Raw genomic sequence first — 249736 nt, 5'->3', positions numbered from 1 at the left:
TGAAACAGACATAAAGAAGTAGCCAGAGCGGCTTGCCCTTCTGTTGATTTGAAAGAGTGTACTTAGCCCAGTAAGGAAAGGACCCTTTCCTAAAAGTGTGTGTCATTTCACCCAAAATGAAGACCGAGTTGTTTGCTGTTTGGCCTCGAATGCAAGCAAATACAAGGCTCCTTCTCATGAGGTCCCTCTCTTTTGGAAGACCGTTTGAGAGGTACACCCACACTTCTGAGATTGCTGTGATAATGGCTCGGGGTAGGAAGGTATTGGAGTGCAGTCAGCACAAGTCAATGTCCGCAGGAACAGAAGAACACTAAACCCAAGGACACAAATCTAACTTTAAGACTCAGCATGAAGTCCAGTACTTTGACGGCACCTCAGGGTATTATAACAACATAACCTACACTGATCCATAATCCAGACTATACAATCATTTGTACTGGTAACGCATAATCTGTACTATACTATCCATGCTGTAATCTGTACCATGATCCTTATTATAGAAAAATCCATAATCTACGCCATAACCCAAATTATAATTCAAACTGTACCATAATCTGCACCATGCTCCATTCTGAGCCATGAACATACAGTGCCAATATCCATAATATTTACCATAAACTCTTATTTCATATGTAAAATAATCTGTACTGTAATCCATATTGTAAAATGTATGTTCTGTTCCATAATCCATATTGTTCCATAATATTACAATAATTCATTTTTATTGCACAATCTGCCCTGTAGTCCATACTGTACCATAATTTATATCAATTCATACTGTCCATCACCCATGATCTGTACCATAATCCATGACTTATACCATACTACATATTATCCCATAATTTATACCATAGTCTCCGATGGTTCTGGACTATAGTACAGGATTATAGTACAATATGAATCATGGATTATGGTATAGATTAGGGAACAGTGTAGATGATTGTACTATAATCCACACTGTACCATAAATCAACAGTCTGTACCATAAACCATACTAGTCCATAATCCGTACTTTAAACCAGAATTTGTACCATAATCCATAATATATCACAATCCATTATTCATACCATAATCTGTACAATAATCCACAATGTCCATAATATATAACAGCCATACTATTCATAACCTGGGATGAAAAAGAGACAGAGACACAAGTAGACAGTTTTTTTGAAAACAGAATGTTGGAGGGAAAGTTTTCATAACACTCAGAAGGATAAGGCAGGAGAGTAGTTAGGAGTTATCTTGTTTGAGTTAAGCAAGATGACCCACTGATGTGGGGAAGTGCAGTGTGTACATTATTTTGTATTACTACACAAGCTGTACTGATCAGATTAAATGAGTCTGGTCATAACTTGTGCTCTACATGTTCATGTGCTGTGAAATAAAACAGTTTAACTCTTCATATCTGGCCTCATTTTGCCAGGTGCTAGTTCTGAATACTGGTGGGGGAGAGGGTTCCTCTGTGGAGTGCAGCCAGAGCCAAGACCAGAGCACCATGGGTGGCTCAGCTGTATGGAGGAGGGAGGAGGAGAAAGGTCAGGAGAGCAATAATGATAGGGGATTGTATAGTTAGGGGAGCAGACAGGCGTTTCTGCGGTCGCAGATGTGATTCCAAGATGGTATGTTGCCTCCCTGGTGCCAGGGTCAAAGATGTCACTGAGCGGCTGCAGAACATTCTGGAGGGGGAGGGTGAACAGCCAGAGGTCGTGGTCCATATCGGTACCAACGATATACGTAGAAAGAGGGATGAGGTCCTGCAGGAAGATTTTAAGGAGTTAGGAAAGAGATTAAGAAGCATGACCTCAAAAGGTAGTAATCTCCGGATTACTCCCGGTGCCACGCGCTAGTGAGTATAGAAATAGGAGGATAGAGCAGATGAATGTGTGGCTGGAGAGATGGTGCAGAATGCAGGGCTTTAGATTCCTGGGGTATTGGAACCAGTTCTGTGGAAGGTGGGACCTGTACAGGCCGGACGGGTTGTACCTCAACAAAGCTGGGACCAATGTCCTCGCGGGGAGGTTTGCTGGTGCTGTGGGGGGGAGGGGGGTTTAAACTAATTTGGAAGGAGGATGGGCACCAGGATGTAGCATTGGAAAGGAGAAACAAGGGACACAAAGGATTGGGAAAGAAAGATAGCACTAGAGCAAGAAATAGTACAGTTTTAGGTGGGATCAGACTAAGAGAGAGTACAAGAAAGTCTATGACTGGTTTGCAGTGCATGTGTGGTAAATAAGGTTGTTAAGCTGCAGGGACAAATAGCCACATAGGAATACAATGTTGTGGCGATAATGGAGACCTGGCTCAAAAAAGAGAAGGATTGGGTACTAAATATTCCTGGATACAAGGTGTTCAGGAAAGATAGGGAAGGAAAGAAAGGAGTGGTGGGGAGGTGGGTGACAGTATTGATTAAGGAGAATATTGCAGTACTGGAGAGAGAGAATGTCCTGGAGGGGTCAAGGACAGAATCTATTTGGTTAGAGTTAAGAAATAAAAGAGGTGCCATTACACTACTGGGTGTATTCTATAGGCCACCAATAGATATAGAGGAGCAAATTTGCAGGGAAGTTATAGAGAGGTGCAAAAGCTATAGAGTGGTGATAACTGGGAACTTCAACTATCCTAATATAGACTAGGATAACAATAATAATATAAGGGGCATAGAGGGGGAGGAATTTTTGAAATGTGTCCAGGATAACTTTCTAAACCAGTACATTTCCGGCCCAACGAGGAAGGAGGCATTGCTGGACTTGGTTCTAGGGAATGAGGCAGGCCAAATGGAGCAAGTGTCAGTGGGGGAGCATTTGGGGAGCAGGGATCATAGTATTGTAAGGTTTAGAATAGCTATGGAAAAGGACACGGACCACTCTAAAGGAAAAATACTCAATTGGGGGAGGGCCAATTTCAATGGGATGAGAACAGATCAGGCCCGGGTAAACTGGAATCAAAGATTGGCAGGCAAAACTGTAATTGAACAGTGGACGGCCTTTAAAGAGGAGATGGTTCGGGTACAGTATTGGCACATTCCCACGAGGCAGAAAGGTAGGGCAACTAAAGCCAGAGCTCCCTGGATGACAAAAGAGATAACGAGTAAGATGAAAAGGAAAAAAGGGGCGTATGACAGATGTCAGGTTGATAACACAAGTGAGAACCAGGCAGAATATAGAAAGTTCAGAGAGAAAGTGAAAAAGGAAATAAGAGGGGCAAAGAGAGAGTATGAGAATCGCCTGGCGGCCAACATAAAAGGGAATCCAAAAGTCGTCCCCAGGCATGTAAACAGTAAACGGGTGGTAAGAGGAGGGATGCGGCCAATTAGGGACTATAAAGGAGATCTACTCATGGAGGCAGAGGGGATGGCTGAGGTACTAAATGAGTGCTTTTCATCTGTCTTTACCAAGGAAGAAGATCCTGCCAGAGTCTCAGTAAAGGAAGATACTGGATGGGCTAAAAATTGATAAAGAGGTACTAGAAAGGCTAGTTGTACTTAAAGTAGATAAGTCAACCGGTCCGGATGGGATGCATCCTAGGTGGCTGAGGGAAGTAAGGGTGGAAATTGCGGAGGTACTGGCCATAATCTTCCAAATATCCATAGATACGGGGGTGGTGCCAGAGGACTGGAGAATTGTAAATGTTACACCCTTGTTCAAAAAAAGGGTGTAAGGATAAACCCAGCAACTACAGGCCAGTCAGTTTAACCTCAGTGGTGGGGAAACTTTTAGAAACAATAATCCGGAACAGAATTAACAGTCACTTGGACGAGTGTGGATTGATTAGGGAAAGCCAGCATGGATTTGTTAAAGGCAAATCGTGTTTAATTAACTTAATAGAGTTTTTTGATAAGGTAACAGAGAGGGTAGATGAGGGCAATGCATTTGAGTTGGTGTACATGAACTTTCAAAAGGTGTTTGATGAAGTGCCGCATGGTAGGCTTATCATCAAGATTGCGGCCCATGGAATAAAGGAGGCAGTAGCAACATGGATACAGAATTGGCTAAGTGACAGGAAACAGAGAGTAGTGGCGAACGATTGTTTTTCGGACTGGAGGGAGGTGTACAGTGGTGTTCCCCAGGGGTCAGTACTGGGACCACTGCTTTTCTTGATATATATTAATGACTTGGACTTGGGTGTACAGGGCACAATTTCAAAATTTGAAGATGACTCAAAACTTGAAAGGGTACTAAACAGTGAGGAGGATAGTGATAGACTTCAAGAGGATATAGACAAGCTGGTGGCATGGGTGGACATGTGGAAATTTAACACAGAAAAATGCGAAGTGATACATTTCGGTAGAAGGAAGAACGAGGAGAGGTAATATAAACTAGAGAGCACAACTCTAAAAGGGGTACAGGAACAGAGTAATCTGGAGGTATATGTGCACAAATCATTGAAGGTGGCAGGGCAGGTTGAGAAAGCGGTTAACAAAGCATACGGGATCCTGGGCTTTATAAATAGAGGCATAGAGTACAAAAGTATGGAAGTCATGATGAACCTTTATAAAATACTGGTTCGGCCACAACTGGAGTATTGTGTCCAGTTCTGGGAACTGCACTTTAGGAAAGATGTAAAGGCCTTAGAGAGGGTACAGAGGAGATTTACTAGAATGATTCCAGGGATGAGGAATTTTAGTTACGTGAGTAGACTGGAGAAGCTGGGGTTGTTCTCCTTGGAACAGAGAAGGTTGTGAGGAGATTTGACAGAGTATTCAAAATCATAAAGGGTCTAGACAGAGTAGATACAGAGAAACTTTTCCCATTGGTGGAAGGGTCAAGAACCAGAGGACATAGATTTAAAGTGATTGGCAAAAGAACCAAAGGTGATATGAGGAAAAACTTTTTTACACAGAGAGTGGTTATGATCTGGAATGCACTCCCCGAGGGGGTGGTGGAGGCAGATTCAATCATGGCCTTCAAAAGGGAACTGGGTAAGTACTTGAAATGAAAAAATTTGCAGGGCTACAGGGATAGGGCGGGGGAGTGGGACTAGCTGGATTGCTCTTGCATAGAGTCGGCGCGGACTCGATGGACTGAATGGCCTCCTTCCATGCTGTAACCTTTCTATGATTCTATGATTCTATAAAAAGATTGGAGAAACAAGTGGGCACATGCAAAAGACATGAATATCCAGTTCCATCACAAGGAGGTATCATTCTTGTACCCAGAGATACTGATATTAGTCGATATTGAGCAGCTTGAGTCTACTCTGGCACAAAAGGTGCATGGGATCCATTCCTGGGAATGACTGACAGCGAGAAGGTAGCTATAGCAGACTCGAGATTGTAACAAAGGTTATTAATTTAAACACCCATGTTTTGGGTAATTGGTAATTAACGCTTAGCAGTTCATGACTCCACTAAATTCGTTTTCAAACTATTGTTTTTGCAGATCAATTGCTCCCAATATGCTCGGTGTAAGCGAAAATGTTTCACGGCCAAAGATTTACTTTGCAGATTTGGAATTTGTTTTATGTGGTCTGCCATTGATTTATGAGTCATTTCATGTGATTTCATCATGTATCTCAAACCACAGCTTCTCATTACACCTCCATTAGTAACTATGATTTTCAAACTCAGCCTTACTGTTTGAACAGAACACACTTCTGGGATCAGTGAGTTTCAGAAAATGAATAATTTTTGTTCTGTAAACCATCAGTTCCTGTGTGTATCCCCTGTGTTATAGGCTGATGCTTCCACTATGTTACAGGTTCTTTTTAAGGTATTTCTCCCTTCTCTGCTCTTGGGCGATGATGAATCAACCCGAGTAAAAAGGATGGAAAGGTATGCAATTCCCAATGCCTCTCTAATACCACATACTAAGGAATATGTAAGAATGGCTGGACATGTGGCTCTCTGTTCAGTTTTCTCCAGTGGAGGGGAGCTGGCTGGCTTCCACACAGTGCCCTATGTCAGCCTGGCTAGAGAGGGAACTTAATGTGTGTTTGACCCCATGTTTAACCACTCTATGCTACTCTGCATTGGTTCTCCAACAATCAATGTCACTAATTTTTTTTAAATGCAGAGAAATTAGAAAATGACATTATCCAGAGGTAAGGTTCTCCGTTCATATCTATTCACCTATAACCTCAAAATCCTCACATCAGAACTTTAAGAACAGAGTTTGGAGAGAGTTGGGTTAATCTAATAAACAGAGTGACCTGGTAAACGGGATTTTGGTGAGTGGGAATTAGGTGCAGAGGGGGAAGGAGTTGCTAAGTAACTTAAACCAAGGGGCAACAGTAACAAACTAACTAACTAACTAACTAACTAAATAATCAGCATAATTAGATCTAAGGGGATAAAATTAAAATGAACTAAATAGGGGATATCAACATTAAATAAAAATCTGGTATACATAAATAATAATTTTAATATCCCTGTAACTGCTATTTAAGAAGTTAACAAACAAAAAGCAAGACTAATTAGTTATAAATTAATCTGAAATCAAGCTAAATCCATCTACTAAATATAATCTAGATCGCAAGTAATTGTATTATATCTAGAATTAAATTGCTACTAATAAATAAATACATAAATACATAAAAACTAGGAATGGCAATGCAGGCTATGTATCGGGGCTGTGATAAGTGGGAGTTTGCGGACAGTGAGACTGTCCCGGATTGCCACATCTGCAGGAAATGTCTCTGCTTTGAGACACTCCAGCTCAAAGGGGGAGTCCAAAACTAGAGGTCCTAAATATAAGATAGTCACTAATAAATCCAACAGGGAGTTCAGGAGAAACTTCTTTACCAAAGAGTGGTAAGAATGTGGAACGCGCTACCACAAGGAGTAGTTGAGGCAAATAGCATAGATACATTTAAGGGGAAGCTAGATAAGCACAGGAGGGAGAAAGGAATAGAAGGATATGCTGATAGGGTTAGATGAAGGAGGGAGGGAGGAGGCTCGTGTGGAGCATAAACGCCGGTATAGACCAGTTGGATCGAAAGGCCTGTTTCTGAGCTGTAGACCTGGTGTAACTCAATGTAACACATAAATGACAAAAGCTCATCAATCCATTCATGTTCCATCTTTACCTATTCCTGGTTGTAACTGTGCAGTTGGCAAAATTCCTTTAGTTATACAGATTCTCAGAGTGCCCGTTTATTTTGTATTCATTTCAATGGCAGGAACCTATCTGCTGGTCTTATGTGCATTATGAAGCACCCGAGTAGTGGGTGTAAGCTATAACGCCGACTATGATCCCATACTGTAATTAACATACTATTATTATACAGTGCTTGCAAAATCACAGCCCTGGTTTCTATTCAGTATATATAATGTAATTTTCTGTGTTGTTATCAGGGTGTAACGAGCAACCTGAAGTTTGTACAAATACCAGTTGATCCATTGCTTCTTCTCACCTCCTCAAAACTATTCCCAGACCTTCCACTGGCCTAGACTCAATGAAAGTTTTATATAAGAGCAGGAATAGAATTGGTTTAGGTCACCGCTAATCGGTCAAAATACTTTAGGACACTGTTTCCATGTAATATCCTGTTGGGTCAGCACACTATCTTTCAATCTTTTTTTTGCATGGATCTTAATGCTACATAACTCAGAGATTTCACTAAAATCAATCCTACTTTATGTTCCATCATCACCAAACTCTAGAAACTCTGAGGTGGTTCATCATTGGCTCTCACTTTGACTTATTCAAATAAAGCCAGCGGGCCTCAATGGGCGGATCGCGAGAGAGCTGCAGAAGCAGGAGGAAATTCAGGGGAAGCCATTTAAATGCAAAAGTCAGGCAGAAATAGCAGTAGATTGTGAATGGACAGTGCTACAAATCCATGTGCACAAACATTCTGCAAATGCTTACATTAAATGAATATTTTGTTATGTGAGCGTAGATTCAGACCGGTGTTATTGGTGAGGCACATGTTCCACTTCCCTGTTGAATGTGTCAGTTTCCTTTTATAAATGCTTTAGCTAAGTCCATACAACAGCAATGGATGGCGATCTATTTCATCAACTGGAAATTCCTAATTGTAAAGGAGTTATCCTTTAAATTATATTCAACTTTGATTAATATTTACGTCTACCCTAATGTAATACCCTACTAATATCTACCCTAGTAATCACAGCCCCAGATAATAACATCCACAATAATCACGTCCCCTAATAATCATGTCCCTTAATAATCATTTTCTTTATTAATCATGTCTCTGGAACATAAGAACATCAGAAATAGGAGCAGAAGTAGGCCATAAGGCCCCTCGAGCCTGCTCCGCCATTCAATCAGATCATCGTGGCTGATCTTCGACCCCAACTCCATTTTCCTGCCCGATCCCCATATCCCATGACTCCTTGAACAAATTAAATGATGCCCATTAGTCCCATTACATAAGAACATAAGAACATAAGAAATTGGAGCAGGAGTAGGCCAATCGGCCCCTCGAGCCTGCTCCGCCATTCAATAAGATCATGGCTGATCTGATCCCAACCACAAATCTAAAGAACACAAGAAGTCGGAGCAGGACCCGGCCACATAGCCCCTGGGCCCTCTCCGCCACCCACAGGGCATTGACCGATCCGAACTCAGCTTCATGTCCAATTTCCTGCCCGCTCCCCATAACCCCTAATTCCCTTTACTTCTAGGAAACTGTCTATTTCTGTTTTAAATTTATCTAATGATGTAGCTTCCACAGCTTCCTGGGGCAGCAAATTCCACAGACCTACCACCCTCTGAGTGAAGAAGTTTCTCCTCATCTCAGTTTTGAAAGAGCAGCCCCTTATTCTAAGATTATGCCCTCTAGTTCTAGTTTCACCCATCTTTGGGAACATCCTTACTGCATCCACCCGATCAAGACCCTTCACAATCTTATATGTTTCAATAAGATCGCCTCTCATTCTTCTGAACTCCAATGAGTAGAGTCCCAATCTACTCAACCTCTCCTCATATGTCCGCCCCCTCATCCCCGGGATTAACCGAGTGAACCTTCTTTGTACTGCCTCGAGAGCAAGTATGTCTTTTCTTAAGTATGGAGACCAAAACTGTATGCAGTATTCCAGGTGCGGTCTCACCAATACCTTATATAACTGCAGCAATACCTCCTTGTTTTTATATTCTATCCCCCTAGCAATAAAAGCCAACATTCCGTTGGCTTTCTTGATCACCTGCTGCACCTGCATACCAACTTTTTGATTTTCTTGCACTAGGACCCCCAGATCCCTTTGTACTGCAGTACTTTCCAGTCTCTCGCCATTAAGAAAATAACTTGCTCTCTGATTTTTCCTGCCAAAGTGCATAACCTCACATTTTCCAATATTATATTGCATCTGCCAAATCTCCGCCCACTCACCCAGCCTGTCTATATCCCCTTGCAGGTTTTTTATGTCCTCCTCACTCTCTACTTTCCCTCCCATCTTTGTATCATCTGCAAATTTTGATATGTTGCACTCGGTCCCCTCCTCCAAATCGTTAATATAGATTGTAAAGAGTTGGGGACCCAGCACCGACCCCTGTGGAACACCACTGGTTACTGGTTGCCAGTCCAAAAATGAACCATTTATCCCAACTCTCTGCTTCCTGTTCGATAACCAATCCTCCAGACAAATGCTCAAAAGGCAGTGGTAGGCAGTAGGGGACGAAGTCAATGCCAGGCGCATAGCACCATGAACATGGATGCAGTGCAGGAAAAAGTTCAATGCTTTGACACGAGTTGTCAAGGTGAGTGAGGTCAACTGTCAAGTGACACCTCCTAGCAACTGCACCACTAGCCGCATCCACTGCTCCATGCACTACACCCCATCACCCACATACCAACAAATTCTTTCAATCAATACTCAACTCTTCCAATCAGATGGTTCCTCTCACCCTCGCACATTACCACTGTTGCAAACCACACACCCACAACTCACAGGCCACTCTCAGCCTCCTCCCGATATCCCCACCATCACGGAAGCCAGTCTTCAGCAAATTCGATTCACCCCACATGATATCAAGAAATGGCTGAGTGCACTGGATACAGCAAAAGCTATGGGCCCCGACAACATCCCGGCTGCACTGCTGAAGACTTGTGCTCCAGAATTAGCCACGCCTCTAGCCAAACTGTTCCAGTACAGCTACAACACTGGCATCTACCCGACAATGTGGAAAATTGCCCACATATGTCCTTTCCACAAAAAGCAGGACAAATCCAATCCGGCCAATTACCGCCCCATCAGTCTACTCTCAATCATCAGCAAAATGATGGAAGGTGTCGTCGACAGTGCTATTAAGTGGCACTTACTCACCAATAACTTGCTCACCGATGCTCAGATTGGGTTCCACCAGGACCACTCGGCTCCACACCTCATTACAGCCTTGGTCCAAACATGGACAAAAGAGCTGAATTCCAGAGGTGAGGTGAGAGTGACTGCCCTTGACATCAAGGCAGCATTTGACCAAATGTGGCACCAAGGAGCCTTAGTAAAATTGAAGTCAATGGGAATCAGGGGGAAAACTCTCCAGTGGCTGGAGTCATACCTAGCACAAAGGAAGATGGTAGTGGTTGTTGGAGGCCAATCATCTCAGCCCCAGGGCATTGCTGCAGGAGTTCCTCAGGGCAGTGTCCTAGGCCCAACCATCTTCAGCTGCTTCATCAATGACCTTCCCTCCATCATAAGGTCAGAAATGGGGATGTTCGCTGATGATTGCACAGTGTTCAGTTCCATTTGCGACCCCTCAGATAATGAAGCAGGCAGCAAGACCTGGACAACATCCAAGCTTGGGCTGATAAGTGGCAAGTAACATTCGCGCCAGACAAGTGCCAGGCAATGACCATCTCCAACAAGAGAGAGTCTAAACACCTCCCCGTGACATTCAACGGCATTACCATCGCCGAATCCCCTACCATCAACATCCTGGGGGTCACCATTGACCAGAAACTTAACTGGACCAGCCACATAAATACTGTGACTACAAGAGCAGGTCAGAGGCTGGGTATTCTGCGGCGAGTGACTCACCTCCTGACTCCCCAAAGCGTTTCCACCATCTACAAGGCACAAGTCAGGAGTGTGATGGAATATTCTCCACTTGCCTGGATGAGTGCAGCTTCAACAACACTCAAGAAGCTCGACACCATCCAGGACAAAGCAGCCTGCTTGATTGGCACCCCATCCACCACCCTAAACATTCACTCCCTTCACCACCGGTGCACCGTGGCTGCAGTGTGTACCATCCACAGGGTGCACTGCAGCAACTCGCCAAGGCTTCTTCAACAGCACCTCCCAAACCCACAACCTCTACCACCCAGAAGGACAAGGGCAGCAGGCACATGGGAACAACACCACCTGCACGTTCCCCTCCAAGTCACACACCATCCCGACTTGGAATCATATCGCCGTTCCTTCATCGTCGCTGGGTCAAAATCCTGGAACTCCCTTCCTAACAGCACTGTGGGAGAACCTTCACCACACAGACTGCAGTGGTTCAAGAAGGTGGTTCATCACCACCTTCTCAAGGGCAATTAGGGATGGGCAATAAATGCTGGCCTTGCCAGCGACGCCAACATCCCATGAATGAATTTTAAAAAAACACACTGGCAGCTATTCAACCATAACGGACACATCACCCAGACACACTTCTCGCTTTCTTGTAGGAGACGGTGGCTCATAACAGGAGGCAGTAAGTGGCAGTGGCATTTAGCCCCTCAAGCCTGTTCCACCATTCAATGAGATCATGGTGGACCTGTGACCTAACTCCATATACCCGCCTTAGCCCCATATCCCTTAATACCCTTGGTTCACAGAAATCTGTCAACCTCAGATTTAAAATTCACAACTGAGCTAGCATTAACTGCCGTTTGCAGAAGAGCGTTCCAAACTTCTCCCACCGTTTGTTTGCATGTAATTTCCTAATTTCACTCCTGCACATCCTGGCTCTAAATACTAGGCTATGTCCCCTCGTCCTGTTCAAGTGTAGAAGACCTCCAAAAACAGGTACAAATGCATCACCAGCCAGGAGCAATAATCCAGCCACTAACCTGTAAGTACTGCATGGTCCTTTTAAATAGCTGGCGGCGGGCCCCCCAGGCACTGTAAGACATATTTGGATGGTCATGGTTAAGACAATCTGTTGAGTGAAGTGTTAAGTGCCAAAATGGTGCCTATCACTTTAAATCAGTGTTGTATACTGATTTAATACAAATTCTACTTACTTTACATGATGCTGGCGTTCGTTCTCTGCGTGTACACTAAACCCTTTACCAAGTTGGCATCTGGCACACGTCATGCTAGAAGCATGTGTACGCATCCAAGATTGATATTCGGGAGGCTGCGTTGTGCCAAAACAACGGGCGCTACATGGCCCAATTTAGTGCCCAAATAGTGACTTATCATCAGAACTGGAAGAAAATAAAGAAGTTAGATCTTTAACTTCTTCTAGTTCTGACGAAAGGTCATCGACCTGAAACGTTAACTCCGTTTCTTTCTCCACAGTTGCTGCCTGACCTGCTGAGTGTTTCCAGCATTTTCTGAAGAAAAGTTAACCGCATAAGATAAGATAAAAAGATAAGAAAAGAAATAGGAGCAGGAGTAGGCCACATGATCCCTCGAGCCTGCTCTGCCATTCAATCGGATCATGGCTGATCTTCGACCTCAACTCCACTTTCCTGCCTGATCCCCATATCCCTTGATGCCCCTAGAGTCCAGAAATCTGTCGATAAGAAGATAACTGTTAAATGAAAACAAAGCAAAACTTGCAAGGGCCAGTTTTCACCACCTGACATGAACTGAACCCACCTATATTTCTGGGATTAGGTCATTTGAATGGATCCGACACCTTCCCTGAGCCTCCCCCCCCCCCACGCCCCCCTTCCCGGTGCCAGCTTTGGCAGGGATCTACATCCAGAATTGGAGACAGAAAGCTAATCGAGGCTGTGGCCCTCAGAGGTCTGCAGCAGTGGTAACGGCCGCAGGCTTTGGACCTTCTGACAACTGTCATAAAAACTCCAGTCCCAAAGATCTGCTCAGATACCTGGAAAAAAAGTATTTACCATTTTCTTAGCTCTTGCTGCCTGTCCCCACTCAAATCCTCCAATGTGACTGAGCTGGGCACAGGGTCGGATACTACTTCTGCTGGGAGCCCTTCCTAATGGATACCTGCCCGACACTGAGGGAGAAAGGTGAGGGGAGTGGGGGAGGAGGGTAGTAGGGAAGGTGCCATTGTGGCACTCCTCCCTCATTGGCATGGGATTGGAATTCTTGTACTTATTCCATCTTCACTTGGGGGAAAGCCCCGGAAATTCCAGGGCAAAGAAAACGAGAAGGAAAAAGAGAGTCATGAGTCTTTCTTCCGCTTTGCCCTTAGCAGTTAAGAGTTCTCTGGGCAGGAGAAAAAAAGAAAATCAGCCCTGTAAAGTGTATCGTAGCCATAGTTAATAGCTTAAGTCTCTGACCAGTAATGTAACCATACAACAGAGAGACATTAGCTATGATAAGAAGATGACAACCAAATAAGGAAAACAACAATCATGGACAGTAACTCACCGCAGGTATTCCCAAAGGAGAAGCCAAGCATTCCAGAGGAAGTCAGGACACCCCAAAAGCCTCACTACTAAAAGGAAGAAGTTGTATGTTCTTATTTTCATATTTCAGAGAAATAGACGGAGGCTGGGAACTGGTCAGTGATAGGCTAGCTACAAACTGTAAACTTTAAGAAAAACTGCAAATGCTAAAATTCTTAAATAGAAACAAAAAATGCTAGAAATAGACAACACATCAGTCAACATCTCTAAAATTAAATGGCAGGTTATGTCAGTTCAGGTGTGTACCCTTTATCAGAACTGTGAACTTAACATTGCTAAGTCATACTGTATTCTTGAACTTTGACCATAGCTCTGTGAAACTGTTATTAAATGAAACTCAGCTAAGGCTGAGATATTGTGATATACTTAAATTGCAGTTATCCATATGATAATCTAGACTCTGTGGATTGATAACATGAGATCAGGTACTCCTTACAATTCTTGATTCTTAAACTTGTAATATTAGCTGTGTTATCACAGATGCTGTTAAATGACTCTAGTAACGAGGAGTTAATTCCACTTTGTTCAATGTTCCAGTTGTGATAGCATTGGCTTGAATAAAAAGAATATAATTTGGCTTGGATAGTTTGAGACAGGCCAAAGGCAAGCTAATTTAGGCATTTTATAAACCTTAGATGTGAATAATAGGTCCCAATCTAATTTTCATATGTGTATGTGTTAGAAAAAAAGAGGAAAAGATCTGCCCAATACATTTTGACTAATATTGATTAACAATTAGGGATTTTGGATACAATGAGGATGAAATTCAACTTCAGCAGAAGTGGATCGTATGCCCCGGTCCCCATTGTATACCCCGGCCCCCAGTGTATGCCCCACCCCACCATTGTATGCCCCGGCCCCCCAGTGTATGCCCCAGCCCTACCAGTGTATGCCCCGGCCCCCCAGTGTATGCCCCGCCCCACCAGTGTATGCCCCACCCCACCATTGTATGCCCCGGCCCCCCAGTGTATGCCCTGCCCCACCATTGTATGCCCCAGCCCTACCAGTGTATGCCCCAGCCCTACCAGTGTATGCCCCGGCCCCCCAGTGTATGCCCCGCCCCACCAGTGTATGCCCCAGCCCTACCAGTGTATGCCCCGCCCCAACATTGTATGCCCCAGCCCTACCAGTGTATGCCCCGCCCCACCATTGTATGCCCCAGCCCTACCAGTGTATGCCCCACCCCACCATTGTATGCCCCGCCCCAACATTGTATGCCCCAGCCCTACCAGTGTATGCCCCGCCCCATCATTGTATGCCCCAGCCCCCCAGTGTATGCCCCGCCCCACCATTGTATGCCCCAGCCCCCCAGTGTATGCCCCGCCCCACCATTGTATGCCCCAGCCCCCCATTATACGCACCGCCCGATTGAAATCCCATATTGCATCTCTGCCGAAGTTGAATTTCACCCCAAATATTTCTTACACATATTACAGAATTTAGCAATCATCCATCTTACAATAGGTTTGCCAAAAACATTTATAAAGATAATGATTCTCCTTTAATCACACAAATTTCTGCCCATATCTGATCATCTTGCTGCATTACGTTTGCCTGCTCTATAGATTTTGCAGTATAAGAACGGTTTTGTGGAATGTTTATTTATCAGCACACTAACATGGGTGCAGATTAAAGATAACAAAGGGTAATTTCATGAGACTTCTCTGATGGTAGCAGCTAGCATGGGTTGGAAAATCACAGTAATAGTGTTATCACCTTATCACCGACCCACATGCACATTTAGTGAGGCTTCACGCCAGCAACACAGGCTCGTAAAATTTGAATACTTTACTTTTTTATGGTTATATATCCGCAATGAGAAAAGGTCAGCAGGCCCATAATTACACATGTCCATGAACCAACCTACTCTCTCCATATGTCACCTACCCTCGCCACCCCCATGTGCCAACCTACCCTCGCCACCCCCATGTGCCAATCTAACCCCGCCATTCCCATGCGTCAAATCTTCCCTCTCCATCCCCATGTACCAACCTTCCCTCTCCATTCCCATCCACATGCGCCAACCTAGCCTCGCCATCCACATGCGCCAACCCAGCCTCTCCATCCACATGCGCCAACCCACCCTCTCCATCCACATGCGCCAACCTAGCCTCGCCATCCACATGCGCCAACCCAGCCTCTCCATCCACATGCGCCAACCCACCCTCTCCATCCCCATGTACCAACCTTCCCTCTCCATTCCCATCCACATGCGCCAACCTAGCCTCTCCATTCACATGCGCCAACCCACCCTCTCCATTCACATGCGCCAACCCACCCTCTCCATCCACATGCGCCAACCCACCCTCTCCATCCACATGCGCCAACCCACCCTCTCCATCCACATGCGCCAACCCAGCCTCTCCATCCACATGCGCCAACCCACCCTCTCCATCCCCATGTACCAACCTTCCCTCTCCATTCCCATCCACATGCGCCAACCTAGCCTCTCCATTCACATGCGCCAACCCACCCTCTCCATTCACATGCGCCAACCCACCCTCTCCATTCACATGCGCCAACCCACCCTCTCCATCCACATGCGCCAACCCACCCTCTCCATCCACATGCGCCAACCCACCCTCTCCATCCACATGCGCCAATCTAGCCTCTCCATCCACATGCGCCAATCTAGCCTCTCCATCCACATGCGCCAATCTAGCCTCTCCATCCACATGCGCCAACCTGCAGCACCAAGTAAGTTGAGATGAAAATGCAGCTCACAAATTGCAGTTTCTTCACCACAAGACTCCAGTGGAACATTTTCTAAATTATGTTAATTGCAGCAATTTTCTTTTGAGGAAATATGTCAGTAAAACATTACATTTATAAATTTGGAGAGAGTACCCCAATATGGATCTGCCAGACTGCTGGTAATCCACTTTTGGGCCAAGTCATAGATACTAATTTGGTGCAAATCTAGTAGAATTTTTTTAAAATTCTATGAAATGGAAAGTTTGAAACATGTAGATCAATGGAATACCACCTCCAGTTTCATGTTGCTCCATCCAATAACGTGCAATTGTATAGACATCGGTTTCAGACCTGGAGAGCGTAAAGTGCAGCTGACGGACCTGAGTTACACTACCAGCTGCACATCACAAACTGCTCGGAGACAATCGAGCTTCACTTACTAGCTGGATAAATTTTAATGTTAGGAGGGTGCATTCTCTCCTAAAATCAAAAACATTGAAATTCAAATTTTAAAAGTTCCCAACCCATTGAAGGGCTCGGCTGGTAGCTTTTTTAACTTGATTTTCACCTGAGCTGTAATTATACTGTGAATCCTAAGTAGTGTGAAGCCTCCAGTTCTGGGGGTGACTTCACATTTCTTGGCTGCAGCACGCTCGAAAGTCAAGTTGTCAACTTGTCTCCCAAGCTATACTGCAGATTTTACTGCCATCAATGTGCATATGAATAGCTTTGTTTCAACAGAAAAGCAGAGGTATAACAATGCCATTATTCACCATCAGAGTCTGCAGGCCAAAGGGTAGATGCGTGGATTGTGCGTAATAATAGAAATAGGGGAAAGTTGCCTTATCAAAGGTTAATTGAGTTTTCATTTTATAGTTCACTTATAAGCACCTTCCAGCAAATCGAAAACCAGGTAAGAGTTAGGAAGGGATTTCACTTTATGTTGCTATGGTTATCCTTTGTGGATATAAGGGGAGATTTTCCACTTCAGCACTCTCATGTTTAAAATTAATGGATGGAAAAATTACGGGCAGGGGGTGTGCAATTTCTCAATATGTGGAAAATTTCCTCTTAGTTACCTCAGTGAACCATTGATAATTCACAGGTCAGTGTAGCTGAGCTAATTAAACTCGCACTTTGTATATGAATCATCTGAATTTCCAAGGGACTCACAATGATATAATGTAACTTGAAGTGGGCAGGAAATGAGTCACTTTTAATTCCTACGTGAGGCAAATGTGAATAAGTTAGCTTGAGACAAAACATCAGTGTTGTGTCTATATACACTAGAAACACTGTGCAGAGAATGTTTTCGGGGATGTGAAGGTCTGTTCTGTTGTGTTTCTGCCTGGCAAACATTCGTCATGGTACGCTATTTCTCACATGATCTGGAGATTCTGCAGAGGTAACATTAGGCTCGTTTAGAGCAGGTAACCCATCTCTTCCAGGAGCCATCCTTACTTTGTCTACCCCCATGAACAACTTCATGGGACCATCATTGTGAGCACTCCTCAGAAATTAGCATTAACTTGAATGTCGAGAGGCCAGTAACCCTTTCTGTTTATAAAAGGAAAGCTACTGCCTGCAGATACATAAATAATGGCATAAGTGGTACCTTGTACCCGAGGTTGATTGGTAAAATTGGGTCTCTCCAGTTGGTGCTGCATGCTGATGAACTTGAATAATGCTGATGCATGGCAGGAGACATCAGCGATGCAACAGTGATTTGCATTCTGGCTGACCTGAATGTCTCCTATTGGTGCCTGGAATCACCCAGGGACAACTTTAGCCTGGTGATGTCTCGCTCTTCCACTGAGAGTGGCAACCAGATGCTGCTCTGTCGTTGCAGGTCTGTGGTTCCAGGAGCTGACACTGGTCTGAGACCAAGTCCTTATTGAGCAACGGTTTCCTCACACACTGGTCCTCATTGAGGTCCAAACAGCAAGCACATCAGCAGTGGTCATACTTCACTGGCCACAGTCTCCACCGCTTATAACGGGCACGTTCATACAAACGCAATTTGCCCGCTATACGCAATGGCCGGTATAACATTTAACAGACTTTATGTTGAGCGTCACCGTCACATACTGAATAGCCGTGAAATTAAAACACTGATATATTTATGACAAAGTGAGACAATGTAAAATAATATATAAAACATTTCTATAGGAGTAATTGTCTGACCAAAAGGTGAAAGCAATTAAATTAAACAAACACTTTAACTTCATTAGCTCATGCAGCCATTTGGCTATTGGTCGTAAGTCTTGTACTATATTAATTTTTGATCTCACAGAACAGTCAGAATCTTGGAGGCTCTGTGTATTTCATGAATGTTATGAAAACTCAGGTAGTTTATTTTGCCCGTCTATGCAGCCCCACCGCTTTAACACTGATTAAAGGTGTAAATAAAACAATCACTGAGCAGCCAACACTCCTGTTCTAGTTTGATCTAATGTAGTAACAGTGGCTAGTGACAGTCTAGTGGACTGATTATTGCCTGGTTGAGCGATACATAAATATCATAATTTTTTTTTAAATCCTGTTCAGGATTAAACACAACGATGCACTTAAGACACTATAACTGGCAAATTTGAAATGGACGTTAATGCAAATGGATAACGGATATCCCTTTTTGGATAATATAAGAGATTGCCCATTTTAAATGTGGATGTTTTAAGTGGTGGAGATTGTAGTTGGAAGCCTTGTAAATTCACTTCCTATAATAATGGGAAAAAATGGCTACCAATTTCCAAACAGCAATAGCAAGATCCCAGAAACAACAAATGAGATGAATAACAGGTTGATTTTGGTGGTGCTGGTTGAGAGAGAAATGTTAACCAGTCCACCAAGAGAACTTTCCACTCTTCTTCGAATAGTGCCATGGGATCATTTACATCCACCCGAACAGACAGACAGGGTCTTGTGTTAACATCTCATCTGAAAGATGGCGCCTCCAATAATGCAGCACTCCCCAGTATTGCACTGAAGAAGCCAATTAAAATAGAAGTATGAAAAATAAATTATCAACACAAAACCAACAGGGAAAATGGAGGGGCGAACCTCAGATGAATTGTGGGAAAAATGGTAAAACAGGCCAAAAAAGTGTTATGGTGGAGGTTGGGCGCAGGAAATTAATATAATGAAGGTCATTAAACACAAAAACGTAACATATTTTTCAATATAACAGTAAAAAAGTGGCTAGAGAGAAACGTCTCAGGAATTCTAATGGATAGAAATGGGGGAATAATTGAAGAAGCAGGGAGAATAGTAGAAATATTTAATGATTTGCTTCCAATATAAAGGAAAGTATTAACTTGTCATCCAATTTGTTATAGAACAATGAACATCCTAGAGGATTTTGAAATCAGTACGGTGGAGGTACTTGATCAGGGACTGAGGAATAATAAACACCCCTGGGCCAGATGGAATATATCCTCGGGAGATGAAGGGAAGAAAATATGTGGGCTACATTTTATGATTATGAAAGTATCATTAGGTAAGATTCCACTAGGGGAGGAGCAATCACATACTGTTCCTATATTTAAAAATTGGGGGACAAATTTGACCCCAGGGCAACCACAGACAGATTAGCCTTGCGTCAATAATAGGTAAAATAATACCAAGGAGTGAGTTGGAGGAGCACCTGTATGAGAACTTTTGACAAGGTCCCCAATGAATGGCTCCTATTTAAACCAATAGCCATATGAAATACAGAATGGGACATGGGATTGGTTAAGAAGTTGGTTACAAAAAAAGAGTTCTCATGAGAGATGTAATGTTGGACTGAGGGTGGGTCAGAGAAACAGGGCTACAGTACTGTAGCCCTATCTTTGTCCCAGCGTTCCTTACAAGCATGACTTCCCTGCTGGGAGTGTGAAATTTACGCTAAATAATAAATATAAGATAAATACAGAATTTAACTTCAAAGGTTTAAATAAAAGGACAGTTAGTTCTGGCAGTGACTTAGCCTGGGGGTGTGTGTGTGTGGTGGCTTTACAGTTATTATGCTTTGTTTCACGTTATATTTCCACCACTCCTGGTGGTAGTGAGAATGGTGAAGTTGGTGTCCTCATACACCATTCAAAACATGATCCGTTCATTTAAAATAATGGCTCCACAATTTTGAAAACTCACCTGAAAGGCAGCAAACAAACAATCTGAACTGGGCTTCTGTACTGTCATTCTTTGGAAATCAGAGCTAATGTGTGGTCTGCCACTGAATTCCTGTGGGTTCAGGCATTGAACTCTAATCAGAAATAAAAATACACTGTGCACAAAGCTTGTGACTAACTGTCCTGGCAGCTGGTTCACTTGATAAAAAATCGCCTACAGATACCGACGGATCAAATAGCAAGAGGGCTGCACACAGTCTTAGTGAGTGTTCAGTAGCTGTCACCGGCAGGCAGCTCAAGTGTAAATTTGATATTTTTACTGAATGACATAATTAATGCTTTTGACACAAGTAGGAAACGGGTTAATTGAAAAAACCCTTCAGTATTTTGTGAAATAAGCTTATTTAATTGATATACATATTTGCACAGTTTTTCTTTAGTTTTACATACGCATATGGGTCATAGATTCATATGTTTACTATTCATTTCAAAGAACATTCACATCTATCCAATTTCTCTGTCCCCACCCAAGTACCCAAGAGAGGACTGCTCTGGGAGAGGCAGGGGAAGGGGTCAACAGTTCAAAATGTCCCCTGGGTTAAAAATCACCTCCATCTCTATCATCTTATTATAAATTAATCACAATGCCTCAAGGACTACTGCTCTCACTCATGCTCCATGCCTTGTTTCTTCACAGCTCTTACAGTCACTGTTCTCCCCTCCTACCATGTTGGGGGGGGGGAGGTCCTATTGCACCAACATTTCTGCTGAACGATCTATATTAGAAATTTCACATCCACATGCACTTGTTGTATTGACTTTTCCCATTATAATTCCCCAAGCCCACACTTGTAAGGGAAACTGCCTATTTAAACCGATTGTAACTATACCCTCCCACCAGTGGTGGTGCTGTAGTACCTCAGTTTTGCATCTTCAGCTCCTCAGCCTGTATTGCAGAAAAACTCCTATGTTGCAAACAACTCTGTTTCCCCAATTGCCATAAGTTTTCTCAAATATATAAAAATAAGGAACAAACGTATGACTTTAAAATGAGGATTGTATTATCTCTGCATACAGTCCTGGTCCAATTATACCCCACCCTCTAATCCTCTTTTACCTGAAGACTACACTTGGTTTTCTCTTCCATGTGCAACACCACGGGAGATGGACTAGTGTTTAATAAAGTCAGTCGCACTCCGGGTTTTGTTGAGAAGAACCAGTGACTCTCCAGCACAACTTCCGTCTGATTTATTCAGATGATCTTAGATGCTTTGCTGGGGGGAGGGGGGAACAAAACAAGACTTGGGAAGAGAGGGAAAAGCAAAGAAAGAAAGAGCAAAAATCAAAAAGGAAGAAAGAAAAATCATCAGATCACAGACAAGGCCATAAAATTCCAATCCGTCCTCACCAGCCATTTGGTTCACTTCAAACACTGTGATGCTGAAACTAATCTTATTACAGTAAGAAATACTATAATGTTAAGAGCAGCCTTATCACTGTAACAGTAACCCTAATATAAACAGGCCCTAAATTTCCTCAATGCTTTTGGCATTAAAATACCACATTGCCGGTGGGTGGGGGTGGGATGGAACTTGGTGTGGGACTGGGTAACACCAGGCCTCCACCTTTTTGCCTGACTCAAAATTTCCAGCCGATTTGGGGAGCAGACACACCCACCCGTAATGGATGGGCACATGCAAATGCAGGAATCAAATCGTACAATGGAAAGCCCGCATTTGCACCCCGTGCATCCCTGATCCAGCATTGCTGAGGGCATCTGATCCATTTAAAAGTTAGAAGGGTCAGTGATTCCTGACAACAATCAATCGCAGAGCAGTTGGTACGAAAACAGGGCTATTAAAAGAACCAGCCAGCAGCTGTGTGTTTTTTAAAAAACAATCTAGGGGTACTCAACCGGATCACTTACATCGTGCCCAGGCTCTGCTGCTAATTTCCAGTGATACAGCACCTCTTGTTTTCTTTAGGTGGATGGTTAAGCCCCAGCAATAGCTGCACATCCTCGAGTGTGTGAGCAGCAAGGGAACAGTCATCATTGAAGAGAAGGTCCTGAACGATCTATTCCTGCCCTTCACCTCGATTGAAATAGCTTTTCTTCAGTGCTCATTAAATAAAGATTTCTCGGTTATGAATAACAGTGGCATCGTATGGTGTTACTGCAAAGGGCAAACTGAACAGGTTCTGGTGATAGGAACAAGGATGCATCCTCTTTGTTGAATATGGCAAAAGGGTCTGAGATGTCACCATTAACAATGATTTTCCCCATCATTTCACCATGGAATTTTGGGGGATATTTATACTTAGTAAGTACCATCCAAAGATTGCCCGTGTTGCCAAATTCAAAAGGGATCTGATGATATGCTGTTCATTGCACTTTTCTTTAATCCATTGAGCAGCAAATATCCTGTCAATGATGAAGCTGGAGCATTTTTTAGATAGGTATTAACTTGTTAATTACAACCGTGACGACACTTCAAAAGTACTTCATTGACTGTAAAGCGCTTTGGGATATCCTGAGGTCGTGAGAGGCATTATATAAATGCAAGTCTTTCTTTTTTTAAATGGGTCAATACCTACCTAAAAATAACACAGAGGAATGCAGTGCAAGTGACAATTAGAAAAATACCCCCTTATAACTCCTCCACAGCATGGCAAGGGTGAAAGACAACAAAAATGTAAAGTGAGAGAAAAACAAAGTAAGTTGTAACTATTACATAGGGTCGTTTTGCACTGCATTGCTCCCAGCGTGGAGCCTCAGAGGACAGAAGCTCGAGTCAGAGAATCGACCCAATTGTGCTGTATTATATATTTTACAGTCCTATCTCTGACCCACACTCTACCGAGGTTCCATGCCGGGACCACAGCCTTGCAATAATTAACCCAAGGTTACTTTTCCTTAACACTGTACACATTTACCCCCAATCCTTTGGTATACACAAACCTCGGATCAAAGTTTCTTTTTTTTTATTCGTTCATGGGATGTGGGCGTCACTGGCGAGGCCGGCATTTATTGCCCATCCCTAATTGCCCTTGAGAAGGTGGTGGTGAGCCGCCTTCTTGAACCGCTGCAGTCCGTGTGGTGAAGGTTCTCCCACAGTGCTGTTAGGAAGGGAGTTCCAGGATTTTGACCCAGCGATGATGAAGGAACGGCGATATATTTCCAAGTCGGGATGGTGTGTGACTTGAATGGGAACTTGCAGGTGGTGTTGTTCCCATGTGCCTGCTGCTCTTGTCCTTCTAGGTGGAAGAGGTTGTGGGTTTGGGAGGTGCTGTCGAAGAAGCCTTGGCGAGTTGCTGCAGTGCATCCTGTGGATGGTACACACTGCAGCCACTGTGCGTCGGTGGTGAAGGGAGTGAATGTTTAGGGTGGTGGATGGGGTGCCAAATAAGAAGGCTGCTTTGTGCTGGATGGTGTTGAGCTTCTTGAGTGTTGTTGGAGCTGCACTCATCCAGGCAAGTGGAGAGTATTCCATCACACTCCTGACTTGTGCCTTGTAGATGGTGGAAAGGCTTTGGGGAGTCAGGAGGGGAGTCAGGAGGTGAGTCACTCGCCACAGAATACCCAGCCTCTGACCTGCTCTTGTAGCCACAGTATTTATATGGCTGGTCCAGTTAAGTTTCTGGTCAATGGTGACCCCCAGGATGTTGATGGTGGGGGATTTGGCGATTGTAATGCCGTTGAATGTCAAGGGGAGGTGGTTAGACTCTCTCTTGTTGGAGATGGTCATTGCCTGGCACTTGTCTGGCGCGAATGTTACTTGCCACTTATCAGCCCAAGCTTGGATGTTGTCCAGGTCTTGCTGCACGCGGGCTCGGACTGCTTCATTATTTGAGGGGTTGCGAATGGAACTGAACACTGTGCAGTCATCAGCGAACATCCCCATTTCTGACCTTATGATGGAGGGAAGGTCATTGATGAAGCAGCTGAAGATGGTTGAGCCTAGAACACTGCCCTGAGGAACTCCTGCAGCAATGTCCTGGGGCTGAGATGATTGGCCTCCAACAACCACTACCATCTTCCTTTGTGCTAGGTATGACTCCAGCCACTGGAGAGTTTTCCCCCTGATTCCCATATCTGAAGAGATTGATTGCTTCCATGTTTTTCTTGATGCATTGAATCGATGTATAAAATATACGGGAAAACTACACACGGTGAGTTCCTACTTTACAGGAAAAGTTTGCTTTCATAATAAGAACAAACTCTCATTTATATAGCGCTGTTCATATCCCAAAAGGACGTCACAAAGTGCGTCACATTTGAAGAGTAGGCACTGATTTTAATTAGGTAACAATATAAATATCTCATCTTCCAAATAAGAATTCTCTATGTGGTATCATTTACTTTAACACTGTGTGCCACAAAGTGATGATCACTGGGTGCTCAGTATTTGTGGCTTTGTCAACCAATGAGAACCAGAAAAAATTCTAACACACTTTGCATATGTTCAATAAAGTTAAAGAGCATTTGCTAAAAGGTAGAGTAGTCAGGTGAGTGACAAGCCACAGCAAATTAATATTGAGATTTTCCTTCTTTCAAGGTGGTTTCTTTAAGCTGTTGCAGTTGATTAGTTTGGCATCACATTAACATCAATGGAAATTTCCTCTGATGCCTTGCTTAAGGCTCTGGGTTGATGTTGCAAAACTCATATAGGTCTATAAGCATATTTTGCCTTGGGGGAGGGGTAGATACTTTTCCTATCTACTTATTCTTAAGTATTAATTTTGCACTAGATTCTACCTGGGAGGCATTCTGTACAAAAAACTCTTTAAAGTATTAAGAGACAAAAAGTCATAAGTGGAGCGGAGCACAATATTCATACAAAAGTCATAAAAATTAGAATGTGAAAAGTGGAAAGAACATTAGGGGCAATTTTACAAATTTTCACTCCCTGTACAGAATTTCACCACCAGGTGTCCATAACACTCATGCCCAAATTCCCAATATGAAATCTTGGGGTGGTGGGGGGGGGAGGTCTGGGGAAATGAAGCTCCCTAACAGGAGCACAAGTTCATAAAGTTACTCTAGGGTTGCCAACTCTGGTTGGATGGATTCCTGGAGTTTGATCACATGACACTCAATCACACGACGCTCGACCGCTACAGTTAATAAATGTTATTGCACTTACCTCATAAAGGTTGGGTTGCCTGGAGTTGAGTGTCTTTGCTCGCAGTTCCTTTCGTCTTAAGTACTTAAGTTGGCATATCCGGCAGTGGGACAACCAGCCACGAGGAAATTCCAGCACGGAATGAATGGCTGATTGGCTGAAACCAAAGAGGGGCAACGCCTTGAGTGCCTGGGAGACAGCCGGGATGGTGCGTATGGGTGAACTGCGCGTACAAGCAACTTTTCTCCCGGGTCACCAGCAGGAGACCAACTGCTGATTGTGGGAGACTCCCGTGCAATCAGGAAGGGCTGGCAATCCTAAATTACCCCTGTAACAAATTTTAGGAAAAGAAAAAGAAGACAAGGCCCAACGAGCCTGTCTCTTTTGATAAAACACTCCTACCCACCTTCTGATCATATCACATCAGATCTGAGGAACCCTGCGTGTAACCTCTTTTGAATGATGGCTACCTTCTCTTTAAGCCAGTTTTCTATGCTGGGCCATACTTCACCTCCTTAACTAGTAATCATCAATCTGGGACCTTATTAAAAGGTTTCTGGAAAATCTGAGTAGTTAGTACTAAGTTTTACAAATCTACAGAAAATCATCGGAGGCGGTGGGGGGTGGGGGGGGATGCGGCTGGGGGTTGTAGACACAAAGGGGGAAATTCCCTCCCCTCCGATGGAACCGGACAGGGACCAGTTAAAATGAGGCAAGGGACTTATCTTATGCAACATGCACCACACTACAGTGATGTGACAGATTTTGTGTGGGATATATTGTAGGGAGCTCCCAGTCGTATCCAGCAAGGGCATGGTCTTGAATGAACAGCAGTGTTCCAACAGGCCCACCTGCTGCTCATTCTGGTTGTGAGGCTGCTGCTCCTCCTCTTCCTCCAACTGTTCCTCCATCCAAAGGAATGCAACAAAAACTGCACCCATGATGAGCTGCGAGAGCTTAAATCGGTGTGAATAAGGCAAAAAAAAAAACAGCAACAAACTCAAAATTTAATTGGAAATCCACTAAGCAAAATAGTGGCATTAACTCTGCCTCTTTAAATTGTGCTTCCTGTCATGTCAGTCAGTGCCTGAAGCCAATCCCTGGAGGTTTTACTCAATGGGTTGGCTGCTCGGTGGAGCTTCTGTCCCACCTGGTTAAAATTGCATCAGTGTCCAAATCACATCATAGGACCCCAATTCTCATGCATTCATGAGAAACCCGCCTGCTTCCGGCAGGCACCTCAGCCACCTAAATGAAATGAGCAATTAAAATAGCAGACAGCGGGAACAGGGAGGCAAGTCAATTCGATCAATTGTACCGACTCCCCTGCCCCATTCCCGCCAAGTGGATTGGGTTAGAATCGACCCCAATGACTATACTGTACATCAGCTGAGGCAGATGTTTTCGATAGTATCGCATAAGGCCTTAAACCTGGTTTGCTTTAATAAAGAACTTGACAGTTCTCCAGCTTTAGCCCTCTTAATATGGGCCAATCTTAACCTATTTATTTTCCCCTTCTTCAGCAGCCCCACCGTTTTATTTAGAGGGACTGCCTTTACCCTGACCAGTTTGATAGCCAGAAATTGTGGGCAATAACGTGAGGTAGACATGTGGGAAAATTGCCCTTGTTCCTTTTCATAAGCTGTTGGCATTCTCGATGAAAAGTAGCTTTCATTCTTGTAACTTTGAGATCAGAAACTATTTTCTGCTCTTTTATCACTGGTTTGCAGTAAGCCAGACTCAACAACAAAGGGCAAGTGGCTCGTCAGCACTTGTTGCTGGGTACAGCACAATTTCTTCTAACCTTTCACTGAATGGCTTCAGTTACTTTCAAATACCACGTAGGAATGCAGGCAATATTGTTTTTATGGCTCATTTTATGGGGAATGTCTCTCCTGTTTGTCCCTATTTATTGCCAGACACTCCCTCCTACATTTTTCCTTTCAGTTGGTAAGAGAATTAACACTTATGTTTTAAGATTAGAATGAACATTTTATGACAGACCATTAGATCTCCTAGGGCAGCGCTCAGGAGCGGTATATAATGTGGGGGCACAGGCCTGGCTGGAAATAAACCAACATGGAGAAAGCAGCCTCCCTGGACGAAAATAAACAAATAAATAAATGCGTAAGGATAGTTTAGGTTGGAAATATGGAAGAATAGAGCGAGCTGGAAATAATTATATCGATGTGGACTGGCTGGAAATCTGTCTAGTTCACCTAAAACAAAACCAGGAAATGCTTGAGACGCACAGCAGGTCAATAAGTATCTGTGGAGAGAACGGACAAGCTCAGGATTTAGGTGCGGCCCCTTGTTCAAAGCTGAAAAGTAAGAGGCGTAGGAGGCAGCTTAATACAATCAGAAAAAGGGGGAGTGGAAAAAATATATATAATAAAAACAGACAAACCCAGAGAGGAAATGATGTAACAGATCATCTCAATCAAATAATGGACTGAAGCATTAAGATGTTAAAGGGGAAAAAGGGTGTTTAAATATGCTAAGGAAGTGGGATCTAAGGAACTGGCATCTAACCGACAATGTGGAAAATTGCCCAGGTATGTCCTGTCCACAAAAAGCAGGACAAATCCAATCTGGCCAATTACCGCCCTATCAGTCTACTCTCAATCATCAGCAAAGTGATGGAAGGTGTTGTCGACCATGCTATCAAGCGGCACTTACTCACCAATAACCTGCTCACCGATGCTCAGTTTGGGTTCCGCCAGGACCACTCGGCTCCAGACCTCATTACAGCCTTGGTCCAAACATGGACAAAAGAGCTGAATTCCAGAGGTGAGGTGAGAGTGACTGCCCTTGACATCAAGGCAGCATTTGACTAGGTGTGGCACAAAGGAGCCCTAGTAAAATTGAAGTCAATGGGAATCAGGGGGAAAACTCTCCAGTGGCTGGAGTCATACCTAGCACAAAGGAAGATGGTAGTGTTTGTTGGAGGCCAATCATCTCAGCCCCAGGGCATTGCTGCAGGAGTTCCTCAGGACAGTGTCCTAGGCCCAACCATCTTCAGCTGCTTCATCAATGACCTTCCCTCCAACATAAGGTCAGAAATAGGGATGTTCGCTGATGATTGCACAGTGTTCAGTTCCATTCGCAACCCCTCAAAAAATGAAGCAGTCCGAGCCCGCATTCTTGGGCTGATAAGTGGCAAGTAACATTCGCGCCAGACAAGTGCCAGGCAATGACCATCTCCAACAAGAGAGAGTCTAACCACCTCCCCTTGACATTCAACGGCATTACCGTCGCTGAATCCCCCACCATCAATATCCTGGGGGTCACCATTGACCAGAAACTTAACTGGACCAGCCATATAAATACTGTGGCTACAAGAGCAGGTCAGAGGCTGGGTATTCTGCGGCGAGTGACTCACCTCCTGACTCCACAAAGCCTTTCCACCATCTACAAGGCACAAGTCAGGAGTGTGATGGAATACTCTCCACTTGCTTGGATGAGTGCAGCTCCAACAACACTCAAGAAGCTCGACACCATCCAGAACAAAGCAGCCCGCTTGATTGGCACCCCATCCACCACCCTAAACATTCACTCCCTTCACCACCGGCGCACTGTGGCTGCAGTGTGTACCATCCACAGGATGCACTGCAGCAACTCGCCAAGGCTTCTTCGACAGCACCTCCCAAACCCGCGATCTCTTCCATCTAGAAGGACAAGAGCAGCAGGTACATGAGAACAACACCACCTGCACATTCCCCTCCAAGTCACACACCATCCCGACTTGGAAATATATCGCCGTTCCTTTATTGTTGTTGGGTCAAAATCCTGGAACTCCCTTCCTAACAGCACTGTGGGAGAACCTTCACCACATGGACTGCAGCGGTTCAAGAAGGCGGCTCACCACCACCTTCTCAAGGGCAATTAGGGATGGGCAATAAATGCCGGCCTCGCCAGCGATGCCCACATCGCATGAACGAATAAAAAAAAAGGAAGTGGGAGGCCTGGGGAATGTGAGGAAATGGGAGCGATGGAAAACAGGTGCGGGGGGAGGGGGTCAGGTATGAAATTAAAACAGGTTAAAAAATGAGGTTATAACCAGAAGTCTGAAGTTACTGAAGTCAATGTTCAGACCAAAGGGTTGCAGTGTGCCTATGAAGAAGATGACGTATTGTTCTCGAAGCTTGTGTTTATCATCATTGGAACAGTTGTACGAGCCCAATGACAGAAGTTAGAGTGGGAATGGGAGAAGGGGTTAAAGTGGTGAACCACAGGTCACACTTGCAGACAGAACAAGGCGTTCGGCAAAATGGACACCTACTCTGTGTTTGGTTTCCCCAAGGAGACCGCATTTTGAGTAATGAATAAAGTACACTAGAGTAGAGGAAGTGCATGTGACACTAATTCTTTTACTTCAGAGAGTCCAGCTAAGAGAAACAAAGAATAATAATTAACTTATCTTTAGTATTAGTATTGCAAAGTGATTATTATTTACATAAAGTTTTAATTATGTAGCTATTCACAGTACAAACCCAAGGATCTCAATCTCCCACTCCTTACTTAGCATCTCTCTCCTACACATTGCTGCCTTTCCCTCTTGTGCATTGCTGGAAAAACACAGCATCTCCCTCTCCCAAGTGCAATAAATCCCCCAAACACTGACAGCAACCCCTCCCAATGCTGCCAAGGCCCAAGATCTTCCCTTCTCCAGCATTAGTCTGTCCTCCAACTCACCATCAGCATCGCCACAGGAAATCCACCAATACTATAGTAAAAATATATTGGAATATTGGTAGCTGCTCTTCATGTCCTCCTTATACTCAGTAGGGGTAAAGTGGAAGTGAAAAGAGCTGCAATCAAAGACAAAGGAAGCCATTCACAGGAAGTTTCAGCATTATAATGAGAATATAATGAGTCGAGTAACATTGAAAGGGCTTTGTATGCATCTTCAAACAAGTTTCTGAAAGATCTGTTACACATGTAAACTAGTGTAGGTGGCAGTGGATTTTATCCATTTTTGATCTTCACTGTCAACATAAAACAAAGTTGTTGCCTTCAAGAAACAGAACATTACAAATCTTGATTTTGCAACATGTTTAGTGAAAGTTAGCTTACATGTCCTGTGTCATATATTAGGCATCATGTTCACATCAGTAAATATTTTTCTGCTGAACGATTGCCATGCAAATTTCTTAAGAAGGAAATGGCAGGTCAAAGCAAACCAATCAAATCAGATTTTCAGTCACCATTTTACTCCTTAACCCAGTGACTACATACAGGTAAAGAAATACAATGTATAATACAACAAACATGTAAAAAGAATAACACTTCCAAAAAATATTTGAACTAACCTATAAAATTTCCTAACTCCTTTTGGAAAAGCATCTATTAAGTTTTTCTCCATGGATCAATCTGTGTCAAGGACCTTGCTCAAAGACAAATAATGATCTAAACAGTGGCCCAGCAAACCACTCAGTTGCATCAAACCACTATCAGTGGTTCAAGAAGGCGGCCCACCACCAACCTTCTCAGGGCTAACGATGGGCAATAAATGCAGGCCTTGCCAACGATGCTGACATCCCGAGAATGATTACAAACATAAAACACTGGCCTGATGAACAGGAACATGGTAGGTAGGTGCCTGACGGACAGGAATGGGCTGCAGTCAGGCTGGCAGGGGAGCAGCAACCGATGTCCAGGAACAGGCCATGGCTCCTAAACCCGCGCCGTTGTTCCCAGACCCCAGGACACCCCAATACTCTCCGAGCCCAGATGTCTCCAGTACTCCTAGATTTCAAGACCCCACCAGCATTCCCAGACCGTGGTAACCCCCCTCCCAAGTAACCCTCACAATCTTGGGATCTCAAACGGTACCAGAGCCGAAGACTCTTCACCCCCGCCCCCCAATGCTCACAGACCCAGGGACCTTGTTACAATCCTCCTAGTCTGTGGGATTAATGTTCCCAGACCCCAGGAATCCCATCCACCATGCTACCGTCCCGTGGGTCTCCTCTTTCCCAGACCTCCTAGACCTGGGATCCTCACCACTTACCCAGGACTCGTCCCACACTGCAGCTAAACAAACAAACCTTCCCCCATAATGCTGCAATCTCCAGTTACTTATCTGCAACCTTGTACATATTGTTTATTATCTTGCTGTGTATCCTTGGCTTTAAAAGGGTAAGAAATAAAATAGAGCACGTGGGTAAAGGAACAGATTATTATTCTAATAATCACGGTCGCTGATTTACAGCTTTATTGAATAATGGATAGACTCACAGAATTCAGTTCCCAAAACACAAGTGAAAATCCCAGAATGCAATAGAAACAGAGCATGGCTTATTCAGCCACCGTAAATCATTGGCCACAATAATACATTGGGTATTACATGGTACAATACCCCTACACTAGTTTACATGTGCAACAGAGCACAGAGTACAGCTGAGAGTTTGGTGAGTGTGGGAGTTCGGTGAAGTGGGGGAAGGAGGTGCTGCTTTTCCTTGCTTTTCCTAACTTTTTCCACAGAGCGGCGGCGGACCTGAGCAGCAGAAGACTGAAAGTGGGGATAAAAGGACAGTCCGAAAGCTGGAGGAGAGTCTGAGAGGTGAACGCAGGGTAAATCTAAGGCAAGTCATGGCAGCACAGCTCGCACCCGTGATATGCTCCTCCTGCACTATGTGGGAAGTCATGGACACTACCAGTGTCCCTGGCGACCATGTGTGCAGGAAGTGTGTCCAGCTGCAGCTACTGGCTAACTGTATTTCAGAGCTGGAGCTGCGGGTGGATTCACTGTGGAGCATCCGCGATGCTGAGACTATCGTGGATAGCACGTTCAGTGAGGTGGTCACACCGCAGGTAAAGATTTCGCAGGCAGAAAGGACATGGGTGACCGCCAGGCAGAGTAAAAAGACCAGGCAGGCGGAGCAGGATTCCTCTGGGGCCTTCTCCCTCTCAAACAGATATTCTGCTTTGGATACTGTTGGGGGAGATGGCTTATCAGGGGAAAGCAGCAAGAGCCAAGTTCATGGCACCACGGGTGGCTCTGATGCACAGGAGGGGAGGAAGAAGAGTGGCAGGGCTATATTGATAGGAGATTCAATTGTAAGGGGAACAGATAGACGTTTCTGCGGCCGCAAACGGGACTCCAGGATGGTATGTTGCCTCCCTGGTGGGTCAAAGATGTCACGGAGCGGCTGCAGGGCATTCTGGAGGGGGAGGGTGAACAGCCAGTAGTCGTGGTCCATATCGGTACCAACGACATAGGTTAAAAAAAGGGATGAGGTCCTGCAAGGTGAATTTAAGGAGTTAGGAGATAAATTAAAAAGCAGGACCTCAAAGGTAGTGATCTCAGGATTACTACCAGTGCCATGCGCTAGTGAGTATAGGAACAGGAGAATAGACCGGATGAATGCGTGGCTGCAGGGATGATGTAGGAGGGAGGGATTTAGATTCCTGGGACATTGGGACCAGTTCCGGGGAAGGTGGGACCTGTACAAGCGGGACGGGTTACACCCGAGCAGGACCGGGACCAATGTCCTCGCGGGGGTGTTTGCTAGTGCTGTTGGGGAAGGTTTAAACTAGAGGGGCAGGGGGATGGGAAGCTGACCGGGGAGTCAGAAGGAAGTAAAGTTGAGAGCAGCAAGAGACGGGAAGACCCAGGGGAAATTTACAATACAAATAGTACAATCAGTTGTTCAAGAACAAGTGAAAGGGAAAAGCGTGGAGCAGCAGAAAGAAAGTGTACTTTAGACACTACAGATAAAGTGAAAACTAGAAGGCATAAGGCGATTAACCCAACATCAAAGCTGAAGGTCAGGCTAGGGTGTGTGGCCCAACTAAGAGTTCTAGATACAAATGCACGGAGTATAAGGAATAAATTAAATGAACTACAGGTTCAAATTAAAATTGGAGGGTATGACATGATAGCTATTACTGAGACATGGCTGCAGGGTGGTCAGGATTGGGAACTAAATATACCAGGTTATAAGGTCTACAGGAGGGATAGGGAAAATGGAAGAGGGGGAGGAGTAGACTTAATGATTAGAGATGAAATCACTTCAATGATAAAGGAGGATATAACGAGGGGTAAGCAGCCAACAGAGACCTTATGGGTTGAATTGAGAAATAGGAAAGGATCTAAGAATATAGTGGGAGTTGGGTATAGGACCCCTGGCAGCAGCTCTGAAGTGCTAGATTGTATAAATGCAGAGATTAGACAAGCGTGTAACAAAGGCATAGTGGTCTTAATGGGGGACTTTAACCTTCACATAGATTGGGAAAAACAGAATAGCAACTGTCAGAAAGGTAGTGAATTTCTTGAGTGTGTCTGGGATAGTTTTCTACAGCAGTACGACCTAGAGGCAACAAGGGGGCAAGCCATATTAGATTTAGTAATGAGTAATGAACCAGATTTAGTTAACAGCTTGACTGTGCGTGAACATCTATCCAATTGCGATCATAACATGATCGAGTTCAAGGTAGTGTTTGAAAGGGAAAAAAGTGAATCAGCTGCTAAGATTCTAGACTTGGGTAAGGCCGACTTCAATGGGTTGAGACAGAGACTGTCCACAATGAACTGGGCAAATCTGTTAATGGGTAAAACGACTGATGATCAGTGGGAAATGTTTAAAGAAACATTTAACACGATACAGAATCGGTTTATACCCCTGAGGGGCAAGAACTGCTTGCCAAAAAAAACAGCCATGGACAACTAAAGAGGTAAGGGACAGTATAAGACATGAGGAAAGGGCATACAAAAAGGCAAAAAATGGCACAGATCCTGGCGAATGGGAAAGATACAAAGATCAACATAGGGTCACAAAACAGATAGTAAGAGCTACAAAAGAGAGTATGAAAAGAAACTTGCAAGGGATATCAAAACCAATACAAAGAACTTTTATAGTTACATTAGGAAAAAGAGGGTGGTCAGGAGCAGTGTTGGCCCCTTAAAAACTGAAAGTGGGGATATTGTCATTGACAATGGGGAAATGGCGGACATGTTGAACAGTTACTTTGCGTCAGTATTGACAGTAGAAAAAGAGGATAGCATGCCGGAAATCCCAAGAAAACTAATATTGAATCAGGGACAGGGACTCAATAAAATTAACATAAGTAATGAAGAAAATAATAGCACTAAAGAGTGACAAATCCTCAGGACCAGATGGTTTCCATCCCAGGGTTTTAAAGGAAGTAGGTGAGAACATTGCAGATGCCCTAACTATGATATTTCAAAGTTCTCTAGATTCAGGAACTGTCCCTCTAGATTGGAAAATTGTACATGTCACCCTGCTTTTCAAGAAAGGAGAGAGAGGGAAACCAGGGAATTATAGACCAGTTAGCCTAACATCTGTTGTGGGGAAAATGCTGGAGTCTATAATTAAGGATAGGGTGACTGAACACCTCGAGAATTTTCAGTTAATCAGAGACAGCCAGCATGGATTTGTGAAAGGTAGGTCATGCCTGACAAACCTGATTGAATTTTTTGAAGAGGTGACTAAAGTAGTGGACAGGGGAATGTCAGTGGATGTTATTTATATGGACTTCTGCCCCCTTGTCAATGGATATTATTTATATGGACTTCCAGAAGGCATTTGATAAAGTCCCACATAAGAGACTGTTAGCTAAGATAGAAGCCCATGGAATCGAGGGAAAAGTACGGACTTGGTTAGGAAGTTGGCTGAGCGAAAGGCGACAGAGAGTAGGGATAATGGGTAGGTACTCACATTGGCAGGATGTGACTAGTGGAGTCCCGCAGGGATCTGTCTTGGGGCCTCAATTATTCACAATATTTATTAACGACTCAGATGATAAGTATCAGCGGAATGGCATGCTTGATGGAACCATGATGTATATTCAACAGAAGTGGATTAGAAATGAAACCTTGCATAGAAAGTCTCATATCTAAGTTTGCCGATGACACAAAGATTGCTGGCATTGTAAGCAGTGTAGATGGAAACATAAAATTACAAAGGGATATTGATAGATTAGGTGAATGGGCAAAACTGAGGCAAATGGAATTCAGTGTAGGCAAATGTGAGATCATCCACTTTGGATCAAAAAAGGATAGAACAGGGTACTTTCTAAATGGTGAAAAGTTAAAAACAGTGGATGTCCAAAGGAACTTAGGGGTTCAGGTACATAGATCATTGAAGTGTCATGAACAGGTGCAGAAAATAATCAATAAGACTAATGGAATGCAGCCTTTATATCTAGAGGACTAGAGTACAAGGGGGCAGAAGTTATGCTGCAGCTATACAAAATCCTGGTTAGACCGCACCTGGAATACTGTGAGCAGTTCTGGGCACCGCACCTTCGGAAGGACATATTGGCCTCGGAGGGAGTGCAGCGTAGGTTTACTAGAATGATATTAAGGGGAACAGATAGGATGGATAGAGAGAAACTATTTCTGCTGGTTGGGGATTCTTGGAGTAGGGGGCACAGTCTAAAAATTAGAGCCAGACCTTTCAGGAGTGAGATTAGAGATTAGAGTGAGATTAGAAAACATTTCTACACACACAGGGTGATAGAAGTTTGGAACTCTCTTCTGCAAACGGCAATTGATACTAGCTCAATTGCTAAATTTAAATCTGAGATAGATAGCTTTTTGGCAACCAAAGGTATTAAGGGATATGGGCCAAAGGCGGGTATATGGAGTTCGATCACAGATCAGCCATGATCTTATCAAATGGCGGAGCAGGCACGAGGGGCTGAATGGCCTACTCCTGTTCCTATGTTCCTATGTTATGAAAATACCCTATCTGCTAATACACAAATAAATGGAGGAACAGTCCTGGCCAGAACTAAATAAAATGGAAATTAGGAGGAACAGCTGGAGCTGCAAAAAAAGAATTATAAGAGCACGAATTGCCCTGGTTGGAAATAAATAATTGAAGAGGAACGGTTTCGGGCAGGGATTAAAAAGTAAAGGAAATAGGATCTGCCCAGGGTAGAAAGAATAAAAGGAAGAAAGGTCAAATGGTGGAACTGAAGGAGGAGTAAATATGGCCACTGAAAGTAACAGAGCTATTTACAGCCTTCAGCTGTCTCTGTCCTAATCTCTCAACTCTTTCTCTAATCTCTTCCTTCCTCTTTCCCCACCTTTAAAAGTCTTCTCAAGGCTAAACTTTTTGACAATGCTTTCGATCATCTCTCTGAACCCTTCCACTAATGCTCACTGTTCGTATTCCCTTTATAGAACTTACAGCACAGAAACAGGCCATTCAGCCCAACAGGTCCATGCCGGTGTTTATGCTCCACACGAGCCTCCTCCCTCCCTACTTCATCTCATCCTATCAACATATCCTTCTATTCCTTTCTCCCTCATGTGCTTATCTAGCTTTCCCTTAAAGGCATCTACATTATTCACCTCAACTACTCCTCTTGGTAGCGAGTTCCACATTCTAACTACTCTTGGTATGAAGAACCTTGGCATGTTGTTAATATTAAGACACTATAGAAATGCAAGTTACTGTTGTTGGTGGTTTTATGGTGGTTAGTCATGGTCGTTTATAGCTTTCTCCCACCTGTTATTTTCTCAGTGGCTTTTGATTGAACACTTTGATCGATAGCAGGTTCTGATTTATTGGTTTTAGTTAGCTAGGAGATTCAAGCCAATCATGATAATTTTGCGCTACAAAATCTGAAATGATGGACTCAGTGTGACCGATGAACACTGGACATAAAACCATATGCCCATATATCATTAAATTTGCTATGGCCTGTCACATTGCATTATGTAAGCCTTTTCCTGCGATAGTAATGCTGACTTTATAGAACTTTCCAATGTCGTGAGACAGTCTGTGATGATGCGGTGCCACATTCTGAGGGGTAGAAATTGGTCCGTGATGTGCCCAATTCCCAGGCTAAAAAAATAGGGGCAAAAATGACCAAAATGGCGGCGCAACGTCCTGCGTCAGATCTGCGCTACCATTATGGGCCCCACCGTATTGGTAAAGGCGGCTTTGCAGGTGTCCCGGGCAGCCGCCTAAAACAGGCCGTAGGTCCCATCCATATGTAATGAGGGGCCCAACGCCTGTTTTAGGTCCTCTAATCGGTTGGTAGTCAGCAAGGCATTTCTGGGCTTGCTCCGCTTAGGATTCCTCAGCCAACGTAAGGCACGATCTTTTTTTAAAATCAGTCCGAATTCGTTGCTGTGGAGCCAGGAGAGGCAGGGGTGCTCTCCTGACTCCACAGCACTCACATTCACCGCCCCACCCCGTCAACCCACCCATTGCTGGGCTCCCCCTCCCGGGACTTACTTTACCGGTGAGGCAAGTGGCCTGACATTCATCTTTGTAAAAGGGGCACGCTGCCTACGGAGGTGCGACAGGCGCCAGCTGCTCACCCAAATTAAGTAAATAAGTCCCGAGGCCCATATTCGGACTGGCCTCGGGCCTGTAGGTTTTCACGCTTCCCCCTGCAACTTTAACAATTGGCACATCTAGCTCACCTTTCTTTTGATACTGCCCCATTATGGCATCACCCTGCCTCTTGAACGAAACTAGTTTTTAATTCCACTATCCAACCTGGAACATCGTTCCAATTATTACTCATGGCAAGAAGAGGTGCTCCCTCACCTTTGTGCTGAACTTATCTTTTATCAGCTAGAGGGATTTGGTTACTGAAGTTTCGAAAGAATTTTCATTAGCAGCAGAGACAATATCAGGGCTGTGAAGGCAGTTTTCCTCCGACATTTCAAAGTGGGAGTACCTCTGCCTGCAGACACGACCAAACGCGCCTCCGATTGGGTTTGGAATTCAAAGTGAGACTGGGGTTAACCCTACTTAAATGTATACTTTAAGAGGTTGGGCATGTGACGGGCACTGCTCGCCCATCTGTTTGGGGGTGTGGGGGGATGGGTGCGGGCCCAGGGCCCGGGGTCCGGGCCGTTGCAGTGCAAGGAATCCGGCTGGGTTAGTTGGCGCTTAGCAGAGGCCCGAAGATGCCGCTGGCTTTGAAGCCGCCTCGTAAGGCCAACTCCTCGGCCACGTGGAGGAAGAGCAGCCCGGGTGGGATCGTCTGCAACGACCGCACTGGGAACAGTCCCGGCTCAACCTCAAGGCCCATGCAGGTAGGATGATGCAGGGTGGGAATGGAGAGTACGGGCGACGGGAGTGCACAGACGTGAACCGCACCATTCAAAGAGCTTTTCTCTCGGGTTGCCAACACTTGGGGAATTTTTTTTAAAATTCGTTCACGGGATGTGGGCGTCGCTGGCGAGGCCGGCATTTATTGCCCATCCCTAATTGCCCTCGAGAAGGTGGTGGTGAGCCGCCTTCTTGAACCGCTGCAGTCCGTGTGGTGACGGTTCTCCCAATCAATCGTCAATTCCAGGAGACTCCTGGACAATCGGAGAACCGGCCACCCGATTGTTGCACTGACTGTTCTGCACACCCAACCTGCCTCCCCGGCCGCCTGGGACACCTGCAAAGCCGGCTTTACCAATATGGCGGTGCCCATAACACAAGCACAGATCTGGTGCACGACGTTGCAACACCTCATGGCCATGCCCGACATTTTTGGAGTATCGAACTGGTTTTCGACATCAGGGTAGAGGTGCTGATTAAGGCAGCTTCTGTCCCCAGTAACACGCTGACACATTTCAAAAAATATATGCTTACATTTCTCAAAACAGCAGAAATTCTGCACACTGATGTGTTTATGAAACGGCTGGCCAGCTCTCTTTGTTTATATAAACATCAAGATATGGGCTCCCTCTAAAAATTCAGCGGTGCACATTAAAGATTAAGAGATTCTGTTCCCTGAATAAACAGGTAATCTGTGAAACACAGAGCATTACTACATTCATAAATTGCCCTTTTTCTAAACATGATTTTTTAATATTCCGAATAGTTAATTGCTGGCAATATTATTGAACAGGGTAACCGACTGTGGAGACAGCTGTTGGGGAACCCCAAGTATTGGCATTGTAATCGTCATTCACTACATTCGTCCAAAGCACTTAAAATTCATCTAAGCACGATAAGCACATGATATACTTGAAAAAGAAAATATGCTTTTGAAAAAACAGACAAAATGGAAAAGGAGGGGGTGGTAGCCCTGATAATAAAGGATGACACAAAGACAGTAGTGAGAAAGGATCTTGGCCTGGAAGATCAGGAAGTAGAATCAGTATAGGTGGAGATAAGAAATAATAAGAGGCAGAAAACACTGGTGGGAGTAGTTTATAGATCCCCTAACAGTAGTTACACTGTTGGACAGTGTATTAATCAAGAAATGAGAGGAGCTTGTAACAAAGGAAATGCAATAATCGTGGGGGACATTAATCTTCATTTAGACTGGGCAAATCAAATTGGCAAAAGTAGTTTGGAGGACGAGTTAATGGAATACATTCGAGACAGTTTCCGAGAACAATAGGTTGTGGAACCAACCAGGGAACAGGCCATTTTAGATCTTGTCTTGTGTAATGAGACAGGGTTAATTAGTAATCTCATAGTAAAGGATCCTCTGGGCAAGAGTGATCAAAATATGATAGAATTTCACATTGAGTTTGAGAGTGACGTACTTAAGTCTGAAACAAAAGTCTTAAATTTAAACAAAGCCAACTACGTAGGTATGAGGAGCGAGTTGGCTAAGTTAGATCGGGAAATTAGATTAAAAGATGTGACGGTAGATAAGCAATGGCGAACATTTAAAGAAGTATTTCATAATTCCCAATGAATATACATTCCATTGAGGAATAAACCCCATGGGAAAAGTTATCCATCTCGGGCTAACTAAAGAAATTAAGGATAGTATTAGATTAAAAGAAGAGGCTTATAATGTTGCCAAGAAGAGTAGTTAGCCTAAGGATTGGGAGAGTTTTAGAGACCAGAAAAGGATGAGCAAAAAATTGATAAAGAGGGAGAAAATAGAATATGAGAGTAAATATAAAAAAGGATTGTAAGAGCTTCTACAAGTATGTAAAAAGGAAGAGAGCAGCGAAAGCAAACGTAGGTCCCTTAAAGGCTGAGACAGGAGAAATTATAATGGGGAATAAGGAAATGGCAGAGATGTTAAACAAATATTTTATATCTGTCTTCACAGTAGAAGATACAAAAAACATACCAGAAATAGTGGGGAACCAAGGATCTATAAAAGAGTAAGGAACTTAAAGTAATTAATATTAGTAAAGAAAAAGTACTGGAGAAATTAATGGGACTAAAAGCAAACAATTCCCCTGGACCTGATGGCCTACATCCTAGGGTTCTAAAAGAGGTGGCTGCAGAGATAGTGGATACATTGGTTGTGATCTTCCAAAATTCCCTAGATTCTGGAACGGTCCCAGTGGATTGGAAGGTAGCAAAGGTCAACATGGTTTTATGAGAGGGAAATCATGTTTGACAAATCTACTGGAGTTTTTTCAGGATGTAGCTAGCAGGGTAGATAAGAGGGAGCCAGTGGATGTAGTATATTTGGATCTTCTAAAGGCATTTGATAAGGTGCCACACAAAAGGTTGTTACACAAGATAAGGGCTCATGGGGTTGGGGGTAATATATTATCATGGATAGAGGATTGGTTAACGGACAGAAAACAGAGAGTAGGAATAAACGGGTCATTTTCAGGTTGGCAGGCTGTAACTAGTGGGGTGCTGCAAGGATCAGTGCTTGGGCCTCAGCTACTTACAATCTGTATTAATGACTTAGATGAAGAGACTGAGTGTAATGTATCCAAATTTGCTGATGATACAAAGCTAGGTGGAAAAGTAAGCTGTGAGGAGGACACAAAGAGTCTGCAAAGGGATATAGACAGGTTAAGTGAGTGGGCAAGAAGGTGGCAGATGGAATACAATGTGGGGAAATGTGAGGTTATTCACTTGGTAGGAAGAATAGAAAAACAGAATATTTTTTAAATGGTCAGACACTAATAAATGTTGGCATTCAGAGAAATTGGGTGTCCTTGTACATGAAACACAGAAAGTTAACATGCAGGTACAGCAAGCAATTAGGAAGGCAAATGACATGTTGGCCTTTATTGCAAGGGGGTTGGAGTACAAGAGTAAGGAAGTCTTGCCTCAATTGTACAGGGCTTTGATGAGACCGCACCTGGTGTTCTGTGTACAGTTTTGGTCTCCTTACCTAAGGAAGGATTTACTTGCCTTAGAGGCGGTGCAAGGAAGGTTCACTGGATTGATTCCTGAGATGAGAATCTTTGGAATTTTCTACCCCAGAGGGCTGTGGATGCTCAGTCGTTGAGTATATTCAAGACTGAGATTGATAGATTTTTGGACTCTAAGGGAATCAAGGGATATGGGGATCGGGCAGGAAAGTGGAGTTGAGGTTGAAGATCAGCCATGATCTTATTGAATGGCGGAGAAGGCTCGAGGCGCTCCTATTTCTTATGTTCTTATGTACCTGAAGGGGAAAAATTTGCTGTGCTATGGGGAAAGGGCAGGGGAGTGGGACTAATTGGATAGCTCTTGCAAAGAGCCAGCACCGGCACGATGGGCTGAATGGCCTCCTTCTGTGCTGTAAGATTCTATGAATAGATCCAAGTGTATATTATCAGAGGGTCATGGATTCCGAGTCAAACAACAATGCAAATGTCCCCATCTGTCCGGTGTTGCCTCACCACGCCTTTGTCATTTTCTCTATGCTGCATAATCCCACAGTACAGAGGGGACCAAAATTGTAGTTTGATGAGGAATGTATATCTGTCTCTATAGTTAAAATAATCATATTCTGCAACTGACTGTTTATACAACCGTAATCAATTTAATTAAGAAACTTTTATCGCTGACATCGTGTAACTGGTATACTATTATGAGTGTGTAAAGTGCATGAGTCATAAGTTCCAAGGAGCTTTTGCACAAGTGTAATTTGCGTAACATACCATCAATCCTGCATTGTTTGACTAACAACATGGGCGTGCTCTGAAACGTGCCTTAGACTCTGTTGCACAATGAGAGCCATTAAATGATAACTAACTTGTTTATCTTCGCTTCAAATAGCAGCAAATTGCTGTAGATATTTCGTAACTTCTCACCACCCTCCCCATGCAATACAAACCCTGGCTTCGGCTCCTGCTCAGTCCTTCACCAAAATGTTCCTTTGTGTTCCTGTATAGGTCTAAATGTCTTCTTGCATGCTGTTGAATTTAAACAAGGCCTAAATAAACTGTGGAAGCTTTGCATCTGTGTTACTTTGCTAAATAGCAACCAAATGCTTCCTGTTTCACAGTGAGTTCAGTTAAATTGTATGGAAAATTACCAGAAGTTGCCATTGTTACTAACTTGGAGTGCTCGTGGTCTCCCAAAGAGCATCGACTCCAAATCGACAGTGGTGAGTTTTGTGCAGAACACATTTTCAGGAGTCTTTTTCCTGTGGTATCTCAGAACTTTGCAAAACCATGTAAACCTTTCTCACAGCACCACCAGATCATACTGAGCAGATAGCACCACCTGGTGGACAACTGTGATCAGCATCTCAACAAAACCGCACATCAATAATTCAACAATAAACTGCCATTCATTAATTTAACAGTGAAGTGCAGATCAATAATAGCTCAATAATAAACTGCAGATCAATAATTCAGTAAATTACAGTTCAATACACCAATAAATTTTGTTCAATAATTCAATATTCTGTTCAAAAGTCCAACAATAACCTGCATTTCAGTAATAATTGAACAAAATACTGTCAATCAATAATTCAACAGTAAAATGTTCAATAATTCAACAACAAAATGTTATTCAATCATTTAACAATAAGATGCAGATAAATAAAAATTCAACAATCAAATACAGTTCAATAAAAAGGTCCACAACTACAGGCCCTTAATTACGCAATAAATTGCAGTTCAGTGTTTGAAAAATAATATGGAATTACAATAAAAATTTTACAATAAACTGCAATTCAGTTAATTGACTACAGTACAATAAAAAGCATATCGATAATTTAACCATAAACTACAATTCAATAATATTTCAATCACAAAGTTTAAAAAAGTAATTCAGTAAGAGGCAGTTCAGTAATGATTCAACAATAAACATTCAATAATAATTCAATACATAGCTCAATAATTCAATATACTGCAGTTCAGTAAAAATTCAATAGACAGATCAATAATAAACCAACAATAAATTGTTCAATAATAAACCAACAATATACAGGATCCATTAATAATTTGCCAATAGACTGCAGTTCAATAATAATTCAATAGATCAATAATAATTCAATAAATTGCAGTTCAAACATAATTCCACAATAATTAGATCCAACAATTAACTGCAGATCAGTAATAATTCAATAGATCAATAATAATTCAACAAACTGTGGTTCAACAATAATTCAATAAACAGATCAATAAAAAAAACAATAAACTGCTGTTCAATAATAATCCAATATACAGCATCCAGTAATAATTTACCAAAAAACTGCAGCTCAGTAATAATCCAATATACTGCATCCAGTAATAATTTACCAAAAAACTGCAGTTCAGTAATAATTCAATAAATAGACCAATAAGTCAATAAACTGTTCAATAATAATCCAATAGAGTGTCCAATAATAATTCATCAATAAAAATCCAACAATATACAGCAACCAATAATAATTCAAAATTAATCTGCAATTCAATAATTCAATAAATTTAACGCAGAAAAATGCGAAGTGATACATTTCAGTAGGAAGATCGAGGAGAGGCAATATAAACTAGAGGGCAGAACTCTAAAAGAGGTACGGGAGCAGAGGGGTCTGGGGGTATATGGGCACACATCGTTGAATGTGGCAGGGCAGTTTGAGAAAGCAGTTAAAAAAGCATACGGGATCCTAGGCTTTATAAATAGAGGCATGGAAGTCACGATGAACCTTTATAAAACACTGGTTCGGCCACAACTGGAGTATTGTGTCCACTTCTGGGCACCGCACCTCAGGAAAGATGTGAAGGCCTTAGAGAGGATGCAGAAGAGATTTACTAGAATGATTCTAGGGATGAGGGACTTTAGTCACGTGGATAGACTGGAGAAGCTGGGGTTGTTCTTCTTGGAACAGAGACGGCTGCAAGGAGATTTGATAGAGGTATTCGAAATTATGAAGGGTCTAGACAGAGTAGGTAGAGAGAAACTGTTCCCATTGGCAGAAGGGTCAAGGACAAGAGGTCATAGATTTAAGGTGATTGGCAAAAGAACCAAAGGTGACATTAGGAAAAACTTTTTTACACAGCGAGTGGTTAGGATCTGGAATGCACTGCCCGAGGGGGTGGTGGAGGCAGATTCAATCACGGCCTTCAAAAGGGAACTGGACAAGTATTTGAAAGGAAAAAACTTGCAGGGCTACGGGGATAGGGCAGGGGAGTGGGACTAGCTGGATTGCTCTTGCATAGAGCCGCCTGGACCAAATGGCCTCCTTCCATGCTGTAACCTTTCTATGATTCTATGATAAATAGATCAATCATAATCCAATAAATTGCAGTTCAATACTTCAATGAATAGATCACGAATAATTCCATAAATAAGAATATAAGAAATAGGAGCAGGAGTAGGCCATTTGGCCCCTCGAGCCTGCTCCGCTATTCAATCAGATCATGGCTGACCTTCAATCTCACCTCCACTTTCCCGCCCGTTCCCCATATCTGTAGATTCCTTAGAGTCCAAAAATCTATCAATCTTGGTCTTGAATATACTCAACGACTGAGTATCCTCAGCCCTTTGGGGCAGAGAATTCCAAATATTGACGACCTTCTGAGTGAAGAAATTCCTTTTCATCTCAGTCCCAAATGTCTGACCCCCCTATCCAGACTATGTCCCCTAGTTCTAGACTCTCCAGCCAGGGGAAACATCCTCTCAGCCCTGTCAAGCCCTTGCAGAATCTTATGTTTCAATGAGATCACTTCTCATTTTTTTAAACTCCAGAGAGTTTATGGCCCATTCTACTCAACCTTTCCTCATAGGACAACCCTCTCATCCCAGGAATCAATCCAGTGAACCTTCGTTGCACCCCCTCTAAGGCGAGTATATCCTTCCTTAGGTAAGGAGACTAAAACTGTACACAGTACTCCAGGTGTGGTCTCATCAAAGCACTGTACAATTGCAGCAAGACATCCTTACTCTTGTACTCCACCCACCTTGCAACAAAGGCCGACATATCATTTGCCTTCCTAATTGCTTGCTGTACCGGCATGTTAACTTTCTGTGTTTCGTGTACAAGGACACCCAAATCCCTCTGAACACCAACATTTAATAGTTTCTCACCATTTAAAAAATATTCTGCTTTTCTATTCTTCCTACCAAAATGAATAACCTCACATTTCCCCACATTATACTCCATCTGCCACCTTCTTGCCCACTCACTTAACCGGTCTATGTCCCTTTGCAGACTAATTGGGGTCAATTTTCGGATGGCAGAGCGGGTGCGTTTGTGGCGGGGGGCTCCTAAAATTGGGGATTCCCGGAACGGGTCAGGAGCCCGGCTCCAACCACCCACTTCCGGGTTCCCCAATGACGCAAATCGGTGCGCACGCAGCCCCCCGCATGCGGGACTCCCACTGGCAATCAAAGCCGGCGGGATCCCACTTAAGATCATTATCTGGGTACTTGAGGTCGTTTACAGACCTCATTAGTTGGAGATTTTAGGAGGATTCGGATTTTGGACTACCCAGAGCATGTTTCCCATGCTGGGGGAAACACTCCCTGTTTAAACAGACGTGTTGCAGCCATCAGCTAGTGGCAGCTGCAAAAGTCCATTTAACAGGTGTGGGGTAAACCCTCATTCATTGCAGCAGGGCACTCTGTCACCTCAGACAAAGTTTTGCCTGCCACACCGTTGTCTCCACACTCCAAATTATTAAATCATACCCTAAACTCTGCTGTCCAAACACATTTATCTACTTTGCAGACCCCCCTCACACTCACACCATCAGGATTGGGGGGGGGGGGTTCCATAGCTGCATTCATCACTCCACTGGAGGACAAGCAACATCACCAGCCTCGCCAGGCACGCCGTCCACCTCCGCCACGTGGAGCTACACAACACAGTGCTGCACAACAGACACCTGCACAAAGTAGTCGTGCAACTACACATACACCCACTGTAGGGTGATCCAATGGGTGGCATCAAGGGTGTTCATGGAGAACCTCATGAAAGGGCATTAATGCACAAGCCAGTCAAGAATGGCCAAGACATGGCAGTAGTGGTGCCAATATAATATGTAATGTGAGTTGATCAAAAATCAAATATAAGCAAAAACCATGACAAACCCTTAAACACCCTTGTGCATCTCCTTCATACTCACGACACGTTTGCCTCATGCTTCCTACTGCATATGTGATACATGCCCTGTGGCTGCAGCACAGGTAGTGGCAGGTTGGGTGAGGCTGACCGTGAAAGAGATGCATGAGAGGGTGAGTATGAGATAGAGCAATGAGATTGTATGAGGAGTGGGTTGAGTGGTAGTGGTGGGATGAGTACTGGCAAGGTGAGTAAGTGCAGGTAAGATGAGGATGAGGTTTGAGTGGGTGTGAGGAGTGATGTGATAGAGTAGTGTTGGCAGTGCAGAAGGAGATGTGGGGTGGGGGCGGTGATGTGGCAGACGGAGTGTAGGGGAATGAGTAAGTGTACTCACTTCGGCTGACCTACTTAGGTCATTGAAGCGCCTCCTGCACTGTATGCAGGTGCGTGGTATGTTGATGGTGCAGGTGATCTCCTCTGCCACCTCGAGCCAGGCCTTCGTGGTGGCAGAGGCAGGCCGCTTCCTCCCATCTGCCGGGTGGAAGATCTCCCTCCTCCTCCTACTCCTCCTCACCCCATCCAGTAAGATCTGGAGTGAGGCATCATTAAACCTAGGAGCAGCCTTCCCCCTGGGCTGCTCCATGCTGTAATTTTGGCTCCTTTCTGCAGCATGTGTCAGTGGAGGACTGCCCCTTTAAATAGGGCTCCTCCAGCTGACAGCCTATGATGTGGGTGCGCAGTCCGCCCGCTGCGCAGCTTTCCAGCGCGAAACCCGGAAGTCAAGGTAAGTGGCTTCAATTTACTTACGATCATGTGCCAAACCCACCGATTTCACGGGGCGCATTACCCACGTGCCCAGTCGACCCCCCGCTGCCAACCTGCCTTCCTCTTAATATCGGGCCCTCTGTGTCCTCCTCACAGATTGCTTTCCCACCTAGCATTGTATCATCAGTAAACTTGGATACATTACACTCGGTCCCTTCATCTAAGTCATTAATATAGATTGTAATTAGCTGAGGCCCAAGCACTGATCCTTGCGGCACCCCACTAGTTACAGCCTGCCAACCTGAAAATGACCCGTTTATTCCTACTCTCTGTTTTCTGTCTGTTAACCAATCCCCAATCTATGCTAATATATTCCCCCAATCCCATGAGCCCTAATCTTGTGTAACAACCTCTTGTGCGGCACATAATCAAATACCTTTAGAAAATTCAAATATACTACATCCACTGGTTCCCCCTTATCTACCCTGCTAGTTACACCCTCAAAAAACTCTAATAGTTTTGTCAAACACGATATCCCTTTCATAAATCCATGTTGACTCTTCCTAATCATATTATGATTTTCTAAGTGTCCTGTTACTACGTCATTAATAATAGATTCTAACATTTTCCCTACTACTGATGTAAGGCTAACTGGCCTGTTTTCCCTGATTTCTTTCTCCCTCCTTTCTTGAGTAGTGGGGTTACATTTGCTACTTTCCAATCCACAGGGACAGTTCTAGAATCTAGGGAATTTTGGAGGATCAAATCCAACGCATCCACTATCTCTGCAGCCACCTCTTTTAAAACCAATGGGGCAGGGGGTCGCTTCAGGAATCCAGGATCGGGGCCAGGGACACAGGTCGAGGATCGCGGGGGCTGGGAATTGCGGGGTGGGGATCGGGGGCCGGAGGTCATGGGTCTGGGAATTGCTGGACTGGGAGTGGGGGAGATTGGAGGTCGGGGACCCTTATTTGCATATGCAAAGGGACTAACACCTGCTTTAGGTGTGGGTAAGGGACGCATATGTTTTGGCCTTACGCAATATGTGGGACAACGCACTTCCAGCCGGAAATGTGCGCACACTTCCTGCTTGCCATACTGGGGCCTTAGTAGCCCGAGTAGCGCCCGAAAAACAGGTGTGGCGTGGACCAATTTCTAGGCCCCTCTCTCTGACCACTGCTGGCATGGAGCTTCTGAAATTTCTCCTGTTGTATATTAGAAAATAGTTGGCAGCAGTATATGGTGGGTGATGGAGACTGAGGTATTGGGTAAATTATAGGATATTTCACTCCTGGTGCGGTGCTCCATGTGATGGGAGAGCATTTCAGGAATTTGGGCATGGATGTCCGTTACGGATGGAAGATTGCGAGGGGCGCAAATTGAACGTGTTGACCTCTGCACCTGAATTCCCGACGTGTGATCCCGTTATACGAATCTGTACTACGTTAGGAGTTCTAAATGGTAAAACTTACTCCAGATTTTGCTCCATTGGCCGTTTAACAGTGAAGTAGATTTGAGTTAAGGGGAGAGGAAAACATTCAAAAAAGCAATCATGGTCTTTCTTTCTGTCATTAACTAATTCTTGCAGTTTTTCCTCCCGTTCTTAGAAGTTTAACAAAAGTAAGGCAAAAACGAGCCCTGTGAAGGGCTGTTAACAATTAGTGCATTCCTGGTCACAATGGAAGAGGAGCTGAAATTTTAAAGGGCCACTTCGACTAATACAATCGATTGCAAATTCCAGGTACATTGAAAAAATGATGGATCTTCCACCAGTAACGCATGTCAACATACACTGTGACAAGGTGCCGCAGCAACTTCCCTCCCCCTCCACCCGAGACAGTACCCCAGCAGCACCATAAATGATCCCGGCACTCACCTTCCATACGTCAATTACTCTGTCCCCAGCCAGGCTCAGGGGTGCTGGCAAGAAAAGGGAGTTGAATTCCACCATTGCGGCAGAGGAAAGTCTGCCCTGGATCTGTTGCAGGTGCTTTCATTAAGAATGTTTACTCTGTCCCAGAGTTGATCACAGTTTTCACCAAAGTGTTGAATATGGCAGGCCAAGCAAAGGGTTGTCCGGATTAGCCAACTTTGGAGATGAAAGATACATATTCATCATCGGTTGAATTGATACCTGTGCAGCTCGGTTCAGTCACTTCTGTTTGCTGGCTGTATTTTATTCACGTGACATGGTTTCGAGTTGACAGTTGAGCTGTGATTTGATGTTTGGTGTTACCTGGTGACCCACAGCAGCAGCAGCTGGCAAAATAATTTTTATTTGTCACATGAACTGAGGGGCTGCCTCTGGCTGAAAGTGTTGTTTGCCCATCTTTGTTGGGCAAACCTCCTCCACAGTTAAAGCTTGCATTCTCGTTCAGGCTCTGCCAGTTTGTCTTCAGTTGCAGCAATCACGGATCACCATTTTGATGTGTCTGTTCAAGCTTGAAATTCAGACCTTTCCAGTGAGACGGACGAAGCTATGGTGACATCTCACCACGTACGTGTGTCTGGGCACCAACGGTGAAGCGCAGCTTCAGATTTTGGGGGTGCAATTCAACTTTGGGAGGGGCGCACAACAGGCGGTAGCGGATTGGCTGCTGGTTATACACCCCTCCCACAATTGAAGTCAGTGAAAAGGAAGGTCAGGTGGAGGTGGATAACGCTATTGCCCGTTTTACCTCTCCCGCCGAAATGGAAATTCAACCCCCCATTATCTTTTCAGCAGCGTTCGCACTCAGCGGCTAATAACTTCCAGAGTCCCATGCAGTACGTTTCCAGTGTCTCACCGCATTTTCAATTCACGTGCCAATGCTCATATGTCATAATATAGGGCCGATTTTCCAAATGCACACTCCCAGCGGGAGCCTCGCCAACCAGTTGAGCATATTGGGAAATCACAGGCACCTTGCCACACAACTAACCACCCACAATTTTGCTGTACCGTATTCACAAAAATCAGTCCTTAAAGGTAAACATTCAGTAATGCATCCAAGATAATTAACCTTTCCGGTATGGCATTGGGACTGTAAGCTCTTCAGTTCTCTGCTAATGCTTCTTGCTTTTCTTTACATGGAGAGATATCCTTGGTTTCTGAGAATACATCAGATGTTGATGAGGAATCCATGCAACATATGAGGAGATGATCAACTAAGCAAGATTTAGGAACTGAAGAGCTTGGCTTCAGTGACACATCTTATATTGTTTTGTTTCGTTCCTGACTTGGGATAGGGCCTCAAATCCTTACCTCGGTTGCAAGGATTAAGTCGGAAAGCTGGGGACCCGAATGCTAGGAGGATTGATGAATTGGAGTCCTGTGTATAGTCAAGAATTTGTTCTATTTGAGGCACAATATTGAGGTGCCTGCTTCAATGGAGTCTATAATAGTGGGAAAGAAACCCGGATCAAGAACAAGGCTCACCTTCAAACAGCAGCATCTGATCATTCCTTATTACCACCAAACTTTATTGGTTAGGGGTGGAGCAATCAATTGGATTAATTTGGAAAGTTTGAATCACTAGCATCTGCTTGTTTAATGACTGTGGAAGCCTCTTTTAATCAACCTGTCGGGAGACACTGGTTTGCCCCATTGTCATCAACCCAAAAAATCTAACAAAAGTGCCCCCTTTTTAGAGGGGTGCAACTAATAAAAATCCAAATCATAAAAAAACAAAGGAAACTTATTAGATTAAATACTAATGTTGCCACCTGCGTCAACTACACAGTCCAATCCCTGTGTTGCCCACTGATCGCAGAAGGCCTGATGCGTACCGGCGGACCCTGCGTGCTCCTTCTCCAGGGCCACCTGGGCATGGACAAAGCCGCGGAAGAGAGGCAGGCAGCCAGAGTGAGCACCCCCACAGGCTGCATCCAACCTGGGCCTGTGAATGGCCACTTTGGCCAGGCCCTGGAGCAGAACCACGAGGTTTTCCCTGAGGGGAGAAAATTTCAGATTCAAATTCTACGAAGATCATTTTCCTTTTTCAATAGACGAAATATGGGATGGTTAATGATCCTGGTTTTTTCTCCATTATTTTAGATCTTTCTATTGGTATCCATCATTCTCCAACCAAGACAACTGATTCTCTCCTAGCCTTCTGACAATGCAGCTCGTGCTGGCAACTAGAACTGAAAAAGCATGGCTGGAGTTAAGTTAATCTGTGGTAAATCCTTTTCTTACACTCTGCACCTATTCTTGGGAGTGCATCTAAGATTGTAAACTTATTTTGTAAGAATTTGCAAGTGAGCAATAATGTACTGGACCTTTTAAAGTTACAGCTACTGCTGTTAGGTATTTCTGAACCCCAGATCACATTGAATTTAATAATTCTGTGAACACCGGCCCTTGGGGTGACATGACTTCCATTTATTAAATATATACTCTGTGTCATTCACGAACACCAGGTTGACATGTGTATTGCCTCACGTGGCTTTTCTGACACATTTGATCAGATCATTTGCTAAGTGTATTCATTGTTTGCACACTCAAAATACTTTACGTTGCAGACAAGTCAGCTATTTTGTCTTTCTGTTTCTGTCAACGAACATGCCAATTCACAAACTACTGCATGATGTTTTCTTACTTTGTAGCTTGCAGTGTACTGTTGCTATTTCTTCTTTTCAGTCACATTACCAGTAACATCTCTAGCTGTTTCTCCACCTAAATTACCATTCACATGCATCACATGTCAGTATCTCTATATAAACTTTACCATTTAGTAAGTCAGATATGGCAGTGAAGATGTCAGAATCCAACCCCAACAAAAGATGATTTCTCCATCAAGAAAAGTTCCAGCCTATATGCACGTCAGTACAGTAACTGCCATAAAAACTGTTGAATTAGCCTGGAGTGCAATACAGATCTGCATTAAGCAGGTACAGCAACCTGATCTGCCAGCATAGCCTGTGTATTGCGTCTATGTGATACACTCTGCTACGTGAACTGAATCTTGAGATACTGGGACTTTTCCCACTGGAGCAGAGAGGGCTAAGAAAAGATTTAGTAGAGGCTTTTAAAATTACAAAGGGTTTTGATACAATGAATATGGAAAGACTGTTTGCTCTACTTGGGAAGTCAATGACAAGGGGTCATCCAACAATTTAAAATTGTCTCTAATAAGAGTGAGGCTAGGAGACATTTCTTTACACAGACAATTGTTGAAACATGGACTGCTTTACCACACGGAGAGGTTGAGACAGAGACCATTATATCTTCAGACAAAATCGAATAAATATTTGAAGCAGATGATGATACAGGGTTTTAGGGAGAGAGCATGACAGTGGGATTAGTTTGTGGATTGCTCTAGCAAAGATTCAGCCCTGACACAATGGGCGTGATTTTAACACGACAGCAGGAAGTCAACAGGGGGGTGAATAGTCGCGTGGGAAACACAGAAAAATTTTCTGCACATCGGCTTGAGCGATCACGACTAAATTGAAGACCCTTAATTTTATTTCCAGGTTTCGTGTCTCCCAGCTGTGCAGCAGGCGTACTGCGCACCCATATGACATGCTGTGAACTAGAGTATTTAAAGGGCCATTGCAGCCATGGATTTTGAAGGAGAAAGGAGGAATCTTCAGAGATGCAGCATCACAAGTGTAAGGAAGCACCACTTTTTAGCGACTCCTCTCTTGAGTTGCTGCTAGCTGGTGTCAGGAACAGGAGGGAGATACTGTACCCGGCTGATTGGAGGAAGCGTCCTGCCTCTGCCACCAAGAAGGCCTGGCTGGAGGTGGCAGAGGAGCTGAGCAGCAGGAGCACCGTGGCAAGATTGCTGGTGCAGTGCAGGAAGCGCTTTAATGATCTAACCAGGTCAGGAAAAGTGAGTACAGTTACTGATTCAACTACATCCTGTGGTGTACATTACCCCCCTGCTCACTCATGTCTTGCCAAGTGTACTCCATCACATCAATCCTCACACGTACTTAAGTCTCATTATCAACTTACCTTCACTTTCTGTGCACTTCCTCATCTCCCCATTTGTGGACCCACCACTCCCTCTCACCCCAATCCTGATGCAATGTGATCAATCTGTCTGATAGTCACTCTCTGATGCATCTGTTTCATTGGCAGCCTCACCCAAAGCAATGCATCCATCGGGTGAACACGCCACCCTCACTCACTCACTCACTCACACGTCTGTTCTTTCTCCCCTTGTAGGAGAAGAGAGCCCAAAATGGAAGAGAGAGGAGTCGGACTGGAGGGGAGCAAATAGTGCCCCTGACAGAGGCGGAGGAGGAGGCCTTGGAGCTCAGCCGCACGGTTGCATGCCTGGCCATCTGAGATGGCGAGACTGGCACCCCACAAATGGCTGGTGACAGAACTTTAACATCCTTCACACACATCATGAATTGATATTATCAATAATTGACCTGTTGCGGACCTCAGTATGCTCATTGCAAACTAACTTCTGCGATGATTTTTAATATTGCTTTATGTTCTCTTCCAGGGCCTTCAGGGATTGATGACGAGACACACAATGGAAGAGGGCGATTCCTCAGAGGAGCTCCATTCCTCTGAAGGTGCACCATCACATCCAGCCATGCACCAGCGCAGATACTGGCACTTCGGAGGGTCCTATTAGGCAGAAAGTTGGATTGTCACTGGTGATTCAATACTCACAAGTGAGCACGAGCAGACACTGATGGCAGGGGCAGTTGTGGAATGTCCACATCAGGAGGTGCACTCCTCTTCAAGATCTGCTCAGCTGGACCCAGATGATGAACCCTGGGGGCCATCATTGAGAGTGAGAATGATCAAGGTACAAGGGCACCTTTGCGAGGTAATGGAAAAGGTGTCACGCACGCTCTCCACAATAACGGATAGGATGGAGGAGTCCAACTTCATCGCTAGTGGATTGGTGGCACAGGTAAGTGCGGGAATGTCTTCGATGGAGAGAGTGGCAGCCTCCATCATGCACGGCTCTCAAATAATTCCATTCAGGCCATGACAACGGCCATGTGAACTCTGAACGCCAACATGTCTGTCGCCTTAAACAGTCAGACAGATACCTTATCCGTGGCCTTAGAATGTGGCACATCTCCTCACCAGCCTGCTGGCCAGCAGAGTGGGGAAGTGATGTTGTGCCGGCCCAGGAAGGGGATGATAGCAAAATGGGACATGGAAGTGGAGACCCAACCCAAAGAGCTCCAACCTTTCACCCGTTGCCCCCCCCCCACTCCCGACGTCCGAGTCTGCCCCTGCACAGGTGCAGGTGGAGCAGTCTTTGGTGGGGCCCTCACGAGCTCCAAAACCCAGAGGGCAAGGCCAAGAGTATCTCAGCAGTCAGAGCATGAACCTGAGCAACCTGCCACTACCTCTGCTGAAGCCGCAGGGGATGCACCACATAGAAGCGGTAGGAAGAGGATGGCTAAGCTTTTGTAATCACCAAAGGAATGCACAAGGGTGTCTGACGGAATGTCATGTTTTTCATTTATATTTGTTTTTTGTTAAATGTACATTAAATATTATAATTCTCACCACCACGGCCATGTCTTGCCCATTCTTGAGTCTCCTTTGTGAAAGCGCCGTTTCATGTGCTTCATCATAGAATCATAGAAAGGTTACAGCACAGAAGGCGGTCATTTGGCCCATCGAGTCCATGCCGGCTGTATGCAAGAGCAATCCAGCTAGTCCCACTCCCCGCCCTATCCCTGTAGCCCTGCATTTTTTTTTCCTTTCAAGTACTTATCCTGTTCCCTTTTGAAGGCCATGATTGAATCTGCCTCCACCACCCCCTCGGGCAGTGCGTTCCAGATCATAACCACTCGCTGTGTAAAAAATGTTTTCCTTGTCACCTTTGAACATGATGAACACCAAGACATGATGCCACCCCTTGGGCATGTGTGCAATGGGTGCTTTCATGGTGAAGGATTGTTTTGTGCAACTTGTGGGGGGGGGGGGGGGGGGTGGGGGGGAACTGGTGTTGGTGTTGGTGGTGGTTGTTCCAGGTGGTCTGAGTAATTCACTATCTTCAGTTTGCAGATCTCATTATGAGAACCTGTTAGATATAAGTGACTCCCTGGCATCACAAGCAGCCATGTGCGCCGCTGCTCTGGTGATGGGTTCCCCATCTCCATTGTTCTCCTCCTCCTGATCGTCTTCTTCAATGTTGCCGGCAGATGAGGATGCTTCATGAGCGCATTTGAGCTCCTCCACCTGTAACCCTCTCTGCTGAGTGATGTTCTGCAGGACGCAACATACAACTGTTATTCTGCACACCTTCACTGGTGAGTACTGAAGGGCTCCCCCAAATCGATCCGAGCACCTGAAAAGCACCGTCAGCATTCCTGTGGCTTGTTCAATGACAGACCTGGTGGTGATTTAACAGTCGTTGTACCGCTGCTGTGCCTCATTAGTGGGGCTCCTCACATGTGTCATGAGCCACGTCTGCAGGGTATATCCCCTATCTCCAAGGAGACAGCCCTTAAGTCTGACTTGTGCATGGAAGAGGGCCAGGATGTTGGACTCGCACAAAATGAAGGAATCATGGCAGCTGCCAGGGAATTCAGCATACACCTGCAGAAACCTTTTCCGGTGGGCGCACACCAGCTGCGCATTGATGGAGTGATATCCCTTTTGACTGATGAACAGTCCTGGCTCATGTGGAGGTCCTCGGATTGCTACGTGTGTGCAAACAATTGTGCCCTGCACCCATGGGAAGCCAGCCAGAGTTGAAACCCATTGCCCTCTGTTTGGCTGATATCATTGCAGGGGAAGTTGACATAGTCGGATGCCCTGGCAAACAAGCCATCCGTTACCTAAGAACATAAGAAATAAGAGCAGGAGGAGGTCATACGGCCCCTCGAGCCTTCTCTGCCATTCAATAAGACTATGGCTGATCTTCAACCTCAACTTCATTTCCCACCCGATCCCCATATCTCTTGATTCCCCTAGAGTCCAAAAATCTATCAATCTCAGCCTTGAATATACTCAATCTTACAACACCAGGTTATAGTCCAACACTTTTATTTGAAAATCACAAGCTTTCGGAGGCTTTCTCCTTCGTCAGGTGAGTGTGGGATTCCATGAAGGTTACTGCATATATAGTCAGAGAACAATGCCTGGTGATTACAGATAATCTTTCCAACTGCCCGTTGTCAAGGCAATCAAAGTGTTCAGACAGAGAGACATTACATACAGGACTACTGAATATACAAATGGTCAGAACCCAAAGACAGAGAGAGAGAGAGAAACATCCGAAAGGAAGAGAAAGAGAGAGAATGACCAGTCGTATTAAAAACAGATAACTCTTTTTTCGCTGGCAGGGTTACGTGTAGCGTGACATGAACCCAAGATCCCGGTTGAGGCTGTCCTCATGGGTACGGAACTTGGCTATCAATTTCTGCTCGACGATTTTGCATTGTCGTGTGTCTCGAAGGCCGCCTTGGAGTACGCTTACCCGAAGATCGGAGGCTGAATGTCCTTGACTGCTGAAGTGTTCCCCGACTGGGAGGGAACCCTCCTATCTGGCGATTGTTGCGAGGTGTCCGGGGTTCCGAGGTAGAGAATTTCAAAGATTCACGACCCTCTGAATGAAGAAATTTCTCCTCATCTCAGTCTTAAATGGCCGACTCCTTATCCTGAGACTATGTTCCCTAGTTCCCCAACCAGGGGAAACAGCCTCTCAGCATCTACCCTGTCAAGCCCTCTCAGAATCTTATATGTTTCAATGAGATCACCTCTCATTCTTCTAAACTTCAGAGAGCATAGACCCACTCTAGTCAATCTCTCCTCATAGGACAAACCTCTCATCCCAGGAATCAGTCTAGTGAATCTTCATTGTACTGTCTCTAAGGCAAGTATATCCTTCCTTAGGTAAGGAGATTAAAACTGTACACAGTACTCCAGGTGAGGTCTCACCAAAGCCCTGTACAACTGCAGCAAGACTTCCTTACTCTTGTACTCCAACCCCCTTGCAATAAATGCTTGATGTACCTGCATGTTAACTTTTTGTGTTTTGTGTACAAGGACACCCAAATCCCTCTGAACACCAACATTTAATAGTTTCTCACCATTTAAAGAATATTCTGTTTTTCTATTCTTCCTACCAAAGTGAATAACCTCACATTTCCCCACACTATACTCATTCTGTCACCTTCTTGCCCACTCACTTAACCTGTCCATATCCCTTTGCAGTCTCTTTGTGCCCTCCTCACAGCTTACTTTGCCACCTAACTTTGTATCATCCGCGCACTTGGATATATTACACACGGTTCCTTCATCAAATATACATTGTAAATAGCTGAGGCCCCAGTGCTGATCTTTGCGGCACCCCATTAGTAACAGCCTACCAACCTGAAAATGACCCATTTATTCCTACTCTCTGTTTTCTGTCCATCAACTAATCCTCTATCCAAGATAATATATTACCCCCAAAACCATGTGCCTTTATCTTGCGTGACAACCTTTAGTGTGGCACCTTGTTGCATACCTTTTGAAAATCCAAATATACTACTTCCACTGGTTCCCCTTTATCTACCCTGCTAGTTACATTCTCAAAAAACTCTAATAGATTTGTCAAACATGATTTCCCTTTCATAAAACCATGTTAACTCTGCCTAATCATATTATGATTTTCTAAAGGCCCCGTTACCTCATCCTTAATAATAGATTTCAGCATTTTCCCGACGACTGTTGTCAGGCTAACTGGCCTGTAGTTCCCTATTTTCTCTCTCGCTCCTTTCTTGCGTAACGATTTTACATTTGCTACCTTCCAATCCACTGGGACCGTTCCAGAATCTAGGGAATTTTGGAAGATCACAACCAATGCATCCACTATCTCTGCAGCCACTTCTTTTAGAACCCTAGGATGTAGGCCATCAGGTCCAGGGGAATTGTTTGCTTTTAGTCCCATTAATTTCTCCAGTACTTTTTCTTTACTAATATTAACTACTTTAAGTTCCTCACTCTCATTAGACCCTTGGTTCCCCACTATGAAGAGAGATACAAAATATTTGTTTAATGTCTCTGCCATTTCCTTATTCCCCATTATAATTTCTCCTGTCTTAGCCTCTAAGGAACCCACATTTACTTTTGCTACTCTCTTCCTTTTCAAATACTTGTAGAAATTCATACAATTTGTTTTTATATTTCTTGCTAGTTTACTCTCATTCTATTTTCTCCCTCTATCAATTTTTTGGTCTTCATTTGCTGGTTTCTAAAACTCTCCCAATTGTCAGGCTTTCTACTCTTCTTGGCAACATTATAGGCCTCTTCTTTTAATCTAATACTAGCCTTAACTTCTTTAGTTAGCCACGGATGGATCACTTTTCTCGTGGAGTTTTTATTTCTCAATGGAATGTATATTTGTTGAGAATTATAAAATATTTCTTTAAATGTTCGCCATTGCTTATCTACCGACATATCTTTTAATCTAACTTCCCAATCTATCTTAGCCAACTTGCTCCTCATACCCATATAATTGGCTTTGTTTAAGTTTCAGCCTCTAGTTTCGGACTTAAATACGTCACCCTTGAACTCAATGTGAAATTCTATCATATTATAATCACTCTTCCCCAGAGGATCCCTTACTATGAGATTACTAATTAACCCTGTCTCATTACACAAGACAGGATCTAAAATGACCTGTTCCCTGGTTGGTTCCATGATGTATTGTTCTAGGAAACTGTATTGAATGCATTCCATGAACTAGTCCTCCAAACTACTTTTGCCAATTTGATTTGCCCAGTCTATATGAAGATTAATGTCCCCCACAATTATTGCATTACCTTTGTTAGAAGCTCCTCTTATTTCTTGATTAATACTCTGTCCAACAGTATAACTACTGTTGGGGGCCTATAAACTACTCCCACCAATGTTTTCTGCCCCTTGCTATTTCTTATCTTCACTCATACTGATTCTACTTCCTGATCTTCTGAACCAAGCTCCTTTCTCACTACAGTCCTTATATCATCCTTTATTATCAGGGCTACCTCCCCCCCTCCTTTTCCATTTTGTCTGTCTTTTCAAAAAGTATATTTAGTTCTCAACCTTGGTCACCTTGCAACCATGTCTCAGTAATGGCTACTGGATCAAACCCATTTATCTCTATTTGTGCATTAATTCGTCTATCTTGTTATGAATGCTTCGTGCATTCAGATAAAGTGCCTTTAATTTTAACTTTTTACTATTTTTCCCTGATTTGACCTTATTCACTGATGCACTATTACCGTTAAACTCTCTGTCCCTTCTTGTCACACTTTGCTTATCTTATGTATACACTTATGTGCAGACGACTGAGAGACTCTGGAGATGTCACCAATGGTGCCCTGGAAGGATCCAGAGGCGAAGAAATTGAGGGCAGTGGTGACCTTAACTGCAACAAGCAATGCGTGCCCACCAGGCCCAGCCGGGAGCAGCTCTGCATGAAGGAGTGTGCAGATGTCTGTGACCACCTGGCGATTCAATCTGAGCTCTGCTCCTCAGAGAAGTTCAGCAAGCTCAGCCTCTTTATCCTCTCATGTGGGTAGTGCCTCCTGCCACCTCGGCTGCTCCGTTGGTCTCCTCTCTGCTCTTCTCTAGGTCCTTGTGGCGGACCTCTGTCATGCACTTGCAACTCCCAGAACTACACGATATGCATGCCATGTATGTTGATGTGCCTCCTCCTCAGATGTACTGTTGAATAAATCCATTGCGCCCCCACCCCCCCACCAATCCTGATGTTGTCAGTTTGAGGCCGTCCAAAATGTAGGTAAATATGTCTGAACACAAGAATTCCGTGTGTGAACAAAGAAATCCCAGTCTAAACACAAAGAACTCCCAGCCAAAGGTTTTGCCCTGCTGCAAAAATTCACCTTTTATTCACACATGTTAATCACTGGTTTAAAGGTCCAGATGAGGGCTGGCTGCAACTCGCCTCTGTTTCCATGGTGTGTTTCAAAGGCCACGGGAGACACGTTCAGGGAAACTTAAAATCATTTGTGTAACTCAATACATTAAAAGTTAATCCCTTTAAGTGGTTTAAATGCCTAAATTGGCCCTTTAATTATCGGCCCGCTGGCTTTAAGTGCCAGCGGGACTTCCGGGTGTCAGAAGCGCGCGAGCATCCAAATGCGTCTGGGTCAAATCTGGAAGTGGGCACGTTGAAGCTGGGATGTGGTCCCGCTCTGATTTCTCTGAATTTTCACTGCCCACCCACCCACCTATTCTTGGGGGTTAAAATTACCCCAGTATGCCTATTGGCCTCCTTCTGTTCTATGAAATTCGATACTTCGATGAAATCTGGGTAATATAATGGAGGCACAAGGAACTCAATGAGGCTACCCAATGTGCATGAAGCTTTATTAATTTGTTTTTTTACATAAAAGCACAATTTTTTTCTGAATGTGTTTTGTGGGGTTTCTTTTTCTTTGCTTTTGCAATACCAAAGTTTGAATGGTTCTAGGGTGGGTTGCCTAAAAATATATATTTTTTTTAAATGCAAAGCTACCCTCTCTGATCACGAGCATTACTGTTTCTAAATCACGTCTCTCAAAAGTCCAGCCAATAGCCACTTTTAATGGCTCCACTGTTGAGCCTTCTTAGATTATTGATATTCTTGATCTCACTATCTCTGCTGGTCTGGAGTGAGGCTCCCACAACTCCTCCATTGTTAAAGCTGCCTCCAAGAAGCTTGGCATCTTCTTTTGCGCTAAACTCTTGTTTTCCTCTAACTCTTAATTCTGTAATAAGCCCAAGTCCATCCAAGACTCAAATCATTGCTCCCGTATCTCAAGAAGCTCTTTAAGCACTTCTTTGCACACAGTGCAGTAGCATAGTGGTTATGTTACTGGACTAGTAATCCAGAAGCCTAAACTAATAATCCAGAGTCATAAGTTCAAATCCTGCTATAGCAGCTGCGGAATTTAAATTTAATTAATTAAATAAAATCTGGAATTAAAATACTAGTATCAGTAATGGTGGCCATGAAACGACCATCTGGTTCACTAATGCCCTTTGGGGAAGGAAACCTGGATGACCCTACCAGGTCTGGCCTATATGTGACTCCAGACCCACAGCAATGTGGTTGATTCTTAATTGCCCTCTGAAATGGCCTAGCAAGCCACTCAGTTGTACAATCTCAGCTACAAAAAGTTATAATAAGAATAAAACCAGACGGACCATCTAGGCACCAGACACGACAAAAGCAACATATGCCTAGTCGACCCTGCAAAGTCCTCCTCACCAACATCTGGGGACTTGTGCCAAAATTGGTGACAGCTGTCCGACAGACAAGTCAAGCAACAGCCTGACATAGCCATACTCACAGAATCATACCTTTCAGCTAACATCCCTGGGTATGTCCTGTCCCACCGGCAGGACAGACCCTCCAGAGGTGGCGGTACAGTGATATACAATCAGGAGGGAGTGGCCCTGGGAGTCCTCAACATTGACGCTGGACCCCATGAAATCTCATGGCATCAGGCCAAACATGGGCAAGGAAACCTCCTACTGCCCTCCCTCAGCTGATGAATCAGTCCTCCTCATGTTGAAGATCATTTGGAGGAAGCATTGAGGGTAGCAAAGAGCACAGAATGCACTCTGGGTGGGTGACTTCAATGTCCATCGCCAAGAGTGGCTTGGTAGCACCACTACTGACCGAGCTGGCTGAGTCCTTAAGGACATAGTTGCCAGACTGGGCCTGTGAACCAACACAAGGGAAAAACTTACTTGGCCTTGTCCTCACCAATCTACCTGTTGCAAATGCATCTGTCGATGACGGTATTGGTAGGAGTGACCACCAGCACAGTCCTCGTGGAGGCGAAGTCCCATCTTCGCACTGAGGATACCATCCAACGTGTTGTGTGGAACTACCACAGTGCCAAATGGGATAGATTCAGAACTGATCTAGCAGCTCAAAACTGGAGCATCCATGAGGTGCTGTGGGCCATCAGCAGCAGCATCTGTAACCTCATGGCCTGGCATATTCCTCACTCTACCATTACCAACAAGCCGCAGGATCAACCCTGGTTCAATGAGGAGTGTAGAGGAGCAGCGCTGGGGGGGACCGAAAAATGAGGTGCCAACCTGGTGAAGCTATAACTCAGGACTACATGCATGCTAAACAGCGGAAGCAACATGCTATGGACAGAACCAAGTAATTCCACAACCAACAGATCGTATCAAAGCTCTGCAGCCCTGCCACATCCAGTCGTGAATGGTGGTGGACATTTAAACAACTAACAGGAGGAGGAGGCTCTGTAAACATCCCCATCCTCAATGATGGCGGAGTCCTAGCACCTGAGTGCAAAAGACAAGGCTGAAGCGTTTGCAAACATCTTCAGCCAGAAGTGCCGAGTGGATGATCCATCTCGGCCTCCTCCCAATATCCCCACCATCACAGAAGACAGTCTTCAGCCAATTCGATTCACTCCACGTGATATCAAGAAATGGCTGAGCGCACTAGATACAGCAAAAGGCTACGGGCCCCGACAACATCCCGGCTGTAGTGCTGAAGACTTGTGCTCCAGAACTCGCTGTGCCTCTAGCCAATCTGTTCCAGTACAGCTACAACACTGACATCTACCCAACAATGCGGAAAATTGCCCAGGTATATCCTGTCCTCAAAAAGCAGGACAAATCCAATCCGGCCAATTACCGCCCCATCAGTCTACTCTCAATCATCAGCAAAGTGATGGAAGGTGTCATCGACAGTGCTATCAAACGGCACCTTCTAACCAATAATCTGCTCAGCGATGCTCAGTTTGGGTTCCGCCAGGACCACTCGGCTCCAGACCTCATTACAGCCTTGGTCCAAACATGGACAAAAGAGCTGAATTCCGGAGGTGAGGTGAGAGTGACTGCCCTTGACATCAAGGCAGCATTTGACCGAGTGTGGCACCAAGGAGCCCTAGTAAAATTGAAGTCAATGGGAATCAGGGGGAAAACTCTCCAGTGGCTGGAGTCATAGCTAGAATAAATGAAGATGGTAGTGGTTGTTGGAGGTCAATCTTCTCAGCCCCAGGACATTGCTGCAGGAGTTCCTCAGGGCAGTGTCCTAGGCCCAACCATCTTCAGCTGCTTCATCAATGACCTTCCCTCCATCATAAGGTCAGAAATGGGGATGCTCGCTGATGATTGCACAGTGTTCAGTTCCATTCGCAACCCCTCAGATAATGAAGCAGTCCGAGCCCGCGTGCAGCAAGACCTGGACAACATCCAGCCTTGGGCTGATAAGTGGCAAGTAACATTCGCACCAGACAAGTGCTAGGCAATGACCATCTCCAACAAGAGAGAGTCTAACCACCTCCCCTTGACATTCAACAGCATTACCATCACCGAATCCCCCACCATCAACATCCTGGGGGTCACCATTGACCAGAAACTTAACTGGACCAGCCACAGAAATACCGTGGCTACAAGAGCAGGCCAGAGGCTGGGTATTCTGCGGCGAGTGACTCACCTCCTGATTTCACAAAGCGTTTCCACCATCTACAAGTTACAAGTCAGGAGTATGATGGAATACTCTCCACTTGCCTGGATGAGTGCAGCTCCAACAACACTCAAGAAGCTCGACACCATCCAGGACAAAGCAGCCCGCTTGATTGGCACCCCATCCACCACCCTAAACATTCACTCCTTTCACCACCGGCACACTGTGGCTGCAGTGTGTACCATCCACAGGATGCACTGCAGCAACTCACCATGGCTTCTTCGACAGCATCTCCCAAACCCACGACCTCTACCACCTAGAAGGACAAGAGCAGCAGGCACATGGGAACACCACCACCTGCACGTTCCCCTCCAAGTCACACACCATCCCGACTTGGAAATATATCGCCGTTTCTTCATCGTCGCTGGGTCAAAATCCTGGAACTCGCTTCCTAACAGCACTGTGGGAGAACCTTCACCACACAGACTGCAGCGGTTCAAGAAGGCGGCTCACCACCACCTTCTCAAGGGCAATTAGGGATGGGCAATAAATGCTGGCCTCACCAGCATGAACGAATAAAAAAAAAACCTCGAGAGGATACAAAAAAAATCTTGTCTGATAGGCATTCATTGTTTACCCGGACAGTTTTAAGCCAAATTTAAGCACTCTTGAGAAACCAGGTAAGGGAAGTTGGGGACTTCAAGGGGAAACTAAAAGTTTGAATTTGACAGAAAGGATTTCAGAATGAACAAAACTTCTGTAAATTGATCTATTACTATGTTAAAGGTGCTATATAAATGCAAGTTGTTGTTGTTCTTCTCCAGTGCACTGCAGAAAGAATCTACTGTTTGTGTAAGTGGCATTGCTCTTTCAGAACTGACTCACAGTTCCTATTGGATGATCTAATTGGTTTGATTCTTATTTCACACATGCTAGAATGACCCACTGGAAGGCCTTCACTGACATCACCAAGCACTGAGATCAGATATGCCCAGAAGCCTGAAAGAACATCTAGATAAAAGGCCGAACAGAAAAAAAGCAAGCTCCTTGAAAGGACCAAAACTCAAGCTTGGGTCCTCTGAACACAAAGTTTATTGCATGGATTTCTAAAATAGACAATTTTGTGCGTACATAGGAATTTCTAGACAAGAAAAGACCAAAGTCCATCTAGTTCCCCTTCTACCATCCTGGTAGTTACACAATACAATAGTAATGGAGTTGTTGACTAATCATGGCAATCAATCTCTATCAATTAGTCTACAACAGACCCAGACACGACGTAAAGAAAACCCCTAGTGCTGGAAAGCTTTGGGAACCATAGGTCCAAAGTTACTTGTTCCTCCCAAGCATGCTACACTTACCATATGTCATGTCTCAAATTACTCATGTACTGTACCCCATATTAATTTCTGATAGAAATCTACCTAATTTGCAATTGAATGAATCAACACTATCTGCTTTCACCATCTCCCAAGGCAGCCTGTTCCATAGATTTATCACTCGCTCACTGAAATGTTTCTGCAGATTAGTTTTGAATTTATCCCTTTAACACTCAACTGCATTCTGTTAAGTGAAAGCAGCGCTTATCTCTTGCCTGTAATACTGTATGTGAACATAACCATAGAATCTAATGTACTCACTGTGTGAAAGCATTTCTGCAGTCAAATAAACAGACCAACTTGCATTCTAATAACTTAAATGTAAGAGATTCAAACTAAGATTCAAAATTAACCACAAACATCAAATCTATAATAACCTATTAAATTTTACATTGATATTTGTTTTAGGTAATGGTTACAGAGTGGTATATTGTCCAGTATTTATAAGAAAAACATTGTGACCATAAACTCATTACCATTAAAGAACAAGCACCTACCTTTTACAGAGTATTTTAAAGTAATTTTTGTGACTTTTTTTGCATTCATTAAAAATGTTATTTCTAAGTGCATACAGTTGGCTAAATGAAGAAACAATTCAGGAAAAGTTAAAACTTTCACTGATTTGCTTAGCTGCTGTTGTGCAGCTTGCCAGTTCCTAATTGATAGTGGTTGCTTTTCCTACTTCTCTAGTAAACCAGACGTATGAGCAAATCAGTGTAGTTAACTTAATGGATAGTGGTTACTTAGCTAATTGTTAAAGTGTTGCGGATGACTTATGATGCTACAGACACTCTGGGGTGATGCAAACCAAACACGAGACTTGTACCTATTTAGAAGAAAGATCATTTCTGATCAGGATTCCGTAACAGGGTTTAAAATTGGTAAAGTGCAAAATGATACATTACACTGCCTCAAAATTCATCCTAGGGAATGGGGGAGGAGGGTTGGAGGGGCACAGGAAGAAAGGAAGGGAAAAGAAAATACAAAGAAAGACACTAATAAAAACTTGCACAACTACAGTGATATTCTCACTTTTCATTTTATTCCATTGTTTCAACCACAGCAGTCAGTTTAAGAACCAGAAAAAATACAAACGGTATTATTGACACTCAACTGCATTCTGTTAAGTGAAAGCAGCACTTATCTCTTGCCTGTAATACTGTATGTGAAAATGACCATAGGATCTAATGTACTCACACTGTGAAAGCATTTCTGCAGTCAAATAAACAGTCCAACTTGCATTCTAATAACTTAAATGTAACAGAGATTCAAACTAAGGTTCAAAATTAGCCAGAAACACCAAATCTATAATGACCTATTAAATTTTACATTGTAACCATTACATTTTTAACCAAAAACATCAAAGAGTGGCATATTGCCCTGTATTTATAACAAATACATTTTGAACATAAAGTTATTACCATGAAAGAACAAGCACCTACCTTTTAGAGTTTGAGGTAGCCTATTTGATGCTACAGATTCAGGTTGGGCAAAATCAGGAGCAGATTTTCTCCTTTTAAATATCTGACATAATGTCTTTTGAAACAAGTAATTTGTAAAGTACTTCCAAGTCAACAACGCGCACTTTTATAGTGCCTTTCATGTAATGAATAGCGCTTTGGGGGGGGAGGGGGGGGGGCGGGGAGATGAGGGGAACCCTAGCAGGAAGAATAAGGCAATTAGGAGAGCTGGCTGAAAGCAGTCAAAGAAGTAGGTTCTGAATGTGGGGAGGGAGGTAGCAAAGCAGAGGGGCTCAGGGAGCAAGTTCCAGAGAGTAAAAGAGTACCGGAGAGCAGGGGCATGATGGCTGAAGGCTATGATGGAGCAGAATTGGAGGGGGGGGGGGGGGGGGAAATTCCATAGACCAGAGTCAGAAGAGCAAAAGAGGTGCTGCGGTGTATGGTTGGAAAAGATTACATAGGTAGGGACAAGTGGCGCCATGGGATCGATTAACAAGGAAGAGGATTTTAAAGTCGATGAGCAGGGCCCGAATCACCAGTGGGGGTCGAAGAGGATGGAAGTGGCATTTAGTGCAGGATATGATACAGGTGTCAGAGTACAGAGAAAGTTTCGGTTTGAATAGAGTCTGGTGAAGAGTGTGTGAGAGAAATCAAGCTGGAAGGTGACAAAAACCTGGAAATGTGTTTCAGTGATGGTGAGCATGAGCTAGGGATGTAGGCCAATAATGTTGCAAAGGTAAAAGTAGGCAGGATTGGTGATAGGACTGGACGTTGGGTCTGAAGTTCAGCTCAGGTTCAAACAGGATAGTTGAATTGTTGGGTTCGGCCTAAGTGAGCTGCTGGATGGAAGTTGGAATTGCTGTCTGAGAAAAACAGTTTCTGGTGAAAGCCCAGTAGGATGGCTTCATTCATAGAACCGAAGAATGATAGATGTTTACAGCATAGAGGTCAAATGGAGGTCTGTGCCAGCTCTATATGAGAACAATCCAAAAGTAATCCGACTGCCCTGCTCAGTATATTTCTCAGCTTCAAATGTTTATCCAATTTCCCCATAAAGATTCAATGGTTTCTGCCTCAACCACTTTCTGTGGCAAAGCATTTCATACTCCAACAACTTTCTACAGAAAGAAATTTCTCTTAACTTTTCTCCTCACTCTATTAGTGACTATTTCAAATATATAACCATTGTTACTGACTCCCCAGGTATTGACTCCTCATGTATTATAGGTGCTACATAAAGGTAATGTGCCTAGAGAAATTATTAGCATTTGATCACATATGTAAATCTTTAAAGCTCTCTTTTTTTTTTAACCTTAAATCTTAACAATTACGCTTCGGCTACATCATCTGAGATACCACACACCGCAAATATTCTTCTGGTGACAGAACAAAATTCAAATGTCACATAAGTCAACACTATATTTTGCTGTAATCCATTCAGGAAATAAAACAAATATTTTTCCTGCCATGATCCTGCAGAGAGGTAATTTGTGGATGTATTGAAAGACGGTATAGTATATGGATTAAAAACAAAAACGCCATCCAATACAGCCTGGCCCCAAAGGACGTTCACAAACTTGAACTCTGCAACAAATTGCTGCAAACTCAACGGACAAATCGACTGTTAGTAAGACCTGCCTGAATTTTGCATTTTAAAATCAGTTGTCTCAGTTCTCTCCCCCATCTCCTGTCCCGTTCCACTTTTTATTCTGTTTTCAAATGAACTCCTAAAACATTATTTTCATACACAGAGAGCAGCCTGTTCAACACCACAGCTGTACAATGCGTGGAAGAAACACAGTAGTGTACGATACTTAGGGCGTAGTTCCAACATCTTTTTTAAATTGAGGAGAGGGGAGAAAAAAATGTGAATTTCTGGAGCTCATCACATGAGGAATGTCAGTACTGTGGAATGGAACATTTCCACTATAGGCACCCAGTGTTAGCACCAAACATTTCTAAGTCAGGTACTGCACAGCCTAATGCCAAGTAAAACCCCAGCCACTGTGTCAACAATGTGCCTCAACCTCAGAAGATTACCCTGAGTGCAAAATCTTTCTGTTTTCCACAACAGCCGTTGCTGCTGTCAGCCCATGTTCCCAGGAAGAGGGTTTGAGACTGAATAACATTATTTCACTTAGGACCTTTGCTGCTAACACACAGATGTGATTGTCACCCTATCCATCTGGCTGCAATTTGAACCTAGACCCCAGAGGTGAAAAGGACGGTGTCCTAACCCACTGCAATGCCCAAAGAAAGCAATAACCAAATAAATCAGCCTCAATATATATCCTGCGTAATTGTTATGAAACTCCCCTACACAACTTGTGAAGAACTTCATTGTGCTCAGAAGCCAGTAGGGGACAAAGGCAGGTTGTGTCAAAAATGGGTGAAGAAAGTGTAATCCATAAAAAAGTCATAGTGCAATTGATGAAACCAAGAGGGAACCTAATAACAAAGTATATCAGCTAGTAGGAATTAGAATCCCATCAATACTCTCCAAATAATTTATAATGAACCCTTCTGCTTTTAAATGGTTACTTTGGCAGGTCTTACTTACATTGTGAAAAATCTACATGAAAGCAAGTCAGGTTGTTTCTATTGACATGTTAAAACAGGAAAGTTGCAGTACAAAATGAAATACCCATAATGTAAACATGTTCAATGTGTTTCTTCATAATTATGAGAAAAGTTAAAAAAAATTGGAAGCACCTAAAGCAAAGTTCAAATATACATATTAAAATGTGATACTTCACAACATAAACTGTCCTTAGTACTTAGTTCAGTTATTCAGAAATCAGAATCATATTCAATAAACTTTGGATTACAGTTGGTAGCACAATTTGATCCAGGACTCCTGCACCCTAGCAATCTAGGACCGAGTGACTTACCAACTAATATGTAAATTGATTTTCTCAGCACTGGGAGAAAATTAGATGACGCAACACTGGTAAATTAAATTAGTTCCATGCTTTTCTCTGTGACCCAAAAGCTTAAAGTTCTCCAATTCTGACAGAATATATTTTTAGCAAGTCAATCATACAATTAAATAAAGCACAGCAAGTCAATCACAGACTGTAGTGGTGCTTAAAAGCCGATGAATGATTCCAAATGAATGGAACAATGCTCCAATTTGGTTCTCTACGTTGTGCCTTCGATTGGTGCCCTCCGTACACGTGCTGATTTGGGTCTGTGCCGTGGAGGTGAGGGTGGCGAGTCCTCTACGCTTTCAGTTTCTGATGGTTCAGTGTCTCCCTGCAGTGAGCTGGTGTCACCTACAAGTTCACGAAGGAATTTGAACTTGGACAGGAATAGCTGCCATACCACATACCAACCTGGAAAGCAACAGAAAACCATGGATTATTCAAAACAGTGATCCAAGTACTCAGAGTTCTTAAGAATTATAGCACTTGCTGCATCTACAAGATAAATGTCTGTATCCCAATTGCAGCAGAACTGTGGAATAACACTTCAGAGAAGTTATTGTATCATGATGTCTTGAAGACTGGGTAGGACATGACAATGTACAACTGCCTTCTGTATACAACTGGAGCTGCCACACTCTTCAGGGTGGACTCCTCCACTAGCTTTACCAACTGCAGCATACTATCTGGCACGATCCCCAGTACCTGCACTTTAGCGTGGTGTCCCGCTAGCATCTTTTTAGGAAAGGAGAAAAGGAAAGGATTATCCACAGGACATCCCAAAGTGCGTTACAGCCAATGCAGTACTTTTCAAGCATAGTCACTGGTGTAAATCAGGATCAGCAAAATAGAATCTTTCAGCAGAGAAGGAGGCCATTCAGCCTATGTCGGCTCTTTGGAAGAGTTGTCCAATTTAGTGTGGGACTGGAGCCACATATAGGCCAGACCAGGCAAGGATGACAGGTCTCCTTCCCTAAAGGGCATTAGTGAACCAGTTGGGTTTTTATAACAAGCTGACAGCTTCATGGTCACATTTACTGATACCAGCTTTTTATTTCCAGATTTTTTTGAAACTGAATTCAAATTCTCAAACTGGCATGGTGGGATTTGAGCTCAGGTTCTCTGGATTATTAATCCAATAACATAACCACTACACTACCAGTTAGAATGGGAGAGAGAGAGGTTTGAATGGGAGGCCAGGGAGAGAGGCTAGAATGGGCGAGAGATGTTAGTATGGGAGGGGGCAGAGTTCACATGCCAGTTTCAGCAGAAGGGGTGAGGGTTTCACAATATTGTTTGTTGACAATTCGTCGGGATGCAGAATGATGAGAAGGAAGAGAAGCAAAATGTCAACATGAACCGCAAATGGCACCTGCCCTCCCACTTCCCTATCTCAAAACACCCTCTATGATGTCCGTCTCTGGGTTTTTGGAGAGCTTACTCTTCATAGGGATTGAGAGGCAGAGATTTTACGATTTGTTCTTTGGTGTCTGCTCCTTTAAAAATACAAAAATAATAATATCCTTTGGTTACCCTGAGATACAGTAGAGCCCAAGTATCAGCGCATGTCGACACGTGCAGGCACCAAACAATTAGATTCCATGTGAGGCTTTTAGTGGAGTGATTGCACCCAAGGGTAGGAGTGAAGAAACACCTCCATGTGAAGACTAGGGCTGCAGAAGATACTGTGCTGTCTCCTGGGCATTGATAGTAACCAATTTAAGAACTTTAATGCAGTGTAAGAAAAAAGACTTGCATTTATATAGCACCTTCCATGACATCAGGCTGTTCCAAATCGCTTTATAGTCAATGAGTACTTTTGAAGTATAATCACTGTTGTGATGGGAAAAGCGGCAGCCAATTTACGCACCGCAAGGTCCCACAAACAGCAACAGTGTAAGGGGAGGTCACAGTAAATGGCAAATATGCTTAATACTGTGCATTCTTGGAGGGCTTGAATGATTCCTCTTACCTTACTTAAGGTTGTTTTTCCAGCCACAAGTTGTTGTGCGTGGGATGTTCTCATTGGCGCTGACTGCCTTGGCCACCTCCTTCTATGCCCATTCGAAGGCCTTCACCACTCTGTCCCAAATAGAGCTTCCCTCCTCTGCCTGACTTTTTCAGCAACAATTCTGCAGGTACCTTACTGAATCTAAAGGATCACTGCCTTCCTGTAAACCTCACAGACATTCTTTGAGAAGAAAATTTTGAGATCTGCTACACAATTGATTTTCTGTGTGCCTTCCCTCCTTAAGCTGCTGTAGGCCTTTCAGTTCTACAGCAGCGCACTGGTTCCTTGAGTTTCAAAAAGAATTTTAATCCTCATAAAGAAATGAAAATACCTACTTACTGAGGGGTCCAATTTACAATTTCAAAATCCTGATTTTCAAAGTGCAGCTGAATTCTAATATTTAAATCATCAGTCACTAAATAACTGGGGAAACAGTATGCATGGTACCAAGTTGGCTAGCTGCAGGAAAAACCCTATCAGATGAATAACGCCCATTATGTAATAGATCAGTCTTTCTAATATCAATAAAAACCCAAATTGAGTCGCTGAAATTTTCTGACCTAAAGCACTGGGTGTTTTTAGAAACATGAAAACTATACTACTAATTCAAAGGATAATTTCCAAATGTGACCACAACCTCACTACATGCCACATCTTTAAGCATTTAATCTCCTTTGATTTTGACATCACATTATCTGATAGAGGTGATTTTCTTCTTATAAATCACAGCATTTAATGATCTTTCTCTTTGCTACTTTTCATCTTGTTTCCATAGGTATTTAATGCATAGGATAAGCTAACTTCATCCGTTTTTATAATTTGAAATCAAGGAACAACAATTATATTCTACCTTTAATAAAAACATAATGAATCTCTCACCTCTTGTGGCTTAAAACCACATTGGTATTGGCCTGGGAGCATGCTGCCATACAACACTTATAATCTGCTTGGTCATACAAATTCCTAGGATCCCCCCGCCCCCGAGACCGCCATTACCAGCCTGGACCAGTACCTGCACAGTGCAAAAAGCAGTAACCACCAAGACCAGAGTTAAACTCTGGGCTGCAAATTATGCTCTGCCGTTTATAGAGAGCTCTGCACATGTGTGCTTATGCATGTGCAGCAATCCATTTCTCCAGGGCTATGTTTTAATGTTTGGAGACAATGTGTGGCAGCATCCACTTGCTCATAACATTAAAAAGATTCAATGACAAGTCTGTAAAGTGTCCCAGGGGATTCAACTGAGCACTTCTGTTACCCGGCTACACAAAAGACTGGCATTGCAGTATACATAGTGTAAAGAACAAGCAACGTAAGAGGGTAATGCTGGGGGGGAATCCCATGCCACTTGACTTTACTGCACTCAGGAGTCAGTTCAGAACCCAAAGTCAGGGTTATGTTGTCACTTTCACAATGATGTGCACACAAAATCACTTTGCATATAATGCAGCCCAAGTGTTATTTGCTACCATAAAACAATTTTTTAAAAGCATTCATTCAATCATTTGGTCATAATGTCTTTTCTAGGTTAGTGTGTACTTAGATTTAATCTTAGATGCTGCAACGCGACATCTTTGTTGCTGGTGAGTTAAGGTGAAATGTTCATTATTGGTCAAAGTGGTTGCTACTGCAAAACTGGAATTCCACAATGTATTGTATTAAGGGAAACTAGCTTTCAATTTTCTGAAAGCTACCGTCAACGTATTCATAACTGAAAAGCACAAATAATCAGCCATGTGCAAAACTTCCTGAATAATAAAACTTCCTGTCAAAGGAAATCAAAGATACACTTTCATAATATCTACCTATTTCAGCCTCCGTGGGTCAGTTACCTACTTAATAAATAGTCCTCCGTGTTTTTCTCACAATATCATCTGTGAAAAGGATGCCCGGTACAGACACCAAGTGCTCATTTCATATAATGCCATTTGACACATCAATGATGAAGATATCAAGTAAGTTAATTGACAGTGGGGAACCCTACTTCACTTTTCTTTCAAGAGAGATAGCTTCCACGAGTGTCCTATCTTCCCTTATGTGAGACTGGGAGCTGCACTACACATCCTAGGTAAATCCAAAATTTGGCCTTGGACTCCCATAGTTTCCACCTTCTTCTTGAGAGCCACATGAAGAACTTGGTTGAAAGCCTTACACAAAATTGAAGAAAGCAGTGTTAGTGAGGTTTCCCTGAGCCGTACAATATTCTGGGATCTTGCATGAAACTACCACCTGTTCTACATATTGCTGATTAGAGCAAAATACTGCCCAGCCCTTTCTAATTGCTTGTGCAGGCCTCCCAAGCATCCAATACAAAAGCAACGACAGCCTGAAAGACCACCTTAAAAGCCAGTGATATCAACAAAACTCCAAATATGCACACAAGAATGTTTTGACGCATTCCAAGGCGACTCAGCCCAAAGCACTGCTGGAGGAATAAAAATGCAGATTTTCATCAGCAAATGCTGACATGCAGACCACACCATAGAAAACATGGACAGCTGGCATCCATATACATGCCAAGTGATTGTTTATGCAACTGTTTTAATGACCCACGTCAAGATATCATCGCCTTTATTTTTTGGATCTCTTTATAATAATGTAATCTAAATATATTAAGATATTAAAGGATATTTCCACCTCATCTTTCTTGAAATGTATCTTTATATTTGTATAAATAGTTTAAAAAAAGAGAAATCCAGGCACACAAGTATAAGAAAAAGCAAAATTCAACAGCCAGCAAAGTCTCAAATCAATCTTTTCACAAAATGCAATAATAGTTTGTATGCTGAGGTTCAGCAGTGCTCCAATCAAGGGTGTTTCCTATCACTAGAAAAATGCAATGGTGTGTCACATGACCTCCCCATACTAGAGTATGTATCAAAGTATCGACTTCAGTTTTCTTGCCACACTTTTAAAGTTGCCTGTGGTGTTCAGCAAATTATCAAAATGTTCATAGAATCATACAGCACAGATGGAGGCCATTCGGCCCACTGAGCCTGTGTAAGAGCTGTGTAAGTGCCGTGCCTCTTCGTAAGGGCTATTCAATTAGTCCCACTCTCCTGCATTTTTCCCATAGCCCTATAAAATTTTTCCTTTTCAAGTATATATTCGCTTTTGAAAGTTACTATTGAATCTGCTTCCACCGCCCTTTCAGGCAGCGCATAACAACTCGCTGCATAAAAACATTTCTCCTCATCTCCCTCCTGGTTCTTTTGTCAATTATCTTAAATCTGCGTCCTCTGGTTACTGACACTCCTGCCAGTGGAAACAATCTCTTCCTATCTATTTTATCAAAACCCCTCATAATTTTGAACACCTCTATTAAATCTCCCCTTAACCTCCTCAGCTCTAGGGAGAACAATCCCAGCTTCTCTAGTCTCTCCACATAACAGAAGCCCCTCATCCCTGGTACCATTCTAGTAAATCTCCTCTGCACCCTCTCAAAGGCCTTGACAGCCTTCCTAAAGTGCAGTGCCCAGAATTGGACACAATATTCCAGCTGAGGCCTAACCAGCAATTTCTAAAGGTTTACCATAACTTCCTTGCTTTTGTACTCTTATGGTCAAGGATCCCACATGCTTTTTTAACAGCCTTATTGACTTGTCCCGCCACCATCAAATTAAATTCACTTTTTCCCCAAAACCATGGTCCAAGCACAAGTTGTCTGCTCTGAATTAGACAGTGTTTGGATTCCAAGGAACAACCACCAGTCTGCAACATTCATCAAAATTTACTCATTTTTTAAAAAAATGATGCACTTACAATTATTGCTTTCCAACGCTTGCGCATTCAACCAAAGATTACCGGTTAGAAAATAATTAATTGTAGTTGCCAACCAGCCCCCGTTTATGCTGCCTACTTCCACCTCCGTAACATTACCCGTCTCTGCTCATCGCTGCTGAAACCATCATCCATGCCTCGTTACCTCTAGACTTGACTATTCCAAAGTTCTTCTGGATGGCCTTCCAACTTGCACCCTCCGTAAACTTCAGCTCATCCAAATCTCTGCTGCCCTTATCCTAACTCGCACCAAGTCCCGTTCTCCCATCACCCCTGTGCACGCTGACCTACACTGGCTCCTGGTCCAGCACACTACAATTTTAAAATTCTCATCCTTGTTTTTAAATCCCTCCATGGCCTCGCTCCTCCCCACCTCTGTAACCTCCTCCAGCTCTACAACCCTCCGAGGTCTCTGCGCTCCTCCAATTCTGGCCTCTTGCACATCCCTAATTTTCACCATTGGTGGCCGTGCTTTCAGCTGCCTAGGCCCTAAGCTCTGGGGTTCCCTCCCTAAACCCCTCTTTCCTCCATTAAGATGCTCCTTAAAACCTACCTCTTTGACCAAGCTTTTCCTTACCTGTCCTAATAGCTCCTTATGTGGCTCGGTGTCAAATTTTGTTTGATAACGCTCCTGTGAAGCGCCTTGGAATTAAAGGTGCTATATAAATGTGAGTTGTTGTTGTTGTTTGCTAGGAGGGCCAGGAAGAACAGCTGATTTTGGGGCTGACTGAAAATCATCCGCGAGTTCTGTGCAGTTCCCCTCTTCTGCACATGTGCTGACACCGTGCATACACAGAAGAGATGAACCACACAGAATTATAGGGCAATTTAGTCAGCCTCAAAGCAGCTATTCTGCCCCCCACCTCATGCAAACCCCAGAAAAACTGAGCGTGTTCTCCAAACGTTTATGGTTGGCAACTATATAGCATTCTGATATGCCACAAATATTAAACAGATGCTAACACTCAACATAATTTCAAGACCCCTCCAAAGCTTTATTGGGTAAATCCCTTACCCAGTGTGGTACTGGGTGATGCAGATCAAGAAGGTCCCTGATTGAATCCCTGATCTGGACAGTTAGCTGATCTCAGCCAGTGCGTCAGTAGGGACACTACAATTGGTCTTGGCCTCATCAAGCTAGGATAGAAAAAGAAATGTCATAATTCCCAACTCTAACTCCATTTCCCTAATAGTAGGCAGTCAGATGTGACAAGCTGATTATAATTCTAATCTTTTCTGACCCTAATCAAATTGAAAGCAAACTGCATAGTACATTTAAACTAGCTAAAGGACAAAATTTCAGAAGATTGAGGAAAATCAAAAAACAAAATATACACAATAGTTCTTTTAATAATATGCATCCATGGAAAAATTATTGAATCATGATTCTTACCTATTCTATTAGCTGAGAGAGCAAGCGATAGTGTGCATTGAGCCTGCACTCCAGGAGCAGGCTCAGTAATTATAACATACATATTACTCATATATATATTTTTTGTAAAAAAAATCTGCAGTGCATTATGTTAGCATACAGAGCCATGAGCTGCAAACTTTAAATAGCTCATTGACCCCTATTTCAGCATAAAACACACTTCAATGTCTGTTTAAACCATAGCAATAAACCTGTGGGTTTTTTTAAATAACAAATTTCTACTTTTTTTGTACTAAGGTACACAAAGTTAACTTAACTCAAAATTACCCAATTAGTCACAATAATTGAAACTTTGGCAACTTCGGGTGTGTTACTACAGAAATGGTATCACATTAAGTTTAATTTAATGACAAAATAATTGATATATGCAGAAATATCTATAACATAGTATGCATATGTATTATAAATTAAAAGTCTTGTGTACAACATGCACTTCCTTTATATGTCCTGTAACACTTTTCCCATCACACTTTGTTAATAATACTGTCAAAAATTAAGTATTTTTGTCTAATTTTGATTTAGTGGATGTCTCTTTCACAATATAGAAACAGCTTAAAACCAAGTCTTTATCGATAAAATGTTACAAGTTACAGGATGGAAAGAGAAATGATTTAAACTTAAACAAAGCTGTGTAACTGGATTTAGTTTGTATATGACTGAGTTTCTTTTTAAATCTGAGTAGTACAATATTCAAAATCCCAGTAACTCTTTTCCAGAATATAAAAAAGGAGCTGCTCTGTTCAAATCAAAGGGAATCTTTGTGGAGTCAATTTTGAAAAGATCAGTTTGAAACTCAGGAGAGAGAAAAAAATCCCAGTTTGACTTTCCAAGAAACAGTGTAGTTTAGGCTCCCATAAAAGTAAGAAATTTAAGGAAAAGATCACTGCATATTACTTAATAATCATTTACAGAGAACTTACTTCTCAGAGTTTCAATCTATTAGTTTGTCCAATCAAGGAGTTAGGAGGAAGGTTGTTTACCCAAATATATAACTGTGTTGTAGGACTATTACTTATGTGTTGTTTCATCTTTTGTAAAATAAATCTACTTGATATTTGAAACTTAAAATGAGGTCTGACGTGATGCTCTATTACTTTCGCAGACTGGAGTCGAGCAGTTAAAAGCAATCGCCAGACAGGGCTTTCGGTTTCATTATTCCCAGCACATTACCAAACCCTTAACCAGAGGTAAAGACAGACTTTCTCAAAAGGTGAGGAGCGTTTGGATTCATCCAGGAGAGTGATCTAAGGTACAAGATACAAGAGCCGAAATAATCTTGGATAAGAAAGTTATAAAAGACCACGAAACACTTCCTATTTTTATGAGACAGCATATCCTCCAACTCTCAATAAGCAATGCTAAGGAAGATTTCAGTTTTTATATATATATACTCTTATGCCTGCAACCATATCCTATCTGCAAACCTTACTTCTTTGATCATATTTGCATGTCAACTTTTTCCATTATAAATTCCTAATATTTATCCTTCAACCAACACCTAAAAACAGATCATCTGGTCATTATTATATTGCTTTTGTGGGACCTTGCTGTGCAGAAATTGACTGTCACGTTTCCTACATTACAACAGTGACTACACTTCAAAAGTACTTCATTGGCTGTAAAGTGCTTTGGGACGTCTGGAGATTGTGAAAGGCGCTATATAAATGCAAGTGTTTCTTTTTTTTCGATGTCCACATTTCCCATTGAATGTTCCGAAGTGGATCTCACAAAATTAATTGGATTGCTCTGACCACTAGATGGCATCCTGGATCAAATTTCTGGAGTGTTTCTCCGAGATCCATTGCTATCTTGCTTTCTGTGCAGGTAAGTTTTAAACTTCAGGGCCCAGAGTTTCTGCTCGATTGTGCTGGCTTTTTCAGAAAAATCTGGTCGAATCAGCGCAAGACAGAGGAATTTCGAATTACGTCGGATGTAATTTGCACCCGGCGTAAGTCAAGTTTCTGCAATGTTTTATGCTGGCTAAAAAAAGCTGAAACTAGCCCCGCCCACAAAACTGGCCACGCCCCCCCGCTGGAAACAACGAGGATGGTGAGTTTCTGCCGATTGCACCAGCCTGCAGCCGTTCGAGGAGGGTTTTAAAATTACGCGAGCTTTCATAGGTGCAAAGGCACTGTTTAAATGTTTTTAAATATTAAAAAATATTAATTTACAGAAAAACTGACTAGTGTACACCAATGAAAGTAGTAAATGCTTCAGTATAGTTTTTTTTGAGTCACTTTCAGTGATTTTAAATCAGGTTACCCATAGGCAAAGGACTGGAGACCTTTATTAAAATGCTTATTTTTAGTGATAAACCCATTTTCAGCTGTTTTAATAAATCTGCACCAGGTTACCACTCTTAAATACATCAATGACATTTTTTATTGCAAAAAAAATAAAAGATTACGATATGTTAAGCTGCCCAAATTGTAATTCTGATTCATGGCGATTTTGTGTTTGTGATTATGTTAATACATTTTAGTGGAAACTTGGCGTAATTTGCGCCAGTGCAATTTTTGGGCCCAATTTACGTCCAAACACCAATTGTGCTCAAAGTGGAAACTCCAGGCCCATTTTCTTTTCATTTTTATTTTGTATTTGTATATTATTTCATATTTTTAATATCATTTAATTTCACTTATTTAGTTCCTTGCCCTGTTTGGCTGTTTAAGTCCCAATGCTTCTCAGTACCTTTGCATGCTCTCTACTCTCAGCCCCATTCTTCAGCCTTTTGGCCTGCCTCTATTTCTTCATGTTTCATCCTGCAATGCTTGGCTGCTCCACAGCCCCTTCTTGGAAGCTGCACCCTCAGTCTGCCCACTTCCATGGTTGCTCCCCCGTTCTCCGCTGCTCCCATTGCCCGCTCGCCGGTCCCTTCTCATAAACAGCCCACAACCAGCTCATTTCCACAGCAGTCTGCCCATTCTCTGCCACTCCCCACCATTGTAATCTACTCCTCATTATCTTGTATATCGCTCAGCAGCCTTAACAACCCTCACATGGACAATTTTTAACTGCAGCAGAGCCTAATATTAACAGGTAAATGAAGGCATATTGAGGAGTGAGGAGGAGGGTGTTAATAAGGAGCAAGGGAGAGAGACACATTAAGAAATCAATGCAAACACAAACAACATAGCCATAAGAACAGAAATCAAGAGAATACAGACAAAACAATTAAACAGGGACAAATCTAAACATTATTTATCCTGAGCGATGCAATAGGGCATCTAAAAGTACATAGATAGAAATAAATCTTCTGCTCCCCTTGAACCTATTCCCACTAAACTGTTGGCCACACAACCTCCCTTGCCAGTTGACATTGTTAATTGTTTCCACCCCTCAAGGTACTGTCCTCCTCCCTTTCAAAACTACAATCATCAACCTGCTCCTCAAAAAATCCAACATTGACACTTCCTTCCTTGCAAACAAATGCCCCATCTCCAATTTCCCTTTCCTCTCCAAAGTCCTTGAACATGTTGTCGCCTCCCAAATCCATTCTCAACTTTCCTGGAACTCCCTGTTTGAATCTTTCCAGCCACATAACCGAAACAGCCCTAACCACAGTCACGAATGATATCCACTGTCATTGTGACCACGTGCATTATCACTCATTGGCCTCCTTGACCACCCTGCAATCTTTGACACGGTTGACCACATCGTCCTCCTGCAACACTCCTCATCTGTTTTTCAGCTCCGTAGGGCTGCCCTCACGTGGTTCCACTTTTACCTATCCAATCATAGCCATAGCATCTCCTGCAATAGCTTCTCCACCCACCCCCGCACCATTGCCGCCAGAGCCCTCCAAGGATCCATCCTTGGCTTCCTCCTCTTCCTCATCTACATGCCCAGTGATATCATTCGTAGACGTAGGGTCAGCTTCCACATGTTCATTTACCCAGCTCTACCTCAATCATTTCTTTTGACCACTCCACTGCCCCTGTGTTGTCAGACTGCTTGTCCAACATCAAGTCTTGGATGAGGCACATTTTCCTCCAGCTTAACATTGGGAAGACCAGAGCCATTGTCTTTGGCCACCATGATAAACTCCCTACCGTTGCCGCCGATTCCATCCCCCTTCCCGCTGAAGGCTCAGGCTGAACCACACTGTTCGCATCCTTGGAGTCCTATTCGTCCGTGAGTCGAATTTCCGACCCCAAAATCTCTTCATGGCCTCATCCCTTATGTCTGTAACATCCTTCAGCCTTACACCCCTCCATAAACTCTGTGTTCCTCCAGTTCTAGCTTCTTGTTTATCCCCCACTCCCTTCGTCCCACCATTCGTGGCCATGGCTTCAGCTACCTAGGCCTCATGCTCTAGAATTCCCAGCTTAAACCCCCTGCCTTTCCATCTCCCTCTCTTCCTTTAAGATCCTCCTTAAAACCTACCTCTTTGACCAAGCTTTTGGGCACCCACCCCTCTTAATATTTCCTTTGGTTCAGGGTCCAATTTTTTGATTACATCTCTGTGAAGCATCTTAAGACGTTTTTCTATGTTAACGACTTTATTTAAATGCAAGTTGTTGATAAACACATATTCAGGGATACAAACATACAGATATAGTAATATAACAGAGGGATAGATAAGTTTAGAAACAAATATAGATATGTTGACAAATGAAAATAGATAGGAAAGAGATTTAAATAAATTCAATGGTAATAGATAGGATACATACAGATATAGATAAATGGAGATAGATAAAGACAGACATCCAAACATAGATACACATGGTACTCGTCCTTCTAGCCGGTAGTCCAGTGCAGAGCAGCTGGACCGCAGATGCCCGAAGCCCACGCTGTAAGAGTACCACCGACCGATGTTGATGGTTTTTCTTCCCCCTCGGGTTTGTTACTCACCGAAAAGCATAAACAGCAGGACGCACAAGAGAGTGGCGACCAAGACCAGCAGGGTCAGACCGATGCTCTGTAACATCCTGTGAGTATGTGCGCCTGGAGGCGGGTGTCAGTGACAGCTGCTGCACGACTCGCTCACCAACACCACTAGGCCCAACATCGGCTCCGCGGCGGCACGAAGGGCAGACCGATCTCACCGCGGCCCTGCAACAGCGCACTAACAATAACACTAGCCGCTGCGAAGGGCCCACACGGGGGACGCGCCTATTTGTTTTTACACATACGGAGCCCGCCCGTTACTTGGGTTATCGGCAAGCCGTGCGATCGCACTGACAGACCCTCACCGCGCACGGCCTGCGCCTGCGCTGCCCCGTGGCACGCCGGTAATTGTAGTTGTGCGCCCGCCGCATCACCGCGGCTCGCGACCGAAGCCGGGCGGAGTGTGACTACAACTCCCAGCATGCGCCACGCACGCTCCTCTTCTTCCCGGGGGGGAGCAACGGCGGCTGCAATCCGGCTGTTGTAGTTTTATTCACTGCAGACCCAAAACAGGGCTAATTCTTAAATCTACTTATTTAAATTCACATATTGTGTGATTTTAGCCCTCAGTTTACAAATATCACTTGTTTACTCACTCCTGGAACATTTAACTGGTGGGTCTTTAAGATCTTGTTTATAAGAGCTGGCTTCTCAATGTCTCCTGGTTGCTAGGTGACGTCAGCAACACGGGCCTTATTCCAGCAGGTTAGTGGAGAATGTCCTAGCAACAGGGCAGAGAGGTGAGTGCCAGCAAGTATAGGATTACCAGTTTATCAGCCTGACCTACTTTTATCAAAACATGTCTGTGTACAGTCAATAATTAAAATGCAGCCTTCAAAAACATGGAAAACTTGCTGCATATTTTGCTCAATAATAAATAAACACTATTTCCCTCAATGCATTAACCTGCAAACTCCAAAATCAGGGACTAAGAGCTAAATTAGGGCTAGGAAAAGAAAGAAAAACTGCAAATGCTGGAAATCCAAAATAACAGCAGAAAATGCTGATAATGTAAACAGGTAAGTTGGCATCTGTAAAGTTAAAAGGCAGGTTTCAGCTGTGTACTCTTCGGCATCAGAACTGCCAAAGTTAGGGCACCTTTTTTTTTACTGTGGGTACTACCACGATTATTCATATAACCTAATGTTAATACCCTTGTGTTCCTGGAAAATATCCAAACTAACAAAATTCTTACTAGTATCAATTACAAACACACGAAGAGAAAACTTGCCTTTCATTGTCCTTGTGGTGTCCCGTATAAAAAGGAGTGGCCCATTTAGTCCCTCAAACCTGTTCCGCTATTCAGTTATTTCATGGCTGATCTGTACCTCAACTCCACTTACCCCACTTTGACCCATATTCCTGGATACCCTTACCTAATAAAAATATCAATCTCAGTCTTGAAAATTTCAATTGACCCAGCATCCAACAGCCTTTTACGGGAGTGAATTCTAGATTTCCACTACCCTTTGTGTGAAAACGTGTTTCCTGATTTCACTTAAAAGTAGAGCTAGGTCATTTAGAAGATTATGCCCCCTTGTTTGGGATTCCTCCACCAGAGGAAATAGTTTCTGTATCTACTCTATTGAAACCTTTTATCATTTTAATTACCACAATTGGATCACCCCTTAACATTCTAAACTCAAGGGAATACAAACCAAGTTCATCTGTCCTCAATTTTTCCCTTTAAGCCCTGGTATCATTCTGGTGAATCTGTGCTGTATCATCTCCAAGGTAACATGTGGTGCCCAAAACTGAATGCAGTACTCCAGATGAGGCCTGACCAAGGTTCTGTACAACTGAAGCATCACTTCCTCACTTTTGTATTCCAATCCCCTTGATATAAACTGTACTTTGGCAGACGATCAGTGGAAACTCTGGAGTGGCCGATTTTAGCCATTTATGTTGTTTCTCCGATGGTTCCACCAATTTCCTGCTAGAGAACACCAGTAGAAATTCCAGGTGCCTGTGTTTAGCGGCACTGGGAGGGTCCTGGGCTTTGGCAGCCCTGAAGGGGTGGTCCTGGTGTTTGGCAACATAGGTGTGGATCCTTGCACTGTGAATAATGCCACTGGAGATGTGCTCACAAATATGTACATTCAAAAGTTGTAGTTTTGAGATTTGAAGTCATCCAAGGTCAGGTTCAGCGCCAGAGCTGATAAATTGTTAGTTATATGACAAGAGCTTGGGTCAGACTCAGAATAAATTATTTAAATATATAAAGCTACAGCCTGATCATAGCAGATCCCTTCACCAAGGGTTCTATAAAATGTTGATCCTTGCAAAGAAAGTTGGTTAATAAGATATTGTAACATTTATTCTACCATTTATATGAGTGTAACAATTTTTGATCCCTCTGATATAAAGCACTTGGAATAATGGGAAGGTCCTCTGCTTGCAACCAGGACATGTTTTTTTCTAATCTTTGCCATGCTTTTGTAACCCAAATTTTCTCTGTATCCATTCACATGCCCATTTTGGTTGCTGCTCTGGACCTAATCATATTACTTCTACCTCCCTTTTTAATTCTCTTGGCTCCTCTTAGGCCTTTCTCTCCTGTCTCCTTCCTTTTCTGTCACCTGATCATGCCACATTTCATCGGAACAGGAGTATGCCATTCAGCCCCTCGAGCCTGTTCTGCCAGTCAATCAAATCATAGCTGATCTTTACCTCAACTCCATTTACCCGCCTTTGCTCCATATCCCTTGATACCTTTACCTAACAAAAACCTATTGATCTCAGTCTTGATAATTTCAATTGACCCAGCATCCACAACCTTTTAGGGGAGAGACTTCCAGATTTCCACGACCCTTTGTGTGAAAACATGTTACCTAATATCACCCCTGAATGGGGGTTGGTCATGAGGGGGGGTCGGGAGTCATTAGGGGCTTTGGTCATCGTGGGGTCGGAGATCATGGGGGGGGTAGGAGATCTTTGCGGGGGCAGGGTGGTCGCTGCAGGTAGGCTTGTTGGGCCTGGGGAAGCACTCCTGCTCCTCCGGGCCCGCAAACAGTGCGATAAAGGCACTTAACCGCTGTTTCGGGCCTTCTCGCCTCCTCTATACTCGTGGAGTAGAAGGTCCGGGAATCCTGGCCTCCAGGAGTTAAAAATTAAAATGCTGTAAAAAGGGAGGCCCGCAGCCTCCTTGAAAGCTTTCAATGGTTGGTTGCCCGCCCCTCGTCCCGCCTCCGTTAAAACCGTAAGTGTGTGGGTTTTTTACAATTTTTACCTTCCCACCCGCCCCCAACCCACCTGTTTGTGGGGTTAAAATTTGGGCCCGTGTGTCTCTCTAATTTCTCTCCCATGTCCCCTGATGCCCTGTCCAATCTGATCTCGTCAACCAATTTCTCTTCCTGGCCTCCACCCTAACAGGCATTGTAAACAGTTCCATCGCCTCAGGTACTGTCCTCCTCCCTTTCAAAACTGCCATCATTACCCCCTCCTCAAAAAAAATCACCCTTGATCCTCTGTCCATACAATCTACTGCCCCATCTCCAATGTCCCATTCCTCTCAAGTCCTTGAACATGTCGTCATCTCCCAAATCCATGCCCATCTTTCCCAGAACTCCGAGTTTGAATCTCTACAATCACGCCTGCCACAGCACCGAAACGGCCCTAATCAAAGTTGCAAATAATATCGTATGTGACATGAACATGGTGCATTTTCCCTCCTCATCCTCCCTACAGCCTTTGATATGATCAGACCACACCAATTTCCTCCAATGCTCCTCTGATGTCCAGCTCAGTGGGACTGCCCTCACATGGTTACACTCCTATAGTAGTCAGAGCATCTCCAGCAATGGCATCTCCTCCCACCCTCGTATTCTTGTCACCAGATATCCCCCAGGATCTATCCTTGGCCCTCTCCTCTTCGTTATCTACATGCTGCCCTTGGCGACATCATTTTTAGACATAGGGTCAGCTTTCACATGTACGCTGAACACCGAGCTCTACCTCTCCACCAACTCTCTCGACCCCAGCACTGTCTCTGTGTTGTCAGACTGCTTGTCCGACATCAGTCTTGGATGAGCCACAATTTCCTCCAGCTAAACATTGGAAAGACCAAAGCCATTGTTTTCAGCCCTACTACAAAGTCTGTATCTTTCCATCAATTCAATTCCTGACCAATGTTTCCAATTGATGGAAAGGCTGAACCAGACTGTTCACACCCTCAGCATCCTATATGACCCTGAGCTGAGTTTATGATCTCACCTTCACCATCATAAACACTGACTACTTCACCTCTGTAACATCACCCACCTGTGCCCTCACCTCAGCCCACCTGCTGCTGAAAGCCTCACCTATGCTTTTGTCACTTCCGGACTTGACTATTCCAATGCTCCCCTGGCTGGCCTTTTATCCACCACCCTCCATAAACTCATCCAAAACCCTGCTGCCAGTATCCTATCCCGCACCAAGTCCTGCTCACCCAGCACCCCTGACCTCGCTGTACTACATTGGCTCCCATTCTTTCAATGCCTCAAATTTAAAACCCTCATTCTTGTATTTAAATCCCTTCATGGCCTCACCCCACCTTATTTCTGTAACCTCCTCCAGCTCTAGAAACTGCTTCCCTCCCACCCCCTGCAGAACACTCCATTCCTCTTGAGTATCCTCCCTCCCTTCACCCCACCACTGGTGACTGTACTTCAGCCACCAAGGTCCCACGTTCTGGAATTCACTCCCTAAATCTCTCCACTTCTCCACCTTCCTCTCCTCCTTTAAGATCCTCCTTAAAACCCATCTCTATGACAAAGCTTTTGGTTACCACTCCTAATATCTCCTTGGGTGCAGTGCCCATTTTCTTTGATTACACCTCTCTGAAGCATCTTGGGATATTTATCTACATTAACGGCCTATATAAATGCGAGTTGTTATTGAAATGTGCATTTTCCTAATTTTCATTATAAGCTATTCTGTTGAAACAGAAAATACAGTTGTTATTAAAAATAAATTAACCAGTTGCACTTAGACATGATTATATTTGTGCTTGCATTCCTAGGTACAAAGCTTTTCTTAGGCCTACTTACATGTGCATATGCATTTGGTCCACAGGGGGGCAGGAGGATCACAGTGTTTAATCAGAAATCACCAGTGTATTGGGTATTAATGCTGTACAGAATATCGTGATGTGGAGATGCCGGTGATGGACTGGGGTTGACAATTGTAAACAATTTTACAACACCAAGTTATAGTCCAGTAATTTTATTTTAAATTCACAAGCTTTCGGAGGCTTCCTCCTTCGTCAGGTGAACGATGTGAAAATTTTCACATCGTTCACCTGACGAAGGAGGAAGCCTCCGAAAGCTTGTGAATTTAAAATAAAATTGCTGGACTATAACTTGGTGTTGTAAAATTGTTTACAATAGTACAGAATATCAAGTGACAATGCTGTAAATATCATTATAAATTTAAAAGCATCTACAACTCATGGTGTTTGGTATCTGCATTCCTGCTGCTCAGTGGAACTTGAATGTATTTTCAGTAACACCAATGCAGGTACTGAACCCAGATTTTCATTTAAATTTAGATGGTACCCCAGCACAAGTTGCCATCTTTAGGAGAGAAGAGATAAGTGAGAAGGTAAAATATAAATTCTGATCAGGAAAGAGCTGGCATTCAGGAAAACTGTTAAGAAAGTGCCCTGGTGTAGCCATGATCACAGTTTTGATTTTAAAAGCAGATGGTAATTCATCTGTTCCGACGATGCTGATTATGCATTAGGATTATGATAATTTGTGCAACCCCTAGTGCTGTAACCAGCATGAGCTCCTAGATGCTTTAAATTCATAATGGGACTATACAAATATTTATTTTCCATCTAAAATAGAGGCACCAACCACGAGCATGAGATTTATTTTAATTTTCCAAAAAACCCAAATCAGTCAAAGCTGCTGGTACATTACTATGTGCTGCCACACTCTGACCTCCAATCCATGTCAATGAATGTTCAAACTAATACAAACTGAATTTGCTGGACCCAAATTGGGCTTTATGCTATAATAACTGGAAACAGTAATTTCATACATCATAATGAACAAAACAGAAAATATTGGAAATAAATGACAGTATCTGAAAAGAGTTTAATGTTTTAGGAGTGGGCGTTTCATCAGAACTGGAAACTGGAAGATAAGCACATCTTTTAATAGGACTGGACAAATTGAAGGAGAGAGAGTACAACAGGTAACTGACTCCTGTCACAAAGGTGCAGTTAATAGGTTTACTACCATGCAACCATTTTTTTTTTAAAAACAAAAAAAAATGAAACATTGCTGATTCTGATGTTTTTGAGGGATCACTCAGCTTAAAGGATTTTTCCTCTTTTTGCCACTGGTGAGGCGTGATACAATGTTGATACATGGAGGCTGCAATGAGGTGATTAGTCAATAATTTGATGATATTATCACTTGCATCACAAGAGTTAAAAACTTAGGCCCTGAAATTAAGGCGTAGGTATTAGTGTATGAACGCTTAACATGTTCATCTGAAATTCCTCTTTGCTTTTTAGTGGAGCTGTTACACAATTAAAGTAAAAGCAGTGAGAATATTTAAAATAAAATAGCACTATTCAACAGAAGAATTTGTCTACTGTAAGAAATTTGGCTTAAATCTCTCTGGGATGCTTATCCCTAATGGCTACCATGGCAGCAGCACAGAATTTTTAGTTTGTTTTAAGAATTGAAGCTACCTAGCAATGTACTGTTCCTTTAATAAGGTGTAGTGATGCCATAAAACCGACAGAATAACAAAACCAATAAAATCTACCTAGGAAATGACAAACCAGATTTCTTGCTGTAGACTAATTTATTTATTTTTAAACAAACATATTAAGAACAAAAGAAAATGAGGTACGAAACTGTTGGCATCTTGAGTGCACTGTGCATGGAGAATTGCTCAATGCAGATCTGTGCACAGAATCACAAAACATTTTCACCTGGCATGGAAGGGAAAATACCAGTAGAAGGCATAGGACATGAACACGGTATCCTATTCTAGTTGCTACATCCTCTCTCCCAATCTATGTCCTAGCCTTGTATGTAATGTATGCAAACATGGATTTGTTTTTGTATAGTACACAAGAAGCTGTGAAAGTCTTCATTTGCATTGAAAGTATTCAAAGATAATAGTGTTTTGTGCTCTAAGACTAAAATATCCACTACATTTCTTTACAAAGACCTTGGCCCCAAATTTCCTCTGGCCATGAGGCCCAATGGGGCAGGAAGATCAAGCAGGACCCAGAAACTCCAGGGGGGCTGAGACTGGTCTTGGGTAGTGACCCAAAACAGGTGATAGCGAATCAGCAGCCCGTTTTACACCTCGCTCAATTTTCTTTTCCACTGAAGTCATCGGGCAGGGTGTAAAACGGGATGATGATTTTCTATTGTCTCTTCTGCGCTATAGGCCAAGATCAATTTCACCCCACCCCCCCCTCAGGTCTCCACCCAGAAGAGCATCTGTAGCTAATTTCCATGAGGCCTGGGACGGGTGGAAATTCCAGCCACCCCAAACATGATTCTTGGCATCACAAGGAGATATGACTGGTGAACGGCTTCCCCTGCTGGAATTTGTGAAGTTCTTGCTTCCTTTCTGCCTAGCAATCTGGACACTGGGAAGAATTCAGTGTCCATATCATTACCGAGGTAGAAATGGAGCCTACCTGAGTGTCCAGGTCTGGATACTGACCCTGAAAATCCCCTTATAGCGTGGGCCAATGGCAACATAAAACTAAATTTTTGGAGCCAGTGAGGCCAACTGGCCTGCTAGCAACTTGGCAGCACTACTTTATCCTTCTCTTCCACCCCATACCCCCATCACTCCCCACTCCTGCGAGCGCACAAAATGCGCCCGTATTGTTGTGGGTGCCTGCTGGAGTAGAGGTTAGCTACGGAGCAGGATTCCCACTCTGCCACACTTACCCTGGCTCAGTTGTCTTGACAATTTTCAGGTTGCATGTATTCGCTGGTCAGAGTTATTAGCTGATATTTAATATCATTTTGAATTATTAAACAAATGTAAAGGCAAACAGTAAAGATATGGTTAGGTTAAAAAGATTCTGGCAGTCTCAATCTAGATTCTAGAGGAAATTAATCAAAAACATGCAATACCAATTTAAGGACCTGCCTCTCAGAGATGTGTAAGTAATTCTACTAACAAATTCGGTCCTCAGATTTCTCTCTTATTAGTAGGTTCCCTACCATCTATTATTTTTTCTTAATTTGGGAAAACAGCATAGTCTAGCCAATGTCAGTATCTGACCAACCAGGGCTGATGAACTCTAGTGTTGGTGAGGCTGGAATTCCTGCATTCTCTATATGGGATATGTATCTATCTGATACTCTACTAAAAGAGCCACTGAGATGCTCTGCTGCGGGGAATTCTCATTCTTATGTTGGCGGGAGACTGGTTAATCACACTGAAATGATGCTTGTTTAATATCTATAAAGTACTTTATCTTTCTATATTCTTTGAAAACTGTACTGCTGTATTGATGACTTATAATTTCCTTCAGTTTTAACATTGAGGAGACTGAAGCTATGGGGCTCAATTTTAAAATTAAATTGCGAGTGCATTGGGGGCGGGGTGCCGCGAAAATGGCAAAAATGCAGAGCGGTTTTGGAAGCCGGCTCCAACCCGCTGACTTCCGGGTTTCCCACAGATGCAACTGTGTGCGTGTGGGCATCCCGAATCTGGATGTCTCGCCGGCAATTAAAGCCGATGGGATGATAGTTAAAGAACCTGGGGTACTTAAGGCACTTTACTTGTGACATATTAGGTAGTTAGAACGATTTTAAGCTTACCTGGGGGGCATTCCCACAACTTCTGATTCAGGGCCAGAACAGACAAAAATAAACTAAATAAATTAAATAAAAAACCATTGCACAAAGCTAAAACACAAAATCAACCTACCTTTCCACCCTGCTCCGATGTCCAATGTCTCCCTCTCTGATGCCACTCTTTGCCCCCGATGTGTCCCTCTCCGATGCCCCTCTCTGCCCCCGATGTGTCCCTCTCCGATGCCCCTCTCTGCCCCCGATGTGTCCCTCTCCGATGCCCCTCTCTGCCCCCGATGTGTCCCTCTCCGATGCCCCTCTCTGCCCCCGATGTGTCCCTCTCCGATGCCCCTCTCTGCCCCCGATGTGTCCCTCTCCGATGCCCCTCTCTGCCCCCGATGTGTCCCTCTCCGATGCCCCTCTCTGCCCCCGATGTGTCCCTCTCCGATGCCCCTCTCTGCCCCCGATGTGTCCCTCTCCGATGCCCTTCTCTGCTCCCGATGTCTCCCTCTCCGATGCCCCTCTCTGCCCCTGATGTCTCCCTCTCCGATGCCCCTCTCTGCCCCCGATGTCTCCCTCTCCGATGCCCCTCTCTGCCCCCGATGTGTCCCTCTCCGATGCCCCTCTCTGCCCCCGATGTGTCCCTCTCCGATGCCGCTCTCTGCCCCCGATGTGTCCCTCTCCGATGCCCCTCTCTGCCCCCGATGTGTCCCTCTCCGATGCCCCTCTCTGCCCCCGATGTGTCCCTCTCCGATGCCCCTCTCTGCCCCCGATGTGTCCCTCTCCGATGCCCCTCTCTGCCCCCGATGTCTCCCTCTCCGATGCCCCTCTCTGCCCCCGATGTCTCCCTCTCCGATGCCCCTCTCTGCCCCCGATGTCTCCCTCTCCGATGCCCCTCTCTGCCCCCGATGTCTCCCTCTCCGATGCCCCTCTCTGCCCCCGATGTCTCCCTCTCCGATGCCCCTCTCTGCCCCCGATGTGTCCCTCTCCGATGCCCCTCTCTGCCCCCGATGTCTCCCTCTCCGATGCCCCTCTCTGCCCCCGATGTGTCCCTCTCCGATGCCCCTCTCTGCCCCCGATGTGTCCCTCTCCGATGCCCCTCTCTGCCCCCGATGTGTCCCTCTCCGATGCCCCTCTCTGCCCCCGATGTCTCCCTCTCCGATGCCCCTCTCTGCCCCCGATGTCTCCCTCTCCGATGCCCCTCTCTGCCCCCGATGTCTCCCTCTCCGATGCCCCTCTCTTCCCCCGATGTCTCCCTCTCCGATGCCCCTCTCTTCCCCCGATGTCTCCCTCTCCGATGCCCCTCTCTGCCCCCGATGTCTCCCTCTCCGATGCCCCTCTCTGCCCCCGATGTCTCCCTCTCCGATGCCCCTCTCTGCCCCCGATGTCTCCCTCTCCGATGCCCATCTCTGCCCCCGATGTCTCCCTCTCCGATGCCCCTCTCTGCCCCCGATGTCTCCCTCTCCGATGCCCCTCTCTGCCCCCGATGTCTCCCTCTCCGATGCCCCTCTCTGCCCCCGATGTCTCCCTCTCCGATGCCCCTCTCTGCCCCCGATGTCTCCCTCTCCGATGCCCCTCTCTGCCCCCGATGTCTCCCTCTCCGATGCCCCTCTCTGCCCCCGATGTCTCCCTCTCCGATGCCCCTCTCTGCCCCCGATGTCTCCCTCTCCGATGCCCCTCTCTGCCCCCGATGTCTCCCTCTCCGATGCCCCTCTCTGCCCCCGATGTCTCCCTCTCCGATGCCCCTCTCTGCCCCCGATGTCTCCCTCTCCGATGCCCCTCTCTGCCCCTGATGTCTCCCTCTCCGATGCCCCTCTCTGCCCCCGATGTCTCCCTCTCCGATGCCCCTCTCTGCCCCCGATGTCTCCCTCTCCGATGCCCCTCTCTGCCCCCGATGTGTCCCTCTCCGATGCCCCTCTCTGCCCCCGATGTGTCCCTCTCCGATGCCCCTCTCTGCCCCCGATGTGTCCCTCTCCGATGCCCCTCTCTGCCCCCGATGTGTCCCTCTCCGATGCCCCTCTCTGCCCCCGATGTGTCCCTCTCCGATGCCCCTCTCTGCCCCCGATGTGTCCCTCTCCGATGCCCCTCTCTGCCCCCGATGTGTCCCTCTCCGATGCCCCTCTCTGCCCCCGATGTGTCTCTCTCCGATGCCCCTCTCTGCCCCCGATGTGTCCCTCTCCGATGCCCCTCTCTGCCCCCGATGTGTCCCTCTCCGATGCCCCTCTCTGCCCCCGATGTCTCCCTCTCCGATGCCCCTCTCTGCCCCCGATGTCTCCCTCTCCGATGCCCCTCTCTGCCCCCGATGTCTCCCTCTCCGATGCCCCTCTCTGCCCCCGATGTCTCCCTCTCCGATGCCCCTCTCTGCCCCCGATGTCTCCCTCTCCGATGCCCCTCTCTGCCCCCGATGTCTCCCTCTCCGATGCCCCTCTCTGCCCCCGATGTGTCCCTCTCCGATGCCCCTCTCTGCCCCCGATGTCTCCCTCTCCGATGCCCCTCTCTGCCCCCGATGTCTCCTTCTCCGATGCCCCTCTCTGCCCCCGATGTCTCCCTCCCCGATGCCCCTCTCTGCCCCCGATGTCTCCCTCTCCGATGCCCCTCTCTGCCCCCGATGTCTCCCTCTCCGATGCCCCTCTCTGCCCCCGATGTCTCCCTCTCCGATGCCCCTCTCTGCCCCCGATGTCTCCCTCTCCGATGCCCCTCTCTGCCCCCGATGTCTCCCTCTCCGATGCCCCTCTCTGCCCCCGATGTCTCCCTCTCCGATGCCCCTCTCTGCCCCCGATGTCTCCCTCTCCGATGCCCCTCTCTGCCCCCGATGTCTCCCTCTCCGATGCCCCTCTCTGCCCCCGATGTCTCCCTCTCCGATGCCCCTCTCTGCCCCCGATGTCTCCCTCTCCGATGCCCCTCTCTGCCCCCGGTGTCTCCCTCTCCGATGCCCCTCTCTGCCCCCGGTGTCTCCCTCTCCGATGCCCCTCTCTGCCCCCGGTGTCTCCCTCTCCGATGCCCCTCTCTGCCCCCGGTGTCTCCCTCTCCGATGCCCCTCTCTGCCCCCGGTGTCTCCCTCTCCGATGCCCCTCTCTGCCCCCGATGTCTCCCTCTCCGATGCCCCTCTCTGCCCCCGTTGTCTCCCTCTCCGATGCCCCTCTCTGCCCCCGATGTCTCCCTCTCCGATGCCCCTCTCTGCCCCCGATGTCTCCCGCTCCGATGTCGCTCTCAGCCCCCGATGTCTCCCTCTCCGATCTCCCCTTCTTCCCCCCCCCGATCTTCCCCTCTTCCCCCCCCCCGATCTTCCACTGTCACCCGCCCCCCCCCCCCCCTGATCTTCTGGATGACATCTCGCTCTCTCTCTTTCTCTTCCCCCCACCCCCCACCCCCCCGCGCGTTGGCGTAGCAGCTCCTATTGGCAGCCAGCCTGTCAATCAGGGGCTGCCGGGTGCAAAACCGGGAAACAAGTTTAATCACCATCAATTAATTTGCGATCGCATCGGAAAAGGTAAGTTTTTTTTAATTCAGGTTTGACATGCGCACCTTCACACACCTTCCCCCAACCCCCCACATCGTTGCCAACACACCACCCTTTTAAAATTGAGCCCATGGCTTTCAGTGCTTGCCATAAACTCCACTCCCTTGATACTGACTCCATCCCCCTCCCTGCCCTCTCACTCAGGTTCAGCAAAACCCTGTGCAACCTTGCTGTTCTGTCCAACCCTGAGCTGAGCATCAAACTCCATAATGTCACCATCACCAATACCACTTATTTCCACCTTTGCAACAATACCTGCCTCCATCCCACTATAGCCCCTCTTCTGCTGAAACCCTTATCTGTGCTTTTGTCACCTCCAGGCTCGATTTTTTTTTTTCAATGCTCTCCTTGCTAGTCTTCTTTCATCCATGTTGCATAACTCCAAATTGTCCATTACTCCCATCCTTGCGAATTTACACTGTCTCTGTTACCCAAAGAATTAAACTTAAAATCCTCCACATTTTCAAGCTCCCCTACGCTATCACTCCACCATACCTCCGGAACCTCCCCCAGACTTATTCTTTCCCATCTTTCCCTCACCTCCTCCACATCCTTCGGTCTTCTGACTCTGGCCTCCTGTGCAACCCATGCTCCCTCTATCCTACCATTGGTGGAAGTGCTTTTAGCTGCCTGTATCCTGCTCTCTGAAACTCCCTCCAAGACCCCTACACCTCTGACTATCTCCTTTAAAACCCTTCCCAAAATTCATATTTTCCGCCAATTTTTCAAACACCCCTCCTAAATTCTCTCTCCTGGCTCAGTTTCTATTCCTCTTCCTACTATTCTGTAAAGTGCATTGGGTTGTTTATATGTTAAAGGTGCCACATAAATGTAAGTTGATGCTAGTTGGAAATTTCATCATAAGATATGCCGATAGTGATATGGGCAAAGGGAAGTCTTATGTGTTTTCCTGAGGCTAATGTTAACGACACAGGTAGAAGGGTAGAAGATTTGATAAAAGTAGGAATTATATAATGATTAGAAAAGACAGTTACCACAGATTAGAAAGTCAGTTTAAGGATAAGGTGCTGAATTAGTGATCTCTGGACTGTTGCTGCTCTTTGGAGGTTGTCGGAAAGGAAAGGTCAGATCATTAGTTTTAATAATTGGTTGAAGGCATTGGATGAAAAAGAAAAGCTTGCAATTGTAGATAGCTGGAAAGCATTTTCTGGGGAAGGTAAATTTTTCAGGAAGAATGTGGTTCTTGAATAAGTCGGAGTATACTGTTGGGCAATAATAACCACAATAGTGGGGAAAAATTGATTTGTTTTAAATCAATGTTGAAGGTCAAGGAAATTAGATCTCATGGGATTAAAGGACAGTTGGCACAATGGATAGGTAGCTGGTTGTAAAAGAGGGTTACTATCCATGGGAGTGGATCTGACTGGGGTTGGTTATGAGTGGAGTTCCTCAGGGTTATGTGGTGTGTCTGCTACTGATCATTTTCATTTTTGATCTAGCATTCTCATTCAGTGATGATACAAAAATGTGAATAAATCGTTACGGTCGGTACAGGATGACTTTCATATATTGGCTGGGCCCAAGCGTGGCAGGTGTTATTAATGCGGACAAGTCCAATGTCATGCACATGTGGCTAGGAAACTGTAGTCATGTTTACACCATACAAGGGTGACCATTAAAAGAAACAGATCAGGAAAGAAACTCAGGTGCAAAATCCGGAAGGGAAGTAGGCGGATAATGAGGCCAACCAATGACTCTTCCAGATTTTGTGTCCAGCAGCCAGCCTGATTTACAGGTTGGCTGCTTGTCAGCAGAGAGGAGCTACACATCTGAGAAGGCGAGGTGGGGGGAGAGAAAGAGAGAGAGAGAGAGAGAGAGACCTCATTGGCCGTTGGGAGAGAGATGGGGGGGGGTGGCCACATCGGAGATCGGAGGGGTGGGGGGCGCCCAGGAGACATCGGAGATTGGTGGGGGGGGGGGGGTGCCAGGCGCATCAGTTTTAAGGTATGTTTGTTAACTTTTTTTACAATAGAAAATGTCATTTTATTGATTTATTTAGTGTATTTTTCATTGATTCGGCCCTTCCCACCTGCTTTCACCACCAGTCGTAAATCGGAAGCGATGGGAAAGCCACCCAGGTAAGGTTAAAATCATTTTAAGAGTCCAATACACAAAATATAAAGTACCTTAAGTACCTCAATGGGTACATTGTCCCTTTAAGTATCAGCCTGCTGGATTTAAGTGGGGGCGGGACTTCTTGGTGACTGCTGTGCGCAAGCACACAGATTTGCCTGAGTCTAATGCAAAAATGGGCGGGTTCTAGCCGGGATGTCTGTGTGCTCCCAAAAACATCAATTTTGTCTGCCCCCGCCCCCGCCCCAACCCACCCGATCTTGGGGACTAAAATTGAGCTCCAAGGCTCTAGAATAGGCCGCAGAGTAGGCCGACCAAATCTTAATAGTGAGCATAGGCTCCAAGGTTAAGGGTTATTTCCTTTGGAGAAATGCAGAATGGATATTATTGAATGGTGAAGAATAGGATGTCGCCCAGTTAGATATGATATTTGAAATGGATAGCAATGGTAGGACTAGAGGTCATACATATAAAATCCATTGCCAAAGAATTTGTTTAGATGTCAGGAGGTATTTCTTTTCACAGAGAATCAATGCTGTCTGGAACAAACTTCTGCAACGTGTGGTGTGAGTATGGAGTGGGTGCAGTCCTTTAAAAGGGAACTGGTCTTTGGAGGTTGTCAGAAAGGAAAGGCGAGATCATTGGTTTTAATAATTGGTTGAAGGCATGGAATAAACCCCCATGATCTTAAAATTAGAGTTAGGCCAGTTAGGAGTGAAATCAGGAAGCACTTTTTCACACAAAGGGTAGTGGAAATCTGGAACTATCTCTCCAAAGATTGTGGATGCTGAGTCAATCGGAACTTTCAAAACTGAGATTGATAGATTCTTGTTAGATAAGGGTATCAAGGGATATGGAGAAAAGGTGGGCAAATGGAGCTGAGGTTTTTATCAGCCATTTGATTGAAAAGAGGAACAGGCGTGAGGGGCTGAATGACCTACGCCTGTTTCTATGTCAGCACCCATGCCAGTTATGGCAGTTCCTGCGCATGTGCCCTGAGGGAGTCCAAGAATTAAACAGAGTTTTGGAAGGCCCTTTTTTTGAGGGATGTAGGTCATGCTGGCCAAAGCATTTTTCTAAATAAAGAATCTATTTTGCCACTTTCCTAACGGCAATCGATCACTCTGCCATTAGGAAATCGGCATTGTGAGCCTCACTTCTACCAGGATTTCATCCTGGCATGCACGTATGCCTGAAATATCCAGGTGTACTTTGTATGGGGTGCAAGTGAAGTGGAACTGGACAGATTTCTCATGGGTGATATTATCCTGCCAGTTCTACCTCCTCATCTGACATCAGCATAGGAGGGCCCCATGTCCTCCCTCCTTGCCCCAGTTGAAATTTCTCATTGTTGAAAAAGGAAGTGGAGTCTGGGTGGAACTGAAAGCATCCTCCCAGATCCATACAAGTCAGAAAGTTTGTTGTATTTATATTGAAAGAAGTCTGAAACTCAGTAACCTGACAGCATAACATAGAATATGCGCAGTAACATGAATGAGGATAAATCGAAAGAGAGTACATTACATCCCAGTCCATAGAACATTTGCCATGTTAAAAAGTTAGTTTGGTAAAAAGAAAAATGCCTTAATGGAATTTAGTGGAATAATATATCAGGCAAAATCACTGCTATCCATTTCCTTTTTCACTGCAGTAAAATTATTGCATTGTGAACTGGGCTGAACTGAAAACTCGAAGCTGTAGAACAGAAAGCAATTAATTTAGAGCACACAATTTCAAATGCAAGACCCAAATATTAAAACTAGGTCACTTGTAAACCCTCAGATGTGAGGTTGCTTGCAGCTATACATAGCAAGCAGATTCCTTTTTTAGACATTATCCTGCAGATTTATGCCAATTTAAAATAGAATAAAACATCCAATTCAAGGTTAAATACCAAACGCCATATTAAATAAATACTGTACAAGAGTTTGGCATCCAGCACCCCAATAAAGATTGTATTTCAGTTACAATCCACAAACAAATTAAAGTTATTTTGTGTATAGTGTTAGTAAATGTCAATGGATTCTTTAACTGTGGGGAGCATCGCAGCAGAACCCAATTCTATCGTTACTCAATATCATCCTGTGCATATTTTCCAACATGGGTTACTAAATAGGATCCAGAGGGTACCTTGAGGTTTTTTTTTATCCCCTGTCTAGCCTAGAGGCACTAAAGCTATTTGTTGCCATGGGTGGGATCAGCTAACTCAGTACAGATCATGAATTGAACCTGAGACTTTCCTTGTCTATATGGTTCAGCTCCATAATGGGCAGGGTGCTTAATAATGGAGCCATAAAGGAAGGGAGACTGAGTGCCAAAGTTAGCTGATCTCAACCAGGGTAGCATTAATGATGCTGCAATTGGCCTTACTTTCATGGACTAAGGAGGGGGAGAACAATCAGCCAGTGAGAATAGAATTAAATTTGCTAACAGTGGCCCCTCCTAACCTGAGAGCACTCACTGTCCAAGGATATATGAAAAATGGCTAAGGTTGAGGGAACGTGTGATCCTTATCACCATATCTCAGCAACAGCCAGCCGTTTGGAGGTGGGGGGAGGGGGGCGGGATGGGAAGGGCAGAGATAAGAACTTAAAAATATGTGGTGAAGTACACTTGGCTCATTGAGACTGTACCCTCCAACATCCCAACAAAACAGAAAACTTTGAGGTTTGACAGTCAATGGTCTCGATTTTAAAAGTAAGAAACAGGAGGTGGGTCGGGCCTTAAAACCTTTCAAGGAGACATCGGACCTCCATTTTTCACTAATTCCCGATTTCAACCCGGGGGGGGGGCGGGATTCCCGGGCCTTCTGTTTTACGCCTCGTGAAAGGAGGCAAGAAGGCCCGAGACTAACATGTAGATGCCTAGAAAGGCACAGCTTGTGGGCCCGGAGGAGCAGGAGGAGTGCTTCCCCCAGACCCAACAAGCCTACCTGCATCCACCCTTCCCCCCCCTCCCCCGATTGCAGACCCCCAACCCCTGACCCTCCACCTCCGACCCCAGACCCTGATCCTCCCCCTCTGACCCCGATCCTCCTCCCCCAATCCTCCCCCTCTGACCCCGATCCTCCCCCTCAACGATCGCGGACCCCCGCGATGACCTCCGATCCCGCCCCCTCCGTGACTGACCCCCGATCCCATCCATCGTGACTCATGAACCCCATGCCCACCTGTGCCCTTTGCCCATCCATGCCCCTTTGCCCACCCATGCCCCCCCCCCATCCATGCAAACAAAGATTTGCCTGCAGATTTACCTGAAGATGTCCTCTCCCTGGCTCGTCTCCCATCCGACTGAGACTAGCCTGTCAATCAGCCGGTCAGTCGGATGGGGAACCGACAAAAAAAAAATAAAAGACGTCCTTACATCAAAATCATAAGGACATCCAGAAAACCCGTACTAATGGGTTTCCCAACCTCAAATTGAACCCCCGCCCCTTTCCCGGCTCCGTTTTTAAAATCACCCCCAATGTGTGTACATTTACATTACATAGCGTCAGTTTAGTTGGAACATGAACTGTGTCTGTTATATGAGCAGTCTGCTAGTTTAATGATCTTGGAGATGGTTGTGCTACATTCTGTTTAAGTAGTATTGTTGAAGAGAGAAAACTGAAAAAGGTGCAGATTGACTGGCCTGGAACAGAATGTAATATATTATGATGAGATTAAAGTGTAGTAAATATGGTTCTATTAATTTACTCCCTTAACTCAATCAAACCATTAAAAATGATGACTGTCACCAAGGTGACTGCAGTACTTCTATATTGCATTATAGATCATACTTTTTTTCAGCATTTTCTTATCTTTTAGACTCGTCTCAAAGTCAGAAATTGTTTCATAAATCATCGGTTCTGAAGTTGATTTGTACTCTGAATATAATTTTCTGTCTTCCCAGTGTTCTTCACCAATTCACTCCACGAGTGAGCCGTGAAAGTCTTTCTAATAGTTTTGAAGGGATTACAAGTGTTACTAATTGCTGGTCGTCCCAGCCAGGTTTCTGCAGATATATTAGGATTACACTGCATTATCATGTTTGAAAGTGGTGTATTTAAAATGTGTTATTATTTAAGCAGTGTTTTTATGCATGTTTCCTTCTAAAGCGTGTTGAATTTAAACCATACTGATTGTTAGGTATAATATTCATAACATAGATTGAAGTATGTTACAAGGCTGCAGAACACTCAAGAAGTTTTGATGAAGCTGTAACCAACAAGAACAAACCTTAGATTGTGACCAGTCTCTGAACTCCTTTTAGTGTGTTATAGCCTTGAGCATACTGCCAGCCAATTTTCATTCTCACTTGATCTTTAAAAAATTCATTTTCAAGTTTGTTGCCATTGAGAGTTCAGATCTTCAGTTACAGGTGATATTTTTCCCCTCTTGTTAATAACTGCCCTCTTTACTTGATTTATATTTCCAGCTGATTATCATGGATTTTGTCTGACCTTGTTATCATATATGAACTGCTCCATTTGAGAGATGTGCAGATTTTCTCTGTTTCTATGGCATTAAAGTTGTGTTGAACAGCTGCCAATCAAAATGCCAGGTGCTCCTAATTTTACCTCCTCCAGTTTCATGCAATACAAATCCACTAACGTGAACATCAGAAAAATGCGAATCACAACACACTATTAATAATGCTCTTCTCTCACTTCTCAATCAACTGCCTTGACCCTGTTGACAGGAATTCTCTTCTCAACTCTGCCCTCCCACATCCCCCCTGCCCACCTCTGCCACTCCCTTTCCACCTTAAAAGTCTTCTCTGAACCACTCGGCTCCAGACCTCATTACAGCCTTGGTCCAAACATGGACAAAAGAGCTGAATTCCAGAGGTGAGGTGAGAGTGACTGCCCTTGACATCAAGGCAGCATTTGACTGAGTGTGGCACCAAGGAGCCCTAGTAAAATTGAAGTCAATGGGAATCAGGTGGAAAACTCTCCAGTGGTTGAAGTCATACCTAGCACAGAGGAAGATGGTAGTGGTTGTTGGTGGCCAATCATCTCAGCCCCAGGACATTGCTGCAGGAGTTCCTCAGGGCAGTGTCTTAGGCCCAACCATCTTCAGCTGCTTCATCAATGACCTTCCCTCCATCGTAAGGTCAGAAATGGGGATGTTTGCTGATGATTGCACAGTGTTCAGTTCCATTTGCAACCCCTCAGATAATGAACCAGTACGAGCCCGCATGCAGCAAGACCTGGACAACATCCAGGCTTGGGCTGATAAGTGGCAAGTATCATTCGCACCAGACAAGTGCCAGGCAATGATCATCTCCAACAAGAGAGAGTCTAACCACCTCCCCTTGACATTCAACGGCATTACCATCGCCGAATCCCCCACCATCAACATCCTGGGGGTCACCATTGACCAGAAACTTACTGGACCAGCCATATAAATACTGTGGCTACAAGAGCAGGTCAGAGGCTGGGTATTCTGCGGTGAGTGACTCACCTCCTGACTCCCCAAAGCCTTTCCACCATCTACAAGGCACAAGTCAGGAGTGTGATGGAATACTCTCCACTTGCCTGGATGAGTGCAGCTCCAACAACACTCAAGAAGCTCGACACCATCCAGGACAAAGCAGCCCGCTTGATTGGCACCCCATCCACCACCCTAAACATTCTCTCCCTTCACCACCGGCGCACAGTGGCTGCAGTGTGTACCATCCACAGGATGCACTGCAGCAACTCGCCAAGGCTTCTTCGACAGCACCTCCCAAACCCGCGACCTCTACCACCTAGAAGGACAAGAGCAGCAGGTACATGGGATCAACACCACCTGCACATTCCCCTCCAAGTCACACACCATCCCGACTTGGAAATATATCGCCGTTCCTTCATCATCGCTGGGTCAAAATCCTGGAACTCCCTTCCTAACAGCACTGTGGGAGAACCTTCACCACACGGACTGCAGCGGTTCAAGAAGGCGGCTCACCACCACCTTCTCCAGGGCAATTAGGGATGGGCAATAAATGCTGGCCTCGCCAGCGACGCCCACATCCCATGAACAAATTTAAAAAAAATCCCTTCAACCAACTTTCTGGTCAACTCTCCTAATCCTACTTTTTTCCTCTGTGAAATACCGTGGGACATTTTCTACATTAAAGGTGCGATTTAAATGCAAGTTGTTTTTTAACAAGTATAAAAGACGAAAATGTAGTTAGCTCAGCAATGTGGAGAGAGAAACTGATAGTATTCAAAATGGCTGGCCGAAATAGCGATAGATTTAGTTGCAATAATTAGGATTTGGATGTCCTGCTGGAATCCATTATTGAAAAGCCAGATACTCACTTTGGGCTGAGAGTGTGACCCACAAACATCCCTGGAATGACAGGTTTAATAGGGGATGCAGGGGAATGAGTCTGCTGCCGGAATCACCATGACTTAATATTTTAAAACCACCACATCAATTTGATTGAAATAAAAGTTCTTTTTATTTTCATCAGAGGAAAACGTATTGTTCTAACATTGTCACCGATCACGCAATATATGACCAAGTAATGCTTCATGCAGTCATTACAAAAAAAGGAATATTTCACATTCCACCACCAGCAACACTTTTAAAGAGTGCACCTCTAGATAGTATACATAAAGCCTACTGAATCACAGGTTCTCTCTTTTAGCTACTTTAGTATAATGGTTGCCCTATAAGTGTTAATAGGCAACCTATGAAATTGTGCTCACTTTACTAGAATTTGTCTATAGCCACATGTTAGATTTGAAACCATCTGTACCTAAGACAACCAATGTTCTAAAGATACAAACAACTTGTAAAATTTATAATAAAATAGATAGATTTCCACACAATTATTGCATCCTCTTAAGAAATACATAACACAATTTTTGGTAATCCTTTCAGTGAACGGTATTCCTTAGGTTGCAAATGAAGGCATGTAGCATTAGAAAACTGATAAACTCAGTTGGACAAACTGTAAAAGAAGTAACAGAACACCACAGTGTATACAGAATCAATAAACAAAGTCTTGTAACAGGCAGTCCACCACTCAGCTTCTATGGGGAATTAAGCTGGTCTATTCAGTTTGAATTCCCCACCAGTTGAATATATTTTGATAATCTATATTTGCATGATACAAGCTGCACATACCAGGAAGCTGAGACAAAAAGCATCACATTCATTTAGCATTACAAAATAGCAGCATAAACTATGTCTAACAACCAGAGACAGACAAACATATACAGTAAGCTTACCTAACAATACAGTATCTTTAACCCTCTTCACAGTACTAGGATCTTAAAGTCCGATTGTTTTGTGCATATTTTAAATAAGAATATTTATTTTAATAAACCAAGTACGTTTTGGTCTATCCCATCTATTATATTATATAAAATATAAACTTTGTATAGTTTCTAGTACTTGAATTTTTTACCTTGATAAATATCTTTTCCGCATATATACAGATATTCATGCTAAAAATACATTACCATAAATAACACAAATAATTGACAGACAAGTCTCCTCTGTACATATATCTAACATTTCAAAAACCGTTAAAAGGACACATTTAGTTATAATTATTAATTCACATCTTGTCATCAGTAACATTTAATTTCAAGTACAAACGCAGACTGCGGTTTGAATGAGCATATTATTCCTCATTCAATCCTAGCTAGAAGATGTTTTAAAAAACTGAAAAACAAGTTTATTTAATGTTCCAATTCAGCCATTATTTTTAATCATAGAGTGCTTCTTTTACAAGTTGTTTTTATGTTTTGTTATCTGACTGGATGGTACAGACCTGTGTATGTTAGAAAACTGAGCTTGCTGTCCTAGAAACAAATGAGCCAACCTCAATTGGGACTCTTGTTTTGGTTCTACTTCACTGAACCCATATCTAAATCTTTGAATTTTTTAAAAGATTAATCCATGTGAGATACAGGTGGGGACAGGGATAGGCTTTGTTCTACTGCATTTGCATTGTTTGGGTTCATAATTCTGGTACAAGGTACAGATCTGTCCTTTTACACAAACTCAGAGTCAGAGCCAGCCAAATCTAAATAGGGGTAGCTTGTAATACAGTGTTGCAGTTACCCCAAAGGGTGTGATTTTTATTAATGCACACCTTTAAGTATTGCTTATCACACACAGTTTTCATTTATCTCCTTAAGCATTTTATTGTACAAAGCTGTATTATCATACACAAATTAAAGTTTTGATGTAAAAATACCGTCATAACGAAAAAGAAATTGTTCTGAACTTTTTTCGGGCAGCCCCCAGTTTCCACCAGCCACCAGTAATACGTTCTCCTACAGAGAACTGGTTTCCCCTTCCATGATTGTAAACAATTTTACAACACCAAGTTATAGTCCAGCAATTTTGTTTTAAATTCACAAGCTTTCGGAGGCTTCCTCCTTCCTCAGGTGAACGTTGAGGAAGGAGGAAGCCTCCGAAAGCTTGTGAATTTAAAATAAAATTGCTGGACTATAACTTGGTGTTGTAAAATTGTTTACAATTGTCAACCCCAGTCCATCACCGGCATCTCCACATCATCCCCTTCCATGATGTTAGTGTTGGGCTTACTGCTTAAAAATCCACTACTGGACGCAAATCAGATTATACCCTACGCTGCTATCCAAACAAAATAAATACTTAGAAGGGTACTTATCTTCTTTCTGGCTCCTTTTAGCCTTTGATTGCATTTGCCTTTGGTGTACGGAGTGGCCAAAGTAGGTAATTTTAACTCTTTTTAAGATGATGGGGCAATTTTACTAATTCATACTCCCAACTGGGAGTTTTACCCACTGGGAGCACATATTAGCAATTTGGGCTCGTTTGGGAGTGCAAATTGTTAAAATTACCCCTATTTGTACCTTCCGGATGCACCAGTGCTGAAAAGAGGGTGAAAATAATATGGTTGTCACTTGCAGATTTTTGTGCTACCACAAGTTCAAAGCTTCAGGGAAAAGATCATGGTGCCTCTGTATCTTATCTTGTCCAGCAAAGCAGAAAAATTGTAGAGATTGCCACTGTAACTACAGAGAAACCTCTCAGTAGATTAATCTGAATTTCCCAATGATTGAATCATCTTCAAAAAATCCACAACTGCCTTTTTTCAAGATGATGTGATTTTAACACATGGGTGAAATTTACTTCACACAATTTGCAGGATGTAAAGTAACATTTTCACCTTGGAGCAAAAAGTGCCATTACTTTTGACTGGAATAAATATTACAACTTGGCAGGATCTGCCTCTGCAGCCATTTTAAGTCTTTTTGTTTATATAAGGAATGTTTCAGGGGTCAAGTTAGTGGTCCAAAGCATTTCAAAATATATATTTTTTAAAAATCGAATTAAGCATTGTTTTGTGTTTTACCGACTCCTGCCTTACAGTGGTAAAGATTTCACTTACTGCCATTTTTGCCTCCTCAGCAGCAAGGTTGCATATAACATTTTTTCAGAAATTAGATTTGCTGTATTTGGACTCGTAGAGGAAAATTCAGTGTTAGTCTGCCCAATGTTTCCTGGCACCTATTCACACATATTCATGATTGCCAGCAGCATCTTCAGTGCCAGAGAGTGAAGGGGTGAATTGCATGGTGTCTTCAGTTTCCTGGCAGAAAGCTGCCATAATGGGCATTCTCACTAGTGTGTGTGGGGGAGGAGAGAATTGAACCTTTTCTAGCATACTAGTAGCTCCATCTTGTCAACCCAAATTAAAGTGCACTGTTTGTGTTCCAAGCATCACTTTCTTTAAATTGCTGAAGCTTCAGATTTTTTTAAATGTCCATTAGAAGGGAAATAGATATCTTCTACCATAAAAATGATCACAGCTACTCTCGCATTAGCATTCTTTGTGTGTACAGCACTAAATACTTTTGTTGGTAAGGCTTACGTAGATTAGATGTTACAAGTTTTGTTCTTCAATAACCACAACAATTTTTATTTATTTTACAGATTTTAATTTTGAGAATTATTTTTTCTTCTTTTTATATGCCCTAGACTTTGATAGAGGGGATAGTCAAGTGACTTGTGAGCATTTCTACAGCCTTCATCATTGCTGCTGTGCAAGAGATGATGAGTATTGACCCGAGGTGGAACCCATGCTTGCTGACTCACTTTGACTCGCTACCTCTCCACTGCACAGTGATTTGCCTAATAGCCCTACTGAGACTGACAATTTGTCATTTGGGGAAGCCTAGACGCAAATATCAGCAAAGGATGGGATGTTCACCTGTGTCCAGTTTATGGCACAGCTCATGCACCAATGAGCCTTGCACCACTGCCTTACCTACTTGTTATTTTTGTTTACGAATCCCAGCCTTACTTGATACTTGCATTGCAGCTGATGAAATGATGCAACATATAATGAGGAAATCAGCACCCACCTTCATGTTTTTTAATTCATTCTTGGGATGTGGGTGTCGCTGGCAAGGCTGGCATTTATTGCCTATCCCTAGTTGCCCTGAGAAGGTGCTGGGTCCTCTTCTTAAACCTCTGGTTGCCACAACTGAGTGGCATGCTGGGCCACTTCAAAGGGCAGTTAAGAGTTAATCACATCGGTGTGGGACTGGAGTCACATATTGTCCATATTTCCTTCTCTAATGGATATTTGTGAACCAGTTGGGTTTTTATGACAATCCGACAGCTTCATGGTCATTGATTTCAGCTCTTCTTAATATTTTAAGACTTTTTAAAAAACTGAATTCAAATTCTCAAACTGCTATGGCAGGATTTGAGCTCATGTTCTCTAGATTATTATTTCAGTAACATAACCACTACACTATCATACTCTTTCAGTACATGATTATAAAACATACCATACATTATTTAAACAGATTTTTAAAAAAAATTCTAACAGCAGTTTACAATTTTTAATTCTCTACTTTATCCTTTTCATCTTTAGGTCTCCACATAACACGCACCTGATGAAAAGGTGACCGGGTAACCTACTCTCAAGTGTTCACCAATGGTGTTCTCCAGCCAAGCACCAGGAAATCTACATGCTCCAGGTTACAAGGATTTTTTTTTTGTCACTCCACTGAGAAAGCAATTAAGATTACAAACATTTTGCATAGGAATCTGTTAAAACAGACTGGAGCCTACTAGCTGCAAAATTTTAAGATTTTCTATTAAAATTTACTTCTGGGTGTCAGGTGTAAATTTTATGATTTAGTGCTCCTGGCACAGAGCTTTGTGCAATGGCAGCGCACACCGGGAATTCATGCATAGAAGTTAGCACATCTGACTCATGGCCCACATGATTTTCTGTCCTCTAAAACTAACAGACCTCTGCATGCACTGATATGTGCTCCAGTTCTGCAAAGTTCTGTGCTTGGAGTGATAAATTGTAAAATTTACCCTTTTCCAAACAAGGTGAACTCCAACACAAGTCACTTGAATTACTGGGAAGTTAATATGTCACACAGTAATGAAAAACTTTGCCTTTTCAAAAGCTTACAATAACCACCAACTGGGATGGTCCTCAATAGTTATTAACACTTGTTTGCTTTAATAATATTTTTGTTGCCAAACACTTCATTTTAATCTTACTTGGTATGTTGCAAATAAATTCTGTAGATGTGTCAATATTTATTTAAACCAGGAAGTCCTAGAAGTATAGCATCAGCATAGCTGCTCATCCAAAGATGTTAATTCCCTTTACAAAGTGGCCTGAATCTACTTGTTACGAGAAGTTGTTAAAAGCAGTTAGTATAATAGGGACATTCTACTGCGACGCATAGCCTCACTGATCAAATATGCAGGACTAATCTCTGGCTCTTCTGTCATAATCACAATGTTCTGCCATTCACCAGTCTCATTTGATTTTTTAATGGTGTCCACTACACACAGTGCATACAAGCAATCCTCAAACGTTGCTGCCATAGTTAGTGGTCTCCCATCCCAGGTCCGTCGATCTTCTTGGTCTTGGAATGCTTGCCGAATGGCTTGAACCATCATGATAGTACCCCTGAGGAATGGGGATGGGATATCCCTGAAAGCTTTTTCTGGGAGCAATGCATTACTTACAGGAGTTGAGTCTTCTAAAATCAATTCCTTTTGAGTTGCGCTATTTCTTTGTCCATACAAGTCGCTACCACTTACCATCAATCGACCAGTGGACCCCACCACAATGATTTCCTGTTTAAAATCCCCAGGGACATTGAAATTCAAAGTCACAGTACAGCACACACCACCTTCTAAAACCATCTGAAAGGTGCAGAAGTCATCACTGGTGATCTGACGGATCCCTCTGATATGCTCTGTCTGCTTCACAAAGGTTTTCAGGAAGCCATGGACTTTAACAGCTTTTTGACTGGTCAGAAAAGTCAAAAGGTCAATAATGTAGCTTCCCACTGAATGCAGCCCTCCACCACCCATCAGATCATCACAGCTCCAGTTGTATTTCTTACCCAGAAGACTTCCACCGTGAACCTGAACCTCACAGATCAACAATTCCCCCACGTAGCCCTCTTGAATCATTTGCTTCATCTTAACAAAAGCAGGGAGGAATCGGAGAACATTACCCATTATACTCATGAGTTTGGGATAATAATGTGCTGCTGACATCATCCTAAATGCATCCAGAGGAGTTGCAGCTCTGTCACAGATGACGTTCTTCCCAATTCCTAATTCAAAATGAAAAGAAAATACATTAACATACAGACACAAACACTTATGCCTACTCACAAATACAATGTTTAACCACAACTAGATAACATTTGATTTCTCAGATTCAATCTGCAGTCTGCGTGAGTTAGTTGATCTCTGCCAGTACAGCAATACGGGCACTCCAACTGACCTCAACATCCCTGAAATATGGGGAGAAATTTTGTCCTTGATTGCTACCCCTAACTCCTGCTGGAAGTGTGTGGCGGAGAACATTGGGCGAGGGATGTACCAAGCTTAGCTGTTTTGCCCCACCATCAAATAACCTGCTGACTCAGGGCTCACACATCAATAATAGCCACTTGGGTAAGGTACATTCAAGGAGCTATACCTCAACAAACAGAGTAGCAGGGAAAATTAGCAAGAAACTTTAAAAACCCCCAGAAAAGTCAGTCTGCCACTTCTCTATCTCTGTGTCATACTGATGTAAAGAAACAGCACAATACAAGTCATAGGGAAAAATAAAAATGCACTGTTAACCTGATATTCAATTTCAAGAACCAAAGTGTACATTTTCTGGCTCAGAATTTGGTCAGAAAACCTTGGACAGTGTGCACCTAAATTTCCAATATGTACTCCCAGTGGGTGAGGCTCCCTGGTGGAATTGTGCAGTCAGAAAATTACCCCTTCTGACTCCAAATAAATATAAGAACAAAAACTAAATTAAATAATACCAATACCAGTCATTGATACTCCAGAAAAATAAATATAAAAAATATAAATGTAGAGAGTTCAAATAAATACCTTATATTATAACTGGGAACCAGAAGAATGCTCCCAATATATCTATTACTTATTAAAAATGCTGAGTGGGTTGCAACATTCCATTTCAAAATGCATTGAAAACTCCTATGTCAGGCTCTGTCTATGGGAAAATCCCTTTTAAAAGTGTCAACATTTGGATGCAGTTCCAGTTACGCCTGTAGGTGGTGTTGTGCTAGGGCTCTGCCATAATAAATGGTCATGTGACATTAGCTCAAAAAAGAAGGGGGTAATTTTAACCTAACCCACCTGGTGGAAAGCTGACACGATCAGATCGGCTGACCGTTTCACACACCGCCCGATTTTACTTTCCATTAACTTCAATGGAAAGTAAAATTGGGCAGGTGTAAAACAGGCAGCCGATCTGATTCCAAGTGACAGTTAATTTTGTCTCGGATTATTGTCTCTAGAAGTTTCCCCACCACCGACGTTAGGCTGACTGGCCCGTAGTTATCTGGTTTATCTCTCGCCCTTGTTTTGAATAGGGTGTAACATTTGCAGCCCTCCAGTCCTTTGGCATCACTCCCACATCCAAGGAGAATTGGAAGATTGTGGCCAGAGCCTCTGCTATTTCCACCCCTATACTTCCCTCAGCAACCTAGGATGCATCCCATCCGGACCAGGTGACGTTTCTACTTTGAGAACTGCCAACCGTCTTAGTACCTCCTCTTTATCTATTTTTATCCTATCTCCATTTTCTCTACCACCTCCTCCTTTACTGTAACATTGCTACTATAACATTGGCAGCATTCTCTTCTTTAGTAAAGACAGATGCAAAGTATTCATTTAGTACCACAGCCATGCCCGCGACCTCCACAAGAAGATCTCCTTTTTGGTGCCTAATCGGCCCCACCCTTCTTTTGATTATCCTTTTACTATTTATATGTTTATAAAATACTTTTATGTTCCCTTTTATGTTATCTGCTAGTCTTTTCCCCTTTTATTTCCTTTTTCAGTTCTCCTCTGCGCACTCTGTATTCTGCTTGATTTTCTACTGTATTATGAACCTGACATTTATCATAAGCCTCCTTTTTCTGTTTCATTTTAACCTCAATTTCATTAGTCATCCAGGGAGCTCTAACTTTGGATGCCCTTCCTTTCCCCCTCATATGAATGTGTCTAGTTTGTACCTGAACTATATCCTCTTTGAAGGCCTCCCATTGTTCATTTACTGTTTTACCTGCCAATCTTTGTTTCCAATCCACCTGAGCCAGATCCCTTTTCAACTCACTGAAATTAGAATATGGGTTAATAAATGACAGCCAACATGGATTTGTTAAAGGCAAATCGTGTCTGACAAACTTGATAGAGTTCTTCGATGAAATAATGGAAAGGGTTATGAAGGTAGTGCAGTTGATGTGTATATGGACTTTCAAAAGGCGTTTGATAAAGTACGATATAATCGACTTGTTAGCAAAATTGAAACCAATGGGATTAAAGGGCCAGTGGCACTGTGGATACAAAACTGGCTGAGAGACGGAAAGCAGAGAATAGAAGTAAACGGTTGCTTTTCAGACTGGAGGGAAGTGTACAGTGGTGTGTCGCCCAGGGGTTGGTATTTGGACCACTGCTCTTTTTGATATTAATGACCTGGACTTGGGTGTAGGGGGGCAAAATTTCAAAGCTTGCGGATGACACACAGCTTGGAAATGTAGTGAACAGTGAGGAGGATAGTAACAGACATCAGCAGGATATAGACACATGGGCAGACACATGGCAGATGAAATTTAAAGCAGAGAAATATGTAGTGATGCATTTTGGAAGGAAAAATGACGAGGCGCAATATAAACTAAATGGTAAAATTTTAAAGGGGGTGCAGGAACAGAGAGACCTGGGGGTTCACGTACACAAATCTTTGAAGATGGCAAGACAAGTTGATAAAGCTGTTAAAAAGGCATATGGGATCTTGGCTTTATAAATAGAGGCGCAGAGTATAAAAGCAAGGAAGTTATGGTAGACCTTTATAAATCACTGGTTAGACCTCAGCTAGAATATTGTGTCCAAATCTGGACACTACATTTTACAAAAGGAGGTCAATGCTTTGAAGAGGGCTCAGAGGAGATTTACAAGAATGGTACCAGGGATGAGGGATTTCAGTTAAGTGGAGAGACTTGAGAAGTTGGGATTATGCTCCTTAGAGCAAAGAAGGTTATGGGGAGATTTAATAGAGGTGTTCAAAATTATGAAGGGTTTTGATGGTATAGCTAGAGAGAAATTGTTTCCACTGGCAGGAGGGTCAGTAACCAGGGGACACAGATTTAAGATAATTGGCAAAAAAGCCAGGGGGGGAGATGAGGAGAATTTATTTTACTCAGGGAGTTGTTATGATCTGGAATGCATTGCCTGAAAGGGTGGTGGAAGCAGATTCAATAGTAACTTTCAAAAGGGAATTGAATGTATACTTAAAAAGGAAACATTTGCAGAGCTATGGGGAAAGAGCAGTGGAGTGGGACTAATTAGTAGCTTTTTCAGAGAGACGGCACAGGCACGATAGGCCAAATGGCCGCCTTCTGTGCTGTGTAATTCTATGATTATATCAATGGTCAGGATGTAATTGCTGGCTCTGGCAACTAGGTGACTCTGGGAAGAGTTTCTGAAGTGTCTCTTCCAACTCTATCATAAGAAATAGGATCAGGAGTAGGCCATATGGCCCCTTGAGCCTGCTCCGCCATTCAGTAAGATCATAGCTGACCTTCGACCTCAACTCCACTTTCCCACCCGATCCACATATTGCTTGATTCCTTTGAGTCCAAAAATCTACTGATCTCAGTCTTGAATATACTCAACAACTGAGCATCCACAGCCCTCTGGGGTAGAGAATTCCAAAGATTCATAACCCTCTGAGTGAAGAAATTCCTCCTCATCTCATCATAAATGTCTGACCCCTTGTCCTGAGACTATGCCCCCTAGTTGTAAACTCTCCAGCCAGGAGAAACAGCCTCTCCGCATCTATCCTGTCAAGCCCTCTCAGAATCTTACATGTTTCAATGAGATCACTTCTCATTCTTCTAAACTCCGGAGAGTGTAGGCCTATTCTACTCAATCTCTCCTCATAGGACAACCCTCTCATCCCAGGAATCAATGTAGTGAATCTTCGTTGCACCGCCTCTAAGGCAACATAAGAACATAAGAAATAGGAGCAGGAGTAGGCCAATCGGCCCCTCGAGCCTGCTCCGCCATTCAATAAGATCATGGCTGATCTGATCCTAACCTCAAATCTAAATTCATGTGCAATTTCCTGCCCGCTCCCCGTAACCCCTAATTCCCTTTACTTCTAGGAAACTGTCTATTTCTGTTTTAAATTTATTTAATGATGTAGCTTCCACAGCTTCCTGGGGCAAGTATATTCTTTCTTAGGTAAGGAGACTAAAACTGTACACAGTACTCCAGCTGTGGTCTCACCAAAGCCCTGTACAATTGCAGCAAGACTTCCTTACTCTTGTACTCCAACCCCCTTGTAATAAAGGCCAACACGCCATTTGCATTCCTAACTGCTTGCTGTACCTGCATGTTAACTTTCTGTGTTTCATGTACAAGAACACCCAAATCCCTCTGAACACCAACATTCAATAGTTTCTCACCATTTAAAAAATATTCTGTTTTTCTATTCTTCTTTCCAAAGTGAATAATCTTACATTTCCCCACATTATACTCCATCTGCCACCTTCTTGCCTACTCACTTAACCTGTCTATATCCCTTTGCAGACTCTTTGTGTCCTCCTCACAACTTACTTTCCCACCTAGCTTTGTATCATCAGCAAACTTGGATACATTACACTCGTCATCTAAGTCATTAATATAGATTGTAAATAGCTGAGGCCCAAGCACTGATCCTTGTGGCACCCCACTAGTTACAGCCTGCCAACCCGAAAATGACCCGTTTATTCCTATTCTCTGTTTTCTGTCTGTTGACCAATCCTCTATCCATGCTAATATATTGCCTCCAATCCCATGAGCCCTAATCTTGTGTAACAACGTTTTGTGTGGCAACCTTATCGAATGCCTTTTGAAAATCCAAATATACTACATCCACTGGTTCCCCTTTATCTATCTTGTTAGTTACATCCTCAAAAAACTCCAGTAGATTTGTCAAACACGATTTTCCGTTCATAAAACCATGTTGACTCTGCCTAATCATACTATGATGTTCGAAGTGTCCCATTACCACGTCCTTAATAATAGATTCCAGCATTTTCCTGACTACTGATGTCAGGCTAACTGGCCTGTAGTTCCCTGTTTTCTTTCTCCCTCCTTTCTTTAATAGCGGTGTTAAATTTGCTACCTTCCAATCCACTGGGACCGTTCCAGAATCTAGGGAATCTTGGAAGGTCACAACCAATGCATTCACTATCTCTGCAGCCACCTCTTTTAGAACCCTAGGATGTAGGCCGTTAGGTCCAGGGGATTTGTCGGCTTTTAGTCCCATTAATTTCTCCAGTACTTTTTCTTTACTAATATTAACTACTTTAAGTTCCTCACTCTCATTAGATCCTTGGCTCCCCACTATTTCTGGTAAGTTTTTTGTGTCTTCTACTCTGAGGAGAGATACAAAATATTTGTTTAACGTCTCTGCCATTTCCTTATTCCCCATTATAATTTCTCCTGTCTTAGCCTCTAAGGGACCAACATTTACTTTCGCTTCTCTTTTCCTTTTTACATACTTGTAGAAGCTCTTACAATCTGTTTTTATAGTTCTTGCCAGTTTACTCTCATATTCTATTTTCTCCCTCTTTATCAATTTTTTGGTCATCCTTAGCTGGTTTCTAAAACTCTCCCAATCCTCAGGCTTACTACTCTACTTGGCAACATTATCAGCCTCTTCTTTTAATCTAATACTATCCTTAACTTCTTTAGTTGTGTATCTCTTTTCCCATGGGGTTTTTATTACCCAATGGAATGTATAGTTGTTGAGAATTATGAAATATTTCACTATTGCTTATCTACCATCATATCTTTTAATCTAATTTCCCAATCAACCGTAGCCAATTCACTCCTCATACCTATGTAATTGGCTTTGTTTAAGTTTAAGACTCTAATTTCGGACTTAAGTACGTCATTCTCAAACTCGATATGAAATTCTATCATATTATATTACTCTTCCCAAGAGGATCCCTTACCATTAGTTTACTAATTAACCCTGTCTCATTACACAAGACAAGATCTAAAATGGCCTGTTCCCTGTTTGGTTCCACAACCTATTGTTCTAGGAAACTGTCTCGAATGTATTCCATTAACTCCTCCTCCAAACTACTTTTGCCAATTTGATTTGCCGAGGCTATATGAAGATTAAAGTCCCCCATGATTATTGCATTACCTTTGTTACCAGCACCTCTTATTTCTTAAATAATACTCTGTCCAACAGTATAACCACTGTTAGTGGGCCTATACACTACTCCCACCAATGTTTTCTGCCCCTCGATATTTCTTATTTCCACCCATGCTGATTCTATTCCCCGATCTGCTGAGCCAAGATACTTTCTCACTACTGTCTTTATGTCATCCTTTATTATCAGGACTACACCCGCTCCTTTTCCATTTTGTCTTTCTTTTCAAGAAGTCAACTACCCTGGAATATATAGTTCCCAACCTTGGTCACCTTCCAACCACATCTCAGTAATGACTACTAGATCAAACCCATTTATCTCTTTGTGCCATTAATTCATCTGTCTTGTTATGAATACTTCGTACATTTGAGATAAAGCGCCTTTAATTTTAACTTTTTACGAATTTTCCCTGATTTGACCTTATTCACTGTTGCACTATTACTGTTAAATTTTCTGTACCATCCTGACACATTCTGCTTATCTTTACCCAAATCGCTGCACTGCTCTACGTGCTTGACTTTTCTCTTTAGATTTATAAATTTACCCTTACATGAACCCTCACCCCCTTTTTTTAGTTTAAACCACTATCTTGTATACAAAAAATACTTACATATTCATCAACTGAATGTGGCCAATGGCACGGGCAATTTAATACATATGTTTGTGTGTATAAGAACGAATACAAAAATAAGGTACAAAAGTTAATATAATGCACTGAGTAATAATAAGGACCCGGATGCACTAAGGGGTACATTTTTGAGTTAGCACGTGGGGCACAGAGATTTGCACAATAGGAGTGACTCTGGAATTTCAGTGCGGAGGTCTACACAGATGATATTTTGTCTATTAAAATTAATAACAATCATGTGGGCAGTGAATTGGGCATACTGACTTAGAATCATAGAAGCACAGAAGGAGGCCATTCAGCACATCGAGCCAATGCTGGCTCTTTGTAAGAGCAATCCAGTTAGTCCCATTCCCCCGCTCTTTCCCCTTAGTCCTCCAATTTTTTCCCTTCAAGTATTTATCCAATTCCTTTTTGAAAGCCATGATTGAATCTGCTTCCACCACCCCTTCAGGCAGCGCATTCCAGATCATAACTACCCACTGTGTAAAAACATTTTTCCTCATGTCGCCTTTGGTTCTTTTGCCAATCACTTTAAATCTATGTCCTCTGGTTCTCGACCCTTCCACCAATGGGAACAGTTTCTCTTTATTTACTTTATCTAAACCCTTCATGAACACTTCCATCAAATCTCCTCTTAACCTTCTCTGCTCTAAGGAGAACAACCCCAGCTTCTTCAGTCTATCCACGTAACTGAAGTCCCTCATCCCTGGAACCATTCTGCACTCTCTAAAAGGCCTTCACATCCTTCCTAAAGTGCAGTGCCCAGAATTGCACAAAATACTCCAGTTGTGGCCGAACCACTGTTTTATAAAGGTTCAGCACAACTTCCTTGCTTTTGTACTCTATGCCTCTATTTATAAAGCCCATGCTTTTTTAACCGCTTTCTCAACCTCTCCTGCCACCTTCAAAGATTTGTGCACATATACCCCCAGGTCTCTCTATCCCTGCACCCTCTTTAGAATTGTACCGTTTAGTTTATATTGCCTCTCCTCATTCTTCCTGCCAAAATGTATCACTTTGCACCTCTCTGCGTTAAATTTCATCTGCCATGTGTCTGCCCATTCCACCAGCCTCTCTATGTCCTCTTGAAGTCTATCACTATCCTCCTCACTCTTTACTACCCTTCCAAGTTTTGTGTCATCTGCCAATTTTGGAATTGTGCCCTGTACACCCAAGTCCAAGTCATTAATATATATCAGAAAAAGCAGTAGTCCTAGTACCGACCCCTCTGGAATACCACTGTATGCCTTCCTCTAGTCCGAAAAACAACCGTTCATCACTACTCTCTGTTTTTTGTCACTTAGCCAATTTCGTATCCATGCTGCCATTGCCACTTTTATTCCATGGGCTTCAATTTTGCTGACAAGCCTATTGTGTGGTAGTTTATCAAACGCTTTTTGAAAGTCCATATACACAACATCAACCGCATCACCCTCATCAACTCTCTCTGTTACCTCATCAAAAAACTCAATCAAGTTAGTTAAACACAATTTGCCTTTAACAAATCCGTGCTGTCCTTCCTTTATTAATCCACACTTGTCCAAGTGACTATTAATTTTGTCCCGGATTATCGTTTCTAAAAACTTCCCCAACACAGAGGATAAACTGACTGGCCTGTAGTTGCCAGATTTATCCTTACACCCTTTTTTGAACAAGGGTGTAACATTTGCAAATCTCCGGTCCTTTGGCACCACCCCCATATCTAAGGAGGATTGGAAGATTATGGCCCGCACCTCTGCAATTTCCACCTTTATTTCCCTCAGCAACCTTGGATGCATCCCATCCAGGCTGGGTGACTTATCTACTTTAAGTACAGCCAGCCTTTCTGGTACCTCCTCTTTATCAATTTTTAGCCCATCCAGTATCTCAACTACCTCTCTTTTACTGTGACTTTGGCAGCATCTTCTTCCTTGGTAAAGACGGATGCAAATACCTCAGCCATGCCCTCAGCTTCCATGTGTAGATCTCCTTTTTGGTCCCTAATTGGCCCCACCCCTCCTCTTACTACCCGTTTACTTTTTATATGTCTATAGAAGACTTTTGGATTCCCTTTTATATTAGCCGCCAGACTATCCTCATACTCTCTCTTTGCCCCTCTTATTTCCTTCTTCACTTCACCACTCTACTTTCTATATTTAGCCTGGTTCTCACTTGTATTATCAACTTGACATCTGTCATATGCCACCTTTTTCTGCTTCATCTTACTCTCTATCTCTTTCATCATCCAGGGAGCTCTGGCTTTGGTTGCCCTACTTATCCCCCCCGTGGAAATGTACCTGGACTGTACCCAAACCATCTCCTCTTTAAAGGCCACCCATTGTTCGATTACAATTTTGCCTGCCAATCTTTGACTCCAATTTATCCCGGGCCAGTTCTGTTCTCAACCCACTGAAATCGGCCCTCCTCCAATTAAGTATTACTCCTTGTCATTTTTCATAAGTAATCTAAACCTTATGATACTATGATCACTGTTCCCTAATTGTTTCCCCACTGACACTTGACCCACTTCATTCCCCAGAACTAGATCCAGCAATGCCTTCTTTCTTGTTGGGCTGGAAATGGTGTTCAAGAATGTTCTCCTGAACACATTTCAGAAATTCCTCACCCTCTTTGCCCTTTACACTATTAATATCCCAGTCTATACTAGGATAGTTGAAGTCCCCCATTATCACTACTCTATAGCTCTTGCACCTCTCTGTAACTTCCCTGCAAATTTGCATCCTTCCCACTAGTTGGTGGCCTATAGAATACATCCAGTAGTGTAATGGCGCCTCTATTGTTTCTTAACTCTAACCAAATAGATTCTGTCTTTGACCCCTCAAGGACATCCTCTTTCTCCAGCTTTGCAATATTCTTCTTAATCAATACTGCCACCCTCTCCTTTTTTCAATTCGCTATCTTTCCTGAACACCTTGTATGCAGGAATATTTAACACCCAATCCTGCCCTTTTTTGAGCCAAATGATGTGCTCCCATTGTACAAGGTTCTGTGCCAGGATTGCTAACTCAGGAAATGTACCCATAAATCTACAGCATCTACGACACAAGAGCCAGGAAATCCTGCATATGGATAGACACTGAAATAAATGAACCCTCTATACCAATTCTGTATTGAAGTCTCTCAATAGTTGAAATGATTTGTTTTAATAAAGTTTTTAAAAAGTTATTTTCCTCTATCATGCCTCTGGCCTAGTCCCTTTCACTCCATCCCACCTCTTGTCCAATTTTGGGCTTGTTAGAAAGTGGCAAGTCTAGCATGGGCTGAATCGTTCTTCATACAAGGAACAGCTCCTCACCTCCAGGCATTATTTTGATTATTTGATTTGGTGGGAAAAAAACACCATTTTGTACAGCCAAATAAATCGTAATTAGACCATCATCAGTCATTTTTAATACATTTGTGTGTTAAACACATTAGAATTCCAGTCGAGCATGAGGCAGGTTACAGCCTCACAATACACAGCACAAATGCTGAGCTCATTTCTTTCCAAAATGAATAGCTCACTGCTGGATATTTAAAAGAAAAGGGAAAAAAAATCCCAAGCAAGCTTTTCTGGTTGTGACCCATCAGAGTTCACTACATATAAAGTTTATTTTTTATTGCAAAGTATCATTTAAAGATATATGTTTGCAATATTTCTTGGAAAGGTACTGTATAAAAGTGATGATCCTAACAGGGAGGGATGCCACTTTAAAAAGATAAAACTCCATTGGGCACCTTGTTTATACAATCTCCTTCCACCCACCATGCATATCCCTTCCCCTGATGACAGAAGAAATGCAAGAATGCAAACCTTAGGAATCGGGGCACAAGATTGAACATCAAAGTTCATTGAACATTCACATGGCACTACGGAGCAAACGTCAAGAACGAATGCTTCAACATCACAGGAGTAATTTCATGGGACTTCCTGCTGGCATGGAGCTTCACTCTTAGCGATTGCAGATTGGAGAATTGATGCTACAGTATCGTAAACTATTTCCAACCTGTGTCCACGTTGAGCATAGCTCCACCTTGGCAGTGGACGCTTCTGATATTACCTCTAGTGAGCCAAGAAAGTAAGTGGAAAACAGGGACTTTTTTTTTATAATTAGGATCTTTGGAGTCCTTTTTATATATTTTAGAAATTCTGTTCACTCAAAAACTGGATCAGTGCTAACTCTAAAGGGTACGTTTTCCGATTGCAGTCCATACTTTTCTGATATGCGCTCCCAGCAGACAAGAATCTCCTCCAGGAGCATCCAATCAGAAAATGTACCCTTGAACTTGCTCCCTTCACCTCAAACTAAAGTTCAAATTTCCAGTCAAATACAACATATTGACTCTGTTCAAAAATGAGACTACATCAAATTGAACCTCACTATTAACTGTCATTTGCGGGTTTACTTGTTTTATTCTTCTCCAGGACTATTTTACCAGTTGTGTTGTACAACAGCTGCAGGAGCTATTTATCTCCCTGTGGTGTGATATGAAAAAAAAATCTCCCCGTAGTGTCATGTCCAGAATTTTGTTTTTACATTAAGAACATAAGAAGAGGGCTAGAAAAGATCACGATTTGAGATGCTGAAGCTCTGTCACTGCATGATTCTCGAAACATTTCCCCCAGCTTTTAGTTTAAGTACAAAACATAAATTTCTTCTTTAAAAATTACAATGGGGGCAACTCAATGGTGAAGTGTAGTAGCTGCTGGGTACTCTAGGACCTAGGTTCAAATCCAGTCCAAATTGATTGGATGGAAGTCTTCCACATGTAGGCTGATAACACCCAGCTTTACCTTTATACCACATCTCCCGATCCCTCCAGCCTGTACGGTCAGACTGCTTGTTCAATATCAAGTCTTGGATGAGCCACATTTTCTCCAGCTAAACTTTGGAAGACTAAAGCCATTATCTTCAGCCCATGCCAGAAACCTTTGTATCCTCACCACAAATTCCAACCCCCTCACTAGCCACTGTCTCAGACTAAACCAGACTGTTCGCAACTTAGGTATCCTACTTGACTCCGCGCTGAGCTTCTGACCCCATATCTTCTCAATCACAAAGACTGCCTAATTCCACTTCCATAACATTGCCCACCTCTGCCTCTACCTTAGCCAATCTGGTACTGAAACCTTGATCCATGCCTTTATCACCTCCAGACTTGACTGTTCCAATGCTCTCTTGACTAGCCTCTCATCCTCGACACATGCTCTGAAATTCCCTCTCTAAACTCCTCTACCTCCCTCTCCTCCTTTTAAGACCTGGCTTAAAACACACCTCTTTGACCAAGCTTTTGCTCAACCCTCCTAATATCTCCTTCTTTGGTTCGGCATTCATTATTTTTGATTACGCCTTTGGGAAACACTTTGGGATGTTTTTTCTGCGTTTTAGGCACTATATTAATGCACGTTGTTGTCAGCAACCATTGGGCCTTGCAATTTTGGGGCTCTAAAGTAAACTGACCTTGCAGGAGGGGTTAGTAAATGTAGAACTGAGCTGCACAAACAGCAGGACCCAGGTTCAATCCCTGATCTACGCTGAATTGGCCAATTTCAGTTGAGGCAACAGTAGAGACGCAACAAATTGTCTTCAGTGCCCCTGGTTGGAAGGGAAAAATTAGTATGAATTCCCACTACCGATCACCATGCAGTAATTCATCCTGGGAAGTACATGTATGTGGATGTTGATTGAAGGAAGGATTGGGTTTAAGCATGATGCTTTGAATGGTTGAGGATCTGGCCAACACTTAGGGGGTAATTTTAACCTCAAGAATGGATGGGTTGGGGGCAGGTAGGAGTTGAAAATAGTTGTTTTTTGGGTCGCGACTGCAACCCGGCTCCACTTCTGGGCTTAACATGGGCGCATAAAAGTACAGGCTTCCCACTGGGAATGCAAAGTCTGAAAATTTTGCAGTTGCGACCCAAAAAAACAATTATTTTCAACTCCCATCTGCTCCCAACCCACTCGTTCTTGGGGGTTTAAATTACCCCCTTCGCGACTGGGCTCACACATGAAGAATGGACACTTAGTATCTGAGGAGGCCGGCAGCTGTGGAACTGCACCCCAGCAGAGTAAACATCCTAAAGCAAAGAATAGAGAAAATCTGAGGGGGAAGGAGGAATGAAACAAACCCACCTTTATAAAACTCTCTGATATACTATGACTCCCGATATACCTTTACGTGGAAACTAGAATAAAACACTACTAGGTTTTAGGTATGGTTTCCAAAATCAGCCTTATAGATAGGGTGTATTGTAAACATAATGAAAGAACTGGCACCTTTCACATCCTCAGGTTGTCCCAAAGTGCTTTAAGTCAATGAATTACTTTTGAAGTGAAGTCACTGTTTTATGTAGGTAAATGCAGTGGCCAATTTGTGCACAGCAAGTTCCAACAAACAGCAAATGAGATGAATGACCAATTAATCTGTTTTTGGTGGTGCTTGTTGAGGGTTGAATGTTGGCCAGGACGCCGGCAGAATTCCCTGCTCTTAGCACTTCATCAAATAGTGCCATGAGATCTTTTACATCCACCTGAACAGGCAGACAGGGCCTTGATTTAACATCTCATCTGAAAGACAGAGGACTTGATTTACATATTTTTATCCTTCAATAAGAGAAGATAAGATAAAAACCTAAACTGCATTTATAATGTTTTAAGTAATGTTTGACAGCTCTGTAAAACTAAGGACTGATTTAGATATTAGTGTAATGTTTCCTTCTCCCCTCATTCAAATGCCGATGATTGCTAAGGTTCACACATTTACTGTTTGCAGTGTACTGGACTGTTAATTTTCCAACACACTTGGGTCTGGAGAAATGAGAGGAAACTTTATTTATCATCCAGTGACATATAGATTGGATCTAATATGATGTTTTGATGATTAGAGGGATATGATAATTAAAAATTTAAAAGAGAAATAAACTCGGATAGTGAATGTCCAATCAGCTTTTATCCTAGTTTCGTCATGAAAATCAACACAAAAGGAAAGTGGGACTTGGTAATCTGCGGTCAGGTATTAAATGAAATACCATGATCAGGGAAATGAAGTCAGTCTGAGATAAACACTGACTTGCCAGCTGGCTGGGAAAGCATGGGTTCACTTTTTTTTCTTAACGATGGTCCCGCTGTAACAAAGAGATAAGGTTTTTCTAATCTAAATACAAACCTTTGAGCTGCAGTATTGATTTCTTCTATTTTAGTCTTAGGCAGTGCAGCTCAAAGGACTTCTCACCATGATGCTTGGAATCTGTTACAGTATTGTGTACAATAGCTCCTGTGGAAATGACAATATAATGAGCGGGTTTGTTTTGCTCTGTACGATAAAATAGTGCTAATTGTGGACTTGCGATGCTGATCAGAGGCAGCTAAATGCTGAAAGATAGTGAAAAGGTATTCATTACATACCACAAAGCTCCTCCTCATTATTGAGTCAGCAATTGCCCCATTAGGTAGGAGGGACCAAATGTCCCAAATATAGAAGTTTTATCACGATGGCAGCATGAATCTGCAGACAAATCTGGAATGTATCTGACTCGTGAATGTGCTTTCAGCAGGAATCAAATACAATAAAAGTTGTTTTTTGTAAAAAAAACAATGAAAATGGGAATGGGCAATTCTAGCTTGAAATGTTGGAAATGCACCATGTAGACGCCATGCAGCCTTTACACAGTACTAAAGTAAAGATGACGTTTTATCAGCTGAGGGGGGCTTGGAGCAGATATTTGAATCTTAACATTTTAATACTTTCCATGCTTTACGTTTTCTACCTGTATAAGTAGGCTGTGTTCTATGTGTATATAGAATGTTCTACCTGTGTATGTATACAGTGTTCTAAATTCACATATGTACTGTGTTCTACCTGTGTATGTATATAGAACGTTGTACGCTTATATGTCTTCAGTATGTTCTACCTGTATACATATACGGATTATGGTCCCTGTATAAGTATATATAGTGTTCTACCTCTGTATGTGCACAGTGTGTTTAGTCTGCGTATGTATACAAACTATTGTACCTGTACACAGTGTTGCACTTGTCTATGTGTACAGTGTTGTGTATATGCATATGTATAAAGACTTCTGTACATCAAGCGCACAATGTTCTGTATACATATACAGGTAGTAAACTGCATAGACAGCATACTATGGACATACAAGGGTAAGCATTCTGTATACATATACAGGAAGAACATTGTACATCAATACAGAGTGTTCTATGCATATATATGTACTGTATATCTTACTTGTGTATGTATACAGAACATCGTGCCTGTGTGCATACAGTATTCTACTTTTGTGCATAGTATTGAACCTGTGTATGTGCAATGTTCTACATACGAATGTATGCAGTGTTTAGCTGTGTATGTATGCAGAATGTTGTAGCTATGTACATGTACAGAATGTTCTACCTGTGTATGTATAGAGGGAAATACATAAACCAAACAATCTCAAATTTTTGCAGACTTAAAGAAATAATTTTGTAGTCGATGTGGAACGTCTGATCATAATCTGGGAACACGATCACCAATTATTTGGAGAGAGATCAGTGGTTAAAATTCCAATATTGATTATTTATATTCGATACTGACCTGAATCACTGTTATCTAAGTAAAGAATAATTTTGCTAGTCTGCCAGAAATGCAGCTATTCAAATGTTCTGTCCTCAATACGAACTGAGGTGTAACATTATAAATCTGTGCCCATCTTTCCCGCAACTCCATGTTTGAATCCCTCCAATCAGGTTTCCGCCCCTGCCACAGTACTGAAACGGCCCTTATCAAAGTCACAAATGACATCCTATGTGACTGTGATGATGGTGAACTATCCCTCCTCATCCTTCTCGACCTGTCTGCAGCCTTTGACACGATTGACCACACCATCCTCCTCCAAAACCTCTCCTCCATTGTCCAGCTGGGTGGGACAGCGCTCGCCTGGTTCCATTCTTATCTATCCAGTCGGAGTCAGCGAATCACCTGCAATGGCTTCTGGACTTTCTGGACTTTCCAAGGATCTACCCTTGTCCCTTCCTATTTCTCATCTCCATGCTGCCCCTTGGCAACATCATCTGAAAACACGACGTCAGATTCCACATGTACAATGACGAACCCAGCTCTACCTCACAACCACCTTCCTTGACCCCTCCACTGTCTCTCATTTGTCACATTGCTTGTCCGACAGTCAGTACTTGATAAGTAAAAATTTCCTCCAACAAAATATTGGGAAGACCGAAGCCATTGTCTTTGATCCCTGCTGCAAACTCCATTCCCTAGCCACCAACACCATCCCTCTCCCTGGCCATTGTCTGAGGCTTAAACGCACCGTTCGCAACCTTGGCGTCCTATATGACCCTGAGATGAGCTTCCGACCACATAACCGCTCCATCACCAAGACCGCCTACTTCCACCTCTGTAACATCGCCCGTCTCCGCCCCCGCCTCAGCTCATCTGCTGCTGAAACCCTCATCCATGCCTTTGTTACCTCCAGACTGGACTATTTCCAATGGTCTCCTGGCTGGCCTCCCATCTTCCACCCTCCATAAACTTGAGCTCATCCAAAATACTGCTGCCCATATCCTAACTCGCACCAAGTCCCGTTCTCCCATCATCCCTGTGCTCGCTGACATACATTGGCTCCCGGTCTGGGAATGCCTCCATTTTAAAATTCTCATTCTTGTTTTCAAATCCCTTCATGGTCTCACCTCTCCCTATCTCTGTAACCTCCTCTAGCCCTACAACCCTCCGAGATTTCTGTGCTCCTCCAATTCTTACCTCTTGCGCATCCCCGATTTTAATCGCTCCACCGCTGGTGGCCCTGCCTTCAGCTGCCTAGGCTCTAAGTTCTGGAATTCCCTCGCTAAACCTCTCCGTCTCTCTTCCTCTCTCTCCTCCTTTAAGACGCTCCTTAAAACCTGTCTCTTTGATCAAGCTGTTAGTCATCTGTCCTAATACCTCCTTATGTGGCTCGGAGTGAAATTTTGTCTGATGATGCTCCTGTGAAGCGCCTTGAGAGGTTTTACTATGTTAGAGGCACTATATAAATGCAAGTTGTTGTTTTTAGTACTAGAATATGAACTAACCTAAAACATGTTTTTTGTGAACCTGTACTGGTTCAGTTTGGTTTTCATTTTTCTATTTAATGCTAATTGCTGCTCTTCGGGACTAGATCAATGCAAGCCATCAGAAAAAAGAGGGGAAACAACATTAAATAGCTTAGAAAAATTTGTTTTAAATTAGTTCATATTCCAGCACTAAAGAAGGCATTTGCCGTGTTAGCTCATTTCATATTGAAGACAGAACATTGAATTGCAGTATTTTTTGTGTGTGTGTGTGTGTGTGTGTGTGTGTTTTTGCACTTTTGCCCAGCAAATCAAATCTGCCACTCCAGCTTGGACATCAATCACTACCAGCCAGAGCTGTGCTGTGTTTTACTTTCAATCAAATCTACCAAACTCCCACATGGTGATTTTTGCTGCTCCTGCTAGTTTTGTAACATGTTTGCCAACTCCCTAGCACCTGCCAATAATGATTCTTGGATACTAGGCTTTATGACATAACTGATTATGGAACCTCCAGATGCGTTTATCATCAACGCTGGATCACAATAAAACCAAAGATGAAAAGGGTTAATAGTTTTTGAATAATCAACTGTCACATTAGAAAAAATCTGAAGGACAAGTATCTTTCAATACATATCATTTAATGTGAAAATATGACTCAAAATAGAATAAAGTAAACCACCAAGTGGGGTGCAGCAGTTGGATACTGCCCTTTATCTCAGGCTTCAAATCCTGCACAGGCTAGTGAGATAAAAATATCCTTTCTCTCTCTCTCTCTCTTTCTCTCTATCTATCCATCTCTATATGTCCCTATTTCTCTATGTCTCTCTCTCTGTCTCTCTGTGCTGGTTGTCAGGTTCAAAATTCAATTAGTGCATACAGTCTTAACCCCTTCTTAGTGGGAATAGGCCCACAGCCATAAAACTGCCCATAATTCAACATTTGCTGGCACTAAATTGAAAATCTCACTCAGTAAAGCTATAAGAATGACTGACATGGGAAATGAAAATTTCACACTGGTGCAGGACAGGGTTAAGGCACCAGATGGAAGGAGAGGGAGTTTTATTCTGTGTCTAACTCATTCTGTACCTCACCTGGGACTGCCCATTGGCAATGTAGAAGGAGCTTTACTCTGTATCTGACTAATGCTATATCTCGCCTAGGAATGCTTGATGGGCAGAAGCTTTACTCTGTATCTGACCTATACTAATATCCCATGGCCAAAATAATATTTTGAGGTTTGCATGGGCAACAATGCTATATGTCTTAGTTTGCTTCAAAGCAATCATTTGCAAACTACTGCAAGCTGCCATTACTCACTGTCCTCCTTCATGGTGCTCTGCAAAAGCAAGTGTCACAATTAATGGGAGATATAGCAAAGTAAACGCATTTATTTGAATTGTAAATGAGATTGCCATGACACAAACTGAAGGAATGAACAGAGTGGTCTAAATGCTAAAATAATGCTGAATAGAACTGTGACAAAAACGGAATATTTGATCCATGGTTTATTTATGTTTTCATTTACTATGGTTGTTTGTTTAAAGTAAGTTCCTTTTAACAATACCTTCCTCGAAATGGAAGCTGCACAATCATTAAAAAAGCCAGCATATTCGACTCAAAAGTTGAAGTAACTGCACAATTCTACAATGAAACAAAGGGATGAAGCCACCATCCGCAATTTTAACCTGCTCTCCTGAGCAGGCGACAAGGACGCCCACCCAAAGTTGGCTGGGTCCTTCTTTACAATATGCATGTCAAGTCCGATTGACATCATTAGGACCTGACTACAATTTTAGCTCAGGTCTGAATGGAAAAGCTGTTGTGACTTTCCGCCAGAACAGAAGAGGATGAGCCCCATAAGAGGCCGAAAAAGACAAGTGTATTTCTTTCCTTTATGGGGTGAGATGGAGTAGGAGTGCTCCTCTGGGGCCCACAGGGAATGTGTAGGCCTGCTCTTCCCCGGACACCCTCCCTCTTTCCTAAGCGTGAGTCCCACCTCCCCACAAGACGACCCTAGAATCTGTTCCTGCCACCTAAAATGCGTCAGCGGGCTGCATCCGGGCCATGCAATTTTATACTGTTTCCCGCCAACTTCTCGCCTGTTCCAGCCAGCGGGATTTAAATGAGCCCTGGCTATTAAAATTGGCCAGGCCTCATTCTGCCACAGGCAGGCGGAAAATTCACTCACCAGCACAGCTTCCCACCAGAAACCCGCTGACAATTAAAATCCTGGCCAAAGTTTCCTTGATGGGTTAATATTTTAATTGTAATGTTTTTTGTGTTGATATCTCACTGTAACACTTCCTGCTATTTATACATAGTGACTGATTTTTGAATCTGGCAAAATACTAGCTTGTTACCCTGTATTCACCTTGTTAATTTCATCAGGACTTTCAGATCAGAATTACCTAAAACAAACAGCTTCTAGATCAAAGAGGGATCTTGAACATAAGTTTCAGAACTACCTATTTTTAGTTAGTTCACGTCATTTTTTTCAGGCAGAACAAAGGATTCCTTGAGTAGTCAAGTTCACATATAAAGATTGGTCCAAAATACAAGTGAAACGCTACAGTGAGTGACTAGAAATTCACTCTGAGATCAGGAGAGTATGAGGCATTTAGTACTACATCCAGTGAGTTTGTTGAGCTTGAAAGATAGGGTTTTATTGTTCACCCCAGGCGTACTGCTTTATCATCAACAACTTACATTTATATAGTACCTTTAATGTAGGAAAATGCCCTGAGGCACTTCACAGAGCTGTATGAAAAAAAAATGGATGCCATGCCAAAGAAGGAGATATGACTACTTGTAATCAAAAGCTTAGTCAAAAAGGTAGAAGGAGGGTCTTAAAGGGAGAGCAGGAGGTGAAGAGGCAGAGGGATTTAGGGAAATAATTTCAGAGCGGGGGGCTGCAGTAGCTGAAGCTGCTTTGTATTGTTGGCCAGGGGCTGCAGAAAACTACTGAATTTATTTTGAATTGCTAACATTCAGGCAAAGAGACTAACTTTTAAACTGAAGTGACCTGGAGTTCAGTCACTGGTCTGAGCTGGCCGGAACCAGTTTGAATTAGTTACGCTTCTAAGGGACAAAGGAGATGTGATGAGACACCAGTCCTTATTTAGAAAAGGAGTAATGAGGTGATGCTACCTAACCCCTTGGAACAGAGCCCATCAGGGGATGACACCGACCACTCGAGGAACTTTAAGCCAACAGGAGAAAGACAGCATCATTCGAAAAGACAGGCTTGGAGTTAAAACTGGAAAATTGCAGGCTTGGTGGCATTGTGTGCGAAACTCCGGAGACTAACCATCGCGAAAGTGGGAGACCCTACGTCAGGGACGTAGAGCCGACGTCAAGAGAGAGAGAACGGAACGCCTGGCCAGCGTCAGCTCTCCTTTCCAGGTAATATAATACCCTTTCTATTCTGTGACCACTCAGGGAGTGTTAGTCAGAGAAACCTAGTGGGTGTGCGTTTAAATCCTAGTTTGAGTATAAAACTGTATAACCTGCTGTAAACTGCATGCCTATATCTAACCAGACGTATAAGCAGTATGTACATGATCTAATAACGTTAATAAAGCGAATTGAGAATTAAGAGAGAATTGACTCTTCTCTTTGTACTAAGCCAATAACCGTAACCGGTGACCTCCGGTCAACAGTATATAAAATCGTACTTTGGTTCATGGGGAGCAAGGGCTTGCTCACCGGAGTGTTTTTTGTGCTGAGTAAAAATACCTGGTAAGAGTTGCATTGTAAAACAGTCCACAAAATCGTACATAATCTGAAAATGATGAGCTTAAGGAGTTTTAGAAGGAATTACTGGTGCCAAAATGAAATGCTTTCCACAAGATATCAATCCCTGGAAGAAGTGGTTATGTAAGGCTGAGAAGATGTTGAGGCTAGTGTTAATGCAGGTTTCTAGCTCATGGAGATGGGTATAGTCCCAATTATTGACTCCCTCAATGCACTCATGCTAGACCCAGGGACTGTCTTTCTCTTAAGTTAACTCAACCACAGCCATTGAGAGGTTATCCATAGCAAAATGCTCTTCATTCAAAATGTGCTTGCATATCTCAACAAAACAGACAAACTAAACAATACTGAAGTGGTCACAAACCTGAAAGAAAACCAAAACTAAAAATAAATGTAGTGAAGATCAGAAATACAAAATAGTCCTTTTATGCGAAGTCACTGTGTGGTCAGTTTTACTGTTGCCTGTTCTTCTTGCTGTAAGGACTTTATTATGCTATCGTATGTGATGCAATGATGCTATTTAGTCAAGATTGGAAAAATTGACAACATGGAATAGAATCATGGAATGTAACATATGCAATCTTCCAGTCCTCTGACACTACTCCCATATCTAAGGAAGATTGGAAGATTGTGGCCAGAGCCTCAGCAATTTCCACCCTTAGTCCCCTCAGCAATCCATCCGGACCGGGCAACTTTTCTACTTTGAGCGCTGCCAACCTTTTAAGTACCTCCTTTTTGTCTATTTTTATCCTTTCCAATTTCTCTATTACCTCCTCCTTTACTGTGACATTGGCCGCATCCTCTTCTTTAGCAAAGACAGATGCAAAGTACTCATTTAGTACCTCAGCCATTATGTTGACTAATTTGGAAATCTGGTCAGTAAACTAGTTGATGAACTGGTTAATAAAATTTGTTTACAGAAACTGCCTGCTTATTTTCACTTACATTTCAATGAATCATGGAAACTAGTCCTTTGGATGAAAAACCAAAGCCCTGTCTGCCTGGTCAGGTAGAAGTAAAAAAAAATCCCATGGCATTATTCAAAAACCAGGGAGCTCTCCCAATGTCCTGGCCAATATTTCTTTCTCGACCACCCACCAGAAACAGATCATTTGGTAATTCGTCGATTTGCTATTTGTGGGATCTTGTTATGCACAAAATGGTTGCCCGTTTGCCTAGATAACAACAATGACTACACTTCAAAAATAATCCATTGGTTGTAAAGCACTTTGGAATGCCCCGAGGAAGTGATAAGATGCTATATAAATGCAAGCACTTTCTTTCTTAAACTAATTAACAGATTTTGTTTGTGCAGGACAATTGTTCGGTTTGCAGGCTTCTTGTATATAATAGCTACTGGGAAATTTCAGAACTATACAATAATTTGTGATTTGTTGATAACAAGTCAACAAAATATCAACATTTTTAAAAACACTTTGTTGTGCATTTTATCTTCCAGTCAGATGTGTGCACAATAACTTCTGGTGGGATATGGGACAAGTGCAGCTTCATATCTGAAAAATTAGGCCCATTGAATTTGGTTTAATGTCTGTTTGTGTTTTTCCGATTTCCCACCTATCAATAGCTTCCCCTCTGCCATTGTCCAAATTATCAAATTATCCAAGCCAGACATTTATGGACTGGTCTGCATCCAGATCACTGGGAACCAGCAGTTCTATGTATTCAGGATTGGTAGCGATGTCCAGATACTGATGGTGACCTTTAAGGTCAGCCAAAGTTTCATTAAGAGCATATCTGATGGCTTTAATAATGAGAATGGTGATCCTGACATGAGCAAATGGTCCTGGGATCCTCATGGAGTCATCAGCCAGGTTGCCAAGGCAAAGTTTTGTTTTTGGAGAACAAGTGCAAACTCATGAAATATATACTGACTCGATTAGTTTGTAGCTGTCCACAATGATACAGAACCTATCCAAAAGTTAGCCACCATCAATATAAGTTTTGTTAAATCCATCACCCAGGAGGCAGTTGGCTATAACACATGGGGTAAATTTTCATATACTGGCAAAATTCGGTCCATGATGGTTAAGAGGTGGTGCAATTCCATGTAAATCAGGACAGGTTCTTCAAATATTACTTTAATACTTCCAATAAATGCTATTTTCAGAAACAGCAAAGATGTGTAGTCCATAATTCAGAAAGTATTTGAGAAACCAGCATAAATCTGGATAAAGGAAAGCTGGTATATTTTGTATCAGGAACAAATTACAGGCCTTCTGGCTAAAACTGGTTCAATTATAATACTCTAACCTCTGAGTCAGAAGATTATGGATTCATTCCAGGTCAAGAACACATTATCTAGGTTGGCACCCTAGGTGGAACCGAGGGAGTGCTGCATAGTTGGATGTGGCTCCTTCTGTGAGATGTTAAACCAAGGTTCCACCTGGGGCAAGTGGACATTAAAGATCCCATGCCACAATCTGAAGGTGGCAGGGTGTTCTCCCATTCTGAACAACATTCTCCCCTCAACCAACACAACCAAAATAAATTAACTTGTTATTTACTTCAGTGCTGTTCCTGGGAGCTTTTTGTGTGCAAAATGACTCCCATGTTTGCCTACACAACAACAGTAAATCATTAGGCTCAATTTTCCAGGGAAATGTTGGGGGCTGGGGGGCTCTGAAAATCGGGGAAATCCCAATCGGGGTCGGAACCCTGCTCCAACCTGCAGACTTCCGGGTTCCCCACTGACGCGTCTAGGTGCGCGCGCGCCTCCCGAATGCGGAAGTCCCACCTGCAATTAAAGCCGGCGGGATGATACTTGGCACAGTTGTTTAGATAGTTCAAATAGTTGAACTACTTAATTTTCTCCACATTGAGGCAGGGGTGCAATTTTGAAGCATCCTCAGTGTGTTTCCCGTGCTGTAGGAAACACTCCATGTTGCAACAGACGTGTTTCAGCCAGCAGCCAGTTGCACATTCAAATGCTTCTTTGACAGATGGGGAGAAAAGGTCACTTATTGCAACAGGGCACTCAGTTCTTTCAGACAAAGTTTTGGCTGCGAGATCTTTGTGTTTTCACTGAAAATTCTTACTTTCCATTCAAAATTCTTCTGTTCACACATACTTTGCGACCCCCCCTCAAACTCTCACCATCAGGATGGGGGGGGGGGGGGCCATGGCTGCATTCGCCACTACATCCGAGGACGAGCAACATCACCAACCTCGCCATGCATGGCATCCGCCTCCGCCACTTGGAGCTCCACAACAGTGCTGCGCCACAGGCACCTGCACAAGAACAAAGAGAGCAACAACAGAGAGAGCGACGTCACAGGAGGCACTACCCTCGCCACAGGGTCTACAGACCGAGGCTCAGCTTCCTGGACCTCTCTGAGGAGCAGTGCATTCAGAGGCTCAGAGTCGGTCGCCAGGTAGTCACAGACATCTGCAGCCCCCTTCATGCCGAGCTGCTCACGGCTGGCCCGAGCAGCATCTCCTTACCTGTCACTGTCAAAGTCACCACTGCCCTCAACCTCTTCGCCTCCGGATCATTCCAGGGTGCCGCCAGGGTCTCTCAGTCGTCTGCACACAAGTGCATAAAGCAGGTCACCGACTGTTTGTTTCACAGGGCCTCACAATATGACAACTTCCCCATGGACGACCTCAGCCAGACGGAGAAGGCAATGGGATTCCACTCTGTGGCTGGCTTCCCATGGGTGCAGGGTGCAATCGATTGCACCCATTTAGCAATACGAGCACCTCCACACGAGCCAGGACTGTTCATCAACAGGAAGGGGTATCACTCCATCAACACTCAGCTCATTTATGACCACCGCATAAGATTCCTTCATGAGTGCGCCAGATTCCCTGGCAGCTGCCACGATTCCTTCATCCTCATCCTCAGGGAATCCAACATCCCGCCCCTCTTCCAAGCACCGAACACCCTTAAGGGCTGGCTCCTCAGGGACAAGGGATACCCCCTGGACACGTGGCTCATGACACCTCTGAGGAACTCCATCACCGAGCAACAGCGTCGATATAACGACAGCCACATCACCACCAGGTCTACAATTGAGCATGCTATATACGGCTGCTCAAGATACAATTTAGGTGCCTTGATCATTCTGCGGGAGCGTTTCAATACGCACCAGACAGAGTGGGACGCATTATAGTAGAGCACAACATCACACAACAGAGAGGGTGCAGCTTGAGGACACCCCATCCACACCTTCCATCCACGTTGAGGGGGAGGAGGAGGAGGAGGAGCAGGAGCAGGAGGAACCCAAGGGCAGTGCAGTGGCTCACCTGGCTGCTCATGAGGCCAGGGGTTCACTGATATGTGAACGGTTCTCCTAACATCAGAAAGTGTGAAGAGTCCAGTCCTCACACCACCTGGAAAGAACAGCGCCCGCACGAACCCCCCCCCACCCCCACCCCTCCCTACACAAAACAGTCCTGCAACTACACATACACCCACTGTAAAATAACCCAATGGGTGGCATCAAGTGTCACCATTCATGGTGAACCTCATGAAAGGGCCCAATCACAAAAGGCAGTCAAGAATGGCCAAGTCGTGTGACAATCATAATATTTAATGTGAGTTTAACAAAAAGCAAATATAAATAAAAAACATGACTGTCTGTCAAACACCCTTGTGCACACCCTTCGTGCTCACAAAACTTTCGCCTTTCTCTTATGACAACATCGACGTGGTGCATCCCCTGTGGCTGTAGCAGAGGTAGTGGCAAGTTGCTCTTGTTCATGCCCTGACTGCTTAGATGCTTTGGGCCTATGCCCTCTGGGTTTTGGAGCCCGTGAGGGCCCCTCCAAAGACTGCTCCACCTGCACCTGTGCAGGGGCAGACTCGGTCACCTGGAGAGGAGGCAGCATTGCGGGTACTGGTTGAGAGGGAGGCAACGGGTGAGACGTGGGAGCGCTTTGAATGGCGTCCCCACTTTCATGTCCCTTTTCGCCATCATCCCTCCCCTGGGCCAGGGCCACATCACTCCTACCATTCTGCTGGACAACAGTTTGGAGGACATCTGTGATGCCTTGTAAGGCCAGTGCTAGTCTGCCTGTTTAGGCGGCAGAATGTTGTTCAGCCTGAGTCCGAAAGGTCATTGTCAGGGCCTGAATGGACTCATTTGTAAGCTGTGCTTGAAGCTCAGTGGAGGCTAGCCTTCTCTCCATCACAGACATTCCCGCATTTACCTGTGACAGTATCTCAGAGAGTTGCTCATGTCCCTGTTATACTATCTCAGAGATTCCCTCACGTCCCTGTGATACTATCTCAGAGATTCCCTCACGTCCCTGTGACACTATCTCAGAGATTCCCTCACGTCCCTGTGACAGTATCTCAGAGATTTCCTCCCGTACTTGTGTCACCATTCCACTCATGCAGGAGTTGGACTCCTCCATCCTCATTGTGGAGGGTGCGCGCGGCACCTGTTCCAGTACCTTGCAAATGTGCTGCTGTCCCTCGATCATTCTCCTTTTAAAGGATGGCCCTCAGGGTTCCGCATCTGCATCCAGCTGAGCAGAGCCTGGAGAGGAGTGCTCCCACCGACGCAGACTCTCCACAGCTGCCCCTGCCACCAGCGTCTGCTCGTGCTCACGTGTGTGGTAACTCACCAGGTGCCAACCCAACTAACTGAGGACTAGGACCCACTGAGGTGTGAGTATCTGCGCTGGTGGATGGCTCGCTAAGATGTGATGGTGCGCCCTCAGAAGCCGGCAGGTTCTCTTAGGAATCGCCCTCTTCTGTCACTGCGGTCGCTGAAGGCCCTGTAAGAGAACAGAAAGCAATATTAAGCACCATCACAGATATGTCATGTTGCAATGAGCATACTGAGGTGCTGAAGATGGCAAGGCATGTTAACATGCATTCATATTGTGTGTGATGAATGTTAAAGTTGTGTCACCAGACGTTTGTGGGGTGCCAGTTTCGGCGTCCCCGACGGACAGGCACTCGAGGGTTCGGCTGAGCTCCAGCGCCTCCTGCTACGCCTCTGTGAGGATGATGATTTGTTGCGGTCCCCCTTTGGTCATCGCCCACTCCCGCGCGTTCTGAGCTCTCTTCTCCTATAAGAGGAGAAAGAACAGGTGTGTGAGTGAGTGAGGTGAAGTGGCCAACCGATGAATGCATTGGTTTGGGTGAGGCTGACTGTGAAAGAGATGCATCAGAGGGTGAGAATGAGACAGAGACATCACATTGGATGAGGACTGGGTTGAGTGGTAGTGGCGGGGTGACTAATGGGGAGCTGAGGAAGTGCAGGTATGTTGAGGATGAAGTTTGAGTGGGTGTGAGGAGTGATGTGATAGAGTAGTGTTGGCAGTGCAGAATGAGTTGGGAGTGGGACCGGTGATGTGGAAGATGGATTGTAGGAGAATGAGTAAGTGTACTCACTTTTGCTGACCTAGTTAGGTCATTGAAGCGCTTCCTGCACTGGACCCAGGTGCGGGAGATGTTGCTGCTGCTGGTGACCTCCTCTGCCACCTTGAGCCAGGCCTTCTTGGTGGCAGAGACAGGCCACTTCCTCCTGTTCGCCAGGTAAAACATATCCCTCCTCCTCCTCACCCCATCCAGTAGTACCTGGAGTGAGGCATCATTGAATCTTGGAGCAGCCTTGCCCCTGTGCTGCTCCATTGTGGTGTGTGGGTGTTTGGTCCAGGAAAAGCCATTGGAGCAATGGCCCTTTAAATAGAGCTCCTCCTGTGATGCGGGTGTGCAGTCAACCCACTGCGCAGCTTTCGGATGGCAAACCCAGAAGCCACGTTAAGTGGCACCAAATGAATCGCGATCGCGTGGAAAACGGACATTATTTATTGGTCGGGTTACCCGCACGCCCATTCACCCCCCACCCCCGCTGCCATCTGGCCTCCACTCTAAAATCGGGGCCATTGTCTGTGAAACATTTTTGGGACACTCTGAGAGATGTGAAAAAATGCAACATAAATGCAAGTTTGTTCTTCCTTAATTCTTTATACATCACTTGATGATTTGCATGGCACAGAAGATTGAATCACTCAATCTTTGCTCATGCTGGTTAAATGTGGCTACTGGCTGTGGGCAGCAAATGCCTATGCAGGAGCTGAAACTCCAACTGCCGAAGAATATCACATGGACTTGTGGATCCTTTCCTTGGATATCTGTGCATTATCCTCCACCACTTATTCCTCCATTATTTCTTATCTCTAATTTTACCCTTTGAAGACAAGTGTTCTTGACTGCATCCCTTTAACAGATAAGTGAATTTGAACAGCCAAAAACACAGTGGCTGGGGTTTTCTGTTTTATTGCCAGCTGGTGATTTTCTATCTGCAGAAAATCGCAGGCTGGCAGGCGCAGAAGCAGAAAACCCCCACCAAAATGTAATTGTATTGCAAACCTGTGATTTGTTGATTTAAATGGACCTAAAATTAGCATGTGCAGGAGGAGGTGGGATTGGTTAGGGCAAAATTACATCTGCAAAATTGCAGTTAACCAGATAAGACTCCCCAAGCCATTGAAATTTCTAAAATTCTGTGATTTGGAAAAGGAATTGAAGTCACAAAAATTTCACCAGAGATAGTTGTCTTAAAACAAAACACTGCAAATGCCTTTAGCAAGGGACAACTCTTTCGTTATATCTGCTCCTGATTCTGGTTCTGATGCTGTGAAACAGCTGCTCCTAATAGCACGTGCAATATTGAAAAACATTGTGAGCAGCCCAAAGCTGCAAAAATGAAGTGTTTTATGTATTAATGATTTACTGTGAATTGGAAATCAATCTTTAAAATATGCTGAGTTTTACCTTCTTAAAGCCCAACCATATTAACGTCTGATGGGCATCACACAGAGGTGCAAAAAGTCCCAAAAGTGTACACGGTAGGAGCGATTCCATGATCCGGCACTCCCAACGGGGAGCAATACTTGCAGGAACACATGGGGGAAATTGCATGTACATAGCCCTTAATTTTCTAAGAAGCGGCCCTGCGAATGCTGTTCCCCAATGGGACTGCTGGATTGCAAAATCACTGTGGTTTAGCACAGAAAGATACAGATACGAAAAAGTGTTGCAATACAATATTGACCAAAATACTTCCCAGTAACCATTTCTTGATGATTGCTTAATAAACTGCAGTAATTATGCCACAGTTCCACGAAATGGGTGGGAAGTCGGGCTGTGGCATGTAAATGAGACCTGAGTGTTATAATACTCAGGGACTCGTTTTTGCTGCATTGGGTGAGTTTAGAACCGACATCAAAACTCACCCGCGAAAGACTGGCCCCCCGTTAAAATCGGGACCAAAGTGTTTGACACTGGAGCTGCAGATCCTGGAAGGTCCCTGTGGGATAAAAGCTGAGGGCAGTAGTGATCTTCACTGCTATGATTCATTGCAGGTGATTGATTGTCTCTGCACTGTCCTGTTGCCAGATTGCACACCTCCCTGATAAGCCTCAACCTATCATATGCTCTTCTTCCACTCTGTCGCAGTACATCCATTGCCTGGGACAGTACCTGCTCTGTCTTGTGTGCTTCGTATCCATCCATAGGTGGCCTTTTCTTACTACTGCTCTGCTGTGGTGCATCTGCCAATGGCCATTTTTTTCTTATTCGTTCGTGGGTTGTGGGCGTCGCTGGCGAGGCCAGCATTTATTGCCCATCCCTAATTGCCCTTGAGAAGGTGGTGGTGAGCCGCCTTCTTGAACCGCTGCTGTCCATGTGGTGAAGGTTCTCCCACAGTGCTGTTAGGTAGGGAGTTCCAGGATTTTGACCCAGTGACGATAAAGGAACGGCAATATATTTCCAAGTCGGGATGGTGTGTGACTTGGAGGGGAACGTGCAGGTGGTGTTGTTCCCATGTGCCTGCTGCCCTTGTCCTTCTAGGCGGTAGAGGTCGTGGGTTTGGGAGGTGCTGTCGAAGAAGCCTTGGCGAGTTGCTGCAGTGCATCCTGTGGATGATGCATACTGCAGCCACAGTGCGCCGGTGGTGAAGGGAGTGAAAGTTTAGGGTGCTGGATGGGGTGCCAATCAAGCGGAATGCTTTGTCCTGGATGGTGTCGAGCCTCTTGAGTGTTGTTGGAGCTGCACTCATCCAAGCAAGTGGAGAGTATTCCATCACACTCCTGACTTGTGCCTTGTAGATGGTGGAAAGGCTTTGGGGAGTCAGGAGGTGAGCCACTCACCGCAGAATACCCAGCCTCTGACCTGCTCTTGTAGCCACAGTATTTATGTGGCTGGTCCAGTTAAGTTTCTGGTCAATGGTGACCCCCAGGATGTTGATGGTGGGGGATTCGGCGATGATAATGCCGTTGAATGTCAAGGGGAGGTGGTTAGACTCTCTCTTGTTGGGGATGGTCATTGCCTGGCACTTGTCTGGCGCAAATGTTACTTGCCACTTATCAGCCCAAGCCTGGATGTTGTCCAGGTCTTGCTGCATGCGGGCACGGACTGCTTCATTATCTGAGGTGTTGCGAATGGAACTGGACACTGTGCAATCATCAGCGAACATCCCCATTTCTGACCTTATGATGGAGGGAAGGTCATTGATGAAGCAGCTGAAGATGGTTGGGCCTAGGTCACTGCTCTGAGGAACTCCTGCAGCAATGTCCTGGGGCTGAGATGATTGGCCTCCAACAACCACTACCATCTTCCTTTGTGCTAGGTATTACTCCAGCCACTGGAGAGTTTTCCCCCTGATTCCCATTGACTTCAATTTTACTAGGGCTCCTTGGTGCCACACTCGGTCAAATGCTGCCTTGATGTCAAGGGCAATCACTCTCACCTCACCTCTGGAATTCAGCTCTTTTGTCCATGTTTTGACCAAGGCTGTAATGAGTTGTGGAGCCGAGTGGTCGTGGCGGAACCCAAACTGAGCATCGGTGAGCAAGTGCCGCTTGATAGCACTGTCGATGACACCTTCCATCACTTTGCTGATGATTGAGAGTGGACTGATGGGACGGTAATTGGTCAGATTGGATTTGTCCTGCTTTTTGTGGACAGGACATACCTGGGCAATTTTCCACATTATTGAGTAGTTGCCAGTGTTGTAGCTGTACTGGAACAGTTTGGCTAGAGGCGCGGCTAGCTCTGGAAGACAAGTCTTCAGCACTACAGCCGGGATGTTGTCAGGGCCCATAGCCATTGCTGCATCCAGTGCACTCAGCCGTTTCTTGATATCACGTGGAGTGAATCAAATTGGCTGAAGATAGGCTTCTGTGATGGTGGGGATATAGGGAGGAGGCCGACTTGGATCATCCACTCGGCACTTCTGGCTGAAGATGGTTGCAAACACTTCAGCCTTGTCTTTTGCACTCACGTGCTGGACTCCGCCATCATTGAGGATGGGGATGTTTACAGAGCCTCCTCCTCCCGTTAGTTATTTAATTGTCCACCACCATTCACAACTGGATGTGGCAAGACTGCAGAGCTTTGATCTGATCCGTTGGTTGTGGAATCGCTTAGCTCTGTCTATAGCATGTTGCTTCCGCTGTTTAGCATGCATGTAGTCCTGTGTTGTAGCTTCACCAGGTTGGCACCTCATTCTTAGGTACGCCTAGTGCTGCTCCTGGCATGCTTTTCTACACTCCTCGTTAAACCAGGGTCGATCCCCTGGCTTGTTGATAATGGTAGAATGAGGAATATGCCGGGCCATGAGGTTACAAATTGTGCTGCAATACAATTCTGCTGCTTGCTGATGGCCCACAGTGCCTCATGGATGCCCAGTTTTGAGCTGCTAGGTCTGTTTTGAATCTATCCCATTTAGCAAGGTGGTAGTGCCACACAACACGTTGGATGGTGTCCTCAGTGCGAGGACGGGACTTCGTCTCCACGAGACGTCGAGAACTGTGCGGTGGTCACTCCTATCAATGCTGTCATGGACAGATGCATCTGCGACAGGTAGGTTGGTGAGGACGAGGTCAAGTGGGTTTCTCCCTCGTGTTGGTTTGCTCACCACCTGCCGCAGGCCCAGTCTCGCAGCTTTGTCCTTCGGGACTTGGCCAGCTCGGTCAGTAGTGGTGCTACCAAGCCACTCTTGGTGATGGAGATTGAAGTCCCCCACCCAGAGTACATTCTGTGCCCTTGCTACCCTCAGTGCTTCGCAACATGGAGGACTGATTCATCAGCTGAAGGAGGACGGTAGGTGGTAATCAGCAGGAGGTTTCCTTGCCCATGTTTGATCTGATGCCATGAGATTTCGAGTCAATGTTGAGGAGTCTCAGGGCCACTCCCTCCTGACTGTGTATCACTGTACCGCCACCTCTGGTGGGTTTGTCCTGCCAGTGGGACAGGACATACCCAGGGATGGTGATGGAAGAGTCTGGGACGTTGGCTGAAATGTATGATTCTGTGAGTATGGCTATGTCAGGCTGTTGCTTGACTAGTCTGTGGGACAGCTCTCCCAATTTTGGCACAAGTCTCCAGATGTTAGTGAGGAGGAGTTTGCCGGATCGCCTGGGCTTGGTTTGCCGTTGTTGTGTCCGGTGCCGGTGGTCTGTCCGGTTTTAGTCTTATTGTGACTTTTTTTAGCGAGATTGTACAACTGAGTGGCTTGCTAGGCCATTTGAGAGGGCAATTAAGAATCAACCACATTGCTGTGGGTCTGGAGTCACATGTAGGCCAGACCTGGTAAGGACAGCAGGTTTCCTTCCCTAAAGGGCATTAGTGAACCAGATGGGTTTTTACGATAATCTGGTAGTTTCATGGCCACCATTACTGATACTAGTTTTTTAATTCCAGATTTTATTTAATTAATTGAATTTAAATTCCCCAGCTGCCGTGGTGGGATTTGAACTCATGACTCTGGATTATTATTCCGGGCCTCTGGATTATTAGTTCAGTAACATAACCAATATGCTACCATACCCATATATGTACCTAGTGCAGTCATTGCTTGGACAGTAAGCTCCTTTTTACTATTCATTCCTTTTACTGCTGTGGTAGTACTCCAAAATCTTCCCTTTAGTTTAAATGACTAATGCCAGGTCTGATCTGGAGTATGAAAATGTTCCTCTGCAGCTGAGGAATGCTTTGCAAGTTCATTGTTAACCTTTAACAAGCAACAAAACTCTTTTTTTCACTATTTTACCTTTTTTTGAGAAGTAAAAATCCTCAAAGCAGCACAGCTGAATGGTGTGTTGGTGCTATCTCCTGACATTCTGCTATTCTTTACTTTTCACTACAGGCTGGTGAACACAGGAACGTTGGCCCCCCTAAACCCGAAAATGTCTTCTTAAGAATTGCTTCAAATTAGGTGAGGGATTTCTGCAATAGTTTTGTTTTCAAAGTACGAGCAATAAATAGTAGTTGGAGAAGAGTAAACGATGCTGTGCTCCCAGCAGGGAGCCATACTCAAAGGGAGCGTGGGTAGGACAATTAGTGCCGTTGTACTCCTGCCACTGATCTGCGCTCCCTTCGAACACGCCTCCCGTTAAAAGAGTCCAAAACTAGCACTTTTGTGAGTTATTGCTTAAAATATTTATTCAGCTGTGTGCCATCCTTGCACTGTATGCTAATACGTATGAAGCCCTGCAGTACACCAGTGACAAAAGCTGCGGCAAGTCAGTTGTCAGCAATTGGACTGATAAGCACATTTGCTGTTGCCATGTGCTGACATCAGGTACACAGTGCTTAACCAGTGTAGGAGTAAGAGCCAATTGATAAACGAGAGACTATAGATAGAATCAATTCTGAGGGACAGGATAAACCGTCACTTTGAAAGGCACGGAATAATCAAGGACAGTCAGCATGGATTTGTTAAGGGAAGGTCGTGTCTGACTAACTTGATTGAATTTTTTCAGGAGGTAACAAGAAGATTCGATGAGGGAAATGCATTTGATGTAGTCTACATAAATTTTAGCAAGGCTTTTGACAAGGTCCCACATGGCAGACTGGTCAAAAAAGTACAAGCCCGTGGGATCCAAGGGAATATGGCAAGTTGGATCCAAAATTGGCTCAGTGGCAGGAAGCAAAGGGTAATGGTCGACGGGTGTTTTTGTGACTGGAAAGCTGTTTCCAGTGGGGTTCCACAGGGCTCAGTACTAGGTCCCTTGCTTTTTGTGATACATATTAATGATTTGGACTTAAATGTAGGGGGCATGATTAAGAAGTTTGCAGATGATACAAAAATTGGCTGTGTGGTTGATAGTGAACAGGAAAGCTGTAGACTGCAGGAAGATATCAATGGACTGGTCAGGTGGGCAGAAAAGTGGCAAATGGAATTCAATCCGGAGAAGTGTGAGGTAATGCATTTGGGGAAGGCAAACAAGGCAGGGGAATACACAATAAATGGGAGGATATTGAAAGGTGTAGAGGAAGTGAAGGACCTTGGAGTGCATATCCACAGATCCCTGAAGGTAGTAGGACAGGTAGATAAGGTGGTTAAGAAGGCATATGGAATACTTTCCTTTATTAGCCGAGGCATAGAATACAAGAGCAGGGAGGTTATGCTGGAACTGTATAAAACACTGGTTAGGCCTCAGCTTGAGTACTGTGTGCAGTTCTAGTCACCACATTACAGGAAGGATGTAATTGCACTAGAGATGATACAGAGAAGATATATGAGGATGTTGCCAGGACTGGAGAATTTTAGCTATGAGGAAAGACTGGATAGGCTGGGGTTGTTCTCTTTGGAACAGAGGAGGCTGAGGGGTGATTTAATTGAGGTGTACAAAATTATGAGGGGCCTAGATACAGTGGATAGGAAGGACCTATTTCCCTTAGCAGAGAGGTCAATATCCAGGGGGCATAGATTTGAAGTGATTGGTAGAAGGATTAGAGGGGAGCTGAGGATTTTTTTTTACCCAGAGGGTGCTAGGGGTCTGGAACTCACTGCCTGAAAGGGTGGTAGAGGCAGAAATGCTCAACTCATTTAAAAAGTACCTGGACGTGCTACTGAAGTGCCGTGACCTACAAGGCTACGATCCAAGGGCTGGAAAGTGGGATTAGGCTGGGTGGCTCATTTTTGGCCGGCGCAGACACGATGGGCTGAATGGCCTCCTTCTGTGCCGTAAATTTTCTATGATCCTATGATTCTTCCTTCATGACACATGGCAAATATGGAATGGAATGAAAGGGTTGTCTTATGGGGAAAGATTGAACATGTTGGGACTATACTCATTGGAGTTTAGAAGAATGAGAGGAGATCTTATTGAAACAAACAAGATTTTGAGGGGTCTCGATAGGGTAGATGCTGAGAGGATGTTACCCCTCATGGGGGAATCTAAAACTAGGGAGCATAGTCTCAGAATAAGGCGTTGCCCGTTTAAGACGAAAATGAGGAGGAATTTCTTCTCCCAGAGTGTCGTGAATCTTTGGAATTCTTTACCCCAAAAAGCTGTGGAGGCTGAGTCATTGAATACATTCAAGGCTGAGTTAGACAAATTTTTGATCAGCAAGGGAGTCAAAGGATATGGGGAAAGGGCGGGAAAGTGGAGTTGAGGTAAAAATCAGATCAGCCATGATCTCATTAAATGGCGGAGCAGGCTCGAGGGGCCGAATGGCCTACTCCTGCTCCTATCTCTTATGGTCTTATGGTCTAAATACACAACCAAAGACAATGAGAAACATCTCTATTACTGATAATGTCACACCCATAATCCAAACATTGAACTGTGTCACTTTGGCCCAGCTGGTAGCAGATTTGCCTGAGTGGGAAGAGTGTGAAGACTTTAGCACATAATCAAGGCTGACACTACAGTGCAATACCAGGAGAGTGCTGTGTTGTTGGAGTGCTGTCTTTTCAGATGAGATGTTCAACAAAGGCCCAGTCCGCCTCTTCAGATTGATAGTAAAGATCTCATGAAGGTGGCAGGACAAGTCGATAAAGCTGTTAAAAAAAGCATACCGTATCCTTGACTTTATAAACAGAGGCATAGAGTACAAAAGGAAGTTATGCTAATCCTTTATAAATGACTGGTTAGGCCTCAGCTGGAGTATTGTGTCCAATTCTGAGCACCACATTTTAGGAAGTATGTCAAGATCTTGGAGAGGGTGAAGAGGAGATTTACTAGAATTGTGCCAGGGATGAGGGATTTCAGTTACGTGGAGAGACTAGAGAAGCTGGGATTGTTCTCCTCAGACCAGAGAAGGTTAAGGTGAGATTTATTAGAGGTGTTCAAAATTATGAAGGGTTTCGATAGAGTAGTTTCCACCGGCAGGAGGGTCGGTAACCAGAGGACACAGATTTAAGATAATTAGCAAAAGAACCTGGGAAAGATGAGAATTATTTTTATGCAGTGAGTTGTTATCATCTGGAATGCACTGCCTGAAAGGATGGTGGAAGCAAATTCAATGGTAACTTTCAAAAGGGAATTGGATATATACATGAAAAGAAAAAAATTGCAGGACTCTGGGGAAGGAGCAGGAGAGTGGGACTAATTGGATAGCTCTTTCAAAGAGCCAGCACAGGAATGATGGGCCGAACGGCCTCCTTCTGTGCTGTATGATTCTATGAAACTTTTTGAAGAAGAGCAAGGAGTTCTTCCAGTGCCTTGGCTAACTTTCTCCCTCAACCAACACATTGAAAACTGGTAATTTATTTCATTTGCTGGACCTTGGTGTGCACGAATTATTAGCCATGTGACTGCACTTCAAAAAGTAATTATTTGGTTGTGAAGCACTTTGGGGTATCCAGAGTACATGACAAGGTGCTATATAAATGCAAGTTCTTTAAACTAAACTGCATAACCCAGTGGCCACAATCTAATTATCCATTTTTTACTTAAATTACACCCATGTGTTAAAAACCCATTCTATTGTTTGGTATGGGTGTGACACAGAGCACAGCCTAGCAATACTTATTGCTGTAATTTAAAGCAGGTGTACTCTTGTGCTCTCACATTAGATGGCATGTTGATCAGTTTTCAGGGCCTCCAGTCTAATTCCTCTTCGATTGGGAGTTACGTAGATTTTTAGAAATGTGTTATTTTTTTAAATTGTGATGCAGCACATGGGCTTGGCTAATGTCAGAGAATCCTCCAACACTGACAACAAAGTTGTTCATTCATGTGCACTGGCCTACCAAACCCTACTGGTACCCTCGTCCAACCAACCTAATACAACCTTAGGTTATTTAAGAGGTGGAACTTACCAAGGAAGTAACTCAACATACTGCAGCAATTGGGAAATTATTGCTGGATCCATTTTCCTGGTGGCTTATGTGGTACTTCCTTCTTTAGTCAAAACGGCAGCTCTGCTGATGTCAGATAAGGAGCAACATTGTTTAAAGTTTCTTCCAAACAGAAGCAGTTGCCTGAAATGTACTCCTAAATCATAATAATAGCAATTTGGTATCTGGAAACCCATTTGCAAAGGCATATAATTTTGTATTTCCTGTCACAGCATTTGTTATGCAAGCAGCATGGAGCAGGATTCAGTGAACAACCATATATTTTTGAACATAAAAGCGCTTGGTATTTTGTAGGATTGTTGATCTCCATGCATCATCCTCTACTTTGTATGCTTTGCATCAGGGAACTAGCCCCTGCAGTGATGCTGGGCTGTACAGTTTGGGTCCACAACGCTTCTGTTTACTGTAGGCCATCTGATTTACACTGTGGAGTGCAGTCAGCGGAGGAAGAACTACCATCTGCAATCAGCTGCATTCATTAGTGTAAGGGGGATGAGAAATTCATGTCTCTGGGACCAAATGTAGGGATTGTCACCATACATGTGTGTAATAACTGCAGGGCTGACTGCAATTTTAAATGAGCAACAGAAGCTCTAGCCGCAACCAAGAGCAAGAGTTGCCATTTTAAATATCAAAGCCAAAAAAGTGGAGCAACAGTTAATAGTAATACATTTGCACCCTAATATTTAAATGGATACTCTCCACCCAACTTCAATCCAGGCTCCAGCTGCTGCTGATTTAAAGTTGAGGACAATCCAGCAGGTTGGCGAGAGGGAGAGGAGATTAAAATCAGACATAGCCCAGCAGGATAGTTACAGGGAGAGGAGTTTAAAATCAGCCATAGCTCAGCACGATAGACACAGGGAGAGCAGTTTAAAATCAGCCAAAGCTCAGCAGGATAGACACAGGGAGAGGAGTTTAAAATCAGCCAAAGCTCAGCAGGATAGACACAGGGAGAGGAGTTTAAAATCAGCCAAAGCTCAGCAGGATAGACACAGGGAGAGGAGTTTAAAATCAGCCAGAGCTCAGCAGGATAGACACAGGGGGCTCGATTTTAGCAGGCCTGCGGGTTCCCAGCGGGTGGTCCTCCGGGAGCGTGGAAAACGCGGACGGCTAATTGCGTGCGTCCCCCGCGCGATCGCGGGATAATTGAACTGCTTAAGCCCTGCTTCCGGGTTCTCCGCTGCCCAGCTGTGTGCCGGCGGGCTGCGCATGCGCAGTACCGTCGACTCGATGTAGGAGCTCCACTTAAAGGGGCAGTCTCCCAAAGCCCCTCCTGCTGCAATCAGTAGACTAGAGATGATGGCTCACCCGAGGGGAAAGGCTGCGCCACGTTTTTCGGACCTTGCGCTGCAGCTGATGCTGGAGGGCGTGAGGAGGAGGAGGGACACGCTCTTCCCTGCGGATGGACGCAAGTGCCCTGCCGCCGCCATCAGGAAGGCATGGGCAGAGGTGGCGGCGGAGGTCAGCAGCAGGGCCAACACCCCCAGGACATGGGAGCAGTGCCGCAAGCGGTTCAATGACCTCACTAGGTCCGGCAAGGTGAGTACACCAACGCACCCTCCCACAACCCGTCCCCACCATCACGCCAAACAGATCACAACCCCTCCTGCAGAGCCACCACAGCGCTCCCGCAGCAATCCTCACAGCCACTCACTCACCATCCTCGCCGTGCCCGCAAGTACCCACCGTCCCTGTCCCCACCCGAACACTACCACACACCCCAATCCCCATGCAATGGGATGGGCATGTGGCACACGCATCCTCCCATCCATCTGCCCCACGCTCAACCCACCCACACCGATGCTCGATGCGTGTCACTATGCAATACGCACCCACTCACGCATCTGTGTTTTGCCTTGACAGGAGAAGAGAAGCAAGAACAACAGGGAAAGGGCACGCACCGGAGGGGGCCCGCCGCACCTGGTAGACCTCACAGACGCAGAGGTGGAGGCGCTCGACCTCGCCCGCACGCCACATTGCCTGTCGGTCGCAGATGGCGAGTCTGTCGCTGCAGAAAAGGCCGGTAAGGGAAAGCTGACACTCAACACCCATGATCGCGAGTGACCGTATCATCACCTGCCATCAAGCACACCGTAACGTTGGTGCACATGCCTCATAGTGCCCTCTGTTCTCTTGCAGGGCCGTCTGTGAGCGATGCGATTCAGGAGGGCGATTCCTCAGAGGACATGGCGGTCTCTGAGGGTGCATCGTCACATCTGAGCCAACCATCCACCAGCGCAGAGACACGCACCTCGGTGGGTCCCCCTCGCCAACTAGTTGGGGTAGCACTTGGTGATTCACTGCGCACAAGTGAGCATGAGCAGACCCTGGTGGCAGGGGCAGCCGCGGAGGGCCCGCGTCGGTGGGAGCACTCATCTCCAGGCTCTGCTCAGTCGGACCCAGATGCTGAACCCAGGGGGCCACCAGTGAAAAGAAGAGTTGTCGAGGGGCACCAGCTAATTGCTGAGGTACTGGGAGAGGTGCCGCGCGCATTGTCCACAATTGCGCAGGCGATGGAGGAGTCCAACTCCTGCATGAGGGCATTGGTGGCGCAGGTACAGGAGGGTACCGGCGACATAGTGTCGCGGGTAGGTGCGGGACTGTCTGCGGTGGAGGACAGGCTGGCCTCCCTCGAGCGTCACGCACAGCTCCACATCGAGTCCGTGCAGGCCCTGACAACGGCTGTACGGATTCAGGGTGAGCAACATTCCGCCGCCATAAACAGGCTGACGGATACACTAGGGGTGGCCTTGCAAGGCCTCACACATGCCATCCAAACTGCCGTCCAGCAGGGTGGAAGGGGTGATGTGGGCCGAGGCCACGAGAGGGATGATGGTGACCGGGGACATGGAAGCGGGGACGCTTCTCAAGGCGCCCCCACGTCCCACCCGTTGCCCCCCTCTCAACCAGTACCCGCAATGGTGCCTCCTCTCCAGGTGGCTGAGTCTGCCCCTGCCCCGGTGCAGGAGGAGCAGTCTGTGGAGGTGCCCTCACGGGCACCGAAACCCAGGGGCCGTCCGCCCAAAGCATCTACCCGGTCAGGGCGAGAACAGGAGCAACCTGCCACTACCTCTGCTGGAGCCACAGGGGTAGCACCACGTAGGGGTACCCGCAAAAGAAATCCAAAGGCGTTATAAGCACAAAGGGAATGCACCAGGGTGTCTATTAATTTGTACACTTTTTGTTTATATTATCTCACATTGTACATATTAAATACTATATTCTCACCACTCCTGCCACCTCTCGTCCATTCTTCCGCGGCCTGTGCAATAGGTGCGTTCCGTGCAGGCCATCATGACGGCGAACACCTGCTGCCGCCCATTGGGCACACTGCTGTGGGTGCAGGAGTACTGGCAACAGTCTTCAGTGGAGGGGGCTGGTATGGCCCCTCGCATGTGCAGGTGAGGAGATGCGAGCGCCTCGCACTGTCTGACTCTAGGAGAACCGTTGACGTATGAGTGCCTCCCTGGCCCGGCGAGCATCCCGGTGAGTCGTGGTTTGGCGCATGGGTCGTCCACCATCCTCTGGCGCGTCCGCGTCCTCCTCCTCCTCCTCCTCCTCATCGCCGTCCTCAATGTGGGTGGCGGGTGTGGATTGGGCCTCCTCCAGCGGCACCCCTCTCTGTAGTGCCATGTTATGCAGGGCACAGCAGACAACAATGATTCGTCCCACTCTGAATGGTGTGTATTGGAGCGCTCCCCCAGAACGATCAAGGCACCTGAAGCGCATCTTGAGCAGCCCTATGGTCTGCTCAATTGTAGACCTGGTAGCAGTGTGGCTGTCATTGTACCGACGCTCCGGCTCGGTGATGGGGTTCCTCAGAGGCGTCATGAGCCACGTGTGTAGGGGATACCCCTTGTCGCCGAGGAGCCAGCCGTTGCTGGCGTTGGGTGCCTGGAGGATGGGCGGGACGGTGGACTCCCTGAGGACGAAGGCATCGTGGCAGCTGCCGGGGTATCTGGCGCACACGTGTAGGAATCTCTGGCGGTGGTCACAGATGAGCTGGGCGTTCATGGAGTGATACCCCTTCCTGTTGATGAACAGCCCTGGCTCATGCGGAGGTGCCCGTATTGCGATGTGGGTGCAGTCGATTACACCCTGTACCCGTGGGAAGCCGGCCATGGCATGGAATCCAACCGCCCTCTCCATCTGGCTGCGCTCGTCCATGGCGAAGTTGATGTAGTGCGAGGCCCTGCGGAACAACCCATCGGTGATCTGCCTTATGCACTTGTGTGCAGACGACTGACAGACCCCGGTGATGTCCCCGGTGGCACCCTGGAAGGATCCGGATGCAAAGAAGTTGAGGGCAGTGGTGACTTTGACGGCGACAGGTAAGAAGATGCTGCTTGGTCCATCAGGGAGCAGCTCGTCGTTAAGGAGGCTGCAGACGTCGGCGACTACCTGGCGATTGACTCTGAGCCGACGTATGCACTGCTCCTCGGAGAGGTCCATGAAGCTGAGCCTCGGTCTGTACACCCTGTGCGGAGGGTAGTGCCTCCTGCGACGCATCTCTCTCTGCGGTTGCCCTCCCTCCTGCTGTGCAGGTGGGTGTGCCACAGCACCGTGTTGGGGGGCTCCACGTCTCCGAGGCGGACGGCGTGGACTGCGAGGCTGCTGGGGCTGGTCATGCTGTTCGTCCTCCGAGGATGTCAACGCACCACCCATCTGGCAGGTGTTGGTCTGAGGGGTTGTGCAGGGTAGGTAGGTGGTTCCTCGCACTGGGGCTGCGGTTTCACGTCGGTCTGTCCTCTGGCTTGGCGGGGGGTGGTGGAGGGCAAGGGTTGCCCTACGTGACGCGGTGGCCTCCTGCGTGGGTGAGGGCTCTCCCACCCGCTGTGGAGTGCACCTTGGCAGCTGCCACAGGCTGCTGGCTGGAACACGACCGGTTGAAGGGAGACTGTTTCCCCCAGTGTGTGAAACACACTGGGTTGAAGCTAAAATCCCACACTTCCTGTTTTGACAGCTGATTCAGCTCATTTAATGACCTCAACAAGCAAGGTAAGTACACTCAAGTGGAACCCCGCTGGCTTTAATTGCCTGCGGGATTCCCGCCAGCGGGGCCTGCGCACGCAGCCCCGCACGTCAGCGCGGCACCCGGAAGTGGCCGGGATCTCAGCGCGATCCGCTCCCGCACGTGGAAATTGACATTTTGGAGCCCGCCCCGCCGATAACGCACAGGAAACCCGACGCTAAAATCGAGCCCAGGGAGAGGAGTTTAAAATCAGACATAGCGCAGCAGGATAGACACGGAGAGGAGTTTAAAATCAGACATAACCCGGAAGGGATAGACACAGAGAGAGGAGTTTAAAATCAGACATAGCGCAGCAGGATAGACACAGGGAGAGGAATTTAAAATCAGCCAAAGCTCAGCAGGATAGACACAGGGAGAGGAGTTTAAAATCAGCCAAAGCTCAGCAGGATAGACACAGGAAGAAGAGTTTAAAATCAGACATAGCGCAGCAGGATAGACACAGGGAGAGGAGTTTAAAATCAGACATAGCGCAGCAGGGATAGTTACAGGGAGAAGAGTTTAAAATCAGACATAGCCCAGCACGATAGACACAGGGAGAGGAGTTTAAAATCAGCCAAAGCTCAGCAGGATAGACACAGGGAGAGGAGTTTAAAATCAGCCAAAGCTCAGCAGGATAGACACAGGGAGAGGAGTTTAAAATCAGACGTAGCGCAGCAGGATAGACACAGGGAGAGGAATTTAAAATCAGCCAAAGCTCAGCAGGATAGACACAGGGAGAGGAGTTTAAAATCAGCCAAAGCTCAGCAGGATAGACACGGAGAGGAGTTTAAAATCAGACATAGCGCAGCAGGATAGACACAGGGAGAAGAGTTTAAAATCAGACATAGCCCAGCAGGGATAGTTACAGGGAGAAGAGTTTAAAATCAGACATAGCCCAGCACGGATAGTTACAGGGAGAAGAGTTTAAAATCAGACATAGCCCAGCACGATAGACACAGGGAGAGGAGTTTAAAATCAGACATAGCGCAGCAGGATAGACACAGGGAGAAGAGTTTAAAATCAGACATAGCACAGCAGGATAGACACAGGGAGAGGAGTTTAAAATCAGACACAGCCCAGCACGGATAGTTACAGGGAGAGGAGTTTAAAATCAGACATAGCCCAGCATGGTAGGTACAGGAAAGCAAAACACCTGTCAGGTGCAAGTAATCCTGGAGATTGGTGCCCAGTCCATCAGGTGAAAGAGAGTTTGTAGACCGATAACCGGCTCATTTGGCAATAGTGAAATTTCAGATACTCAATTATCGATTACATTGTGTTGCTTAAACCTATTGATGTAGCTGCTTGACTTTTTTCCCACAACTATCAGTTCTTACTGGCCTTGAGATACTCACTAATTGTCTGAGCCTGCAGTTATGGCAATATTGCTCTCCAAAGATGGTTACAATGAATCTTTTATTCTGGAGTAGGAGGACAGAGATGATTAAAAATCTGCAGAGTACTTTAATCAGCTCATAAGGGAACTTTCATTGTAACCCATGCACAGTCAGTAACAATTGAACTATTGGAGTTGAACTTACTCCTGGAATGCGAATTTTATCATGCAACAAAGTCTATTCTCTAATTGCCCATCAACATTGATTAAACATCTCCACATTATAAATTGGATAGCCAAGTGGTGAAGGATAGAATACTAGAGTCTGGTCTTCAGTTGCTTCCAAGCCTTTATTCACGGAGATCCCCCTTACATACACACCATACCCTAGATAAGCTCTCATGTAAAAAGGATACAAGAGAGTCCACAATTGACACACACTACCTGAATACAATTAACAGTAATTGATACAATTAACATCCAGAGGAATTTACTTGATGTGAGGATGTTGGGGTGGGTGAGGGGTGGCAAAGAAAAGTGGCTAAATTGGCCTAACATTGATATACTTGGGAATGCATGGAGGCCTTATTAGAAACTCATTGGAATGGGGTAGTGGACATGATTAAAACATGTGTCTTGGGTTATATAGCTGAGAGCTGTTGCAATGCAGTCGAATGGAGGGTCACTTGGGTTGTTTAGGGCTGTTCTTTGTAGATCATCATCGAACTGGAACCTGGAGAAGTAGTTCCCCAGCAGTCAGGAAGATTGATAAAAGTTTTGCTGTGTTGACCCTGATTTTATATGAGGGTCATGGATTTTTTTGTGTTGCAAATTTTGGAGTTGCCTTATATGTGAGTTGCCATATATGCGAGTATATGTGGATTGTGGTACAATGGATTAGAATGCTGTAATTTCCCGTCCAAGACCAGAGATTAATTCGATCTCAAACAGGTAGAATCAAAACCTCCTCTTTCAGATGATGGACAGAGAATCTAAGTAAAAATGAGTTGAGCAGTCTCAACCTGTTTCCTAATGGACTTGAGTTACAGCATAAAACTGCCCATACTTTAGCACTGTTTGACACAAATTGTCAGTCTGAGCAAAGGCACTTATATATTTTACAGAATTTTGATCCTGTTTTAGGAGAGCAACTTTTGAGGGCTGGTCTCTTCAGCATTGTCCAACTAATCTGGGATGAGAACATGTTTATCTAGAGGTTGTCACGGTATATAAATGTAAAGGTTAACAATGCTAACTGTAGAAACTACCATTGCATCTCACCGTATCAGTTGCTGGGAAAATGCTTCCCAGATCCCCCTGAACTGTCTGAACAAGACCATCACAGATAATGTGCTCTCCTGGGATCAGGTGCGGCCATGACTTTTGTTGCAGGGCAAATTCAGGAGAAATGTAAAGAACAAAACAGAGTTCTGTTCATGGTCATCATCGTGACAACATAAAGTCTTCAACAACAAAATGGAATTTGGGCCATCAAGCCCACTCTATATATGATTATCTTATCCTTGACTTCTCCACCATATGTTGATCTACTTTAAGGAAAGCTAAATTCCTTCTACTTCTCCTTAAAAGAAATCAAACAGGGCTATTAATATCGCTATAGCCCTCAATTCCCCTTCCCAACAAATTTAGTTTACTCTTCTTAATTCAAAGTTGTTAATTTAAATTATTTGCTAATTTGAATTGAAACCATACAGAAAAAACCTCCTGTGCTGCTTTATTAAAATTCCTTAATTCAAACTACTGGATAATTCAAATTTATTTTGAGCAAAAAATAATTTCTAATTAACAGGAGTAGACTGTATCGATCCTGCCCTTTTTAAAGATGTTCTTTGACCCTGAATCAGTTACCTTCTCTGGGAGTCTGTTGCGCTATTAATCTGACAAAGGCTTTAAACACTCTAAGTAGATAGGGACTGTGGTAGCTCCTGGCTAAGTTTGGCTGTCACGACAAGTTTATAAATGTCATTCAACAGTTACATGATGGGATGTCGGAAAGGATGATTACTAATGGGGTGATGTCTGATGCTTTCTCCATCATTAATGAAGTCAGGCAAGGATATGTTCCTACACTCATCCTGTTTAGACTATTCTTTTGTGCCATGTTGAAGGAAGACATGTCAGATCTCTGGGAAGGAGTATACATCTAGTTCAGGACACAAGGAAAGCTGTTCACCATACACAGACTACAAGCAAAGTACAAAATTACAGAAGCCATCATGCATGAGATCTTATTCCCTGACAACTGTGCTCTGTTGGCCTACAGACTTTCACCATCCATTTTGCATCTATACTCAAAAACTACAACCTATCCATCAATTTGATGAAGACTGATGCAATGCTATAGCGAGGGCTACACAATGTATACAAATCCATACACTTTCTATCCCCTGGGGCAGTTCAAGTGTCAAAAGAACACATTGAAAAGTAATCTAAAGAAGAGAGATCAATGTGGAATCCTGGGAACAGCTTGCTACAGTCTGGTGGCAGAATGGCATTCACAAAGATACAGTATCCTAGACTTTCTGATTGGTATTATTTTAATGCTGGATTAACCCATTTAAAATAATTGGGTTAATGCCAACAGTAAAATAATACCAAATTACAAAATCTGGGCTAGTGTGTTGAAGCTGCACAGGAGAAAAGAGAAAGGAAAATAAGGAGGAAGACAAGCTGACAACCAGACTGGAACAAATTGAACTCACCTTTGGTAAATTTGGTTGCATCTGCCTCTCACCTATTGGACTGGCAAGCCATGCAGAAGCTCATGAGAGGAGTCACATCACCCAAATCTCACCTGATCAAGATGTCATTGTTATTCTGATGGACAAAAAACAAGCTGGAGGAAAGGAATATCAAGGTGCCTCTACATTTGGCGCTTCTGTAGTTCGGATCATGGGAGAACGATGTCCATGTGTCAAGCCCTCATGCTCACTAAAACTGGCTCACTTATCCCAAGGGCAGAATTACAGACCTACATTTTCATGCATCTACAATTCTGCTGTTGGGATAAGGAAGCCGGTTTTAGTAATGTAAACGCAGGAGTGGCGCTTGATGTTACTCCTCCATAATCTGAACTACACAATGCCGAATGTAGAACTGCCTTCAAAAAATATTCAGGTACTTAAGTCATTAGTTTGGAGAGTGTTATTGATCACCAGATTATTGAATCCTATCTTTTGCCTGATGTATCTTTTGTCTGTGTGTAATTTTGGTGTCCCTTAGACTCCACATTCTATTTATCACCAAGACTGCTTCCTTCCACTTGTGCAACATTGCCCGCCTCCACCCACACTTCAGCCTTCCACTGCTGAAACTTTGTTTCCTACATTACAACAGTGACTACATTTCAAAAGTACTTCATTAGCTGTAAAGCGCTTTGGGACATCCTGAGGTCATGAAAGGCACTATATAAATGCAAGCTCGTTCTTTCTTTCTATGTCTTTGCCACCTCCAGACTCAACTACTCTAGAACTCTCCTTGCTGGCCTCCCATCCTGCACCCTCCATAAACTACAACTTGTCCAAAATACTGCCTTGTGTATCCTGTCTCACACTAAGTCCTGCTTGCTCATCACCCCATCCTCGAGGACCTACACTGTCATAGAGTCATAGAGTCATAGAGTTATACAGCACGGATAGTGGCCCTTCGGCCCATCGTGTCCACGCCGGCCATCAAGCCCTGTCTACTCTAATCCCATATTCCAGCATTTGGTCCGTAGCCTTGTATGCTATGGCATTTCAAGTGCTCATCCAAATGCTTCTTGAATGTTGTGAGGGTTCCTGCCTCCACAACCCTTTCAGGCAGTGAGTTCCAGACTCCAACCACCCTCTGGGTGAAAAAGTTCTTTCTCAAATCCCCTCTAAACCTCCCGCCTTTTACCTTGAATCTATGTCCCCTTGTTATAGAACCCTCAACAAAGGGAAAAAGCTCCTTAGTATCCATCCTATCTGTGCCCCTCATAATTTTGTACACCTCAATCATGTCCCCCCTCAGCCTCCTCTGCTCCAAGGAAAACAAACCCAATCTTCCCAGTCTCTCATCATAGCTGAAGCGCTCCAGCCCTGGTAACATCCTGGTGAATCTCCTCTGCACCCTCTCCAAAGCGATCACATCCTTCCTGTAGTGTGGCGACCAGAACTGCACACAGTACTCCAGCTGTGGCCTAACCAGTGTTTTATACAGCTCCATCATAACCTCCTTGCTCTTATATTCTATGCCTCGGCTAATAAAGGCAAGTATCCCATATGCCTTCTTTACCACCTTATCTACCTGTTCCGCCGCCTTCAGGGATCTGTGAACTTGCACACCAAGATCCCTCTGACCCTCTGTCTTGCCTAGGGTCCTCCCATTCATTGTGTATTCCCTTGCCTTGTTAGTCCCTCCAAAGTGCATCACCTCGCACTTTTCCGGGTTAAATTCCATTTGCCACTGCCGCCCATCTGACCATCCCATCTATATCGTCCTGCAGACTGAGGCTATCCTCCTCACTATTTACCACCCTACCAATTTTTGTATCATCAGCGAACTTACTGATCATACCTTTTACATTCATATCCAAGTCATTAATGTAGACCACAAACAGCAAGGGACCCAGCACCGATCCCTGTGGTACCCCACTGGCCACAGGCTTCCAGTCACAAAAACAACCTTCGACCATCACCCTCTGCCTTCTGGTTCCCCAACGTGACACATTTAAAATCCTTGTACTAGCCTATAAATCCCATGTCATATTTCAGGATTTCTGACCATTTCACTGTGAAAGGATCTTTGTATGATTTTATTAAAATATTACTATTAAGTTAAATGTTTGCTCATTAGGGATTAAAATTGCCCACAGCAGTCTATGGTGAGGGGGGAGGATGTGTATTAAAGCAAGATGAACCAGATTGCTTGAGACAATGGAGGTTCATCAAGAAACTTCTCAGAATTCATAGGTTAGGGATTGGAATGTCCTAACAGCAGCCAGCTTCTATGGGCCGCACCTGGAGGAGTAATAAGGTTATTTGCCAGACCTACTGGTCAATCCCCAGAGAGCAGCAGGTCAAGCTGCTGCCTTCCTGTCCAGCTATGGAACAAAAGAGCAGGGGAAAATATGGTCTAGTCGAGTTCTAGCGAGAGAGAAAGACAAGGAGCAAGGCTTCTTTTTTTTTTAAGAGCCAACTAGGTCTAGAGGAAACCTTAGTCCAAAAAGTTAATTTAGCCTGATAACAGGGACAGTGTGATGTATTTTGTTATTTTCTATACTACGAGGAGATTTATGGAAATAATTTGAAGTGAGATGTGATTTACTGCAAATGGCACTCTGTAATTTCACTTAACAACTGTAAAATAAAACCTGTTTTCATTTGCCATCAGCCTCATCTCACTAAAGTGTTTGGAAGATAGGAGCAGCACATATGGGGACATACGCAAGATTACAGTATCCAATTTATTTAACATGGGGCTTTATTGTTACGGCCCCAGGTCACCCTAATGTATGACTAGGTATCGGGAAGTAATGGTAAATTCCTGATCATAAGTCATGTGGGATCCTCTTCCAAAAGAGACACTGAACCCGAGAGAGTATCTGGAGCAGACCCGAAATTTGTAACACCCCTTCCAAGCTCTTGCCCCACACTACCTCCACGATCTCCTCCAGTTATCTTTTGCCTCTCAAATGCTCTGTTTCTCTAACTCTAGCTATCTGTGCATCTCCCCTCTCTTCTTCTGCCCATTAATGGCAGAGCTTTCGGCCACCTCAGTAATACTCCCTGGAAGTCCCTACTTAAATCTCTCTGCCTCTTCACCTTTAAAAGTCCCATCATTTTGACCAAGCATTGGGACACTCTCCCTAATCTCTACTTTCCGGCTCAGTGTGTGTTTTCCTTACACCTATTTATGAATAAACTTGGGGATGTTTTCTTACATTAAAAGCACTTTATAAATGCCCCCAGTGGCCTCCTGAGTTAGCAAATTACGCCTGGTGAGGCCATTCATACCTGCACCAGCCCTACATTAGTTCCAACTGAGAACCAGGGTGCAGAATGTCCAAACAGGGAGTCTCTGCCTCTGCGTCACTTCCTCTTATGTCTTTGTCCTTGACGGGATGGTTGGATGCTCCATCCCCCATACAGGAAATGTCAGCGCAAGGTTTCCGAGGGATCATTTGAACTATCCTATAGGAATTTAAAATGAGGAACAAAAGGAAATGTGGTCAAACTGTTTTGACTTTTAGAAAGGCTGAACAATAATTCAATTCACAGATGACAGATAAAACTGGATGACACAATCAGGCTATTTACAAGGCAATGTCCCAAGACACCAGTATCGTGTTGATGCAGTAATTTCAGTATTTTAAGATAATTTAGATTTTTTTAACTGTCCATGCATGCCAAAGTACTTGTCAAAATTCCCCAGTATTACAATAATTTGTAAACATACAAGAGTAAAAATTCCAATTGGCGAAACTCACCTACGAACACTTAACATGCTTGTGCTACATTCATGTGTGGCATTTTTATGCAGGCTTCATTGCGAGGGCTGCGCTACCACAGAAATTTTTAAGACAGATTGCAATCTACATTAATGTTATAACTTTGTTATGGTGCTTGCAAAGCCTATCCATGTATGTAGAGCGACTCTGTCCTCGATGAAGATGAAACTGTCAAGATATTTTGCAACAAATAGCATCAGACAACACCATTAAACCCAATCCCTCATTGTACATTTGCTGTAATGTGAGAAGAACTACATTGTCAAATGATCCAAACCAAGTCTCAATTACTAATACTGCAACATGCTTCATGGGTAATTTGACAAATATAGCCAGCCCAGACAGTGATGCTTATCACATAAATACCTAGAAAGATAGGTGTGGCAAGACAAGCTATGTGTGTTCTATGAGGCTCGCATTGCACTAATAAGATTGACTGTACTACCTGTATTTGTGTTTTGTGAAATGATTCACCCAGACCAGTTGAGTGTGTCTGTATATTCACCAAGATGAATGAGAACAGGATTGAAGAATTTTCCCATGTGTCAGAACTGCACACTCTGATCAGCTTTGGCATGGGTTTATTAATACTAATTCATGGTCATAGTGTGAGTGTTTAATTTTCTGTACATCACTACATATTCCTGCCAAAAACTGCAGGCAGTTTTACGCTGCAAATTCTGGGAATTGGAATGAAACAATTGGCTTAAAGTTCAGACCCATCTCTTTCTGTCTGGGATGTATTCAGTTCAGATCCAGGAGGTGAAAGGTCATTTTGTTGACCCAATGTATTTGAGGCTAGATTTTACAATTCCAGGAATTAATTTAATGGATGGAAAATTCTACACGGACAACTGCATTTCAAATTCCTGATATGAGTTTGTGACAAGTAAAACTCCATGCTTGGGGTAAAATTACTCCTTCACTGTAAGATGTCAAAGCTACATACCAGAAATACAAATGACTGTATAACTTTATTCATTGACTCACTTGTTTTTTTGGTCTTTTTTAAGACTATCCATTTTTTTAAGTTTCCTTTTGTATTGTCACATTCCAGAGATCCTCTATCATCTCATTATTAATTTTCACATCTACAGGATTAGTACAGAATGTGTAGCAGCCTGACTCCACATGACTGAGCCATTTTATATGCAAGTAGAGCAGGTCAAAGGCACACACAGCGGTGGGCATGAAATCACCTGGTGTTGACTGCACATCCATTAGACAACCCTCCTTGACATTATTACAAATTGACTGAAACTCTGTGTCACCATACCCAAAAAAGCTTTTTGAAAATCACAAGGCAAACCACAACAGTATGATCATTTTGATGCTGGTCCTTTGGTTTTGGTAGGAGTTTGCTCTGGTATCAATCTATCAGAGCAGCTATTTTCATTTGGTGACAGAGTATTTTGATTGTTCTTCCCTCGCTTGCTTTGAGGCTGTGGTTCTACCTGCATAATCTGTCTTCTATTTTCATTTATCCTCATCCATTTTCCATATTTATCTCTGCCTGGATGACAGCTGCTGATGGTGTCAGCCATGGCTCAGTGGTGGCACTCTCGCCTCTGAGCCAAAAAGTTGTGGGTTCAAGTACCACTCCAGAGACTTGAGCCCATAATCCAGGTCAACACTCCAGTGCAGTATTGAGGAAGTGCTGCACTGTCACAGGTGCCATCTTTCAGATGAGACATTAAACCGAGGCCCCGCTGCCCTCTCAGGTGGACGTAATAAATCCCATGGCGCTATTCAAAGAAGAGCAGGGGAGTTCTCCTGGTGTCCTGGCCAACATTTATTCCTCAACCAACACTTAAAACAGATTATCTGGTCAATATCACATTATTGGCTGCCGAGTTTCCTATATTACAACAGTGACTACTCTTTAAAAATACTTCATTGGCTGAAGAACGCTTTGGGATGTCCTGAGCTTGTTAAAGGCACTATATAAATGCAAGTTCTTTCTTTCTTTTGGTGGTCCTGGCAGCAGAAGCCTCCATAACTCCTACTGCAGCCGTTCTGAGATCTACTGAAAGCAGCCACAATCATGGTAGGATCAGAATGGGAATACCAGTTTTCTCCTTACTTGATCCATCTTCCTCCCACAAGCTAAGAGCATAAGAAATAGGAGCAGGAGTAGGCCATACAACCCCTCGAGCCTGCTCTGCCATAAATAAAATGCATTATAATGGAAGCTGGTAGATTCAAGCAAGCAGTCTGCTTCCTAGTTTTAGTATTTAGTAATCTAGTGGGAGAGGCATAGCCCTGCAGTAATGTTCCATGGTAGTTTAATATCCTCAGTATCCAAAAAAGATCAGTTAACATTTCAGGTGTAGACCCCTCATTAGAACTTAGAGCTCTGACACAAGTATATACTCAAAACATTAACCTGTCTTTTCTCTTTTCATTGCTGACAGACCTGCTGTCAATTTCCAGCATTTTCTGTTTTTATTTCCCGAGGATTAGCCTGTTACAGGCTGTAAATTGTACACATTCTGAAAGCATTTCACCTCTGTCACAGTCCATTCAACATGCAACAAGTAGGGCTCTTGTCAAAACACAATATAGCACTAACAGCAACAATAAGACCCACCAAGTGAAATAACAGTGACAAAATACAGCCGCTAGCAGACAAACAGCTGATCCTACTCAGACCAGACTTTAGTATCTTCCATCATGCACAGTGCTATTGATATTTAGAATCGTAGACTGGTTACAGCACAGAAGGAGGCCATTCGGTCCATCAAGCCCGTGCTGGCTCTCTGCAAGAGCAAACCAACTAGTCCCATTCCCCCACCCTTTCCCCTTAGTTCTGCAAATTTTTTTCCCTTCAAGTATTTATCCAATTCCCTTTTGAAAGCCACAATTGAATCTGCCTCCACCACCCTTTTAGGCAGTGCATTCTAGTTCATAATCACTCACTACGTAAAAAAGATTTTCCTCATGTCGCCTTCGGTTCTTTTGCAAATCACCTTGAATCTGTGTCCTCTGGTTCTCAACCCTTCTGCCAATGGGAACAGTTTCTCTCTTTCTACTCTGTCCAGACCCCTCATGATTTTGAACACTTCCATCAAATCTCCTCTTAACCTTCTCTGCTCAGAAAACAACCCCAGCTTCTCCAGTCTATCCACATAACTGAAGTCCCTCATCCCTGGAACCATTCTAATATGCTGAAATTGGAGTGTGATGAGAGGAGCAGGAGCCGGGTCTGCTCTCCTTGGTATTCTTTAGCGCCCGCTGTGGTCTAAGGGGTGATTTTTTTTTATCCATCTCATTTCTCTTAGAAAATTATAGGGCAGCAAATACTCCCTGTTGGTAGCATGAACTCAGAAAATCATCCCATTAATTACAGAGAGAATATAACTTTGCCTGGATCAGTGTACAAAGATGAACTACAGAGATGATTCTGAATATCAAAAATTTAAGTTATGAGGAAAGGTTAAGAATCATAGAAAATTTACGGCACAGAAGGAGGCCATTCGGCCCATCGTGTCCGTGCCGGCTGAGAAACAAGCCACCCAGCCTAATCCCACTTTCCCGCATCTGGTCCGCAGCCCTGCAGGTCACGGCTCTTCAGGTGCACATCCAGGTATCTTTTAAATGAATTGAGGATTTCTGCCTCTACCACCCTCTCAGGCAGTGAATTCCAGACCCCCACCACCCTCTAGGTGAAAATGTTTATCCTCATTTTCGCTCTAATCCTTCTACCAATCACTTTAAATCTATGCCCCCTGGTTATTGACCCCTCCACTAATGTAAATAGGTCCTTCCTATCCACTCTATCTAGGCCCCGCATAATTTTGTACACCTCAATCAAATCACCCCTCAGCATCCTCTATTCCAAGGAAAACAATCCCAGCCTGTCCAATCTGTCATCGTAGCTAAAATTCTCCAGTCCCGGCAACATCCTCGTAAATCTCCTCTGCACCCTCTCTGGTGCAATTACATCCTTCCCATAATGTGGTGACCAGACTGTGTGTACTACTCAAGCTGTGGCCTAACCAATGTTTTATACAGTTCCAGCATAACATTCCTGCTTTTATATTCTATGCCTCGGCTAATAAAGGAAAGTATTCCATATGCCTTCTTAACCACCTTATCCACCTGTCCTGCTACCTTCATAGAAACATAGAAACATAGAAAATAGGAGCAAGAGTAGGCCATTCGGCCCTTCAGGCCTGCTCCAACATTCAAAATGATCATGGCTGATCGTCTAACTCAGTACCCTGTTCCCGCTTTTTCCCCATATCCCTTGATCCCTTTAGCATTAAGAAATATATCCATCTCCTTCTTGAATACATCTAATGACTTGGCCTCTGCTGCCTTCTGTGGTAGAGAATTGCACAAGTTCACCACCCTCTGAGCGAAGAAATTTCTCCTCATCTCGGTTCTAAATGGCATACCCCGTATCCTGAGACTGTGACCCCTGGTTCTGGACTCCCCAGCCATCGGGAACATCCTCCCTGCATCTAGTCTGTCTAGTCCTGTTAGAATTTTATATGTTTCGATGAGATCACCTCTCATTCTTCTAAACTTGAGTGAATATAGGCCTAGTCGACCCAATCTCTCCTCATACGTCAGTCCTGCCATCCCAGGAATCAGTCTGGTAAACTTTCATTGCACTCCCTCCATGTCAGGGACATCCTTCCTCAGATAAGGAGACCAAAACTGCACACTATACTCTAGATGTGGTCTCACCAAGACCCTGTATAACTGCAGTAAGATCTGTGGACATGCACTCCAAGGTCCTTCAGTTCCATTACACCTCTCAGTATCCTCCCATTTATTGTGTATTCCCTTGCCTTGTTTGCTCTCCCCAAATGCATTACCTCACACTTCTCCAGATTGAACTCCATTTGCCACTTTTCTGCCCATCTGACCAGCCCATTGATATCTTCCTGCAGTCTACAACTTTCCTCCTCACTATCAACCACACAGCCTATTTTTGTGTCATTTGCAAATTTCTTAATCATGCCCCCTACGTTTAAGTCCAAATCGTTAATGTATGCCACAAAACGCAAAGGAATTAGTACCGAGCCCTGCGGCACCCCACTGGAAACAGCCTTCCAGTCGCAAAAACACCCGTCGACCATTACCCTTTGCTTCCTGCCACTGAGCCAATTTTGGATCCAATTTTCCACATTCCCTTGGATCCCGTGGGCCTTTACTTTTTTGTCCAATTTGTCATGTGGGACCTTGTCAAAAGCCTTGCTAAAATTCATGTAGACTACATCAATTGCACATCGATCCTCCTTGTCACCGCCTCGAAAAATTCACTCAAGTTAGTCAGACGTGACCTCCCCTTAACAAATCCGTGCTGACTGTCCTTGATTAGTCCGTGCCTTTCTAAGTGACAGTTTATCCTGTCCCTCAGAATTGATTCCAATAATTTGCCCACCACCGAGGTTAGGTTGACTGGCCTGTAATTACTTGGTCTATCCTTCGCTCCCTTTTTAAACAACGGTACAATGTTAGCAGTCCTCCAATCCTCCGGCACTATGCCTGTATCCAGTGAATTTTGGAAAATGAATGTTAAAGCCTCCGCTATTTCCTCCCTGGTTGCTTTTAACAGCCTGGGATACATTTCATCCGGCCCTGGTGATTTATCCACTTTCAAAGATGCTAATCCCCTTAATACTTCCTCTCTCACTGTATTTATCCCATCCAATATTTCACACTCCTCCTTAACTTCAATCCCTGCATCATCCCTCTCCTTTGTGAAGACAGATGCAAAGTATTCATTAAGAATCATACCCACATCTTCCGCCTCCACACATAGTTTACCTTTTTGGTCTCTAATAGTCCCTACTCTTTCCTTAGTTATCCTCTTGCTCTTAATGTATTTATAAAACATCTTTGGGTTTTCTTTGATTTTACCTGCTAATATTTTTTCATGCCCTCTCTTTGCTTTCCTAATTTCCTTTTTGACTTCACCCCTGCACTTTGTATACTCCTCTAAGCTTTCCGTAGTATTGAGTTCCCGGTGTCTATCATAGGCTTTCTTTTTCTGCCTTATCTTACCCTGAATGTTTCTTGACATCCAGGAGGCTCTAGATTTGGCAGCCCCTCCCTTTTTCTTTGTGGGAACATGCTTACCTTGAACCCCTTGAATCACCCTTATGAATGTCTCCCACTGTTCTGACACTGATTTATCTTCAAGTAGCTGTTTCCAGTGTATTTCTGCTAAATCACTTCTGAGTTTAGTAAAATTGGCCTTTCCCCAATTGAAAACTTCAACTCCTGCTCTGTCTTTTTCCTTTTCCATAACTATGCTAAAACTAACTGTATTATGATCACTACCACCAAAATGCTCTCCCACTGCTATTTCTTCCACCTGCCCCTCTTCATTTCCTAGAGCTAAATCCAGAACTGCCCCCCCCTCTCTTGTTGGGCTTGTTATATACTGGTTAAAAAAATTCTCCTCCATGCAATTTAAGAATTCTACGCCCTCTATACCATTCACACTGTTTGTATTCCAGTTAATATTAGGGCAGTTGAAATCCCCTACTATTACTGCCCTATTGTTTTTGCACTTCTCAGAAATTTGCCTACAAATTTGCTCCTCTATCTCCCTCTGACTGTTTGGGGGTTAAGGAATTAGGGTTTGTTCTCCTTGCAAAAGAGAAGACTTCAAGGTGACTGAATTGGTGTTTTCAAGATTATCTTAGAATTTAACCGAATATTTCACCAAGATGAGGGGTTCAGTTACCAGGGAAAATTAGATAGGAACAAGAAGGGAAGTTAGATGGAAATTTTGAAAGAAACAATTTGCATTTGTGTAGCAACTTGTCACATCTCAGAAATGTCCCATAGCTCTTCATGTACAAGGAATTACATGATGCAGCTACTATTACATGAGTAAACGTAAAATGTGACCAAACAGTAATGAATGTGGAATAAGTTACCAGGGAAAGCTACTGAATGGGACACTGGGCCTCGATATTAACCCCACCCCACCCACGATGGGCGGGAGAGGGTTAAAAAGTGAAATATGTGCAACGCATCCCCAACCCGCTGCGCCCACTACGTTTTCAATGGCAACGGATATCGGGGCGTCCAAGCGTCCCGACGTGGAGAGGCGGGACATTTAATTAACATATTTAAATCAGGCTCCCTCCGTATAATTGGGAGCCCGATTTAAAATTCACTGCAGCTGCGCAGGTTTCTCAGGGGTCGAGAAACCCAGCAGTGAAAGGGAGGTGGGAGCTGCCGGCTCCACAAGGTAAGTGCCTTTTCCAGCACTCTTCGTAGGCCACGAGGAATAGGAGTGCTCCCCTGGGCCCTCAAGGAAGCCTTCAGCATCTCCCAGCCCCAATCGCCAATCTACTCCCCCCCACACCCCCCCCAACTCCCGATTGCCAGGGACCATCCCCAAGGGTTCTTGGCTATGGCCTCCTGCCGTTGGCACTCCCTCCCGCCGGCCAGGCTGTCTGCCAGGCGGGAAACAAGCTAAACATGTTAATGAGATCCAGCTATCAAGATCGGCAGGACCTCTGTGTCCCTGGCTTCAGCCGTTTTTGGCCTTGCCTGTAATCTAACTGCCTATAAGTGTGTTCAAGAGGCAATTACATGCAATTCTGGGGACAGAATGCACTGAGGGGTATAGTGAGAGGCTGGTATCTGGAGTTAAAGACGATCAAAAAAGGATGGGCTTGTTACAGAAAACCAATATTCTCTTCATTAAACTTTAATATTGCACATTTACACCAGGGGTAAAAGAGTTCAACAAATTACTGTACACTTAAGGGGCAGAAATTCCCTCCGAGGCAGTTTCGCACTGGAGATGCGAGGTGCAACTTCTGCCCATCACCCCAACCCCGCCAAGAACACAGCTCATTTTCCTGGGTCTAATTACAGATGGAGGGAGGCTCCCGGTGGGATCTATGCCACACAAAGGGAGACCACCAATGCTGAGTGGCACAATTCAGTGGCACTGCAACGGGACACTCGCAGCAATGCCACAGGGAGGAGGCACAATTAAAGGCAGTGGAAGCACACCAAAATTTTTAGGGAATGCTCTGAATGAGCTGCACCCTCTTTTGATGCACTTATGGAGGCAGAGCAGGGAGAAGTAGCCACCAGCAGAAACTATCCCTCCATGGATGGGGTCCTTGCATGTACCGCCGCCACTGCTTCTCTGACGTTACTAGGGGCTGGCAGGACTTTAAGTAGGAGGCAGAAAAATCAACCACCTTTCCTGGCTCCGCACCTACTGTCATTTAAATGCAGTTGGGCGGTCAAGGGTCGAGCAGCTGAGTTCCCTACTTGGGGGAGGGGGTTGGATTTATTGCACCAGTTTCAAGCATGGGGATCCGGAGTCGGGGGGGGGAGGGGGGGCTGGTGCAAGGCATCCTGGCCCCAGTTGCTCTCATCCTCCACTGCTATACTGTGGAAATTCCAGCCCAGAATTTAAATTTTACATGAAACACTCAATTGAAAAATATTTTGTTTAGAGAAATTTACGTTTGAGTGAGAATATGGGGCTCATAGCGCAGTGCTGGTGCCGTAGTACTTCAGGCGCTGGTTGAGCCTGCGGCACTCCAAAGTGACAGTGCCCCATAATGTAAGGTCAGCTACTTAACATATTCAGAGGTACTCCCACCTTGGAGCACGTAACAGCCTGAGAGAGCGCCGAGGTCACAGGTTATTGGCCATCAGCACCTGCTCTTAAAGCACTGCCTGAATTTCTTTTTTAAATGGCTTCCACAGAAATTGCCCAATGTGCTGATCAAGTGTTGGACGCCATAAGGCAGGAAGGGAGGTCCCATGTGGAGGAGAGGGTCACCCAGCAATGGAAACCATTTTCACGGTCGCCTTGTTTGAAATACCCATTTTAAACAGGTGCTGCTTAGGTGGTCCAGAGGTATAACGGGGCTTTGTTTCTTTAATTAAATAAAATTGGGCTTTAACAAGCCTTTTGCGCAGTCAGTGTACAGGTTTTAAGCCACACTGCAATAGTTCAGCGTCACTGAGCACATTATCTGCCCCTATTAGTCCATTGTGATGTCAATGTGTCAGCTATTCAAGTTTATAAAAATAAAATGATAAAAAAGCAGTATAGGGCTAAATTAATTAAAAAGTTGCACACATATCACAGATAGAAAAATGGCCTCTCGTGCTACATCTTCTTTGTATCATACGAAGCTCCAGATTCTCATTATGCACATAGTTTGTTCTCAGATGAGGTGCTTATAGATGTCTGCCATTATACACAATAATTACTGCTACAAGTACAACACGCCACATTACCCTAAACTTAGACCATGATGTCATCTCAGACCAATCACACAAGACAGAAACAGGGTCGTGTAACTGAACAACTTCATGTCATTGAGCTTCCTATTAGCCAATCACAACAGAGGTGTGTAATGTTACCAGATGGTATTATGACCTAACGTCACTGTCAACAGACTTGACGAGAAAACCTCAGGCTCCAGCTTCCAGTTTAAAAACAAGGAAGCAGCAGACAAAAATAAAATGACATGAGGTTTTTAGAAGGTGAAAAAAGAAACGGGATCCTGCACATTTTGGAACAGCTCTAAAACATCTTTTGATGTCAGTGGTGTGTTTTTGACTTTTCAGCTTGTATTTCTGAATGCGATAAAAGGTTAAATCAGTCATCAATTAAAATTAATTTCTGCAGTGTTATGAATATTAACAGTAATTTATTTTTAAATTTACTTTCTGAAGGCAGACTTTTCTGAACATTAACAGGGACTATTTGTGTCCTTTTATCCAACACACAAAAACAGACATGTGGCGAAGTCCAAAACTAGGGGCCATAAATATGATAATCACTAATAAATCCAATTCGGAATTTAGGAGAAACTTCTATATTCAGAGAGTGGTTAGAATGTGGAACTCGCTACCACATGGAGTAATTGAGGCAAAGATGCATTTAAGGGGAACCTAGATATGTATATGAGGGAGAAAGGAGTAAAAGGATATGTTGATAGGGTGAGATGAAGTAAGGTAGGAGGATGCTCGCGTGGAGCATAAACACTGGCATGGATCTGTTGGGCCAAATGGCCTGTTTCTGTGCTGTGAAATTCTATGTAATTCAGTGTAATATAATGAATCCATACACGTGAGATGAGATAATCTATCATTAGGAACTTTACGATTTTTATGGAGCGCATATCAGGATTTTGGGCACAGAGGTTAGCGGTCCTTGTACTATTTTCTATCCATGAAAATGAATGCACAGAAAATCCTGAAAGTTCATAAAATTTATCTTTATAAGTTCTCTCCAAATTAGAGGTTTTGAGCAACTTCATAACTAGTGACTGAAGGCTAGTCTGCATCAAAACAATGTTAATTAAACAAAAGGACATATTTATTTTTTTCAATCTTTTCTGTCTTTCTCATTTCTTTGAAATTCATATGCCCCAGATCATTCACTGCCAATAAAACTGAGTGGGTAATCAGACCTCTGCCAATTCCAACTGCCTGCAAGGAGCTGTAAGAAGTACTTGACACCTGCTTGGCAACTCTCTATGATAGTATTGCTCAAGTGGCTTGGACACATTGTAGCACTCCATGACACAGCATGTTGCCCCAGTGCAATCAAGCACTTCTTGGTTTTTAATATTTTTGATTCCAGTGAGTCACAGTGATAGAAATTTCAGTTAGCTATGTAGAATATAATAATTTTTAAGTGGGATATTATCAAAACATTTCATTTTGAACTTCAGTGTCTGGTAACGGATTTTAAATTTGGCACCTGTGGAAAATGGCTTCACATGAAGCCATGGGAGTGATAAATTGCCTATGATATTCATAATAGCTGCCATCAAAAGCGTAGAAGATACAGGAGGCTACATTGGGCCACAAAGCACCCATTGTGTAGATGCTACGTGGACTCCTAAGCACTGAAAATGGCGTCTGAGATGCGCGCGCACACTTCCGGCGTGACATGCCATGTTGGTAAACGCATTTGCGCAAGGGCACTTAGCGAATGCCAGCAGCATGTAAAGTAGGGAGATTATGCGGTAGATCAGTATGCAATGCTGATTTAAAGGGACAGATATGATTTTGGAACTCAACGCTCCAGCCAATGCACTATTTTAATCTCGCACAGCTGAACAGGTCATAAATGACACGGAGATCCCCCCACCAGTGCTATTTAAAGGGACCATGCAGGAGTTACAGGTTCGTTGCTCGATTATTGCTTCTGGCTGCTGATGCATTTGTAGCTCTTTTTAGAGGTCTCCTATACTTGAATGCTAGGACGAGGGGGACATAGCCTAAAAATTAAAGCCAGGACTTTCAGCAGTTAAGTTAGGACACGCAAAGAGTGGTAGAAGTTTGGAACGCTCCTTTGCAAATAGCAGTTGCTGTTAGCTCATTTGTTAATTTTAAATCTGAGATTGACAGATTTTTGTTAACCAAAGGTATTAAGGGATATGGAGTTAGGTCACAGATCAGCCATGATCTCAGTGAATGGCAGAACAGGCTCCAGGGGCTAAATGGCCTACTCCTATTCCTATCTTCCTATAATAAAGTTTCAATACTGTACAGGTTGTGGGCTAGCTAGCTGACAGGCAACAGCAAGGGCACTGGCGGAGTGGCGGGGTGAGACAGGAATGCTGTCATCCTGAGAGAGGACAGCAGGTTCATGTTCCATGGAGCTACTGCCACTTGCTGCCTCCTGTTATGCGCCACCTTCTCCTGCAAGAAAGCGGGACGTGTGTCGGCGACTGTCCTGCAAGATGTTTGGGTGATGTGGCTGTCATGCAATTTTCAGCTCGATACCACTCTGTTCCTGCCCAAAAACGTGATGAAAATGGCCCTCCATGTTTTGAATTTCTGGGGTTGAAGATTGGTCTTGGGCGGTCATACAAGACGGGTGATAGGGAATCCACGACCAATTCTCCTTTCCATTAAAACTACTGAACAAACTTCTCAGCAAATGTGAGCCCGCTGGCGGGAAAATCCTTTATTCCTATCTCAGTAACCAACCACAAAGTGGATTGTTTTGGACTATTCATTATAAATGTTTTTTTAAAGCATGAAACTTTAGCCTTAGTTTACAATACATTCATTTTTCCAAATCTGCTTTAAATCTTTTAAGTACAAAATGCTTTAAATCAGGTATTCTATAAGACCTGAAAAAGAAAATCAGGCGGGATGTAAAACAGGCTCCTGATTCACTATCACCTGTTTTGCACTGCTGCCCATGACGGATTTCATCTCCTTGAATTATTTTCTCGTGTGTTACTAACAAATGCTACAGGCCTAAGTCTCTGGAACCCCTTTCCCAAATCCCTTTGCCTCTTTCTCTCTCTGCATTTAAAAGCCTCCTCTCAGCCCATCCTTTCTAAACCACCTAGAGTAGTTTTTCTAAATTAAAGGCATTTAAAATAGCTAGCGAGTCCAATGTCTCCACTTTATGTTATAGGTTTAATTCATTGAATCAATAGGAACTCCATAAGGCAACACAATAAAAACTGGGATCTGTCCTTTAAAGGTTACTGAAAGCAATAGATTTCCCAGGCAATTTGGCATTTAGCCAGTGAAGTAATTTTGAAGAGGCCCAGAACAAATGATTGGCTAATATTGCACTGATAGACTGGTCTTTAAACACTTATTTTAATGTTAATGGACAATTTAAAATTTTAGCAAAATACTGAATTCAAAATGAACTACAAGAAGGTTATTATTTCATGACATTTCTTGAATTTATTCTTTCATCAAGTAACAGCTAATACTCCACAAGCAATTTTTTGGAGCTAAGTTCTAACCAATAATATTTCTATTTAGAGCTCCAATCATGCTTTATTGTAATTACCCCTAAAATGTTGCACTAACTATTCACAACATGCAAGTTCTAAGTAACAAACAGTAACATGTATTGGGCACTTAAATTTTTTTAAGAAAGAAAGAACTTCATTACATCTCTCAGAAATGTTCCAAACGCTTGATGTACAATGAATTACTTTGAAGTGCAGTCACTGTTGGTGAACGTGGCAGCCATTTTGCACAATGTTCAACAAATAGCAATGAGATGAATGACCAATTAATCTTTTAGTGTTGGTAGAGGGAAAAATGTTGACCAGGACACCAAGAGGACTCCCTACTCTTCTTCAAATAGTGCCATGGATCCTTAACTTTCATCTGAACCAACAGAACAGGCAGATGAGGACTTATTTTAGCATCTCATCTGAAAAGACTGCATCTCTGCCAGTAAAGTACAGCAATGAAGTGTCAGCCTAGATTATGTGCTCAATTTTATTGAAAATCCAAGATAAAGGGCTAAGAGACACCAACCGCCAAGGTTGAAAATCAGAAGCAGTGATTAGGTGACACCACGTTGGGTTTTAAAAGCTTAAAGATTGTGAGAGCAAAGAAACACTGAGGAAGGTAAGGAATTCCACAGTAGTCAGTTTTAAATTCCTGGAAAAGAATGAGTTGGAGTAGAAGACTGTTTGATGACTTGATTTCAACACAGTGAACTTTAAGGAGCAGGAGCATGTAGAATAGCATATTTGGAGCTTAGAAGGAACAAGGGAGGAAAGTTTAGTATAGTATATTGATAAAATAAAGAGACTGAAACAGAAGGAGAAATGTTGGAAGCTAGAATCACAGAGGGCTCAGCTTTCATTCAAGTTTTCCTCTGGTCCTTCCCAGGAGTGTGTGGGAGATGCTAGATGATATGGGAGCAGTTTTCAAGTCTTAGAAGGACTTGCACTTTATAGAGATTTAAGAGTTGTTAAGGAAAATGTTTGATACTAAAGCGGAAACCACAATTTTTGGAGGCATTTTCAACAATGGAGGTGACGTAGGAATTCTGCTTAAGGACAGAAGAGCTAGTGAGGTCAGGAATGGCAATAGATGAAGAAGGAATGAGGAAGGAGCCATCTGGGGCTAAATGTGGTAGCTGTTTACGAGAAACATGATGAAACTGTATTTTTGAAAAATGTTTTGGGACCTTGCTGTGTGCAAAATGGTTGCTGCATTTAGCCACATTAGAGTAACAACACATTGTAATTCATCGTATGTGAAGCACTCTGACAGACATGCTAGGGTGTAAGTTCTTTCTCTTTCTTCAATTACATTGCTCATTGTTCTGACTACCCTTTTAACATGCTTCTGAAGTATCCTGTACAGTGAAACCTGTAAATTAGGGACACCTAAGGGACTTGCAGCAGGTGTCCTTATTTTCAAAATGGTCATTTTATGTACAGTAAACCAGATGAGCCAAATATCCCGGGATTGGCTGTATCTCCTGCAGCGTTCCTTCTTTTTCGCGCTCATATGGGATCGTGCCTAATTCTGGTGCCCTGCCAGCAGGATGTGATTTCAGTTCATTTTCTATTCATTGTGTTTCCCAGTTCATTGCCATCCTTGGGTCCTTTTCCATTGAGTGAGGGATATCCTGATCTTGGAATCTGCTACGTTGGCAGCCTATATAGGGCAAGGTGGCTGCTGTAGGGCCGGAGTGCCTGGGTGATCCCAGCCAAATTAGGGGGGATTAATGTCTTGCAGACCCCGGTCCAGGACCCCGTCCCTCCGTGTGCTGCAGCTGCTAGTCTTTGAAGTGCTGGTAGGTGGGTAAGGAGCTGTCAACAACTACAGCAATATTATACGAAGGGGATGTAGTAATTGTGAGCAAGCTTTTATATAAACTTGCCCCTTCTTGTTTCCACAGTGGGAGGTTTCAAAGTCAGATCAACCTATGTTATCAGTATTCTCTGCTGAAACACCTCTCCACAGGATCCAAAAGTGCTTCAATTTAACACAGTAATTTCAATGCAGGCTTGCTCAGATGACATTGAGCATGAAGATCTCCCAGTTTGTTGCCCAACAATGAGTTATAAAAAGTGATACCACAATCCCACACTTCCAGGGATTGCAGGTCAGATCATTGCCACTACAGTGTGTAGCCCTATCTCTAATGCAGCTTTCCTGCTAGAAGCACAGGAGCGTGGGATTTCAGACCACTACTAAAATGTAAAACTCAGCAGCAACGGTTCAGAAATAAAATAATGAACCATAAAGCTCAGTGCTGGCTAGTTGCCTTGCTACTTGGGGACCTTCATGCTCTGGATCATTGATTGTATCTTATTAAAACTGAACTTGAGCTCTACAGAGGAGCAGAATGCTCCCCTTTAATTAGTATCATCTTACAACAAGCATCATCTTGGCTTAGTTAGTTGCACTATCACCTGTGGATTAGAGAGCTCTGAGTTTGAGCTCCATGCTGAGACTTGACTGCATAATTTAGCTGACTCTGCAGTGCAGTACTGAGGGAGTGCTGCATGGCAATGGTGTTGACCTTCAGATAGGCATTAAACCAAAGTCCTGTCTCTATGTTCCAGTGGTTCAGGTGGATGTTAAGAATTCCAATGACACTATTTGAAGAACAAGGAGTTCTCCTGATGTCCTGACCAATATTTCTCCCTCAACCACTCCATCAAAACAGACTAAATGTAATAGAAAAACATCTAGGAAGCGAAAATATAATGAAGAGTAGTCAGCACAGATTTTAAAAGGAAGGTCATGCTTGACTAACCTTATTGAATTCTTTGAAGAAGTAACAGAAAGACTAGACAAGCGTAATGCAGTAGATGTAATATATTTGGATTTTCAAAAGGTCTTCGATAAGACACCACACAGTAGACTCATGACTAAGGTCAGAGCATGTGTAGTCGGGACAAGTAACAGAATGGATAGCAAGCTGGCTACATAACAGAAAACTGAGAGTAGGGGTTAAGGGTAGCTATTCAGACAGGCAAAAGGTGGGAAGTGGTGTTCCACAGAGATCGGTGCTGGGACCACTAAACGCTTTAGATTTGGGAATCGTAAGTACAATTTCAAAATTTGCAGATGACACCAAATTTGGGGGTATAGTTAATACTGAGGAAGAATGAGATAGACATTAATAAACTTGCAGAATGGGTGTATAATTGCCAAATAAATTTCAATGTAGGTAAATGTGAGGTGGTGCATTTTGGTAGGAAGAAAAAGTAGGCCTCATTCTGCTTGGATAATGAGAGTCTAAATGGGTACAAGAGCAAAGGGATCTAGGTGTACAGATACACAAATCCTTAAAATAGTGACACAGGTTAATAAGGCCATTTAAAAAAAGCAAACCAAGCACTGGGGTTCATTTCTAGAGGGATAGAATCGAAAAGCAGAGAAGTTATGTTAAACATGTATAGAACCTTGGTTAGATCACACTTGGAGTACTGTTCACAAGGATGATACCAGAACTGAGAGGATATACTTATCATGAAAGACTGAACAGGCCTCTGGAAAAGAGAAGGCTTTAAGATTATGATAGGGTAGACTTAGAGAAGATGTTTCCACTTGTGGGGGAGACCAGAACTAGAGGTCATAAATATACGATAGTCACTAATAAATCGAATAGGGAATTCAGAAGAAACTTCTTTTCCCAGAGCGTGGTTAGAATGTGGAACTCGCTACTACTATCGTTGAGGTGAATAGCATAGATGCATTTAAGGGGAAGATAGATAAGTACATGAGGGAGAAAGGAATAGAAGGATATGCTGATAGGGTTAGATGAAGAGGGGTGGGAGGAGGCTCGTGTGGAGCATAAATGCCAGTATAGGTCAGTTGGGCCGAATGGCTGTAGACTCTATGTAACTGATCACTCATCTATTTCTTTGCTGTTTGTGAGATCTTGCTATGTACAAAATGTCTGTTATGTTTGCTTACATAACAATGATCATTGCATTTCAAAATAATTAATTGAACGTGAAGTGCTTTGTGTCATTTCTGAGAGACATAATAAGATGCTATATAAATGCAAGTCTTTTCAACAAAGGATTTTGTGAATCCCATTGTAAATCTCTGTAGTAGGCAAATACCAATTAATTTAATGTACAATCTGAAATCTGGTCACATGCAACTTATTTCAGAATTGCAACCGATTGAATTTAAACAACCAATAAAAGTTATCGTGCTGATTATCTGAACTGTGATTTGAGAAGATCTTTGTGTATGTGGCTGTACATCTGATAGAATTTCAATGACATCTGCAGCGAATAAGTATCTGTGCAGACCCATTTTTTCCCCAATTGGCTTGATCCAATTAAGATACTCTTTCCCTATGAAGTGCTCGTAGATGAAGCCCCTGGTGGGAGTCTAAACTTGAACTCACCAGCTGTACATAATGCATTTTGTGTGTTCCCAGCTAAGCTGTAAAGTGAGATGTCACCCAGAAGAGGAAAATCTCCTCTTTGGAACATGAGTGATATTTCATCCATCCAACACCAATACAAGACTATGACTGAGCTTTAATGGGTGAAGAATGCTTAAAAATGTTTCAAATTTATTTGTTGCTTGGTGGGTATGACTATTTTAAAAATGCACCAAAATTGGATTGCTTGCTCACTAAAAATAGTCACGAACTTTAACCAGAGCGAATCAGCCTTAAAAAAATGAAATGCATCTTTTCGATACATGAGGAGAATTTCTGTGGGGCAGAGAAGACCACTGGTTGCAAAGCAAGAAATAAAGAGATGCTTCAAGAAAGCAGAGAAGATATACAATACTGAATATTATTTGCAAGCAGATGAGTTGTTTTGTTTTTCAGATTGCCAGAATTGAATCACTTTCTAAATAGGCAGTTAGATGGAGTGATCAGATCAGATGTGATTATGGAAACAGGCAAGATGTCTGAGTTATAAACAAGGAGAAGAGATTCCACTTGGTCATTGATTCAAATGGTCAGAATAGAGTGTCTGAAAGTATTAAAAGTTTAGGAACTGTGCAGAGATGGGTGGGGTGGGGGGGGTGGGGTGCAGTACCTGAGGAGAGCGATTCATTTACAATGTGAGATATGAGAAAGCCACATAGGTTTTTGTGGATTCCATGATTGACAAAAAATCATAAGATTTTGTGCCCCACTGACCATGTCCAAATTCCCAGCTGGAAGCCCAAATGTGTAAAACTTACTCTACGATTCCATGGACTGTATGGCTGCATGTATACCAGACCCTGCAGTTCTCCAAATGCCAGGTACTATCTAGTACCCTGCCAAAATGTGTGTTTTCTTCACACTGAATAAATGGATTTCAATAAATAACTGAACGGATGTCGACTCAGAATATGTTTGAGAAACATTTCCTGTTGAAGAACCAGGTAGCCCTGACGTATCTGAAAGATTATACCTGGGTCACTCATCTACAGATACTGAGCGAATGCTCCCCTTTCTCCTGATCCTCTCCCCAAATCACAAATGCAGCCCATTGACCCGGAAACATATGACAAGTTGCCTGTTCTGTATTTTGCACACCTTGTTTTCTGAGTAACACCTTCAGAGATTAAATCTTATCCTCTGCTGATGCAGGCTTTACAGAATTGGATGGAAGCCCAGAAACATTTAAATATCCCCATGGGACTATGTGCACTCACCATATTAATGACACAACACAAATTGAGCAGTTTCCTAGAAAGGAGATTTCAGAACTAAAAACAAAAGCAAATGTGTAACCTAAAGAATCAATCTCCTGTCAGTGTGCCTAGTTCCAACACCAGTGTACAGTAGGTGAGAGGAGTGCAATAACAGATCAATCTTACAAGTGAACGCTCCTAACGCAGAGCCTCATCCTCCAAGTGTGCATATAGGGAATTTGCACTCACTCTGTCTATGATTTGCCATCCATTAATTTGAGTGCAGAAAGATCATTGGGGGGAACAGTGTGCACGAATTTCTGCGATGGGAGCGTGTCTTCGTAAAATATACGATTAAGTGCCTAAAAAATATATTTCAAAAATCACAAAATGGGAAAAATCCTTTGACCAAGCATATACAATCTGACCTATTATTGACTCTACCCCACCCATTTCACCCGAGACAAAATTCTACAAAGTATCTCCCTGATTACTAAAAGTGATCAGGTACCTATACTTATACCTCCATTAAACTATGGTCCAGGCAGCATCAAAGTTTTGTGTTCCATTAAGTACTTGTTCATCTCTGTGTCATTTGGCCTCATTGGAATACACTTGCTATTATTCCATTTACCACTGTGGCTTTATATAGCTGAGTTAGTAATATGGAAATGGGCACAGTGAATATGGAATCCAAATGACTGATTTGAGAAATCAATCTGTGTTGTGGGGTGGTGGGGGGGGTCCAGTAGACCAGAGGACTGATATGAACTGCCGTCTCTAACGTAATGGCACAGGGGTAAATTTTTGAAGGACCAATTTTAACTCCCAGCACGAAGCCAGGGGGAGTAGATGGCAATGGTGGAAGTGTGATTTGGAGGCCCTGAAGGTTTCTTTTGAATGCTCTTGGCTGTTTTCGGCAGTAGGCCGATGGAGGAGGACAAAGATCAGGCGGCTCAGAAGCCATCCGCCAGCATCAGAAGAAGGCTGCCAGCAGCAAGGTAAGTCCGAATGGGGGGGGCTCTCTGAGGGTCTCGTGGCTGAGGTGGGGGGAGCCCGGAGCAGCAGAGGCCCAAACTCTTGCTGCTCCAGGTCCCAATAAGGAAAGTGTTTTATTCTTACCTTATCGGGCCTCTAACAGGTACACCTGGTGGGGTGGCCATGGCGGATGCCCCTCTCAGGAGCGGGACCCCAATTTGCATTTATTAATGAGGCACCCGCTGCAGTTTGGACTGGGAAATGGAGCCACTCTATTTTCATTGATTCGCCACTCCTTTCCCACCAATCGGGGAGAGTTAAAATTCACCCTTGAGTTTGCGCTCCCAGCAGGGAGCTTTGCCTGCTGATAGCATATATCAGAAATTCAGAAAGCTATTTCCTTTTGGGCTGTAAAAGAATGTGGGAGAGTAGCAATTATAAGAGTGGGGGGGGGGGTGGGGGGGGTCATAGGAGACATTTGCATTGATGAAGGCAGTTACATGTTTAAATCAGGAGATTAAATTATTGGTATTTAATAGCAGGAGAGAAATGTGAAGCTGATTGTTACCTTTCAGAATAATCCATTTCCTAACTGCAATTCCTTTGTAGTGATTTATATATATTGCACTATTATATCTTGTGAAATTCAATAAAAACAGTGTTTAGAGGGAAAGAAATTGTAGGCATTATTATTCTGGCTGGCACACCATAGTTAATGATGGTCTAGGCTCTGGCACTTTCATCTCAGAATGAAGGAGTAAAGATTCTCATTAAAATGCATGAAAACTTCACAGTCGTGACTTCACTGACAGCTATATGAGCTCCAATATCCATTCACTCATCCCCCAGGTCATCTGGGACTCAGCACTCTACAATCAATCCCGAATTTCAGTTAAAAAGCAGAACCATTCTGCCAATGTAGGAATTATTAATGGAAGGATAATAGCCAAGAAAATGAGGACAAAGATAGGCAGTAAATGCTTGCTGTTTCTTGCCATGGGCCCTGGATTCTTTAGTTTACTGTATTCTGGTCTAACTGCTCAAATGTTATTTCGACTGTGATGCAGTTGATAGCCACTGCTGCTTTCAAATGTCGAGTGATGCATTGATTGTGGAAACAAAATCCTTTCTTATTCATGACCACTTCCTTGACTTTGCCATATCCTGTGGCCTCCTCCTCTGCCATGATCTCTGTCACAGAAAAGACCATCTCCAACGACATCCTTGTATCCCTCACCACCCACATCCCCCACCACCCACATCCCCCTACCCCTTTCCAACCCCACTCCCTGGAAAAAGCCCACTTACAACTGCACTTTCTAAGTCCCAATTGCCTAGGCATTAGCCTTCCAATCACTATGATACTTCTGCAGCAGTCGATCTGCTTAACCACTTTCTCCTCCACCTCTGATGCCATTGCCGCCTCCGTAACATTGCCTGCCTCTTGCTTCAGCCCACCTACTGCTGATAGCCTCGTCCATGCCTTTATAATCTCCAGACTCGACCAATTCAATGCTCTCCTGGCTGGCCTCCCATCCTTCACCCTTTGAAAACTTCGGCTCACCCACAACTCTGCAACCCGAATCATATTTTGTTCCAGATTCTGCTCACCTATCAGCTCTGTCCTTTCTGACCTATATTGGCTCTCAGTCCCCCAACACCTCTAATTTAAGATGAATATTCGGTAACCTTCTAAAAGCCCTATAATCTCCCTAAATTCTCTGTTCCTATGATTCTGGCCTATTGTGCATCCCCCACTTCCTTTGCCTCACCTTTGCCTTTAGCCATCTAGGCCCCACAATCTGGAATTTGCTCCCTAAACCCCTCAACCACTCCACCTTCCCTCTCCTCCTTTAAGACCCTTCTTAAAACCCACCTGTTTGATCAAGCTTTTGGTTACCCCTCCTAATATCTCCTTTGTTAGCTTGATATCCATTTTTGTCTGAATACACCTCTGTGAAGCGTCTGGGGACATTTCTCTATGTTGAATATGGAAATGGGCACAGTGAATATGGAATCCAAATGACTGATTTGAGAAATCAATCTGTGTTGTGGAGGGGTGGGGCGGGGTCCAGTAGACCTGAGGACTGATATGAACTGCCGTCTCTAATGTAATGGCAACAACGTAAATGCAAGTTGTTGTCGTAATCTCGGCCTCTTTAGCCACCTGTGGTAAAGGAATAGAAATCATGACTGCATAGCCTGTCATTACTGAGGAGGTGGGAGAATATTCCAATGCAGGTAAGTAGCAGCTGGGATCACAGATCGCTGAATTTACCTTTATGTTACAAGAACTATAGCATTACTCATGTCTTGTAAAAGACTCCATGGCACTATTCAAAGAAGAGCAAGGAGATCTCCTGATAATCTGGCCAACATTCTTCCCTCAATCAGCACCACTAAAAAACAGATTAGCTGGTCATTCCAGTCAATTGTTGTTTATGGGCTCTTGCTGTGCACAACTTGGCTGCCACATTCATTGATAAAACAACAGCAACTGCATTTTAAAAGTAATTCATTGGCTGTAAAGCGCTTTGGGACGTGCTAAGGATGTGAAAGACGCTATAGAAATGCATGTTTTTTTTTCATTATTTTCTTTACATAGGCCCAAAGGAACGTTTCTTACAAATGCTCACTGCTGTTATGGAAGCTTTGGGGTCCAAACACCAAAAAGCAGCCAAGGCTGGTTTCGTCTCCCTCAGAAAATAGGATTGTTTGCAGATAACCATCGGGGAGAGATTCAGAGAGCTCAGATATATTAGTAGGTACAGTGAGGAGGTGCCATCATGTCAACATCTTCTGTGTTATCTCCCAGCCCTGCACTAGTTATAGTAATCACCCTTAAAACCAACATTTGACTCCAGCAAAGGACATCCCTAGGATTGATACAAGTCCACAGTGTTTGTTGTAGACACCACCAGCTTACGACTTAGCTATACAGTTAGTAGCAGAGCACCGCAAGAATCAGCACACAGACATTTACAGTGCACAAACGCAAAATTCACCTGCACAATACAGGCACTATGTGGACTAAGACAAAGTAAAATGAATTCACTTTCACTTTATCTTGGTATTCTTTTTCATGCAAAAAAGCATCAGTTGTCCAAAAGTAAACCTAACTGAGCATATGCATTTCTACAAAAACGAAACTTCAATGGTTGACTGATCCTTATGGTCCTCTTAACCAGCTGACACATCTTAGTCACAGCCTCCCGCTGGCCCGGGGCCTCCTCAGGTGCAGCTCCTCCATCATACTCACATAGCTGACTCTGATCTGGCTCCAGACATGAGCCATTAGTTTCTGTTCTCCCTGTACTCGTAGACCACTGTATCCTCTTCCCGCTGCTCTTCCTCCACCAACAGAAACTCAAAAATGGCTGTCACACCCAGTCTGTGGGGCAGAAAGCTGCTCTGAACTATATTGTCCTGCCTTTGACTAATAGCAGGTCTGGCCTGACGGTTAAATGTTTATTTTTTGAATTATTGTGCACAGGTTGCCCATAATAAGCTGTTAACAAGCACCAAACAGGTTTTCTTCTACCTTCTCACTTCTCACTGAGGGTCATTAATTTGATTTTCAAGAGATATGATTCCTCAGTGTAGCGCTGAACACAGGCAAGCCGTCCATTACTGCTTTCTCCACAGTTCCACCACTTTTTACTTGTATCTACTTTACCACATTTTACTCATGTCCAGTTTTCAAAGGCAGGAATTTCAGCCCCATTATGATTACGTCAGCGAAAACCAGCAATGTAATTATAATTGCTAATTTATATCATTTTGTACAGGATTTTGTGTTTGGAGGCAGGATGGTCAAAAAATGAGATGACACAGTGCTATAAAAGCTTGAAAGGAAACACTTTTGTTGTAAATTACTGCACAATGATAAGTATTAGCTTCTAATTTTATGCTGTGATATCTCTGCTACACCATGAACAGAGAAATAGCTATATTTATATATCTGTCTATCAATCTACCTATAGCTACATAAAATATACTAACAAGAAATTCACTGGTCCTGCCCTGCTATTGGAGTGCTGCAAATGGAATGCAAGTTGGAGCTAGGGCTTCAACACTGTAATGATGATTCTTTCAGCCGCGTTCCCTTCATGTACAACTCCCTGTTGGGAGCGTGAGGTTGGTGCATTTACCTTTACAAATGGTACATCAACATGCATTAGACATCACAGTCCAGATGTCATACTTCCTTACTGATGCAAAACAATCTTAAAAAGAGAGGAAAAAGGAATTTATTTAATGCTGGGTGTACTTTGCCCAGAGCCAAAACTGCTATGCACTTCACAATTTTCAAAGTTCCCTGACAAAATATCCATTAAACTCTGAGTTTGTGGTTACTTAACATCTAGACTCAAAGATGTAATAGAAAAACATCTAGAAAATGAAAATATAATAAAGAATAGTCAGTACGGATTTCAAAAGGGAAGGTCATGCTGACTAATCTTATTGAATTCGTTGAAGAAGTAACAGAAAGAGTAGACAAGGGTAATGCAATGGATGTAATATACATGGACTTTCAGAAAGTACCGCGTAGGCAGACTCATGACTACGGTCAGAGCATGTGGAGTTAGGGGACAAGTAGCAGAAATGGATAGCAAACTGGCTACAAAAAGAAAAGAAAGTAAGGGTTAAAGATAGTTACTCAAATTGGCGGAAGGTGGGAAGTGGTGTTCCACAGGGACTACTGTTGTTCACCATTTACATAAATGATTTGAACTCGGGAATTGAAAGTACAATATCAAAATTTGTGGATGACACCAAATTGGGGGGTATAGTTAATACTGAGGAGGAATGCAACAAAATACAAGAAAACGTTAACAAACTTGCAGAATGGGCGTGTATATGGTAAATTAATTTCAATACAGCTAAGTGTGAGGTGGTGCATTTTGGTAGGAGGAATAAGGAGGCCACCTACTCCTTGGAAATAAGTGCCTAGATGGGATAGAGGCGCAAAGGGATCTGGGGGTACATATACACAAATCATTAAAAGTAGCAATACAGGTTAACAAAGCCATAAAAAGTACAAACAAAGCACTGGGGTTCATTTCTACAGGAACAGAATTCAAAAGCAGAGAAGTTAAGTTAAACTTATATAGAACCTTGGCCAGACCACACTCAGACTTCTGTGCACAGTTCTGGTCTCCATATTACAAAAAGGATATAGAAGGACTTGAGAAAGTGCAAAAAAAATTTACAACAATGATACCAGAACTGTAAGGGTACAACTATCAGGAAAGACTGAAAAGGCTGGAACTCTTTTCTCTAGAAAAGGGTCGCCTGAAGAGGTCTTTAAATTTATGAGAAGGTTCGATAGGGTAGATGTAGAAAAGATGTTTCCACTTGTGAGGGAGTCCAAAACTCGGGGCCATAAATGTAAGATAGTCACTAATAAATCCAATAAGGAATTCAGGAGAAACTTCTTTACTCAGAGAGTGGTTAGAATGTGGAACTTGCTACCACATGGAATGGTTGAAGCGAATAGCATGGATGCATTTAAGGGAAAGCTAGATAAGTACTTGAGGGAGAAAGGAATAGAAGGATGTGTTGATAGGATGAAATGGAGTAAATAGAGTGGGAGAAGGTTCGTGTAGAGCATAAACATTGGCATAGACCGGTTGGGCCGAATGGCCTATTTCTGTGCTGTAAATTCTAAGTAATTCTATGTAGACTTTATTGCCTTAAAGGCACACAGCTGCACTTCAACAGAATAATACGTGGTATAAAACTTCTTAACAGCAATTAGACTTTGTGGTATTAATGGGACACAGCTGCACCTTAGCAGCAGAATAATACTCTGTAGCCCCAATTTTAACTCAGGAAGGGAATTGGGCTAACGGGGAGTGTGGGGAGAGCCGTAAGCCCCCATGATATCACCAGCGTGCGGCCCAGGCCTCATTTTAATATGATTGACGCCCACCCATTTTCATGGCACAATTCCCGGCGGGCCGCCCAAGACCAATTTAAAGTGGGACTGTACCTCTTAAAGCGAGACTGCATTCCCCGATGCCAGGATTTCAATGCTATACTGATGGAAGAAGGATCATTAGGAGAATGAGTCGCAGGTTTTCTCACTTTCTGATGCCTCCGTGGAGGTCCTCGTGGAGGAGGCCAGGGCACGGAGAGAGGTACTGTTTCCCAGAACCTGCACAAACATACCCAGGTTGACTATCCAACAGGTCTGGACAGAGGAGGCCGAGAGGGTCAGTGCCAGCAGAATTACCCACAGTACCTGGGGCAGATCAATTACCTCATAAGAGCAGCAAGTGTGAGAACAGCTCTTCACCAACCAACACTCCAGTCACCCCCTGTTCCACCACTCTCAATAATTCCATGTCCTCCATCACATCCTTCAGCATGCAATCACAGAGGCACATTGTAACACCTCTCTTTCTCATTCCAAAAATGCTCAACTCTTTGTTTGCTCTCTTCACACCACACACGAACAGCATTCTCTTCTCACATCCTAGCATATGCACAGACAGCAACTCCTTCCAGGACTCATTCCTCACTTCACATTCCACACATTTGGCTTTACGGTCACTACCTGCCCATCCCCATTCCATCTTGCTTCTTCTCCACCTCTCAGCAACTGCACTATATGCACAAGCCCAACACATCTCCACTTATCTTTTCAACAGCCTCTCACTAACACTCACCCTCGCTTTCTGCAGGACAAGACAGCACATATTGCAAGAGGAGCAAATCCAGGGGAGAAGTACTAGACATCATAGCCTTCATCCAAATGGAGCAGGGAGCCCTAGACCTTAGAGGCACAGAAAAAGCCATGAGCAATGGGGAAGGTAAGGCTGGTGGCATTTTCTGAGCAGGATGTCTGCACATTACTTGTAACTCTTCATTCACCTCAGCAAATATTCAGCAAGTTTGTCAACTTTAAGCTGCATTATCAAGACTGTCACCTGCTAATGTTTAGCCTCTCAGTACCATCCTAACTTTTGTCCCTTTTCTCTTTTCTCTAGGTCCTTCTCAGCAGCTGGACCCTTCGTTCCATCTCTCCCAAGCACCAGCCAGACATTGGCACTCCGAGTGGGCTAGATAGTAAGCCAGAGGTTTCTGCATGCAGTGAAACACCCAGCATGAGTAAGCAGCAGCAAAAACTGGTGTCAGGGACCGCCCTGACAATTGCACACATCACTCCGCTATTTAGGAAAGGTGAGAGAGGGAAACCAGGGAATTATAGACCAGTTAGCTTAATATCTGTTGTCGAGAAACTACTAGAGTCTATAATTAAGGATGGCATGACTGAACACATTGAAATTTTTCAGCTGATCAGAGAAATCCAGCATGGATTTGTAACAGGTAGGTCGTGCCTGATGAACCTGATTGAATTTTTTGAAGAGTTGACTGAAGTAGTGGCCAGAGGAATGTCTATGGATGTTGTTTATATGGACTTCCAAAAGGCATTTGATAAGGTCCCTCATAAGAGACTGTTAGCCAAAGTTGAAGCTCATGGAATTGAGGGCAAATTATTGATCTGGTTAGGAAACTGGCTGAGCGGCAGGAGACAGAGAGTAGGGATAATGGGCAGGTAATCAAATTGGCAGGATGTGACTAGTGGTGTCCCACAGGGATCTGTGTTGGGGCTGCAACTATTCACTGTATTTATTAACGACTTAGATGACTGGATAGAGAGCCACCTATCCAAGTTTGCCGATGACACAAGATAGGCAGCATTGTAAGCAGTGTAGATGGAAGCATAAAATTACAGAGATATTAATAGCTTAAGTGAATGGGAAAAACTGTGGCAAATAGATTTCAATGTAGGCAAGTGTGAGGTCATCCACTTTGGACCTAAAAAGGATAGATCAGAGTACTTTCTAAATGGTGAAAAGCTCGAAACAGTGGCAGTCCAAAGAAACTTAGGGATCCATGTACATAGATCATTAAAATGTCATGGACAGGTACAGAAAATAATCAAAAAGGCTAATGGAATGCTGGCCTTTATATCTAGAGGACTAGAATACAAGAGGGTAGATGTTATGCTGCAGCTATACAAAGCCCTGGTTAGGCCACACCTGGAGTACTGTGTTCAGTTCTGGGCACTGCACCTTAAGAAGGATATATCGGCCTTGGAGGGAGTGCAGCGTAGATTTACTAGAATGATACCTGGGTTAAATCACGAGGAGAGATTACACAAACTAGGGTTGTATTCCCTGGAATTTAGAAGATTAAGGGGTGATTTGATTGAAGTTTTCAAGATATTAAGGGGAACTGATAGGCTAGAGAGAAACTATTTCCGCTGGTTGGGGAGTCTAGGACTAGGTGATATAGACTAAAAATTAGAGCCAAGGCTTTCAGGAGTGAAGTTAGGAAACACTTCTACACACAAAGGATGGTAGAAGTTTGGAACTCTCTTCCGCAAACGGTAGTTGATGAAAGCTCAATTGTTAATTTTAAATTTGAGATTGATAGATTTTTGTTGACCAAAGGTATTGAGGGATATGGGGCTAAGGGGGTACGTGGAGTTAGATCACAAATCAGGCATGATCTCACTAAATGGCAGAACAGGCTTGAGGGGCTGAATGGTCCACTCCTGTTCCCATGCTCCTATGTTTCCCAGCTCTGCTGTGCAGGACAGAGATGAAGACTTCAGTGGCTCAGCCATGAAAAGAAAACTGCTTGCCTCACACAAGGAGTTATACCATGTATTGGAAGGCCTGCCAACAAGTTTCAACACTATGGTTTAAAATATGGAGAAGTCCGCTTCAAATCCAGCGATTAAAATCCAGCCTCAGTGGTGTCACCTCGCATGGCATCAGCACTCTGCTCTACCTTGGAGTGTGACCACCTCCAGAGAGGTTGCAGCTGGGCTCTCACAAAAGGAGTCAATGTCACCAACCTTTGCAGCTTTGGTGGAAGCTCAAATGGCTGCCATGCAGGCTCTGGGCTCCACCTTGGAGAGACAGGTGTCCACCTTGGACAGACTGGTAGACAAGGAGTCACTCATCTTCTGCAGTCTGCTCTCCTGCATACCCTGCCAGATTGGCAGTGGCGCTATGGGAGTGTAAATGTGTTTCCCTCGCTCAGAATGTCAGCACATCTGCTTCTTCACCATCCCCTCAATCAATACCCACCATGGTGCCGGGAGATCAGCTGAGCCGACAGCCTTGATAGCAGCCGAGGTGTAGCAGTCTGCAGCTGGCCCTCAGGCTCGAGCATCCAGAAGTAACTGGTCACGGGCATCTCAAGAGTTCCAACATGAGGAACAGCATTCTTCCACCAGCTTTGCTGAGGCCACTAGGGGAGCACCTCGCAGGAGTAGTGGACTTGGGCAACCTTTAAGAAAAGAACTATGACACTTGGGTGAGATATGAATTGAAGGCAATTATTGTGTTGGGAATTAAATTCATCACCTTAATCACATTTGGTACTTTGGTCTGCAGTGTAGTTTTATAGCAGCATCTGTGACTGCATTGTGAGTATATATATCATTGATATAAAAGTTGACTGAATAGTTGGACTGGTCTTATTTGAATAAAGCCAGACATTGATCCACTTTTTAGGGTCAATAAAAATATGTTACATCAAATTGGAAGTAGACTTTAATACTCCTGACAGTCATACTTACTCCCAGATGTCACATTAGCTTAGATTTTCTGGTCACTAAAGCTGGGAGTGCAGAACTAGTACAGCCTCTAAGGGACCAGAAAATCTGGCCGATTTGCACCACTTTTCTGCAGAGTGTAATTTTATAGCAGAAGGTAAACTTTCTATGTTAAAAGTTAATGAGATTATTTTTCTTTTGGAAACTGAGATCTCATTGAAAACGAGTCATTGCATTACTTACATATAATACCATTGAAATGAAGCTTTCCATGATTTTCTATCTGATTAGGTCAGAATTGAGCTGGGTGCTCACTTCGTCCATTTGGAATGGGCAGCCTAAGGGAAGCTTCATGGGTGATGGAACTCTTAAAGGGTCCGTGGCTTTTGTTTTGTTATGCAAAGTTGCTTAATTCAAATTAACAACAACAACACCATGCATTTATATAGCGCCTTTAACGTAGTAAAACATCCTTAGGCGCTTCACAAGAGCGTTATCAAACACAATTTAACTCCGAGCCACATAAGGAGATATTAGGACTGGTGACCAAAAGCTTGGTTAAAGATGTAGGTTTTAGGGAGCGTCTTAAAGAAGGAGAGGTAGAGAGGCGGAGAGGTTTAGGGAGGGAATTCCAGAGCTTAGGACCTAGGCAGCTGAAGGCACGGCTGCCAATGATGGAGCGATTAAAATCAGGAATGAGCAAGAGGCCAGAATTGGAGGAGCGCAGAGATCTCAGTGGGTTGTAGGGCTGGTGGAAATTATAGAGATAGGGAGGGGTGAGGCCATGCGAGCTATTTGAAAACAAGGATGAGAATTTTAAAATCAAGGCATTGCTGGACCGGGAGCCAATGTAGGTCAGTGAGCACAGAGATGATGGGTGAACGGAACTTGGTGTGAGTTAGGACAAAAGGAAGCAGAGTTAAGTCGAGCTCAAGTTTACGGAGAGTGCAAGGTGGAAGTCCGGCCAAGAGAGCATTGGAATAGTCGAGTCTAGAGGTAACGAAGGCATAGATGAGGGTTTCAGCAGCAGGTGAGCTGAGGTGGGGCGGAGACGGCTGTTGTTACAGAGGTGGAATCAACATTAAGTTAACAGGAATAATTTCTGTACTTTTAGTACAAGTTTCTGTTATTAGCCTTTGTTGGTATTTTTGTGAAAAAACAATTCAACACCCCGATCATGTACTTTATAGTCGAAGTGGCACACCAAGGTGATCATGAGGCACCAAAGCTGGGCTATTCATTGTTGCCTTTTTGTCAACAATCATGGCTACTTGCAAATTACCATGTGAAACTGTCTCCACAAGCTCCAGGTCAGGAAAGAATCAGCTGCAGACTGTGCCAAAGAATCATGGAATCATAGTGCACAGAAGGAGGCCATTCGGCCCATCATGTTGTGCCAGCTCTTTGAAGAGCTATCCAATTTGTCCCACTCCCCTGCCCTTTCTCCATAGCCCTGCAAATTTTTCCTTTTCAAGTGTATATCCAATTCCCTTTTGAAAGTTACGATTGAATCTGCTTCCAACATCCTTTCAGGCAGTGCATTCCAGTTTATAACAACTTGCTGCATAAAAAAAATTCTCCTCGTCTCACCCCTGGTTCTTTTGCCAATTATTTTAAATCTGTGTCCTTTGGTTGTCGACCCTCCTGCCAGTGGAAACAGTTTCTATCTATCTACTCTATTAAAACCATAAATAATTTTGACTGTCTCTATTAAATCTCCCCTTAACCTTCTCTGCTCTAAGGAGAACAACCCCAGTTTCTCTAGTTTCTCCACATAACCAAAGTCCCTCATCCCTGGTATAATTCTAGTAAATCTCCTCTGCACCCTCTTCAAGTTCTTGATGTCCTTCCTAAAGTGTGGTGCCCAAAATTGGACACAATACTCCAGTTGAGGCCTAACCAGTGATTTCTAAAAGTTTAGCATAATTTCCTTGCTTTTGTCCTGTATGCCTCTATTTACGAAGCCAAGGATCACTGTGGTACCATGGAGAATCTACCCTATTATTTTCCCTAGATATAACTCTGTTGTGTCTTTCAAATACAGATTTTAGTTATCCCTCATTATCAGACCTAAGTTGATGCATTACTTTAATTGCTGTTCTTTTTAAAATTGCAGTTCAGATTTCATGATATATACACGTGAGTTAAAGGGGCAGTTATAATATTAACATTTTGTAAATTAAGTTAGCTAATATCACCTTCTACATGCATTAATTTAGCAAAGCAAGATAAATAAATGTCTGTCTCATTCGGCTGAACACTCCAGGAACTGCAAGTACTGGGGCCATTTTGCATGAGTCTTCCTAGCTTTTTAAAAATATAAAATGATAACTAGTCACCTGCATCAAACAAGCAGTGACTGAATGCAGATGTGAGAAAGTCTTATTTAAGAAGTCTTCAGTAAAAGAAGGTAAATAAATCTATATCTGTATTATAGAGACAGGCTAAGTGAGTGGGCAAGAACATGGCAGATGGAATATAATGTGGAAAAATGTGAAGTTATCCACTTTGGTAAGAAAAACAGAAATGCAGAGTATTTTTTAAATGGTGAAAGATTGGGAAATGTTGATGTTCCACAAAAACATGGTTGACTCTTAACTGCTCTCTCCAGTGGCCTAGCCAGCCACTCCTATCAAATCGCTACTGCAGCGGTTCAAGAAGAAGGCCCACCACCACCTTCTCAGAGCGGGGCGGCAGGCAAAAGTCTTACCCTGGCCCGTCTCCAGTGGTGAAACCGCTCCAAAGTGAAATCCAGCCCTGAATCTCTGATGCTGATGACACCTCCATCTAAGTTTTGTCCCGTCCTCCTTGGGCAAGGCAATGGGCTCTTCACCAAAGATGAATTTTTCTGCTCATATTTGGGAAATTATATATCTTAAGTCCATGATTTTCTATCTATTAATCTTAATAGACAGAAAATCATGGGCTGAGGGTGCGCAATTTCCTGACATATAGAAAATTTACCCTTTAGAAACAAAATAACGAATGAAGTTTATATATAGGATGCAATTAGGTATTCAGAGTGTTATAATGGTGTCCACATCAAGTTGGCTGGGATAATTATTCCACTTCATGCTCCCAGGAGGGGGCCTCTCCCACCAGGAGGGCACATTGGAAATTCAAGCACAAAATGCGCATGATTTCTCGACCATTTCTAATATGAACTCCCAGCGGGTGAGGCTCCCTGCCAGGAGTGCAAAGTGAAAAAATTACTCCTATGATTACTCTTTCCACACAATTAGCGACATGGTCTAATCATTTACCATAATCTGAGGAGACTGTGGAGATAGTTCTACTTCTCTCGTGACCTTAAAAATGATTCTCCAATGCCAGTGTCAGATGTTTTTATTCCTGATGCCTTGGTCTGTTTCAGCTGTTTATTATGGGCCACCTTTAAAAATGCCACCTTTATTTAAGATCGATCAGTACTTTTTAGATTCCCAGGTAACCTGGGCATTTTTTCTGAGTTTTGATGAGCTTTGTCCAGTTATTTTGCCACTCAGAAATTGTTGGTTGGTATGTCCTATTTTCTTTCTATAAATTGTTGGGACAATGGGCTCGATTTTAGCAGGCCTGCGGGTTCCCAGCGGGTGGTCCTCCGGGAGCGTGGAAAACGCGGACGGCTAATTGCGTGCGTCCGCCGCGCGATCGCGGGATAATTGAACTGCTTAAGCCCTGCTTCCGGGTTCTCCGCTCCCGAGCTGCGTGCCGGCGGGCTGCGCATGCGCAGTACCGTCGACTCGATGTAGGAGCTCCACTTAAAAGGGCAGTCTCCCAAAGCCCCTCCTGCTGCAATCAGTAGACTAGAGATGATGGCTCACCCGAGGGGAAAGGCTGCACCACGTTTTTCGGACCTTGCGTTGCAGCTGATGCTGGAGGGCGTGAGGAGGAGGAGGGACACGCTCTTCCCTGCGGATGGACGCAAGTGCCCTGCCGCCGCCATCAGGAAGGCATGGGCAGAGGTGGCGGCGGAGGTCAGCAGCAGGGCCAACACCCCCAGGACATGGGAGCAGTGCCGCAAGCGGTTCAATGACCTCACTAGGTCCGGCAAGGTGAGTACACCAACACACCCTCCCACAACCCGTCCCCACCATCACGCCAAACAGATCACAACCCCTCCTGCAGAGCCACCACAGCGCTCCCGCAGCAATCCTCACAGCCACTCACTCACCATCCTCGCCGTACCCGCAAGTACCCACCGTCCCTGTCCCCACCCGAAAACTACCACACACCCCAATCCCCATGCAATGGGATGGGCATGTGGCACACGCATCCTCCCATCCATCTGCCCCACGCTCAACCCACCCACACCGATGCTCGATGCGTGTCACTATGCAATACGCACCCACTCACGCATCTGTGTTTTGCCTTGACAGGAGAAGAGAAGCAAGAACAACAGGGAAAGGGCACGCACCGGAGGGGACCCGCCGCACCTGGTAGACCTCACAGACGCAGAGGTGGAGGCGCTCGACCTCGCCCGCACGCCACATTGCCTGTCGGTCGCAGATGGCGAGTCTGTCGCTGCAGAAACGGCCGGTAAGGGAAAGCTGACACTCAACACCCATGATCGCGAGTGACCGTATCATCACCTGCCATCAGGCACACCGTAACGTTGGTGCACATGCCTCATAGTGCCCTCTGTTCTCTTGCAGGGCCGTCTGTGAGCGATGCGATTCAGGAGGGCGATTCCTCAGAGGACATGGCGGTCTCTGAGGGTGCATCGTCACATCTGAGCCAACCATCCACCAGCGCAGAGACACGCACCTCGGTGGGTCCCCCTCGCCAACTAGTTGGGGTAGCACTTGGTGATTCACTGCGCACGAGTGAGCATGAGCAGACCCTGGTGGCAGGGGCAGCCGCGGAGGGTCCGCGTCGGTGGGAGCACTCATCTCCAGGCTCTGCTCAGCCGGACCCAGATGCTGAACCCAGGGGGCCACCAGTGAAAAGGAGAGTCATCGAGGGGCACCAGCTAATTGCTGAGGTACTGGGAGAGGTGCCGCACGCATTGTCCACAATTGCGCAGGCGATGGAGGAGTCCAACTCCTGCATGAGGGCATTGGTGGCGCAGGTACAGGAGGGTACCGGCGACATAGTGTCACGGGTAGGTGCGGGAGCGTCTGCGGTGGAGGATAGGCTGGCCTCCCTCGAGCGTCACGCACAGCTCCACATCGAGTCCGTGCAGGCCCTGACAACGGCTGTACGGATTCAGGGTGAGCAACATTCCGCCGCCATAAACAGGCTGACGGATACACTAGGGGTGGCCTTTCAAGGCCTCACACATGCCATCCAAACTGCCGTCCAGCAGGGTGGAAGGGGTGATGTGGGCCGAGGCCACGAGAGGGATGATGGTGACCGGGGACATGGAAGCGGGAACGCTTCTCAAGGCGCCCCCACGTCCCACCCGTTGCTCCCCTCTCAACCAGTACCCGCAATGGTGCCTCCTCTCCAGGTGACCGAGTCTGCCCCTGCCCCGGTGCAGGAGGAGCAGTCTGTGGAGGTGCCCTCACGGGCACCGAAACCCAGGAGCCGTCCGCCCAAAGCATCTACCCGGTCAGGGCGAGAACAGGAGCAACCTGCCACTACCTCTGCTGGAGCCACAGGGGTAGCACCACGTAGGGGTACCCGCAAAAGAAATCCAAAGGCGTTATAAGCACAAAGGGAATGCACCAGGGTGTCTATTAATTTGTACACTTTTTGTTTATATTATCTCACATTGTACATATTAAATACTATATTCTCACCACTCCTGCCACCTCTCGTCCATTCTTCCGCGGCCTGTGCAATAGGTGCGTTCCGTGCAGGCCATCATGACGGCGAACACCTGCTGCCGCCCATTGGGCACACTGCTGCGGGTGCAGGAGTACTGGCAACAGTCTTCAGTGGAGGGGTCTGGTATGGCCACTCGCATGTGCAGGTGAGGAGATGCGAGCGCCTCGCACTGTCTGACTCTAGGAGAACCGTTGACGTATGAGTGCCTCCCTGGCCCGGCGAGCATCCCGGTGAGTCGTGGTTCGGCGCATGGGTCGTCCACCATCCTCTGGCGCGTCCGCGTCCTCCTCCTCCTCCTCCTCCTCCTGCTCCTCCTCCTCCTCCTCCTCCTCATCGCCGTCCTCAATGTGGGTGGCGGGTGTGGATTGGGCCTCCTCCAGCGGCACCCCTCTCTGTAGTGCCATGTTATGCAGGGCACAGCAGACAACAATGATTCGTCCCACTCTGAATGGTGTGTATTGGAGCGCTCCCCCAGAACGATCAAGGCACCTGAAGCGCATCTTGAGCAGCCCTATGGTCTGCTCAATTGTAGACCTGGTAGCAGTGTGGCTGTCATTGTACCGACGCTCCGGCTCGGTGATGGGGTTCCTCAGAGGCGTCATGAGCCACGTGTGTGGGGGATACCCCTTGTCGCCGAGGAGCCAGCCGTTGCCGGTGTTGGGTGCCTGGAGGATGGGCGGGACGGTGGACTCCCTGAGGACGAAGGCATCGTGGCAGCTGCCGGGGTATCTGGCGCACACGTGTAGGAATCTCTGGCGGTGGTCACAGATGAGCTGGGCGTTCATGGAGTGATACCCCTTCCTGTTGATGAACAGCCCTCGCTGATGCGGAGGTGCCCGTATTGCGATGTGGGTGCAGTCGATTACACCCTGTACCCGTGGGAAGCCAGCCATGGCATGGAATCCAACCGCCCTCTCCATCTGGCTGCGCTCGTCCATGGCGAAGTTGATGTAGTGCGAGGCCCTGCGGAACAACCCATCGGTGACCTGCCTTATGCACTTGTGTGCAGACGACTGACAGACCCCGGTGATGTCCCCGGTGGCACCCTGGAAGGATCCGGATGCAAAGAAGTTGAGGGCAGTGGTGACTTTGACGGCGACAGGTAAGAAGATGCTGCTTGGTCCATCAGTGAGCTGCTCGTCGTTAAGGAGGCTGCAGATGTCGGCGACTACCTGGCGATTGACTCTGAGCCGACTGAGTATGCACTGCTCCTCGGAGAGGTCCATGAAGCTGAGCCTCGGTCTGTACACCCTGTGCGGAGGGTAGTGCCTCCTGCGACGCATCTCTCTCTGTGGTTGCCCTCCCTCCTGCTGTGCAGGTGGGTGTGCCACAGCACCATGTTGGGGGGCTCCACGTCTCTGAGGCGGACGGCGTGGACTGTGAGGCTGCTGGGGCTGGTCATGCTGTTCGTCCTCCGACGATGTCAACGCACCACCCATCTGGCAGGTGTTGGTCTGAGGGGTTGTGCAGGGTAGGTAGGTGGTTCCTCGCACTGGGGCTGCGGTTTCACGTCGGTCTATCCTCTGGCTTGGCGGGGGGTGGTGGAGGGTAGGGGTTGCCCTACGTGACGCGGTGGCCTCCTGCGTGGGTGAGGGCTCTCCCACCCGCTGTGGAGTGCACCTTGGCAGCTGCCACAGGCTGCTGGCTGGAACACGACCGGTTGAAGGGAGACTGTTTCCCCCAGTGTGTGAAACACACTGCGTTGAAGCTAAAATCCCACACTTCCTGTTTTGACTGCTGATTCAGCTCATTTAATGACCTCAACAAGCAAGGTAAGTACACTCAAGTGGAACCCCGCTGGCTTTAATTGCCTGCGGGATTCCCGCCAGCGGGGCCTGCGCATGCAGCCCCGCACGTCAGCGCGGCACCCGGAAGTGGCCGGGATCTCGGCGCGATCCGCTCCCGCACGTGGAAATTGACATATTGGAGCCCGCCCCGCCGATAACGCACAGGAAACCCGACGCTAAAATCGAGCCCAATGTATCCAGTTCCTGAAATGTCAGTGTTCTTCTGCAAAGCACCTTGTGACATTTTTCTACTTTAAAGGTGCACTATAAATGCAAATTGTATCATTTGTATCATTGATATTAATTGCTAATTTCTAATTTCTACCCTTTACCAACTATTTGCTTTCAGCTACACCCATTTATCAAAGGATTTGTTAACAGTTGTTAACGATGTAAATTAGCATTATTTCTTTTAACTTACCAATGGACAGCTGGTTGTGAATTACAACAGAAGAGCCAGAAAGATACCAAAGTTGTAGCTCAATGGTAAATAACTGCCATTTGTAATATTTACCATCAAAAGTGACTTACATAAGAACATAAGAACATAAGAAATAGGAGCAGGAGTAGGCCAATCGGCCCCTCGAACCTGCTCCGCCATTCAATAAGATCATGGCTGATCTGATCCTAACCTCAAATCTAAATTCATGTCCAATTTCCTGCCCGCTCCCCGTAACCCCTAATTCCCTTTACTTCTAGGAAACTGTCTATTTCTGTTTTAAATTTATTTAATGATGTAGCTTCCACAGCTTCCTGGGGCAGCAAATTCCACAGACCTACCACCCTCTGAGTGAAGAAGTTTCTCCTCATCTCAGTTTTGAAAGAGCAGCCCCTTATTCTAAGATTATGCCCCCTAGTTCTAGTTTCACCCATCCTTGGGAACATCCTTACCGCATCCACCCGATCAAGCCCCTTCACAATCTTATATATTTCAATAAGATCGCCTCTCATTCTTCTGAACTCCAATGAGTAGAGTCCCAATCTACTCAACCTCTCCTCATATGTCCACCCCCTCATCCCCGGGATTAACCAAGTGAACCTTCTTTGTACTGCCTCGAGAGCAAGTCTGTCTTTTCTTAAGTATGGACACCAAAACTGTATGCAGTATTCCAAATGCGGTCTCACCAATACCTTATATAACTGCAGCAATACCTCCCTGTTTTTATATTCTATCCCCCTAGCAATAAAAGCCAACATTCCGTTGGCCTTCTTGATCACCTGCTGCACCTGCAAACTAACCTTTTGATTTTCTTGCACTAGGACCCCCGGATCCCTTTGTACTGCAGTACTTTCCAGTTTCTCGCCATTAAGATAATAACTTGCTCTCCGATTTTTCCTGCCAAAGTGCATAACCTCACATTTTCCAATATTGTATTGCTTCTGCCAAATCTCCGCCCACTCACCCAGCCTGTCTATATCCCCTTGCAGGTTTTTTATGTCCTCCTCACTCTCTACTTTCCCTCCCATCTTTGTATCATCTGCAAACTTTGATATGTTACACTCGGTCCCCTCCTCCAAATCGTTAATATAGATTGTAAAGAGTTGGGGACCCAGCACCGACCCCTGCGGAACACCACTGGCTACAGGTTGCCAGTCCGAGAATGTACCATTTATCCCAACTCTCTGCTTCCTGTTAGATAACCAATCCTCCACCCATGCCAGAATATTACCCCCAATCCAGTGATTCTTTATCTTGAGCAATAATCTTTTATGTGGCACCTTGTCGAATGCCTTCTGGAAGTCCAAATACACTACGTCCACTGGTTCCCCTTTATCCACCCTGTACGTTATATCCTCAAAGAACTCAAGCAAATTTGTCAGACATGACTTCCCCTAGGCTGACTTTGTCCTATTAAATTATGTTTATCCAAATGTTCTGCTACTGTCTCCTTAATAATAGACTCCAAAATTTTACCCACCACAGATGTTAAGCTAACTGGTCTATAATTTCCAGCCTTCTGCCTACTACCCTTTTTAAATAACGGTGTTACATTGGCAGTTTTCCAATCTGCCGGGACCTTTGCTGAGTCCAGAGAATTTTGGAAAATTATTACCAAAGCATCCACAATCCCTACTGCCACTTCCCTCAAGACCCTAGGATGTAAGCCATCAGGGCCAGGGGATTTATCCGCCTTGAGTCCCATTAATTTACTGAGTACCAATTCCTTAGTGATTTTAATCGTATTTAGCTCCTCCCCCCCTAGAGCCCCCTGTTTGTCCAGTGTTGGGATATTCTTAGTGTCCTCTACCGTAAAGACTGAAACAAAATATTTGTTCAGCATTTTTGCCATCTCCATGTTTCCCACCATTAATTTCCCGGTCTCATCCTCTAAAGGACCTACGTTTGCCTTAGCCACCCTTTTTCTTTTTATATAACTGTAGAAACTCTTGCTATCTGTTTTTATATTTTTTGCTAATTTATTTTCATAATCTATCTTCCCTTTCTTAATCAATCCTTTCGTTACATTTTGCTGTCTTTTGAAGACTTCCCAATCTTCTATCCTCCCACTAAGTTTGGCTACCTTATATGTCCTTGTTTTTAGTCGGATACAATCCTTAATTTCTTTACTTAGCCACGGATGGCTGTCATTTCTTTTACACCCTTTTTTCCTCAGTGGAATATATTTGTTTTGAAAGTTGTAAAATAACTCCTTAAATGAACACCACTGCTCATGTACCGTCTTACCCTTTAATTTATTTTCCCAGTCCACTTTAATCAATTCCGCTCTCATACCATCATAGTCTCCTTTATTCAAGCTCAGTACGCTTGTTTGAGAACCAACCTTCTCACCCTCTAATTGGATATGGAATGTAACCATGTTATGGTCACTCATTCCAAGGGGATCCTTAACTAGGACATTATTAATTAATCCTGGCTCATTACACAGGACCAGGTCCAAGGTTGCTTGCCCCCTTGTTGGTTCAGTTACATACTGCTCAAGAAATCCATCCCTGATACACTCATTAAACTCTTCCTCAAGGCTACCCTGCCCAATTTGATTTGTCCAGTTAATATGATTGTTAAAATCCCCCATAATTATAGCTGTTCCCTTATTACATGCCCTGACTATTTCCTGATTAATACTTCTTCCAGCAGAGTTGCAACTATTAGGAGGCCTATATACTACGCCCATGACTGTTTTTTGCCCCTTATTATTCCTTATCTCTCCCCAAACTGTTTCATTATCCTGATCCTTTGTCCCAATATCTTTTGTCTGTATTACAGTGATTCCTTCCCTTATTAACATAGCCACCCCACCTCCCCTTCCTTCCTGCCTGTCCTTCCTGATTGTTAAATACCCTGGCATTTATTGCCCCCTCACCCTGTATGGGGACTTATTGCCCCATACAGGACAATTGCCCTACAGTACACTCTTCAAAAGTTCATGGGGCTGAGCTAAATAGCTCTTTTTCTTTTGTTGATATCTGAACAGTGTTGATTAATAAAATAAATAAAACTGAAAAGGTACACATGCACATGTGGAATCATTCTCAGAATCAGGGCAAGAGCTAATTGTCCCTGAATATAAAGGAGCTGCTCTTTGAGATGACCTGACTGTTTATCCAGAGTCAGGATCAACTGTTTTCCAGCAAACATACAACTCCATAAGCTGGGAATCCAACAGTTTGTGTCAGAAATAGGCGGTAATTTCTCTTTCACAGCAAAATCAACCATCACCTCTGGTGATCAGTTCCTTCATGATGTCTGTTCCTCCGAGAATTCGAGGAACACAAATAGACATTTTGCCGAGCACCCTGGTCTAAGGAGATGAAAACTTAGTCAGACTTCCTTGTTCCTGAATGCTATCCAGTGAGCCCTGCCGTGAATTGCGTGTGTATGTGGAAGTCAGGTGAGGCTATGACATTGATGCCTCCCACAGCTGATTAGGCTGCAAAGTGCCCCTGTCTATGCTCACACAGAAATAACGGCCATCTGCATGAGTAACCAGAACTGTACCTCCAACAAGAGGCACCACCCAAGTGGAATGAGGGGAAAAAATGGCCAAAAACAGTAAAGAATATTTGGGGGAAAAAATAGATATTTCTGCTTGTTGATTTGTAGCTAGGTGCCCGTGACTGAAAGAGGGAATGTTTTATATCACGTGCCCTGTTTAAATAAGGTGTAAGTAGATCACAAAAGGAAGTTATTTTATCAGGCTGTGTCGCCAAATTGAGAAACTTGACAAGTGAAGCTGCAGCTGTTTACCGTGCAATTGGGGATTAATAATAGGAGTTGATTAACAGTGTAATCTGCAGAACTGCAGAAATGTTTATTCATTTCTGTAGCATAATCTTTACACTTTATGTAAACTCCTAAAATCATTTGAAAGCTTCCTATAGTAAACATTTTTATTCCAGTAAGGGTGGGTGAGAGAGCTCAGAATTTATTTGAAGGTTACAACCTCTGATGTTGCTTCATGGCCCTTTCATGGCTTTTTAAAGCAGGTGTCGCTAGAAATGGGAAACATTAGTTAGCATGTTACCTTCAATTGTAGAGAAGTTAGCTTAAACATATTAAAGAAACTGCCACTTAAAGTAGCACTGGTTGTCCTCACAGGACAGGTTTCAGGAAGGGTCAGGACCCAACGGAGCTAACAGCATCATGCTCAAGCCTCTGCTATACTGCAGCCATGTTGACCAGCAGAGAACGTTCACAATGTAACAACAGATGCTTAATCTCATCAAGTTACCGATCAGCTCAACCTTGGAAGTTATCCTCAAGCAAACATTTCATATCCACTATTGAAATTGGAAAAAGACAATCGGACTCAATGATCCTGTACTGCCAGCAAGGAACGGCAGTCCCAGGGTGAGTATCTCAGGAAATTGTCAGTACCTCCCTCCTCTGCACCCACCCTCTTCCCCCACCCCCCTCCCGCCCCCGTCACTGTAACAACCAGGTCACAGAATCACCCCAAATATTCTTTAAACATTAAAGCCCAGAAATCGCAAGACCCAACACAGAGTCTCACGGATGGGAGCACATAATGACCAGAAAATCAGGTGTGATGCAAATCAGGTGTATTAACTTTGATGTCTGAATCTTTGACCTGCCTCCATCAAACAAGACGGAGAAATTATAACACAAACACAGGCCAATTGGCCCAACCAGTCCGTGTTGTCATTTACGCTCCATACCTGGATTGTTTATTTCTTTATGTGACAGAATAGACACCAGTCATTCTTGGCTGTTACAGGAAATATAAATGCACCATCTTTAACTCTCTGTGGACCACATTATAATTCCTGCACCAAAATAAAAACATAGCGAGGCATATCTTTCCCATCTCTTTTCACTGCCTTGCTTAGGTATAAACTTGTAAATCCATTTGACTACTTTTTATCATTCTTTTTTCTGACGCTTCACTATTCTGTCTTTCAGGATACTTTCTATCATTTTCCAAGTATCGATATTAAGCTCACAGGTTTATAGTTTCCTACTTTGTTCAATCCTGTTAGTTTATCTTCTAGTTTCAAGTTCTAATGGAGAATGCACATCTAAAATATTAACCTGTCTTTCTTCTTTTCAGAAGCTCACAAACCTATTTATTTGTAGCATTTTTCTGTTTTATTTTATTGTGCTGCAGGCAGAAATTTGAGATTTGTTTTGCCATGTGATCTGAGAAGTCTCTGCAGCTTTAAGGACTCTATTTCTCACAATTTCATTCAAATGGCCATATCAGTTTGCTAAAGCATATTTATAAGGCTGAAGTAGTAAGAATACTACACAAATTCAAGTGCTTCAAAACAATGTAATCCTTTAGCCCTGGGCTACATAACTTAAAATACATAACTGGTGATCAAATAATGTGGCTCACTCGAAGGGAGTCTAGAACAAGCACTGAAAGAGGAGCTGTGTTTAAAAAGCCGGTACTGTAACCATCATTAACACATGCACCCACCATGTTGAGCAGACACTTGCCTTCAAATCAATGATAGAACAAGGGATGGACGCACAGTCGTCCGCATTACAGTGCAGTCTGACATCGTGCAGGCACCAACATCAGCAGCAGCTCCACTGGCAAATGCTGTCACGCAGCCCAAAAAACATGAATGCTCCCACTACTGCCATGGACAGTTTGGTGTCCAAGATCCAAGAAGCAGTCACAGTCAACTTTGACACATTTGAACAGTGTTTACAGAAAAACAACAGGGATCCAGGGGAAAATGAGGAGACGTTTTTTTTACGCAGCAAGTTATGATCTGGAATGCACTAACTGAAAAGGTGGTGGAAGCAGATTCAATAGTAATTTTCAAAAGGGAATTGGATAAATACTTGAAAAGGAGAAATTTGCAGAACTATAGAGAAAGTGCAAAGGAGTGGGACTGGCAGACAGCTAATGTTATTCCTACATTTAAAAAGGGAGATAGGACAACTCCAGAGAACTACAGACCAGTTAGCTTAACGCGGTGGTAGGAAAGATAATGGAATCTTTACTCAAAGATGTAACAGAAAGACATCTAGAGAATGAAAATATAATAAAGAATAGTCAGCATGGATTTCAGAAGGGAAAGTCGTGCTTGACCAAACTTTATTGAATTCTTTGAAGAAGTAATAGAAAGAATAGGCAAGGGTAATGAAATAGATGTAATATTTTTGCATTTTCAAAAGATCTTCGATAAGGTTCTGCGTTGTACACGCAAGGCTAAGGTCAGAGCACGTGGAGTCAGGGGACAGATAGCAGAATGGATAGCAAGTTGGCTACAAAACAGAAAACAGAAAGTAGGGATTAAGGGTAGCTACTCAGACTAGCAAAAGGTGGGAAGTGGTGTTCCGCAGGGATCGGTCCTGGGACCACTGTTGCTTACGATTTACATTAACGATTTGGATTCGGGAATTGGAAATAAAATTTCAAAATTTGCAGACGACACCAAATTGGGGGTTGTGGTTAATACAAAGGAAGAATGCATCAAAATGCAAGAGGTTTAAATAAACTTGCAGAATGGGCGTGTAATTGGCAAATGAATTTCAATATAGATAAGTGTGAGCTGGTGCATTTTGGTAGGAAGAATAAGGAGGCCACATACTGCTTGGATAATGAGAGTCTAAACGGGATAGAGGAGCACAGGGATATAGGGGTACAGATACACAAATCATTAAAAGTAGCGACGCAAGTTAATAAGGCAAACCAACCATCAGGGTTCATTTCTAGAGGGATAGAATTGAAAAACAAAGAACTTATGTTAAACATGTACAGGACCTTGGTTAGACCACACTTTGAGTATTGTGCACAGTTCTGGTTTCCATATTTTTGAAAGGATATAGAGGCATTGGAGAAGGTGCAAAAAAGACTCACAAGGATGATACCAGAACTGAGAGGATATCCTTATCAGCAAAGGCTGAACAGGCTGGGACTCTTTTCTCTAGAAAAGAGAAGGTTGTGAACTGATAGAGTTCTTTAAGATAATGATAGGGTTTGATAGGGTAGATGTAGAGAAAATGTTTTCACTTGTGGGGGAGTCCAAAACTAGAGGTCATAAATATAAAATAGTTGCTAATAAATCCAATAGGGAATTCAGGAGAAACTTCTTTACCCAAAGAGTGGTAAGAATGTGAAACGTGCTGCCAATGGAGTAGTTGAGGCAAATACCATAGATGCATTTAAGGGGAAGCTGGATAAACGCGAGGGAGAAAGGAATAGAAGGATATGCTGAAAGGGATAAATGAAGTAGGGAGGGAGGAGGCTCATATGGAGCATAAACGCTGGCATAGAACAGTTGGGCCGAATGGCCTGTTTCTGTGCTGTAGTTTTGATGTAACTCGATGTAATTGGATAGCTCTTTCAAAGAGCCGGCACAGACATGATGGGCCAAATGGCCTCCTTCTGTGCTGTATGATTCTATGATTCCATGCATCCCAAAGCATCATTGAATACCATGTTTTGTGCTCAATGATCAGTGTGAGGAGGTGGCCTCCAGCAGCAGCATGCATGCAGAAACATAAGAGCAGTCGATGGAGAGTGACATCAGTGACATCCACCACCCTAAACATTCACTCCCTTCACCACCGACGCACCGTGGCTGCAGTGTGTACCATCTACAGGATGCACTGCAGCAACTCGCCAAGGCTTCATCGACAGTACCTCCCAAACCCGCGACCTCTTCCACCTAGAAGGACAAGGGCAGCAGGTACATGGGAACAACACCATCTGCACGTTCCCCTCCAAGTCACACACCATCCCGACTTGGAAATATATCGCCGTTCCTTCATCGTCGCTGGGTCAAAATCCTGGTACTCCCTACCTAACAGTACTGTGGGAGAACCTTCACCACACGGACTGCAGCGGTTCAAGAAGGCGGCTCACCACCACCTTCTCAAGAGCAATTAGGGATGGGCAATAAATGCTGGCCTTGCCAGCGACGCCCACATCCCATGAACGAATAAAAAAAATGTCTGGATCAGCCCACAGTTCTGCACAACTGTGACCATCCAGCGCCTGCAGCACCAGGCACTCATGGCACTGGTGCTGATACATCCAGTTAGTCAAGGATGCAGGCAGTTGAACTTCCGAATCACAGGCACACCATCAGTTAGCTCAACATTAACCCACCACAGCTACTTCCTCAGTAAGGGGAGCATTTAGGTGAACAGCACAAGAACAAACAATATGTATAAGTACACTAATCATAAGGGGTAATGTGAAGAACTTTATAAAAGCACACTGGGGATACAGTAGGGGTGATTCCCCCATTGGGTGCTCCCAGTAAGCAGTGACAGTCGCAGGGAAAGCAGATCGAGAAATCGGGCCGACAGAACTTGATTTCCATCCATTTAAATTAATGGATAGATAATCAGGGGTTGTAAGCCTGCCATTTCCCGAGCAGTGCTCCCTGCAGGCACCACTCCTCACGGGAGCACCTGATGGGAGAATGAGCTCTACCATCTATCAAACACTTATATACCAAATAAAATAACTTTGCATTTAATCTATTTGCAGTTTGTTTTTCTTCACTGTGCAAAAAAGAAAGCATCAGATGTACAAAAGCCAAACGAGAAAACTGTAGGTGCCTGGAAGGTTCCCTAATGCATAAACATTCAGGGAAGTGAAGGCTTTTCATTGTCACTGGTAGTGCGGTACGAAAAGTTGTGGATGATATAGCACACCTTAGTCACAGCCTCCCTGATGAACCTTAGCATCATCATGCATTGCTCATTCATCGTGCCCAGATACTGACTCTGTTGCGTAGACTCGCTGTGAGTTGTGTGCCTTCCTATGCTCCCAGACCAACCTCCTGGAGTTCTTCCTGCACTATGAGAAGAAACTCTCTACTGGCTGCTAGGGATATGAAAACATCGCTAATATAGGGAGCAATTTTGCAATGATTCGAGTGTCGGCGATAGAACTATGACGCTATAGGAGCGATTCTGTAGCCGTGCTCCTGTTTAGTTAGGCTTCACACTAGGAACAAAGCCTTGCAAAGCTACCCACTATATTTACTTCTTTTTGTGCCCCGTTGAAACTATAAGCTGTCCCTTCCTTCTTAAGATTAACTCACAGGTTGGACTGTGACTAATTAACTCAGTACTTGTGATTTATTCTCCCTCCCAATTTGCAAGCAAAAAACTGTACGAGTATCTCTTGATTGCCTTTAAACAAGGATTTACTATCCTTAACAAGTTTTTCGTGGCCTAACTTTTGAAATTATTTCAACATGGGAGCAAGACCAAATGGCAGTAACAATGGAGGAAAGACCCGTTATCGCGTTCTCTGGTCTTGCTCACATGTTTACTTATGTCTACTTTTTTGTTAAACTTTATGAACAGTGGAAAATATGGTCTCATGAGTTTTGACTTCAGTTGTGGGAGTTGTAGTAGCAATTAGGAAGTAGACACCACCCTTGGTTACAAATTTGGATCAACATTTTAGTGACTCAACTTATCAAACAATACAGTTTGCCACGTAATTTCCATTTATTCATAAGAAAATAACTGACATCTTTAGCATAAAGGCCAGAACTTTTTAGCAGATTACAGAGTGTGCAAGATAACGTTATGTTTGTAACCTGAGTGGTTCTAAGTCATTCAGTTAAAGAAAGAAGTTGCATTTATATAACTCCTTTCAGGATCTCCCAATGGATTACCTTTGAAATACAGTTACTGTGTTACATAAATAAATGATGCAGCTAATTTGCATACAGTATAATCCTACAGCAAATGAATGAGTGATTCCAGACTCCAGATTCAACTATTCCAATGCTGTCCAGGCCGACTTCCCACTTCCACCCTCCGTAAACTTCAGCTCATCCAAAACTCTGCTGCCCGTATCTTATATCAATGACATAGATGAGGGTACCGAATGTAATGTATCCAAGTTTGCTTACGATACAAAGCCAGGTGGGTAAGTAAGCTGTGAGGAGCAGCAAAGGGATATGGACAGATTAAGTGAGTGGGCGAGAAGGTGGCAGATGGAGTATAATGTGGGGAAATGTGAAATTATCCACTTTGGTAGAAATAATAGAAAAGCAGAATATTTTTTAAAAGGTGAGATACTAAGAAATGTTGATAGTCAAAGGGATTTGGGTGTCCTTGTCCACGAAACACAGAAAGTTAACATGCAGGTACAGCAAGCAATTAGGAAGGCAAATGGTATGTTGGCCTTTATTGCAAGGGGGTTGGAGTATAAGAGTAAGGAGGTCTTGCTGCAAATATAGGGCTCTGGTGAGACCACACCTGGAGTACTGTATATAGTTTTGGTCTCCTTACTAAGAAAGGATATACTTGCCTTAGAGGCGGTGCAATGAAGGTTCACTAGATTGATTCCTGGGATGACATGGTTGTCCTATGAGGAGAGATTAAAAAGAATGGGCCTATACTCTCTGGAGTTTAGAAGAATGAGAGGTGATCTCATTGAAATGTATAAAATTCTTAGAGGGCTTGACAGGGTAAATGCTGAGAGGCTGTTTACCCTGGCTGGAGAGTCTAGAACTAGGGGTCATAGTCTCAAAGTAAGGGATCGGCCATTTAGGACCGACATGAGGAAAACATTTTTCACTCAAAGGGTTGTTAATCTTTGGAATTCTCTACCCTGGAGGGCTGTGGAGGCTCAGTCATTGAGTATGTTCAAGACTGAGGTCGATAGATTTTTGGACACTTAAGGGAATCAAGAGATATGCGGATAGGGCGGGAAAGTGGAGTTGAGGTAGAAGATCAGCCATGATCTTATTGAACGGTGGAGTAGGCTCGAAGGGCCGTATGGCCTACTCCTGCTCCTATTTCTTATGTTCTTATGTTCTTAACTCGCACCAAGTCCCGTTCACTCATCGCTCCTGTGTTCACTGACCTACATTGGCTCCCGGTCCGGCAACGCCTCGAGTTTAAAATTCTCATCCTACTGTTCAAATCCCTCCATGGCCTTGCCCCTCCCTACCTCTGTAAACTCCACCAGCCCTACAATCCTCCGAGGTCTCTGCATTCCTCCAATTCTGGCCTCTTGTGCATCCCTGATTTCCATCACCCCACCATTGGAGGCCGTGTCTTCAGCTGCCTAGGCCCTAAAGTCTGGACTTCCTTCCATAAACCTCTCCACCTCCTTTAAGATGCTCCTTAAAACCTACCTCTTACACCAAGCTTTTACATGCAAACATATGAACATATGAATTAAAAGAGCAGGGGAAGGCCATTCGGCCCCTTGAGCCTGATCTGATTGTGACCTCAACCCTACTTTCCCGTCTACCTACTAAAACCTTTGACTCCCTTGTTAATCAGGAATCTATCTAACTCAGCCTTAAAAATATTCATGACCCTGCCTCCAGCGCTCTCTGGGGAAGGGAGTTCCACAGACTCACGACCCTCTGAGAGAAAACATTTCTCCTCATCTCCGCCTTAAATGGGAGACCCCTTATTTTTAAATTTGACTTTTGGTCACCTGACCTAATATCTTTTTATGTGACTCGGTGTCAGATTTTGTCTGATAACGCTCCTGTGCAGCACCTTGGGACTACATAAAGGCATTGTATAAATCCAAGTTGTTGTTGTTGATTGACTAGATAATCTGTTTTTGGTGGTGTTGGTTGAGGGAGGAATATTAGCCAGGACACCAGGAGAACTCCTTGCTGTTATTCAACTAGAGCCACAGGTCTTTTATGTAGACCTAAAGAGGTACATAGAGCCTCAGTTTAACATTTCATCTGGAAGACAGCACCTTTTGACAGTACAGCACTCCCTCAGTACTACAGTGGCGTATCAGCCTAGATTATGTGCTCAAGTCTGGAAGTGAGGCTTGAACCCACAACCTTCTGACACAGAGGTCAGAGTGCTACCAACTGAGCCAAGCTGACACATAAGCTTCTTTTATGTTATTCTTTGCCCACTAAAGCCTGTAGCCGAGGTTTCCCACAGCTAGCGGCCCAATGAAGCTGAAATTGCCGGATGTTGTTGGACTGATGGTTAGGAAGATCTGTTTTCCCCTGGGTCTCAGTATCTGCGACTAGTCTAACTGTGCCCAGTAAAAATGCTGACCTGGCAGCAGCGTGATCGAGGCACATTCCCACAAAGACATCATCATGATATAATCACATACGTGACCTTATCCAGTACATGTATGTACATCATGACATCACTAGTTTGCCCACCAATCAACAGTGACTATACTTATTAAGCAATTCATTGGTTGTGAAGTGCTTTGGGAAGTTCTGAGGACGTGAAAGGCACCATATAAATGCACTAAATCTAATAAATAAGAACAGCTATCCTTAGCGTACTGCTACCAATATTGATGTAATGTAAATCAGCTTCAGCTGCTGGCACCAGAGAGAATGTGCATTACTAAAAGAGGTGGTTTCCATGGATACTTCCAGAGACAGCACTGCCCCAGTGACAACATAAAAAGAAACTGGGTTTTCTTTTGGCATTTTTTTTGTGAACATTCAAGTGAGGGGAGATTAGTGTTAATGTTAAACTGAGGCTCTATGTACCTCTTTAGATGTACATAAAAGACCTGTGGCTCTAGTTGAATAACAGCAGGGAGTTCTCCTGGTGTCCTGGCTAATATTCCTCCCTCAACCAACACCACCAAAAACAGATTATCCAGTCAATCAACAACAACAACTTGCATTTATACAATGCCTTTACATAGTAAAATGTCCCAAGGCGCTGCACGGGAGCGTTATTTTCCATTTCAGGTACCCATTGCCAGCATCAAATGTTCCCAAGTCAGGTATCACACAGGCAGATGCAGAGAAAAGCTTCCTCTACTTTGCCACAACAATGTGCCTCAAGCCCAACCTCAGAAGAGGATTCTCTCCTGCACCAGTGTGACATTTTTCCATTTGCCATACCTATATCCTGCAGCCGCTCTGAATGAGATTGCCAATTAGAGCCAAATTAGGGGCAGTTTTCTGCTGGGCCCATGCCACGAGGGACTGAATTGAGACTTCCCAAACTTTCACACAGTGCGCAGACAGAGGAGGCTTTTATCCCCTCAAGCTGGGGTGGAGTTGAATCCATGTCCCAGAAGTGAAAGGTCAGTGTCTACCTCACTATGGTATTTACTTGCAAAAACTGGGTTTTCTAAAGCAGTTCTCTAACTTAAACACGCCATTAACTGGTATGGGTCCCTCTTCTTCTCAATTACAGAAACAATCAGAAAAGGATTATTTACTGCAAGCAGTATAGGGCTGCTTATTGTGATTGTACACACTCCTTCCAAATGCTATCCCACTATTCCTGTGCTCATTGCTTGTCCATTTTTTTGCGGGGGTGGAGGGGTGTCTGTAGGCACGTTTCCGTGGAAACTTTGTAATTTTAGAATTAAAAGTCATATATTCTCATTATTTTTAGTATATTATTTTACTTCAGAATTGATTGAGGCCTGCAGCAGCTGGGGGACATTCTGGCTGCTGCCCAAAAACAGCAACTAACAGGCCTCCAAGCCCAAGGATTGTCTCCAGTATCTATAAAAGTTTTTTTTTGAGCTCCATCTTCTTGTCGCCTATCCCTTTTAATCTGAGAGAGTCTGGATGCTAGGCCTAAAGTGCACTTTATCTACGTGCCCTTCAAAATGGCCGCCTGCATAGCAATGTGGGAGGAAAATGACTAAGGAAGGCTAGTTATGCCCCCTCTTGTGGGTGGGCATAGAACACCTCTGGTGTAGCCTGACCTGCTTGGCACAGAAGGAGGCATTTCAGCTCATCATGTCTGTGCCAGCTCTTTGAAAAAGCTATCCAATTACATCACAATTACAGCACAGAAACAGGCCATTTGGCCCAACTGTTCAATGCCAGCGTTTGTGTTCCACATGAGGCTCCTTCCTCCCTACTTCATTTAACCCTATCAGCATACCTTCTATTGCTTTCTCCCTCATATACTTGTCTCGCTTCTCCTTAAATGCATTTATGCTATTTGCCTCAACTACTCCTTGTGGCGGCAAGTTCCACATTCTTACCCCTCTTTAGGTAAAGAAGTTTCTCCTGAATTCCCTATTGGATTTATTAGTGACTATTTTATATTTTTGGACTCCCCTACAAGTGAAAACATTTTCTCTACATCTACCCTATCAAACCCTATCATTTATCTTAAAGACCTCTATCAGGTCACCCCTCAGCCTTCTCTTTTCAAGAGAAAAGAGGCCCAGCCTGTTCAGCCTTTGCTGATAAGGATATCCTCTCAGTTCTGGTATCTTCCTTGTGAGTCTTTTTTGCACCCTCTCCAATGCCTCTATATCCTTTCAATAATATGGAGACCAGAACTGTGCACAATACTCGAAGTGTGGTCTAGCCAAGGTTCTATACATGTTTAACATAAGTTCTTTGTTTTTCAATTCTATCCCTCTAGAAATGAACCCTGGTGCTTCATTTGCCTTTTTTCATAGCCTTATTAACCTGTGTCGCTACTTTTAATGATTTGTGTATCTGTACTCCTAGATCCCTTTGCTCCTCTATCCTGTTTAGACTCTCATTATCCAAGCAGCAAGTGGCCTCCTTATTCTTCCTACCAAAATGCATCACCTCACACTTATCTATATTGAAATTCATTTGCCAATTACTCGCCCATTCTGCAAGTTTATTAATGTCCTCTTGCATTTTGATGCATTCTTCCTATGTATTAACTACAACTTTTCATCGTCCACAAAGCTCACAAATATGGACAATAATGGAGCAGGAGGAGAAGAAGCAGCACCATGGCAATTACCGTAGAGGCTCATGGGAACTTAAGGGGCAGCAAAGAAACTACAATTGGTGCAGAAATGAGCTCAAAACTGTTCATTAATTGGCTTAATTTACCCCTTAAGTGAATTTTGGCCTACGTCTGATCCCCTACGGGCATAATTTGTAAGTGGTGCTGTTGCACAAAAAGATCAGAAAAAGATGTGGCATTTGCTATGACCTCCCTCCTAGGAAATTTGAATATTGTTATGAAGCTTTCTGTTTCATGCAGTTGGTTCCTACGTCTACCTCAGTCGCAAATAGGGTGGAGACCCAGCATTACGCATGAGGAAAGTTAAGATACCAGAGTGCTGTAGAACCACATCCTAATACAAAACACTATCGTCAGAAAAGGTGGGGAGAAAATTTGTGGTGAGGGAAATGTATACAAACAACCTCCAAATTTTCCTAAGTCCATGATTAGGCTAGCAATAGGCCAGTAGGCCAAATAAATCAAATTATTAACCTGTGACTTCAGAACGTGACTGTAGAATTCAACTGTTTGTTCAAAGTAACCCAAGGAAATAATTCAATCTCTGATCAAATATACTTGTATTTATGTTCAGTTAAACATAATGGGGGTAATATTACCCCCAAGAACAGGTGGTTTGGGGACAGGTGGGAGTTGAAAATAGTTGTTTTTTGGGTCGCGACCGCAACACGGCTCTATTTCCAGGTTTAATGTGGGCGTGTAAAAGTACAGGCTTCCCACTGGAATGCAAAGTCTGAAAATTTTGCGGTTTCGACCCAAAAAAAAACTATTTTCAACTCCCACCCACCCCAACCCACCCATTCTTGGAGTTTAAAATTACCCCCAATGATTCGGATCAAAAAGAAGTCTGTGGAAGCCCTGTATTTATAAATGAAGTGTTATGAATGCAGTGAAATGAGTAACAAGCTTTCGATTTAGCTGCTGAAAGATGTGGTAGGTCATCGTGCAAAGAGTATTATTCAACACCATCTTTACTGTACTCGTTGTTTGCTTCTGTCAATGATACAGTAAGTAACTTGACTGGAATACAATAATATGGGCCATTGTTGCAACTTGTGGCCTTGACGTTAAAGTTAATTAATGTTTTATAGATCAACGGTAACTGCAACTGTCATCAGTTGCAAACTTGACCCGTTAATAACATCTGAAGAGATTGGTTTGATTATCATTTGGCAAGGAGCAGAAAGGTGAAATGGAAACAGCTGAAGTGGCACAAATGCAATCAGCACCAATTTAGTCTTGTTATATCCTAACCTCACTTTAAATATATTGCTGCTACAATCACTGAAGACTTTTTGGGTACAGGTACAGGTGGGGGGAGATTGGTTGAAATTGAAGCTAGTGAAACCCACTTGAGAGGTATTTGTGACTGATCAAACCTGTACCAACCTGAATCATGCTGTAATTAGACATGATGTGGAGATGCCGGTGATGGACTGCGGTTGACAAATGTAAACAATCTTACAACACCAGGTTATAGTCCAACAATTTTATTTGAAAATCACAAGCTTTCGGAGGCTTCCTCCTTCGTCAGGTGAATGTCAGGAAATCCTTGAACGTTTCGCATTTATATTCAGAGAACAATACCTGGTGATTACAGATAATCTTTCCAACTGCCCGTTGTCAAGGCAATCAAAGTGTTCAGACAGAGAGGTGTTACCGACAGGACCACCGAATATACAAACGGCCAGAACACAAAACAGAGAGAGAAAGAGGGAGAAACATCCAAAAGGAAGAGAAAGACAGAAAATGACCCGTTGAATTAAAGACAGGTAACTTTTATTCGCTGGTGGGGTTACGTGTAGCGTGACATGAACCCAAGATCCCGGTTGAGGAGGTCCTCATGGGTGCGGAACTTGGCTATCAATTTCTGCTTGATGATTTTGCGTTGTCGTGTGTCTCGAAGGCCGCCTTGGAGAACGCTTACCCAAAGATCGGTGGCTGAATGTCCTTGACTGCTGAAGTGTTCCCCAACTGGGAGGGAACCCTCCTGTCTGGCGATTGTTGCGCGGTGTCCATTCATCCGTTGTCGCAGTGTCTGCATGGTCTCGCCAATGTACCATGCTCCGGGGCATCCTTTCCTGCAACGTATGAGGTAGACAACGTTGGCCGAGTCACAGGAGTATGAACCATGTACCTGGTGGGTGGTGTCCTCTCGTGTGATGGTGGTATCTGCGTCGATGATCTGGCATGTCTTGCAGAGGTTGCCGCGGCAGGGTTGTGTGGTGTCGTGGACGCTGTTCTCCTGAAAGCTGGGTAATTTGCTGCGAACGATGGTCTGTTTGAGGTTGGGTGGCTGTTTAAAGGCGAGTAGTGGAGGTGTGGGGATGGCCTTAGCGAGGTGTTCGTCGTCATCGATGACATGTTGAAGGCTGCGGAGAAAATGGCGTAGTTTCTCCGCTCCGGGGAAGTACTGGACCACGAAGGGTACTCTGTTGGTTGCATCCCGTGTTAGTCTTCTGAGGAGGTCTATGCGATTTTTCGCTGTGGCCCGTCGGAACTGTTGATCGACGAGTCGAGCGTCATATCCCATTCTTACGAGGGCGTCTTTCAGCGTCTGTAGGTGTCCATCGCGTTCCTCCTCGTCTGAGCAGATCCTGTGTATTCGCAGGGCCTGTCCATAGGGGATGGCCTCTTTGACGTGGTTAGGGTGGAAGCTGGAAAAGTGGAGCACCGTGAGGTTGTCCGTGGGCTTGCGGTAGAGTGAGGTGCTGAGGTGCCTGTCTTTGATGGAGATTCGTGTGTCCAAGAAAGAAACCGATTCAGAGGAGTAGTCCATGGTGAGCTTGATGGTGGGATGGAACTTGTTGATGTTATCGTGTAGTCTCTTTAGTGATTCTTCGCCGTGGGTCCATAGAAAGAAAATGTCGTCGATGTATCTGGTGTATAGTGTTGGTTGGAGGTCCTGTGCAGTGAAGAAGTCCTGCTCGAACTTGTGCATGAAAATGTTGGCGTATTGGGGTGCGCATTTGGTCCCCATGGCTGTTCCGTGTGTTTGGGTAAAGAACTGGTTATTGAAGGTGAAGACATTGTGATCCAGGATGAAGCAGATGAGTTGTAGGATGGCGTCTGGAGATTGGCTGTTGTTGGTGTTGAGTATTGATGCTGTCGCAGCGATGCCATCATCGTGGGGGATACTGGTGTAGAGTGCCGAGACATCCATCGTGGTGAGAAGTGTTCCTGGTTCAACTGGTCCGTGGGTACTGAGTTTTTGTAGGAAGTCTGTAGTGTCGCGACAGAAGCTGGGGGTTCCCTGTACGATGGGTTTCAGGATGCCCTCGACGTATCCAGAGAGGTTCTCACACAGGGTTCCGTTGCCTGATACGATAGGACGTCCGGGTGTGTTGGCTTTGTGTATCTTTGGGAGGTAGTAGAAGTCTCCCACGCGGGGAGTACATGGGATGAGAGCGCGTAGGATGCTTTGAAGGTCTGGATCGAAGGTCTTGATCAGTTTGTTGAGCCGGTGGGTGTGTTCTTTAGTCAGAACTGCGGGTAACCGTCTGTAGTGTTCCTGGTTGTCCAGTTGTCGGTATGCTTCTTTGCAATAGTCCGTTCTGTTCTGTATGATGATGGCTCCTGTAGTGTTCCTGGTTGTCCGACAACTGGACAACCAGGAACACTACAGACGGTTACCCGCACCCGCACCCCCTTTAAACAGCCACCCAACCTCAAACAGACCATCGTTCGCAGCAAATTACCCAGCTTTCAGGGGAACAGCGTCCACGACACCACACAACCCTGCCACGGCAACCTCTACAAGACATGCCAGATCATCGACACAGATACCACCATCACACGAGAGGACACCACCCACCAGGTACATGGTTCATACTCCTGTGACTCGGCCAACGTTGTCTACCTCATACGTTGCAGGAAAGGATGCCCCGGAGCATGGTACATTGGCGAGACCATGCAGACACTGCGACAACGGATGAATGGACACCGCGCAACAATCGCCAGACAGGAGGGTTCCCTCCCAGTTGGGGAACACTTCAGCAGTCAAGGACATTCAGCCACCAATCTTCGGGTAAGCGTACTCCAAGGCGGCCTTCGAGACACACGACAACGCAAAATCGTCGAGCAGAAATTGATAGCCAAGTTCCGCACCCATGAGGACGGCCTCAACCGGGATCTTGGGTTCATGTCACGCTACACGTAACCCCACCAGCGAATAAAAGTTATCTGTCTTTAATTCAACGGGTCATTCTCTGTCTTTCTCTTCCTTTTGGATGTTTCTCCCTCTCTCTCTCTCTGTTTTGTGTTCTGGCCGTTTGTATATTCGGTGGTCCTGTAGGTAACACCTCTCTGTCTGAACACTTTGATTGCCTTGACAACAGGCAGTTGGAAAGATTATCTGTAATCACCAGGTATTGTTCTCTGAATATAAATGCGAAACGTTCAAGGATTTCCTGACATTCACCTGACGAAGGAGGAAGCCTCCGAAAGCTTGTGATTTTCAAATAAAATTGTTGGACTATAACCTGGTGTTGTAAGATTATTTACAGTAATTAGACATGGCTGGGGAAAACATGCTATTCCATTTCCAAGCTACCATGACTTCAACAAACTAGGCTTCAACACATTTGCTGCATGGATCAATAAGAAGTCAATGCCATGATTGGGTTGATTTGTTCCAGTTCTGTTTTTACTGCTTAAAATAGAGTACAGTACTTACTAGTGAGCCTAGTGGAACTGATTTAGAACTGAGTAACCGTGACACATTAAGTTCTTTATCACATTTTTATTTGGCAAAGGAATGGCTGACTGACCCTCCATGGCCTATATCATTATGAAATGACTGAAAAATGACCATACTGGATATTGCATAATAGAGAAGTCATATTTACATTAGATGTTGTAAAGGAAGATATCTGTCAGTTACCTCTCTACACTTTGTTTAATGCTGCGAAGGTACTGGTTGGAGGCAGTCAGGGAACAAATATGAATGCACTGCACTACATCCAAGTAAATTCATGATGTCATTGGAATGGAATGTCACGAGGGAGAGTAATACCAAAGGGTGTGAAATTGGACCTTGCTCTGCCTGTTATCTGGTTGGGGGGGGGGGAGGAACAGGTGCAAAGAGGTCCAAATTAGGGGGCCGACCTCCCATGCCCAAATAATGCCGCACGCACATTCCACACAGAAATGCAACGCCCGCTATATTGGTTTGGGCGCTGTAAAGGCATCCCGCAGCCACCAAAAACAGGCACTACGTTCCTTGAATATGCTAATAAGGGTCCTGTTTTGGGTCCCAAAACCCAGGGCAATTGGTTTGCCCTGAAGGTAGCAGGTGTCAGGCCTGTTTCATTGTGGATTACCAGGTCTATATGCGGCCTACCTAGCAGTCCTTAAAGACACACCTGGAGGCCACTACCAAAAAAGTAAGTTTAAAAAAAATACATAACTGAATGTGGAGCCAGGAAGTGCAGGAGTGCTCCTCCCATTTCCACTTCGACACAGTGAGCCAAGGCCAGGCACCACTCGCCCCTCTTCCAATTGTCTCACAACTCCCGGACTCACCATACATCCATGGTCGGTATCCCAACCAGACGATCTTGCTGCCCCACCCTCGTGACCGGCGAGCCCCCTCTGGGGCCATATCTGGTAATAAAAAAATGAGGCCGGTAGACATATTTGCAGTGCTCCTGCCGCCAGCCTCACTAGGCACGTGCAGTATGCACTGCTCCCGGATTACGAACCAACTTCTAGGCCAAAATGTCTACCCTCAGATTGCCTCTAGCTAGCAATTCTAAGCATAAAACAGAGTAATAAAGGGCAATTGGAGACGCCAATAAGAGTGTCACCAAATCTCCTTATAATATAGTTTACGTAGACTGTCAGACAGCTTTTGACATGAAAAGACTCTAATTAAACTAAAAGCTTTGGGAATCCAGGGTATGGACAAAAAAAATCTGGTTAAAAACAGGTTGGAGTTATATACTGCACCCAGTGTGATCTCAATCCATTGTGTGACAGCCTCCTAGACAGATCTTGCACTTCATACCTTTCGTGTGCTAAGGAGTCTTCTGAGTTATACTGACACTTTTGCATTGATGCAAACCAAAACTATTTCAACAGTGAACAAAACTAGTAGCAAAACTACACCCAAAAAATACCTCTCAGAGGGGTAATTTCAGCACTGTGTGAAGTCCACAACGGTGAGTGTTTGGATCACAGATATTCCCCTCCAACACTCTCCATTTTTCTCTAATCCACTTAAGTGACCTGGATGCCAAACTCAAATGTAAAGTGCATGGAGATGTCTTCCTGCACATGAAGAATAAGAAGCAGGACAGAAATGCATGTTGTTGTTGTCATCCTCGTTCAAAGAATTATTTTCAGTTTGAATGCATCCATCACCACAATCCACCTGGACAAGCCTTGTACCCCACACTTTGATAACCATTGGCTTATGCAAATGTGTAAAGCAATGCACATTGACATAAGTATACAAAGAATGGAAATGAATTAGCACAGGGACAGTTTGGGCTCAATTTTCAAAGTGAAAAACGGGTGGGTTGGGGGCTGGGGGGCATTGAAAATTGCCACCATTTCTGACCCGCCCCCAACCCGACCATTTCCAGTTTTCACCTGGGCAGGAAGAGGGCTGGTCAGTCGGACAGGAAACCGACAAAAAAAATAAAAGACGTCCTTACATCAAAATCGTAAGGAGTCCGGGAAACCCGTACTAATGGGTTTCCCGTCCTCAATTTGACCCCTCCGCCCCTTCCCGGCTCGGTTTTAAAATTGAGCCCTTAGCGAGGGAACTGGGAGTAATACTAAACTTGTCACTCTCAGCATCCAATTAAAAATCATTAGCTACTAGACAACTGAGAAGAGTAATCTAATTGTGATTAACACACAACAAAAATAATCTTACATTAGAAAGAGTAGAGAAATGAGCAATAAGACTGATTCAAAAGTATCTAAAATATTAAATAAGGTTACCCCAGAATTTTGCTTCAAAGTATACTGGGAAGGTAGAAGGAGATGGCAAAAATGGAAATGAGGGGAAAATAAGTTTAGAAAAGAAATCAGGAAAGATGTCTTCTCTCAAAGAGTGATATGTGTTTATAGAAAAACCATGATGCAGAGTATTGTTATTGGAAAAGTATTTCATTACATATTGTCACAGTTACTGAGCGGCACAATAAAGGAGAGATGCTATTAATGTGAAAGAGCAGGTCAAGCAGAGAGAGCCCATTTTTTGTCATTAAAATTGACCAGTCAATTTATATTTGCAGTGTTGCAGAGCTCATGTATGCTAGTAGAGAGAAGCAACCATGAAGAAAACTTTCTCTTCTGTCAGCCTCTTTCTACTGATGCAACCAGTGGGGAGTTGCTTTGCCTGTGCCTGGACTAAATGCAATAATTTTTTACAATGCCTACTACACTCTGAGGATATCTCGGTGTTACATAGCTAATGACTCACTTTTGAAGTGCTATTATATAAGCAATCAATGCAGCCAATTACACACAGCAAGATCCCACAACAACAAATGAGATGAGTGATCAGTTAATAGCTAAAGGAGAATGTTGGCCTGGACACTGGGAGTATACCCTGTCTTTCTTCAAATAGTGCCACAGAATCTGTTATATCCACCTAAGGAAGCACATATGGCCTGAGTTTAACATCTTATATGAAAGATGGTACCTCTGACAATTCAGCACTCCCTCCATATTATAAAGCAACGTCATCCTAGATTATGTGCTCAAGTCCCAGAGTGGGGCCTGTACCTATAGCCTTTTGACTCACAAACAAGAGTGTTACTAACTGAGCCAAGCTGACACTTTTAGCTGCTGATGGAATTTGTAGTTATGGTATCTGCTGCATGACAGGAAGACACAATAGCCTTGTGACAAAGGTGTGGACTGTGGTCTCTGTGACAGTTAAACTCACCGCATGAATCATCGAGCAGCCCTTGGAGCTAGCTGGATGCCAAAGAGTTCCACAATGATTTCAGTAATGCAGTTAAAATTGTGAACTTCATCAAAGCACGTTCAGTTAACTCACAGCTCTTTCCTGCATTGCACAAAGAGTTGGGGGCAAAGTATCAGCAGTTGTTACTGCAGATGGCATTGGCTGTTAAATGGGCAAGTTCTCACATGCTTCTATGAGGAAGTCTACGTCTTTCTTGCAGACAGCAACTAACCTCTTGTTCAAGAGACAAGCTCCTACAGAGTTGAACAACACCCAAATTAGACACACTGCACTTTTACGTATTTAAATTAAATTAAACCAGTTGCCCTCTGGTTCTAACTGCAGATTGCAAATCATGAGCAATTTGTAGAGGGACATATTTCTGGGAACCAAAGTAACTACACCTCTGGCAGTCCAAGATGAGCAAAAAACAAGCTGGATTAATTCAGGTATTATTACACATCTTGGAAAAAGTATGTCAAACCTACATCCTTTCTGAGGTAATTACTACCCTTCTCCCTGGCCAGAATGGAATATTCTTCAACTTTGAGCACCCAGCATCAGTGCGAGGTCAGATACAGCACAGGTGTTTACAGGGTAGAGCTCCTTCTATTCTGCCCCAACAATGTTACTTGACCCCCAACTACAAAAGAGCACACTGCTGCACCAGTTTGAACTGTCCACTTCTACCATTAGCCAACCTTGTCGTCTCTCTGAGTAAAATTGAGTTTGATGTTAAATGGTTGATAATCTTGTGTTGTGAGACTTGTCTGAACTAGCAACTAAGTTTAGACTAATCTTGACGATCCGGATTCTTTCCCCTCAGTCTGGTTCAGTAATAACTGAAGTCGAATACATTTTAAAGTTCAGCACAACTTTAATAGCAGGGTTCTTAGTCTGCAGCATTGATTTGGACTCCTGATAGAGTCCCTCTATGCTGGCAGAGCAAGAACAAAAAACATACAGAAATCCACACGTTTTTATACAAATCAATAGGGTTGGAACATACTTAACGAGGGTCAACACCAATCATAAGCCGGGCACAGGTTGCCATGCGAGGTTACATTATTTCCGGCCAATCATAAATCGTCCATGTGCTGATCATGCTGCTGTTAGACATCAAAGGGGATAACTTCCTCACTTTCCAACTTGGAATGTTCTTCCCTGTTCCTTCTGTTCCTTATCTCCCAACCTGGAATGTCTTTCAACTTTGGCTAAGCTCGTTCCCTATATTGATCTGCCATAAACATGGAGACATTCAGACCAGTCCTTGACTCACATCAAAGACCTATCATTGATAAGACAATGCAGGCCTGCTGACTAAGCAAACATATGGCCCAGCAGGAGGGCCAGGCCACTTGTATCAATCTCAGTTACTAACTAATTAACCCTTTCTAACCATTTTGCATTCTGCTTCTTTGCCACGTAGGCATTTTAATATTTTACTGAAAACTGACCACGTAGGGATTCTCAATCTCATCTGAAAGTGTTTTTACATTTGGTAATTGATTCCCTCAACTATACTCCATAAACTGACCACTGTGCAACATTCTACATCTTATACTTTTATGAAAGTGTCCATACTGCTTGGCTCCACAGTTCAATGCAAAGAGACAGTTGCTCTAACAGTGGAGATGAGTGACCAGCTCCTTGTATATAATTTCCTTTCATCCAATTATATACTCATAGAGCCACATTTTCATGTGTCAATGATGGTGTCAGTTCCCCGGGCATGGGAGTGTTTATACTATGCATACAGACAGGAGGGTTTATGTTAAAGAGTGTAATCAAGGGAGTTTACACAATTGAGTGTAGGTGGAGGGAATCTATATTATGGAGTGTAGCCAGGATGTTTATATTTGGAGTGTAGTTGGGATGTTTATATTTGGAGTGTAGTTGGGATGTTTATATTTGGAGTGTAGTTGGGATGTTTATGTTTGGACTGTAGTTGGGATGTTTATGTTTGGACTGTAGTTGGGATGTTTATATTTGGAGTGTAGTTGGGATGTTTATATTTGGAGTGTAGTTGGGATGTTTATGTTTGGACTGTAGTTGGGATGTTTATATTTGGAGTGTAGTTGGGATGTTTATATTTGGAGTGTAGTTGGGATGTTTATATTTGGAGTGTAGTTGGGATGTTTATATTTGGAGTGTAGTTGGGATGTTTATATTTGGAGTGTAGTTGGGATGTTTATATTTGGAGTGTAGTTGGGATGTTTATATTTGGAGTGTAGTTGGGATGTTTATATTTGGAGTGTAGTTGGGATGTTTATGTTTAGAGTGTAGTTGGGGAGTAGTTGGAGAGTATATGTTTGGAATGTAGTTGTGATTTTCATATTTTGAGTGTAGTTGGGATATTTAATTTATGGAGTTTAGCGGAGATGTCCCTGGTCCCTCCTGATGACAGTTATGGAGCATGCAGCAGACAACCACTAACCTGCAAAGTTCCTCCAGAACAGTCCGGACATTGGAAGCATTGCTTGAGCATGCCAATTGTTTGTTCGATCACGTTTCTTGTGGTAGTGTGGCTCTCATCGCAGTGCAGCTCTGCTGGGTTCCTAACTGGAAGAAAGATGGCTCAGAGGACTGGCGTAAGATACCAGGCATAGACTGGCATGATGTGCTGCCTCTGGTTGAAAACCAGCTATACAATGAGGGAGTGCGATCCCTTTCAATTGATAAAGATGCCAGGGTGGTGATGGGGAGCACGCATGGCAATGTGGGTGTAGTCTATGGCACCCTGCACCCTGAGGAACCTGCCATGATGGCGAAGCCTGGTGACTCTCGTCCTGCTTCGCTCTGTCCACAGGGAATGAAATGTAGCTGTTCCTCCTGGTGTAGTGAGCCTCGGTGCCCTCCCTGATACAGTGGTGGACTGGGAACTGTGATATGTCACTGATGTTGCCAGCTGCAGCCTGAAAAGAGCACATGGCATAATAGTTAAGGACCATGGTGACCTTGACAGCCACAGGCAGTGCTGTCCATGCCCTAGTACAAGGCTCGAGTTGTGGCTGCAGCAAGTGACATAGCTTGGATTTTTAGGCCAATGAATACTTGTTAGAGGAGTGATATCAGAGTGGGGAAGTACTGAGTGAGGTGCCCCAGGCATGATGGTGGGAGCGTTACCATATATAATTTACCGAAATGACTTGGATTCAGAAACTTGAAACAAAGTAATCACATTTGCAGATGATATCAAACTAGGAGGGATAGTGGAATTGGAGGAGGCAGCTCAGAAATTACAGAACGAGTTGGACAAAATAGTTGGCAGAGCAATTTAATGAAGACAAGTTTAAAGTGCTGCACATAAGAAGGAAAAATAGACGACACACACAGACTCCATGAATGGTGTTAAATAGCTAAGGATGAAGCTGAAGGAGACCGAGGGATGTTAGTAGGCTTGACGCGACAAATGTCCAAACAATGCACAGCAGCAATTAACAAAACCAGGAGAACGTTGAACTATATGGCCAAAGTAGTGATTGAACTTTATTGCATTCTTGAACACTGCGTCCAATTCTGGTTGTCAAGAAACAACAGCAACAATCAAGCACTGGAGGCTGTGCAAAGAAGAGCCACGAGGCTGAATCCCAGGTCAGGGACTGAGTTATGAGGAAAGACTGCAGAAACTTCGGTTCTTCAGTTTAGAAAGTAGGCAACTGACAGTTGGTCTAATAGAGGTGTATAACAACAACAACAACAACAACAACTTGCATTTATATAGTGCATTTAATGTAGCAAAACGTCCCAAGGTGCTTCACAGGAGCGTAATCAAACAAAATTTGACACCGAGCCATATAAGGAGATATTAGGACAAGTGATCAAAAGCTTGGTCAAAGAGGTAGGTTTTGAGGAGCAGAGAGGTGGGGTGGTTTAGGGAGGGAATTCCAGGGCCTAGGCAGCTGAAGGCACAACGGCCAATGGTGGAGCGATGAAAATCGGGGATGCGCAAGAGGAAAAAAATTGGAGGCGCACAGAGATCTCGAAGGGTTGTAGGGCTGGAGGGGGTTACAGAGATAGGGAGGGGTGAGGCTATGGAGGGATTTGGAAACAAGAATGAGAATTTTAAAATCGAGGCGTTCCTGGACCAGGAGCCAATGTAGGTCAGCGAGCACAGGGGTGATGGGTGAACGGGACTTGGTGAGAGTTGGGCAGCAGTGTTTTGGAAGAACTCAAATTTATGGTTGGTAGAAGATGGGAGGCCGGCCAGGAGACCATTGGAATAGTCAAGTCTAGAGGTAACAAAGGTATGGATGAGGGCTTCAGCAGCAGTTGAGCTGAGGCAGGGTGGGAAACGGGCGATGTTACGGAGGTGGAAGTAGGTGATCATGATTTTTTTTTTTATTCGTTCACGGGATGTGGGCGTCGCTGGCAAGGCCGGCATTTATTGCCCATCCCTAATTGCCCTCGAGAAGGTGGTGGTGAGCCGCCTTCTTGAACCGCTGCAGTCCGTGTGGTGACGGTTCTCCCACACCGCGGATATGTGGTCAGAAGCTCATCTCAGGGTCAAATAGGACGGCAAGATTGCGAATGGTCTGGTACAGCCTCAGACAGTGGCCAGGGAGAGGGATGGAGTCAGTAACTAGGGAACGGAGTTTGTGGCGAGGACAGAAGACAGAGGCTTGGGTCTTCCCAATAGTTAGTTGGAGGAAATTTTTGCTCATCCAGTACTGGATATCAGACAAGAAATCTGACAAATCAGAGACAGTGGAGGGGTCGAGGGAGGTGGTGGTGAGGTAGAGCTTGTTAAGGGAATGGGAAAAGTATACTTTAAATTAAATTGTGGGAGTAGAACAAGGACACACTGGTTCAAACTAGTGAAAAGTAATTTTAGGACTTATAGCAGGAAATTCATCTTCACACAAGGAGTGATCAATATTTGAAATAAACTTCCAGGTAAGATCATTGGAAACATTTAAAAATATGAGATTTCCAGATGACTGGATTAAGATGGGCTGAATGGACTTCCTTAGCCGTAATTATCTTATGATCTCCCATCAGCTGCAATCTTATTTAATATCAAAGTGTTACAGGACTCAACTAACACAGAGAGGACTTTTATCCCTTCAGTCAGGCCTGGATTTGAACCCAGGAGCCTGACCCGGAAGGAGTACATGTTTATCCACCATTCCTCAATACCTTTTACCATTTGTGGAGCTGCCAATCAGAGCAATTCTCTGGCTATGTAACACTATTTTGTTTCTCCATCTGTCCCACCCTCACTTTCTAACTTTCCACTAATACTCAAGCTTTAATTTATTCTCTTTTAGGACCCAGTGAGTAAAAAGTTCTTTTACAAGAGTCTCATTAAGCTTCTACTTGCCACTTAAAACAAAATAATTTATAAAAATGATTTCTGCTCTGGGTTCAGACTCTATTTATCAGCCTGGATCTGTGTGTCATGGAATCGGATACCGGTTACATGTAGGACAGGTTGGAACTAATCCGACTTTGTATGCTGTAGCACTCCAGCACCCAAACTTCAGTTCAACAAGAAGATCATTTGGGAATTAGGCCAAGAATCTAATCCATGTTTACTGGTTCTATTCATCACTTTGATTCTGTATGTTTTTTAATAATAATTCCCTTCACTGGAAATATACAGAGATTATTCTTAATTTCCTCTATGAAGGAATAACTGTTCCATTGTTGCAGAAGGAAAACATCTTTACATATTCAAATTATCAGCCTTGGGCAAACATTCTTCTTTTATAGTGGGTTAGACACTGACCTATGACCTCTGGGACATGGGTTCAAATCCAGATCACACTGATGGCTGTAAGGTTTCTATTTGAGCAGACTTTGGACAGTCCCAATCCGGTTCATGGTGGGCATTAACCTACAGCACAAAACTGTCCCTAATTTGGCATTAGTTGGCAATGCCACTCAGATGGGCTGAAGGATAGCAGGTGTATGTAGTGGAAAAAATGCCACATTGGTACAGCTCTTCTAAGGATGAAACTGAGGTACAAAGTTGGGGCACAGCTTTCCTCTGCACCTGGCAATTTTTTAAAGAAAGAAAATAAACAAATCGATACGAGCGCTTCTTTAAAACACCAGTAACTGCTTCACCCTGTTAAAACTAGGGATAGAATTCAATGAAGTATAATCTGTAAATGGGCCATTTTGAACAGTGAGGGATCATTTACTCCCACTAGATTTCAATCAGTTTTATCTGACTCTGGAACAGGCTGGTAGAGTTGTCAATGGATTTTCTGCTCATTCAAATTGATACATGCCAGAAAGTGTTTCAGTGGGTAATTTAACACTTTCTGGCACAAGGAGACAGAAGGCAATGCTGTGGTGGAATTGCAATGGATTCAGGTCATTGTGAGATCTGAAGACCTCCGATTTTACTTTGGGGAACGGGTGCGGGGATGCTAGCGGGAAGCCCAGGAAGCGTGAGGCCTGGGTCATTTTAACTCCCAGGGATATCATCTGATGTCATCGTTTCCCAACTTTTCAATCTTTATGAGGCCTTGCCTGCGGCAAGAACCTCACACCCCCCCTGAAACCCTGGAGTTAAAATCGCAACCAGCGCAAACATAGAGGTGAGGTCACTGCCATGATTTTTACCATCCCCCCCCCCCAGTACGTCCCAGAGTTACGGTGTCTGTAAAATAGAAACATGGCTTAGCTCAGTGATGTCGTCACTAAAGACATAACAGAGTAATTACTCAAAAAATGGGCAGCTCAGGGTGGAGTAGGGATGTGAATTGTATTTAAAGCATTAATGGACTTTTGTTTTGCTGAGGGTTATAGGTAAACTTTAATAGCATGCTATTTTGACTTTGCTTCCTAATACTCTGTTTAAAATAATACAAACCAATTCCGTGTCTAATATGGGAAATTGACATTGTGCTTCAGCACATCTTAGGTTAGTTGTATCAAGATGATTTTTCTCAGTGAGCAGCAGCCCAGTAGAAGGTCACAACTGTCTCCAATGGGTCAGTTAACCAAAAAATCAGGTAAGATTTTATTTTTCTGTTTGTGCCACTGCAGCACAAACTACAATTCCCACATGTAGTGACACAAAAATACTGACCCTATTTAACAGTATGATGCCCATTTTTCTGCTAGCTAAGTGATACCCATACCTTAATTTAAATGTTTCAAGTGTTTTCAGTAGTAACATAGAATTTACGGCACAGAAACAGGCCATTCGGCCCAACGGGTCTGTGCTGCTGTTTATGCTCCTTACGAGCCTCCTCCCACCTTACTTCATCTCACCCCATCAACATATCCTTCTATTCCTTTAACCCTCATATGCTTATCTAGCTTCTGCTTAAAGACTACCTCTCAGTCTTCTCTTTTCTAGAGTAAAGAGCCCCAGCCTCTTCCGTCTTTCCTGACAGTTGTACCCTCTCAGTTCTGGTATCGTCCTTGTAAATCTTTTTTGCACTTTCTCCAGTCCTTCTATATCTTTTTTGTAATTTGAAGACCAGAACTGTGCACAGTAGTCTAAGTATGGTCTAACCAAGGTTCTATATAAGTTTAATACAACTGTGAGCTAAGGAAAAAGATCAAAGAGGAGGGAAATTCTCTTGCCAGTTATGAATGCTCAAAAAGAAAATGGAGGCGGTCATAAGCTTGAGGCCCATTGCAGGCAAACTACCTGCTTGCTGCAGGGGCTGACTTTTGATTTCCAGATGAAAAGAGCAGCAAAGTCTGATTTTTCTCAGTGAGCAGCAGCCCAGTAGAAGGTCACAACTGTCTCCAATGGGTCAGTTAACCAAAAAATCAGTGCAGACATGTCCAACATCTTTACAATCAATGTGATGAGCAACTGAGAGTTTAATTCTGAAAGGTGATTGTCTTTACTCCCATCCTCCATATGAATAGACTAAATCATCCCCTGATTCTGCAAACAGCTATTCGAGTGGATTCATTCAATGAAGAGGTGTCCAATCTTTTGCTATTGTGAGCCACACAGTCCGTACCCATAGAGACTCGGTGCCCACAAATAAAGTTTCAATCTATGTTCCTATTAATGTGTATATAACTCAAGTGCCGATACGAACAGAACTTTGTGTTCTGATTTAGGATTTATCCACCAATGAGGCAACGGTGCTAAAAATTGTACCTTCCAAAACTTCAGGCCCACATATTCAAATGGCACATAAGAAGCATAAATGCAAATCGGTTCAAGTGGCAGCAGCTTCAAGGGCCAGATTGCCAGGGCTTGGGCACCGCATGTGGTCCTATGTCCTCAGGTTCGATACCACTGCCTTAACTGACCTTGTTGGCAGTGTAATTGCAAATACTGCAACTCTGGCATCTATAACCTGACAAATAAATGCATCATTCTTTTTTAAATTAGTAAATAATGAACATTCTTATAACACAACCAGGCCCACCATTTAACCATGAGTGTGATGAACACTCCTATAACACAACCAGGCTCACCATTTAACCATGAGTGTGATGAACATTCTTATTCAAACAGCCAGGCCCACACCATTTAACCATGAGTGTGATGAACATTCTTACTCAAACAACCAGGCCCACACCATTTAACCATGAGTGTGATGAACATTCTTATAACACAACCAAGCCCACCATTTAACCATGAGTGTGATGAACACTCCTATAACACAACCAGGCCCACACCATTTAACCATGAGTGTGATGAACATTCTTATAACACAACCAAGCCCACCATTTAACCATGAGTATTATGAACACTCCTATAACGTAACCAGGCCCACCATTTTAATTGACTGCAGCTATGTTTTCCCCACCACCTGCCTCCATTTTCTGGGCAGCATACAGACAAGTAACAGATGCAATAGGCTCACAATTGCATCTGTTCATGAAAGCCATGAGATTGATGGTAGATCAGAAGGCCACATATGTGCTCTCTATAATGGCCTGCACTTTAGGGAAACCTGCCACACAGAAAAAGTGAAGTGCTATTTTGTGCTGTTGGCGTCTTCCTATAGTAAAAGTGAAGAAAGAGTCCGTCCAAGAAAGGCAGGACCCAAACCAGAAACAAACACAAGGAAAATATTCAGAAAAACAAATCTAAATTAGAATGCCAATCATTGAAACTGCCACAGCAAATACTGGCCAATCACCTTTAAAAACACAGCTCTACAATTACAGAACATGTCTTCTTAACAGTGTCTGTTTTATATCGGCATTGCAGACACCATGCGCATTCCCAGTGAGAAACCAAGAAATGGCGGCACTAGATGATTTACATTTTATTTTGTGGCTTAATGAAGGTCTCGCATCTTTCATACAAATTTTGTTACACTAGGAAATCACAGAGGGAAGAATATGGCATGAAGCAGGCCAAAGTCCTACTCACCCAATTTCCCGACCCACAATCATACAGTTCTTGCCTGCACTAGCAGCAAGGACCACTGAAAGATCTACCCTATTATGCTTGTGAATATTATCAAACCCGTCGCTGTACATTTGAAAGACACAGATGCTGCAATAAGCCATTAGAGCAAAGCCGGAGTAGTCCAAACCCCAAGGCAGGGGCAGATTAACACATAGGTCTGCGGGCTCTTGCCCAGGGGTCCCTGCCAAGTATGGGTCCCCGGTAAAATTCAACATAACACAGAAAAACATTATACAACCGCTGGATCAAAATATGCTGCCGTTGAAAAATACTGTCAGAAGGGGGCAAAACAGAGTGGGCAGATTTGTTATAATATAAATACTGACACTTGCTGGGGGGATTGTCTGGGGAATGCGGAGAGGCCCTGAATGTTTTTGGCACTCAGTGCCCCAACAATTCTTAATCTGGCTTTGCCCTAAGAGTGTATGACAGCCATGCGCACTCTTCCAAACAATTTATTTTGTAATAATTATCCACTTTTCCATGCTATTTACCTTTTCAATCTCTTATTAGAAAGTCATCAAAATTCATAGTACCACCGCTAAATGTCACCAACCAATAATATTGCTTTATATAATATGTTGTATTAATTAGCAGACTCTTGGTAGCAGAAGTACATTATTAGCAGTTCCACTGCCAACACCAAATGAAAAATAGTGCTCCTTTACAACTGTGGAAAGTCCAATAACTTGTGCTATGATTATGAATGTCTCTCCCAGGAGTGAAAGAAATCACCAATGCACTGTAGTCAGAGTACCTTATAGTCCTTCTGCTCAAGTTTGGAAACATTCAGCATGCTCTGGATGATGAAAACTGTTCCTTTGTGATTTAATGGTTGAATTTTTAAAAACGGAATGTGTGTGAGCCTTATATCAGAATGTCTTGAATTAATAATTTAACTGAGGTAAAATATTATTGACAGTATGACTGATTAAATTTCAGTTCACATTCTCACTCTACCTATATACAGGCACCATCCTCCTTAGGGGAACATAAGCTGGGTCACTTTGGGGTCAAGGTGGCTCCAGGATGACACGTCCAGTGATACGAGCTGATCCTCTGTGGCAGACTCAGTAATCCAATACCTGAACCAGTCAAGTCTGCAGTTCCCCTGGGCACTCTTGGTGATTGGCCAGTCTGCCTGGCTCATTAATGGGATCTGGAAAGAAGGAGCTTAAGAATTCCTGCCAGTCAGCTCCAACTAACCATGCAAGTCAAAGCCCTGATAGACAGAATGGTCCTAGCTGGTCGAGCAGAGGGAAGCTTACCTGTACTTTACACTGATAAGCTGTGCAGTTTTAATGTGCTAAGCTCCAGAAGTGCCTCTGTGCACACTTGGGGGACCCTTAGTCTTTGTTCTTGCCCACCTGTGCCTACATTCTCTGGGATTAGGTAGGTGGGATAACTTGGCAAACTGAAACTCTACTAATATCTCAGTAGTTTGATTTGGAGACTCTTGTGCATGGTAATGGGTTTCCATACATGCTAGACTCTGGGCTGACTAAAAATAAACACGTTTATAGGTAAATGTTAGCATAGCTGTTGTCACTGCCCAGTAAAATAAGCTCTATTATTTTGTTATTATTTATAACTTTTTTTAGTGATAATTCAAAATACCTTTCTATAAACAGGTCTATACTGTTTTGAAGTGGTCACACATGCGTACTGAACAGAAGATAGAGGAAGTAACACCACTTCCTAGACCATGTGTGTTTCTGGGAACTATGCAGCTATTTTATTATCTCTACAGTTTGTGGTGTCATCAAAACATAAACTTATTGAAATATTCTACCACATAAATACAGTAAGTTACAGACGGGGCCATGGTTTGGGATATGTCCCCTCTTATCAAGTTGGATGCAACTCATTTGTGGCTTTGTCACTCATGGGTTATCTAGTCAGTGTCAATTCTGGCACTATTTATCATATCCTGCTACTGCTACACATCCTCTATTTAGGCATCCTCATGAGAATGGGCTATTTAACATGCCCCTTGTGACTTATGGGGGTCTTTCTCAGTCATCAAGTAAAAATCAATAATCTTCATTCTGGTTGTCCATTACCTCGTGTTTAAAATGCCACTGCAGTGAATGATCAGGTTGGGAACCAGGGAAACAGCAGCACAGAATAATACCTTACACTAAATTCACCAAGGATTTGGTCGTGCGGTTTTATACATATGTATATGAGGTTTACATAAGTACATTTACAAATATTTATACTCATTATCTACCATCACAACACGCTAGCAGATACAGACATCCCCTCCCCTACACCGATCGATCCTGTGAAAGAACAACTTAAGGCAGATAAACGAATAGCCATAGAGGAATGCTCGATAGCAGCCACGGATTCGCCTCCCCCTCTCTGCTCAGCTCGTTAAACGGAACTGGCAGCCTGATCGAAAACAAAACTATCTGCTCCAACTTACCCAGGGTCTTGACAGCGATCTGGCGAGTCAGGGGAGGCGGCAGGTTGATGCAGACCAAATCCACATCTTGGTGCAGCAAGACATCGTCGATCCTGTTGGTGTAGAAGGGGACATCCATCTCCTTCGCCAGTTCCTCCGCTTCTTCTGGCGTCCTCCCCCACAGGGCTTTCACCGGGAAGCCTTGGCTCTGGAGGAGAGGGATGATGACCCTGGTCGTCAAGCTGGTGCCAAACACACCGACACCAGGCAGCATGGTGACTGAGAAAAGGCTGCTCACTCCCCCACCTAGTGCAACATTATTGGGGCAGTCTGGATCAAAGAGTTAGCCCTCGGCCACCTCTCCCATGTCCTTTGCCTCGGAGCGATTCGGGGTCTGATTCCTTCTTTCCCAATTGCAGATGAAAGCCAAGAAACAAGTTGCAGTAGTTGGGCTCCGGCGCACACTTCCTGCCAGCGCTGTGTGTGAGAGTGAGTGAGTGGAGTGGAGTGAGTGAATGTGGCGCTCACAGCGATGATGATGATCGAATTGCCACCTTCTGCTGTTCCTGCACCGCCCTCTAGATCCGATCGCCGGGCCTGCGAGCTGCTGATTGCTGCAGCGGTTTAACTGGGTGGTGAAAAAAGGACACCCAAGAAAGTCAGAGGCTGCGGCTGTATATTTGGCCAGGGACCGGGAGCCGGGTCGGCAGCAGGTTGCGGAGCCCAGGCTAAGCCCAGGTTGGTGCCGAGGCTGTCCCTCCGCAGGCTCCACTCCGGCGGAAACGTCATGTTCCTTGCTTTTCTTCAGCCCGCTGCACCCAACCAATGGATAAGGGGGAACTGGCGGGCTGCTGTGAGTGGCAGAGGAGAGAGTGACACTTAACACCCAGACACTGACACAGAGACAGTGACAGACACCGACACACAGACAGTGACAGAGACTGACACAGAGACACCGACACACAGACAGTGACAGAGACTGACACAGAGACAGTGCCAGACACCGACACACAGACAGTGACAGAGACTGACACAGAGACACCGACACACAGACAGTGACAGAGACTGACACAGAGACACCGACACACAGACAGTGACAGAGACTGACACAGAGACACCGACACACAGACAGTGACAGAGACTGACACAGTGACACCGACACACAGACAGTGACAGAGACTGACACAGTGACAGAGACTGACACAGAGACACCGACACACAGACAGTGACAGAGACTGACACAGAGACAGTGCCAGACACCGACACACAGACAGTGACAGAGACTGACACACAGACACTGACACACAGACAGTGACAGAGACTGACACAGAGACCCCACACAGAGACAGTGACAGAGACTGACACAGAGACACCGACACACAGACAGTGACAGAGACTGACATAGAGACCCAACACAGAGACAGTGCCAGACACCGACACACAGACAGTGACACACAGAGACTAGACTAACAGATTCTAACAGACAAATACTGACACAGAGATACTGACAGAGACTGACACAGAGACAGTGCCAGACACCACAGAGACACTGACACAGAGACAGTGCCAGACATCGACACAGAGACACTGACACAGAGACATCGACAGACAGATACTGACACAGAGACAGTGCCAGACCCTAACAGACAGATACTGACATGGAGACTGTGACAGACACTAACACACAAATACTGACACAGAGACTGACAGACATTAATACACAGATACTGACTTAGAGAGACTAACAGACACTAACAGACAAATACTGACACAGAGACACTGACACAGACAGTGACAGACACCAACACACAGATACTGACCAACAGAAACCGACACAAAGACTGACAGAGACCGACAGAAAAATACTGACAGAGAGGGGTACTGACAGTCACAGAGACACACAGATACTAACAGACAGAAACTGACACAAACACTGATACAGAAACACTGACAGAGACAGTGACAGACACAGACACACAGATCCAGTCAAACAGAAACTGACACACAGACTGACAGACACCAGCAGACAGATACTGACACAGGGACAGAGAGGGACAGTGACAGACACAGAGACACAACGATACTGGCAGACAGAAACTGACACAGCGACACTCAGAGAGAGAAAGGCACTGACAGAGATAGATTGACAGTCACAGAGACACACAGATACTGTCAGATAGAAACTGTCACAGAGACTGACAGACACTAACAGGCAGAAACTATGTGGGGCACTCAACTTCCCTTACTGGCACTCATGCTAACTGACATTGTAAATGGTTTTCTGTCCTCAGGCACTGCTCCCCCTTTCTAAACTGCCACCATTGCCACCCTCCTTAAAAAACACCTTCAACTCATTTGTCCTTGCAAACTTCAATCTCCTTTTCCTTTCAAAAGTCCTTGAACTTTGCTGTTGTGCCTCAGATCCATGCCCATCTTTCCCGCAATTCCATGTTCCACCTCTGCCACAGCACCAAAATCAAAGTCACGAATGGCATTCTCTGTGACAGTGGTACATTATCCCTCCCTTTCCTCTTTGACCGCTGCAACTTTTGGCATGGTCATCCATATCATCCTCCTTCAATGCCTCTCCTCCATTGTCCAGCTTGGTGAATAGCCTTCTCTTTGTTCCACTCTTACCCATCCAATCGTAGCCAGAGATCTCTAACAATGGCTTCTCCTTCCACCCCTGCATTATCACCTTCGGAATCCCCCAAGGTCTCATCCTTGGCCTCCCTCTTCTTCCTCATCCACATGTTGCCACTTGGCAACATCATCCACAGCCATGGGGTCAACCTCCACATGCATGCTGATGAGACCTAGCTCTATCTCTCCACCACCTCTCTTGACCCCACCACTGCCTCTGTACAGTCAGACTGTTTGTCCAACATTAAGTCTTGGATGAGCCACAATTTCCTCCAGCTAAACGGTGAGAAGATCAAAGTCATCATCGTTGGCCCTGCCAAAAACTGTGTACCCTCGCCACCAACTCCATCCCCCTCCCTGACCACTCTTTCAGAGATGAACCAGACTGTTCATGTCCTTGGAGTCCCATTTGACCCCACACTTGTTGGGTTTTAAGATAATCTTTATCGTCCATGTACGTACAGAGTCAAAGATAGAAAGATATGGCTGACAAAAATGGATTTTGGTCTAAATTGAAATTTTAACTTGTATGCTGTATTACTAGAAATAGCACGTGAAGGATTAAAAAGCCCAGGGTCACGCACATTATTTCTCAAAGATAAACCATCAGCTCAGGCACCAGACAGGTTTTCTGTAGAGGACAGAGTAAGGGTTTTCTGTTGCAATTCCTGGCTCTCACTATCATTTACCTAGATATTGGGTAGAAACATGTACACTCTGGATCAGAAAGGATACGAGGTCCACTTATAGCAGTGACCAGGGACACTGAACTGAGAAAACATCTAGCATAAAAACCCCAAAACGTATCACAGACAGACACAGACACACATACATGCAAAGAAATAGATACACACACACAAAGATAGAGAAAACATGGTATATGGCTTGGAGTGAAATTTGGAAATGTTGGTGCTCCCATGTGTTGCTCCTCTTGTGCTTCTTAGTGGCAGAGTTTGTGAAGCTGGGAGGTACTGTCAAAGTAAGTTTGGCTAGTTGCTGCTGTGTTTCCTGTAGGATATTACATACCGCAGCCACAGTGTGCTAGTGGGAGAGGGGATGGATACTGAGTATTGAATTCAGTGATAGAGCCACCAATGAAACAGATTGCTTTGACCTGGATGGTGTAGAGCATCTTGAGTGTTGTTGCAGGCAGGCATTGAGTATTCCATCACACTCCTGACTTGAGCCTTGTCGATGGTGCAGAGGCATTGAGGAGTTAGGAGGTGAACCACAAAATGCCAGCTTCTGCCCTGATCTTGTATCAATGATGCTGAATCGGTTGGTCCAGTTAAGCTTCAGGTCAGTGGTGACCACCAAGATGGTGGGGGACTCAGCAATGGTGGCATCATTGAAGGTCAAGGGAAGGTGGTTGGGCCTTTTCTTGTTGGAGATGGCAGTTGCCTGTCAGTCCAGGTCTTTCTGCAGGCTGACATGGTCTGCTTCATTATTGGAAGAGTTGTGAATGGAACTGAACACTGTAAAATCAGGAGCTAATATCCAACTAGGTCACCTAGTTGAGATCAATGTGAGTCATTGTGGCTGGACCCATATCTAACACACTGGAATATGATCATGGTTGTTAAAGGCCAATCACCACAGCCTTACCTTATGATGGAGGGGAGATCAGTGATGAAGCAGCTGAAGATAGTTGAATCAAGGACAATGCTGTGACGAACTCCTGCCTTGGGGCTGCAATGATTGGTCTTTGATAACCACAACCATCTTCCTGTGTGTCAAACATGAGTCCAGCCACTGGAGGCTTTTGTCATTGACCCCTCTTGCTGTCCTAATCATTCAAATATTGTCTTGAAGTTGGGGGAAATTACTCTCATTTCTCCTGCATTTAGTTCTTATCTCCATGTCTAGATCAAGGTTGCACCACAATCTGAAGCTAACTGGTTCTGACGGAACCCAAACTGAGAGTCAAAGAGCAGGTATTGTGAGTAGCTGTCACTTAATGGGATAATTGATGATGCTTTCATCACTTTTCTGATGATTGGGAAGAGGCTGATGAAGTGGTAATGGGCTGGAGTAGATTTGTCCTGCTTTTTGTGGTCAATTGTGGACAATTTTCACATTGTCGAGTAGATGCCAGTGTCATAGCTGCTAGAGTGCCAGCTAGCTCTGGTGCACAGTTCTTCAGCATTACAGCTAGGATTTTGTCATAGCCTTCACTGTGTCTAGTGTACTTAGCCACTTCGTAATGTCAAGTGGAGTGAACTGAATTGGCTGGACATTGGCATCTATGGTAACCTCAAAAGGAGGATGAGTAGGATCATCCACTTGGCACCTTTAACTGAAGACACTTGCAGACACTTCAGCTTTGTCTCTCATGCTGACATGCTGGATCTCACCATGGTTGATGTAAGGATATTCATGAAGCCCCTTCCTCCCTTTAGTTGCCCGATTGTCCAACATTATTCTCAACTGGATGTGGTGGAGCTACAGATCTGTTCTTTGATTTATTGTCTGTGGGATCTCTTAGCTCTGTCTTTCATCTGCTGCTTTTGTTGTTTAGCATGAAGGTGTTCAAGCCTTGTTCGCCGCCATGCCCGGTGTTAATTCTCAGATGTCCTTCTACATTTTCCATTGAAAGAGGGTTGATCTCCCAACCTGATGATGATGGAAGAGTGATGAATGCACCAAGCCATGAAGTTATGTTGTGGTGACACCAGAAATCAAAAAGGTTTGCCAATACCAAGGTCCGAAATGTCTTTCTGAATAACAAGACATTGCTAAAGAATTGCCTATTTTTTGGACTCTATGTGAAACAACTCCCCGCCTCACATATGAATTACGATTCATCAACCCACGTGGGTTCCCGAATCCTGAACCGTGACAATGTCCTCACTGTAAAGATGAAGCTTTAGCCAAGATTGTCCTCCCAGTGGTGGTGTTCCAGCAAGGTGGGACTTCTTCCTGCCACACTTACACCGTCTGAACCCTGACCTAGTTTCCTGGGTCAGCAGTCATCTAATATGCACTACGGCTCCAAGCAAGATTCCCACCACCATGCGGGAGCCTGCCACTACCCGCCCGTGAAACCCCAGCAGTGCTGCAGCAGGATCAGAAGAGGTGACCAGGCATTTAAATTAGCTGAAGAGCCCGGAAGATCTGGAAATCAGCATCCTCGTCGGACTTGGCAAAGACTGAGGCCTACACAAGTAGGGACAATATTTGAGGGAGAGAAGGCCACCAATAGGCCATCTCCCTCCATAGAGGGATTTCAGACTATTCCATTGCCTTCTCGGATCGTGGAGATCGGTGTCAGTTATCACTGAAGTTGGTGATGGGATCAGAGGAGAAATTGGGACCGGGGATTGTGAAAATCAGGTCGGGAGCAGAGAGGAGATTTGGGTCGGAGTTTAGCTGGGAGCGTGGCGATGAGGGGGGTCAGGAGCAACGATTGGGTCCTTTAATGTGGGGTCGAGAGGAGCACTTCTGCTCCTCCCACCTCCACTTTCAGATAAGTTATTTACCTTCTGCGATGCAGGCAATCCCGAGAGCTGGTTTCCCTTTGTACAGCCCATGATCACTACAGTGCATCCGCGAGGTTGAGAGCTATGTGGATAGCACGTTTCAGGAGGTGATCACCCCGCAGCTTAAGAGAGTGCAGGCAGAGAGGGACTGGGTGACTGCCAGACAGACAAGGAGGACAGGCAGGTAGTGCAGGAGTCCCCTGAGGGCATCACACTCTCTAACCAGTATTCAGTTTTGAATACTGGTGGGGGAGAGGGTTCCTCTGTGGAGTGCAGCCAGAGCCAAGACCATAGCACCATGGGTGCCTCAGCTGTACAGGGTGGGAGGAGAAAGGTAAGGAGAGCAATAGTAATAGGGGATTCCACAGTTAGGGGAGCAGACAGGCGTTTCTGCGGCCGCAGACGTGATTCCAGGATGGTATGTTGCCTCCCTGGTGCCAGGGTCAAGGATATCACTGAGCGGCTGCAGAACATTCTGGAGAGGGAGGGTGAACAGCCAGAGGTCTTGGTCCATATCGGTACCAATGACATGGGTAGAAAAAGGGATGAAGTCCTGCAGGCAGAGTTTAAGGAGTTAGGAAAGAGATTAACAAGCAGGACCTCAAAGGTAGTAATCTCTGGATTACTCCAGGTGCCACGCGCTGGCGAGTATAGAAATAGGAGGATAGAGCAGATGAATGTGTGGCTGGAGAGATGGTGCAGGGGGGAGGGCTTCAGATTCCTGGGGCATTGGGACCAGTTCTGGGGAAGGTGGTACCTGTACAGGCTGGACGGGTTGCACCTCAATGGAGCTGGGACCAATGTCCTTGCGGGGAGGTTCGCTGGTACTGTGGGGGGGTTTTAAACTAATTTGGCAGGGGGATGGGCACCAGGATGTAGCATTAGAAAGGAGAAACAAGGGGCACAAAGGATCAGGAAAGGAGGATAGCCCTAGAGTCAGAAATAGTAAGGTATTAGGTGGAGTCAGACCAAGAGAGAGTACATGAAAGTCTAAGACTGGTTTGCGGTGCATGTGTGTGAACACATGAAGTGTGGTAAACAAAGTTGGTTAGCTGCAGGCACAAATAGCCACATGGGAATACAATGTTGTGGCAATAATGGAGACCTGGCTCAAGAAAGGGCAGGATTGGGTACTAAATATCCCTGGATACAAGACGTTCAGGAAAGATAGAGAAGGAAAGAAAGAAGTGGGGGCGGCAATATTGAATAAGGAGAATATTGCAGTGCTGGAGAGGGAGGATGTACTGGAGGGGTCAAGGACAGAATCTATTTAGTTAGAGTTAAGGAACAATAGAGGTGCCGTTACACTACTGGGTGTATTCTATAGGCCACCAACTAGTGGGAAGGATATGGATGAGCAAATTTGCAGGAAAGTTACAGAGAGGAGCAAAAGCCATAGAGTAGTGATAATGGGGGATTTCAACTATCCTAATATAGACTGGGATAACAACAATATAAGGGGCAAAGAAGGGGAGGAATTTTTGAAATGTGTTCAGGCTAACTTTCTCGACCAGTACGTTTCTAGCCTAACAAGGAAGGAGGCATTGCTAGACTTGGTTCTAGGGAATGAGACGGGCCAAGTGGAGCAAGTGTCAGTGGGGGAGCATTTAGGGAGCAGCGATCATAGTATCATAAGGTTTAGAATAGTTATGGAAAAGGACTCTGACCATTGTAAAGTAAAAATACTCAATTGGAGGAGGAGCAATTTCAGAGAAACAGATCTGGCCCGGGTAAATTGGAATCAGAGATTGCCAGGCAAAACTATAATTGAACAGTGGGCGGCCTTTAAAGAGGAGATGATTCGGGTACAGTCTAGGTACATTCCAATGAGGGAGAAAGGTAGGGCAACTAAAGCCAGTGCTCCCTGGATGACAAAGGAGGTAGAGAATAAATGAAGCGGAAAAAAGCAGCGTATGACAGATGTCAGGTTGATAGCACAAGTGAGAACCAGGCAGAATATAAAAAGTTCAGAGGGGAAGTGAAAAAGGAAATAAGAGGGACAAAGAGAGAGTATGAGAATAGACTGGCAGCCAACATAAAAGGGAATCCAGAAGTCTTCTACAGACATGTTAACAGTAAACAGGTAGTAAGAGGAGGGGTGGGCCGATTAGGGACCATTAAGGAGATCTACTCATGGAGGCAGAGGGGATGGCCGAGGTACTAACTGAGTACTTTGCATCTATCTTTACTGAGGAAGAAGATGCTGCCAGAGTTTCAGTAAAGGAAGATATAGTTAAGATACTGGATGGGCTAAAAATTGAGAAAGAGGAGGTACTGGAAAGGCTAGCTGTACTTAAAATAGATAAATCACCTGGTCCGGATGGGATGCACCCTAGGATGCTGAGAGAAGTAAGGGGGGAAATTGCGGAGGTACTGGCCATAATCTTCCAGACATCCTTAGATACGGGAGTGGTGCCAGAGGACTGGAGAATTGCAAATGTTACACCCTTGTTCAAAAAAGAGTGTAAAGAAAAACGCAGTAACTATAAGCCAGTCAGTTTTACCTCAGTCGTGGGGAAACTTTTGGAAACGATAATCCGGGACAGAATTAACAGTCACTTGGACGAGTGTGGACTGATTAGAGGAAGCCAGCACAGATTTGTTAAAGGCAAATTGTGTTTAACCAACTTGATAAGAGTTTTTTGATGAGATAACAGAGAGGGTAGATGAGGGCAATGCAGTTGATGTGGTGTATATGGATTTTCAAAAAGCATTTGATAAAGTGCCACATGGTAGGCTTGCTATTAAGATTGCAGCCCATGGAATAAAGGGGGCAATCGCCACAGGGATACAGAATTGGCTAAATGACAGAAATAAAGAGTAGTGGTGAATGGTTGTTTTCCGGACAGGAGGGAAGTTTCCAGGGGTCGGTGCTGGGACCACTGCTTTTCTTGATATATATTAATGACTTGGACTTGAGTATACAGGACACAATTTCAAAATTTGCAGATAACACAAAACTTAGAAGGGTAGTGAACAGTGAGGAGGATAGTGATAGACTTCAAGAGGATATGAACAGGCTGGTGGCATGGGCGGACACGTGGCAGATGAAGTTTAACGAGGAGAAATTTGAGGTGATGCATTTCGGTAGGAAAAATGAAGAGAGGCAATATAAACTAGAGGACACAATTCTAAAAGGGGTAGAGGAACAGAGGGATCTGGGGGTATATGTGCAAAAATCGTTGAAGGTGGCAGGTTGAGAAAGCTGTTAAAAAAGATATGGGGTCCTGGGCTTTATAAGTAGAGGCATAGAGTACAAAAGCAAGGAAGTCATGATGAACCTTTATAAAACACTGGTTCGGCCACAACTGGAGTATTGTGTCCAGTTCTGGGCACTGCACTTTAGGAAGGATGTGAAGGCCTTAGAGAGGGTGCAGAGGAGATTTACTAGAATGATTCCAGGGATGAGGGACTTAAATACGTGGTTAGACTGGAGAAGCTGGGGTTGTTCTCCTTGGAACAGAGAAGGTTGCAAAGAGATTTGATAGAGTTATTCAAAATCATGAAGGGTCGAGACAGAGTAGATAGAGAGAAACTGTTCCCATTGGTGGAAGGGTCAAAGACCAGAGGGCATAGATTTAAGGTGATGGGCAAAAGAACCAAAGATGATATGAGGAAAAACTTTTTTACACAGCGAGTGGTTAGGATCTGGAATGCACTGCCTGACGGAGTGGTGGAGGCAGATTCAGTCATGGCCTTCAAAAGGGAACTGGATAAGTACTTGAAACGAAAAAATGTGCAGGGCTACAGGGATAGGGCGGGGCAGTGGGACTAACTGGATTGCTCATGCATAGAGCTGGCATGGACTTGATGGGCCAAATGGCCTCCTTCCATGCTGTAACCTTATATGATTCTATGATCATGCTGGCTGCCTCAGGGCAAACCAATCTTGGAGACGGGACCTCAAACAGCCATTGGGGCTCTTATTTGCATATGCAAAGGACTAACGCCTGCTTCAGGCATGGTTAAAGTCGCTTCTTGTCCTTACCCAATATGGCGTACGGCACACTTCCGGCCAGAAATGTGCACATGCTTCCTGCCCGCCATTTTGGGGCCTTAAGTAGTCCGAGTAGTGCTTGAAAAATGGACACCGCACAGTCCAATTTCTAGGCCATAGTTCCTTGTGCTGACTGGAAGATGGCATATTAAGAGTGGGAGACTGGCAGAACGGCATTGGAGAACACTGTAAGAGGGTACCGCAACACTGATACAGGCCAGGTTTAGGAATACTGCACAAGTATGTTTAGCAAATGTAGGCAGCCTGAGACTGTGGAAGACTAGAGCAAAGAGTGCAAGAGATTGATGTTGGAAAGTCCATGAGAATGGCACCAGGACAGGAGCAAGAACTCTCAATGTATCAAAATCTTGACATATTAGTTCTATGTTATTCCCTTGGAATTCGCTATATTGAATCTCCATTGTACTTGTATCTCTCACTAATTTGAAAATCCGGATTATGATCTCCCTTCAATTAAAATAAATTCAGATCTGTGAGTCTCATTTTTTTACTTAGATTCTTCGGTCCTGGCATTATCATCTTTGTCAGTCTCCTCTGAAAACTCCAATGCACCGATGTTCCTTTGAAGGTAGGAGGCCCAAAATGGCATTCAATATCTCAAATGTGGCCTCAGCAACAATCTAGCCAAGGTCAGAATAATGTTTCAATTTACAGTCAAACGCCCTTGGGATGCAACTCAGGGCACAATTAACCTTGTTGGTAACAGCTTCACATTGATTGAATGCTTTCAGTAAATGATCAATAATATCATCCAAATCTTTTTCCATTTTACCTTAGCTAATGGATATCTCTTCATTGTGTACACATTGCTACAATTCAGGCTATTTCCTTATAATGTTTATTCATGCTCTTCTCTAAAGTCAACTTTAATAGGCAAACCCATCCATCTCATGAACCGAAACTTGACCTTATACACCAAAATATCTGGGGTAGAGTGCCGCTGGGAGAACAGCTAACCATTGTACTACTGAGTTATAAATCAGAAATAGCACAAGATACCACTGTGAAAGTACAATGCTGACAATACAGTTATACTCACAGGGTCACATCTATCAGCCAACATCCCAGATTCTTTCTTGGTTTGTCCTGTCTCACTGCAAAATCGAACCACCAGCGGTGAGGGTACAGTGGCACATAGTACAGTGGGTGTGAACCATGAGAGTTCTCAACATTGACTCTGGATCCCATGAAATCTCATGGCTTCAAATCATCAAGGCCAAGAAAACCTCTTGCTGATTACCACCTACCACTCCCCAACTAATGAATCAGTAGTCCTCTATATTAAATGCCATTTGGGGGAGGTACTGATGGAAGCAAAGGCACATAATGTACCCTGGGTGGGAAACTTCAATATCCACCACTATCTAGTTTGGTAGTACTGTCACTGGCCAAGCTGACCAAGGCCTGAGGACATAACTGCTAGACGAGGCCTATGTCAAATGATGAGGGAACCAACACAAGGGAATAACCTATTTGACCTTGTCTTCAGCAAGCTATTGTCGCTATCCATGACAACACTGATAAAAGTGATCTCTGCACAGTTGCTGTGAAGACAAAGGTCAGGATTTTTCTCTGCGATCCCGCCTGAATTTGGATGGGATTGCAGCGGAGAATGCATGAAAAGGCAAGTAGTGAGGCTTACCACCACTTCACTACCCGACCAATATTTCCCTCCTCTAACCCCTGCCAGGACCGCTGTCGGTCTCTCCTTCCTTGCCTGCTGCATATAAAGGATGGTGGGGTTGGAGGCTGGTTCTCTAGATGTTTTCCCTCCCTTCTATCTGTGTTACCGTCGCTTTCCCGACACCAACTCCTGTGAACCCCGACACCGATCCCAATTCCCGACCCATGACCCCCATCTCGATCCACGACCCAGTTCCCGATACCCGGACTTGTGTTCCCTCGCCCCCGATCCCCGGACCCCAGACCCCGTGTTCCCTCACTCCTCAATTCACCCGGCCCCACGTTCCCTCGCCCTCCAATCCCTGACTCGACCCGGCTCCTGGACCCACTTACTCGAGCGCCACTGCATTGCTAGCAGCGTCCCAATTGTTCACTACTCTTCGATGCGCCAGGTCCAATATAATGAGACCTCAGGCCCAATATCTGGGGAGTCTCAGGCCTCACCATAATGGTGCAAGGAAAGAGCCTTGTGCCTTCCGTGCCCCCACAAATGGGCACGCCCAAATTTCTGGGCCAATCAGCGCTATTCCTGTGCTGCTTCTGTTTGGATGGCCCAATGTGCTAAACATGAAAATGGAGCTTAAAGAAAGTATGAGCCTGGCAGGTAGGTGATGGAAAGTGTGTAGCTTATGTGAAGTCAGTGATGGGGGAAATCATATACAGTCTATGGGAGACGCTGGTTTGGTAAGCTAAATGTCATTTTCTCATTCCATGTCTTTTCACATTTCTACATTTACATGCAACATAAAGATTTGAAGACTAATTTTGTCCACAACTAAGGTTGTAGTTTCGAGATCCACTGCCAGGACTTGAGCACCAAATTTAGATTGACTCGTGCAGTACTGAGGGAGCGCTGCAAAATACTACACACTGCTGCTCTCGCGGCAGCATTTCTGTCTGTAAGTAACAAGATTCAATAGGTTGCATACTATATCAGTATCTGAGCACTAATAATTTTCCTGTGACACTAGCTGCTGTTCTGACCTAATGTGATATAGCTGAGATCTGCTATCATTCCCCCTCGTCTGAAGAGACTTTTAGTACAGTTATGAAGAGTACAATGTTATATATATGTTGCAGTAAAGCCCTCTGTTATATGTTTTTGTTGAAAGGCTGCATATGGGGCTAAATTTTTGAATGCTCACTCCAAATGGACAATGTCACCCGCCAGGAACACATATTGGAGAATTATGGGGATGCTCCCCATGATTTCCTGAAAAGTGAGGCAGAGGTCAAGACTCCTCATAGGTAGCACTTTAACATAAAACCAACCCTATTAAATGATTGCTCTGTTATAGGCTTGCGATCCTCCGTGCCTGATTTTCCTCTATGCGCTACAACCAAGCAATCCTTTCCATTCAGGCTCTATAATCTGTGGAGTGTAGAGTCTGCCATAACACCATTGTGAAAATTGAGGCATTTTTTATATCTCTTGACAGGACGAGGGGGAATGTTAGCAGGTTTAATGACAGATCTCAGCTATATCACATTAGGTCAGAACAGCAGCTAATGTCACAGGAAAATTATTAGTGCTCAGATACCGATATAGTATGCAACCTGTTGGATCTTGTTACTTTCAGACGGAAGTGTTGCAGCGAGAGCAGCAATGTGTAGTATTTTGCAGCGCTCCCTCAGTACTGCACGAGTCAATCTAAATTTGGTGCTCAAGTCCTGCAGTGGATCTCGAAACTACAACCTTCTGATTCACAAATGAGCCAAGCTGACATTGATATAAGATTAAAGGAGACATTTCTATTTAGAACAGATCAAATTTGTTGCATATGCTGTTCATTTACCACACCTTCCTCCTTCATATACTTTAGTTTGCATCTCACTCTGAATTCCTTCCTGTCTCAGTCTCCAGGCTAACTGAGTCTGTCACAAAATATGGAGTGGAATATCTATATATGGCTGCTTACATTACAACACTTCCATCTGTGAGTAACAAGATCCAATAGGTCACCTTGGTAGCACCTCCCAGACCTGCAACCTCTATCACTGAGAAGAACAAGGGCAGCAACGTAATGGGGACACCATCATCTCCAAGTTACATAACATCCTAATTTTATATCACCATTCCTTTATTGTTGCTGCATCCAAATCCTGAAATTCACTGCCTAACACCAATTTCGATGCACCATGAGTACATGGACCACAACAGTTCAAGAAGACGGCCCTTAAATACCTTTTCAGGGCAACTAGGGATGGACAATAAATGCAACCTTGCCAGCAATTTTTTTTAAACTATCAATATATGAGCACTAATAATTTCCCTGTAGCACTAGTTCCTGCTCAAATGTCTTGAGTGAGACTTGAACTCACATCCTTCTGACTCAGAGGCAAGAGTGCTACCCACTGAGCTAAGGCTGACTGTAATATTCTATGATTCATCTGCAGTACTACAACCACCACCCTAAACATTCACTCCCTTCACCACCAGCGCCCAGTGGCTGCAGTGTGTACCATCCACAAGATGCACTGCAGCAACTCGCCAAGGCTTCTTCGACAGCACCTCCCAAACCCGCGACCTCTACCACCTAGAAGGACAAGAGCAGCAGGCACATGGGAACACCACCACCTGCACGTTCCCCTCCAAGTCACACACCATCCCGACTTGGAAATATATCGCCGTTCCTTCATCGTCGCTGGGTCAAAATCCTAGAACTCCCTACCTAACAGCACTGTGGGAGAACCTTCACCACACGGACTGCAGCGGTTCAAGAAGGCGGCTCACCACCACCTTCTCAAGGGCAATTAGGGATGGGCAATAAATGCTGGCCTTGCCAGAGACGCCCACATCCCATGAATGAATTTAAAAAAAACATCATTGTTCAAATGGCATTTATAAACCATGTGAACTAATAGCTTCAAACAAGATCTTAATTATATAATCATTGGCTCCCGGTCCTCTAACACTTCCAGTTTAAAATAATCTGCCTTATGCTTAAATCCCTCCATGGTCTCACTCTTTCCTATCTCCGTAACCTGCTCCAGCCCTACAATCCCTTCTTAACTCTCTGGCTTCTTGTGTAGCCCCCACCCCCGTTGCCCTACTGTTGATGGTCGGCCTTCAGCCGCTTAGCTCCCACTCTGGATTTTGTTTCCTAACTTCCTCCTTTAAGACCCCCCTTTTAACCCACCCACCTCTTTGACCAACATTTTGTTCAACCCTTGTGATCTCTCCTTCTTTGGCTTGGCATCTGCTTTCCTTATGCCTCTTTGAAATGTCTTCAGACATTTTTCTGTTAGAGGTGCTATATAAATGCATTTACTGTTGTGTCTGTATAGGTATAATAGTCTGGCTCTCTGTATGTTAGAGTCTTACTAGGTTTTGTTGTGTGGTTGAAAGCTTGCTGCATATTATTAATATGGATGTATTAACTAAGGCAATTTATAAACCCTGAGATATGACCACTCATCTGTAAATGTTTATATTGGTGCTTGCTGTGCCTGAACAAAACCAACAGAGGCTTTGTGGATATTATAAAATTACTGACACTATAATTACAGGTCTCAGTGTTTAAGCTATCACATCACTACTGCTTTGCGTTGTAAGGGAATTGACCAACAAAATAGCAGATCCATGAATATGGATTGTTGAAAAGCAGGCCCTAAATACGGATTGTTAAAAAGACATTTTTAAATACATTAAGTACAGATTTTCATTCGGGATCTGTTGCAGAGCCCATGAAGGTTGCTATTAAGGGATCAGAAAACCAAGAAAAAATTGATAGCATGGTCCGCTAGCATTTATAATGCTATCACTAGTTTGTCACCCTATAAAGACAGAAACCCTAAAATTCCATGGGGATTTCCCTGATCTCCCACAGTGAATCTTGCCGGAGACCAACGGAACCCCCATGGAAATGACAGAGACCCAGCGTAACCTAGGTTATACAAGGGGGGTAATTTTAACTCCCAAGAATGGATGGGCTCGGGGTGGGAGGGTAGTAAAAATTGTTGATTTCTTCAGATGGACCGCAACCCGGCTCCAATACACCAACTTCCGTGTTTAACCCAGTCGTGTTTGGAAACGTACACGCATCCGAAACCTGGAAGTCGCGTCCCTATTAATGCCGGCGGGTGAATCGTTAAAAGAGCAACTTACCTACTTCAATTACTTAAGCAAGGCAAATTTTTGTGAATTCTGAACCTGAAACAAACTTAAACTTACCTGCATGGCTTCTCACACTCGCCAGTGAAACGGAGGTGAGATTCATGCAGAAGTTGATTTGGCCCTTTAACCTGTGATTGACACATTGCAAAAAAAGCTCAAGCATTGCAGCTGGTCTCTCAGTTCTCTCAGGCAAACGAATGTCTGAGAGTTCTTGTCCTGAGATTGAGAGTTCTTTGTTGAGGCAGCTTTAGGAAGACTTTGGAACCTCTCAAACCGACAAGATCAGGATGGGGGATGCAATGGGTGTATTCCAGAGGACAACTGAGGAGGAGGAAAATGAACATCCACGTCAGCCACGTCGAGGTGTGTCGGGATCTGCAGGTGCACACGATAGAGGTGCGCAACAAGGACCTGGAGAACAGCAGAGAGGGGACCAACAGAGGGGCCGATGTCACAGGAGGCACTAGCCACGTGAGAGGGTGTACAGGCAGATGCTGAGCTTCCTGGACCTTTCTAAGGAGCAGTGCCTACGCAGGCTCAGATTGAGTCAGCAGGTGGTCGCCGACATATGCAGCCTCCTTCAGGAAGAGCTGCTCCCTGTTGGACCTGGTAACATAAGAACATAGGAAGTAGGAGCAGCATTAGGCCGTACGGTCCCTCGAGCCTGATCCACCATTCAATAAGATCATGGCTGATCTTCGACCTCAACTCCACTTTCCTGCTCGATCCCCATATCACTTGATGCCCTTCGAGTCCAAAAATCTATCAATCTCAGCCTTGAATATACTCAATGATTGAGCACCCATAGCCCTCTCGAGTAGAGAATTTCAAAGATTCACAACCCTCTGAGTGAAGAAATTTCTCCTCATTTCAGTACTAAATGGCCGACCCCTTATCCTGAGACTTATCCTGGTGGCCACGCATTGCCCGTCGTGTTTAAAATCACCACTGCCCTCAATTTCTTCGCCTCCGGATCCTTCTAGGATGCCACCGGTGACATCTCCAGGGTGTGTCAATCATCTGCACATAGCGTTGGCAGGTGATAGATGGGTTGTTTGCCAGGGCATCCGATTATGTGAACTTCCATCGCAATGACATCAGCCAGAATGAGTGGGCAGTGGCTTTCGCCTCTCTGGCTGGCTTCCCAGGGTGCAGGGCGCAATCAATTGCACACATGTGGCAATCCGAGGGCCACCACATGAGCCAGGAGTCTTCATAAACTGAAAGGGCTGCTCAACCAATGCGCTGCTGGTATGCGACCACAGGAAGAGATTTCTGCAGGTGTGTGCCAGTTTCCCTGACAGCTGTCATGATTCCTTCATCTTGCTCCAGTCCAACATTCCAGACCTCTTCTACATAGGCTCGTTGGAGACAAGGGATACCCCCGGCAAATGTGGCTTATGACACCTGTAAGAAACCCCACTAACGAGGCACAACAGCGATACAACCAGAGCCACATGACTATTGAGCAAGCCATAGGCATGTTGAAGATGCACTTCAGATGCCTGGATAGGTCTGGAGGTGCCCTTCAGTAATCTCCAGTGAGGGTGTCCAGACTAAGCGTGGTGTGCTGTGTCACGCACAACATAGCGCAGCAGAGAGGTTTACAGTGGAGGACAACAACAGCGCTGATCAAGCATCGTCTGCTGGTTGCAACATTGAAGAAGAGGAAGAGGATGAGGAGGACGACGAGAGGAAGACGGAGAAGGAGGAGGAAAATGATGATGGGGCACCCATTGCCAGACCTGCCGTGCACATTGCTGCTCATAATGCCGGAATGCCCTCATCTCTAACAGATTGTCATAGTGAGAGTTGCAAAATAAAGAATTTGAGATACTCAGGCCACCTGGAACAACAACCAGCACCACCATCATCAACTCCGCCCCCCCCCCACACCCTTCCTCCCTTTGCACAAAACAAGTCCTTCAACCACGCATACGCCCATTGCATACCCTGCGAATGGGTCCTGTCATGTCTTGGCATTCATGGTGAAGCAAATGAAAGGGCGACTTCACACGTGGGATGCAATAATGGTGAAAACATAGAAGTGGTGCTAATCAGTACATTTAATGTGCCAATATAAGAAAAATGATAAATTAACAACATGACATTTCTTCAAACACCTTTGTGCATACCCTTGGTGAACTACAAATGCTTAAGCTTATGCATTCTACCGCTTCTACGTGGTGCATCCCCTGTGGCTTCGCAGAGGTAATGGCAGGTTACTCACATGTTACAAATTGAATAGCCAGGTGGTGAAGGATAGAATACTAGAGCCTGGTCTTCAGTTGCTTCCAAGTCTTTATTCATACAGCTCAACATTTTCTAGTATCCTATAAATGGATACAAGAGAGTCTCCACCTGAATACAATTAACACTAATTGATATAAATCAAATAGATACAATTAACATCACACACCTGCCCTAACTGCTGAGATGCTCTTGGCCTACGCCCTCTGGGTTGTGGAGCCCGTGAAGGCCCCGCTAAAGACTGCTCCACCTGCATCTGTGCAGGGGCAGACTCGGCCATCAGGAGAGGGAGCAGCATTTCAGGTGCTGGTTGGGGAGGGTGAGCAACGGGTGAGATGTGGGAGCACTTTGAGTGGAGTTCCCACTTCCATGTCCTCTTTTGCGATTATCCCTCTCCCGGGCCAGCGCAACATCACTCTCACCACTCTGTTGGACAGCAGCTTGGTGAACAAATGTCCTGCCTTGTAAGGCCACAGATAATGTATCTGTCAGCCTGTTTAAGGCGGCAGACACATTGGCATCCAGAGTCTGCATGGCCATGGTCATGGCCTGCATAGACTCATTTGAGAGCCATGCTTGGAGCTCCATGGAGCTGCCACTCTCTCCATTGCAGACATTCTCGCACTTACCTGGGACAACAATTCACTAGTGTTGGAATTACAACCTCCATCCTCTCCACTATTGGAGAGTGCGAGCGTGGCAAAGATGCAGCTGTACCTCAATCATACTCACCGTTGTTTAAAAAGGGAAAAAGAGATAGACCGAGTAATTATAGGCCAGTAAGTCTAACCTCAGTGGTGGGCAAATTATTGGAATCAATTCTGAGGGACAACAGAAATCGTCATATAGATAGGCACGGGTTAATCAAGAACAATCAGCATAGTTTGTTAAGGGAAGGTCATGTCTGACGAACTTGATTGAATTTTTTGAACAGGTAGCAAGGAGGGTCGATGAGGATAACATGTTTGATGTAATGTACATGGATTTTAGCACGGCTTTTGACAAGGTCCCACTGGTCAAAAAAGTATAAACCCATGGGATCCAAGGGAAAGTGGCTAGTTGGATCCAAAATTGGCTCAGTGGCAGGAAGCAAAAGATAATGGTTGATGAGTGGTTTTGCTACTGGAAGGCTGTTTCCAGTGGGGTCCCACAAGCCTCAGTACTAGGTCCTTTGCTTTTTATGGTATATATTAATGATTTGGACTTGAATGTGGGGGGCTTGATCAAGAAGTTTGCAGATGATTCAAAAATTGGCCGTGTGGTTGATAGTGAAGAGGAAAGCTGTGGACTGCAGGAAGATATCAATGGACTGGTCAGGTGGGCAGAAAAGTGGCAAATGGAATTCAATCCAGAGAAATGTGAGGTAATGCATTTGGGGAGGGTAAACAAGACAACGGAGTACACAATAAATGGGAGGATACTGAGAGGTGTAGAGGAAGAGAGGGATCTTGGAGTGCATGTCCACAGATCCCTGAAGGTAGCAGGACAGGTAGATAAGGTGGTTAAAAAGGCATAAGGGATACTTTCCTTCATTAGCCGAGGCATAGAATACAAGAGCAGGGAGATTATGCTAGAACTGTATAAACATTGGTTAGGCCACAGCTTTAGTATTGTGTACAGTTCTGATCATTACAGGAAAGATGTGATTGCACTAGAGAGGGTACAGAGGAGATTTACGAGGATGTTGCCAGGGCTGGAGAATTTTAGCTGTGAGAAAAGATTTGATAGGCTGGGGTTGTTTTCTTTGAAACAAAAGAAGGGAGATTTAATTGAGGTATATAAAATTATGACGGGACTAGATAGAGTGGATAGGGAGGTCCTATTTCCCTTAGCAGAGGGGTGAGTGACCAGGGGGCATAGATTTAAAGTAATTGGTAGAAGGATTAGACGGAAGCTGAGGAGAATTTTTTTCACCCAGAGGGTGGTGGGGGTCTGGAACTCACTGCCTGAAAGGGTGGTAGAGGCAGAAACCCTCAACTCATTTAAAAAGTACTTGGATATGCACTTGAACTACCGTAACCTACAGGTCTACGGACCAAGTGCTGGAAAGTGGGATTAAGCTGGATAGCTCTTTTTCAGCCGGAACGGACACGATGGGCTGAATGGCCTCCTTCTGTGCCATAACTTTCTATGATTCTATGATTCTCCTTCTCAGCGATGGTCCCTGGGGTTCAGCATCTGTGTCCAGCTGAGTGGAGCTTGGAGAGGATTGTGCCTCCCCCCAAAACGGACTCCCCACTGCTGCCCCTGCCACCAGTATCTGCTCATGCTCACTTGTGAGTTGTGAAT

General features: G+C 44.3%; 2 protein-coding genes across 2 annotated transcripts; both read right to left on the bottom strand.

Moving 5' to 3' along the window:
- Nucleotides 1-66667: 66667 nt before the first annotated feature.
- smim13 (small integral membrane protein 13) lies at nucleotides 66668-82054 on the bottom strand. Its single transcript, XM_067997464.1, has 2 exons — nucleotides 81507-82054; nucleotides 66668-69840 (listed from the first exon to the last, which is right to left on the bottom strand). Exons 1-2 carry the CDS (start codon nucleotides 81580-81582, stop codon nucleotides 69647-69649), a joined length of 270 nt encoding a protein of 89 aa, XP_067853565.1. The 5' UTR covers nucleotides 81583-82054; the 3' UTR covers nucleotides 66668-69646.
- A 22304-nt stretch (nucleotides 82055-104358) lies between these two features.
- On the bottom strand, nucleotides 104359-229954 carry gfod1 (glucose-fructose oxidoreductase domain containing 1). The gene is made up of 2 exons (XM_068001726.1): nucleotides 229279-229954; nucleotides 104359-108504 (listed from the first exon to the last, which is right to left on the bottom strand). Exons 1-2 carry the CDS (start codon nucleotides 229529-229531, stop codon nucleotides 107585-107587), a joined length of 1173 nt encoding a protein of 390 aa, XP_067857827.1. The 5' UTR covers nucleotides 229532-229954; the 3' UTR covers nucleotides 104359-107584.
- Between the last annotated feature and the right edge of the window lie 19782 nt (nucleotides 229955-249736).

Source organism: Heptranchias perlo, chromosome 2 (genome assembly GCF_035084215.1).
Source record: "Heptranchias perlo isolate sHepPer1 chromosome 2, sHepPer1.hap1, whole genome shotgun sequence".
Taxonomy (NCBI): domain Eukaryota; kingdom Metazoa; phylum Chordata; class Chondrichthyes; order Hexanchiformes; family Hexanchidae; genus Heptranchias; species Heptranchias perlo.
This window is presented reverse-complemented; position numbering and strand designations above follow the sequence as displayed.

Excerpts from the sequence above, each read along its gene's own strand:
- smim13 (XM_067997464.1), bottom strand. The coding sequence starts at position 81,582 with ATGTTACAGAGCATCGGTCTGACCCTGCTGGTCTTGGTCGCCACTCTC. Across the intron at positions 69,841-81,506 it reads CCTGCTGTTTATGCTTTTCG|GTTGGTATGTGGTATGGCAG; the intron begins GTGAGTAACAAA and ends GTTGCTTTCCAG.
- gfod1 (XM_068001726.1), bottom strand. The coding sequence starts at position 229,531 with ATGCTGCCTGGTGTCGGTGTGTTTGGCACCAGCTTGACGACCAGGGTC. Across the intron at positions 108,505-229,278 it reads GATCGCTGTCAAGACCCTGG|GAATTGGGAAGAACGTCATC; the intron begins GTAAGTTGGAGC and ends ATTTTGAATTAG.